Source organism: Amia ocellicauda, chromosome 19, assembly GCF_036373705.1.
Source record: "Amia ocellicauda isolate fAmiCal2 chromosome 19, fAmiCal2.hap1, whole genome shotgun sequence".
Taxonomy (NCBI): Eukaryota; Metazoa; Chordata; class Actinopteri; order Amiiformes; family Amiidae; genus Amia; species Amia ocellicauda.
The window spans coordinates 19,122,572-19,410,929 of NC_089868.1; the positions used below are offsets into that span (position 1 = coordinate 19,122,572).

The 288,358-nt window shown below is 39.2% G+C and overlaps 11 protein-coding genes and 1 long non-coding RNA gene across 15 annotated transcripts; 6 read left to right on the plus strand and 6 right to left on the minus strand.

Annotated features, from left to right (window-relative positions):
- Positions 1 to 315: 315 nt before the first annotated feature.
- On the minus strand, positions 316 to 8,113 carry ntmt2 (N-terminal Xaa-Pro-Lys N-methyltransferase). The gene is made up of 4 exons (XM_066692421.1): positions 7,864 to 8,113; positions 4,880 to 5,055; positions 3,208 to 3,460; positions 316 to 2,453 (listed from the first exon to the last, which is right to left on the minus strand). The coding sequence occupies exons 1-4, from the start codon at positions 8,015 to 8,017 to the stop codon at positions 2,197 to 2,199; spliced, it is 840 nt and encodes a 279-aa protein (XP_066548518.1). The 5' UTR covers positions 8,018 to 8,113; the 3' UTR covers positions 316 to 2,196.
- Positions 8,114 to 11,889: 3,776 nt separating this feature from the next.
- Positions 11,890 to 37,422, plus strand: kifap3a (kinesin-associated protein 3a). Of its 3 annotated transcripts, none has more exons than XM_066692049.1 (20): positions 11,890 to 12,076; positions 13,023 to 13,154; positions 13,609 to 13,763; positions 13,874 to 13,932; positions 14,019 to 14,160; positions 14,673 to 14,772; positions 16,278 to 16,402; positions 16,732 to 16,830; positions 17,114 to 17,292; positions 19,120 to 19,282; positions 23,333 to 23,433; positions 25,702 to 25,810; positions 25,893 to 26,005; positions 26,232 to 26,397; positions 26,497 to 26,622; positions 28,077 to 28,175; positions 29,080 to 29,165; positions 31,140 to 31,341; positions 31,869 to 31,968; positions 36,169 to 37,422. In XM_066692049.1, exons 1-20 carry the CDS (start codon positions 12,045 to 12,047, stop codon positions 36,275 to 36,277), a joined length of 2,397 nt encoding a protein of 798 aa, XP_066548146.1. In that variant the 5' UTR covers positions 11,890 to 12,044; the 3' UTR covers positions 36,278 to 37,422. The 3 variants fall into 3 exon arrangements, with proteins under 3 accessions (XP_066548146.1, XP_066548147.1, XP_066548148.1); XM_066692050.1 differs by having other exon boundaries at positions 31,140 to 31,329; XM_066692051.1 differs by lacking the exons at positions 31,140 to 31,341; positions 31,869 to 31,968; positions 36,169 to 37,422 and adding an exon at positions 29,818 to 31,132.
- A 231-nt stretch (positions 37,423 to 37,653) lies between these two features.
- Positions 37,654 to 63,903, minus strand: niban1a (niban apoptosis regulator 1a). The gene is made up of 14 exons (XM_066692052.1): positions 63,641 to 63,903; positions 50,300 to 50,430; positions 50,074 to 50,205; positions 49,803 to 49,917; positions 48,484 to 48,648; positions 47,374 to 47,489; positions 43,282 to 43,386; positions 42,984 to 43,146; positions 42,625 to 42,812; positions 42,126 to 42,272; positions 41,743 to 41,853; positions 41,324 to 41,431; positions 40,934 to 41,045; positions 37,654 to 40,310 (listed from the first exon to the last, which is right to left on the minus strand). The coding sequence occupies exons 1-14, from the start codon at positions 63,693 to 63,695 to the stop codon at positions 39,739 to 39,741; spliced, it is 2,220 nt and encodes a 739-aa protein (XP_066548149.1). The 5' UTR covers positions 63,696 to 63,903; the 3' UTR covers positions 37,654 to 39,738.
- A 786-nt stretch (positions 63,904 to 64,689) lies between these two features.
- rnf2 (ring finger protein 2) lies at positions 64,690 to 70,300 on the plus strand. 2 transcript variants are annotated; one of them, XM_066692054.1, is made up of 7 exons: positions 64,690 to 64,814; positions 65,684 to 65,780; positions 66,140 to 66,300; positions 67,323 to 67,538; positions 67,959 to 68,231; positions 68,598 to 68,787; positions 69,386 to 70,300. In XM_066692054.1, the coding sequence occupies exons 1-7, from the start codon at positions 64,705 to 64,707 to the stop codon at positions 69,485 to 69,487; spliced, it is 1,149 nt and encodes a 382-aa protein (XP_066548151.1). In that variant the 5' UTR covers positions 64,690 to 64,704; the 3' UTR covers positions 69,488 to 70,300. The 2 variants fall into 2 exon arrangements, with proteins under 2 accessions (XP_066548151.1, XP_066548152.1); XM_066692055.1 differs by having other exon boundaries at positions 68,616 to 68,787.
- Positions 70,301 to 71,485: 1,185 nt separating this feature from the next.
- trmt1l (tRNA methyltransferase 1-like) lies at positions 71,486 to 77,848 on the minus strand. Its single transcript, XM_066692053.1, has 16 exons — positions 77,758 to 77,848; positions 76,535 to 76,690; positions 76,377 to 76,439; positions 76,065 to 76,178; positions 75,661 to 75,725; positions 75,348 to 75,504; positions 75,136 to 75,256; positions 74,957 to 75,036; positions 74,602 to 74,851; positions 74,051 to 74,263; positions 73,650 to 73,840; positions 73,465 to 73,543; positions 73,126 to 73,292; positions 72,888 to 72,962; positions 72,595 to 72,721; positions 71,486 to 72,338 (listed from the first exon to the last, which is right to left on the minus strand). The coding sequence occupies exons 1-16, from the start codon at positions 77,816 to 77,818 to the stop codon at positions 72,137 to 72,139; spliced, it is 2,121 nt and encodes a 706-aa protein (XP_066548150.1). The 5' UTR covers positions 77,819 to 77,848; the 3' UTR covers positions 71,486 to 72,136.
- Positions 77,849 to 78,583: 735 nt separating this feature from the next.
- swt1 (SWT1 RNA endoribonuclease homolog) lies at positions 78,584 to 102,248 on the plus strand. Its single transcript, XM_066692243.1, has 18 exons — positions 78,584 to 78,613; positions 79,459 to 79,564; positions 79,838 to 79,911; positions 80,704 to 81,673; positions 81,834 to 81,893; positions 82,104 to 82,233; positions 83,476 to 83,577; positions 83,753 to 83,941; positions 85,084 to 85,177; positions 85,783 to 85,931; positions 86,499 to 86,653; positions 87,260 to 87,398; positions 88,018 to 88,163; positions 88,370 to 88,557; positions 90,484 to 90,630; positions 93,528 to 93,594; positions 93,801 to 93,868; positions 101,097 to 102,248. Exons 2-18 carry the CDS (start codon positions 79,475 to 79,477, stop codon positions 101,194 to 101,196), a joined length of 2,868 nt encoding a protein of 955 aa, XP_066548340.1. The 5' UTR covers positions 78,584 to 78,613; positions 79,459 to 79,474; the 3' UTR covers positions 101,197 to 102,248.
- A 2,046-nt stretch (positions 102,249 to 104,294) lies between these two features.
- ivns1abpa (influenza virus NS1A binding protein a) lies at positions 104,295 to 118,484 on the minus strand. Its single transcript, XM_066692244.1, has 15 exons — positions 118,305 to 118,484; positions 111,801 to 112,062; positions 111,490 to 111,622; positions 110,776 to 110,945; positions 110,445 to 110,520; positions 109,958 to 110,131; positions 109,622 to 109,747; positions 107,718 to 107,825; positions 107,111 to 107,237; positions 106,688 to 106,912; positions 106,419 to 106,540; positions 106,195 to 106,321; positions 105,961 to 106,092; positions 105,626 to 105,799; positions 104,295 to 105,488 (listed from the first exon to the last, which is right to left on the minus strand). Exons 3-15 carry the CDS (start codon positions 111,598 to 111,600, stop codon positions 105,232 to 105,234), a joined length of 1,929 nt encoding a protein of 642 aa, XP_066548341.1. The 5' UTR covers positions 111,601 to 111,622; positions 111,801 to 112,062; positions 118,305 to 118,484; the 3' UTR covers positions 104,295 to 105,231.
- A 973-nt stretch (positions 118,485 to 119,457) lies between these two features.
- Positions 119,458 to 126,970, plus strand: LOC136714570 (uncharacterized). Its single transcript, XR_010805034.1, has 3 exons — positions 119,458 to 119,528; positions 124,220 to 124,315; positions 125,623 to 126,970. It is a non-coding gene; the product is annotated as an uncharacterized LOC136714570 (long non-coding RNA).
- Positions 126,971 to 147,375: 20,405 nt separating this feature from the next.
- On the plus strand, positions 147,376 to 230,253 carry hmcn1 (hemicentin 1). The gene is made up of 107 exons (XM_066692242.1): positions 147,376 to 147,938; positions 165,538 to 165,608; positions 167,433 to 167,591; positions 167,861 to 167,983; positions 170,302 to 170,473; positions 170,648 to 170,754; positions 174,763 to 174,883; positions 175,082 to 175,345; positions 175,647 to 175,791; positions 176,321 to 176,442; positions 179,565 to 179,837; positions 181,069 to 181,210; positions 181,321 to 181,448; positions 181,679 to 181,792; positions 182,467 to 182,625; positions 182,718 to 182,912; positions 183,142 to 183,237; positions 186,024 to 186,151; positions 186,754 to 186,898; positions 187,767 to 187,879; positions 189,276 to 189,435; positions 189,639 to 189,819; positions 190,866 to 190,993; positions 193,075 to 193,347; positions 193,634 to 193,729; positions 193,874 to 194,068; positions 194,317 to 194,447; positions 194,696 to 194,843; positions 195,013 to 195,139; positions 195,455 to 195,609; positions 195,725 to 196,003; positions 196,357 to 196,638; positions 197,144 to 197,252; positions 197,489 to 197,658; positions 198,132 to 198,286; positions 198,421 to 198,544; positions 198,689 to 198,790; positions 198,905 to 199,081; positions 199,317 to 199,468; positions 199,553 to 199,676; positions 201,169 to 201,344; positions 201,576 to 201,672; positions 203,452 to 203,574; positions 203,695 to 203,856; positions 204,222 to 204,503; positions 204,768 to 204,935; positions 205,187 to 205,300; positions 205,488 to 205,574; positions 205,758 to 205,949; positions 206,205 to 206,378; positions 206,526 to 206,639; positions 206,821 to 206,966; positions 207,130 to 207,280; positions 207,589 to 207,783; positions 207,871 to 207,984; positions 208,114 to 208,301; positions 208,519 to 208,615; positions 208,818 to 208,979; positions 209,238 to 209,351; positions 209,839 to 210,041; positions 210,144 to 210,225; positions 210,389 to 210,520; positions 210,649 to 210,798; positions 211,093 to 211,252; positions 211,335 to 211,459; positions 211,559 to 211,742; positions 212,064 to 212,161; positions 212,318 to 212,596; positions 212,882 to 213,078; positions 213,253 to 213,334; positions 213,448 to 213,584; positions 213,767 to 213,908; positions 214,060 to 214,204; positions 214,430 to 214,557; positions 214,661 to 214,817; positions 215,114 to 215,235; positions 215,630 to 215,794; positions 216,056 to 216,163; positions 216,328 to 216,465; positions 216,603 to 216,737; positions 217,057 to 217,326; positions 217,455 to 217,645; positions 217,786 to 217,999; positions 218,110 to 218,244; positions 218,348 to 218,538; positions 218,712 to 218,793; positions 219,055 to 219,324; positions 219,454 to 219,624; positions 221,111 to 221,281; positions 221,369 to 221,539; positions 221,871 to 222,041; positions 222,278 to 222,448; positions 222,683 to 222,853; positions 223,011 to 223,160; positions 223,676 to 223,813; positions 224,102 to 224,223; positions 224,394 to 224,631; positions 224,933 to 224,995; positions 225,216 to 225,335; positions 225,760 to 225,894; positions 226,034 to 226,147; positions 226,320 to 226,445; positions 226,584 to 226,712; positions 227,696 to 228,043; positions 228,512 to 228,631; positions 228,766 to 228,892; positions 229,030 to 230,253. Exons 1-107 carry the CDS (start codon positions 147,671 to 147,673, stop codon positions 229,394 to 229,396), a joined length of 16,914 nt encoding a protein of 5,637 aa, XP_066548339.1. The 5' UTR covers positions 147,376 to 147,670; the 3' UTR covers positions 229,397 to 230,253.
- A 138-nt stretch (positions 230,254 to 230,391) lies between these two features.
- Positions 230,392 to 235,146, minus strand: arpc5b (actin related protein 2/3 complex, subunit 5B). The gene is made up of 4 exons (XM_066692241.1): positions 234,866 to 235,146; positions 233,288 to 233,359; positions 232,671 to 232,847; positions 230,392 to 232,410 (listed from the first exon to the last, which is right to left on the minus strand). The coding sequence occupies exons 1-4, from the start codon at positions 235,004 to 235,006 to the stop codon at positions 232,348 to 232,350; spliced, it is 453 nt and encodes a 150-aa protein (XP_066548338.1). The 5' UTR covers positions 235,007 to 235,146; the 3' UTR covers positions 230,392 to 232,347.
- Positions 235,147 to 239,081: 3,935 nt separating this feature from the next.
- Positions 239,082 to 261,964, minus strand: pla2g4ab (phospholipase A2, group IVAb (cytosolic, calcium-dependent)). The gene is made up of 18 exons (XM_066692100.1): positions 261,875 to 261,964; positions 258,847 to 258,985; positions 256,043 to 256,124; positions 253,596 to 253,744; positions 253,198 to 253,311; positions 252,243 to 252,280; positions 251,693 to 251,837; positions 250,270 to 250,406; positions 249,723 to 249,945; positions 247,943 to 248,057; positions 246,079 to 246,216; positions 245,484 to 245,579; positions 244,671 to 244,739; positions 244,150 to 244,380; positions 243,242 to 243,426; positions 242,752 to 242,941; positions 241,945 to 242,102; positions 239,082 to 241,149 (listed from the first exon to the last, which is right to left on the minus strand). Exons 2-18 carry the CDS (start codon positions 258,877 to 258,879, stop codon positions 241,012 to 241,014), a joined length of 2,241 nt encoding a protein of 746 aa, XP_066548197.1. The 5' UTR covers positions 258,880 to 258,985; positions 261,875 to 261,964; the 3' UTR covers positions 239,082 to 241,011.
- A 2,094-nt stretch (positions 261,965 to 264,058) lies between these two features.
- On the plus strand, positions 264,059 to 270,000 carry LOC136714554 (prostaglandin G/H synthase 2). Its single transcript, XM_066692101.1, has 10 exons — positions 264,059 to 264,201; positions 264,539 to 264,655; positions 264,771 to 264,914; positions 265,276 to 265,419; positions 265,727 to 265,908; positions 266,165 to 266,248; positions 266,425 to 266,671; positions 266,947 to 267,233; positions 267,575 to 267,722; positions 268,309 to 270,000. The coding sequence occupies exons 1-10, from the start codon at positions 264,141 to 264,143 to the stop codon at positions 268,719 to 268,721; spliced, it is 1,827 nt and encodes a 608-aa protein (XP_066548198.1). The 5' UTR covers positions 264,059 to 264,140; the 3' UTR covers positions 268,722 to 270,000.
- Positions 270,001 to 288,358: the final 18,358 nt, after the last annotated feature.

Genomic DNA, 288,358 nt, shown 5'->3' on the forward strand with positions numbered 1-288,358 from the left:
TAATTCCTGCACAAAGAATAACATTGATTACTGAGTTAAGTGGTTCTGTTTTCTAGTAATATAATTACATTACAGCACATAAAAATAAATACATAATGAACTCCTGGAAGTCACCTAATGATGCTAAGTTGTCTCTACAAAGCTTGCTAAAAACATTACAGTTAGTCTTGAAGTGTTTTTAAATATATCTTTCCAAAGTTATTTCCTGTTATCTGAGTGATAAAATGACATCATTCCTTTATGTGACTGCACAGGCACATCAGACTAGACAGTAACTGAAAGCACATGGCAACAGAAATAACATTTAGAAAACAATTAAGAGGAACCATCTTTAATAAAGTCTGCTCAGCAAAGACAATAAAAACAGAGGACTCCAGTCTTCTGTGGTTGTGGATTGAAGTATCTTCAGACCAGTTTTAAATTTGACGTATCTACAGACTGTAATGTTTTCTTTCGGCTTATTTTCCACTTATGACTTTAAAAGTTCAACTTCAACAAAATTATAATGGATGATAATTTGGGAGAATTACATGCCAAATTGAAAACTAAGTTTGGGCATGACACCACAATGTTGTCCTGTGGAAAATAACACAGGCCGTTTGAAGAACACTAAAATATACTAACATAAAGATACGCTATTGGGTTTGCATATGGGAAAGATATCAGACCTAGATGGCCCACTTATTTATCAGTCTTGTTTTGCTCAGTATATTACTATGACTCATTTTTGGGCTTCATTATTGACACACAGCCAGTTGATCTTAGTTGTAAGTATCTAAATAGGAGGCTATATTACTATACAGACTACATACACCTCTTTTTCACTTTTTACAGCTGTACATTGAAAGATAAATCTGTGTGCCTGAAGTTCTACAATGGCACACATCTGTAATTCATGATGTATTGTAAATGAAGGACTTGTTCAAATGCTGTATTTGTTTACTGTGCGTAGCGCATCCCTTCCTCATAGTTTTTACCCTTTATCATCAGGATATAGCTTATCCTCAGTGGGAGTCCACTATCAAATGTTTTTGTGTAACTTGTAATAAACAATTACATAACAACTGAAAACATCTGTTTACAATTCTTATTTCCCCTAAGGAATAAAAATGATATATATTTTTGCTATCAGGTTTCCCCCATTTTTTTTTAGCAGAATTAAAATTAAAACAATATAGTATGTATTCATGTATGATAATAACAGATAAGCTATTTGATGTTCAGCATCTGGTGTTTTAAAAATCTCAACCAGTTTATTAGTCAGCAGTACCACAAACAATATGGTTTTCATTACTTTTGCACTCAATTAAATAACCAAAATCCACTCAAAATAAATATAAAATGGTAACGATAACAACACTCAATGTATAGTCAGGTTTTCAAGCATAAGCATTTCTTCAGCTTTGATAGCCAATAGGCTATAGTATAGTATAGTATAGAATAGTATAGATAGCCAATAGTTGGATAAAAACAATATATACAGCTGAATACAAAAGGCAGAGAAGTCTAGTTATAATAATTTAAATTGTTATAGTAGTTGTAATCTTACAACTCAAATAATAATGGTTATCAATGGAAATAAAATATTAATTCAAATTAAATTGCATTAAAAAAATATCTATTAAATTACTGAAGTGGATTAAGAAAGTTATTAGCTTCAGAGAGGTACCGTTGTAGTTTCACATATATACACAAGCACATTACACATTCCGAAGAACAAAAAGTATAGATTTTCCAAAGGAAGTAAGTGGAATTATATGGAGCAATTTAGATGTATTCTTCACATGGAGGCTCAGGATACTCTACTTCTTCTTTCAATTGGTTGGCTTGAGCTCAGTGCCATGAGTCCAGAAAGAATTAAAAGGAGATTTGGACATTTTTTCTAGACACCTGAAATTAAGTTTTTCCATTCTCTCTCATTTATTTAGTACTTTAAATGAAACGGTCTAATTGTAGGTTAATGTTTTCTTTAAAATTATGTAATTATATATATATATATATATATATATATATATACCATTTTACACTCCAAATACAAATATTGTATGTGAGTTCAATTATAATTGCATCTGTGCGTTTACTTTTTAACTTTAAAACTGAATGGAATAGCATGCAGCCATTGTTCTTAAAGAATACGCTTTGCAAGCAATGGCATTGCATATTATAAAATACATTCTGTCCATGATAGCCAGTAGACTATTTGATGGCAATCATCCAAACAGGGACAATCTGCTCAGGGAAACCTTCCTGTTTCTGTATGTAAATAATTTCCAGGTCACTTTTATAGATGATTCTCTTCACAATGTCAATGTGTCGGATCAGACTGCTGTCCACAGGGTCCAGCCTGCAGCCTTCTCTGGCCATGTTGTCTTTGATGATGATGACGCCATTGAGTTTTAAACTGGCTTTGCATCTCAGCAGGAACTCCATCAGGTCTCTGTCAGTAAGGTGACCTAAAAAAATAAATGTACAATCGGCTCCAAATGTATTCCTACCATTTAGCAAGAAACTGGGTCACAGTAAATATGTTCCTATGTCCCTCCTAAGAAGATGATGACCATTTAAAAGTCTAAAGAAAGTGCATCCCCCATGGTTCACAAAACAGTGATACATTTGAACATCTTGTATTTAGCAATATATATATATATATATATATATATATATATATATATATATATATATATATGTCACAATGCTCTCAGTGAACAGCAATACAGAGACTTTAAATATTGTTTCTCTATTTTAAACATGCGTCTCATCACATTACATCATGTGTGTTACTGCAGCTGAAGAGGATGAAACCGAATCCTACAACTAAGGAGGGTTAAAAATACCCTGAAGTTCATTTACATCCACTGCTGGGTGATGAGTGAGTGTTGTGCAGGCGTCTGCAGACCTGCCCTTGAAAGCCACAGTTTTTGATGGTTTTCATTGCAACTCTGAATAATTTAATTGGGAAAACAGTTAGGCAAATTTGGACAAGTTAACAAATATTCCATGTCTCTACTCTGGGTAACTATTTACATACTTACAGTGTAATTACACATAGTAACACCATGTGGTATGTGTAAGTATATGCTGTTAAGTAATCAAACATATAGATGTGCCATAGTTTGATAAAATAATAACCAGCTCTGGGGTCTATCTTTGTGGACCGAGAGGTAAAATCTTAATTTCCACATCAGTTAAAGTTGACAACAGACTTACATGCAACCCACTGGATCCAGATAACGTCGTACTTCTTCACAGGTGGCGTGAGGTCCTGCAGAGAGTAGCAGTAGTAAGTCTCAATGCGGTCCGCGTCTTTGCCAAGATAACATTCGTGAGCGTAAACCAGGAAATCTTCCATCATGTCGGCCATCTCCACTGTCTCAAACACCGGCAGCAGGACATTTTTAGTGACCCTTCCGATCCCGCAGCCACAATCCAGAGCGCACACTGTGCCTGCTTTGCCAGCGCCCTGGCAGAGAGGGGAGACAAACAATGGCTGCTCAGTTTACCAGTATCTATGTTGTACATGCGGCCATGTCTTGATGTGTTGCCCAAACGGAGAGAATGTGATTTTCTTCAGCACATTTTTTTTCATTCACTGTGATTGAGGTGTAAAAAGGTAGTATGGACCTGTAACAAATGTAAACTCTACACTTTAGACCTGCCCCTAAAAAGAAAACTCAAATGGAATATAACTTTCCAGTTCCCGATATTGGCTCATGTCCTTGTAGTTTTATTGTTGGTTTGGGCTGAGCCACAGGGAAGTCAGCGGTCAGTCAGTGGTGGATATAACATTCTCACCAGGCACTTTCCAGACCCTAATCCTTCACTTTTTTTTGATAAGGGAAACATGCTTTCCAGAATTTCCACAGAAAGGGCAAATATTGTGAAAAGACCCTGACTTTAGGCAAAACGATTTAAAATGCTCAGTGTTTCTATTTAATTTAAGGCCAAATTGCTTGCTCTGTGATGTCTAGACAGCCTATTGTTGTTAAGTGGTTCAGGATTTATTACATTGGGATGTGTCTCCTTTCTGAATTCAGTTTCAATGAAAATATACAATTTACTGTGACAAGTTCATGCAACCTAGTTGTTAAACATGTGAAGTAACAGAGAATAAGAACACCATTGCAGTTTACAATACTCTCACTATCAGTCTCAATAGCATGGCAGTAATAGAAGTGCAGTAACCCACTTTATTATGATAAAAATAAACCATATCTATCAGTTAAAAGTAATGTAGCAGGAGAAGTTGTAATATTGCAAGGTATTATTTATCCTCAGTATAAAGAGAATAAAGCTCCCTCTGAGTTCCCAGTAAAGATACACAAAGTCACAAAGCTGACGTGGGTCAATCTGACCATCATGACTGGTGTAGAGAAAACTAGACTAGACTCTGTTAGCCCATAGTAAATGGAAATATTGCATCCTCTACAGTTACTTCCCAGGAGTTGTGGCTGGTGTGCATAGAACACTGACTTCCTTTATTAGCTTGTGAATCCTGAGATAATATAAGTAGGACACCTAGAGAAGCTGGTACACAAACCAGCTAGGAGATTATAAATAGCACACGCACACACATGCTCTCACTGCCACCACTGCCCTTCACATGGTGGTCACCCTGCCCCAATGAATGCCTGCTATTTAACATAAGATATTTAAGTGCAAGAAAGTTATTACCAAATGAACAGCTGATCACAAGCAGATATGCCTCAAGGACTAGACTGTAAACAAATCTGCTGTAACATTTACAGCAATGTACTGGCAGCTAGAGTTGCCATTCAGTTACTGTACTTATTACAATAACATAGTAAATGTGTGTCACAATGAAACATCTGCAACAATAAAATCAATCAAAAGAGGAGATAGAGATATGAGAAGAGCATACCCCAACAAACTTTTTCAGGAACTCCCTAGATCCTTCAATGTCAACATCTGAGAGCTCTACGTAATCTCCCATCATCCCCTCCACCGAAGCCGGCACGTCTTTGTAGAAATTCTGCGCTCTGGCGTAGAACTGCTTTTCTCCATCGATGACCTCGCTGGTCACGGCATACAGCTTCACTGTGAATGGAGTGACACTCGATCAAAAACAAATAAGAACAGGTGGTTGACTAGGGGGCTGAGTCAATTACTCATGTGCATAGTCATGTAAGTGCCATGCCATCCTCAATGAGGGTCACTTGGCTAAATGTTGTCAATGTGGAGGTAAATACAGCTGGTCATTCAATCACAGAGCATCTAAAAATAAAGAAAAAAATTGTAATGTTATAATTAGACAGCCCTTCTTTGTTGCCTTACAGTACAGGACATTGATCAGCCGTAACATTATGGCCACTGACAGGTGAAGTGAATAATACTGATAATCTCATTATCATGGCACCTGTCAGTGGGATATATTAGGCAGAAAGTGAACATTTTGTCCTCAAAGTTGATGTGTTAGAAGCAGGAAACATGGGTAAGCGTAAGGATCTGAGCGACTTTGACAAGGGCCAAATTGTGATGGCTAGACGACTGGGTCGGAGCATCTCCAAAACTGCAGCTCTTGTGGGGTGTTCCCGGTCAGTACCTATCAAAAGTGGTCCAAGGAAGGAAAAGCGGTGAACCGGCGACAGAGTCATGGGCGGCCAAGGCTCATTGATGCACGTGGGGAGTGAAGGCTGGCCCGTGTGGTCCGATCCAACAGACGAGCTACTGTAGCTCAAATTGCTGAAAAAGTTCATGCTGGTTCTGATAGAAAGGTGTCAGAACACACAGTGCATCGCAGTTTGTTGCGTATGGGGCTGCGTAGCTGCAGACCAGTCAGGGTGCCCATGCTGACCCCTGTCCACTGCCGAAAGCGCCTACAATGGGCATGTGAGCATCAGAACTGGACAACGGAGCAATGGAAGAAGGTGGCCTGGTCTGATGAATCACGTGTTCAAGGTGTTGACTTGGCCTCCAAATTCCCCAGATCTCCATCCAATCGAGCATCTGTGGGATGTGCTGTACAAACAAGTCCGATCCATGGAGGCCCCACCTTGCAACTTACAGGACTTAAAGGATCTGCTGCTAATGTCTTGGTGCCAGATACCACAGCACACCTTCAGAGGTCTAGTGGAGTCCATGCCTCGACGGGTCAGGGCTGTTTTGGCAGCAAAAGGGGGACCTACACAATATTAGGCAGGTGGTCATAATGTTACGGCTGATCGGTGTATAAGCATATAGAGACACACCAGGCCTATTCGCGTATTATTGTTGAATGCCTGACACAGAAATCTCCTATATTAGTTGAAGAGAATCATGCATGGTTCCTAAACATTTCACGCCTATTCCAGTACTATTGTTTTAAAAGCAGCAGAGGATACGTCATCATTACCAAGTAAGTTGAAATTGCTGCATGCCACCCATGGTTAACCTCAGACTCCAACCACATGCCACACCTAAACTGAGCAGATTGAGCCGTTGAGGGATGTTGTCTGATGACCCTGGCACACCACGATAAGTCTGTATGCATGATGACATTGCTTCACAAACACAGATGACTGGCGATGAAACAGATTCAAAGATCTCTGTGGCGGGGGTTAAGCAGGGATGAGACTTTTATAGTAAGACAATTCTTAAAGCATGTGGATATGTATTTTATTAATAGCTGGAGAACATCCGAGCATCACAGTTTGAGCAGCCTGCTGAATGCAGATGATGGGTTTGGCTCTTCAGACAGACAGCTCTCAGTACAGTGCAAGGATAACAGACTGGCTCTATGGGGAAGGTAGCCCTGCTTGGCATGGGTGCCAGGATCTGACTCTGACATGATTTAAAGTGACATGATGTAATTTTATTTTCACAGCATTACCCTGTTTGATTTCCGTCCAGTTGGCTTCTCTCCATGTCAATTTATAGCGCAGCAACCCAGCAATGGCACCAAAGTGGTGTTCCAGCCAAGGAGTGGTTAAACCCACGCAGACAATCCAGTGTACGTGCATGAGTTCTCCAATTACAAATAACATGTGCTCAACAGATTGGTCAGGGAAATCACTTCTTAATGTTTGAGTTGTGCAGAGTGACAATTTTGGCAAACAGGATGTATTCTGATATATATGTGTGTGTGGTCAGTTATGTAGAACCTACTAGAATTTTCCAGAATAGGGGCAAGTCCAGTTATAGTTATGACAAGGAAACTTTAAAGCCATGTAAAGCAGTCAACACTATAGACTAAGAAACTGAAATGGGTTTACAGTGGTCTTCAAGGACCACAGGGTCTTCTGGTTTTTAACCTCCTGCTGCTGCGGAATTTAGTTAATTGTTTTCTTGGTTTGTGAAATGTATCTTTTGTTTCTTAATTGAATTCCTAATTGAAAGATCCATACAACATGTGCAGGATTCCTAACATCAAGGGTTAGAACTGACCATCAGTGAATGTCACCAGAAAACACAGAAAACTAGAAAGGATAGAACTCTTTTACTATGTTACGGTTAACCTTTCTTACACAGAGATGTCCTGTAACAAAATCATGAATCAACCTAATTCAAAAGTTCATGAAAGATAGTGTAATTTGCACATATTTTATGTGTTTTAATCGGCAGCTGCATCAATCCATATTTGAAAGATGTCTTCATCAACTATAACGCCACAAATAAAATAAAGAAGTTTGTTTGATCTGACCACAGGACAGTATTAGACATAGATAAAATATGTATAAACCATATATGACATATTATAACACAATTATTAATAAGCGACATAGCTATGCTTTCACACAATTATCAGACCTGTATAAACCATGCTTGGATAATCCAGTGAGATCAGAACGCAATGTGTGGCACGCTGGTGACAGACAACTCCATGCATTACTCGGCCACGCGGCCCCCAGCCTTCCCTAGACTCCTTACCCAGAGGGAGTTTTTCCAGCAAGTATAGGTAGCTCTCAAAGAAGTCATGCCTGATTGCCTTGTGAAGAACAAAGGACATACTGTGCCGACACAAGTCATCGTCGGTCTCTTTCCACCGCGATCGGAAGGCCAGGTGAGCTCCCATGTAATCCATGTTGGCAGTGCGGCTCTCAGAGTGTCCTCCCGGCAGAGTGAAGTATGATTGGACAGTTGCTGGTCCCTGTCATTGCTATATCAGTAGGACCCTGGCACTGACATTGTAACTGATCAGCTCTAAACTCTCACCCAGCAAGTGCCGAGAGCTTCTAAAGTGTAATTGAGAGACTGCTTAGTGAGGAGGAATATTATCTGCTACCTTAAAACCTCTTCTCTCTGTTCATTTAGGTCTACACTCAGAGGATACGAAACCCACTCTCTGAGCTGTGGCATCAACTCACAAGCAGGTACAGGCAAACACACACAAAAACTACAAGAACTATTTTTGTCGTCTCCATAGATTAACTGAGGTGAAAATGAACCTTGTTTGTGTTTTTAATTTCCTGAATTGGCACATGAAATGGTATTGCATCCATAGTTTTCTTGACAACATTTGCAGATGACAAATCTAAACAATATGCGTACCACAGAAATCTAATTATGCTAATTTGAATGTTATGATATTTATAGCCAGCTGTCCCTCCAATAGTAGTAAAACAAACAAACAAACTGCTGTGACTGGGGTCAAAAATCTTACTTTATTACTTCAACATCCTACAGCTTAAGATGCAAATTGGCTGTGACATTGAACATGAAAATGATCCTTTGCTACTCAGTTTGTCATCCCTGCACTTCTAGATCAGATGTGTGCAACTACTGAAATTATAGACCTTGAGTTCCCACCATGGTGCTACTGTGAAGGGCAACAAACAGCTCTGTGTCAATCACTGGCAGGAGATAATACTGACAACCCACCGGGGCCGTCTGTAGCAGCCTTGAGTCCAAGAGTTCCTGAAGGACTTGCCAAAAGAAACTGACTTCTTGATCAAGCAACACTATATGTATCAGTATTGGGACCTGAGTAAATGTATTTTCTTTATCAGCAAAGCAGTATTTTAAAATAAATTGAGACCGAGACCCACATGTTCTAGAACTATCGGCTACAATAAATTGGATAAACCCTTTCTATTGGTACAGGTGTTTGGTAACATATCTTTTATTGCAAATTATCACATCACTTTAAATAGCCGTCTATATCTTTGTGGTTAATATATTTAGAACCTAGGCTGGTACAGTGTATATGTGTGTGCTTGCAAACGTGGAAGTTTATCCTCTTATCATATAATTGAAACTGAAGGCGGTGTGTATAATGGCTCAAATTTACCACCTGCTGTTATCAGGGAACAGAGTATCAAACAGACAGGGTTTATCCATATAAACCCCAATTTGATGACATACAGATGCTTTAACTTTCTGTTTTTGGAAAGGACTAGAAAGCAGGACACATTTAATTCAATGCCTTTTTTGTTATTCATCCCTTAAATGCATGGCTCCATCTAGTGCTATTGTAATGACAAACAACTGAATAAATATAACCATGTTAATAAGGTGATTTAATCCAAACATTCTCATAGCAGCTGTTTAAAATCAGTTGTAATTTTAATATTGAATTGTATCGTAAAGCTCAGAGCACATCTGAACCTTGTCTATTGTCAAGGAGTGTTAGCAAACATATCTAGTATCTGTAGTAGCTTTCTTACATTGACTTATTCATAGTATATTATACCTAGCATTTATTTTACAAAATCCTCTCTATTTGCACTTTTTACATTTCTGGTGAGACACCAATCTGTGAATTATCATTGCAAGAGATTAATTCCTGGGCTATAACACATTTATATAATGTTTGAATCTAGTTTTGTGAGTTTATGAGGTATTTTTCCCTTAGAAGCCAATACAAATATTTGGAGAAGCGTAACATTTGTATTCCTATGGTAATTACACTTACCATCAGCAACGACCCATTAGTTACTGTAAATCCCCTCTAGCAGTATTATAGGAAAGTTGGCCCTTAAGTCAAACAAACTGTTGACCGCAAGACAAATCATGCCATATTTCAAAACCTGGTACAGAACATATTTCTATACATTTTTAAAAATGTTTAGAAAGATAAGTTTAGTTTTAAAATGTGTTTAGTATACCATGCAAAATGAATTCAGTTATAAACCATATATTTTGTCTTAGTGAACAGTAGCAGCACAATTCTATGTTATATAAAAAGCACAGTTCAAAAAGCAGAGTCTTGGCTCTTACTGTTAAAAGTGCTGTGAGTGGCAGTGATGGATAAGGCCCAGTCTGCCCCCTGTGTCAAAATCCCTGGTGCCATATCACATAAGCAACCAATTCATTTCCCCATACATTTTGTACAGTGAAAACAGAACTCCCTTTATCATAATGCATTCTGTCGGCCTGAAAAGATTACTGAATGAAAACAAAAACTGGGTATATTTTCACTCAGTGTATATTTGTTGTTTTAACCTCTACAGCTTGTCAGTGTCATTGTGAAATTTAGATTGTGGTATTTTTTTTATTTTAAAGTGTCATCAAGACAAATTATATATGCTCTATAGTCAGCTGTGTAATTTAAAAAGACATACAACTCAAACAGTTCTGTGTTTAATCAACAGTTGTTTATATACCAATATTTTTAATTCGTAAAAATCTGTCATGATTTATGTAATTTAACCATTATCTTTTTCATAATTATTCCACCAGTGTTTTACTGTTAAAAAACTTGATTTGCTTTAACATGCCAACACTATATAATTTAACGTCTGATATTTATCACACAAGAGCCAGTCTGCATTGCGTTTTGCACTTATAGTAGATTATAATAAGATATAAAGTGATTCTTAAATGTTGCCTTAATTAAAAGATGTGTGTCATTGTATAAGAACATGTTAATTGCAAATAATGTCTTAATTAATTATTTGAATGAAATGAATTGCAAGACCAAGCTGTGGCCCAAAATGCAAAGCAATTTGAGTACAAACCTTGTGCCACTGCAGATTATTTACTTTTGACAAAGCCACAATATTACAGTGAAATTGGTTAGGTTCCCCAATCAAAACACAACAACACAAACCTGAAAAAAGTTACACAATAAAATCTATTTATTAAAGTGCCCAATCAGTAATCATGCAGCCTTATGATGAAAAAAAGCCCCCCTGCAAGGATGTCTCACATTTTCCTCATTCAGCAAATGAGGATGTTTATTTCACCATCATATTAGGCTATATCAAATGTAATAGAAGGACATGTCATGTGAAGTCAGACAAGGTAGAGTAAATAATAAATCATGCTGTCAATCTATCCAGGTCAAGGCTATAAATAACCAGTCCAAGTACTAGCTCAGTCAGACATTATTTCATGTCAGAGCAGCAAATGACTGGGTTCATAGGCGGATGTTCAACATGGCTGTCCAGCCCCAGTCAGCAACATCTTTAATCTCAGTGTTCAAAGTGGCCAGTGCTACACTGCAGAAGATATTGTGTATCATTTAGATATTAAGAATCTGCACAGCTAATGTGTATGTGCAGAATCATTCACTGAAATCAACAATAATAAAACAAGCAATGTTCCACTTGCAACAACAATTTAACATGATGACAATTGAATCTAGTGTAGTGTTTTAAATAAACTATAAGTTACACAATTTGAATAAAGTGATAGTGGGGTGGGTGGTGGGAATGAAACCAGCTATATGGATATTCTACTGTGATTCCAGTCAAGCAATTAAATACTGTTAAAACAAAATATCAAAATTGTTATTTCCTAACAAAGCTCACTGAAATTATTACATTTTATATTCCTGTTAGACAAAGTGTTGATCATACCAAATTTGAATTTGAAAGGCCAATATCTGTAAAAAATGTTTAAATGTACAAGATGCACTTTGGGCCTCCGACCCTTAGGGGGCGCTAGCACCCGTTATTGCCTGCAGGACCGTCTTACTCCGACCCTCTGTATCAGAATTACTCTTACAATGCATGCTGGGATGAATGCTGTCTCCCCCTGGCAACACAAACACCGGGATTAAATACCTCTGAAACATAATAAATACAGTAATAACATTGTATCTTTATATTGCATTCATACCAGTAGATACACATTCCCCATATCTGTGTTTGGTCTAGCGAAGCATTATGCAGACAGAGGATGCACGGTATTTGAAAAGGTAAGCGACTGCATTTTGCAAAAGCAACACAATAATTTTGACTGAATTAAATCGCTAGTGACATCTCTGTTATAATGTAGATATCTGTGCGATCGAGGTGAAGCTGGGCTGTATTAAAAACGCTTTCTCAATGACGTGCGGTTGTATTGAAATAAGTGTTTTTTGACGGATAAAAACAGACGAGAAGCTGCTGAGCTCGTCTCTTGGGTGGGGGCGGCTGAGCATTTCCTTGGTTGATGGTGTTTACGTTGCTGTACAGACTTGTATCTCAGTTTTTATTTGTCTGACTTCTTTCTGGATATATTTGGGGCATATTTGTGGTTTGGCTATAATGTACAGGCCAGTATGAATTCAGACATGATCATAACAATACTGTTTCCTTCCATTAAATGGGCCTGTGTTTTCCTGTCATTATTGCGTTTGGGATACAATGCATAGGATTCATTCTGTTCTGCAACGTTATTTGAGATTAAAAAATAATAATACAAATCTTTAAATCAAAACCTAAACATGTGATCGTTTTAGTTTTCAAATCGCACTTCACCGGTTTGTCCTCGCAGAAATAACGCAGTGAGATTCAAAGTAGGATTATAATACGTGTTTGGTAATAATATAGACAGGGACGTGGACGTTTGGAAATTAATTATTTGAAGTGAAAGTAGTAAAGGTCTATTTTACGTCCACATGAGTGTGCCACCTTTAGTAACCAGGTATGTTTAATAGTACATAGATATGTATTATCTTTGTTTCCTGTTTTTTTGATATTGATTTTCCAGTTTGGGGTGATAGACCATGAGGTAATGTTCTGCTCATATTTAAGTGATCGTGATGTATATTCCTCTGCTTTCCTGACTGCAGTCATAGGACTTATCCTGGAAGATGAATGTGGAGGATGTGCTAAGCCTGTATTTTATTTATTTTGGTGTGCATCTCTTTTTTTTTCCAGGAAAGTGAAGGGAGGCAATATAGATGTCCATCCAACAGAGAAAGCCCTTGTGGTCCAGTATGAGGTTGAAGCCACTATTTTGGGCGAGACGGGGGACACCATGCTCGGGGAACGAAAGGAGTGCCAGAAAATGTAAGGAATGAATAGTTAAATAGACTTTGAGTTACTTTTGCAGAGTAGCTTGATTGCTGCTTTCTGCTAAAGGAAATCTTGTTGTAACCACAGTGCCACAGCATGTAAAAGAAGCATTGTTATTGTTATGTTTAAAGTAGTGCACTTGTATAAAATGTTTATTGCAGTTGTCATTAAACAAATTTCCATTTAGGACCTTTACATGGCCTTTATTGTATGCTGCTATGCTCATAAAGCTTTAAATGACATTGTAATATTGGAACATGTTTATAAAATGTTCTAGAATTCCAATGGGTGTTAAAGGTTCTACTTAATAATTTATTATACTGGTTTAAAACTTGTTTTTAATATTATGGGTGCCCACATGACCCAGAAATGAGGAAAGCCATAAGAAATTGCAAATGACTGATCCACAAGCTTTCTTTTATGCCGTTTATAATTATTTTTTCTCCAGCATTCGCCTCAAGAGTCTGAATGCTAATACGGACATCGCGTCTTTGGCACGGAAAGTGGTAGAGGAATGTAAACTCATCCACGTTTCCAAACTGGGCGAGGTGGAGCAGCTGCTGTACTACCTGCAGAATCGCAGGCACACCCCCAGCAGCAGGGGTACGTTTTTAAAGCAGAGATCAACACGATATAGGACTGATTTCCAACAGATAGAATCCCTTGTTTTCAGCTAATTGTTCTCTCTTTATTTCAATGTTGTTGTTTTGCAGAAAAGAAAGAAAAGAAACCCAGCAAACCAAAAGACCCGCCTTCGTTTGAGGGGATGGAGGTAAAAATGTAGGCCTTTAGTCCACGTGTAAAGAGACGGATACCTGATTGTTTGTGTTGTGCTGATTTGTGGTGGTGGTGTTTCAGATCGATGAGGTGGCTAACATCAATGACATCGATGATTACGTGGAGCTGCTGTACGAGGACATTCCTGAGAAAGTGCGAGGCTCTGCCCTGATCCTCCAGCTGGCTCGCAACCCCGACAACCTGGAGGAGCTGCTGCAGAACGGTACAGTAGTGGTGCTGCCCAGCAATGGCACTGCCGAGGCACTTTAGTGTGTCTTTATGCTATAGACACAAGCAAAAGCTCTGTATTGCGGCAGATGATTACGGTGCGGTGCAACTCTCTCTCATGGCTCTGTTCTGTCTAATTAGAAACCAGAATGTGTGTATATATGGAGAGAGAGCCAGAGGGATAGGGCCTGTGACCACTTAACCTCCTATTGATTTTATTTCACCTTTGCTTGAGTGAAACTATTATTGTTTTCCAATCCTTTCTGCTTGTTTGGAGGTTGTTCTCTACACAGTCCTGTTTTTTTTTTTTAACTAAAGAAATCAAGCACTTGGTATTTCATCTATGATTTCAGTCAACTGTTCATGTGAAGCTGATTAGCATTCGGAAATTCCTGGCGGATGATGACAAGCATGATTTAACACCTTGTTGGTTTCTCAGTAACTAGGAATGATGTGTCATCCAAAGTATATCTTCACTTATTGACTTTCTGTTGTGCTGTTGCTCAGAGACTGCACTGGGGGCTCTGGCCAGGGTCCTGAGAGAAGACTGGAAACAGAGCGTTGAACTGGCCACCACCATCATCTATGTCTTTTTCTGCTTCTCAAGGTAACGTGAATTCTGAATTATTTCAGTCTTTTCTGTGATTTTTATTTTAATGTTCTCGTGGTCCATGTAATTTATCACAGTCTGCTTGATGCATTCAACTGAAAAAAAGCCCTTTTATGATTTAAGCATTCTTTAGGGTTTTTACATTTATGCATTTATTTTGATTTCGACCAACATAGGAAGATTACGAGGTTATTCTCTGAAGGTCCTCATATATTCTAAAGTAGTCCTTAATGTTGGGAAGATCATGTCTAGACCCTTGCCATTTAGCTGACTTTAAGATCTTTATTTATGCTGTATTTAAAAACCTAGGTGTGAATTAGGAGTTGTGCTCTTCAGAATGGGAGACTGCCATCTGCTGACCTGCATGCACTTTTGCATCACTGATTTGCCCGAGATGCCAATAACATTTGCTCCCAAGTTCATAAGAGGAAGACATCATAGTGTCACGGCTGCCAGAAATAGAGAGGGGTTTAATTGGTGCAAAAGCATATGGATATATGAGTGAGGATGGGGGCAAATGCACGCAAAGTTTTAATTCGACAACCTTTTTCTAGCCAAACTTAAATTCCATATTCTACTGTTGTACTGGTTCTGTCATATTTTCATACTTGATTAAAGTATCAAGAATGAAATATAAATGAGGTTATTAAATTGAAGTGGTTTACAGATTCTTTATTTTATTTTCTTTAGCTTTTCTTCAGCATATTTTTGCGATTTAATTGTGCTTACTGTATGTCTGGCAGACTAAATGTCAGTGTCAGCGTCTGACAACCATATTTGCTTTTTTTGGCATTCATAAGCAATTTGCTTGCTAAATATATCTGTAAACACTCTTAAAATTAGATTAGTGTGATTGGAGATCCAATCCACCTTCAAAGAGGCTGTTCATTGGAGTTACAAGACGCAGGATTAGGAGAGAGCTTTCCAACAGCTGAAGTTCTGAAGCATTTATATTAAAGCATAAATGTCAGTAGAAATAAGTAGTTGTGATTTAATGTTAAAAAGATGTTGTTTTACATTTAAGTAATATTAATGTGGAAAGAATTCAGACCTACATTTCATTAAATTCAGTGAGTCCATTCAGTATTGATGTAATTTAGTAAAACGGTGTGTTTTCTGGCTGGATGAATTGAATGACTCGCCTTGCGTTTCTTAGAAGGCACTTTAATGCCTCAAGAGTATTGTACCTAGATTTTGGGGTAAGGGCGTGGGGTAATTGTGGTCTTTGCAGTGATTTTTTTTTAACGTTATTTTCCTGTATTTTCACATTCAGGTTACAGTTAATAACATATAAGCCTTTCTTGGAATTTGCCTTGGAAAATAAGTTAGCCTGGTACTGCATATGAAAGGGATGGAAATGGACAATTTTGTGTTGAATAATTGATTTACAAATTAAATAAAAACATAATCCATCCCAGTACTATCGCAGTTCAGAATAAATGATATCGTGTAGGTGTTAGGCAACATTAATTATCCACTATATGTGTGTTTTCCTCCCTAAGCTTTTCTCAGTTCCATGGCCTCATCACTCACTACAAAATCGGTGCTCTTTGTATGAACATTATTGACCATGAGCTGAAAAGGTATGACCTGTGGCAGGACGAGCTGCTGAAAAAGAAGAAAGCTTATATCCTTTGCAGGGTCTAATTATAGGACAGATCAAGCTTTGTATATTTTATGTATATTTTTTTAATGATACATGATTTAAAGATGAAAAAAAAAAGCGCGACTGATCAGGTGATTTAAATGTTGTATTGAATTTGGTTACTTGCTTAACACATGGAATCACTTCCTACATGCAGCTATTCTGTTTACCATTTTTCAGATTAGATTATTGATTGTCTAGTTCACTAGATAAAGTCTTCTGTATCTTATACAATTGCTGTGTTGTCAGAAATACCTGTTAGTGTTTTGTTAGAGTCAATGAAAGCAGCTTTACATCCTTGACTTTGCCACGTGAAGAGGGCTCTGACAACCAGAACCTGAAGAAGGAATATGAGAAAGCCTACAAGAAGTATCAAGGGCTTGTGATTAAACAAGAGCAGCTGTTAAGAGGTATTATTCCTACTTACTAGGGCGAATCATTGCCCATGATTTTATCTTGATATTCCAATGATTTCTTGCACTGTAGCACCTAACTCTGGTTAAAATAGTGTATTGCGTATCTTGATTTAAAATATTTATTACATATGGCAATCTGCCTGTGGTTTTGTTAAAAAAAAAAAAAAAAATGCATCTGATGTTTAAAAAGAAAAACAATTATTTTTAACTAAATACGTCCTCCGAAAGTAATTAGTTCATGTACGTTTTAACCTGTTGAATTGGTGGTGTTATCTAGTTGCCTTATACCTGTTGCTGAACCTGGCCGAGGACACGCGCACAGAGCTCAAGATGAGGAACAAGAATATTGTCCACATGCTCGTCAAAACCCTGGAGAGGGAGAACTTCGAGCTGCTCATCCTCGTCACATCTTTCCTGAAGAAACTCAGCATCTTCATGGAGAACAAGAATGACATGGTGAGAATGTCACGCTGCCCAGCAGTCACTTTTATCAATCGCAGCCAAGGCCCACAAAATGGTCCCCTCGCTGCCGTGCCATACTAATTATGTAGCTAGAGATTTATTATCCAGTAAAGCTTGTTCACTGTATGCGTCCCAAAGCCAGTATCATGAAGCCCATACCCAGAGGCTCATCTGGTCCAAGACATGGCCACAGTCCACTTCCGTGATGTTGGTCAGCTGCATTTGCTAATTAGGTCAGACACATGACAAGTTAAGTCTTTAATTTACCTTGCCCACCTACAGTCTGTAGTGAATTTGACTTTGGAAATTGACAGTGTCCTTAAAAACATTTAAAGATAATATCTCTTAAGATCTCATGCTTACACTTTTTTTTAAATTATCTGATAAAGTACAATGTCTGAAACTCTAAAATCTACTACTTTTACATCAAAACCGCTGTTAGAGAAAATCTTTAAACATACGTGTATATCTTATACGGTCTTGGTATTCTGTAGTCCCACCTGGAACCAATCTCATTCTGTAATGTATTCATCAAAAGCAAACAAAGAGCTTTTTTATCTTTCAGCTTCCCTTTGCTGTATCTTTGTTTTAGATTTTTTTAAGGCACTGACTGGATTTCTTTGAAAATATTTCAACATGTTCTTCCATAAAAACATATGTACAACAGGACTGCAGTGCCAGAGGAAGGTGAAAGGAAGACTAAAAAGTATTTTTAGAGTTATTATCTCTAACAATTAAAAGGTTATAGCTATGAGATAAGGAATTGGCATATAGTACTGTAGCTTTTTATTGATGTCATAGAAAAGCAAAGCAGAACATTTTCATATGTGTATTTTAGATACTCATGGGAATAATTCATTGTATATTTTAATATATTTTTATTGGAAAAAATGTGTTAACTGCAAAGCAAAAAAATAAATTGAGGACAGATTTTTCCACTATCCTTTTCTGTGAAGAGAGACCACAGCAAAATAAAGAAGACTGTTAACAAGTTGGGGAGTGCTGAAATTTGCTACACAGACTGTGATTTAGAGGGGCAGATGGTTCATGTTGAGGGGCAGATGAGGTTCGTTACTATTTGAGCCAATCTCCACTAGCGGTGTGCGTTTTATGTGCTCTAAACTTCACACTTTGAAAACTAAACTTCAAGTAGAATACGGATAGCATTTTAATATTTTGTTTGTATTATATAATTGATTTTGATTTTCCTTCCAGAGAAAATTGTCATGTGATTTTGCCTGACAGCATATAACTGACACTTTTCTAAACAACTGTATTAGGCTGTTAAATCTGTTATTAAACTTTAAACATTGTTCACAGCTGCTTGTTGCCCATGAAGCTTGTATTACAAACATTGAACGAGCATTTAGCACATAGGTTTCTGAAGTAGATTATGATATCCATATGTTGTCTTATGTATACAAAGCTTAAGATTGATTACTAAATTAATCTATGTCTGTGCTTCCATTATTTTAGAATACTTTTGTTGGTATTTTGATCTTTGTATTACTTTTTAACAACAATACAGTCTCTGTAGACTCTTTGGTAAAAACGGTACTCAAAAACATATACCAAATCAGGGATCTTTTCCTTCTCAGCATGGCTGCAGCACTAAATTGTTCAGTGAAACAGAAGCAGATTATATATAAAATCAAGAGTGATTTTAAACACATGAGCAGGGCTCTCGCTCTCACTTGTAAATGCTCTCTTGTCAGAAACGTCCTGCACCGTTTCTGTAACACGAACCAGAATATTCTGTATGGTCTGTGCAGGGCCGGAAGAAAAGTCTGTTTTTGTTATTTTTTCCATTTCCATTCACAGGCAGAAATGGATATTATTGAGAAACTGGCCAAACTGGTTCCGTGTGACCATGAGGACCTGCTGAACATCACCCTGCGTCTCCTTCTCAATCTCTCCTTTGACACCGGCCTGCGGAACAAGATGGTGCAAGTGGGGCTTCTGCCAAAGCTCACCACGCTCATAGGTAAGCTTGCGCACATCCACTAATCATCCGGGGGCATAAGACCATCAGCCCTGGCAGGATGTGCATCCATAACTAGAACAGAGGAGGTGGTAGTGGGAGGGAATATAATAGATGCAGTGTTAAACATTTTACTTTAAATGTTACTGACTTGGCAGTCAAAAAACATATTTCATGTAATGAATTACTTCTTCTGGACTTCAGTAATTGTAATTACACAACACAAAAAGCATTCACTTTCCCATGAGTTCTGTATACATGTACAACCGAGGATAGTTATATTCCATAAACAACCTGTTATAGATTTCACTGTTGTAAAGTCAATTGCCAACATTTTCCATGCTCCTTTGGAAAACATTCCTTCTCATGACTTTGGTCCAACAAGATTATTTTCAGGGAAACGTAAACCATATTCTTCACTAAGGTGATTTAGCTCACAGGAAAATAAGACATGTAAACTGAAAAAACTGCAATAAAACACATCTGGAAGAATTAGCAACAAAATTAATGATTGCGGTTCAGTTAGCAGTTAGCATTTTGTATGTGTGATAAACCTGGTAATAAGCTGAATAAGTAATTGATGGTCCTTCGTGTCATGTTATTTTGTGCGTTTATACCTTTGTGGGCCAATGCCAGTGCAGGAGTTTCTGTTTGAATTAGGCTGTGAAGAAAGAAAAAAAAAAAAAAAGCTGTATAATCTTTCATCAGCCTTTCAGCAGCCATGCCTGTAATAATTATAAGAACATCTTAAACCACTTTGGAACTGTTTTGAAACGAGCCTACTCCCGTTTAATCTATAAATCTGCTACAGTAGAACCATAGCGAACGGGGAAGGTTTTCATAAAGTAAGATGTAATGTGTAGCGTTAGCGCCGAGTGCTATGGCGTTCGTGTCTTGAAGGTTGTTTGCATGTGGATTCCATATTTTATATATGACATAATTGAGTTTTTGCTCTATCAGTGCTCTGTTTGTATCCCTTGACTCATAATTATATCATTTATGATGTAGTACAGGATGCCTTTTGTCGTCGTCCCCTCAACTCCCCCTGCATATTTTTTGTTTGAAATCTATTTTAATCATTAATGTCTTTGCACTCTTTTTTTTTTGTATCAAAGAGGAAAAGCAGTTTGTTTGTTCTAGATACAGTAACTCTTCTCTTCTTAGTGTGGATTAGGGAAGGCAGCATCCCATTCTCATAAAGATATTACAGGTGCAGGCACTTTAAAATTTTATTTCAAAACCAGGGTAAAAAACGGCTTTCACGCCCATTAAATAAATTGTTTCCTGAAATTATGTACAGTATGTGATTTGTGATGTCTGTCTATAGGTAATTTGGAGTTGCCTGAGCTGTCTTTGAAATGTCTCCTGTGGGTGTCGGGTATCCTGGATAATTAACGCTGTGTATTTCATAGAATAACACTTCTTGTTTAAAATAAATGTTTTCTCAGAACACAGAAGTTGGAGTTTAGAGTCTCGTGCTCGCTGACTGACACAGCCTTTAACCTCCCTCTTCCCAGTCTCTGCCGTTAATGGTCTGCTTTAGGCTGAGACTGAGTTAAGCTGCTCGTTTCAGCCTTCTCTGGGTTTATTGCGTTGTGTGGCACTGCTGTGTTGTTGATACTTTGTAGAAGGCTTTGTTTTGTTTTTAAATATGTAAGTAAATAATGTTAATTACTATTATCTGTCAAGCCTTGGTGGTTTGAGATGTTGTGTGACATTCATCATTGGCCTTGAAGTTTGAAGTGCTATTGTACCAAGCAGTTGTCTATAAAAAATCATTCAGATGAGATCCGAGTCAGATTCTTTGAAGTTCTCTTACCAAATATCAGTAGTGCAAATACACATAGCTATATCTATCTATATATACAAAATAAAATCATATAATTTTTATGAATCAGGTTATGTAGGTTATATATATGTTTTGAAGATACAAATCCCATGTATTTTTTCATGCACATTTTATCTAGGTTGTCCTCCCGTAAAGGACCAAATTAAAATTAGATATTTGTAATTTAACTGTGAAAAATATAATTATACTTTACACTATTTTAAAACTAATATTGTGAGTTAAAAATATAATTATGAATATTATAATTATGAATATTCCAAAAATGCAGTTACAATATTCACTGAGATATAGTGGTCAGTATCGGTTGTTTGTAACTATTTTGTAATTTATATTCTTATCTCTAGTAAATATCTAATAATTTTTCAAAGTTTATGACCTGAAACAGTATTGTAAGGCTTCATTATTAATATTGATTAAATGAGTTCAATCGTATAAAGGGAATTGGCCCGTGTTACTCCAGTCCTGCAAATACCATTACATGTTAAATCCACGTTGAAATACACCTTTTATAGGGTTTGATTATACCGATTACAATTACTGCACTCAAAACTGTATAATTAATTTTTAACAGCTATTTTTTTCCAAACAACCTTTTTCTGGCTACAGTAGTATTTTAAAACTTTAATAGGCCCCTCTTCAACCCATAAAGAATCTTCAATTTTCCTACCGATGAAGTGAGGTAATAATAAGGGTCAGATGTGGCAATTGCTCTAATGAGAAGCACATGTCCCTGCCATCAGGGTGCGGTAAAGACTGGTCGGGATTGCTTGAAGTTATTAATGGCAGTAAAATTTATGCTTCCTCCTGTTTTCCCAATTAAACGAAGAAGCCTTTTTTTTTTTTCTGGGGTCTTTCTGACAACATATGGTTTCAATAGTGTGTGTGATAATACAGCCTGGAGCATCTCAATCTTTTTTAGTACAGTCTCCTTTCAAAATGAATTGTTATGTAATGGGTCAGTATGTGTGTCTGATTTTTAGATCCCTGGAGCAGCTATAATTAATGTGCGGATTTATTTGAATTTTTGTTTTTCAGTTTGTTCCTTACTTCACCGTGTTTGCTGCAGCTCTGCGCCAAAATCATTTATCAGCGTGATAGGTCTGGCACCCAAATACGTCCCTCCATGAGATAGCCACATGTTTTGATTTTCCTCTGCAAAGACGTTTTTTTTTTTTTTTTTTTTTTAACCTTAGATCTCATTTAATGAAAATACTTCTTATGACACTGAGACTTGGTATTATATTGTCTGAGATGATTGTGAAGTTCCTCAATGTAAAAACTTTCAGATAAGCAGAATTGTATATCAGATCTTTTGACCTTTCTTTCCACAGTTCGTCTTCTTCTTATTGTCCCAAAGCACTGTCATAAAATGTTTGTATCAGTATGCATAACAGCTGTGCAATTCTATTTGTTTGCGTTGTTTTTCTTATGATAATATAAAGCAAATGTGGATTTTACTGATGTGTAATTTTGAATATTTCAAATGAATGTATTAAATAGAAATACCAAGATATTACACTGTATCTACCAGTGTGAGAATGTGACGTTCTTCTTTAGCTCAATGGCAAAGTAAGAAATGAAGATCCTAAAAAGCAGGTGAAAGGTGGCCTTTTAAGATAATTATAAGTATGTGAACAATTGCCTCTACCAGCAGGACTCGGCCCATGAGAAAGTCTGAGCACAGGCAGGCACAGCAAAGCATCTGAATATCAAGAAAGAACGTTATTTCCATTTAATCTAACATTGAACTAGGGACAGCCTCCTGACCACTGTGGCATGGTTATCTTATACCTTATCTTGGAAGCCCTTGATCTGCTTCGATCTGGAGTTCTGGTCTTGTGTGGTGGAGAGGTCCTTTAAGAAGAGGGTCACAGGGAGTGAACCCACCAATCATAGCCCCGAGGGGGAGAGTGTTGAAAGAACTGATTAAAGGAAAGCATCATTGTTACTTTTACCATTTGATTCTGATTTATACCGTTCTTTAAGTCCATTTAATATAGTGGATATTACAGTACTGCTGGCCTATCTTTTCCAATAAAAAAAATATTGTCCAAGTGCTCATTTTTATGCCATTTTAAAATTCAAAACTGTTTCAGATTTACCCACATAGAATGGCCAACTGAATGACGACGCACTTCAACAACGTATTGTCAAATCCTTCTGTTAAATCCTAAATCCTACATTTTCTTTTTCTCCTCTTTCAGGAAATGAAAACCACAAACAGATTGCAATGTGCATCCTTTACCACATCAGTATGGATGATCGATTCAAATCCATGTTTGCCTACACAGATTGCATTCCCCAGGTAAGCAAATCTATCAACACTCGCTTAACATGGAAAAGAGTAATCCTTTATCTTAAAGCAAGTAAAGCAATCTCTATTTCTAAGTGCATATTCCCCTTTTCCTTTATTTCTGTAACTTGCATTATGTTAAATCATGACGGATAATACACTGACTGGGAAACCACCAGATAAATGTAATTACATTTATTAGAAGTTAGAACATATGTTCGTCATTTTGTTATCTCACTTGTGTCCAGGTATTTTCAGTCCTCTCCTCGGCAGACACCTGAAATGTTTAGAGATGTTGGTTTTGCTGCCCAAAGTGATGGGGAAAAGCAAACAAACTGTTTTGCCTGAGCATTTTTCCAATAACACAAGTAATCAATATATAAATGTACATATTTATTAATTGCTAGTGTAAATTGTTTAAAGTCCTATTTGTACATTCAAAAATGAAACTTTTTATCCCTGCAGAAAGGTTATGCATAACCTTTTAAACAAATGCAGGTTGTTCAGTTAAGTGAAGACCTACAAGTCTAAATATGTGCTCTTGCACTGCTAACATAACTTTATCAATGAGTCTGCTATTGTTGTTTTCCTTTAGGACTTTCCTTGCAGCTAATGATATATTTGAAACCAAGCCGATGGCCTGATTGGCACCAATTAGGATTGCGGGGTCACCAGGTTAAGAGTGTTTGTCTGGTTGTCATTTCAAAGAAACATTGTTCATTGTTGGGATCTTAAAAATGCTTGTTTTGTTTAATTAGGTGAAAATGCCATCCAGATGCTCATAAAAGGATTTTTATAGTTAATAACCCAGCCAATGAGCAAGCATGGCTAAGTCCTGATGTCATTTTGATATTCAATACCAGCTTGACCAAAATTCAGCCTGTTAGCCCTTCATGGATTCACAGGTTCTGCTCCAGCCTTGGCCAGGCCCGGCCTGTCTTTGATCAGCAGGGCTGTGCTTTGAAGGAGTGCTGCTCGCATCTCCTCCCTCTCGGCAGCCCTTGCTCGTGTCCAGTTATCTACAGGAGTCTGTAGAGCAGAGCAGCAGATCAAACGGCAGGGCTGGGGAGTAGCTGGTCATGGGGACAAATTCCTCAACAACAAAAAGGTCCTGCCATAATTATTCAAAGATGTGAGAGGGGTAGAGAGGTGTGTGCATGGAGGGAGGAGTGGGGGGTTGGCCTCTGGTCGCTGGTAAATAAGTAAAGTCAGGTGCCAGAGAGTCTAGACGCCGTGATTTCAGTCCTGGGACTAGGGTATCTGATACTCAATATGGGACTTGTCTGATTGCACACTGCTGCCTCTTCACAACGCGCTCAGGCTTTTAATGCTTTCCTGTTTAATGTTAAATCAGCGAACGATGACGACGACGGTTATTTAGAGCTGGACCTTTTTATATATATATATATATATATATATATATATATATATATATATATATATATTTCCTGCTTGATTTCCTGATTGCTTTGCTTTTCACCCTAGGTAGCAGCCAAGGGGTTAGTCTTCAGATCTGCTGCTATTGACAAGTATTGACATGATGTGACTTGACTGCAGGATATGGTTTCCAAATCGCTAGCCTATGAATACTAAAGATATTTACAAATTACAAGTGGGCATTAAATCAATATATCCATCTCTGTTTGAATTCCCACTTGTTCTCCACTAATGCATTCTCCATTCGGGAGCAGTGGATCTGTATTCGTATAATGAAAGCAAACCTAACAGCTTCAATGCCGCATTCCATAATAATGTTTTTGTTTGGCGTGCCTGTTTTAGGTTTTTTGGTCTCTCTTGCTATGTAATTTTACAAGATGCTTATTTCAAAATCACATGAATTATCTGTAAAATCAGGGTTCAGACATTTTCCTCTGTATTTCTCAGTTTTCTAATATACATTATACATTTTCATAACATAAGGCACTTGATGTTATTGATCCTGGAGACTGCGTGTTTGGCTTTGATTAGGGACCGCAAAGCCAATACAGGCTAGAGTCTGTGAAACTTTCTGTGACTGGCTGCCATGCAAAACAAGAAAATCAGACACATGTCAGAATCAGACCATATATATTTTCAAAATGTTTTCTGACATTCATTAAATATCTCATGAGGCATTTGACAGCATTTTCCATAATTAGCTGAGGTCACTAGAGGGTGCTGTAATATTTCTGGATCGCTTAGAAAAACAGAACCCTCCCTTGTGTTCAAATGAGTCATCATTGTTAGTTGTTTTCAGTTATTACAATACAATACAAAGTTCCAAATGTCTTTTCTTGGCAGTTAATGAAGATGCTGTTTGAATGTGCTGAGGAACGAATGGAGGCAGAACTAATTTCATTCTGCATCAACCTGGCCGCCAACAAGAGAAACGCCCAACTGGTCTGTGAAGGTAAAGATGTCTGCGTGACAATATTGCAGTGGAATTAAATATGCAAACTAAATGCTTCATGAACTGTGTTGTGTGTTTTAAGGTAATGGGCTGAAGATGCTAATGAAAAGAGCACTAAAGTTAAAAGATCCACTTTTGATGAAAATGATCCGAAACATTTCACAGCACGATGGTCCCACAAAAAACGTATTTATTGTGAGTATATTTTTTGTTATTACCAAATTGTATTATCAGAAACAATACATAAAATATTGACATAATTCCCCATATTTCAAATACATTGGATTAAATTAATGACATCTTCATTATGTTCTCAGAATGTATCGTGTATCACCTGCATTGTCTAGTTTGCGCATCAGAGATCGTGCCTGAAACGCAGTCTGTCAAATGGCGCTCCTGTTGAAAAGACCCTGTTTTACAGGACTATGTGGGAGACCTGGCGGCCCAGATTGGCCAGGATGAAGAGGAAGAGTTTGTGATCGAGTGCTTGGGAACACTTGCTAACCTGACCATCTCCGATCTGGACTGGGAACTGGTGCTGAAAGAGTACAACCTGGTCCCCTATTTGAAGGACCGTCTCAAGCCAGGTAAATGCAACGGTGGAGAAAGAGACTCTTAAGCACAGTTTTTGGATTTAAGGTATAACTACAACAGTGTCTTTTTAAATATTTTTTCTTTCTCCTCAGGCTCAGCTGAGGATGACCTTATCTTGGAGGTGGTGATCATGATTGGCACTGTGTCCATGGATGACTCCTGTGCCGCCATGTTGGCAAAATCGGGAATCATCCCAGCCCTGATTGAACTGTTGAACGGTAGGGCCACGACAGAAGCTTACTCCGTGTTGTCCAAATGTGCATCAGGCAAAATTACTTAAATACAAACTGGATTTTAAGATGTTTCCCGTGGCATAAGATTAAAAATCAATTATGCAAATTAAAAACAAATCACTTTTTTTTTCTATAGTTTTTTGATTGTACTGATATAATTGGTTTGAATCCTCAAAACAAAATAATACAACATTCTTTGGGGTGGGGGGTAATGTGCAAATGCTAGAGAGAAACAGCAGCGTAGAAATGTGGATCAGATTGTGAACTGCAGGTTTGTGTGACCTCTCGCTTGGTGTAATGGCCAATTGCAGAGTTCTTCCACGCAACAGGAAGGAACTTAATGCTGAAGCAATTTTGAAAATAAAGCAGCCAAATCTAGTTGATTATGGAAAAAAATTGCCAGGAATGAGCAAGAACTTCCATAGAATATCCCTTAAAATCTGAATCCAAGAATTTTTTTTCTCTTAATCATTGTAGAAAATTGAACTACCTGACCAGGGAAAAAAAAAAAAAAAAAATATATATATATATATATATATATATATATATATATATATATATGCTGAAATAATGATGAGGCTATACCTAGATGTAGCATTTTGACAAGTCAAATTTAATCCTCTTTTTTCAAAATTTCTAAATATTTTTGCGTGCTTCAGATGATGCAGATGGTATATATTACAGAAACAGATTTTTTTCTCTCTCCTTGATGAAAATCATTTAAGAAAAAAAAGCTATATATAACTTCCTTTCAAATACTTTGGTTTGGTATTGCAGTGATTTTAGAATATTTTATTTCAATGTGTTGGATGTGAGCCAACTTTGTTGCATTATCTTCATTGGAAATGTGTGTCCCAGAAGATTAAGATAAGCTGGAAGAGAATTAGAATAACATTCTATATTTAAAAAGATTGGCGGTTAAGCACCAATTTTTACATAGTTTGTATCCTCTCGGTTTTAGAGAATCTGATACCTGCATATTAATACCTTGATTTTAAATGGATTGTGCAGACTGCACTTCAGATTCCTTATAATTGACACTACCTCCAATTGTTACTGATCACCTTGAGTTTGTGGTCCAATTTGTGATTAAATTCACTGTATAATCCAATCTGGATATGAAACGAGAAATCTGCGTGCAAATATAAATTCTGCCAAATGCAGTCAATAAATTATATACATGAAATTCATGGGAGCTGCATTTGCAGTGTTAAAAAGAAGGGTAATGCGAATCCCAGGATATCCGACTTGGATTTGGGCTCATTTTAGTTGTGCATGGAAGATCTGCAATATAACAATATTCCCATTTTGTTTCGATTTTTTGTTGCACTTTGCTGAAGTCGTTGACGCACAATTTCAAGCTATAAACAAGCACAAATTGTGCCTGTTTTCCAAAGTCTCATCACTTCCTTTAATTGAGTTGGTGTTTTTGTTTTCAGCCCAACAAGAAGATGATGAATTTGTTTGTCAAATTGTCTACGTATTCTACCAGATGGTGTTTCATCAGGCAACCAGAGACGTTATCATAAAAGAAACCCGTATCCTTACCATTGTGAAAACCGGTAACCTCGTCTGGGTTTTACATGATCCAATTCTACATAATGGGATTTTCAGGTATCTTTTACTTGTCCCTTTATGTCACAGCCACCGATTTAACAGCATTATGTTTTGCTGTGTATTTCCTCATCATTCTGAAGTAAGATTTATATCTGTGAAGAATGATTTATAAATTAATGTGGAGAGCAGGCCAGATGATCCTGATTTCTGACTTCTGCAGATCATTCTGATCCCTTTCTGTTTTACTTAATAAAATCCAACTTAAAAGGATTTCTTAATAATACCAATAATACAATCCCTGGAATTGGAAAAGGTTTCTGTGCACACTACTGTGTATAATCAGTAATGAAAACCACAAATAACCTAACCTATAAGACTATAAACAAAGTTAAGTAACATTTCTTTCTCTTAAAATATGTTCTTCCCCTGGATGTGATAATACAGTAGATGTATTAGTTAACCTAAAGGCCACAGAAGTGTAGACCTCATCCAAACCACTAAACATTGTGTATTATAATTACTCAAGGGAGATAGTTCCTTGTGTTAGAAACTGCTTGTTTGGATAAAAAGGCCGCAGGTCAGTGCTGATAATGTACTCTGGTTGATGCTTCAGGGCTGTTTGAAGTGCTCTAATTAAGACATTAAATAAACATACACGCCCACAGAGATTGTTTTTAATTTTGCTTTTGTGATATACCCAGCCTAGGGTTAAAACCAACACTAATTGAATGTTGTTGTACTGTGTGAAGTCGGCTTCTAATCATATTTGAATTGTGTAAAATAATTAAAAGTATTACAATGCACTTCAGCTTCCACTGTTACTTCTAAGCTATCGCTGAAGCTCGTTCGGCAGCGTCCACTTCTTTCTTTAACTCTTTATCTCAGAGGCTCCAGCTTATCTCATCGATTTGATGCATGACAAGAATGCAGAGATAAGGAAGGTCTGCGATAACACATTGGACATCATAGCGGTAAGAACTGTGCAGCAGCCCGATGCCCTCGTGCCTTTCGTTTTGTGTGTGTGGGCTCATTGCACTTGTGTTTTATAAACAATTGCTATACCTAGATATGTATATATTGTTCTGCAGCGTTCAGGGACACTTTGCATTATTTGTTATGTGAATTATGATTATTTGAATAGCTACAGTTGAAGAATAAACTATTTCTGCAAACCAGTTTCAAATATAAGGTCTTTGTCTAAATATATTCAAACCTCAACCTTAAACATTAACATATATATATATATATATATATATATATATATATATATATATATATATATAAATACAAACTACTTGGTATTCAATTCAATTTCTATTCTGAATAACAAAAGTTCATGTATTGAAACCGTAAAAGTTTCTCGACAACAAGCGTCTCAACTTACTTAGTTTAAGCTTATTATTATGGTCTTATTATTAAATTAACTTTGGTTAGGTGTGTGATTATCACAGGTCATAAAGTCACTAACACATTGTTTTATCATTGACAGCAGATAACTCTAATTACTCCCAAATTATATATACTAGCTCTTTTGTACAGGGAAGTTTTTAATTGAAGTTATTAGTAAGCTTATTAAGCTGTAACCGCATTAAAGTGATAGGGGGGTCTGTTTTTTATCAGCAGCAGCCGAACAGAAAGCAGACGTGTGGCTGTCCCTTATCCCGTAGCGCTGATTGAATCCAGTGAACCATGAGCTCTGAGTTTCACTTACAGCAGCCTGGGAAAATTCTCTTACCATGAAAATATATTGCCTTATCTTGTAATAAAACTGATATTTGTAATTTTCATATAAATCACTAGTGCTTTCAGAAGAATCTATAAACCCTATTGTAAGGCTTTTTCTTTTAAGGGTTCTTTCTTATTCCTTCTTATGAGAGTAAAATGATAATTTAACCTAAAAACACGTGCAATGTATTAATATATAAATTGTCCAATACACTGTTGAATCTTGTGATGAATGGTGCTTATGCTTTGTTTATTGAACTACCGTAGGGATTTATTTTTATCAAGGAGCAACTGTGACTTATTATTGTGTGTAATTTTATATATCTGCGAAAAATGTCATTGCTAATTTTATTGGAATGAGACCTTCAACGATATTGCTGTTTGAGCCATAGCATTCAGGACCTGGCGTTGCTCCTGGGCCCTGCTCTGTGTCCGTGATTAATCAGCCGCACAGTATTCAGCACATAGAGGAACTGAAAGAAAGGCTTTATCTACCATGTGTCGGAGAGAAAAGAAAACAACACGTATTTTCTCAGCCAAGCAACACATTACAGAACTGATTAATTCATATTTTTATTAGCCGTTGTGTGTCAGCTGAGTCCCAGCGGTGTGCTGCGGGGAGCCCATCCTGCGGTGACCGCTCATCGAGATGGGCCGGACTGGGGCACCCGGCCCCGCTCTCCGCTCGGACCTCCTCGAGCACAGCTGACACGTCCGAAAGCAGACATTCTCTTTTGAAGGCAGTACAATGAACCTTCGTTTATTGTGGTAAACCACATCGCATGTCGCTCAATAAATGTTGTCATTGGCCCAGCTTGGGACATGAAATCACCCTGGGGAACAAGAAAGGAGTTGTGCTTCATTTGGGGCCCCCAACCAGAGATCCAGAGACGTTAATACTACAGGCAATGCTGTGAAACTGGAAACTGCGGTTTTAGCTGTTTTTAGGATGAGGCACTCTTTTTGTCACTAACACAATTTGTGTATGATATTTTCCAAAGTTACTCTTGTGATTGTCATAGTGTAGTGTTAAATACTTCAGTTGTATTTGGTTTTCATGCAGGGGAATTGCCCATGAATCTCTTATGGATTGTGCTTAAGGAATTAACCCAGCGATGGTAGTTAGTGGAATGTGCTTTGAAAATGTAAGGACCATAGCATCCAGAACCGGTCCACAGCAGAATCGGGTTAAGGTTCCCCCCTCTCCCTCGCCCTGGCAGGAGTATGACGAGGAGTGGGCCAAGAAGATCCAGAGCGAGAAGTTCCGCTGGCACAACTCCCAGTGGCTGGAGATGGTGGAGAACCGGCAGATGGACGAGGCCGAGCCCTTCATGTACGGAGACGACGGTATCGAGCCTTTCATCCACGAGGGAGACATTCTAGAGAGACCGGACCTCTTCTACAGTGCTGGTGAGAGAGCGGGTCAGAGGAGGGATCTCAGATGGGCCAGGGCTCTAGTGTTAGTGCTCAGCATCAGGGGTTGGAGTGGGTTGTGTTGAGGTTTAAGGATGGAGTTCGGCTCAGGGAGAGGGTTCAGAACCAGAGATGGACTTAAGGGTTAAGATATTGGGTTATGGGTTAGAATGACCTGGATTCGGGCAAGGTAATACAGTGGTTTTAGGGTAAAAGAGTAATGGGATGGGAATGGGTTGAGGATAGGAGTTGTAGAGTTGGTGTTAGAGTTAGGCAGAATATAGGATAGGGTTAGATTTCTCAAGGATGTGGTTGGAGTTAGTTTTGGATTTTAGGGTAAGAGTTTAAGTTAATGAGAATTTGATGAGTTCAGGGTTAGATTTGTGGTTAAGATTGCCTAAGGTTTAGTGTTATAGTCAGGAGGTTAGTGGTAGTCATTTTCATTGGTGGTCACTAAAAAAAGATCAGCTTTCAGTGCAAGATCTTGATGTGAAAACTGGACAGTTACATGTGTTTTTAACAATGTTGCGCTACAGATGGAATAATCCCTTCTGATGGTGCAATCAGCCCCGAATTCTTCAATGACTTTCACGTCCAGAATGGAGACATGGTGGGACAGCATCCCTTCACTAGCAGGTAATAACATCTGCGTTACATTACCCCCCAACTGTATAGGAGGCATGCATTCTGTGGACGAGCTGTAAGTTTTGGGGAGTTGATATGGCCCTTTGATTTTAAAGCAGGTTTTATTATTTTCTTTCAATTCTTAGAGGACTGATATTATTAAGCGTCCTTGAAAAGTGGGCATCACAGCAAAATAAATGTGTGTATATATAGGTTGTGCAATAAATACATGTATGGTTTAAGTCGGTAAATTCAGTATGTAATACACTGGGGGACATTTAATCTGATTCTTCGATCATTTCTCAATTAGTGCCCATGCTACAGAATGAGAACAGGTGTCTTCAGTTTGGCTGGACTTAAAGTAGTTTTATATGAATATAAATTTAAGATAAATGTAAAATATCCTGAAAGCATATATAACGGGTAAAACGTTTGAAAGCAAAACATTATGTACAGAGCAGAGCACTGAATTGATGGTTCTTTTCTCTACTTCCTGGAGGGCTATAATATAAATTTTCCCTGGACAAATTATATATTTTTGAGTCTGTACAGATACTGCCATTTAAAATGAATATTTTGATGTTTTGATGGATATTGTGAGTAATTTGACATAATTGTGCATTCAAATTAAATATAACAATAACCTTATCGTAAAAATTTTGTCCAGGATAGTTTCCCCTGTAAACATAGGCTTTCTTTAAGGTTAGGGTTGAATTTTTATTGACTTGATGTTACAAACTGAATTCTGTGTAGATCTGTATGGGCCTAGCTTGCAATGTTGGTGTTATATTGGGCTGTGGTTTATGCTGGTGTTTGGGCTTAATACTGGAGAGGTAACCTGTTCATGAAACACAATCGTTTATAGTGTCAGGTCTCTGCAGTGAATTTTCATAATATCATTTAGGTGTTAGGTTAGTTCATTTATATTATTATGATTATACTCTGTATCTACAAACCCACTAAGACTCACCTACTATTTAAAATATTTTCTGGCATAACAATAGAATTTTGTCAGGAACTTATATAATTTAAATAAATGGGGGGGTTATTCTTATTTTGTCTGTTGTGAAACTATGCATTAAACTATTTTCTGTATAACTGAACAAATATATTCTTACAACTTTAAAGGGTAAGAGCATCTTCATTTTTAGCCTCCATGAAATTAAAATAAAATCAGTACAGTTTACTTAATGAAGACTCGATTCCCATTTTCTGAAACACAAATACAATATTCACCGTTGGCTTTGTTTTTGGTTGCCGTGTTTTCTGTATTTAAAACATATATTTTTCATTACTTTTCAAATCTTTGCTGCCTTGGTCAGATTAAATCACTTTCAAATTTACTTTACTTTCAAATGTTCAGGCCCAGGAGCATTTTCTTGCTGGATTTGAGAATTACCAATGCAGTTTTTGGCGAATTGCAAGACACAATAACATTTCCTACGCCTCTAGCTTTAAACAGTCAAAAGTAGAAAATGTCCTGTCCTTGTCAACCCAGGCAAAAACGCAAGCCTTAATTGCCACTTAGTAAACCAAGGTGTTCCACACTAATGAATCTAGTAACATGAGAAATCCCTTAATTTAATATTCATAAGATTGTCAGTTCTTGATTTCTGCCTTTACTAAGTCAGTCAGCTGTTTCAGTTACAGACGCAAGGTTTGTAGGCAGTTCTTCAAAGTGTTTGTCTGCATTTGAATAACTATTATCATTTTTGGTAATTATATAATTATTTAAGGATTTTCAGTTGTGTTTGACACACACAAATAATGTCCAATAGGACATTTGTACAGAAAAATATATATGTAAATCTGGTTCCTGGTTAAGGGCAGCTGCTTAGAAAGAAATAGTAGTAAGAGGCAAATTGTTTTAGTGAAACACCCTGTTCTGTCACAGAGCAATGTATAGAACTTAACGTCAGTAATCAAGTGCCAGGGTTTTCTGAATGTTGTAAATTAAGATCAGCATCTGGGGCTTAAGATTTCAGGAGGGAGTTATTTTAAGATTCAGTTTTTCAGATCACTGTGTCCATGACATTGCGTTTCGGATTTTGACAGTGTTGCTTGGATGGAACTCTACAGCATAACACGTTTCCACCAAAGAGAAAAGCAGTGCAATCAGTTTAAAGAAAAAAGGCTGCTGTTGATTTAGCACTAAAAAACTGGGGTGTGTAACTTGAGAAGTGACAGAGCGAGAGATCAAAGCCAGAGGACAGAGAACAAGTAAAACCGCTGACTGTTTCCTGTGCAAAAGCTCACTTCAGCACAGTAAAACAAAGTCTAGTTAAAGTTCCTCCACATTTTATGAGCCTTCACCCCAGCTTCACTGAGCCACATAGGCTAAACTTAAACACTGGATCTCTTTGTTTTCTTGACCTTTGGTCCCCATTGATTTTTAAGCTGCTTTGCAGAATGAGGTGACATGTTGAATTTTAATTGCTCGAGAATCTCATAACTTTAGATCTTAGACTTTATAACCCAGGGAGTTAGTGTCATTGTGATTTTTTTTTTTTTAGACTAATACTACAAGAATCTGTGCCTGTTAATCATCTTGACACCTAATCTCCAGTGATGCTGAAATGTTTGCATAACAGATTTAATTTCTTTTAGTAGTGTGCTCTTGCTTGACAAGTCACAGATCAGAATACAAGTTTCTATCTATTAGAATAAAAGAAACATTGTATCTTTAATTATTTTCAGTCTAATTTATGTAGTTTATTTAGTTATGTATACACATTTTTACTAGTCATTTTTTTATTCTTACCAATTTGCCTTTAAGATGAGCCTCCTTTTACAGTTTTGAACTCTGATTGACCATTTCATTAGATAAGGTATGTTTTGTAATTGATGGGATTCCCTTTGTTTTTTAACTAATTACATGAGAAAATCTCTCTGGATTACTAAAGCTGTGGATTCCCTTCAGCCTAAGACTGGACAGCCCTTGTTCTTATTAGCATGGCCTGGTCCCACATCTGCTGTTCACGTCCCGGGCAGCTTAAGAGGCCACTTTGAGAGTTCAACTGTCATATTTGGAAGGTCATAGATCACAAAAGCAACCTATGTAATCTAGAGGGTTTTAAGTATAAGAGCTTTTTAGTTTAAACTGAAATGTGCTTTGACAGAACTGGCAGGCCAATAGGAAAAAGAAATATTTTCTGCCCAGTGAACGGTGTGTATGAAAAGGCAGTGTGTAACTGATTGCTGGAAGTGATTTCAGCTAAAAACAACAAGTCATTATGTAAGCGCATAGGGGTAAAGCAAACGGCTCATATTTTAAAGGTTATTGATCCTCACCGAAGACTGCAGTTTAAAGGAGAGGAAAAAGAAGGCAACGACAGAACTCCCTGACCAACGGATCTCTCTCTTTTTTCGGGCTGTTCAGTGTGATCATAATCGGGGTCTTAGAGTTTTTGTACTTCCAGTTCAGTCTGAAATAACTCGTGCCATATCCACCAAGCTGAGCTGCTAGGGATTTAAGATTTCTGTCCTGCCCTTTTATAGCTAATCTCTTCACCTTAACCATTAAGATTTCACTAAAACACAGCCTTACCTAACACAACCTGTAGTAAGAATCTGTTCCGGTGACACTTTACAGTTGATCACATGGGTAAAAACAGAAACAAAATTTGTGTTTTTGTATTTGTATATAAATGATGTCCAAAATGCTTAAGCTAAGCCTCTCAGGAAGGGATATTCTGTACTATTACCAATGCACACAACTACCACCAAGAACTATAGTGGGACTCCGCCTCGTGGTTAAAGTGGGAACATCTGGACTTTTCCTATCAGCCTTCAAATTTATTGAAGTGGAATTGCTTAAAACCTGTGACATCTTTAACTCGATAGGCTTTAAAGCAAAAATGTGATTGTTTGACTTGAAATAGTATTTTTACCCATGATGCATTCACTTACTTAGCCGTCATTCATCCTTTGAAGGAGTCCACACAAGAATACTCAGATTAGACAACCAGCATTATAGACCGTGGGCCAATTTGCAAACTGGGACACTTTGAAGGCCTTGGAACAAATTACACTCTCATATTTCAGCATCAGGGACACATTTTGGGTGAACAATGGTCATGAAATGTTCGAGAACACACAAGGGCAGTATTTGGAGTAGAAATGCGTTGTGTTTGTAATTTTAAACTATTATAAGTGACGCTGAAGTCTGCAGTAGTCTGAATTCTAACCAGTCTTTTTTTTTTTTCTCTCTAGTATGGGTGTGGATGGATTTGGTCAAGCATCTAATGTTCCAGGGCGCCCTGCTACGGCCTACGGATATCGTCCAGATGAGCAGTTTTACTATGGATACGGGTCCAGATAAACACAATGGATTCTGTAAAGCAGCGTGAACTCTTCACACTGATACACTAATTGGACCCAGACACCTATCACTAGAATAGGTCTTCCCCCACTAATGCAATGCCAGTCTGTTCCATTCTTATGGCACACACAGCCGATAGTTATTGAACTGAATGAGAATTGTTCTATAATTACAGAACACATTCTAGCAAAGAGTTGCATCAGACAGAATCTCCGTTCCTGTCCACAGGAACAGCATTAGACATTTCATAATCAATTTCCTGTTGTTGCTCTTTGGTTTATGAATTTCCTCCAAAAGCTTAAGTCACTGAAAAGGTAAAGGAAAACTTTAGGTCAGTGCTAAAGAAAATGGTGGATTTGTCACAGTCATTCCTTTCCACAGAAGGTGTTCTCTGAAAATAGGATTGGTCATTCATCCATTGCTTCTTAGTTTGTAAATTGAGAGCTGCTTATTTTATAGCAGGTTTAGAATAATTATTGAAGCATTTTGCTGCTCTATATATATAAAAAAGGCACTACTTACAAGAATGGATGTTACTCATCACTTTACTTAATTTCATTGGTAAATATTTAGCAGTGTACACTTTATCCAAGGACCTGAGCAGTATTGCATGCTTTCTGTCTCCTTAATTATGTTCTGATATGCTTGGTGTAAATTATTAATTGTGTTGACACTATAGAAGGTTTACTTGTGTTTGGGCATCTGTTCAAAACTTTCCTTTTCAGAATCAGACTCTTCAGTCGGTAGAATTTGTAAATGGAGGCTATGATTTTGTTGAGAGAGGAGAAAGCACCTCATGTATTTTTTTTTTTTGTATTTAGTTTTTTTTTACAATGGCAGCTGCTAATATGGTTTCACTTTTGTTACTGGTTAACAAGATAATATATTGTTTACTTTTGAGATTTATTTTTTATAATAGCTTTGATCACTGCTGTGTATTTTATGTCATAGACTGTAATGTGGTTTGAAACCATGAACACTAGACCTTAACATGTTTCTTTTTTGGTGCCTGAAGCTTGTATGAACTACAATACAAATATGTGCATTAGAAGATATGTTTGGAGGCTTAATTTGCAAAATGTGAGTTTGGGCAGGTCTGTGAATTTGGAGACGTTTGAATAAACTCGATGTGCAATTTGACCTGAGGTCTTAAGGTGTGAAGGATCTGTTTTCCTTTGTTTTGTCTATACCTTTTGTAATTTCTGGTTCTTGTATTATATTACAAATAGAAGAATTGTAAGGAAATGTTATTCCTTTAAGTGTTCAGTTTAGTTTTAAAACCCCAACATGGCATGAGAGATTAATCTTGATTGTTGATTTGTAACACCTGCTGCTAAACATCGTAACACTATAAGAAATGGGAATTTGAAACACAATTGAAAATGGTTCTTCTTTTTATTAGGCACTGTATTACAAATGTGTTTAAAATGAATTGAGAATCTCTTCATTCATGCATTACCAGCATTTACAGGTCATTTTAATAACTTCTTCATTCAGAGCAATGTAAATACAGAAACTGACCAGTGTTTCTTATACTGTATTTGCAGTTCTTTTGTTTTTATTAGTTTATAGTATGAAGAAGGAATTTAGTGTTCACTATGTTAATGGACACATTAACATTGCATCCCAATCAGTAATTTTAAAGACATGTGAGTTAGCATAGGTTATTCCTTATTGAAAGACTCATTACTAATCTACTGAACATAGGAAAATGACCATAGTGTAATAATAAGGAATGTAATTGTTTGTTTGCTTTGAAGCTTCCTCTTATTTATTTAGTTGCCTTTTGTTATAGTAAATACCCTGGGAGCTATATTTCATCTTTAAGAAGGCCTTTTCGCAGCCTGTTGCACAAAAGGGTTCAAATGCTTTTACAACAGTACTGCTTTGTGTTTCAGGGAAGGTCAATGACATTAACTTGTCTGTCTTCCACTTCCTATCCCCAGGGTTGGACCCCTCTAGTAAATTCATGTTTATTGATTTGTCAATGTCTCACAGCTTTACCGTGATCAGTGCTGGGGTTTTACCTGAATTGCTTCAGAAAAAGCATAATTTATGGTCCCAGCCCAAGATGAAATTTCAGAACAATTGAACATAAAGTAAGAGACACATAAGTTGGCTTGCAGCTTGTCCAGGTAAGGCGTTTGGTAGCATTTACAACCAGTAAATCTAATGTTACAATGTGTGTAATGGTTCTAAATGAGTTCTTTGTAAGAACAGTCTGCAAAAGAGTTGTGAATCTGTGCAGTTGTGTTGCAGGTCCTGTATTTTTATGCTACCATGTCAAATATTGCAACATAAAGGGAATAATTAGGAGCTGCTGGAGAGATTGAAAACACTGCTCAGAGACACAGACCCTTGAGGCTGAGATCGATTACAAACGAAGGCTGAAGGTCAAGTTGGACATCACATGAAGTAAGTGACTAAGCTTTCTTAGTAATTAAAGGTGAAAAAACATTCCAGTTCCCTTTTTATCCAGTATGTCACTAACTTAATCTCAAGAATAATCAATTTTGATAGTGATTCTTGAGTAACCATCTTAATGAAATCTTACTGTATTCTAGCAAAATGAAGCATTAAAGTAGATCAAAACCCTATACTAAACCAATACGAAAAACATGCTTCTATTTTCATAACAGCCTGACCTATCTTGAATACAGTGCCCATCACATAATGGATATCTGGATCCATATAATTGGTCTGTGAGTGACAGAATGTTAACAACAATTTGAAGATGCTATCAAATGAGAACATTAAAATATGAGGACAATTATAAAAGTCTATACAAATTATCTAAACAAATATTGTTTCTAAATATTTCTGAATTTGGTCACCTGAACAGGGTAGAGTTAGCACAAGTAATAGTGACTTCATGATTACTAATTTAAAATCAATTAACCTTTGCCTTGCCAAACAGACATATATATCTTTGAAAATGTAAATTATTTACAAATACTGGGCACTTATATAAGATCCTAACCAAAATTAAAATAAAAAGCGCGTGTCAGTCTACGAGGGCCAATTCTTTTACAGTTAAAAGGTAAACATTATTAAATCCCAGTAATAGATTTGTCATCTGTTCAGTCAGTTAAATTAAAATTTAAAATAGCGTTCAGACATGTTGGGGAACGGCTTTTCTTCCCCCCAGTGGCCGATATCGCTGTGGTTTGGAGCAGTAACACTTGACTGGTTCTTGTAAGCACCTCTAGGAAAAACATCAGCGTCACAATTCGCATTTGCAATTGTATGATAAAAGAATATATTTAAGTTTAAGTTAAGCTCAAACAAGTCTAGCATTCCAGTCCTGGCTAAATGCAAGTGCAGGTAATCTATCTCACACTCATGGACTTATAAGCAATAGCATATGCCATCTAAATCTTCATTTAACTCTTTCAAGTTGGCTGTGGTGGCAGCATTGCTCTGCTCTTCTGGTTTGATACTCTCCTTCGAGCGGCTGGACTTCATTCCTGTTCGGGCTCTTTGTCCTCACAGTCCTTGTTCTCTTCCTCTGGGTCCTCTTGTTCGGCCATCAGCTCCCGAATGTTGTTTATGCTGGCAGGAGTTTGTGGCTCTAAGTGGACAGGGTGTTCCTCTGTTTTGTCTTCTTTTCCTTCAATCTTTTCCCCTTCTGTCACTTCTCCTGCTGTGTCAGGTACGGACTCTTGTCGGGCCGTGAGTAACAGTGCATCTTTGTTGGGAGATTCCTCCATGGCAGAACCGAGGCCGAGCAATGCCATGTTGTCTGCCAGAGCTTCCTCCGTGCCCGCTGTATCTGTGCTGGCTGCTGTGGCATCACCCTGCTGCGGTGTAGTCGGGGCCTCGCTTTCCTGCTTTTCCGCCACCAACGCACTCTGCGAGTCTTCGGGCTGAAGGGGTTGTTTTTCTGCAGGAGAGGCTGGCTGTTTGGCTGGACTGGCATGGGTGGTCCCTGGTGGCGTCTTGCTCTCAGTCAGGCTGGACTGGCTCACACAGTGAAGGTCCATGCTGTCTACAAACAGGTTGTGCTTCTTGGCACTGGCAGCTTCTTTCACCACTGCGTGCAAACCAGAAAATAACATGTTTGGTTATATTGCATTAGAAGGAAACGTTTATGAACATCTCCAGTATTTTTACTTGGGCATCAATAATAATTATAATTACAGGGAAAGTAAGGTTAAATCTTTCATAAAGCCTTTGTACATTAGATTCAGATAAACAGTTGACACCAATAAATGCAATCTTTATATGCATTGCAAATTAATTCTGAAGCATAACCAGTAATAGTTTTACTTTTCAAATGTCTTATGTTTTCTTTTGCAAAAACTCCCAATTTTAGCTCTGCAGGTCTGTAATAAATAATTGAATGGCTCTCCATCGAAGCATAGCATGGTTTGCGGAAGCTCACAGCTCCATCTAGTGAATAATTCAGCAATGCGCCCCCACTGAAAAACCCTACTTGTCCCTGAGAACTTGCTGCAGTCGAATGCAGGTACTGTAGAAAGATGCAATCAAATCTGTACACAATTTCTCTGAGGAGAGCAGAAATCACAAAGTAATATGCAAATGCATTGGGGGGGAGGGGTTCCACAAGGTCACGTTCAGACAATCGGCTGTGCTCATCTGTGTATCTTTAATCTTATTGGAGAGTGTATTGGATGACATTAGTAGACAAATTACCTTTGCCAACTTCATTCTCAAGAGTCTGCAGCAGTATTTCTTCGTAGACATTTTCCACTTGGATGAAGTTGCTGTAATCAGCAAAAATAAACTGCTCGAACTTTTGAAGCTCCTGAAAAATAATTATAGAAGATATACATGTATATATTCTCACAGCAAGTTGCTTGACAATGATGCACATAAAAATAAAATTACATGATTGTGTCTCAGTTAAATTACCAGGACCATTGCAAGCATAAGTAGGTCTCCCACTGGTTTACACAGCAGTGTATATAGCAGATCACTGATTTTCAGGTTTTTCAGCTTAAGCAGTCATGTGATTGAATCAAAACTCAGTGTAAGCTGTTTGTTTGTTGGTAGTAGAAGGGACACGGATAATGAATTGCTTACGGGTTTACAGCTGGGAGCCAGGCTCTTCTGGATGGTGGGCAGTGTGATGTCTATTAGAGCCTCTTGGAAGATTTTCTTCCTGACGGTGCTGCTGTCATAGTCATATTGCTGTCGCAGAGAACAGGGGTCACAGAGATCAATACAAACCGCTTTTTAGAGACGACCAGTTTACATTAAACCATGAATCACTACTATATTTGAAGTGGAACTATTTTATTATACACACTGCACATTTTCTTTGAACACTTGGACGGCTGGTTAAAATAAATAAAAAATATGATTGACAACAAGCACTGTGACCCTTGTCTTGTAGTTTTGTGTAATGCAGCGATAGGTAATATGATTTCCCCCGACTTTATTCCCAGCGCTCGCTGTAAAGGCAAACTGTGTGGCGTCGGTCTATCTTTTGAGCTGCGTACCTTCAGCACTCTCTGCTTGGCCTTTTCAATGGCAGTGGGGACCTTGCCTGAGCTGTCCTTCAGTGTGCTGGACAGTAGGTGTCCCAATGTGAAGGCGACATTCTCCATCAGCTTAAAGGGAAGAAAATACACAGGTTACTTTCACAGTGTAAAAGAAAGCGTTCTGTAAGAAGCCTGACTGACCACAAGAGGGCACTAGAGATTACAAATGACCAGTCCACATATTCCAGTGGTGTCTCCTTAAGTTTAAGAAATTACAATATATTAAATGTTAAATAAGGAAAATCAATAATTTAAGAGGGTATCAAATATGTATTCAATGCAATTATTAAAATATCCCATATTCAGTTCTTGCAGTACCAGGGTATTTGTAAGCAGCCCACCTGTTGCATGTGGTTCTGGGTGCTGTGGACCAGGCGGCTGGTGTTGGAGTATTTGAAGCGGTTCCTCAGCTCCTGCAGCTGCTCTCGGAGGACCTCCACCCGCTGGTAACAGTCATGCAGCTTCACCTCTCCCAGGTGCTCCAGGGCCTGCGGAGGAAAGGCCAGGGTGAGCTATTATTTTTTTAAATGTATTTCTTAGCAGATGCCCTTATCCAGGGCGACTAACAAAATAAGCGTAATACAAAGTGCAAAAATACAGTTCAGTACAAGGCATCAAACATTTACAAATTCAAATTTACATAATACAAAGCAATTCAAAGAATAATACGTTGTACACATTCCAATTTACACAAGTAAATACAATAATGAGGTCATGCATTCTCCAGTGTCAGTACAATCTCTGCAGCCTGTGAAATTGCTGGGTCAGGTAGCCAGTAAGTGTAACTTCAATTGCCCAAGCTGCTGTATGTCTGTTGCGCTAGCTGAGCTACTGTCTCACCTTCTTCAGGACCTCCGGGTTGTTGCGCTCCTGGAAATTCTGGTTGAGTGCGTCAATCTCATTCTCAAAGAGGGCCCGGACATCGCTGAAGCCCGAGCTGATGGGCCCCATGAGCTCCTCCAGTATTGAGGCCAGGTAGGGCTGGACGCTTTCAGTGCAGCACTTCACAGCCGGCTCCGACACGGTGGCTGCAAGGCCAGTGGGACAGAGTCACTACAGACACAAGGGACTAACATCCAGGCTGAGGAGCATGAAGTATCTATTCCCCACAGGCCCATCCTGAAAGTGAAGCCTCACTCTATTGACACCCATGTGATCGCAGGGGAGCACAGCTTGGGCACATTTAACCCTCCAAGTACCTTTCAACTTCCCAGCCAGGAAGTTCTTGGAGTTGAGTATCTGGTCCATGTCTGAGCGGATGCGGGACTCCAACTGCTTGGCTGTCTCTTTGCATGTGTCCTTCAAAGTGTTCAGCCCCTCAGAGACCTGCTCCTGGACCAAGATGTAGGCCGCCTCCAACGTCTGCAGAGGGAAAGGGTTGATAGGGAGATGGACCTTGCTAAACATCCATCACAGATCTGAGAGTGCCACACCTGGTCAGGTCAAAGCTTAGAATAGTCTTTTCATTTTTCAAACTCAAAACAAGAGCATACTTACAGCAAACCAGACTCTCTTCCTCTCGTTCTTCTTGCCCTTGAGTTTGGGCAGCATCTCCGTCTGCAGTGTGGGCAGCAGCTCCTCCATCACCAGGTTGCTCAGCACCTGTCACGGGACGTACAGGAGCATCTCAGTGACCGAACACAGCAACTGAAACAAACCATATGGGCTTGGCCAAATCACTAACTTGGACTTATCACAAAGTACGGACCTGTACCCTATCACGGTTTAATTTACTATCAGAAGCCACATGAAGACGCAATTGTTGTCAAGTTTGTCATTTGCGATTTGTGGTCAACATTTTGATTTGGTCTCGCCCAAAGTCTGGTAAATGTGTAATCATACGTCTGAAACCAAGACAGTGTTAAACACTCCAACTCCAACGGAGGCCACACAAGTTTACCCAAATTTATAGGCTCCTCTCCCGATTGTTTTCAATGGGAGAGCAGGACTGTGAACACAAACAAACAGCCTCTATTGTAATTTGATTGTGTTTTTGTTTCCTGCAGCCGGGGACACAGCAATAACAATCCTTGATGTTGAATGAAAGCCAAAAACCAAGCACTCCTACATCGTGTTTGTCCGGCAGCAATCTTCCACTTTAAAGTATAAACATGTGATTTATTCTCATGAGCTACGTTTTGCCAAATAAAGACACGAAAGGGTACAAGTTTGCAAGTTAGTTGGGTAAAAATTTTGTTCTGGTTCAGGCCCGTGTGTTATTCATCACTTTTATACCTTTCAGTTTTCTTTAAAGCATGTGGGTATACCAACCTGCAGGGAGAGGTAAAACCGTTAGGATGGGGAGTGGTGTCAGAATGTGGTGAAAAAAGAAAAGAAAGAAAACTGATTCTGCCACAAATATCACGTCAAAAACATCCTGAAAATCTTTGTGTTCAGTTGGTAGAATGATCTATCTGGCATTCCTGGTTCCACATTCACCTGTGCATATATGTCTAGTATTCTCTCTTTTTCAACTGATATTCCTACATACAGTACTGTGCAAAAGTTTTAGGCAGGTGTGAAAAAATGCTATAAAGTAAGAATGCTTTCAAAAATAGACATGTTAATAGATTGTATTTATCAATTAACTAAATGCAAAGTGAGTGAACAGAAGAAACATCTACATCAAATCAATATTTGGTGTGACCACCCTTTGCCTTCAAAACAGCATCAATTCTTCTAGGTTCACTTGCACACAGTATCTGCTTGAGGAGACCATTAATTCTGACCAAATCCCCCAACTCCAGAAATGCAGCCCCAAATTTGCAAGGAACCTCCACCATACTTCACTGTTGCCTGCAAACACTCATTCCTGTACTGCTCTCTAGCCCTTTGGCGAACAATCTGCCTTCTGCTACAGCCAAATATTTCAAATTTTGACTCATCAGTCCAAAGCACCTGCTGCCATTTTTCTGCACCCCAGTTCCTGTGTTTTCGTGCATAGTTGAGTCTCTTGACCTTGTTGCCACGTCGGAGGTATGGCTTCCATGAAGGCCACTTCTGACCAGACTTCTCCGGACAGTAGATGGGTGTACCAGGGTCCCACTGTTTTCGGCCAATTCTGAGCTGATGGCACTGCTGGACATCTTCCGATTGTGAAGGGAAGTAAGCATGATGTGTCTTTCATCTGCTGCAGTAAGTTTCCTTGGCCGACCACTGCGTCTACGGTCCTCAACGTTGCCTGTTTCTTTGTGCTTCTTCATAAGAGCTTGGACAGCACATCTGGAAACCCCTGTCTGCCTGGGAGAGACCTTGCTGATGCAGTAGAACTACCTTGTGTCTTGTTGCTGTGCTCAGTCTTGCCATGGTGTTTGACTTTTGACAGTAAACTGTCTTCAGCAACCTCACCTTGTTAGCTGAGTGTGGCTATTCCTCACCCAGTTTTTTTCATCCTACACAGCTGTTTCTGTGTCAGTTAATGATTGTGTTTCAACCTACATATTGAATTGATGATCATTAGCACCTGGTTGGTATACTTGTTTAATCAGACACCTGACTATATGCCTACAAAATCCCTGACTTTGTGCAAGTGAACCTAGAAGAATTGATGCTGTTTTGAAGGCAAAGGGTGGTCACACCAAATATGGATTTGATGTAGATTTTTCTTCTGTTCACTCACTTTACATTTAGTTAATTGATAAATATGATCTATTAACATGTCTATTTTTGAAAGCATTCTTACATTACAGCATTTTTTCACACCTTCCTAAAACTTTTGCACAGTACTGTATAACTGAATCAACGTCTCTGATTTGCATATGGCATTATTCTGTTATGAAATCGCCTCCATCAGGGTGCTATACATTCCCAGGATGTCTTTCCTTCATCTGTATTTCAATACATTAATATAATGCAAAAAACAGTAGTCTCTGAAGATGGTTTTAATGTTTAAATGCTGAATAAATATGTGTGTCTACATGCATGTGTGTGTAAATTATGTGTCAGTATATGTGTGTATATAGATACATTACATAAAAATCTAAAAAGGCATTAACAAGAGCTGTGTAATTTCATGTCTATTGTTAATAGCGGTTCACACATGCTGTTTGTCAGGGCTGTTATTGTGCTGCACAGAGGTGTGAACTAAAACAAAGCTTACATTAAAACATTAAAACAGAGGCATTTCCTGCATAGCAAGGGAATTTCCTCCACACAGAATTAGCTCAGCAGCCGAAAAAGGATGCAGGTCCCCAACCTAACCTTATAAATCACATTTCTGAAATCCTTATGCCAGATTAGGTTGCATTGTAATTTGGATACTTCCTTTCAATCTCTGTAACATAGCGTCACTTTCAGGGTGAAGAAATATCCATGCTTTTCCAGGGAAAATAAAATGTCTGGGTCAAAGAAAGTGTTTTTGATTGATGATGATTGTTGTTGTTGTTTTTGTAAGTGGTAGAAACCTATACATTTGTGTACAATGTACGTGGGGCTGTAAGATTTCTGTATATATGGTGTTCGTTTACCCATATTTTGAGGAGATTAATTTTCTTAAACTCTGGAAATCAAATTTACATGACCAAACAAATTTGCTTCCTTTTACCTTCATGTCAACACTCAGCTGCTGATTTTATTTCACATTCTCTGTCATTCAAACACAAGTGTTATACAATGATTTTAGTCACCCACCCCCCATCCCATGCTACTGTAACTGGCATTTCACTCTCACACTTTGACTGCATGAACTTCCAGTGTCGGTTTTCGTCTTGTGAGTTGTTTTTGACTGTTATTGAAGCATTAAGTTCTCTTCATTAGGATGCAGCTACGTCTTAATGACTGATTAAGATTTAAAGGCAAAGGGGAAAAACTGAAAGCCTTAAATATACTGAATAATGGTATTGTTCCAGCTTGTGCATTCACACATCCCCTTGGCCTCTGGTTCCATGAAAAATAAACATGTATTTTCCATCTAGTGCGCTAAATTTGTAGGATTTGCTCTGTTAATGGAATATACTCTTTAAAGGCACAGGTTGTTCTAGTCTGATCCCTGTGCTGTGTCTAGGACGTAACTGTCAGTTTGGGTTGAAACTAACAAAGGGCCCCTTTTAGCCCGTCTATGTTCCATGATCACTGCTGTTGACATGTAAAGACAAGACACACTTCTGTCTCAGCCCTTAGTAAAAACGTTAAAAAGATCTGCCTGTGGCACACCAGTCACTGCCCCCCCACTGGCCACTCCCTTGGAGATAGTGGTAGCTGTGCCACACAAAAGGGTCTGGCCTCCCCATTAAAAACATTCAAACAAAACTCTTCTCTTCTATAATCTTCACAGTTTATTTATTTATTGTGTGAGAAATTTCCCAAATTCCAGGGCACACCGGGTCATGGAGGCACAATCTGTAGGAAAATCCTCTGATATTGGCTATCTGTGTGAATAGCACTGTTTTAGGGAGGGGTGGGCAGTTTGTCCTCCAGGGGCAGCAGGTATTACAGGTACTTTCAATAAACAACAAATTTAGATCTGGTATAAACCCGTGATTTGACTTCTTACCCTAACTATTACTTCAGTGAGTTAATCAAGACCCGAGGTTGAATGCCTTTCCCTGGTCTAAGGTTTTTCCTAACGGGACCAGATTACCAGTAACCTACCCGCACATCACTGCCGATGAGCATGTCCCAGGACTCGTAGTGGCCCTTCTCCTGCCTGTAAAACTGCACTGCCTTCAGGAACGCCTGCACTTCACATGTGTTATGCTTTAGAAAATCTGCAGAGAGAAAAACGACGATACGTTTCAGAGGAAACATGTCAGACAGGACGCTGTACTGACAGATAGTATGTCATTGTGTTCAAGTCATTGCATATGTTGTAATACATTAAAACTATTTCTCAATAATTAAAAAAAATAGTTTTGCATATATAATAATGTGCATTAAATGTAAATATAATGTTAATTTAATTGTATTATGAAATTAGCTAAAATTAGAATAACTTAAGATTGGTTTGAATGAATCGGAATGAAATTATTGAGCAATATTGAGCAATGCGTTGTTTTACCAGAAGGGTGACATTGTGCATGGTGACAATTAGGGAAGTGCCCCCGTCTAAGGGTTCAGAATGAACTGGACCAGCAATGGCAAGGATTCAGGGAAAGTAGAGGACTGGACTCATTGGCCCAAATCAATCCCCAAACTGGTTTCAGATCCAGTCTATCTGAGATTTGACCTTTTTTAATCTTTTGTTCTCCCCCTTTTATTTACAAAAACTAATTCTATCAGCTTCCTCTTTTGGTAAATATTTGCCCATTTTTGTGGTAAGGAAAATTATTTCATTAGTTTCAGGCAAAGTTTAAATAAGTTGCATTTCTCTTCTTTCACAGTCATGTGCTAACGAAGCTGCTAACCACTAACTGACAAGAAAATGATGAAGTCATTTCCACACAGGAAACAAACCTCACGCTACTGGTTATTATTAGAGGATGATAGAGCCAATTGAAGAATACCAAGAAATTTGGTGAGCAACTAATATTAGCACTTTGCATGCTGTAAAAGTGGGGTCTGTCTGCTAATGATGACTAAATGTGAAAATGTTTCCACACCTGGTGTCTCTACTGTCATGCAATACATCATCTTGTGTGCATGAAGATGACTTTAATCTGCGTCACTGCAAACTCCCTAAAATGCTCCTGCTCAAGTGTTTTTCTCTCGGTTTCTGACTTAGCCCCAATGCCAGTCCAGTTCAGGTGCCAGAGCCTGCTGTACCGTGGTTCTGGTGCCGGATGCAGTCCCCAAGAATGCCAACGAAGTGATTCTGGGACTCTTCGTTAGTGAAACAGAAGTAGTGGTCCTTCCGGTAAGGCAGCCGCAAGAAAACAGGAAATGGGCCGGGCATGGTGACCAGGGGAGGTGAGGTCTCTTCACTCACACCTGCAGGAGAAAGAGTCTTAAGTGTAAAAGCAGGCTATGTCCCTTTTAGTTTTTTGTTCCCACTAAAATCCAGTTATTTATATTGCAGCATGAGGTAGTTCCTAAGAATATATGCTATATTTTAGCAGCAGGGAAAGGAAAAGCCTATGTCCTACAACTTGAGATGTTCAGGCTGCATTCCAGGCTGTCATGTGATGGGAGTGTCCGGTAATGGTAGTGCCAGGATGGGCAGAGGGCGGGCTGGAGAATCGGCTGTTTTTTGCGGTTGCTGGCACCGTCTTAAGTCTGCTGCTCAGAGGAGTTGTATTCAGACTCTTGTTGACACTATGCCCAGTGCTCTTTTTTGTTGCTTTCCCCCCCCTCAGATTATTATGGTGTTTGCCTTCAATACTTTTTCATTGTCGTGGCATTGTGGTAGCAAATCTGGTCGAATTCTAACTGGATATTCTAAAATCGGTTTAAATCAAATTGATATATTCTTAAAAAAAACAAAAAAAAAACATAACTGATTCCAGATGAGTTGATTACATGGTGTTTACATATATCTCCAGATTACTCTTCCATATTTCTGTTTTAGGAAGAGCCTTCTCCCTAGTTATCTCCTCTATTTCATGAAAATAATTTCCTGGTCATTTCAGCAAACGTAATTAACGCCAGACATTTCCATACATGACGGCATCAGTATCCTTACACAATTAATTTAGTTTTATTGGTTTTGGAAGCTATGGAAGCATATGGACACAGATAGACACAGAGGATGTTTTTTCCATACATTATGTCCAAGGAAATGGGAAATTACATTTTCCTGAAACAGGCAAAATAACCACATTATTGTAGTCTGTTGTTACTTGTATTACAAAACACACCTTCCCAATGCTTTAGATAGGTGGCTCTGAAAGGGCATGTGACTAGAAATACAATACTTCACAGACGTCTCAGTTTCTCTATACCTGGCTTTAAGGTGGGAGTGACTGTGACAGTAATGCAAGGCTTCTATTCATTCCCAAAGCCTTTATGCCAAGCCTTTATGAGGTATACATCTATCATCTTTTAGAAATGATTCCCTTTTCCTCTGGCCTTGTTAACATAAGAAAAGGGTATTTCTCAACAGGGCTGGGCGTTCTGCCTGACAATACCCTGTTGGTCACACTCACTGTTGGGGTCGGGGAAGGCTCGGTCCACTAACGCGTTGTACTTGTCCAAAGACACCACGGCAGTGCCTCCCGTTGGCAACAGCCTGTATCTGGCTTGCGCTCCTTTCACGAATGCCTGCAACGAGAATAAATACACAAGCCAAGTGTAAGTCTGTTGAGGTTGAAGTTTCTCGTCTCTCTCTCTCTCTTTCAGTATTGACCCACAGGGATTCGAACGGCCTCTCGCACAAATCCCAGTGACCGGATCTGTCAAACAAAGTGCTTTGCTCACCTCGTAGTTGTCGTGACACTCGATGCTGTAATTGGCTCGGACCACCACGAATCTCTCCTTCCACTTCTTTATTTCATCGATATAATGCAACATATGCTCTTCATACAGAGGCTTCCCCGGCTCTAGAGGCTCCTACGGGGAGAAACGAGGTGCGTTATTCAAACTGCCTCTCTGACTGCAATGTGGGGGTAGTTTTAAGTTCTGAGGAGGCCTCCCTGCTGCTCACCCTTTGTTTGAGGAGTTGTGTCTGTGCTGTCTTGTGCTGCTCGACCTCATCGTGCAGCTGAGAGAAGAAGGCCACAGAGTACTGGCGTCTGTAGTGAGGGCTGAAGTTCTTCAGTTCGGCTTCAGCTCGTCCTAAAGGAAAAAATTAAAGAATGAGTGAATGTACCATTTTTGGGGTTGACGTGATGAAGACCATTATTAATTTGGTCAACAATTTCACTATGACAACATGACTGAGCATATTAAACATAAACATTAATGCTGGGGGGAGGGGGGGAATAAGGGTTTCTTCTCCATTTTTCCATTGGTAATTTTTCAGCTTGACACTGTTTATGAGTCACGCTTGCTTCATTGTAAATGTTACTGTACAAACCTACCATGTTTAGTTTACAGATACAACAGGTATGTTTATAACATTTGGAACATTTCTAGGTCACCCATGGTTCTAACTGTCTACAGAGTGGAGTTTCTGCTACTGGGTAAAAATCTAAAGCACATGTTCAGTCTTAACTTTAGGAATAATGTCAACACACTTTAAAGACACGCTACTACAGATGGCTAAAGGAAGGTGGTCATACTGCAGTAGTCTAATGATTTAGAGCCACTGCTAAACTGTAGATCCATGTACAAATTAAAAAAAGTTATCGAGCACAGACTCATTTCCATCCAGGTGGAACTGGTTAATATTGCACATGAGAAGCCACAGATTTATATAGACTGCTTTGGTACATTCTCAAGCATGTTGGGCTGGAACTGACAGCCCTAATGTACTGCCAGCGTAATGAGTCCAGCATCACACTGATTATTTTCCCCACATTCGCTTTCCAAACGCACTTCTGCATTAGCAACTGTTTACTTGGAACTAGTCACAGATTTCCAAACTTTTCTTTTTCTCTCTCCCTCCCAATTATTTGCACTGGAATTAAAATGGTTTCCAAGGAGAATGTAGAATATGGAAGCGTGCCTTTTTGGCTGAAGAACTGAAGTTTTATTTCAGGCAGTATATTACACAGGGCTTTGTGCTGATTTCACTGATCACATTACACTTTGGATTACGCAGCGAGTTGGTCATTTAACCCCAGCAGTTAAAATAACCCAGAAGAATGAGCAGGGAATACAGACAGATTTGTGACAGCAGTGATCCGATCTCTAAAGATGGTGTCAGTTAGTTTGTTTTGGTTTCTCCTCTGCCACACAGATGTTTGTGATGTCTGCTGTTCTTGAAAATCACCCACCCACTTTTTTTTCCCTCGGCACAACTGATGACTTAAACATTACCCGATGCAGCTATCAAGTAAGAGATGTTTGTCTATGCTGGGGTCAAAATGACTTTCAAAATGTTATAATTTATATTGCTAGTCTGGGGATTAAATTACTCCTACAAGAATAGACAAGAAATGGAAAACATAGTGTAAAGGAAAGCTCTAGTCAAGGCAGTGACCGTTGGACTGGTGATAACCCTGCGAACTGAGGCATCTGAACTTCTGGCTCTGAGAAATGAGCAGAGACATGTGTTACTTTTTCCACAGCACCATCGCTTTAGAGAACTCTTTGATAATGCGCTGGCCTCCTTAGTTCATACCCTTTTTCTTATTTTTATTTATTTTTTTGGAAAACAAACTATAATTTTAAAAGGCCTCATAAATTAAAAATGCTTCCAAAAAAATCCAGGGAGGAATAAATCATTATGTTGTCTCTATTTGGAGGAATGCAATATCATAACAACGCAACTGAAAATATGACCTCTGGCAATGTTTTTTTTGTTGTTTTTGGTTTTGTTTTCTTGAAAAGGAAGGGGCTTTTGCTGCCATAGTATCCTGCACCTTACCTGCTTCTGTTCATACCACTGCTTTAGACTTCAGTGTCTCGTTTGCCCTACAATACCACTACTAAAGTAAATTGAACTAATCAAAATTCAAACTAATAATATCCAGCTGCAGCTACATAAAATCCTCTTTAGTTGGTATTGTAGTTTGTTATACTAGAATGATGCATTCGAGTGAATTCATTAACATCGCCTAAAAGTACATTTCCAAAGTGTGTGAACTAGAGTAAAAGATTAAAGCAAAATAAATTGTAGTATCCTGAGGTTGACCGCCTCAGAGGGTCAACAGTAACTTCGGAACATCTGACATCTTCAAACCTGGACACTGCACGTGCGTTAGTGTTTTGAGAAAGTCTTTCAGATCCATCACGGCTGGCACAGTTCAACAGTGCTGTGGTCTATAAAAAGGCTTTCAGAATCGTGCTGGAAACATTGTAACCCATCATATTCTGTTGGTGTGCAGGGGATACAAATACCAATCACTCGGTAGATGCACTGGCAGAACAGCCGGCCTCTATTGTAAGATAAATGCCTCTTTGCAAAGGATAACAGGAACATGCAACCCACTGATGGGGGAAGGTAGCTTTACAGTTAATTACAGCACCTACATGAAACTAAAATGAGCACCTCGCCTTGTTTTTTGTAGTTTATTTTGTCATTAAAGGCAGTTTGATATTACACACACTTTAGAAATAAAGTGCAAAAAAAAACTTAAATATTTTGAATCGTATTTCACAGTAGACTACAGCGGTTAAACCGAAGCTCTGTAGGGGAACTGGGGAGAGGGAGAGACTAGAAACCGCTTATCTGTTGAAGCTTTTAGCAGAAAGGCCAGGGGGAAGGCACAGAAGCTAACGATGCACAGACAGATGGATTGTCAGGGCTGACCCTAAATAACCCTGGAGGGCCTTGTCAGCAGTAATACAGACTGATAAAGACACTAAGAGGCAGGGATGCGAGGATATAGGAAGTGAGGATGAGAAAGTTGATATCCTGTGCCAACCAGCATTCCTATGCTGTGAGCGCAGTGACAGTCCTCAAGTGGGTTTCATTAGAAGGGCAAATGGGCTGGGCGACAGCACGACTGTTTACTAGACTGCGATTTCCCCGAGGCATGTTCTTCTACATGTAACTAAACTAGAATGGGTAGAGCTTGATGCCTTGTAGACATGAATGGTTACTGTACCACAAATAAGACACAGGTTGAGGTCTCTACTAAAATAGTGTGAATACATCCCAGAGTATGTTGAGTGTGTATTTAGTGTAGGCACAAACCATGCACAACCATTCTCATAATAATAATCATCATTATGAGTATGTCAAAAAGCATGTATGTGTTTTTCAGAGGTTTCAGAAATTCTCAGCAGACAGCAGTCAAAAAGTAACACGTTTATTACAATCTAAATAAAAACAGGTTAAACCGAAGTTCTCCTCTCCCATGAAGTCTTAACCTATCAGAAGTGACTTGACCCTGTTACAGTCCAACCATACAAATAGAATTCCCATAATAATTAACAGATGCCTGAAATGAGTTATTACTGTTGTAGCTGTGTGTGTGATGTGTTGATGTGGAACTGGTCAAAATGATATTAGCCTTTACTGCTGGTCTGCACACTCCAGGCAGCAAACGCAATTATCAAGGCCTTTGTTTTGCCCAAAAAAACCCCAACCTGTATAGTGTTTGTGCTGACTGAAATAACCCAAAGACAACAGCTATATACATCCCCAATAAACTAACCATTAATGTATCCCACTAATATAAAGAAGTACAAACAAATGAATGCTTTATAAACCAAACAAAATGAACACCATGACAACATTAGTAACATTTCCCACTACACAACTTTTTTAATGAAATGTCATACTGATCACATGTGTGTGGTTTCAGGAGATACATCTGCCCTTAATATAGCTCATAAACAGTGTGCGTGAGCCAGTCTTTACGGCTCTGTGGTACAATGATCGTGGAGCTATTAGGTATATGGCTGCAGGAAAACCAGTCCAGCATTCCTTGCCTATTTAAGCTTTTGCCAGATCCCTGTTTGTAAACCCACACTCACTTCAATATTGCTCCACTGGCATATTCCTGCTTTAAATCTATGCAAATTCATGGGAGAGCAACAAAGCTCCATTCTAGGCATAATCGTGCTTTGGAGCACAGATCACACCGTATTTTTCCATAATAAAGCTAAGTGGAAATAATTAAACTACAATTACCATAAAATCAAATTGCAGGATGTGTGAGAGGAGATAAAGCATGTTTTTACAGATGCCCATTGGGGAGTGAAACTGGAAGGTGAATATAAACTCTTTGGACGTTTGCTGCTGTTCCCATTGCTAAACCCAGTGCTAGCTGGAATCTTCTACAATAGTAATGGGTTTTTAGAAGAGGCATTTTAAACCACAGAGAGAAACTGGGGAATTGTTATATGGAAACATAGAAGGCAGGGTTGATATTGAAACATTTGCAAATGACCAATATATTACAAGTCACAAAAGACTCAGAGGAATTGTATCTTGTCATCATAAAACTACACATGCATGTGGGTTATCGTCCAGACCGTATTTTCTTGGTTTACTGAAATGTACGTTAGCATAATAAAAAGGTAAAGACCTCTTTGGAAGATGAATCCTTTGCCAAAATGAGATAATCGTCAACAAGGCTATTTCCCAAAAGGATGAGAGCCTTTCTACACCGATAACTCGAACCTACATATTACTACACCGGACCATCTCCTACGCAGCGTGGATATCCTGCTTTGTTAGCCCAGCGTCTAGACCGCTGGCTTTGTAGCGGAGCTCTCCTACAGATGTGTGTGCAGGAATGCAGGGGTTTCCTCTGTAGCAGGAAGCTGGGGAGAGCGTATCTTTAGACAGGTCTCCAGAGAAGGCAGCTAAAAGGATTGAGAGATCAGACTGTAATGGCTTCTCACAGGAGACAGGTGCCTTTGGGGGGAATGTACTTCTTAGGATTCATGTATAATAATAATAATAATAAAATGGGCTGAAAATTTATAGAACATGCACACACACCTCTACATCCCTTTACTGAAGGAGGTTTCTTGTTGAAAAATGCAAATCTAGATCAATACATTCAATGATTTGTGGTGGCTCTTGTGAAGTGCTTCTGTGTTTTTTATTTCTAAGCCTGCTGTACTTTGTTCTCTAGAGTGGAAAGAGACAAGCCCTCTACTATCTGCACTTTATGCATGAATGGAGGAATGAATATCCTACCTGTCCATCTGTATCTAAGAAGACTGTGTATGTAGTGAAGAAAGAGGCTTATTCACTTATGGCTCAGTCATCTGTTTTGCCTTCAGTGTTTGCATATGCACATTCAGGTGAGTTCAAAGCTGCATGTGATTCTGTGTGTGATTGGGTTCGTTTTTATTCGCTCCTATTCAAACAACTTAATTTCTTAACTTTGCATTTTCATCAACAACCACCACTGACATTTGAATGGGACTTTTCTTATTGGATTAAGCCAAGGAGCAAAAACCTGCTCAGTGTACTGCTGTCTCGGCCAGAGATCGACTGGTCCAATGGGACCTGCTGTACCTGCCCTGCTTAGCTGAGTTTCAACAAAACAGGCGAGAAATATATTATGATTAAAATACCGATACGACAAGGTAACTCAATGCCAATGTTTTTTTAAGAGACCAGATGTAAAAATACAGCTTCCAGAGCAGGGGCAGGATGAGTTATATGCTGTTGTTGCTGGTCATATATATATAGAGCGGAGATATCATATCACTGTCCTTTTGTTTTTTACGAAAATGTCCTGTCCTGTGTTTTTCTAATGTATTTGAATTGTACTGATAGATGTTTGCTCAACTTGTGTGACAACTATCCAACAGGTCTGACTACAACACCACACATTATGAATCTATATGCACATACTGTCCCTAGCACTGACATACTGCCAAACAAAACCTAACCAAAATGTGACAAATTATTAATCCTAGTCTTAAATGTGAGGCAGTTATGCTCAATCTTCAAGACCTGCAATTCACAAACTACTCTGAATATTTTAATCTGCTGATGGTTTTGAAATAGACACAGACAAGACTGGGGTTTTTGTGGTTTAAAGGACATGGCGCGTCCTTGTATCTTTTCAAACCCGATACAACTAGTTACAGTAGGTTGTGGGCTTTAAAATGATTATTAACAGTAGTTTCTAAGTAGTGCAGATTAAAATTAATATTGCAGTGGAGAAACTGTGTAACTACCTATATATAAGTGCCTATATATGTGTGTGTAAATGCTGTAAAGTAAGAATGCTTTAAAAAATAGACATGTTAATAGATTATATTTATCAATTAACAAAATGCAAAGTGAGTGAACAGAAAAAATCTACATCAAATCCATATTTGGTGTGACAACCCTTTGCATTTAAAACAGCATCAGTTCTTCTAGGTTCACTTGCACACAGTTTTTGAAGGAACTCGGCAGGTAGGTTGGCCCAAACATCTTGGAGAACGAACCACAGTTCTTCTGTGGATTTAGGTGCCTCAGTTGCTTCTCTCTCTTCATGTAATCCCAGACAGACTCGATGATGTTGAGATCAGGGCTCTGTGGGGGCCATACCATCACTTCCAGGACTCCTTATGGACAGCATTTTTTCACACCTGCCTAAAACTTCCACAGTACTGTATATAGGATGACAGTAGAAATCTTGCAAATGCCACAGAGAGAGGAGTGATTCAAAAGAACGAGGCAGGGTTAGGACCCAGTGGCTTGGCCGGCCTAGCGGAATAGATGTGTTTTTCCTATTTCTGGAAAGTCTGGAAAGTGAATTAAGATATGCAAAAATGTTTAATGTCTATAAAACTGCAATAACGGTGATATTGTGTAATATACCATTATTTTGTTCATAAGCTTTTTATTGATTTGTCAGGTTGGGTTTGTTCCTAATTCATAAACATGCTGTCATACTAGCACACTGCAGAGTCTTTACCTGTGGGATATGGTTCATGCTTTCTATGTAACATCATTATTGAATCCCACCCAGATCTGACTGTACTGACTGTTGGCCCCCTTTACTGGAAGGAGGAGAAGGCTGCTTGGGATGGAAGTGAAAGCTTTTTTCTTTTGGGATCACAGCTGTCATAAACACATTCACATTCAAGAATGACATCACTGTAGGAAATATGGCCCATCCAGGCCAAATAGATAGGAGAATATTGACAGTAAAAAAGGGGAGACACAGATATATTAGCTTGTCCATATCAAGTAAACTGAAAGTCTTAATAACAACAGATGAGACCAACTCAGTTTTATTCACTCTGGATGGTTAAAAAAGGAGAAGCGAATTTAACACATTATAGCAAAACTCTTCCAAATAGGAAATGAATATTCTGACAGAAGACTGAGAAGCCAGGCAGTAATAAAAGGAAGATGACATATTCGGTTGTCACTGGGAGCTGTAGTTGAGCAAAGCCCTAATTATTGTCACACATTTTACAGACAGACGTGCTTCAGCTAAGAAAGATACATCACAGTATTTACATACTTCCTAATTTGTATAATACCTCATGACAATCAGTAGAAACACAGAAACGTGACATTGCGATCTAAAACAACTTCACCTGGTTTCTCCATGTCTTTATCTTTTAGTGAGCAACTCTGTTAAATACAGATGTGGACCGTCTGGCTGATAAAAAGTGCCCTCAGCAATGCCATAATCAACACTTCTCAAATCACAGCATTTGAAAACCCTCAATGCCATCTCCCTGGACTATCCTCTCTGTTCTACCCTACAGTTGGCTAGGATCCCTGGAGGCACAACACACCCTCCGAAAACCTGTAGCAGTTACAGATTGTTTAAAAGCTAATTTTACGTTATTATTTTGGTCTGAATTCACTTCTGACGCACCCGTGAACTCCCTCAATGATTTACATATACCATTTTCCTTGAGTGTTTGTACCTATTACGTGTCAATTGTATTATACTGCCCTACATACTTGTACTAGTGTGTAACAATGTTTACTGAGATGTACAGAGCAATGATGCACATTCCTACACCCTGAATACAGATGTCTTGTAAAGGCAAAGGCCATTACAACTGCAGTTGGAGAGGATCATACAGAAATGTTGATGTTGCAGTGTACATTAGACCGCCCCGCCTAACTTGTTCAGCAACTTCTTTTCTTTTTCTTTTTTAGATTACATCATGTCAGCAGTGCTGGAAAGTTACACAACAACAGTGCTTTGTAATTTCACCATGAGAAAGCCTGTTGAATGGTAACAGTAAGTCGTGTCTTTTGCATTTTGTGCAGTTTTGCATTTCCTTATCTGAAATATTTGAACTTCCCTCAACTTCCTTCACATGGACATTTCTGAGAGATAGGCCATCACACTGTGTATCATGTATAATGTTCTTTTGTTGCTTCTTCTAGAACATAAATGGGACAAAGTCTAACCATGAGATAGCCCTGGCAAATTCATGGGCAAGGGAAAGTGTGCAAAAGCCATGGCCCAGGAACTATTGCTACTTAATCATATGACCACTGAGAGATCTCTCTAAACATGCTTTAAGCCAAACAGGGAGGGGGGAACATGTCAAAGGCACACAAATGGAAAGGCCTAAACAGACAGACACACACTGTGACACAATCATATTCTGCTTTACAGGAATTTCAAGTATTCAAAACAGGTTGTTTCCTCTCGCTTGCAAAGTAGAAAAGTTAATCTAGGTATCTGTTTTGGTTATCTGTGATGCTTCATACACCTCCTGTTTTGAACATAAATGCACATTATTTGACACAGACTACCTTTACTAATTGGATTAATTAATTGTAACTAACAATATTGAGATTCTCACTGTATTAATGTCCCCCACTGTGTTTTTCGATTTAGATTATTATTCATATTACACTGAGCTATAAACTAGCTTAGCCTATTCGTGCCATATAAATTCTCAGCAAGTCCCAATGACAGCCTATCAGGTTTTGAATATCATCAGCTTCTTGTGACATCAGTTCAAGTCCCACCATGTGGCAGGATTATATTATGAAAAATAAGAACTTTGTTCAAAACAAACTCTGCATTTGGCACATCTGTTGAAAACCCTTCTTCAGTAGAGAAAACGGTTTCCATATGAATAAAGCCAACATCTTAGCTTTTAATAGACCATATTGTACTTAGAAACATATTGCCAGGAAAAAGTGATTGTGTAAAGACCACAGATTTCCTGCAGTCTCGATTTTAAAAGCACGATGGTGCATCAGGCAGCTGTAGAGTCTGCAGGCGAGGAAACACCAGTCCAGCCCTGTTACCTGCAGATGTTTTTGCATCCTTAGTTAAAACTATCCTCCTCACAAATATGCACTTTCATTTCACTATATTGTGTTCTCACAATATTCACAGTTCTCGTAAAGCTGTAAGGATTCAAAATTAGTAATACACTACTTAATACCTGTTTATAATTATATAAAAGGTAGCATTTATATTACTTTGTAGAATCAAAATATTCTATATATATGGGCCAACTTGTATACCATGTTATTGAGTAACATATTTGTAAGCTTTAATAACATGTCTTATACAAATTTGTATAAAACTTATTTGTGGAAAGATATTGAAAACAAGAATATCAGCACAGATCTTTCTTTGGAAGTGTCTCCACAGTTCATAGATCAGAGCACTGGGACCTTTGAAAAGGCAATAACCATGATGACATTGTGGAGGAATGCTCAGTTAAGTGAACGCCACTCTTCAGAGAGTCTTACTCACCCTACGAACACCATGACATCATTCAGAGGAGGAAATATTTAGTACATCATACTAATTTAAACCATATTTGTAGGTGGTGTTTGAGTGGGGCATGCATTTGTAGAAAACATTTTAATTTAATTTTAAATCATGATTGATTTCTTGTACTTCAATTCTACAATATATTTTAAATACATATAAAAAACACACACATCATTTTGAACACAAAGATGGTCCACACATTATGTAGGATTAATCTACTTAATTTTGTTAATAAACCTATGAAAATGTCACATTTTTAAAATGTGATATATTCGACTCTCCTTATACCTTTCCCCCCCTGTTTTCTTTGCATTCAAGGACTACAACAACAACAGCTGATTAAGCAACAGCTGCAGACATGTGTGACAAGCAATTAATTTGCTAATGACAAAGAAAAATAAAATGTGGCACCTACGGATAAGGAAATACTCTGGCCTTCATACAAGCATCTGAAAAGTTAAGGATGTCAACTGTGCTGGAAGGTTTAGCCATTTGATGCTACAGTTGACTACAGTTGACCCTGCCATTTCAATCGGCACATATCTCAGATCTCAACATTTCTTGGATCATCTCAGGATCAGGCTTTGGTTTACACTAAGATTGTGTGCCATATACGGATGAAAAGAGACTTGAAAACCTTGACATTTGTCATGGTCCACATATACCCATGCAGAGTTTCATAATAATGTTCACATATTTTGAGTGTGATAGTTAAATTGCTTTGATCTGGATTTTTAATGGCTCTGTGTTAATATCCTGTATCTTGGGAAGGCTGGAGTCAATGCTGATTGTCCTAAACCCTAAACTGTCAACTATAGCTACACAATGTCATTAATTGTATCATACTAGTCACCTAAGAGTTACTTAGAAGCTGAAATACAGCAGCTGAATATTGATTCATAACCCGAGATTACAAATAATTATAACCACAAATGTCTTTTCAAACACGCAAGTAAATTCCACAAACCAAAGAAGAAAGTCACTGTATAGAAAGCTGTAGTGGTTGAAAGAAAATAGTGACAAGTCACAAATTCTCTATAAAGGGATATACTAATTTAGGTCTGACAGCTAGACTTGATCAAAACTACCGATACATACTATGTGTTGGGACTTACTATCTGTGCGCTCAAAATAACTAACCTAAACTCTGAGAGTAATTTGTACTTACAAGATAGTTTTTTTTATTAAATTTCCCCTGGGGGACTGCAAGCATGATTAGTGTGGAATAGAGTATCACATAGAATGAAGCAGTTTTAGTTGAAATAGAGGCAGTAGGACTCCTCAGCTGGTCAGTATGCTGATCTGCAGAGGGCACAAAGGCCGTTGATGAGGAATTATGATTACCAAACATATTTTCAACTTATGAACCAGGGTATTCTTCCTCTAAATCAAAATGACAATGTGTACTGTTGAGATGTCAGACCGAACTTACATCAGAAAGGGGTTTTTTGTGTAACATTTTAAAACAGTGACTGCATTGAGTTTCCGAGGTGCTCTGTTGCTACATTCGTTGCTTGTCATCGTGCTGAAGTGTCATGGGAAGTACATCTAGGTTAGCAATGTGTAGGTTTTCATCTGCTGCCCCCTTAACACTCAGTAGAGTTGCCCAGCAACACACAACACAAAACAGAGACGAAAACCTTAGTTTCAGACGGTTTTGGAAACGCACATCGGTCATGATATGCAGTACTCCATGAATAAGACGAGACACGCTGAAAAGAGTTTGCTCCCGATATTGGTTACTGTATTCAAACTGCCAAAGACATCTTTCTGCATGAAATGCACACAATTCAAATGTATTCAAATGTTAATTTTGATGTACATGTTTTCAGTGTACATGTTATTTTTTGCAGGGGGTGGGTGGGAGGACTATGGGGGGATTTCACCAACACAACGAGAGACGGGGGGCATTTAACACACAAACATCATCCTTCATAATCTAATCGGCAATCTAGCATTTAAAAATGTGTGAGGACACCAACACACTTCAAAATTAGACACTAGCGAAACAAAGCTTATAAGTTAAAATGTAAGGAATGCAACCTTGCTTCAGGCAAGGCAAGGGAATCACTATCTTTCAAAATTTTTCAATTTTCTTACAAATGCAGAGTTCAGCTCGTGGAATATGAGCTGGAACTTCACCCATTTCGAATGCAGCTCATGATTTAAGAGTCCTATGAAACCTGCTGGACACGAAAACTGGCATTTCTGTCCTGCTTACAGAAAATTAAACCCTTCTTGCACAAAACGTCTCTCCAGCTCAATGTGAACATAGCTGAGGTCATGGAGTTTGGCACAAGGAAGGGGGCTCTCTAAACCACAACAACAGACGGGTGACTCTGTGATCCAGAAAGGGTGTGTCTGTTTGTGTGGCTTTTATTGATGCACCATTTTAATTTGCCCAAACTCTTTTTTTCGCAACTGGAATGTAATCAATTAAGACACTCACAGCTTTTAATTTATCTTATTCTCATTCTCTAGTTTTACTCTTGTAACATGATTAAATATTAAGTTATTTGAATAGGAGCTTCCCCTGTACAATCAAAACTGAGCATATTCTGGTCTTTTGTAGCTCTTACACAAAATCTCTGAGTAAAGATTCAGCATTAAACAAAATTACAAATGATGCTACGTTTTAAATAACTTATTAACAACAACATTCAATTATGTTCATACCTACTAGTTAAGTGGTTCAATAGGCTGCTAAGAAAAAAATAAGTCATAAATATGTGTTGGAAACGTTTATTACACATAATTGCTTAATTCAGTCAATCCCAGCCACTGATCATTATCCTGTGAGATTCCACTTTCTATTTATTCAAATTGAAATTGTGACTAATTCAATTAAAGCATAGCCAGCTATTGAATCTGCAGGTTGGGTCTGATTTACATTTCAGTTGTGTGTGTCTTTCCAATATAATATTCAGAAAGAGAATAACATTTTCAGATACACAGGGCTGAGCAGTGAGGGTTTGTTGCTAATTATTATTATTATTATTATTATTATTATTATTATTATATTTTTTACTATAAACTAAAGATTACCTGTATTATATTTGAAATGTGTTGCCACCTAAACATACATTTCAAATAAAATAAAACATACATCTCAAGTTGCCAGTATTGTAGCAATGTATGCATGCACTTTAGGTTCTATGTAAAACCTTGTTAAAATGTTCTGCATAAAGAAACTGTATGTATTTGGGAGTATAAGTGTACACGTGTGTTGGGATGGGTGTGGTGCATAACAACAGGGACAGTATGCAAATGTATATGCACGTTTGTTTGGTTTTGTTTTTCACACGAAGGTGCACAATACTATTTTTGCTTCAACCTAAATAACGTGTTAACCCCTCAAATCAATTATTAACAAAAACGCACGTACAGTTTTCCAGAAATGAATTAATGGAGCATTGCTTCAAACAGAAACAGTGATCAGAAGAGATCTTACCTGCAGCTTCCCTACTGTAGTACCTGCTCTAGCACCCTATACCCACAGTTCATACTTGTTAAAATAGGGGAAATACAGCGAAATCGTCTGCATAAGCTCACAACCAACCCAAATCAGTCTGGTGATGATGAGCTGCAGAAAAAAAGCTTTTATTTCCAAATGCGTCCAATAGATCGACTTCAAATGATAAGTGAAAGATCCATACATCTCTTAGAAACTGTGTAGCAGGGTGTGCACTAAGCTTACTGCAGCCTCCAGCGGGCTGAACCCTTTGCACAGTTTGTAGTCTGAAATGAAATTCTCCATTTACCTCTGATGTAGTTGGATTTGCTCTCATCCAGAAGGCTGGAAGAAGATCCTCCCATAGTTATAAGTTTGTCCTTCGCTGCTGTAGAGGCTTCAGGTGCTTTGTGCCCTGTGGAGAGCAGTTCAGATCCCCTGCCTGGCGCTCCGGAGCTGACAGTCAAGTGACGGGCGGGCGGGGAGGCGCAGTGTTGGTCGTGCGCTGCTATCTGTGCGCTGGATCGTAAACTTCCTCGACCTGTGCTGCAGCGCCGCCTGCTCTCATCTCTGCTGCGTGTGCTCACTGTGAACCTTTCAAGTGCTGTGTGTTGGTTTTTATTTGTGTATCCCACCCCATCCCCCCGATTCAAGCAACGAGTTACACAATAAAAGCATCAATGGATACAGAGTGTTGATTTAGACCCCAGTGTTCCAGAACGGCCTGTGTTCTATCAATTGATTGCATTAGGAATAGTTGTATTTGATATCTTTATAAATAGGGAGAAAGTGCGACATGTACACGGTTTTTTGAATGGCAATGCAACAACGTGTTTAATATATGCAATATCTGTGTGATATGAAGAGATGAAACTATTTTTATTTATACACGTGGAGTGTGGTATTAAATCCTCGCCCTCAATTCATATTGGACCGTGTATCAATGTATTTCATATACAGTCAATGATTTATTTATCCCGTGCCTCCATGTGCCAAGTGTGGTTGATTATTTACAGGGTCGGGATTTTGCCTTTCAATGCGTTTTTAAACGGGTACATGAATCCAGTGCTGTTCAAAAGAGTGGGTATTAGTGAGTTTTTTTGATTTTATTTTGCACTGTGTGCCAAGCTTGTGCAGATGTTGGTCGAAAGCTGTATAAGCCTTGTGGGAGGCTTGAGATACTGCATGCTAGCCTATGGGCAATTACCTGAAGAAATTGAATATGCATTTATTTTGTTTTATCATTATTTTGTAGAGAGATGTGCACTGTAAGCAATATCAAAACAGAAAGCAGAAGTCGGGTGTTGCGCCGGGTAAAATAACTATATTTATATATTTAATAAAACTACATTTCCTCTGCGTGTGATAGTGGTAATGAATATGTATTTCCCTACGTTTCCCAAAGTCCATTGCGGAACCGTCGCTCGCCATATTGAGATTTGTGAGAAAGCGCTGGGAAGTGCAGTGCACTTAAAACAGAAAATGTAAGTACATAAACAAGCACGGGTGGGAAATATTGTGTCAAAATGAAGTTAAAATGTAGCCGAGGTGCTATTTGTGGAAATGGGGCAATGTAACAAGAACAATAGACATCCGCCTCGGAGGTGGCAGCCGCGGTAACGTTGCTACACTTGCGGGCTCTCGTCGTGTTATTGTGCTTCAACCCAGCCATCAAATACTTCATTTTATTTGTACGCATTGTTAGTTTAAACGGCGCTTTTGCATCATGAAGATGCCGGTGAAAGCGAAACTGCAGGTTTTCAAGGGAAAGCACGGCGTTGTGTCCGCGATGTGCCCAGCTGGTAGTACCATGTTGTCAACCTCCACACAAAGGATGACAAAAAGAGCCGTGCTGTGTGAAATCTCGATTGATGGTGAAATTAGAAATGAACCCCCCCATCTTATTATGCATGCGTTTGAAAGAAGGGGCCACGACGTATTGCCTTTTTACCAATGTGCTTTAGTTTCTCATAAAGGCGATTTCGCATCGAATAAGTTGTGTTGAAACCCCAGCCTGCGGGTGTGAAGCGCACTGCCGAGTCCGCCGTGGGGCTGCCGGGGAAGCGGACAGGACATCAGCGCTCAACCGTAGCGGCTTAAGCTTGCATATACATTTTACAGCAAAGATAAATATTACTGTGAAGTTAGTCACACTTACACATAGGTGCCTGGATCTGTGTTTCTATATAAAAGTTGGAAAATTAGAGCAGTTGGTAGGTTCTAAAATGAAATAAGGGAATAGTAGCTGTATTATAGTGCCTTTTATTATATATTATTTGTGCCAAGTTTAGCTCCAGTTTAAAGGTAACATCTCTTCCCTGTGCTAAACCTGTCTCTTCTGCTTTTATTACAGTTCTGCAGCAATGACCCAGACAGTGCAGACCAATGGGGTTCAGCCCCTCAGTAAAACCTGGGAACTCAGTCTCTATGAGTTGCAGAGGACTCCTCAGGTACGAGTATTTGACTTAATTTAAAGTCTCGCCCAGTTTATTCGTTCGATACATTATTTTCAGTATTCCCAGCAATGTGCGACCTTCACGTTTATACGCATTACAATTGTGGGCTTGAATGTGGGCATTGATGTTCATTCGGCTGTATCTTTATAAAATAAAATGCAGAAGTCCAGTCAAGGTGTAAATGTTTCTTGTATTGTTGGCATAACATCCCATTGTGTCTGTTATTACATTGTAAACATTACCTCTTTGTCACTCTGCTAAACAAATATAACGATTAAACGGTTGTGGAAGAGACAAATGGAGGATGCCAGGGTGCCCGTTTATTAAGGCCTGCCCTGTGGTTTTGCCCGCAGGAGGCCATCACAGACGGGCTGGAGATCGCCGTGTCCCCACGCAGCCTGCACAGCGAGCTGATGTGCCCCATCTGCCTGGACATGCTGAAGAACACCATGACCACCAAGGAGTGTCTGCACCGCTTCTGCGCCGACTGCATCATCACCGCGCTGCGCAGCGGGTGTGTTCCCGCGACTGTTGTTGACTGGAAACATTTTCAAAAGAGTTCCCTTCCTTTCTGTGGTTCTTTAAAAAGGCTCTATTTATTTTCCAAAAGAACGTGTAAACAAATATACTTTTTTCAATTGACAATCAGAGGTATTGTGAATATCTTGCAGTAATGTCCCTCAGTCACAATTTGCTCGTGCTGTCCAGTAGTTGAAACCCCTGTGAACTGTTAGAACAGACACGGAAGAGCACTGCTTAGGTCAGGCAGTTATTTGTTCCAGATAAGGAGGAGGTAGCCATGTGTTTTTACTATGGAAAATACATGTTTTTTCAGGTATCACAAGGGCCGTAAAATTCCATCTGGATGTTTCTTTTGCCATCCCAAATGCTTTTTTAATCAGTTGAAAGATTCATCCTGACTGGACAGTAGATATTAGGTCATGGTGGGTTATTTTCTCTTTTTTTACAGAATTTGTGGCTTGTTGGATTTGTTTAGCCATCATCCTCCTGGAGTGTGTTTTAATCACACATTTAATTGTCCTGCAGGGACGGGAGACTGTGGCACTAGTGGACGGAGGTTGTGCTCCCGAAGCACTTTAGCAGTTGTTTGGCTTGTACTGAGACACGGAAGCTTTAAAACTGCAGGGCAATCTTCCAGATTCAATCCCCCATGACCTGCCTGTCAACAAATCAGACTAGGCCATGAGGGACACACTCTGTGCACATACTGTAATAAATTAATAGGATATTGTGGAGACTATGTAATAAGAAACACAGAACGTTACCTGCTTTAGTATGCTTGAGTGCATAGGTTGATTGTTGTAGACCTTTTCCATTCTAAGGGGCTTCACTCATTAAGTATCGTATAGAGCTCTGTTCGTTTTCATAATTCCTAAATAGGGTGCCATCTGGAAGTTTTGCGTTTTGTTTTTGTTTCCAGAACATACCATCGAGTTGTGCACAGCTTGAATGTGTGCGTTTGTTGTGAAGTGTTTCATCTGAACGTCTTACCAACGAGTCTTGTTTGTGATTCAGGAACAAGGAGTGCCCAACCTGCCGGAAGAAGCTGGTGTCCAAGCGTTCTCTTCGGCCAGATCCAAACTTCGACGCGCTGATCAGCAAGATCTACCCCAGCAGAGACGAATACGAGGCCCACCAAGAGAGAGTCCTGGCCCGCATCAGCAAGCACAACAACCAGCAGGCTCTGAGCCACAGCATCGAGGAGGGCCTGAAGATCCAGGCCTTGAACCGGTCAGACTCCTTGTTAAGCTCCTCCTGTAGCAGGCTTGGGCGATGGTGTTCAATCTGTGTGAAGATGTAAATCGTCTTCAGAGTTCCATCCTTGGGGTTCATGCAGTTGTTGTCATAAATAGATTTACGATCTTATGTGCTGATCAAATAAGTTGCCTATGCAAAGACATTGACTGCCCTTCGTGGATATTTGTGCAGCAAGAATTATTGGATTGTAAGTAACAGAAAAATGAGAGGACAAGACTTCTGTTCTTCTCAAACAAACAAATAAATAGCCAGTAATGGAATACATGAATTGAGATCCAGAGGTGGAACAGTAAAGAACAAATTCTCTGATCTCCGATGATATAAGTATGATGGTCGTTTCTTTCTGCTTGGCGTGCCTGATGGTCTGTTCCTTATCTCTCTCCCTCTCTACAGTCTTCCGAGGGGAAAAAAACACCAGATTGAGAACGGCAGTGGCGCCGAGGACAACGGGGACAGCTCCCACTGCAGTAACGCCTCCGTGCACAGCAACCAGGAGGCAGGGCCCAGCATCAAACGGACAAAGACATCGGACGACTCGGGCCTCGACATGGACAACACTACTGAGAACGGGGCGGGAGACCTGGCCTTGGATGGGGCCTGCGAGATTGAACTGGTCTTTCGGCCCCACCCAACACTGATGGAGAAAGACGATGCTACACTGACCAGGTGTGTGTCTCCTGTCAGCCTGTAGCCAGCAGCCATTTTTGGACTGTATGGTTTGAGGCTTCTGTTTGGTTTAGTTTAGGGGTCTCAGAAAAGGTCTACAGCAGAGGGCAAATTTGGCTCTACTGAGAACACTTTCTCTCAAAAGCAGAATGATCATAGTAATTAGTGGTCCTTTTCTCTGACCCCTAAAAAAGGAGCATGAAAATGGCATTTTAATGTTTTCCCGATGCTAAATTGTGTTAGTGGCATTACCACTTCTTAAAGCTCAGAAGGTCTGTGGTCATGGTAGCCTGGAAACATTAAAAAGCAATTTCATGCTCCGTAGGCTGCGCATCTAGAACAGTCCCTATCATTGACTCTTTGCAGTATCCGGTTTGTTCCCAGGTACATCAAGACTTCTGGGAACGCCACGGTCGACCACCTCTCCAAGTACCTGGCGGTCAGATTAGCCCTAGAAGAACTGCGGAAGAACGGAGATACCAATCCCATCAACGTGGAGGCTGCCAGTGAGAAGCAGTACACCATCTACATCCCTACTGCCAACAGCCAATTCACAGTATGTACAACTGGGGCTAATAGGACAGACACCATTTTTTGAAGACTATTTTATTATACATATTGTTTTAGCATTGATTGATTTAAATACATTTTTAGCACTTGGCATGCAGTTAATCCTGTGTGCTTTGTAGAATCTGGCTTTGGAATTCTAGACAAATAAAGAAAAAATAATTATTTTGGGGTTCAGTAGGGTACGAATGTTGACAAGAAAATTGTAACTTACTTACTTTGTCACTAATTTGCTGTAGTAGGTTGTGCTTGAGCTCAACGGCCGCTGTAGTCCGAGCACAAGCCTGGACACCTGGACAGATCATTTCCCTCAAAAGGAATTTTGGTTTCTGTGAATTTAGTCTGCAGTCTGTGGAATAAGGTCATTTAACCTAGAATGTTCCTGTAAAAACCAAGCTGTATAAATGGGTAATGTAAGTAACAATTGTATTTCTTGTAACAATTGTAAGCTGCCATGGATAAGCGTGTCTGCCAAGAAATAATAATAGTCCTCCACACCTGCAGTTTGAACACAGTTGAGAAACACAGCCTGCACTGTGTGGGGTTTATTTGTAGCGGTTCATAATGTCCGTCTGCCTTCTCACTAGGTTCTGAATGGGTCCTTCTCCTTGGAGCTGGTCAGTGAGAAGTACTGGAAGGTCAACAAGCCCATGGAGCTTTACTTTGCACCGACCAAGGAGCACAAATAGTCAAGCGACTCTGACGAACGGACTGAAGCGTTTTTTCTCCTTTCGTCGTTTCTTTGTTGGATTTATTAGATTCAGACGCACATGTTTCTGAATAATTGTTGCTGCTTTTTGTTTTTTTACTGTCTTTTTTATGGGTGTAGGGTGGGAAGTGGGTGGGGGGGGTACCAATTCTTTGTAATGCCCATAAATATACAGTTTCATGTTCAAGCCAAGCACTTTTTTTTCCCCCCGTTTGAAAAAGATCAGTTCTTTTCACTTTTAACTTAATGTCCCTTGGAAATTCTGTATAATTTTTTTTTATAGCTTTGCGGTAGTAGTCCCTCATGTGCTTTTAAAATGTGGTTATATAACTAGAGGATCTGACCTTCCCTGTAAGTTGTACTGTTTTCCAATGCACCAAACTAATACACAATTATCAGAGAGAATAGGTAAATTCTGAAAGCAACATTGAGGGCTCTTCCAAATATTAACATTTAAAATCCATGTACAAACACGTTTTTTAAAAGGTTGCTCTTTTTATAAGCTAAGGAAGAGTTAAACATGTCTGCGGATGAAAACATCTTTTCACTTCTATGTGGAAATAGGGAGCAAAGAATTGGAAAGAAGACAGACCATGACCTGATGACCAGTGAAGTAATGAAAGCCCATTGAGCATGTTCAGTTTTAAGATGAAGGTGTATTTTACATAAAACCTATACAGGTTACCAGGTTTGAAACGATTGATGTTGTTTTGAAAAAATATATATACTGCATTACTTGTTGAACAAAACAAAAAAAAAAACATTAAAATATATATGTGAATGAGATTGTAAATTCCTCATCTGGCATGCATCTGTTTTCTGTGGAAGAAAGGGAGGTCAAAATGGTTTCATTAACACTATAAAGGTAATTCATTGGCTAACAATTGGTATATAGCTAGATTGCATCAAATAGGAATTTACCAAAACAAGATAGTGTGTTTAATATTAAACACATGTCCCCGCACTTATCTCCAGCTCCTTACACAGTGCATGTGAGTTTAATTAGTTTAGTTTTGGATTCAGGTAGTTTAGTTTAGTGCTGTAGTTTAGTCCATACACTGGGAAGCGAACGCAGGCACTAAACGCACTGCTGGTATTTAATTATTTTATTGTCGTTGAGATGTTTTATTCAGATTCAGCAGTAATGTGTCCTTTGTGACTTCACTGCTTGAAATCACATTTTTGAGCTCAGGATTTGTGCTGCAGACTCCATAAAGCAAGAATACACGGGAGTGGAGTGAAGTGCAAAACTAGAGCTATAAAGCAGAGTGAATTTAGCATTTCTGTTCCTCCCCAGAAGACATTTTGTTGTTTGCTGGACCCTGGACCTTTACAGGATTTTTCACTATTATTGTAAGCATTCATTTGTTCTGGAGAAGAAAACTAAATATCCATTACATTTCACAAGTGTTCCCTAAAACCTCTGTGGTTATATTGCTAAAGCATCACTCGAGGAGCAGCAGCAGTGCCTGCAATGTACAAGGGAGGTTTGCAGACAGGAAATGCAAGTAAACATTTGTGCAGCATCTTGAAAGATTTGCTCTCATCTAGTGCAGGGCTGTTCAAGCCCATTCTCTGAGCACCCCTTGCATTTCAATCCACCTAGGTTATCTTATTGAAACCTCAATAAACCAATTGTTTAATTTGACCCTGTTCTTAAATGCCCTGAAATCTTGAAAGTAGTTGAAAACAATGTCTCTAATGGAGCAAATTATAAGTTCAAGTTAATTGAAAACTGCAGAATGTATTCCATTTAAAATTAAGTATATTTTCCCCATATAGGTCAATTTTAAACATTCGGTTTTGTAACTTTATTAAAACATTTCCATTGAATTGTTCCAATAAACAAAATATTCCCACAATCTCAAACTGCTCACCTGCTTTACAGATGTGGTTCCCATATCGGTATCCGTCTATCAGTGAGGGCCCTGGGCTGAAAACACTGCCGTGAGTTGATAACAGTAAGTAGACAAAACTCTTCTCTCAGAATAAAGCTTTTAATAAACCCTTTACACTTACTTCTAGTTAACACATTTTAAGAAAAAAGAATAAACAATACATACTGAACACAAAGAATGACACTGAGGGGATAAAAACAAATTCAGACATCCTTTTGATTATTTAATTGCCTTTAAAGTTCGAAAGGAAAGTCTGACACAAATCAACTATCGGTTAAGCTCATCTTTGCAGTAAACGGATCTTAAATGCAGAGGTGCCAGAGAGCTGTGATGATTCTTTCCTTTTGATAGAAAGGTTTGATCAATTATCTGTATTTTTCAGTTCTCTGGATCATTAGTCTTGCATGCTCTTGCAACAAAACCTGTTCCTGAAAATATCCTAAAGCTGATTTCAAAGAAGCATAAAGGGTGAGCAAGGTTGCACCAGGTCAACACTGCTGACAAAATACACAATAATACTCTCCTCACATTACAACCAGAAGGAAGGCGATAGGCTTATCCATGAGCACAGCAAAGCAGGGCCTGGTTAGATGTTGATTTTATTTCATGTGGTTGTGATCATTTGTTTACAGATTACCTGGAAACCATGCTAAGAAAATAAACTCCAGTGACACTTGCCTAGCGATGAAGTCACATTTTGTTTCAGTGCAGGGAGAACTCAAGGTGACCAGTCACTCAACCTTCCAGTTTCCCTCATCAGTGCCGACGCTGTGGCCTCCGGTTTGGCCCGCAGTGTAGGTGGGCACGCTGTACTGGGTGAGGACCGACTTAAACTGGGCCAGGGTGGCGTCTGTGCGGACTCCCGTCGGGTCAAAATGAGTCCGGCTCACTCTGAACCCGGCTTCCGTGAGGTACTGCAGGAATTTATTCAACCTAATGATGCAAAGACGGAGCAAGTGGAAAACCAGTGAACACACACAACAGTTGCTTTGAGGGAACTCTTTATTTCACCTCTTTGTTAAGACTTACAAACTTAAATTAACTACTTCTCAAGTTGAACTGATATAGAAACTTGACTTTTTCAGTCTATGATTCGAGGAGCAGACCTCGCAGGTCGGGGTGTGTTGAAGCTCACAGAAACACCTGTGCCAGTGTTGTCTTGTTAAAATAACCAGTGGAAAGCACTTACTTTGGCATGTTCATTCCCCGGATACTGTGGCGATGGATGCTGTAGTAGAATGGAGGATGTTCCATAGGGGGCTCCGATTTCTGCCTCTTCAGCATATTCCCCGTTTCTTCATTTGTTTTCCTCTTTCCTATAGAAGGACAAAGATTTTATTTTGAGTCTTCATCACTTGGTGGGCATGACAAATGTATATCTTTCATGCCATCAAGGTTTTTATTCCAGCCATACATAATACATTCAAGTTCAGCAGTTTGCTATACCATCGTTTGTACAAATGCCAGTGTTGTATGCAGTACCTTGCATCGCTGACTGTTCAGCCGTGGCCGTGTCTTCTGGTCTCTGCGAGATTTGAATGAACACCCCGCATTCCTCTGAGGAGAAAAGACAACGTGAATCTCAAAGAGCGGTGCCAGATCCCAAAATAAAAAACAAGACAAGTTAGTGGACAGCTGAGCAAAGTACTCATTAGTAACTTAAAAACGAAACCTAAAGCAGACCGTGTGGGTTACAGAGCTCGCAGGCTGACTCGCATACCTTGGTTGATGTGTTTCAGTGGGCTGGTGATGGAGAATTGTTTGAGCGTCGTGCACTCCGACTCGCAGAGCAGTGTCTTCACAAGAGCCTGGATGTCATCCATCCCGTGCTGAACTGCTTCAAATAGCATCCTTCTCAGAAAGCCGGTGTTGAAAAGAGGACCCGCCCTGGAGGAGAACGCAGAAGAAAGAGCCAGTGATGACGGACATGCAGGTATAACTCTCTCAGACAAAAAATGTGTTTATACTACCACAAATATTTCCGAGTTGGCTCCAGAGGGCACTATAACAGACTATAATTGACTGTAACACCTTCCACTGAGATTCATGACTTACTTACCAGAGTGGCCCCAGTTCGACCGCTGTTTTGCCCGGCATGCTTTCATGGCAGTTACAGGGTAGCTGCCTGTACAGGTTTTCTAGAGAGAAGAGAAGAGAGAGGTACAATCCCTCAGTAATAGAAATAACCCCCAATTCTTCTCTGTTTGTTCATACTCAGATTTTAAAAAAGAATCTCACTCTCACCCTCAACCATGCTGCCAGCTTTCAGGAACACCCTCTCCTCACACCACTGGCAGTGGATGAGCTGGCGGATCTTCTTGGCAGATTCGTCCGCCTGTGTGGGGCCTCTCAGCACTCGCACCACCACCAGGAGAAAGTGCTCCAGTGCCACTGCCAACAGCACCTCGATGCCCTTGTTACAGCGCGCCGCTGCCCTGGGTGGGGCAAAGACAGGTTACCTCTAACACACTCACTCGGCACGAGATAGCATAGTCTCCGATCATTTCTAGATTACCAACACACATAGACATCTCAAAGTAAAAATGAAACTAGAACGCTTGCCACTCTGGCCGTTATTGTAAATAAGAATTTGTTCTTAATTAACCTGCCTGGTGAAATAAAGCTTATATACACTAATACCATACCTTGCCACCGAAGCCAACACCATCCTGGCCGCCAGCTCCTTATAGTACTCTGTCCTGACTATATGACAGCCATAGTGCCTCAGTGTCATGTTCAGAGCTTTGGAGTAAAGAGAGCCAGTGTCCGTGGAGGTCACCGACACGATGCCCAGATTGCGTACGTTCCTGAAGGCGGCATCGAGATAATTCACGGCTGTACCAAACGGGTCCAGGTGTCTAAAAAACATCATCCAACATTGTGAGGCATTACAAGCAGGAGAATTCAAGATTTTATTCAGTGGAAGCAGCAAAACCCTCACAAAAGGGTATTTTTTACTCACCAGTCTGCTGTGTTTTGTTCCAAACATTAAATTATAGTGGAATTTCTGAACACTCATTAAAATATGTTTTTTGAATTAGCGCTCAATCGTTAGAGTAAGCCGAGTGAAGTATGTAAACATGCCCTAGATTTTCATGCAGTACTCATGAATAAAACAGACTGTTGGCAATAATAAAATAATAAATTGAGAGATACAATTTGTTAACACCTGGCCTTCATCCCTGCTGTGACTTACATGTAATCGAAGGAGCGCAGGTGCATGATGACATTGGCATCCATCTTGATGATTTCAACTGAGGCTACGTGACCCTCCTCCTCCTCGGTGCCCTCGGGGTCTGCATGCCGGGGGCCACGGCCTCCCTCCGCCCTCATGTGATTGAGGTGGCAGTTCTCCCTGATCATCTTCACACACGTCTCGTTGATGTCGCTGATGGTGACCTTCACCGCGCTGCTCAGATGCTTGGCCCACTGCAAGCCCATGATGCCTGCGCCGGGAGAGACAGGGACGGTGTTTCACTACGTCTTTCTGCGATGGGTTCTTCAAAGTTCAACCCTTTAGCTAAGGTCTTGTTTAACCAATCATGCCTCACCTGTTGCTCCAAAAGCATCCAGGCACTCTAGTGGATTTCGCTCCTCTGCCAGAACCGCCAAAGAACAGAACACCAGCTGTCTGAAACGAGCGGCACAGTCGCAGAGAGTCACCATTAACACTGACCGCACAGCGTGTGGATTCAGTGAAAGCTGGACAACAGGACAGGGAGTCTCTCACCTGTTTACTTTCATCTTGCGGTTGAAGTAGGTGTCGCTCTTCTGTGGAGTGCTGTAGTTCGGAAGCAGTTGGACGTTGGTGCCCAGCTCCTTCATAATTTCACAGGACTGCCCAGCAGGAGCTAGAAAAGGGAAAACAAAAATCCTGATTAAAAATGAAGATTAATATTGGATTTGAGAGTATAATAGGAACTGCAACTAGAAATTACTTGCCTTTAATTTCAATGGGGACGTCCGTCTCTCCAGTGTAGCTGGCTTCGGTCTCCCCTTTGTTCACGTGGCGTTTGAGGTGACTAACCATGTCAGTCTTGCGAGCGATGGTCACCGAACACACAATGCAGTGGTAATGAGCCACCAATCGGCTTGAAGGCTGAGAAGACATGATTTAAACAGTTACATAGTTCATTTTAATTCCAAATACTTAAAAAAAATGGTTATATTGGTGCCAGAATAATACAAATAGAATAGAAGTAAAATAAACTGAAATTTCTCAAATCAATTTTGTCAATCGTGAACAAGACTTCACCTGATCTCCATTCAGGTTTGGCTTCAGTTGTCTGCAAGGAAGATGACAGATACACATCCTGTGCCCTGTAAAAGAAAAAGAAGTGTCAACACAAACACTAGGATTGAAGACACGCAATCTCATACAGAGTAAAGAGTTTGTTTACCTGACTGCATGACTACATCTACCTCAACTAAAACTCACAAGCAGCGAGTAAGCTTTTTCCAGGCGATCGCACATACTGTATTTTATTTAAAAACTGTAAATATTAACAAACGTGGAAACAAATTATGTCTTTCATGTCAAGCAGTAAAAAAAAATAGTAATCTTATACAGAATCTCAAAGCAATATTGGTAAAACTGTACTATTTCCCCAGGCACGAAATGGGATTCGAAGCCAGCTTCAAAAGAAATGAAACACATACCTTCAAACTCTACATAAACCTTCCAGTGCAGATTCTGTAAGTGGCGGCGCAGTTTGTGATTGTAACAGGCTTTAAACTTCTCCTCGGGGCATAGTGGGCATGCTTTCCTACCAGCTGAGGACAGAGCAGATTTACTTCAATATAAATTCATACTTACACAGCCTAAAAGACTTGTAACTCTTAGATGCAAGACAGAAGTTGAAAAAAAAAAAAAAAAGAGCTCCCCAGAGGACATTGTGTGTATTAAAACAAGATGGAACAGAAATCCATAGTGATGCTACTCTGGGATGTGTGCCACATGACACAACTTACCTCCTTTTAAGTCTACCAGCTTCTCCAGTCCTTGCAGCTGAGTCTGAATAGAAATGTGCCTCTCTGAAACAGATAATATATAAGCATCAATTGCTTAAATTGGCTGTAGAGATAAGACTCCCTAGACTGGAGTGAGACAGATGAATGAGGTCCTTCACCTGTGCAAGATGCAGATGCTTCCCCATTATCCAGCTCTGGCTCCTTGCTGACGCCACTGTCATGGGCATCTCCACTGGCACTGGTTGCATTCTCGTCTTGCTCACACTTCACCTCCTCCGCTTCTCCCTCTCCAGACCTAGATTCGCTAGAAGCTCCTGAAATTAAATGAACACACACATTAGCAATTCAAAAGGTCAGTTTTATTTCCGTAGGCACCACAAAAGCAGAGGAATTTGCATCTGCTTCATTACAATATGCTTTCTGTTCCTCATTTTATACACAAATGTGCAAGAAGCCAAATTCAATTTAAAGCATGATAAGCCAGTGCTCTTGCAGGGACTTTGAGGTACATGTGTTAGATGTATATATATGCACACATTTGCAGAAAAAGATGTGTTGGACCATTAAATGCACAATATAGATTTCATAGGACTGTTTTTCTCTACAGAGGCAGGAAACAACAGCAATAGGATGAAAAGAGAGAAGCTCCTCCCACAGGGTAGTTGGGCAAAAAAAGCCTTCAGCCCAGAGAAGCGCAAAGAAAAAGCAGGCTTTGCTTCAAGTCCACCGAAAACATTCAGTACGACAATTGTGAAAAGCAAGAAAATAAAGTTATTGCTATGTTGTTACAATGCAACCAGCAAAGAAGCTAGTTCAACTATAGTTTAAACTAGAGCTTTACTACGCTTCTCCTGCTGTCGCATTTTTTATTATTTTACTTCGCGCACAACAGATAAGAAGTTAGATTAATTTGCACTCTATAAACTTGGCTATGCATGCACAAATCATGCAACATATGTCAAAATGTGTGTGTGTGTGTCTATATAGGTCTGAACATCTCTCTCTACCGCAGCTAAACAATACGGTCCTGTGGCGGAGTTGTGCAGGCAGAGCATGGTCGCATCGAAATAACCCTAACTAGATTTGTACATTAAAACATCGGAATAAACCAGTCGCACTTTTATATGCGTTAAATAACACACTCAAATGCTATTGGTAGTATTTTCATAACCTTTCCAGGAAGGGCGAATTTCTGCTTATTTATTAGTGGGTCCTGTGGTGGAGCTCCGCGATGAGGCCCACTGTTACTTTAGCGAATAAAACAAATACAAGGCAAAGACGAAGCTCGAATTTAAAGGCACATTTGAAGCAGCTATACTATTGTCTTATTTAAGTATTTTTCTTAGAGGTCAAAAATATCACGAAACTGAAGTTGTCTTACTATTTGCGTCGACGTCCTCCTGGTGTAGCTGTAAAGCGTCTCCTTCCTTCAGCTCCGCCATTTTACTAAAGCACCGTAAACTGCGTAGAGAGGCTGGATTCTGCAAAGCTGCTCCACTAGCTAGCGCTAGAGCTGTCATTAAAATATGCACGGCCAGACACCTGAAATCTCAGAAATAAGTGAGTCCAAGCCTGCTTAGTATGGATTGCATTGCTTATTTCAACATTTCTCCCTATATTTTGTGATGATTGCTAGTTAAATGATTTATTTTCCTTCTCAAAACATATTTGCAAAAATAGCCCAATGGTAGTCTTATGACCGATTGGAGATATTTTTGTCCTGATCAACACATTCGCACATTATCTTACAAAATAATAGCAAGTAGTCGATGTTATATTCATGCATATTTGTGTGTTTTAATGTCCAAAAATGACCTAACTGTAACTTAAAACGTGTCTTGCATGTTCTTAAATAGGAGCAAAACAGCTTAATCTTATAAGGTAATTATCTGTTGTTGATGTACAGGGTATATATTATTTATATAAATGTACTATATTACTAATGATAGTTAATGAATCACAAAATATGCAGTTAATAATGTGAAACGACAGCACTAATTCTTATACATATTCGTGGTATTGGTTTGATAAACTTTTACAAGTCCTATTATTTCAAAAACTGCAGTGTACATGTTTAATATGTATCATAATCTGATAATTTATTAACATTGGTTCTAGTGTCTCAAAGGTTTAAAACACTCCAAATCCCATCATCCCTTGAGGGACTCTGAATTTCGTTCCGCGCATGCGCACACGTTATTATAATCGTTTAGACGGAAGTGTGCTGTTACAGGCAGGTTAGTGTCAGCCTCAATGGGTATTTCGGCAAATAATAATACAAAACGATTACCAAGTCCTATAATAAGTAGAACCATTTCGCTTTTAATGTTTCTGAAAGTACTTAATTGTAATGTAAGCCAGCCGTAGATTTATAATTGTCTGAGAAATGTATAACGTGTTCTAGAAAGTTGACAGTAAACCTACTGTATTTTCCTGTTAAACCCCATCGACCTGACCTATTCATTATAAATCCATGCGGTTCTGTGATTAGTATATTCAGTATATATGTATGTGTATACAAAATGGATGATAGGCTGTACAGCAAAACGGCTTCGTTATTGTTTATTTGAAGATGAAACCCTTAACACTGGATTAATGTACTACTAAAACATTGACGTAACTTTTTTGATGGAGTGAATGATGCACTTTTATTCCATTTCCTTGCATATTTGATTGCTAACAGAGTACATTCACCATTTAATGCACTCAAAAATAATACTCAAATAAGTCAAATAAACTGGCTACGTTTTGGTCTGTATTGATTTGTATATTACCTCGGTGAGCATAAGTCTTGTGTATAAGGTGGGGTGACATTTCTTCTTTAATCTGTGTTTGTATAATGGTTTTAAAATGTAAAGTTTTCAATGTCCCAGGAAGTATTTGAGATGTTAGAGCAGCCTGCAATTGAATGGAAAGTGTAACATATTCTCCCAAGTTTTTCTGCTTGGACTTGAGCTTAATTCATATATGAAACCTATTACGTTATACCTGTTTTCTGGCAATCAGGTGAAATCAAATTCCAAAGAAACAGATAGTAGCTAAGGTAAACCTGAGTGTATCTTTCTGTATGTATTTTATACAGTGTAAATTCTGTGACAATGGCAAAGAAAAAGTCAAAGAAGAAGAAACATAAGAAGGACAGAAAGAGAAGGAGGTCGTCTTCATCCTCCAGTGATGACGATGATGAGGTGAGTTGATTCTGTCATGTATAGACAGAAAGTAGGTGTTCACGTAGACACCATATTTTTGGACTGTGATATAAGAATCATTTAGGTGTTCAAGTGCCTGCATGGCATTTATATGCTGTCCTGCAAGCTTCATTCCGTTCACTTCTTGGCAGCACTGATAGCTTTAAAATTGTCCAGTAAATAATGTGTCTTTGATTCTTTCATAATTTTAATGCTGTTTCATATATTATAGTTTTCTAAATTAAACTGTACATTTTGTTCCCAATATTTCAGACATCCCAAAGAGAAGAATATAGTAAAAAGCGAAAGATTGCGGAGGCCAAACACTGTGACATTCATCAAGTGGAGTGAGTGTTTAAATGTGTGGTTGCATACATTATTTAATTGATTATTAATTATTATTGATCATAACTAGATTTATTTCAGATTTCAGATATCAGATGTTTGATGAATGTGACCTAGTTGTACAATTTGCTGTTTTGTTATTGTAGATTCGCTGGCCACAGCAGCACAAAACATGCAATGTTGAACCCCAGTTCATTTATGTACATTTATGATTGTTTGTAAATTATTTTATGTAGGGATGGACATGAGTATTCATGTATATGAAGGGATTTTAGTATTCAATTACTTGTGAGAGTTCTTGGAGATTAAAAAAAAGTGTATTTATATTAAATATAAAAATAAACTATCCGTGCGACATTATCCTAAGGTTTGTGACATTTGAAATCACAACCCTTATGATTCACACTCCTCCGGTGTACAGTACAAAAGTTCCCAGCCCCATTTCTGGTTCCGTCTCTTAGATTTCTGAGCAATGCGCTGCATGCATACTTAAAAAACTAAACTAAACTCATATGAGTAAACTGAATTTCCCAGTGGAAATTCCAGGAAAACATTGGAATAGTGGAAGGAATATAAAATAATAATAGTATATGTACTATTGTACTATGGCTCACACAGATCCCCAAGGAGTTTTTGAATACTTGAAAAGAAAAGAATATTATTATTCGAATACTGAAAACATTTAAATTCCCATCCCTACTCTACAGCTAGGAGGTAACATAAATCAACAAGTCCTCAGTTCATTGAGTTTGCACCTTTAAAATATAAACTTAAAAATCAATGTTTCCTAACAGCATTCACAATTCTTCACAAAAGGATGATCAGAAGAAGAGTCAAACAGGCTGTTCCACATCATCTGACGTGTCTTCCACGCAGAGCACTAAAACAAAAGAAAGAGAATACAGAAAAGCCAGTCAAAGACAGGGAGCTGCCATAACATCTGAAGAGAAAAAAGAAAGTAAAGGGGAGATTCTGGAACTACCCACCAAATCTGACACAGCTAACATCCAGGACTGTGCTGGGCCATCTAAACTGGAGGAGACCAAGAAAAAAGTAGGCCTGTTATTATCAGCTGGCCTGTCTAAAGGAAGGTCTTTCCCCAAGGATTACAAGGATGGAGAAAGCAAGCTTGTGAAAAGTAGCTCTGAGCCTTCTAAGGATGCTGATGCTTACTCCAAAATTGTCAACAGTTACACTCAGGGAAAAATTAAAAGCATAAGATTGCACCTAAAAGACTACAAGGAAGGACGTGCTACTTTGGGGAAAGCTGTCACTCCCGAAACAGGCTCAAAACTGAGGCCTACTCAAGGGCAACATGAGGGTCTCAAAAGCTCAAAGGCTTCTGTGAGTGGTCTTGGAGAAAAGCCACAATCCAAGACCAGTAAGATTAGTTTCAAAATACCAAAGAAGATCAATAAGTTAGAAAATGTAAATAGTGAATTGTGGCAGAGGTCTGCATTAACTAGTAAAAAAGACGGCATTTCCCCGAGACTGCAGGAACAGTCAGGGTCAAGGGTAAAGCCTTCCCCACCTTCTCCTACAGTATTATTAGGAGAGATTAAACGTGATAAAATTCCTGCCAAACTTGAAACTGTGTTCCTGCATAGACAAGATGAAGACTCTCAGTCAGGGACTTGTGCAGCCAAGATCCCAAGGACTTCTTCAGTCCGCCTTGAGGAAGAGAAACAGCGTCCACCCACAGAGAGGGAACCCCCCCCAGAAACAGCCGGTTACAGTCAGACTTGGTCTTCAATTCCAGAAGTGGTAAGTTGCCTTGAGGATCACTTTCATCACTTTGTTCAGTGGTGGCAGTCAGCATGCCCTGTGCCATTAAGATCAACTGCAAGTGACCATTACATAAAAGGTGTTATTGGATCCTGAATTTTAATGATTTAATGATTCTATTTTTATTTTCTCATCCTAGTATTCACAAATTCCAGCTCCTTCTTCCAAAACATACGACGGCCTCGACAATGACCAAGAAGTATGTTTTATTTTGTATTACTAACATAATTGTTTCTTTTCATTATATTGAACTAAATACAAAGCATATGATACACAGTGACTTAGAGTAAAATGAGTCAGTGCTGTACCCTTTTATCTGTCTTAACAGTTTGTAATTTAACATTGTTCTCTAAGATGATGGACGCGATCCTTTTTTCTGTCTCCTAGTTATGATGTGTTTTGTGTGCAGATGCAGTTGGTGGAGGAGATCCACCTGGCCCGCTCGGACAAACGGCTGGGGGTGAATGTGGTGGAGAGCTACGGAGAGCTTACCTGCATGGAAATTGATCCTCCCGAGGAAGAGACTGTCTTTTCTCTCGGTACAAACTCACTCTCACTCTGTTCACTCACAGCAGTGTTTCCCATCCCAGCTAAGCAGTGGTGAAAGTAGATTTTGTTTCTTACCGGTATGGTATACCCCCCACCCCCACATCAAACACCAGACATGCTCTATGATCTCACCACAGACAGTTCTGCTTTGAAGCTATTCCCCATCTCAACCCTATTCATTTGTTGCAGGCTCTCATGGTGTGTAAATGTTCAGATTCATGTAGTAAGCCATCCTGAACACACAAGCAGTGGTTTCAAATGCTTCTTCTTTGCTTTTTTGCATTAAGGTTTAACAGAATGTCTTTCTTAGATGTTGCTAGGTTTTTTGTAAATTCAATGTGAACCACTGACTTTGTGTTCATTTATTATGTTTCTGAAGGGATGCAAGCTTTGTTTCTTTATTTGACATTCGGCCCAATTAGAAACAATATTCAGGCCTCCAGCAGACAAAAGATACAAATTAGAAACAACATATTACACGTTGTGCCACCTAGCCTTCCATCCACAGCAAGCAGCCACACATTGTGACTCTGAAATTCTCCACCGTTACCTGCTTTGCGTGTGAAGATGCATATTTTGTATCTATTCATTGCAGTGGCATGGTGCTAATTTGGGGTTTCTCATTTGATCGATTGCTATTCGTCCTATCCAGGTTTGTAATATGCGCGCGGTTGCGTTACCTTAACAAATAGGACTCCAGTCAAGTGCGCACACACGGGTCGCCCACACTGCGCTGGAATGGGTCTGATATAGAGAACATTTCTACGTCATTTACTATAATTTCATAAACGAAAATGATTCATTGACATAAAATATTCTTTTTCATAAAATGTGTTTTCCCAATATGCAGTACCGACAGTAAATGTCTTACTAGTACGGGGTACCGTACTGTACCAGCTTACTTTCTCTAAGTTTCTGCTATGCCAACCATCTCCGGTGAACAGGACTCCGGAGTTATTACTTTTACTTTCCCAACAGGCATGCCCTTGTCTTGATATTTTGTTTGTCATTATGTTAATAAATACATTCAACTAGTAGTACATTTTTTTATATGACCTTTGGAAAATTACTGGAGTTACTCCCCGTCACTTCACGTCAGGCTTCTGCTGTCTCCAGTTTTATGAAACGCATCGGTCGACGCATCGCGCATTTGTATGTAAAGTTGGTGACATGGCGCTCTCTGTCTGTTTTAGGGATTTCAGTTTTTTGTGTGTGTGTGCGTCTCCGTACAGGTAAAGCAGACCTTCATCAGGACCGCATCATTGTTCTGGATACCAACATTCTCCTCAGTCACCTGGAATTCATCAAGAAGATGAAAGCACATGGCCTTGGAGGTGTGTGCCTTGATATTGGATGTGTGTAGATGCAGACACTTCAACTGAAAATGTTAATATAAAAGTAGCAGGCTGCCAAATCAGGACACAACTTAAGGAGCCCTCTTATATTATGCAGTTATGTAAATGTCTATCCATGCTATATTTGAGACTGATTTTATTATTTTCTTTCTAGCTTTAGGCTTCCCCAATATCCTCATTCCCTGGGTGGTGCTGCAGGAACTGGATGCACTGAAGAATGGGAAATTGTCGAGCCGTGTGTTAAATAAAGCCATACCTGCAGTCAACTTCATTTACACCAGTCTGAAGAAGCAGGAGCCCCGGCTCTGGGGACAGTCCATGCAGCAGGCGTCTCAGAAGATATGTGAGTCTCCTTATCTGTAATTCACAACTAATTGTATGCTGTAAAGGTATGTTTTCAAAGAAGCAGTTTCTGTTTGATGCAATATAATAGCAGTTTTGAGCAGCTGAGTAGTGTATATGTTCCAGGTGTCCATAGGAGGAGACTTTTGCCAAGCAATGCCTTACAGTTCACACCAGTCATGTGTTTTTCCAACAGATGGTGCTAAGGGTACACTAGCAAGGTCCTCTGCAAAGTAACGCTGTAGAGAGTCATTAGATTAATGCAACGTTTGCTCATCATAATATGTTTACTTCAGTTTGGGTGATGGTGATTTTCGTTTTCCTGTGCTTACATTAATACTTGTAATAACATGATGAGAGGACCTACTGATTATTTGGTCTGCAGAGTAGGTTTTTAATATGTATGGCACGATCCTAATGTTCTTAGTCACCTTGTCAGGATTTGTCATTCAGAGCTGCTTGTGTATTCATGTTGGACCTTCAGTGGTTTCATTCAAGGGTATTCCAGGATTTTCAAGTGAAAAAGTAGCTGAGCTTTCAGATATTAATTACGGTGTATTTTGTATTGTCTTTGGTGTTAATCTTCGTTTGGCATATTAAGTTCATGTGAATGTCAGCACTGAATAATAATCAACTACTCAAAAAAGATAGATAAAAAAAATCAGTGCATTTACTCTAATATTTAACTAGATTCTTGTTTGTTGTTTTGGATCAGTGTAATAACATATCTGGTTCCCTGTGATGTAACCTATCCCCTGGCTTTCCTTTGAAAGCTTTTTTTTTATTCAAAAACATATATTTGTGCAAAGTTAAAATCTGGAATTTCTTTTGAATTACAACATTTTTTTCAGCCTACAAAACAAATATTCAAACCAGTACTACCCATTTCTGAGGCATTACCATGTGAAATGTAACGGAAGTAGCACTTTGTCTCTTGGCTTATAGGACAGCCTATGGTGCTATTGATTGCTCTAACAGGGCTACCATATGGCCTTATTTAAGAAATCACACTGGAATCTGAAGTAGCCTAAATGCAAGACAATGGCCATCTGCTTATCATGTTTTTTGTCACAGCAGGGGTCTGTTAATAAGATTTTCCCCTCTTATGGACAGTTAATGTCATGTGAATAAAATGTATTGCAGATGGCTTGAGTGCCGAAAACAATGATGATCGTGTGCTGCAGTGCTGCTTGCAGTACCAGAGCTTATACCCAGGGGGGGCTGTCATCCTGTGCACGTGAGTAGTGGTGCGTGTGTGCGTACGTGCGTGTGTGTGTGTGTCTCTCTCTCTCTCTCTTCCTGTCTCTCGCTCTCAGGGCTGACTCAGTGAGCTGCTGTGGTGACACTTACATTTTTCTGTGGGTTTTAAGGACCAGAACAGCAAAGGTTGCCGTCTCTGTCAGATAACCTCCATTTTAATTACATAGATACAGATAGATACAGTACATGTATCTTAATTACAAGTGGATTTAAATAAAAATGATCTATCAGTGCAAGACAGAAACTGATGATATTCTGACATTTGACAGGTTAAATCATGTTTGCAGAATAACAAATGCAGGGCATGTTCCTTGCCTAATTCCAGCCACACCTATGAATGAGGCAGGGCAATATTCAGAATTGTTCTTGCCAGTAATTACTTAAAAAGGCATTTTTTTCACCCAAGTGGGATAAGGCTTTACTTAGCCTTCCCTCTGGATCCACAGAAACATAATCATTTGACAAATTGGGCACCTCTGAACTTCTCTAATCAAATAATACTTCTTGCCATTCTTCCCAGCGTATCCTTAGGTGCATTATAACTGTGTCTGACTTTGCCTTTTTCTCTCACCCCTTTTACAGCAATGACAAGAATCTGTGCAGCAAAGCACTGCTGAGTGGGGTGAAGTCTGTGAGCAAGGCAGACCTTGTTGCTGAAGTAGATAAGCTGCAATCGGAGATTGACGCATACACCTATCAGTCTGTCCCAGTCACATGGCATTCAGATACAGGTACAACGCTGATAGAAGTACATTCACCACTACTGAGAAAACAACTGCAGACCTTTGGGAAATTAGAAATATACTGCAGCACAAACAGTACACGCCATTGTGCTTAAAATCAGCCCAGTGCAAATAGTACAGTTGCATTTCCAACCTCCTGGTATTTAAATATCCAGCTAGATCAAGACATTAACCAGTATTCAAAGGTCACTCTTCATATCACTTGTAGAACATTACTTACCGTTACACTTTACTCAATTCTCAGTTACTCATGTTCAGCACTTAAAAAGATAAGGTTTACTGATAAAATGTACAGCTTTAATACATTTTAATGAATTTAAATGAACAAGCTGGCTGAGTTTAATCTCTGTTCGTGCTCATTTTTAACCTTTATGTTCTGGAAATGTAACCCATATCTTTTTTCTTTTTTTTTTTTTTTTAAGAAATATTCGTATGTATTCGTATTGTGTGTGTTACCCATGTTTTGTTTTTAAAACACTTTATAAAACAATAATATTTGTTACATAGTAAACTTGGAAGCTCAAGCTCGATTGGCACGCTGTGCTGTTGTTGAAGGTGTGAGCACAAACCCCAGTGAGAGCGAGACCAGCAGAAGGAAGGCAGCTGAAGCGAGCGCCCATGTCTCTGCCATCGAGGGGGCGCTGCGGAGGGCGCTCTCCACAGTGCTGGAGGCGGAGATGAAGCTGGCCTTTGAGGACCTCTGGCTGGAGGTATAGCAGCTGCACCTTTTGTCCTGTTGGGAAATAAGTTATTATATAATAGTAACAAGGTATTACAGTAGTCTGGACTCGCATAACTTCATATAATAATAACAATCCTGAGATAAACAGCAAGGTTAAACCTACAGGGAGAATGAAGGATACAGCTGACAATTAAATGTGATCCACTTAATTTTCAGAATCAAATTTGCAAGAAAGGGACTACTGTATCAGGGTTTCCCCCAGAAGTTAGCATAGGCATGGCGGGCTTGCTGGGGTGGGGATTGGCTGCTAGAGGATTGTCCAGCAGGCGGTTTAGCCGTAGCGAACAAGAGCGGGGAAAATCATAAAAATTATAGTTTTTAGTACACATGTGGAATGGTGATAGGGTTTGGTTTGGCCTAAGATTTTGTTTATGTTAGGATTACTTACTACTGTAAATTACATTTCGGTCTTACTTTTATAGTACAATACAGTTATTTCCCAGTTTTGGAAATCTTGTGAAATGATCTTCCACCAAATCTAAAATGTCTCAAATAATTGTGTGTATTGAAATGAAGCAAATACATTGCACACTTCCCTATTATTTGTATCCTTTGACTAATTGAATTCCTCTAGATTGTTTATATAAAGCCTCCTTGGACCCTGACTGATTTACTTAAGTGCTTTAAGAAACACTGGATTGCTGTATTTGGGAGTGTTTTTCAGAGGAATCTGCTGCATTCTGTTGAACATCTAAGTGACAATCTTTGTCAAGGTAAGAATGGTGATATAATATCTAGCTTTATTCTTTTTATTTTTATTTCATGTTTGTTTTTATTTTAATGATACTGTATGTAATGACTTTCTGCATGACGTATATGATTTACATATGTTCCAAATTTGTTTAGCTTTACTAATATTTTTTCAGTGCAGACTGTTTGGACATTGTCCAGGTTGAGTTGGTGTGGGAAGCTGAAATCTCCATGGTTTGGTAACAAAATTGTTTAACAAGAAGTCCAGTGGAAAAATACAACCCTCTGATGATTTGGGTCTTTTTCCAGTGTAAAGAAGGAACTGTGCAAAGCTTTTCAAATGCTTCAACGGAAACATCTTGACTGGATGCTGGGCTGGACACTTTTTTTCCCATCTTGCTGTATAAATATAATATATTCCTCTGCTACCTACAGCTGCTTAATTCAGTTCACTAATTAATTATTTATCAATGTTGAATGCATTTGATGTAATCTGTGTTATTTAATTCATTCTTATATAAGGTTAATTATTTGTATGTATTTTTTATTTGTGTTAACTAAGAAAGCTGTACGTTGCTCATCCTTTCAGAAGAGAGAAATCTGAGTAGTCCGAATTATATTAACAGTGCATTTCATCTGCAGGTAAAGCAATTGACAGGTTCTCCATGAGGCTGGTTCTGCAGGAAGCCCATGAACTGTTGCATGGTTTCAGTTGCAGATCAGACTATAATGGCATTCTCCCAGAGACTTTTGCTGTAATAAAACAGCTGCTGGCAGAAGACTCTCAGGTGAGCTCTGACAGTAGATGGCGGTTCACAGGGCGCCTGCTCACCAGCTCTCTGTGATCATTGCCAGCCTGTGTCAACTCCAGTTCACCTGCTCTCTCTGTGTAGCACAAACATTTCATCGGTGCATGCTTTAGCCCCTGATTATGTAACCCCTTCTTTCTGCCTGGAGTTCCTACAGCGTGTTCAACTGTGCCTTGGGATTACAGGGTGACGGCAGAGCTCAAGGGGAAAACCCTGTAGATGCGGGCCCTGAGAAGGGTGAGAGGAGGCCCCCGGCGTCCTGCGACAGTGACACACTCATGACAACAGAACGGAGCTCCCAGGAGCCCCGCCCATCACCTGACCAGATCTGGGCCGTGTTTGAGAGCATCTGGAACAACGTGTGTCAGGTCAGGTAAGCAGGAGTATTGAATCAGTTTACAATATAAAACACTTAGAGAGTATTTAATTTGATTTTGTTGAACTATTTTTATTTTAACCGTGTCATCCTAAACAGTAATCACTCTTAACACCACCTCCTACCTTTCTGAATCTGACTGCTGTTGATAATAACGATATTACAACTGGCTTCAGGGAAGACTTGAGTCACAGGGGTTTAAAAAAAAACAACTTGAATATGCTGCTCTGCATCCTTGCTCAACATACATTTTTTTAAGAGGAAAGGGTCTAAAACAAACAACAATAATAATAAATAATAATCACATCTACATGTATTTCTGCATCTCCACATAGAAGCAGTTCACATTGTACTAATTGTAATGCAATGTTACAAAAAGTTATTTTTAGCAAAGAAAAAAGTACAGTGAGTTTTATTTTTTGTGATTAATTCATGCAAATATAAGACGATCAGAGTGAAATATTGCAAAAACATGTCAGGCCAGAATTTATTGGATTTGAATGTTTAGGGTATGAGTAATTGTAGTGGTCTTAGTAAATCCCAAGATACACTGGTGAAGAAGTAGCAATATTATTACAGAAAACATAAATACAGGTTATCCCGGAGCTCTCCTCTCACGTGAAGTGAAGAAAAGAACTGAGGATGTGAATTGGTGAAGCCTTTTTGTATCTTCAGGTAGACAATGGGTTATAGTCTTCTATATTGGAAGTGATTGCATCTTATTAAAATACAGTTTAGTTTAAATAGTTTACCACATACATAATAATTAACACAGACCTCAGCATTCTTAGGCAGCAGATGTTTATCAGACATTGTTGTAAGTCCTTAACTAAATACCTTGCTCCAAAACACAGAACCTCTATACTGTGTAACTGTTTCAGCTGATTGAATATCCTAGAAGACAGTGGCTGAATTAAATCATAAGAATACAATGCTTGATTGAAGTAACCCCTTGGACAGAAATGCATTAAGAGCTAATAAGTAGCCCCCAGAACAGAGTAAATACAGACAAATGATTGTTTTATTGACCAGACTGAATTAGCAACATGAAACCATTAATAATATATAGAGAATATAAAGGAAATAATAAAAGTACATTTTCCCACTACATAATTGTGAACCTCGTTTTTTAACAAATACGCTAGACAAATATTTTTTGTTAAGTCCAGTACTGGATGTCTGAAAATAGAACTTTTGTCATTAATTTATGCAACAAATACTGAATGCACACTTGCATTTATGTCGCTAAAACCCACTGTAGTAGGCTATATGAAGGATGTGAATATTGGAGGTGTAAAAACACCTTTATAGATACACGGGTTGTCACTGCCTTATAGAACAATAGTATGAGAGCGAAAACAACAATCTCATTTCACAAACATGTCTACCATGTCTAATTTGCATAAAAACAAATCCAATGGCTTGAATAACATCTATAATAATATATATCCTGATGCTGGCAAGGTTACAGATCACATCGGAGAACACATTCTCACTGGCGTCTTGTCAGATATTTCTAAAGGCATTAATTAAAAATGCTAAAATAAATAGCCTAATCAAAGGGAGTTTTTAAGAACCTGTTGTAATAATCAGTGTTGTTCAGTGTGTGATGTACTGTACCTGCTGTCTTGCACACAACGTGCAAATCAATACCGCCGGTGCCAGGTACACAGTTGATGACACGCATTTGCAGATTAAGGGGCTGTTGCTAAATTGCATACTGTTTTATTTTATTTTTTTATCTTTAATTGTTCAAAAGTCACTAAGACTTCACAGACCTCTGAATACATACTCTCTACAATTATAACCCCCCCTTCCTGCCTAACCACTGTTGCAGTTATTCAAGACCAAAGAGCTTATTGTAGAGCTAATAAAATTGCTCATTTCATTTAAAAACAGATTCTGTTCTCTTGTTCCTCTCAGATCTGCAGTGTTTGCAGCTTTTCAGGCTCCTTTTCAGTCTCTGGAGACGCCAGGGCCCGGTGAGAAGCTGCCTCCTCCTGAAAAGGCCTTCTCCTGCCTGCAGAACCTCATCGCTGCTGTGAAAAAGCTCCTGGATGCCTTCCAGAGGTATGGCAGCAACGGTGTAGTCAGACACTCTTCAACTTCTTTATTTTAAGCAATGTATAAGTACAAATATTTCCACTAGCAGGTCTCCGAAATGGCAGTTGAAAAAAAGTTGTTCTTGTAATAAAACTTCTAACAGCTGTGATGGTGTAGCAATAACAGTTGTTGCCTCTTTGCTATCTTTTGCATTTTTCCTTCCGTTTGGAATTGACTTGTTACTATATTGTGGTACTTTTCCTGCATCACAAATGGTAGATAAGTAAAGCATTATCCGTGGAACTTTTAATCCAGTCCAGCAGCTTCTGACTTGTTTCGTATTCAGCTCATGGTGTGTTTTTCACTTGGATGTTTTTGCAACGTTCGTACTTAATAGTATGGTGGGTGAAAAGGAGCATGCGTCATTTGAGCCGCAGAAAAGGATTTGCTCAACACCATTCATTAATGGAAGGTCATATAGAGTGCATGGCAAGTCTTTTTTAAATTGATAAATATGTGTGTAGCAGTTTTTAATATCCATAGCCATTGCTCCCACGCCTTTGTGTGTAAAAAGGATATGATGTATAATATTTCAGAAATTAGGAAAGCTTTCAATGTTTTGTTATTTAGCAGTCCTACTTCTCACATGAATGAGAGGCAGCCAATTTTGTGATATCTGATCAGTGACTTAAAATATTCAAATATATTTGGTTTCTTGAAGTGTTGAGATTTTCTTCTACAGTTTTCTTCTACTATAAGCAGGGACTGACTCTTTATCGAATGTTCTTCTAAAGGTGCACAAATTAGTCTTTGTTATTAATCATCATGCACACATGCATATTCTGACTGTTGGCTGGCAACCAGATTATTATAAATATCCACTGAATGCACACAGATAAAGTATTACAAATAATACAAATACATGTACTGATAGCTTTTGAAGTAACCAATAGCTGTCTTCAAAAGAGCACGGCCTGCTGTGATGAAAACAAGTGCCAGCCCTTCTCGACGGGTTCTCCTTTGACTCCTAGGGAGCAGCAGCCTTTTTTTCTATTTCTCTTTCTTTGCTATATGAGAACACATTTATAAGAAAGATTGATGTGATTGCTTTTTGAAACAAGAATCAATATTGTTAAAGGCACAATACTCCTGTGCTTGAATATATAGTATATAAGTGTTTGAGTTACAGGAGTCCAATTTTGATTTCAGGGTCTGACCACATGCATTTTAAGAGCACACTTAATAACAGGAAGGCTGAATGGACAATATTTCCTTATAAGGAAAAAAAAATCCTTTTAAAATCAAATTGTCCTTTGTACACTAATGAAAGTTTCTTGTACATTTGTAGGCAGATTTCTGTGCAACACCCAATTTGTTTTGTCTTGTTGCCTAAGGGTTGGCCTTAACACAAGTACATAACTTTTTTGTATTTATTTCATGAAGTAAATCAACTTCTAAAATACTCAACTACATACACACGTGTAGGATCAAACAACATTTTTTAATGATATTTAATTTAGACTTATAAATAAATAATAATTTGACTGAGGGTCTTGGATTTAGAAGGATGATGTGAGATAGACATGTCGTACGGTGAATGCAGGCACTTATGTAAAGGTAGGTTTTAGTCGTTGTGTAATAGTGCGTGTCTAAGGGGAGGGAGGCTGTTTTCTGTTCCAAAACTGGGAGCTGGTGTCTGTCCCTCGACATCCCTGAAAGCAAAGTGCATCATCTTCAGTCAGGTAGAGATACCCAAATAGACAGGCTCCTGTTGTTGTGGGATCTGTGGGCTTAATTATGTTTGCTGTCGAGAATGGAGGCATCAGAGAGAGCAGCCTTATGAAATATTTCCAGCTGAAATGATGGGTGACATACTCTACCTTATATTCTCATACTTATGTGGCCGTGTGATTCACTGATCTGCAATTAAGCCTTGGATTAGGTGCTTGTGGTTTACTATTTACTCACTTATTTATTTACTGTTATGGAGGCCAAAATATATCCTTCTCCCTCTCTCTTGCTTGCTATACCAAAGTACATCACTTGTGACCAGTCCCTGAAGATTACTAGAATAGTCATATCATCACAGAAACTAACCACTTTGCTACCCCAAAGATTCACAAGAAAGTAACAAAATATTCATTGCAGATAAACCTACTTAGGTTTAGTTATAATACTTCTATAAAAAGTCACATTGATGACTAGGGATTGGTTTCAGGCTGTTAGCTGGGCTTCAAATGGGGTAGGTAATAAAATGATGTTATACTATAGTGTATAGTATGTTTAAGAGATTTCAATTAGGATGTACAATTTGTCTGAAAGTGCACAATGCTGTCATGGAGTTTTAGTGAATTAAGTCATGACAAGGTAGTAGTTCAATTATTACACCAGGAATATTTATTGTTTTATTGAATCCTGTTTTTCTGTGCAAGTAGAGTAATGTTGTCTTATGTCTGACCTGGTTTTTCTTTGATGAACGGCATTTAAAGACTCCCCTTTAGTTGCCTGGGAAACAGTTACTGTACAAGCATGCACATCACATATTCTTGTGTGTAGAGCAGCTCACAGTGACTCATCATGGGTCACATGATTTTTCCATTATTCAAAAGCAGAGAAGACAGAATATGTATAATGCAAGGACAACCCGCTGAAACTGTCTTGTGTTTCTGCACTCTTTCCTTAATGCCTGTGGCCTGAATTTTAGAGCTGTCAGCCAGGACTGATTACTGGAGAGCAATGATGGTCACAGTCTTGAGTGGTGGTTAAATTGCCTATGGAAAGAGTATAACAAATTACCCTTATGTCATATTGTTTAGGCATAAGACAGTCATGCCCTGTTGAGACGGTTTGTTATGACAGTGAAAATATATAATTTGTTTTGTACTTCAATCTGAAATGCCCTTAGTTGTACTCTCTCTCTCCAGGGTTTTGGCATCAGACGGCTGCTTTGATGATGTACAAACCCTACACACCTTCATTGCATCAAGTGAGGTGAGAAAAGCTCTGTTATTCGCACACAGTCTGACCTGGGGTTGATTATAATCAGTGTAATTCACAATGAATGATAATGTTTTATAGTTGCAGGTGAAATTTACTAGGCCTACTTATTGTAATCACACTGTTTATGTTTTCAACTGAAACCTACAATTATAGCAGCTTAAACTGAATCCATTTGATTGTTTTTGTCTAAATTGTAGATTGCCAATATGAAGCTACGGTTTACGGCACAGGATCTGTGCGAATGTTTGTCTCAGCAGGAGTACAGGTAAGCCACACACCCTGATATGTATAGACTGGTCAGGATTTACTGAAGAAACTAACACAGCATTTCCATGCCTCTGATGGCCTGTGTTTTTTATTTTGCAGATGTTTTTTTTTTTATGATCTACTTAAGCAAGCATATTTTTAATTGTATACTTTTAAGCTTATAGAATGTCTGTGAAAGTGTCTTATTTATTTTGTTCTCTACATTTAATGACCTTGTCTTCATGGTATAACGAAAAAACAGATTATCACAACTCTGCACCAGTAATAACCCTCCATACCAGTATGACATCCTTGTGCTAGATGGCTATGGATAAGAGTTGTTTTCGTAGAACATTAATGTTCATCATAGTTTATATCATGTTCTAAATATGAAGATAAGTATTACAGCAGTTGGCTTCTATATTAGTACAATATGTGTTAGTACAAGTGTGTAGTATAGATGTTATAAGGAACCGATGCAGCTGAAGATCATCGAATCTTTAGATCAAGTATCCTTCCAAAGTTATCTGTGCTTTTAATCGAGTGAAATATTGTGGCTGATTCAATATTCAATCAAGTCATCTTATGACATGAGAGCCATGGCTGGGCTAAGCCTTCGTGTGACTGGTACTTTATTGCAAAATCTTCGCTCATGTCATGAAATTGATGTTTAGGGAAACCGTTAAGCATTCATTACAGAGCGCTACCAAGGGTCTGGGCAGGATGCCATTGTTTGTGCGCTGGAATCCAATTTCAGCACATTGTTACTACACACTGTTCTGTTGACCAGGTCTCTCTGGTTCAGTGGAGCTCATAGAAACCTGGTTACCATGCCTTCGGGAGGGAACATGATGTGCAATGCATAATAAACACCTGCGTTCTTCATGGAAGCTGACAATAAACTTTCCATTCAGAGGATTCAGAATACATGACACATTCCTAGTGTTTCTGTCTTTCTATGAGCCCTCCCTGCCTGTGATTCCAAATCTCACCTCAGTGGCTATTATGTTGTTTTAAAACAGAGGAGAGATTAAAACACACAATTAATGGGGTAATCCAACAAGAGATGCATTTTCAAAACACGGAATATTCAATTTTTTTATTTCTTCTCTGTGTCACCCAAAATTGGAGTTGAAGTGTCATCCATTTGTTTAAGCATCTGTTTCACACACATAGCCTAAGACAATTTAATTAATTTCTGTCAATTAAAGTAGAAAAATAAAATGTTGACATGATTCGAACAATTGATTGATGGTCATGAAGAGTTACCCACGAATGAAGACATGACTGATCAAAATCCAAATAGCATTTGAAAGTGCTAATGGGCAAATTAGATATTGTTCACTCTGAGAAGTAGTCATCCTATGAAATCATATTTTATATTGTACATATATCATAATATTAAATATCACATTACAAAACTAATCCACAAACTTTAAAAGCATAAAAACTTTCTAGAGCACTAATCCAAAGCAAACTTCAGTCAGGGGTTATTAAACACTGCAAAGTCTTTACGATGATGAATAGTCTTTTCAAGAAGAGTTGCCCTCATTTTTCTTTAGGATGTCTGAGACAATCTGGTGATATGAACCTTGCTTGTTTGACCCAGTGTTCTTTAACACATACAGAGTAAAGTCATGTGCATCTGTATGATTGAGCACAAGATTTCCTCAGGAAGGTCAGGATGTAGAATGAGCTCTCTGTGAGAGAAGGATGTTTGACTGGCACAACACATCACCCTTACTGAGATGCTGAAAAGTGTGTTGTCACAGCTCGCTCGCTCGTCAGTGTGAATGATGATTGAGGCTAATGTACATGACAATATGTCCTCTATCTAGGCAAGACATCACCTCTCTATGTTTTCACTGATCCAAGGCAGTTCCTTTAGAAGGCTGCTCTGTAATTTTTTATGCTCACTTCTCAGTGACAGTAAGTAACCACAAGTAAGTTGTGGTTTACTCTATTCATAGATATCAAAGATGTATTGAGGTAGGATCTTTTGTATGTTGTTTTTTGAATGCCAGTTTATTTAAACAGTAAGTCTTTCCTATTGCAACAGTTATCAGCGCCATGTGGTGCTGGTTTGAATATTTAAAAACACTCAGAGATAAGCTTCCAACACAAAGCAGAAAAGCAGGTGGAGAGCCTTGCAGAGACCTAGGTGATTTCCATCCACTGAGGTCCCAGTAGCCTTAGGAAAAAATGAAAATAAATAAATAAAAAGCCTCTACGTTTTCCCTCATTGAAAAACCTAAGCTCCGTTTCTAGTGCAGACTATACTTGCTATTCATCAAAAGACTTTGGAGAATGTTCTAGCTGGCTGGGGAATACGCCCACAGCACTGTGAAGCACTGCATTTCCAATGGGTTTGGATGTTGCTTACAAAGCACATTAGCATGAGGTTGAATTGGTGTCCTGCTTTGAAGGTGATTTCATGAAATGCTATGGCTGTTTACAGAGTGTGAGTGCAAAGTGTGGTATCTGTGATGAAAATGCAATTATAAAAGATTAACCAGTCTCTAAAAATAGAACCTGAAAGAAAGGTATTAAAAAAAAGGTTTGTGAAGTTTTATTTTGAATTGAAATAATTTGGTCAGAGCCTTTAGATTACCCAGCTTTTCTTAGTTGTGCTAGTCCAGTGAGTTGCACACCATTAAGCCTGTTGTAGAGAATTATGTTTTTTTAAATGCTGAAAAGTTGATCTAGGAGAGGATTCATTTTAAGTGGTTTTATCATCATTTGTCAAAGACTTGTTATATAAACAGTCAAATTGGCATTAAGTGTTACATTAGTGGAAAGTGCTTTAAAGAACTATTTCTAAGGCTTGTTGTAGCACAAATGCATACTTGCATGTAATCTGTTTTGATGATGGACAAAATTATGAAGTACTGTGATAGTTTTTACTAAGCTAAAGACTTATACTTCACTGATCCTCACTTATATAAATTAGCAAGGGCGCGATTGCCCAAGTTTTCCAGCTGTAAATCCACGTCAGGTCTCTATGGTGACATTTGCATGAATTTGCACATCACTTTCTCCTAGTTTGTTCCTATTTACAGAACAGCAGTAGTTTTTTTGTTGTTGTTTTATTTTTACTTTTTTAATACAGGTTTTGGTCCTGCCTCCGAGATCAGTTTTCATGGCTGCTGACATTTGAATGTCAAGGAGCAATAAAACACCCTTTATGCCCTCCAAAATAAATTATAAATATTTGTTGCCATAATACGTGACAGCTGAAGTCAAGCTGTCAGTGGCAGAGATTTAGTGGATCATTGAACTGCAGCAGAGTCATAACAAACAGCGTATGAGGCCGTTGACATTTTGCATATTCTGTGTTCATTCTTAATTTGAGAGGCATCAGAATACACCTGTATTTCGTTAGCGCTGCCTGGTTTGAGCTTTTTTTTTTTTTGTTGTACTCTGTAAAATGGATTAAACATTAATTAAATCATAATATGAATTTAACAATTAATACATTAGTTTGTGTTGAAACTATTTTAATTGTGAAAAAGTGTTATTTTGTCACATTTTGCAAGATTACTGTTTCCATCTGGCTGGAGTTTATACTCACTGTGCTAAGATGCCATTTAATAAACAACATACAGCAGACATTAGACCTAATAAAGCACTGATTTAAAGTGTATATGCAAAGTAAAGTACACTTCTTTAATGGGAGGCCCACCACCTCCAATTAAAATCAAACTTTGCATTTTTTTTTTTTTTTAAATATCACTGGGTAAAATATTTTTGTATATGTCAAAATTCAGTATATATACCCTTCCTAAAATGAAAGGGACTAAAGGAATTATTTTTAATCCTATTTGGCTAAAGCTATATTTTTCTTAACAAAGTGAATCAATCTTATCTGCAAACATCAAATGAGTAATGTTGTAGTGTATGTATGAGTATGTCCCCAGCCTATAAGAATCATGTGAATGTTAGGCTGCTATCATGGCTGGATTGTGTGTGGCTGTGATCTGCTTTAAAAATGTAAATATCCTGGATGTAGGCAGTGGTATCTTTGTTTGCCTGAATAGTGAAATAAGCTGCAGTCATGGCGTCCTACTCATTTGGTGAGTAGGAGGCTACTCATGAGGAATTAATGCATTTTTGCCCTGAGCGATTATGATGTTCGAAGGTTCTGTCTTTTACTTTTGTGTTTCGAGGTGGCTCAGAATAAGCGAGATGAAGCACATGTTACCTACTAAGGCAATTTCCACAGGTTCATTTGTCCTGTGAGTGATAACTTTTGTCTCTGACAGCTGGAGTTTTGTGTTAATTAATTCAACAGCATAATTTAATTTTAACAGTGTGTCTGTTGAAAGCTGAAAGGTGCATTTAATATGAGCTGCCTAGACCAATGATGGCGTGCAGTTTACTGTGCTATAAATAGAGACCATGCATCTCCATGGAGAGATGTGGAAATCAACCTGGCCTTTGAGATTTACTGAAGTAAGCATGAAGCAGAAATCGGAGACGATATATGTGACAGTGCTCTCAGTGAGTTAAACGCTCAAGCCAAGACCCCCCATCAGCCTGTAAAGTAAACCTGTTCTGGTTCTTCAAACCCAGATGTCTGCATTACTCTGTGTGTTTTAGAAATAAATACTTCTTGTTAATAAAATTAATGTACAATTACTACAATTACAAGTACTAAAAACGTAACCCAAGGATTAAACCACAGTAGGAGCCCCAGTACCAAATGTTAGTACCCTGTGGAAACGTGTTGCATCATTGATGGTGTTACATAACAATTACAGCTGATAAGAGTGTGTACCTGGTACCAGTTTCACTTCACACTTTCTCAGTTCTTCATATGCCAATGAGTGTCTTGCACAGTGTGTTTAATAAATAAATTAGCATACTTGATTAAAGACTATCAAATAAAAAATGTACAAATATGATTTATTTTAAATACAACTATATACTGTTTCTTTCTACTGAATATTGACATGACTTATTAGCCCTGGTCAAAAAAAATCAAAAGGGGTGCCTAGAAACAGATCTGTCACACTTTTTCATAGGAACTTCACTTTTAATCTGGCATTTGCCCTTGAGAAATTCAGCCTACTCGCTTTGGGAGGCCTTATCAAGCTGCAGGTTTCTGAATCAAAACCCTAAAAGTTGAAGATTAACAGGAAAGAAAGAGACCATAAAAGCTGGTTTTGTTTTTCTGTGAGAGCTCTGTGTAAATGTGGATACCTCAGGCTGAAGTGCAAATGTAAGTGCCTTGTCAGTTATGCTGTGAAGGAAATACGCATCTGTAATTTATATATGTATTTACATTTTATCCAATCAAATTTGATATATACACTCACCTAAAGGATTATTAGGAACACCTGTTCAATTTCTCATTAATGCAATTATCTAACCAACCAATCACATGGCAGTTGCTTCAATGCATTTAGGGGTGTGGTCCTGGTCAAGACAATCTCCTGAACTCCAAACTGAATGTCTGAATGGGAAAGAAAGGTGATTTAAGCAATTTTGAGCGTGGCATGGTTGTTGGTGCCAGACGGGCCGGTCTGAGTATTTCACAATCTGCTCAGTTACTGGGATTTTCACGCACAACCATTTCTAGGGTTTACAAAGAATGGTGTGAAAAGGGAAAAACATCCAGTATGCGGCAGTCCTGTGGGCGAAAATGCCTTGTTGATGCTAGAGGTCAGAGGAGAATGGGCCGACTGATTCAAGCTGATAGAAGAGCAACTTTGACTGAAATAACCACTCGTTACAACCGAGGTATGCAGCAAAGCATTTGTGAAGCCACAACACGTACAACCTTGAGGCGGATGGGCTACAACAGCAGAAGACCCCACCGGGTACCACTCATCTCCACTACAAATAGGAAAAAGAGGCTACAATTTGCACAAGCTCACCAAAATTGGACAGTTGAAGACTGGAAAAATGTTGCCTGGTCTGATGAGTCTCGATTTCTGTTGAGACATTCAGATGGTCGAGTCAGATTTTGGCGTAAACAGAATGAGAACATGGATCCATCATGCCTTGTTACCACTGTGCAGGCTGGTGGTGGTGGTGTAATGGTGTGGGGGATGTTTTCTTGGCACACTTTAGGCCCCTTAGTGCCAATTGGGCATCGTTTAAATGCCACGGCCTACCTGAGCATTGTTTCTGACCATGTCCATCCCTTTATGACCACCATGTACCCATCCTCCGATGGCTACTTCCAGCAGGATAATGCACCATGTCACAAAGGTCGAATCATTTCAAATTGGTTTCTTGAACATGACAATGAGTTCACTGTACTAAACTGGCCCCCACAGTCACCAGATCTCAACCCAATAGAGCATCTTTGGGATGTGGTGGAACGGGAGCTTCGTGCTCTGGATGTGCATCCCACAAATCTCCATCAACTGCAAGATGCTATCCTATCAATATGGGCCAACATTTCTAAAGAATGCTTTCAGCACCTTGTTGAATCAATGCCACGTAGAATTAAGGCAGTTCTGAAGGCGAAAGGGGGTCAAACACAGTATTAGTATGGTGTTCCTAATAATCCTTTAGGTGAGTGTATATGGAAGAAGTACTTTCCTTTTGACCTTTTTCATAACTTGTGTCCAGTTATTATATCATTGTACAGCTCTCAATTCCCCATTCAGCACCCGGTCATCTTTCTCAGAAAAGTCCCATCTCAATGGGAACGTAATCAGTTTACGTGAGATTGCTGTCACCATTACCCAACTGCTGTGGAGAAAATACAATTTCCCTGTTTCAAATCTCAATCTTAAGCCAGTGATGTCAACACAATAATAGATTTGTCCCAGATCTATACAATGTCATCGCTTTTCTTCTAGAGTTTTGTTTTCAGACAGACAGAGTTCTGTTTTCTTAAGTGGATAAAAACAATGGTAGCCTGTATTTAGATTTGTTTATTGTGTGTCCTTTATTCTTCGTGTGTAAGAGGCTGTGTACAGCAATTCTTAACCCAACATGCTGCTGCTGGCGATATATTTAATTGCACCAGACTGTGTGCAGAGGATCTCCCATCGTTCCAGTCATTCTGCCAACAGGAAGTTAATGCATTACATTTAGAGCCTTCTTTCAGTGCTACATTTCCTGTATGTATCATCTGCAGACATTATATTACAATATTTCTGTCCCCTATAACAGATATCCCACATTCATGACATCTCCCTGTTTTGAATGGGTGTGTGTAAATGCTGCCAGATTGAAGCCCCCTGGCCCAGTGTGTGCCTGCATCAGAGCTCTTGTCTCGTCTTCTGCAGGGAGAAGCTGAGAGTGGGTTGGAGCCAGCTAGCAGAACTGAGCCTCAGTCTGGAGCAGTGTAGTACCGCTGTGTGCACCCAGGCTGGGAACTGGCCATGATCACAGAACCGGTACCTGAGTGTGTGGGTGTTCCTCCTGGGTCAGTGAAACCCTTACGTGTGCATTGCAGAAGGTTCTTTTGCAGTGTATACTGTTTTTTGATAATTTAATTTTGTTTCTTTTTGCTTTCATTTTTTTGGGAATGTTTTTATTGCATTTCTAGCGATATTTATTTATGTTGCCTGTCAAATATACATTACAGTGCCAAAAAAGCAATGCTATTCTGAGTATTTTTGTGCATTTTGCAGGTTGATTAACGAGGAGGTGGGGAGGCTAGATTTTTCATTTGAGTCCTTATGATCAGGCTACTGTACGTTTCTTAATGGATCTTAATGGATTCAAAGGTATTCATTATTTTAAAAACACTAAGATGATTTTTATCAGGTTCAGAACATTTTGTTTGCTTTGCTAGTTACACCTTTACTTCTTTACATTTCACTTTAATTGAATTACCCTCTTTAGCCCCTTGAATAGGTTTTGGGTGTGGGAAATGAAGGTTGTTCAGTGCATTGCATCAATAATGTCCTTACACACTAAGCATAATCTGTGTTCCTACCGGTTCTACTGTTATTGATCAGGACCTCAAAGTTGAAGTTTGTAGTAAGTGTGCGTTTACAGTGCCAGCTTCAGCCCTCGGGCTGTGCAGTAGTTAGTTCTTCTATGTACTGTTATCTGTCTGGTATTAGGAACATATAGGGAAGATGTGTGATTTAATAATGAATCTGTATCTTAATTGAAGTGCACTGTTGATAGAGATAGCATTATTAGTTGTACTGCATAATAATAATATGGATAATAATGAAGAATTAGACCAGGTGTAGCCACAGTCCTTGTTAGTAATCTGAATAGTTAAAATATGTAGGTTGTTTCCAGTATAGTGTACTTTTGTGCATATTCTCAGATTATATACATTTTTGTTGCTGTTAACCTAGAGACATATCTGTAAATAAGTTAACATAGCTATGCAATATAAAATGTGTGTAGCAAGTTCTTATGTAAACTTGAAAATGATTTCTTTATACATTTAAAGATTAAAATTTTTTTCAGAATTGGTTTTTGGTTTTCATTAAAATGAGATCATTCAACATTTTAACAAGAGCTACAGTTCAGCATTCACTGCAAAGGCACATTAAAGAGAACCTGGCACGAAGTGACTCTCCATAAACTCTCCATGACTCTTGCCATAAATTCTATTTTGCAAAATGGAAATCAATTCAAAACCAGTAATTTCCCTGCCACGCTTAAGTTCGTTTATTAAAATAGTCCTGAATCATTAATATATAGCAAAAACGTTAACAACATAATCTAGCGTGTTGTCTCTTCCAAAGGGAATTGATCATTTATTGCTGGCTTGACTTTGCAATGGCATTTGTGATTAACACTATCATATATGTTTTGTTAAATGGAGGAAACCATTTATTTCAGATTCAGATTGTTATATTTGATTTAGCATTACACATTTGCCACACAATTCTAAGTCTTTAAGCACTTAAAATGGTTCCAGGTGGTTGAATACATCAGTACACATTTTTTTAACATATTTATGCCTTAGCAGCTTTAGTAATGATACTATTATGCAGAATGTCACGATTAATGAATGTCTCATCACTATTATAAATAGAATGATCTAATAGAGCAGGACACGAGGAAGCGTTGTGCCTCTTCACAAAACGATTGTGTGCGGCCATGTGAGAGCCGAGGCAAGTCACAAGAGAAGGAAGCGAAGATTACAGGATTGGCGACGAAGGCAGGGGGAGATTACAGGGAATGAAGAGCAACGTTTAAAGCAGGAAATGGGCGGAGGGCGGCCAGCAGGTGAAGGGGACTGGCGTTTCGACACTAATCCCTCCTGTCTGGGACTCGGGGGTCAAGGTGAGTTCGACTATGCTAGCAATGAGCACTGGCTTTAAAGGCGTGACACGGCAACGTTCGTGCAGCTGGAGTGAAGTGAAAGCAGCTGATGCACCAACTCGGGAACGCCAAGTGCTCTCGGGTCTTTGGAGAATGCTGGGGTTACCATGCAAGCTGTAATTATTACTGCATTACATAAACACAAATGTACTATTTTAATAGTTCTGCTAGTATGAAGGCCCCACCCTATTCCCTCCCAAATGTTGTTCTTGTGACTCAACTAATTCAGGGATTTGTATGCACCCTTCACACAAATAGTACCTTTTATGGTTTGAGCAGTAAGCTTCCCTCTCATCTTTCTAGTGGTCTTCGAGCGCAGGGATCTTTAAGCACGGATCCTGGCCTCACGAGTCATGACGACGTATCTTCAGGATAACAGTGGACTCCAGGTAATAAAAGCGGCGGGGGCATGGCCGAATGCCAGTTAAAGCTTAACTTAGTTAAGACTTCTTTATCTAGGTCTAGTGTTTGGTACCCATTAGCCTACATACAGTTCTCTGAACTGACCATCTGCAATTCACAAGATCATGGATAACTCTTGTGAATGAAGGGTTGCAGTTCGTGCTAATGTGCTGCTAATCTGGGAGTTTACAAATAGAAAGGTAGTCTGGTCTGCTGTGGAAGTGCCAGTTCTGTATTCTAGAGCTGTCGTGATTTCTGGCTAAAAGTTCCTTCTTGGCATGAAATTACTTTAATCCTTTCCCAATTAGAAGACGCAAATAAAAGCCCCCCCCCCTCCCCCCAAGGAAAACTATTCAGGTTTCTATAATGAGGAGTTTAAATACTCCCTTCCTTATTGGTATTTAATTATCCATCAGAACTCCCAAATGTATGGCCAGACTATATTAAAAATCCAAGCATCTGAAAATTGCACTGTGAATGGTAGTGCAAAAAACAAAAAAGTGTATGTGGGGGGGCAAACCCACACACTGGGCTACTGAATGGAAGTCTAAACATTTCTGAACAGTCTGAAGGTATGGCTGAATATCTCAAGTACATCAAATTTCAGTTGCAGGTAAAAGCAGTTTATGGTGGGACTTAAATTACACATCATACAGTCTGGTCAGTTACATCACAGCAATTAGACTTTAAAATACAGCAATTTAATTCCAATTAAAGTCCCAAAAAAGGTATCCAGATAAATGCTACATTTAAAATTCAGTAAATACAAAGACAAATGCAATGTCTTGTGGGTTGAAATGGTTTATTAGTTAAGAAATATTAGCTCATCAGATTGTAACAAAAGATCTAGAATTTCACATCCTCCAATTCCTTCTAAAAAAACTAAATCTTGAAATACTGAACACAAACATACTTTAAACATTCAGAAATGCCATTTCAAATCAAAAGAATAAATCTGTAAAATTGCAGTACCAAAGTGGTCTTTGCAGAGGCAGAAGCAAGAGCTCTGAAGCATGGTTGTGTAAGTGTTTGGGTGATGAAACCACCTCCCTCTGGCACAGTTTCATTTAATGCTTCAAACAAAAAACAAAAAGTCTTGTATCTGCCATTTTACAGGTTGGTAAATTGCTCAGCAGTGTATAAAAATATAAAAAAGGCCATCAAAAGATACCATTGTTTTGATAAGTAACTCTGCTTTCATTTAAATGACACAAAACAGCCATATTTGCATGTAATCTTTCTTTGAATAAGGCTTTGAAATGCAGATCTTCCCCATTAGCTAAAACTAAAGCACAACATATGTAATTTGGAAATAGTCCTTTACATGTACTTGCCCAAAACTCAGTCATTTCTTTGTTCTAAATAGGACTATCCCACACTAGCCATCATTGTGCCAAACCATAAGATGGGGAAAGTGATGTCTCAACTGTTTGCTCTACTCTGGGGGGGGGGGGAAAAGAAGTTATGCACTTAAACCGTGGTCATTCTTAATAGAACAAAATAACAAAAATAAAATATATACAGCACAAAATAGTGTATGCAATATGCAAAGGCTTTATGTTGCGGTCAGCAACCGAGTAGAATGCCCCCTCCCCGCCCACCCTCCCCATAAACCCGTCTTCACTGAAGAATCCCCCCCGTCCACACCAGCTCACATGTAAAACTTCACTAAACACAATTACGTCACTAAGCCTGTTAGTTTGAGAAAGGTGCTGCACACATTCAGTTTACAGTGAAGGCTTCTACACAGGGATTCCACTCGTTGGTTTCAGGATTGTACATCTCGATGGTGTTCAGGAACTCGTTGCCATCAAAGCCGCCCACGGCACAGATGAACTCCCCCAGCACCGCCGCGCCTGCGTTGCTCCGAGCCGAGGTCATGCTTCCCAGCATCTTCCACTCGTTCTTTGTGGGATCGTACATCTCCACACACCTCAGGGCGTGAGAGCCATCAAACCCGCCCACCACAAACAACTTCCCTAACGATTTCAAAGAACAATTACACAAGTTAAAAAATAAAAATTGGCTGCACGTTTAATCGTTCTACCTAAATTCCCAAATTCTTTTGCACCCATTACTCTGAAGGTGGCAAATTGAGAACACAGGCAGCACTCACCCTCATACACAGCCACTGCCGCCCCACGCCGAGCCACATTCATGGGAGCGATCAGAGTCCAGGTGTTGTTCTCGGGGTTGTAGCGCTCCACCGTGTTCAGGCAGTTCCAGGACTCTGCCCCTCCGATGACATACATGTAGTTGTTCAGCTCACAGACTGCAGCCTGGTGTCTCCCTGCACACATGAATACAGTATCAGAGACTGCACAACTAGACTAAAAAAACATCACTGGTTTATGGAATGTTCTTGGTCTTCATTTATGTTCCAAACCCCAAATCTAAGCTCCCGAAGCACCCTTTGTACGCAGCATATCTATCGAGTGTTAAGTGACTTACGGATGTTGAGAGGCGCGCAGTTTGTCCAGGTCTTTGTAACAGGGTCAAAAGCATCGCAGTTCTTCAAGCCTTTCTGCCCACACGGATCTGATCCACCCACAACATACAGCTGGTTATTTAAGGAGCAAACGCCTAGAAAGCAAATGGGAGAATATTGAAACAATACTGGTCATGTACGAGCACCATCAAAAACAGGCTCCAACTCCACACTGGCAAGAGATGCATGTTACTTGCCTGCATTACAGCGGTTTGTCCTCAACTCTGGCACTTGAGTCCACTCGTTCACCTCTGGATTGTACGTTTCTCCACAGCTGAGCTCATCAGAGTGTCCGTTCGAACCTCCCATCACATACAGTTTACCCTGGACAGAGAGGAAAACAAAGATTACATTTGGTATGTGCCGGCCTGTGTGGGAGAAAAACTCTGCCTGAGGCCCCTGCAGGTTGTGAGGCACTTACCATTAACACAGCCATCTGAAAGCGTGCTCTTGGTGTTCTCATCGGAGCGATGAAGGTCCAACAGTCCTTCTTAGGATTGTAGCACTCCACTGTCCGCAAGCACTCCTCTCTGTTGTAACCTCCTATAGACGGGGATTAAAACACATTAGAGACTGGCAGCACTACAGTATACACACCAAGATTACAATAATTCAGCAATACTACAAGGAAACTACTATATCAATCATTTGACGTCCATCTCCACAGATAAGACCTCCCATGGCGCTCACCTGCTGCGATGAGCGTGCCGTTGAGCTCTGCGGTGCCCAGGCCCGAGCGAGCGTAGCGCATGGGCGACAGACTCTTCTCCTCCGGCTCCTCGGGCTGTACCTCAAAGCTCATGCTCTTCAGCATGCAGGGGGTGCTGGTCGGGGAGCTCTGGGGGCTGTTGCGGCCGTGGAGAAAGATCACGCAGAGCACTCCGTTCAGCACAGCCAGGCACAGGTAGATGTTGTCTAGACGGAAACAAGGAAAGATGTTCAAGATAAAACTATTTAACACTTAAAACCAAAAAGTTAAGATTAACAGTTTAACTTTGATTAGGATTAACCAGTGATGGTATCCATAATTGGTTTACTGTTGGACAAAACCTTTTAGCTCCAAAAAACAGGCCAAAACACTTTAATGAAGGTTGACAGCTTTGGTTTACTTACTGGTTGTCTTCTCAGAAGCTATGTATTTCCACTCATGCTTGCAAAGCTGATTCACAGACCCAGGAGACAGACTTCCAGAGGAGCTGTTGCTCATCTGCCTGTGGTCGTTCTCACGAAGGGGCTTCTTCTGCAAAACCAAAGGGCAGCTACAAAACCTAGCCAGAGACAGCGCCCTACTCCACTAGCACTACAGCACACGCCTCGCTCCATGAACCGCAGAGGCACGGCTACCCTCAGACCTCACACTGCACAGTACGTCTTTTAGAGCACACCTCAGATCTGGAAAAGCACGCATGAAACTCGTGTCCTTAAAAGTAAAGGAAAATTACCTTCCGGTTTCATATTGTTTTACACCCCCGCTTTAAAAATGTCAGCCCTCTTTAAAATTAAACCACACATTTTACTTTGAAGGTTTAAAATCAATTTCCCAATAGTCAGATAAAATGCCAGGAAACAGAACAAAGCATCTGCCTTTGGTTAGCTCGAACATCAATTTGTAAACCTTTTTTAATTATGGGAAACTGTTCTCCAATGTGCCGAGCAGTAGAATTCAGGTGTGCTGTAAAAGGCTACTCGAACCTCCACCCATACTGTGTGGGTTCTGTACCTGAACAAACTGGATGTGGTCATCATCAGTGCCAAACACCTCAGTCTGTCCCTCAAGCAGATTCCCATCAAGCAGTTTGTGATCAGCTGAGTAGTACAGCGTTTGAACCTGCAAAACAGGAACAGAAGACCCATGTGGCTGTCTCCTTCACAACAAAACCCCCGGGCAACACAGAGCCCAGTCCGGGAGGCGCGATGCTGGAGGAAGAGGGCTTTACACATTAAAAAAGGAAGTAAAACCTCAAGGGGGGGGAAATGTCCACCGCAATCATAAAGAATGACCTTCAAGTCGATGCAAAAAGTAATCCATGTTGTTCCAGCATCTCGGCAGACTTTAATGAATGGTGTTGATGGCTGGAAAGGAGGGATTGTATCAAAGCAGCTTCAGATAGCATCATCTAATGCACTGCATTGATAGCAAGGTTAAAATGCACTCAGATTCCAATGTGTTTAATGACTTTTGCCATTAAGCATGTTGGACAGTTTGTCTGGTGCTGGTGAGTGGGCATCACGGAGGGAAAAATAAGTTACCGAGTAAAAAACAAAAAACTCGCTAATCATTTTCAAGTTGGTAACCATGCCATTTCGACCTGCCGTTCACTCCAATCAAGTCTGGTTCACCTTTAACTATATTAAGCATAAGGGTTTGCCTGCATTCATAAAATTTAACTAGAATAAGATCCCATTGTGTTCATGCTTTACTGCCTGATGAAGGACATGTTGTACAATATGATCTACAGGTGAGCGCAGTAAGTGCCGTCAAATATAATTGCCTAAAATGTACTCCGATGGTGAACGCTAGTACTTGCGGCTTCAGTTAGGAGAACCCAAAGACATGCAGTCATTGAACAACAAAAAAAAGCATGGTGCCAGAAAAACAAACCCATAAAAATCAAAAAAACACAGTAGTTCTCACATACAGCATTTAAAAGTTAAACAGGAGAAGGAGCGCACCGCTTAAAATTTTCACACTGCCAAGTCTGCAGTTGAGTTTTAAGATTGAAGGATTGACTACAGTAATTACTGTAGTTACAATTGGTTTTCATTAGTCACTAAATGTATTTATATGTATCTATCAGCCTCCTGTATCGATCCACTGCTGGATGAAGGCCTCACCAAGAGGTTTCCATATACATGTATATATATATATAAATCTGATTATGGTATTAAAATCTACCAAAAAGATGATCCATGAAATATGAGGTGATGTTTGTCACTAGTTTAACCGTGTTAAATGAGCAGCAGACTTGGTAGGTGACAAACTTCTTCCAACAGCAATAGCTTGGGTTATACTGTTGGAAGACGTAAATGTGATTAGTTTCATCGTTTTTGTCGTTTTTTTGTTTCCGGTCAACAGATGGGAGGGCAGCGTTGTTTTGGCTGTGGGCAGGACTGAAGCTGCTTCTTTATGACTCATTACCCTGGAGAATTCGCTCTTGTTTTCTTCTGTCTTGCAAATCCTGCAGTGGTTTGGTTAATAAACCTAAGGAAAGATAAATCAATGGGGAGGAACAGCCATTAGAATTTTTTTTACCTACTTTTCAGATTACAACCTGTGAAGGAAGAAGCATCAGTAGTGAATAAAGATCCTTGCCATTTTGGTTTTAACTTCTCTAATTTTGCAAAGGAAAAGTTGAAAATTGAAGCACTGAGCAAGGAAGCAATTGGAGGGAAACAAAGAAAAAAAAAATAAAATCACAGACTGAACAGGTTCTTTCTGCTCACCTGGATAACCCCTCAGATTTTCAGTTTAGGGGCACCTACTGCGAATTTTACATTCTTTAGGGCCAAGGCTTTAAAAAAGAAAAAACAAACCGAAACCAAAAACAGTGCCAAACAAGGAATCAACCCTTTGACTTCACAATGTTTACGAGAGAGACGGCCCAGAATGCCTGGCATACTGACCTCCGCCATTAGCGACTCCAGCTGCTCCCCGTTCTCCCACATGCTGCGCTGCACCCAGTTGATCACCTTGGCATACAGTTTACCGTTGCTCGGCAGAGAGATGTTGTCTTCTAGCATTACCTCTAACTGCCAAAGAAATTAAGGTAGGTTTTAATAAATGAAATAGCAGGCAAATAAGGGGGGGGGTTGATAAAACTGAACATGAATTAAAGCTTCAGTTATAAAAATACGTAACTTTATTAGGTTTATGACAAAAAAACAGCTCTAATTGTTTGATCTGTAATGGAGAGAGAACCAAAGTTGTGGGTTTAGAAAGATCAAACACAGAACCAGCACCTTAAGACGGGGCAGTTTGAGAAAGTCCTCCTGCTCAGAGATCTCCAGCAGATGCTCCTGGATGTACCCATCGATTTTACTCAAGAGGCGTCCGTCTCCCATGGAGCTTGCGAAGTTTCGGTAGGAAATGGAGCTCTGGCAGTCCATCTTGGACAACAAGTAGTCGCCGCATATCTACACAAGAGAAATTAAGACACAATTAGCTACTTAAGTTGCTTACACTGTAAAGATGCTGTAAAAAGGGTCTATAAAGGTTTGTCAATATTGAGTGATGTGCCTCAAGTTAAACCATTACAACATCCACCCATTCAACAACTAAATATAAATCACTATTTCATTAAGTATATGGTTTTGGCAGTTCTCTTTAGTATAAGCTTCTAAATATGAAACTGAAATATAACCTAAAGTGAAAGAGAAAAGGCGTGTTTTAAGCCAAGCAGGAGTGTACACCTGCAAATTGTAGCTCAAATCCAAGGAAGGGAAATACCTGTTTTACTCGTTCCATCTTGAGTTTCTTCGCTGCAGAATACACATCCTGAACCAACTCTTTATCTGCTTTCAACCTGGAATAGAACAGTCTTTTCAACCCCAATCATAAATTTACAGTTCAATTTCACATCAAAGGGCTTTATAGTTAAATAACTCACTAACAGTCACACCATGTCACAATAAGATTCTACATTGGCTGTGCCTTCAGATCCAAAATAATTACAAAATAGTTTTGTGTGTTCTTTCAAATATATATATATATATATATATAAAGAGATTCCTTGCAGACTAAACCAAGTACAGAAGTGGAGTTAAAACTGGAGCCTTACTGAGCGGTGTAGGCATAGTTCAGCAGAATTTCAACAGCTTCTGGATGCAGATCCTCAAACTTCACATGGGAGACACCGTGCAGTTCTGTGTCACTGTTAAAGATCTCAAACAGGTAGGGGCTGCAGCAAGCCAGGACAGCTCGGTGTGCCATGAGCTCATGCCCACAGACCTGCAAGGATTTCAAAGATAGCAAGTCAGCACTGTCGCTCACTACATGCCTTAATGATTTATGGAGCCTGAAGCATCAGTAGGCAGGCTGTCAATAAAACCACACATTGTAACATTCCAGAAAAAATGTTTTAAGTAGCCCATCTTCAAGTGATTCACACTATGTTATAGACCAGATGAACTGCAGTTGCTGAGGAAAGTTCCACGAAGGGTCAAACGTAATACTATAAACCAGTTAATATAAACACAGCTTTGTTCTTTTTTTGGCAAAACATTCGACAAATTCCAATGATCGTGGCTTTTGGGGATGTACTTTTGCAAAAGCTTGTAGGCCGAGTTAACTCTAAAAGATGCAAATTCTTGCATCATTAAAGCCGAAGTCTTTCCAGTCATGATAATCCTCTTATACAAGGTCTTGAGCATATACAGAAATTCAAAACCTACTAGGCAAAAGGCTTTTGGCGACTATTTCAGGTCAGGACTTATTTCAGGTCTCAGTTCTGGAGTTTAAGGACATTCACTAATGGATGAAAAATGAAACTCACCTGAAGTCTGACATCACAGAACTGCCCACTCTTGCGCAGAGCATTCATTTTGGCCACTGTCGAATCAAGGAAGCTTTCATCTTCAAAAATCAAATATCCGTTTGGAATCATTTTGTATGAATTTGTATCTTACCTGCGGGACAGAAATGCATAAGGTTAGAATCCATTCTTTTAATACTTTTGCCTAGAAACCTATTAAATAAGTTAGCGGTCATACAATAAAACACCATGTTCGGTTAATCATTAACAAGTTACCCAGAAGTGGTTACAGCAAGCTATCCAACTCCCCAATGAATAATGCAATAGCTTACCGAATCGAGAATGACGTAACTTGACAATTGGTGACAAGCGAGGGGAATTCAATCAAGGCACTGGCAACTTAAACCAAGATTAATCCCGAGTCTTCGTTTGCAGAGAAGCGTGTCAGAGGAAATGCCAGCCGACAAGCAGTATTAAACCAGGCAGCAGCAGTGGCCAGTACAAACTATCAGGCTTGATGTGACTGTAATCAAGTCCTTAAGATCCCCGTGGCTATAGAAACGATGTTCTTCTGTGATGATACTGCATTATAATCTGTGAAAACAAAACAAAATGTATAAATTAGAGGGCAATGAGACAAGCAAAACACTTTGTAAAACATGCAATTAAATGTGGAACTGTTCCTGTCATTCATTTATTTATTTATAAAAGAGAATATAAACAAAGAGCAATTAGGAAAGCGAGTCTTCATCCCCCCAGTACTAGTTGAGAGCAGGTTTTTCTAACATTTGTGCTTCTCCGACACCCCATGCTATCACACCTTCAGTGGTGTGAACTTTGCATTTGCCCTGTTGCAAAGCCCCAGCTTAAGTTAATGAGATGGAGCTCTCCTTCCGAGTGGCAGCCATTTGCACGCCTTACCCACCAGCAGCCTCCCTCTCAGCCTGAGCCTGAAGAGAGCTTCATTCTGTACAGTGAGGCAAGAGTCTTCCAGAACGTTCTATGACCTTCAAGGCATGTAAATTGAGAAGTGTACCCCACCCTATGGTTTTCCTCAGGCATGATCCTACACCCTGTTCCACATTTTCTTGAGCTTTGGCACTTGCAGTGGTGAAGCTCAAGAAAATGTGGAAGTGCCCGACTTCGCCAGGAGAGCCTGCTCCAAAGTGTTTAATCATACCAGTTTTGACAGCAGTATGTCTCACCAAGAGTGACTCCAGCCATTTAATGTTATCGTTCATGCATTCAATTCTGGACTCGCATTTAAGTTCATAGCTACATTTGATCTAATTTTACTTGGCTTTCACTTGGAATTTGGGGGAAAGGGAAACTTTAAAAATGGTTTACTGTAATAAAGCCATTCATGTAATAGTAACCGTACCAATTTCCCCTCCATACAGCTCAATCAGGCTAGAGATTGTGCCATCTTGTGTATCACGATTCAGATTCATTAGTCCTCAAATACAAATCTCTGTGCGCTGTAAAGAGGTTCTCCTGAACTTAATTTCAGAACGGTAAAATAAGTCACATTCAAAAAGTTAAAGGCCTCGTATGAAAAGGGACTTGTGTGGTTCTTGGCTTCTTGCGCTCAACAATGCTTAAAAAGCAGACGCCATCACAGCTGCAAATTTATAGATACTTACTGCCCTCATAACTTTCCACATTGTCAGGAAATGCATTACTTAGTAACAGCTGCTAAATATTTATCCATCTCAATGGGGCTACTATTTTAAATGCTACTGGGTAGCCATACTGTTAGTCTTATCAATTATGGTCTCTGAAAAAGTAGCAGAGGTCAAGTATACCCTCACTGTTACCTCAAGTAAAGTTTGCATGATGACTTGCTGCTGATAGAACAGAAATTTGTTTGCGAGTTCAGCTGGCACATCCTCTCCTGTAGACTTGTCTCTGCAGATAGTCAAACAGACATGCTACCCAGGCTCTATGCCAAGTCATTAGACCAGAAAACCAGTTTGAGGAATAAAATAAACACACACACACACACACCACTGAACCAGTGACCCGCTAATTACTTGCATGACCAATAAAAGGCAGAAAAAATAGGGCTTAAAGTATGAATGATTCAACAGAGGTTAATACCCCGAAGAACATCTGAACAAATGTGTAAATGATCCTGCAATAATAGTTAAGCCATCCAGCATAGTGGATATTTTCCCCACATTGTTTTAAATCATTTGTCATTTCAAATTGAACAAATGTTAAAACATTTGTATTAAAAATGCACAGAAAGGCAAAGAATGCACAAAATGGTGTTCAAACTTCCATTAGGATCTCCTGGATTTAAGGATCTAGAATTGTTCCTCCACCCATTCTGTGCTGCTTAAAGACTGCCAGTGTTACGATGTTGTGGAGGAGGGAAGTGGGAGAAAGCTGGCACTGTACAGATGTGTACTGGTTTGCCGATTTCCACAGGTTATGCAATGGCTGGCAAGAATCTCCATGAAGATTATAATTTAGACCAAGGAAACAGATGTTTGCTTTTACTTCACTGTGTTTCAACAGTGACTGACTCCCCTCCCCTTATGCAATCCTAGCCTTGTTTGAAATAAAACAGTCCATACAAATACAGCATTCAAATTAAGCTGTGTGGTTAAAAAGGAAGATGTTTTAGGACATGGAATATTTGCTACTTAGCCTAGCAAATGAGTCTTACTTTACAGAGTCAACACATCGATCCCTGCCTCGTCTCGATTGATTTTTAAACAAAAGGACTCAAGGGCCCTTTGAGCTTGACAAGCACTGAAGTGCCAATCTTGTGAACGTTGTTTCACACATCAAATACAGGATATAGAAATGTTTTAACCATCTCCAATCTAAATGCTAACTCGAGCACAATTAGCAGATGCCACACACACACACGATTAAAACCTGTGCCTATGGAACATGTATTTTATTGCTTATGCTATTTGTTTTAGACTTTATAATTGCAGTTTAGAAATCAGTTAACACTATAGGCTAATTAATATATATATATATATATATATATATATATATATATATAAAAAAATATTCAGCCTCATCTCACTGGACTGGTTTCTCAGCAGGAATGGCAGCTGCCTTCAAAAGAAATGCAATAACCTCCCTGTGGCCAAATGCTGTGCCTGGACTTACACAGAATGTTCTGGTAAAGAAAGGGAAAAGTTTACGGGTGGTTATTCACTACCAATTACAAATGGTTTTCAGTGGCTTAAAACAGCTTTCCAATGATTGAAAAGCTTAGTGAAACATATCAATTGAAAAACCTGTATTCTCCCAAAAGGGAAAAAAAAAATCCTGCAATAAAATGGTGGAATTTTCAAAATGAAATATGTAAATCTGAATATGCAATACAGATTAGTGGCATTTTCAGAATTCATTTGATTCCACTTAATCTATAAAACCCCACCAAAACATCAGCATCATGGTGAAATAAATGCATTGTTGAGAAGGGGGGGGGTTTGAAAGATCATGAATTGTCAATATGAACAAGATAATACTAACAACAAGCAGACACTACTACTGTGAAGCTTTCAGGTACGGAAAGCACTTCAGCTTCCTTGTGCAGTACTGTGCCAGGTGTGAAAGTTAGTTTTTAGATTATTTTTTCTGCATTATTACATATAGAAAAACAAAAACCTTCATTGTCCAATAGGGGAATTGTGAAAGGAACAGTACTGATGACATACATGAAATTGCTCCGTTAAACCAATTTCAGTTCTGTGAAGCTTTTCCATACACACATTGCGCTGGACCTGCTCAGCTTCCCCACCAGACTTTGATGCATCTTAAATAATCTACATTCAAATTAAAATGAAACAATGCAACTTTGAAAATATGCCATATTTAAGGAAGAAAAGAAAACTCACAGAGGAACTTAAAATAAACACCTCTTCCGGTCCCACGACCAGTTTCTCAAGTCAGCCACTTCCTTAACTAGGCAAAGCAACACATTATACACTACATTTTAGATAAGCTAGATATTAGCTTATTTTAAACTGCTAACCTCCTGTTAATATTCTAAAATTGTAGCACTCATAGCTCATTGCAATATGCGATAGAGGTACCAAAATATATGCAAACTACAAACAAAAGCATGGCCATATTGCAGTGAACTCACAAACAGGAAACAAAGAACATTCTTCAGACATGCTAGATTCTGTGTATGCTTTCTACGTGACAGAAGCCTCATTATGTTGTTCTGTACCTATCTGATTAAACACTTTGGTAGCGTTCCAGATTTCCTCTTTCAGGAAAAGTATGTTTAAGGTACATAAAGTGATGACATAAGTATTTCCTTTTGGCAATGGTGGTTTCATTCATGTATAAATTATAGAAAACTGGAAGTCCTTTCTAATAAAACCCAAACAGGCCTATAAACAAGTGATCAACAGTAATATGGAGTATGCACTAACAGCAAGGCATTCAATGTATAATCTAGTCATAAAAATATTCAGAAGAAAACATTTGCTAAAACAATACACACACACACATACATACCCACCCACCCTCAGGCTGTAATAAACAGTTTGAGTATTTGAAACTACAGGCATCTTATTCTGAATCAGATACTGACTATTGATCACTGACCACTGGAGGTGTACATACAAGCTATTACTTGGGATAGGGGGCAATATAATCAATCTAGGGGGAAACCATTGACTTAGTCAATTTGTAAATGTCCAAAGCTCCATTACCAAATGACAACAAAATATTAAGTCTGAATTATACAATAGATCCATCTGATTACTAGACACTCATTGAACATTTAATTTCAGAGCTGGATTTTTATAATCCTGTTGCTTGCCAACCTATAGATCCAACTACAGATCTCTGCCTACAACATGAAGAATTGAGAGATTACATTAAAAAGAGGATCAAAATAATAAGAAACATATTGCAAGAGACCAGTTGTAGGAAATCTCTGAACTCCTATAAATGCAATTAATTCGTATTAACAAGAGATATTCGGTTGAACTATTTCCACCAGCTATCAATCTCCATAGCGAGGCATCTTATTTCTGTCTACACAGTCAAAGGTCAAGAGCTAGAACTGCACTATAATAAAGCCCAAGAGGATCAAACTGAATTCTAGCAACAGTGACAAATCGGTGACTGTTCATTGACTTCACATTTTACAACCTACCAATCATTTTCTAGACTATCAAAAACGGCACCATAAAACAGTAAAGCCTAGGGTGGGATTTCAAATAAATGAATACAAGTAACAAATTGTGCAGCCTGGAAGAATTATACATTAACTCACGTACACCATTTTATAATCAGTACAAATGATCACGTTTTAAATAAAAGGTTAATAGCCATATCAGTTTAAAATGGTTTGTTTCTACTTCTGAAACATACGTCTTGTGTGTGTATATAATCAAGATGACCGGTTATAGGTAGTATTAAAATCAAGTGAGATGTGCAGTTCCGGCTTCGCAACAGGACGTAACGCAAATCCCCGTGACGTCAATCCCGCTTACGTCACGCTTCATCCTCGTGCTAAGTTACAATCCCCCGGTCTCTCTCTCTCTCTCTCTCTCTCTCTCTCTCTCTCTCTCTCTTCATTAGCCTCCCAATCAGTGTCTCCTATTCGCTGGCAGGGCTGTACATCTCTGTTCAATCGCCACTTTAGTTGGCTGCCTTAATGAATTCGAGGATGAGGTTGCATCGGTGCCAATAAACTTGCAGAACACAACCCACGTTTTTGCCACCCCCACCGCGGAGGGAGGGATAGAGAGAGGGAAAAGTGGGTCAGGCGTGTGGTAGATTTTATTGAAGATCCTTTTCTTTTCCGGGGGGGGGGAAATCTAACGTGCACTGAATAACATATTAGCAGAAGAGCTTTTTAACGCCTTAATACAGCTTTAGTGTTTGGATTAGGGGTTGCATTACTCCAACGTAACACACACACATCGTCGTCCAAATCAATCGTAATACCGCGCATAGACACAGCCCAGAAGCCATGGCCAGTCAAATCAATGTTCAATTTATAACCACACCAAACCTCTGGCTTGCAATAGATCTACTAATGCAAGTTAAATATAACCTTAGCCACAAGAAAGAAAGAAAAAACCGTTAGTTTTAATGCAATCGTCTCTTTTTCAGCACAATTATTTAATAAACTGTAAAATGACATATACAAAAATCCCGCATTTGTTTTTTTTTTTATACCTGAGGATGTGTATTATGTGGTTAAAATAAAAAAAACTCCATATCCATGCAATGAATTGAAAGACAATACTGAAACACGTTTAAGCTTTATATTACAATCGAAACAGAGACTCAAAACAGGATATTAGATGGTTTACACACAAAACATTACCCACGTCCCCTGAAATGCTACGGAAGGGCTGATCAAAGACTAAAACAATGCAGGGCCAGATCCTGACCCCTTTTACAGGTCACCTTACTGAGCGCTGAAGACTGAGGAAGCATGCTCAGTCCGGCCTATGGAGTTAGATTAAGGCATTACAAAAATCAGGCTTAAAAAAAATTAAGAGACGTCCCACGTCTACCGTACCTGATCCACTGGGTACTATCCCAGCTGTGCCACTGCGACCGGTCCGACCCGCGAATAACTACTAAAAATACACGCCTGCATACATATTGAAAATTAATGTCCGGGGTCCACTCACGCAGCAGGTTTAAATCTGGCATTTGTTCTTAAAATGAATGATTCAGACCACAATACAGTTCATTCAAGGAAATAATAAGAATAAAACAAAATCGACAGTTCTGCACCATCCCAATTTAGCTGACCAGCAGCAACACGTCACTCTTCCGAATTGCCGTTGCTTTCAGGCGTCCGCACACGCGCGTAAGTGTATCCTTACCTGTTTTTTGGGGCAGCAGACGATGGTAGACATATTTAATGTGAATTCAGAGGTGTCGGATAGCGGGTATGCAGGCTTGCGAGGCGGATGGGACGTGGAGGGCTGTGGGCTCGACGCGTCTTGCTGTCGACACGAAGCGGCTGCTCTCGACTGCTGGCGGGGCTGCTCCGGCGCGCTCTTAACAAAGCCGCGGAACCGCCGCTCGGCCGGTGACGTCAGGGGGCCGACTGAACTGCCCGCGGAGTGACGGCGAGGCGGGGCCGGCGGCTCTAAGCGGGTTAGTGCTGCTGCGAAGCGCCGGGGTCACTCGGCTTTTCTCCAGCTGGTAATTTCCACTTTCCATCAGGGGCTGGACTTGGTTTTGCACCGTAAAATGTCGGTTTAATACGGTTTAATACCTTACATTGTAAATGAACATGGTAGGGTGTGTGAGGTCAAATTGGATGATGAAAACAAACCTCTGCGTTTTTCTAATATAATAAGGCTGGTTCACTGATTCATTCTTTAAACACCAAACAAAGGCTCTGCCAATGTGTGGTTTTATTTCAAAATGAAGACGTATCTTGAACTAATCTATGACTACGCTGAAGTGACCCCATGGCTAACATGTTTGTGAAGTATGAACATAGCCCTTTGACACTAGGCTGCTAAAGAACAGTTGCAATGATATCCTTTGTGGCCAATGCTACAGTATTGTGTAAGTCCCTGTATGGAAATATATACATTTTCTCAAACAAGCTTGTCAGTTTTGCATATGATACAACATTGGGATGGTAATTGAGACTCCAAAAGCATTGAGCAGACGATGCTAATTGCAATTATATGTGCATATGAATTAAAGATGCATATTGTAGGATTGGAGCTCTGAATGCTAGGATTCATTATTAGGTGTACTGTTCAGCTTCTGCATATCAGTGTATTTTAGTGTGTACAATCTAAAAACAAATATTCTCATTCAGAGACACTATATATTAAATCTAATTGTCTTTCTTAGTTTATTATTATTATTAGTAGTAGTATGAACTGTATATTCAGTATGTAACTGTTTATTTATTGTTTTGCTTTTCTTTCTGGAGAAATGAAATGGGGAATATAATTTGCACTGAGTGAAGATTAAAACCAAAAGTGGCCTACAGCTATCTTTCCTTTTTCGGACAGCCTAGGTCACTGGAGACAGTCCCAGTTGACGTTAACTTCTTGGGGGATCTTAACCTCGAAGGATAGGTAAGGATTAAATCTGAGCAGTGTAAACAGTAATAGGATTAATGGATCAAATTGCAACTACAGTCACACGAGTTTCGTAAGAGCATTGTTAACTATTTTTAATGAGCACCCTGTATAATTAAGTGGCAGTATTATTGTGATAGCCACGGCAACAGACAGACACTGTTCAGTCCCCTGGCAGAGTCATGTTAATAGCCAAGCAACTACTGTCAACAAACGTGGATACAATTACATTCTTTACTGTTGTAATCAGGTATGGATCCTGGGTTTGGATGGGGACAAGGGATTGGTTCGGGTCCATCATTGAATTCAGTATTGACAGAATTTTATCATATGCAGGTCCAGCAGTCACAAGTTCCTTGGTTTTAGGAGTTGAATCATTTATGAGAGGTTTGATTATTTGGTTTTTGTTTTGTGTTTCTGTCTCCTTATTTTGCTACTGGCATGTTTTATTTATCCTGACTATTAAACCATTTCCATGCACACACACACACACACATATAATTTACATGAATAAAATAAAAACGGAGCAACCAGAGTAAATTTTGCTTTTCACTATGTTTCCAAATGTTACTTATATTTCTTTATATAAACGGCACAGTTTCAGCAAATTTTTAATCACAAGGCACCAAGATTTGAATATGCTAATACAACAAGAGGAGACTTTTGTAAAATGACATGGACCCACACAGATGCTGAATTGGCATTTACCTGTTTTGCATGTATTCGCTCTGATTTGTTTGAATCATTTATTTTCTTGAACCTTTCTGGAGTCCATTGAGAAAAAATAAAAACATATGGCTGACACCATAAGATTTATGAACAGTTTTAAATCCAGCCTCCTTTTAAAGTCATGAAAGATAAAAGTGTATAAGATTGAGGACATGATAACATTTAAACCTTAAGAACATGCTCAAAATAGTGCACACATTTAATCGGAACATACAATTCAAGCAGAAGAGCGTGTAGTGAATAGCTGACTTTTTTTAATGAAAAAAAAACAACATTGTCCCAAAGTTACCTGGAAAGTTACACCATATGCAAATTTAAATAATATGTATTATGTTTGTCTGCCCTCTCTTGTTTCAAAAGACAAAAATAAATAGTGTCAAAATGCATTTTGTCTCCAAGAAGACCAGAATAAACCCATACACATGGCACTAGTCACTGTTTAATGTACAGGCATACATGTTTTGATGTGCTTCAGTTTGTAACAGCAGAATGTAGATCATTGTTGAGCTAAACAGTAGTGCTATATCTATACTATTATATCACCAATCATACAGCTTCTCTGTTAAAGGAAAATATTGATTTTGTATCTTTGGATTTTGATTTACAGACTTATTTCACATCAATGAAAAACATGCTAATATAAAGTAAAGTGTAGTATTGTTGTAGCATGATACAAACATGGTAGAAATCTGGGAGAAGCTTGGTAAAATCAATGTAAAAAACAGTTAAAATATGTTAAAAACATGGTAAAAAAATGTAAACTCATGGTAAGGTAGAGTCTACCATGGTCAAAAACATGGTAAAATTTGATAACGTGTAGTGTAGTGTAGTATGGTAAAAATGTGCTAAAGTATAGTATACACACAAACAGATACACACACCATATGAGCCAAAGACTGCACTCTTGTCCCCTATGACACATCCCCTGTCCCCTTCGAACATTGTTTTGGAGCCCCGGCATGGTGCTGAATTTAATCCCAATCATGCATTCATTTGAAATTGCTTCCAATTCAAATGCTGGTTCATAGCTCTTTAGAAACTAGAGACCCAGAGCTTTCAATTGCCATATTGCATAGCTGTCTGTATATCATTGTATTTTAAAATGAACACATTTGCGATCATTAATTTTGTATCGTTGCAGTTTAATGTCAACAGGTTGTGGTTACTATGGACTCTTGGCAGAGGTAGAGAATTCACAGTGCACCACACGGCATGGTACTGTGTATAGGCGACCACAGTACATCACTCTACACTTTGCTGTGTTTTTCCCACAGTGCAGAACACTACATTTTACTACACACAAACCCCAAACCATAATTTCACATGAAATAATAATAAGAGAAGAAGAAGAAGCAGCTTTAGGAGTGTTATTGTTATTATTATTTGTATTGTTATTAGTAGTAGTAGTAGCAGTGATATTAGTAAATAATAGGCTAATGATAACTTGAACACAAAAGTTTAAAAAAAATAAGATAAGCATATTTATAGAGAATGGACAAAGGTATGTACGCTGATGAGACACAAACAAGTTATTATTAGTAGTAGTCACATACACTCACCTAAAGGTTTATTAGGAACACCTGTTCAATTTCCCATTAATGCAATTATCTAACCAACCAATCACATGGCAGTTGCTTCAATGCATTTAGGGGTGTGGTCCTGGTCAAAACAATCTCCTGAACTCCAAACTGAATGTCTGAATGGGAAAAAAAGGTGATTTAAGCAATTTTGAGCGTGGCATGGTTGTTGGTGCCAGACGGGCCGTTCTGAGTATTTCACAATCTGCTCAGTTACTGGGATTTTCACGCACAACCATTTCTAGGGTTTACAAAGAATGGTGTGAAAAGGGAAAAACATCCAGTATGCGGCAGTCCTGTGGGCGAAAATGCCTTGTTGATGCTAGAGGTCAGAGGAGAATGGGCCGACTGATTCAAGCTGATAGAAGAGCAACTTTGACTGAAATAACCACTCGTTACAACCGAGGTATGCAGCAAAGCATTTGTGAAGCCACAACACGTACAACCTTGAGGCAGATGGGCTACAACAGCAGAAGACCCCACCGGGTACCACTCATCTCCACTACAAATAGGAAAAAGAGGCACAAGCTCACCAAAATTGGACAGTTGAAGACTGGAAAAATGTTGCCTGGTCTGATGAGTCTCGATTTCTGTTGAGACATTCAGATGGTAGAGTCAGAATTTGGCGTAAACAGAATGAGAACATGGATCCATCATGCCTTGTTACCACTGTGCAGGCTGGTGGTGGTGGTGTAATGGTGTGGGGGATGTTTTCTTGGCACACTTTAGGCCCCTTAGTGCCAATTGGGCATCGTTTAAATGCCACGGCCTACCTGAGCATTGTTTCTGACCATGTCCATCCCTTTATGACCACCATGTACCCATCCTCTGATGGCTACTTCCAGCAGGATAATGCACCATGTCACAAAGGTCGAATCATTTTAAATTGGTTTCTTGAACATGACAATGAGTTCACTGTACTAAACTGGCCCCCACAGTCACCAGATCTCAACCCAATAGAGCATCTTTGGGATGTGGTGGAACGGGAGCTTCGTGCCCTGGATGTGCATCCCACAAATCTCCATCAACTGCAAGATGCTATCCTATCAATATGGGCCAACATTTCTAAAGAATGCTTTCAGCACCTTGTTGAATCAATGCCACGTAGAATTAAGGCAGTTCTGAAGGCGAAAGGGGGTCAAACACAGTATTAGTATGGTGTTCCTAATAATCCTTTAGGTGAGTGTAAGTATTAGTATTAATATTATAATGGGGAGTAAAATCAGATGCACAACAAAATAGGAAATCACAGTGTAGCATAATAATGCAGAGACAGACCTAGAATATTTGACTATTATTTGAAAGGAATGGCATCTGTTCGGATTGGTATAAATCCTTACTGCTGATTGGCTATCGAGCGTACGCTTCAGGGCCCTTGAGCAGGGCCCTTACACACAGCCTTGTTAAAAGCTTTCTGTAAGAATGTATTGTGTTTGTAAATTGAGGATCCTAGGCAGTATTTAGATCAAGAGAGATTAGCTGAAGTAAACAGGTTCTTCCTGTTTGCACGTATTAGCCAGTTTCAACATTACTGTCCGTTGCAGTATAGGCTACACATTTATATTTCCACTCTTATAATTTAACTGATTAATGTGATAGTCAGGTATTATTAAAACCCATAGAAGTTCTATTAATAATTGTAATTTTACTGTGAAATTAACTATCGAGATATGTAAAAAAAAAAAAAAAAAAAAAATCCCTGCCAGTATCTCTAATAGCTCTTAAATGCAAAGCTGTCTGACTCTTAAACACCATTAAAGAGTATGCAACATGTCATCCCTATAATTTTGTCAGGTGTGGTACCACGTGACTAATTCTTACATTTGTAGCTGCACAATGCTAAATAATCTCAGTATCAAAAGTCGGACAGTCCCAAAGCAGTAACTTTCAGCACTTATTGCAGGAATGCATTCAAGTGTCACAGATGTGTTCTGACTATAACAGTATAAATATTTCAGATATACAGCCGTGTCTTTTTGGCAGCAGTGGTGCAGCTCTGGGAATTGTGCCGCACTTGCTGGGGCTAAAACTGCAGCAAATGTTAACCCTTGTCTGTGTGTGTTTGCATGCATGTGCAGATACGCAAATGAAAGCTAAAGCCAAAAGAATCCTGAAAAAGATCTTAAGTGTCCACTTAAACAAGTAATAGTATTAAACAAAATTATGGATTATATTAAGAAGGGGTAAGAAATATGTATCATGTATTATTATAATAGTTCATTAATTGGATTGGGGACATGATATTGTTGGTCATGACTGTTCTTGTTTTGCTTATATTATAAAACATTAAGAATGCAGTTTATTAGTGTATGCAAATGAAACATAATGGCTTATGTAATATTTTAGAAGGTTACTTTAGTTGTAAACTTTGCTTTTCTATAGGTGACTGTTCTGAAGGTTTTACCCTGTATAATCAATCGAAATCTCTTATGCTAAGAGTTTCCCCGCTCAGTATCTTTGTTCTCGGCCCGGAATCAGGTAAGAATGAATTACTTTCTCTTATTTTGCTAAAATCTTAACGTCAAAAACTTGTGAAACTGGCAGCTATAGGCTATACTTAGAGGACATTCAATGGATTAGAAAGGAGGAATTACTTTCACTTCAAAACAGTCTTAAAGCACAAAACTATTTCTTATTACATTTTTACGACCTAACTTATAATATCTCTCTCTCCATCCCTCTCTATCCCTGTACCTATTATCCCCCCCCTGACACACACACACACACACACACAGATTTATTTTTTGTCATGATCAGAACAAAATAATAATGACTCTCAATTATGTGTTAATTTTTTTCTGTGTGATTTTAAATAATAGCTTTTCTAACTTCACAAAAACACATATTTGTTAAGGCAGAATATGGACACATTTTCTGGGGAATATCCTGAGTGACAGCCAAGTGATTTAATGCAGCATGTGTCAACAGACAACTCAACAGACAAACATTGCACATACAGTTGTGATAAGCCCTGGACATATCTACATCTGTTTCAATAGTCCATTGTAATTATAATAGTTGGTTTGTGGACACATTCATGTGGAATGAGAAAATAAATTCTAATCACTGCTACAGACTGATTGCACATGGAAGCCAACCAAAATTAGTCTGCTGTTAGGTTTCGTTTTCTAACTGAGGTTAAAGTACTATAAATAGACAAAAATACGAAGTAGATACCAAATAGAGGTAAAATTGTGCCTGCCCTGGAACATTCTCTGCCGAATTCTCAACTGATGTGCTTTATTTCGAAACCTATTTCTTCCCTTCAGTGACTGATGGGTGGGAATTATGATTTACCTAAGCAGGAAACACGTACTATAGGTGTTTTTGAAGTTGGGGTGATGCACTCGACCGGCCAGATTGCAACACACTGCCTTTGGAGTCAGTACAACTCAGTCGACTCTTTGTTTGTTCTTCGATGACTAGATGTTGTCGAGATGGCAGATTGAGCATTCCTGATGTGCGCATAATAAGAAAATGATACCGGACTATTTTCAGCATTTTCTGTTGGAAAAGTATGCACTTCAATGTCAGAAGTCACTGGAAACTTTCATTTAAGTTATTTTTAGTATTATTATTTTTTGTTTTCTATCCAAGAGAAACTCTGTGAACTTCTAGGAACTAAAAATATGTTATAAATCTAAGATATTGCATATATGTCTTTCTTGTGACAATATTAGCTATTATTATATTTAACTAATATGTTATATTGCTGTCTAGGTCACCACATGAAATTATACTTTGATTATCTTTCTCAGTTTTCCTTTTTCCTTTTTCCTTTTCAGTTTTCCTTTCTTCCATCCCATCTTTGTCCAGCAGGCACCGATGGTTTTGTACTTCAAAAATCACTTATACTCCAAGGCCTCCCCTGACATCAGCTATGGCTGCCATCTGCATGAGTCTGTAATCTTATAGTCATAGCCCAGAGGCATTATCTTGCTTACACTAAGATGCACGTGAAAAATATCCAAACCACTTCACCAAATTATGGGTAGATTAAAAGGGTTCAATTTTTCTGGGAAAGAAGAACAAATATGCTTTCATTTCCTTTTTACACATTTAAATATAATTCTCAGGCTTCACCAATGTGTACACATTATGCATAATGGTACATTTGTTTAACATTTTACATGAATAGTGTGGTACTCTTGAGCTGAGCAGTATAAGCAAATATAAATAAAGCTTAATTTATAATGTGTTTGTTTGAGCAAAGCAATTCCTAAGAACTAACCTTAGCTTTTGAACCATGTTAAAATTTGAAACAGAGTAGAAACTTATTAGAAATAATTAGGGAATAAACACACAATGTTCATTATATTATTTATTTATTTATTTATTCGGTCTTCACCAATAATAAAATGGATGACCTGAACAGTTAGTTTCCTAACTGCATTATTTCAGTCTCACATGATTTGGCAACCTCACAAGAATCTCTTTGTACTGTGAATTGCTTTTTTGAGCGACATGGAAAGAACTAGTGGCATTCTGCATCTACTCTCATAGCTTTATTGCAACGCAGAACTCACATTACATAAATACTTTAGAATATGTTGTTTTTTTAAGTATTTTTTTACATTGAGATTATTATTGTGCTTGATTTAATTTGTGTTCCTTTTTCAGTAAATTATTTGCTAAAGGTCTTTTGCTATACCTCGCTAATTAACCTAATTCCTAAATAGGCTTAAGTGGGTGGGTGAGCACCGTAAAGTAGCACTGCATTAATGCTAGACAAGTAAAGGACTTTGTGATTTTGTGTCACAGCAAAAGAGTCCAAAATCTAGAATGATGTCTTGCAGTTGATTATTATAAAAGGAAGTCTAAGCAACGAAAAATAACCAAAATGTGAAATACATTTAAAAAAGAAATCACTGACTAAAAAAACTTAAATTTGATGTGTGTCACTGTAGCTCCACCAAGGTCAGTATATTAAAAGCCATTAGTGTGAAATCATGTTGAAGTCAGGAAGCACCTGTGCTGTGTTTGATTGATATTTTTTTCTGTGCATTGTTATGTAGATTATGACCTTGGCCCTGTCCTTATAAACGCCTCAATATATCACAGGTCACCTGTTTTTTGACCTGGAAATAGCAATTAAAAAACACATTCCGTTCTCAGTAAGGTATCTTGTGGAGATTAAAGTCCTTGTATTGCTTCATTAAATCTTCACACTATCCTTTAAAGCATGGTTTGACTTTTATTTAATTGAAATGTATTAATTAAAAGTATGAATTATTTTTAGGATGTCCTCCCTGAAATATTTCACTTTTGATATTGGAAAGAATACATTTTGTCATTTAACTTAGGATAATATACATATGATAACAGGATGCATTATGTACTGATAGTTGTGTACATTTAAAAAGCATAATGAATTGTCTTGAAAATGTATTATGTGTAATCCTGCATTATCACACTAAATTAATCTTTATCATGTCAATACTGATAAATGCAAATTAACCACAGTCACACACTTAATATTTTCATGCCTAAATGGGTGTTTATGATGGCTTTCCAAAAGTGTGCATGTTTACTTCAGTCAGACCCTTTAAAACAAAGTTATTAATTCCTTTCTCTTAAGTATCCTTTAGTAATCGTTAACACGTGCCTTTGGTTCAAATACTTTTTCACGTTTCAAAATGGGTCAAATGAACAGATAAACAAAGAGATTCCAGATCACATATTCTCTGCGACATATCCTTTATTGCATAACCACTTAGAGGCCACATCTGGAAATTAGCTGTTGCAAAAGAAAGTGTCTAAAGCGAGCAATGACAGTGGTAAAGACACGAATTCTGGGGGAATGTTGATACTATGACTCAGATCTAACTGAAGGAAGTGGAAAAAATACGTTTTCACTGCGATATCCACACGAAGACACAATCAGTGGTTGAATGATAATTACATATTTGTTCTAATTATTTTTGATAAATCAAATTAAAGAGCACTTAAGTAGGTTTTTACTGAACTTTAAGCTCTCTATTAATACCTTCTTTCAAATATCTCTACCTCTATGTGCTTGTGTTCTTAAACAGAAATCCTGCATAGCCTACACAATCAAAATACAGTGACTCTTATAACCTCCAGTATACACCATGCATTTCCCCCCCTTACTGCACTATAGTCAGCAGCAGGGAATTTGTTTGAAAAATTAAGACTTTAATCTGTTTCTCAGACATTATTATTATATTGCTTAGCAGAAACCCTTATCCAGGATGACTTACACACGATATATCACATCATATTTACACACAATTACCCATTATTACAGCTGGGTTTTTACTGAAGTAATCTAGGTAAAGTACCTTGCTGAAGGATGCCCCACCTGGGACTGAACCCTCAACAAACCCCCAGAAATAATCATCATATTGAAGTATAATATGGGATTATTTCATATCTGATAATGTTTTATCTATGATTTTATTCTGCAGTGGGAGGGGAAGAAATTGCAATTAGAATTAGAATCTACCGAAATCATCAGCCTCCATGTCCAAGCAATGTTATAAGTGTCATGTTGTTAGCAACCTGCTAAGTTGACAAGATGGAGAGAACTTGCATTATACTAGATTTCCTAGGAGATTGTTATTGTGGTATCTTTGATGGTGAACGATGATAAAGGTATGCTTGTTAATTAAACTTCAGCACACAGCTCTTAGACAGATAGGTCTAGTGCCTTGTTCCTCAAGTCATACCCACATGAAAATATGTGGCCATCATGCCAAAACACCTTACCTTGTGCATGTTGTAGGTGTATAACCTTTTGCGATGTCTGCAGTTTCTTCTCTGGCACACATTTCTGACACAACATCAGCAGGTAAATTAATCTTAAACATTTAGTTTTAAGGACATTTCTAGAAATTATTGATAGTCAATTGCGGGAAATTGTGGGAAAACCACATTAGTGTTCTGCGTGTCATCAGACATTTTCACAGTTAGTGAGTTCTTAATAATTAAAATAATCTTCAACAGTCATGGTAGGTGGGTGTTGATGTTCAGAATAGAACATATTGTGTTTAGATCATGTAAGCATTGATCTACATTTATGTCTCCTTTTTGTAGCTTGCATGATAGAAGCAACAATCCAGAACTGTTTTATTAAGACCAAAGGCTCTATGAATTTGGCAGCTGAATTATGTATCCAACCTCCAGGAGTCATCTTTCCTGTGCAGAATAGATTCTTTCAGCTAGATTTGTCCCTTTTTCCTGGAAGTAGGACACAGTTGAAATGCTTTTCAAACTGTCAGACTGTGTTCTCAGAGAGATCATAATTTGCATTCACTAGAAAAAACTTTTTTTTTTTCTTCTGTAATGCATGATTCTAAAATTACAGCATTTCCAACTGAGATGGAATTAGAGATAATCAAACCGCTTTGAAGCAAAAATCAGGAAAGGTGCTGTATGAGTCATGAGGTTCACATATTGAGTTCCTGAGTAAAGCAATCAGATAGAACCCTTGTATAAACATTTTGTGTGCAATTTGTTTTTGCATGTGTTACAATATTATTGTTCCCAAAACTATCATTGTCAGTAACAATTTATCCCTCTTGTGTTTGTATAAACCAAGAGTTCATTTTAATTCTGTTATGTGTTCCTGATTTGTTTTGAGGAGTAAAAGCACTCATAATTAACCTTCTGTAAAGTTCCAATTACTGATGTTTTAGTGTCAAAGTCTTGCTTAGCAAAATGCCTTTGGAAACTAGGTATATTTCTAGGTGTTTAGTAAATATGAGGTATGTGTGATTTTATACACAAAAAAGAACCCCAGGCATGAAATGTTCCACAGGTTGCCTTAAAGCCAAGTTAGACTGAAGCCAGGGTTGTTAAAGCAAACCAGCTGCAAATGAAGTGGTATTACAGTGGCTAATTTATGTTCCTATCCTTTAAATATTTTTCTGTTGTCATTTAAGCATAAATATTTGACATTAACATAATGAGTTGGAAGCTGGATATGTATACATCATAACAATCATAGTTATGCAAATATTAGTCTGAGCAGGTTATTCCCTTATTAATCAGGTTTGTAAACAGCTTGTACTAAACAATAAAAAACAGGCTCCATATAGTTAAAACCCATGGCCACTTTGTGAAGTGTTCCAGAGGAAGACTACAGCCAAGGGCTCTTTGTACATATGTCCCTGCAGCTGTGCCCCTGGAATCTGTGTTTGAATTCGGGAACACGCTGTTCTTGCAAAAGGAAAAAAGCCTCCAGTCGAAAGCATATTGATCAGAAAGGTCCTCGCTTTCTTGCTCCGTCTGTCTGCTCCTGGTGGTATGTGTGGGGAATCTCAATAATAATCAGTCTGACTCTGTAGTTTTCCACTCACATGCTTCCACCTTTCAACCTGTTGTGATTTTAAAGTCACAATTTTATTTTAATCTTCTCAAAGAGCTACTTTTATTTAGATTACATTTCATGATTATAATTACTGTGTCTCTGTTAAGTCTCTACCATACTGTTCTCTGCCTAATTCCTGCTCTTCATCTTTGCAGAAGTGGGATGCATGCAAAATGTGATTGGACTTTGTGTACATTTCATAAGTCATTATCTAAATAAAGTGCTGCAGTGGTGGCAACGAGAATAAGTGAGTTCACGTGCCATTATCCGTGAGAGGTCAGAAAGCAACTGTGTCTTCCAGCTGCAGCTCAGGGATGTTATCAATGCTGAAAAAGTTGTGGAAGCTTTATATAGACCAACAATCAACAGAAATGTCCACAGCCGTACAATTGTATTAACTAGAATACAAGTAATAAACTGTAGTTTTGGATACCTGCAATAATGTAATATTATTTGAGAATTTGAAAAAATGTCATTAATTTAGCTGGAGGGACCAACAGGAAGTTTTTTAGATTCTGACTGTTCTTCTTAGTCATCAGTTAACTTCATTTTTGTGACACAATACCATAGTTCACATATTTACCAGTGTTCCCCCTTAGGGAAATTGTGTTGGAGTAGTGAATTTATTCATCTATTCAAACTGGTGGTTGACAATGTGTAAATGTACTACAATCCAGTATCCCCTAAGAATACATCTATTTGTGTATTACCAGCCTGTATAAATTAGTGAAAAATTGAAAGTGATAATTTTTTAAATGAAAATGAAGGAGATAACTATATGGACCAAATTTTCAAATTGAAATTTGACACAATCTCTGGGAGAATCGTAAATCATGAGCTGCCTAGAAGCAACATGGTACTGTTTGTGATTTGGGAGGACATCCATCTGCATTAGAGAAAAAGGTTCACTATGTATTGCACACAGAGGACTGCTTGTAAAATCGACTATTTAAAAGGAAGCTTTTTCTTGTGACAGAGGTTAATGAATATTGTTTAATCATATGTTAATATATAGTGGAGTTTTCCCTGGACTGCATTTGAAGACTACATGGAGAGTGCCAACTGTTCAGCCACACTGGGCCCAAGGCAACGTATTCTACCCTTTCCATCTGTATAGCCGTGTGGAGTGTAAAGTACTTTATAAAATGTGTGACCAGTTTCTACCCAGTTTAATACAACAAACACAGCCTTTCCACAGCGTGTGACTGAATGAAGTAAGCTAAATTTCAGAACGATAAAGATGTCAGTATGTGAGGAAAGATTAAGTATTGTGCTAATGACACGATTATGAAAGTCAATCAAATCACAGTTCCTAACAATGACCCTGTTGTAGATAAAAAGCAGTATAAATGTATTTTCCTTTGGAGATGAGTGTTTAGTGTGTGTGTGCGTGTGAGGAAGAGAGAGCATGTGTTTTATGTCTTTTGTAACCCAGTAGTATATATATATATTTATTTATTTTTCACACGCAAACACAATAAAAAATGTGTTTGTAACTGCAGTGTTGGTAGTTTTAATTACATTTTGAATGTTCTATTCATTGTCTATTCATCTTCATCCCACACAACGAGAGTCTGGAAACACTTAATCTGTTCCCTATTTTCTCTGTGTGGTATGACTTTTTCTTGTTTGGCAAGACCCTACAGACATCATTATTCAGTAATAAAATATTTGTTTTTGTCCTAAAATCCTTCTATCTGTTACAGAAATTCACTTTTAACATTTCACATATTTAATACAATTTTAATATTTATATCTTTGTGAAATCAGTGAAAGAATAATGCTCTCGATATATATTTTTCTCCTGTTAATCTCATCTGAAGAAAATGGAAAAGCTTCACTCTTGGCTATTGCCTTGTATTACACTAATGCTGAAAACCCTGATTTTGCTTTGCATTGCTTTTGCTGCAGGCCAGACAGATTACAGGTCAGTCACTTCAGTTACTTTAATAGGGATATGATTGGAAATGTATTGGAGTTTCCCTTTGCTAACATCAACAGCGAATGCATCGATCCTCCAGGAATGCGAGTAATGGCGTGTTAGCTCAGCGTTATGTACTTGGTTCTAAGCCCGGACGGCCATGCCTTAATGGAATTTCTTTATTGTTATGAAATCATGCTCAGAGTAATGATGCATGCTCGCTGAAACCCCAACCCTTTGCATGGCTGGGTAAATTGGTGCTCATGCTGCACAGTACAGTAGACCCCTGCTTTTTGCTTATATCCTTGATAGATTCGATCTGACTAGAACTAGGGATTTACATCTCGAAAGCCAAAGCCAGCAGTAGAGACATTGGTTAGCTCTAAATGAATAGCAGATGTGGGTATTAAAGGGCAACTATTAAATTAATGGCTGTCAGTTTCTGGAGCAGCTCTTGACCATGTCACGTTATTTGCATGGTTAATGGTGCTTCCTGTATTCAGGTTTTGTTTTGTTTGTTTTGTGCAGCTCTTGTCATATGGTTAGTGATATAGGCTATTGCGTCAAGCAGTTTTGTTTTTTACAGAATAACAAAAAGTGTCAGCCAATCAATGACTTCAGACCTTTATACGAGGAAATATGTTTTAATTTTCATTCAGATGTCTGAATTATTGTTTTTGTTGTTGTTAATCTGTTACACAATTGATACCATATACTCCATTCCTCACATTTTGTCAGGCTTTAAATATCAGTATAATGAAAGCACAGCTCACAGCAGATGATTAAGGCATTCACCACATCCACAATTGGAAATTCATACTTAATGAAAAAAACAGGCTGAACTGTCTCGGGAGAAACAAAAAGAGATACATTATCCAAAACTATTATGTATTTTACTGACTTATTTTGTATTGTATATGATGTTTCTCCATGGATCAAAATGTTAATTAAATGTAAGAAAGTTGTTTTTAGGTTTTTTGTATTGAAAGCAGATATTAATTTGACAAGAATATGCCACAAGTAAAAACACACATAAAACACAGCAAAACTTTCCTAAGAAACAAGGCCTAATTTGGGAGGAAATGTAGAATTAAGTAGGTGGTGTCCAGCATTGAAGGGTTTGAATGGGATTCCGCAATTTTAGTAGGCACCTTTGCTGTTTTTTTCTGTTACAATTTGTATATTTATATCCATTCTTTTTGGGCGTATTATTTCTTGACTAAGACAGGCTTCCTCCATGAAATAAGTTTCCACATTAAAGCCCTCAACACCAAAGACTAATCATTAGTCTTGCATTTGACTCTGTCCAAGCATAACAAGTTAAGGATAGTTATTTAATGCAGTTATTTCTTTGGTTAACTACTTCATTACTGATTTTCCTTTGACATTAATTTCTCTGGCAATGTAGCTAAGGAAGGCAGGGATGTCTTCATGGAAAAAGTGATGGATTTACTACACATGAATGGAAAAATAGGGCAGTGAAGCAGAATTATAAGCATACTTAATGCTTGGCTGAGTTTAGTGAGTGAATTGGCAGTACAATCTAAACTAAACTAAACCTTTCCTTTTAACCTTTTATTGATTTAAAAATGCCTAGGTTATTCTGTATTGTAGGGAGATAAGATTAAAACCGTGGTCAATACCTGCAATTCAAATGGTATTTAAGTGACACTACTTACGGGAGAAGGATGAAAACTATGTGCTGTAGATGTATGGCTTTAATTTATATTCCAGAAGAAAAAAACAAACAAACAATCAAGAAGTGGCTCAGGATCTGTCCTGTTGGTGCTTTAATTTGTATTTTTCCACATCGACACATATGGAGTGAATAACACGGGTGAATGTGGAACTCATTGATGGAGACATGCTGTGACCAATCACAGACTAAGCCATAAAATAAAGGTCAGTTAGTTCACAGAATGTTTTCCTCTGAAGTTCAAACGCGATTAAGAGAGTGCCACTAAAACCATTTCAGAAAAGTACTGAAAAGTAGGACTGAGTACTGAGCTTTCCAGCAGTGTTGTTAAATATTACCTAGTAATGGTTTATACAATTATTGGAACCACCATGGTGTAGTGATTACTTTGTGCAGCTTTCTGTTTTGGCTCTTCAACTATTCTTTGTTTAGAATGTGAAATAAAAGCAAATTGACTACTCCAAAACATAATGTGAGTAATTGTAATTTGACACAAAAAATATTTTATTTTTAGTCTATATTTATCAAAAACAGGTATACATTGAAGACAGATTTGTTTTTAGAAAAAGTCAAGTGAAGTGAAGTGAATAATTGCATGATTCTGTTATATGTTAACAAATCTGGATTAGTAGAATCCTAAACCTGATTTTGCTATCTTTAAAAATTTGCTATTTACCAGATGAGTCATGTTATTGATTTCCCATACATATCTGTATACCTTTATTACTATATTATAAACATCTACCTTTATATAGTTCAATAAAGAATCATTGAGCTTCCCAATGTCCAAATAAATTCCATAAGAGGAAATGTTTTTGTTGCCAAGTCTTTATGCCTTTTCTCCAGTGTTAGAGTGATCCCTTAGTTATGGATAATCTGTAGAGGGGGGTGGGGATAGTAATTATGGGATGTAGTTTTCACAGGACCCATAAACCCACATGACTAGAATAGCAGTGTCTGGCAAAAGCATTAGCAACTAATCACTACTGGAAGATGCTTAGAAATTATTCAGCAATTAACATGCTTTTCTCGTGCTGTGACTGTAAACCACTGTAACCTTAGTTATAATTTTACAATGATACATTCAATAAGACTTAGGATGCGTGTTTGCCCCTCAAAGGATGAATTGCAATCCCAGTTAACATTTAATTGACAAAGATGGTTTTCGACTGTCCAAGAAATTCAGAGAAATGCTCCTTCTGAACGCCACTCTTGGTCCCAGACAAGCTGTTGAGACAAAACAGCCAGCAATGGAGGTCAGCGCAGTGTACACTCAATTATATGACTAGCTTTATTGAAAGATTCTTCTTTCCTTTTCAACTGAGGCATTTTTGTTGTTCAAATTCCCCATGTAAGGAAAGACGTGGCTATTAAACTTGTTATTGTTAGTTACTTATATCATTTTAGGTTTCCTTTTGTTTTGCCATCACCAGCGAAGGACATAGGTCTTATCTGTCAACAGTAAATAAATAATATTTACTTTCAAAGTTTAAGAATTTAGTGCCATGCAATTTTCTATTATCTATGCTTTCTTAGAATAGAACATGATAGCATGTATCTTGCATGCAAAATAATGCTGACCAACACAGCACTGAATGGGATGTTAAGGTGTTTTAAGTTGCCATTTGCTTTTTTGGCATCTGTAACCCAGAACACTGCTTATATCTGACTAAGTACAGAAATGAAGAAACATGTCTACTAAAGAGTTCTGTGGTGTTTATTTTTGGACGCCAAATGCCTGTTTAATACTCAACCAGTTCTGTGTAATAAAAATACCTCAGATGTTCTCTGAGTTGAACCTTCAGGGACTGTAAACAAAGAACCAGTGTTGACTGGTGATGCTGGCTCCATTAAAAAAAAACGATTGTGTGATGTCTTGAACCCATTTCTGTCCCAGTTGATTCCCCCCTCCAAATGTTTTTAAAACAATAATACATAATAGAATAATAAAAATAGAATATGTGAAATGATTGGATCTTTGCCGTGAGCCCATGATCTGTGTTGATAAACAGAGGAAACCCCCCCAATGCACAGCTCTCTGTTTTACATTGAGAAGTGACTGCATGTGATCCCGTCTTAGGAACAGAACCCGATCGAGTAGCCAGCCATTGCTGTATTATTTTGTAATCCCAATCTTATATAAAATGCACATACAATATGTCTATCGGTGGCTGTCTTGCCAAGAGAGAAATGTCCTTGCAATTTGGCATTACAAAACCTTCACTATTACATCAGCAGGATGTAATCTGTGCTGCGTGGTTTGGCTGCATTTTCTCTGATGGTGATTAACAATACCTGGGCCGACCTTGTTGCTGTGTCATTCACTGCATATAAATCTGTCAGATGTGGTTTTCAACGAGAACCTCTCAGAATAAAAAGAAGTCAGTCAGTGCATGTCCCCCGTCTCAGAGTCGCTCGTCTGTCGAATCGAAATTCCCCATTATATTGTGATTCAGATTACCTTGCATCCCTTCACCTTATCCTTCATATTCAAATTGTATCTGAGAGCAGCACCAGGGACTGAATACAGTTCTTTGTATTCTAACTTTTTTTGAACGGGGTGTCTATATTTGGAGATGGTTTCTGTGGTTTAATTAAATTATTATGTATTTATTGTATGGTTATGCAAGGCAGTAGAAAGAAGTTCCCTAGGATTATTTTCAGTGAACAGTTAATTACACATGAAGGAAGTGTCATTCACCTCTAAAACATAACACTTCTAGCTTTAAAAACAAACAAGCTTGGTTATTATTATTATTAGGGCAACCTAATATTAACAACCCTACCAGCCATGCCCTTATTTTGACATTTTTATCATAAACTTGTAGCCCTTAAACATTCTTAGGAACTTTATTGAAAATTTGAGTCTGCATGAAGAGGTAATTGCATCACAGTCCAGTCTGCCACGACTTTTAATCCAGAAAGTAAATAATTTTCCACCATTCCTCCACTATGTTGTCCCTTGACCATAATCTTTGTCCTTGACTGAATTACTTTTTTTTTTTCTCCCTTGGGTTCCTGCCGTTGTTTGTCTCCAGCTGTGGGTTCTGGCAACTGGCATGTCTCTCACACTTATAAAAGAGTAAACAGTACACATGGGAAGCAAGGTGGGCTTGACAGCTCACAGTGTCCCACAATTCAGGGTGCTGAAAACTGTTTAGACGGTGGGGGCCTGCGTTGCCAAGTTGGAATCAGACCACAAAATACTTCACAGTAGGCAAACTGGGAGAGTAGTTATCAGTGCTGGGACTCAAGACCAGTTTATTGTAAGGTTCTAAAATGTATATACAAAAAGCTATACAAGAATCATGTACAAAAATGATATATACAGGTAGATATATTCTGGGTAGGTTTAGATTGATTCTAATACGTTCTCTTTCCATGTGTGTGTATTTACTGCTTGCTTCTTGTTGCTGTCCAGCTGTCTCAATGACCTTGGCTATGCTTAGCTGCTTCTGTGAGTCATTGCTGCACTGACTAAACTGCAGTGACTTTCATACTGATTTCCTTAAATATAAAATTAAAGATGACACAAGTGGCAAAACAATCTGGCCAAATATCCCTCAACAACCAGAACTTTTTTCTTACACTGAACACAAGAGACAATGCTGGTTTTCCCTCCCTGCACCGCCCTTTCTCAGAAACAACTACCACTATTTTGAAGATGAAAGAGTCGGGTGTTGTTGTCACCTGTATCACTGACCCTGCACTGTCCAAAGAATGGCAGGATGCAGGTATGACAAACTTATTTATATCAACACAAGCCCACAACACTCACAGACATCTTAAGGATTCACTGAAGGATTTATCACAGCATGTACATGTACATACAGGTTTGTATTTGCCTTATTATGAGCATAGTTCTCAAGTAAATGATTCATATCCAAAGAAAAAGATTATTACACATAGCTATAGAGATACACAATTAGTCATAGCTGTTCTAGTATGACAAGTGAATGCTGGGAGTCAATCCTGATCTTTACTTGAAGTTGTGGAGTAACTCACCTCGCTCAGCCCTACCTTACTGAAATGAGCCAAACTGACACAGACAATAATATGTATGTATGTTTGCGTGTGTGGCTCTAAACATCTATTTTCTCTCAGCCATTCATAAATCAAAGGGGTTGTGTATGGAAAGCTCAGTTTTAATTCAATTTGCCATCTGAAAGTATTGTGCTCTCCACTCTGGGTTCTGCATGTGAACAGGATTCCCACAGAAATTCCACTTCCTGTTTATAATTCCATTCACAGACATGGGCAAGTGCAGACACAATTGTGTTGATGAGAAGAGGCTGTACTCTACTGGCCTTGTAATGTGTAGTAGTCTTTTAGTATTTGCAAATATCAAGGTTTTGTTTAGAGAACAGACACTTTTCTCAGTGCTTTGCATTGGGAATTACAGAATGCACACACTTCACTATATTGATTAAATCTGAGTTGTTATTTGCCTTTTGGACTATGTTGTATTTAAGGAAAATATACATAAATCTCTTATTTTGTAATCATGTATAACACATTTGACCAATATACATTTTTCATGCTGTCACTCCATTAAAAATACATTATTACAATAATATATTAGGGTCTAGCTCAGCCAAAACTAACTAGATTGATTTATTACTTTAATAACAAACATTTTATTAGCTTGTTTGCTGGTATAATTAAGATTTGGTTTGAAGTACTTTAATACAGATAGAACCTGCAGTCCACTGATTTATTAAAGGTTTGATCAAATTTAACATCAGTAATGAGTGTTTGTTAAGGTATTGTACAAATTATGTATGTGTGTGTGTGTGTGTGTGTGTATATATATATATATACAGTACTGTGCATAGGTTTTAGTCAGGTTTGAAATAAAGCTGTAAAGTAAGAATTGTTTCAAAAATAGACATGTTAATAGATTATATTTATCAATTAACTAAATGCAAAGTGAGTGAACAGAAGTCCATATTTGGTGTGACCACCCTTTGCCTTCAAAACAGCATCAATTCTTCTAGGTACACTTGCACAAAGTCAGGGATTTTGTAGGCATATACAGTGAGGGAAAAAAAGTATTTGATCCCCTGCTGATTTTGTACGTTTGCCCACTGACAAAGAAATGATCAGTCTATAATTTTAATGGTAGGTGTATTTTAACTTTTATAACTTTATAATTTATAACTTTTTTGAAATGCGTTTTTCTGGATTTTTTTGTTGTTATTCTGTCTCTCACTGTTAAAATACACCTACCATTAAAATTATAGACTGATCATTTCTTTGTCAGTGGGCAAATGTACAAAATCAGCAGGGGATCAAATACTTTTTTCCCTCACTGTAGTCAGGTGTATGATTAAACAATTATACCATACAGATGCTAATGATCATCAATTCAATATGTAGGCTGAAACACAATCATTAACTGAAACAGAAACAGCTGTGTAGGAGGAGTAAAACTGGGTGAGGATGAGGTACTGTCAAAAGTCATACACCATGGCAAGACTGAGCACAGCAACAAGACACAAGGTAGTTCTACTGCATCAGCAAGGTCTCTCCCAGGCGGAAATTTCAAGGCAGACAGGGGTTTCCAGATGTGCTGTCCAAGCTCTTTTGAAGACGCACAAAGAAACGGGCAACGTTGAGGAGCAATAGACGCTGTGGTCGGCCCAGGAAACTTACTGCAGCAGATGAAAGACACATCATGCTTACTTCCCTTCAGAGAAGTCTGGTCAGAAGTGGCCTTCATGGAAGCCATACCTCCGACTGAGGTGCAGAAAAATGGCAGCAGGGTGCTCTGGACTGATGAGTCAAAATGTGAAATATCTGGCTATAGCAGAAGGCAGTTTGTTCGCCAAAGGGCTGGAGAGCGGTACATGAATGAGTGTCTGCAGGCAACAGTGAAGCACGGTGGAGGTTCTTTGCAAGTTTGGGGCTGCTTTTCTGCAAATGGAGTTGGGGATTTGGTCAGAATGAATGGTCTCCTCAATGCTGAGAACTACAGGCAGATGCTTATCCATCATGCAATACCATCAGGGAGGCATCTGATTGGCCCCAAATGTATTCTGCAGCATGACAACGACCCCAAACATACAGCGACAGTCATTAAGAACTATCTTCAGTGTAAAGAAGAACAAGGAGTCCTGGAATTGATGGTATGGCCCCCACAGAGCCCTGATCTCAACATCATCGAGTCTGTCTGGGATTACATGAAGAGAGAGAAGCAACTGAGGCTGCCTAAATCCACAGAAGAACTGTGGTTAGTTCTCCAAGATGTTTGGGCCAACCTACCTGCCGAGTTCCTTCAAAAACTGTGTGCAAGTGAACCTAGAAGAATTGATGCTGTTTTGAAGGCAAATATGGATTTGATTTAGATTTTTCTTCTGTTCACTCACTTGATAAATATAATCTATTAAAATGTCTATTTTTGAAAGCATTCTTACTTTAAAGCATTTTACACATCTGCCTAAAACTTTTGCACAGTACACAGTACAGTACTTTTTGCATCATTGCTTTCGTTCAATATTATTTCAGTGCAGTAATTTATGTGGTCAATTCTGATAAAACCACCAATTGCCCCCCTTGTTTTCCATGAACAGAGTATATAGAAATTGATTGTACCTATTTTGGTGCACCAGTTTCGTAAGCTTATGTAACTGCTCGTTTTTCTGTTTGTCTAGATTTACAAAGCCTGTCACAGCCAATTATGGGAAGTGGTTTGAAACCATCTCCACTGTTAATAATGCTTGATAATATCTTAAGCATATCTCCTCATGTGAAACACTCCCAGGCACGTGTGAACCCTGCTGCCAGCACTTTCACATGTTCTGGTGCCGTCTTCATGTTTGCAAATAGAAAGATAAACACACAGATGGAGAGACCGGTGTACAAGCATATTGAAGTACAATGATTAACTTTATTAAGTATTACTTCTTTGGTGCTGTTCTGAAGTTATCCACTCCAGGCTTTTTCTATTGTCAAATTCTACCAGTTTAAGCTTTAGAAAGGAAAGGATTTCATACCACTGCTAGAGTGTGAAACATCATGTAATATTACACCGGCAAAGTATACAAACATTTATGTAGCGATGCCAGGTGAGGGATTGTCACTGAAGTTATTGTTGTTGAGATTTGTAGACTTTGACAATAAAGACAATACATTTGAGGTCATTGCAAAACCCACCTTTTCAGCATTCCTGTGAGCTTCATTAAACCTGAGACAGTCACTGCATGTTTGTCTCTTTTCCATTTCGTTCTCATTATTTACAAACAAACCCCATCCTGCACAGACCAGGGGCACAATGGAAAGCGTGTGCTCATCATTTCCGTGGTGTGAGCCGTGTGCATGTGTGGTTATTCATTCAACAGGACACAATGCCCGGCCCCGCGCTGGCAGGCTGCCCTTGCTCCCTTCTGACTATTGATTTTAGGATTCCGTGTCTGCCTGTTAAGTGAACGCAGGGGTCTCATAATCAATGGCCGCCATGAATAGAGCTGCCAGCTTGTGTAACTGGCAGTTCTGAATACAAGGTTTGCCACATACAAAGCTTGTGCTTTGGGAATCTATTTGAATGGGTTGATATGCAGTATTCGCATACAAAAGATGGATTTGAGGAGATTAGATAGGTTTTAATCCTGGATTTAGGGTATTGAATACCAGAGCTGAAGAGCTGCATTACTTTTCTGTTTGGGTTGGATTGGGGGGCGTCATGTGTCCCTTCATCAGTGCATTTTGGGAGCATTGCACAAGGTCATTCCTGTAATGTGGATTTCATTGAACAAGTCCTCTCCATTGACAACAAGACAAAACCAAAAATAACGTGACTTTTTTTTTTTTTCTTTTTAAAGAGTACCAAAAATAAAGACCAAATAGTGACATGTCCCAACCTTTCATACTGGACAGATTATGGCATTGTGTTATATTCTGATCTTTGAGATTTGTTTGTAATACGAGTTCTATACCTTGCTAATTTCTTATGCATGATAGCAGTGGAAGCATGTCCCTTAGTGTCAAGCAAATGAAAGATTATCCCTTTGTAAATGTGTGTTACCGCATTAGTGGAGTAAACAGGAATTCAAGCAAAGCAGATGCGTGTCTCAAGCAACACTTTTTAACACCCTGGTGCAGTTAGTCTTGAATCTTTTCCCCCTATTTAATACCTTTCAGAAGGTCAACACTAGTTAACAAATGTGCCTCTGAAAGAAAGATTACATTTGCTGAATTGTAATCTGAACCAACTTGAATCTGATATATCTTGGCAAGGGACCACAAGGAAAGGGAAGCCGAATACTTATAGACCATTTCCTAGCATTGATCTGTTGTAGGTCCTTGGCTGTTTTTGGCAATTGTTAATAAATAATTAGTCATTTGGAATGCAAAAAGCTGTTGTGCCTCAGTGGTATCTTAAGGTTACTTGTGTAAGGAGAGTTATGTAACCTGGAAGAGATTTTGTGTTTGAGGAGAAATATGCAAAGGTGTAAGGGTTGGAGGTATTATAAAAACAACACCTGTATTGACATTTTACATTCATTAAATGTATTTAAGGATAATACTAATAATCTAAGTCTTAATTCTTAATTAATTAACTTAGTCTAAAACCTTCTAGACTGCCAGGTGGCAGTATTAGATTAATTTAACTGGTATTAAAAACCACACAATTAAACCCACTTTACCTTGTCTCCCAAGTACCTGCGTTCACCTTTATACAATCTGTTGCTCAATTACCTCTAATCTCTTGGCTGGGTCCTGATCCAGACCTCTCAGCTCTTTGATAAATCACCTGAATTAGCATATGTGCTCTTTCAAGTTATATTTCACTGTGCAGCAGTACAAATCAAGGTTAATACTCTATTTAAAAATGTAAAACATGTGCCTGAAATTAAATTATAATATCATATTGTACATCTGCCCAATGCTGTAAGTTCATAATAGACAGTCATATAATTGGTTTATAGTCAGAAGGAAAAAAAAACTGAATACATACATTTTCTAAACAGCTGTCAGTGTCAAAATGAATGCTTGCCCTTGTTAATTTACATGGCAAATCTTCAGTTTTCAGTACTCAAATTTGCATTTGATCCTATTGTTTGAGGCTTTTCCTCAATCTGAGAATCCTTTGTGATAATCATTTACTATAATACTGTTAAAAATGCATCAAATGTAATTGGACATTTTCTTGAAAGGGATGCAGCTCTGGAACTCATGGTACCTCAGATCCTTAAGAGTCTGTGAAACTATGACATCTCCCCCATGTGGATCCATTGCAGAACTGCAGATAGAGGTATGTTTTGTAAGGGCTATGAACTTCTCAGTTACTAAGAAATGTGTATCACAAATTTCAGTGCACAAAGAAAACATTAATAAAAACAGAAATGTATAAAAAAAATCTATCTTCCATTGAGATAATAAAATAACAGCAATCACAGCAAGTATTAATCTAGATTGTTTACATTAAGTCTATAGTATATGAATCTGTCTCCCCGGCTCCCTCCAGAGTTTATTCTCTTAAACGGCAGCCAATCACAGCACTGACTGAGAGCCACTTTTGGGAAATGAACGCTTTACGAATACGTCTTACCTTGTCCTTTTTATTTAAATAAGGGTTCAGCAAACTATTTTGCACTGCAGTGTGACAAACATTGAAATAAGTGTCTAGTGACACTTTGAACATTTTGCAATAAATTAAATTGAGAAAAATTTTGTGAAACAGAAGAAATACATCTTAATTCATGAATACAAATATGGACTTTTAAAATTGTATGATGTGGGGACCTCGAAATGTAGACAATTACTTGTTATCTGTTTAATTCTACTTATCTCAAGAGTTACAAATTACCACACTGGTAGTACTAGCACACTTAGGATATTTTCTAGCTCCCATCTGGGGCTTCAGGTCAGGAATGAGCAGGGGTTAAATTGGGCCTGCAGCCTCCGTTGGGGGAAAAAAGTTTGCAATACGTTTTACCTTAAAATATATTTATCCAACATTGAATGAGGCTACGCCGTGTACGTGTCCTTGCTGTGCGCTCCCAAAGTAAGACAGAAGCGCGCTATCTCTTTCCAGATGAGTGTGTTGTGCACGCAACTGCAGAACATGGGGATGGTATTGACCAATGGAAAGGACGTTACTGTGGTTTGTCATCAGCCTAGAGATTTTATATATTTTTATCCAATCACAAACCGTGACTCTACGCATATCTAGCCATTCCAAAGATCCTCTGAAAGCCCTGGAACTCAGCTGATAAGGTCGGAGTCAGATGAAGCGCTGCACCAGAGCAAAATACTTTTACATTGTAGCTTGTAAACAACATGTTTTTGCTATGAAACACAACGTTTTTGTTAGCCACGGATTCAGAACAACTTCAGTTAAAAGAAGTATGCATGTATAATGTACTTATAAGGCAGTGTTTGAGTGGTAGGGCCTAAATGTGCAAAACTGCATGGCTGATATCCATCTTCCCCCCCTAAATGTGCTATAGGTTTCATTTGACTTTCTGTCTCTAAACAATACAGTAGAAACCAGGGGCAAAACATTGATATAACAGTCCTTTTTTTTTAATGTATGTCTCAAAGTGTACCAAAATGCTGCATTTAGAGGTTAATGTCCTGAAAAAAATATTCAAAGCAACGATATCCCTGGATCTCATTTTATTTCACACACCTTGTCTGAATCATAAGGAACTATCTTGTGCTTTTATATAGTAATTTATCACTGGTGTCTCACAGAGCAATTTACAGAATGATAAACATACTAAACCAAAATAAAAAATTAAATTAAATCTACCTTTATCATTTTAAATTAACTAAAAGTAAACCAACATAAAATAAACCAACGGACGAGAGAAAAACAAAAACTCCTATGCATGGTAGATTGTTATAAGAGAAAATAAATCTCTGTGGGTCCACGGCTTAAGGCTGAGGCCTAATGGTTGCATGTCCTTCAGACAATATAGTTGTTCTTAAATTGTGCTCAGGTACTGGTCAAACAATGCAGGACATCACAATTGAGCATTGCATGTCCATGGTACACCAGCGGCACTATGGGCTAGAAAAACAGAGACAAAAATATGATTCTTCAACCGTGATTTAAAGGCTAAGACAGAGGAAGCATCTCTTACAGAGGCTGGAAGATCATTCCTCAGTTTGGGAGCCCTATAAATAAATACCTACCACCTGTGGTTTTCTTCTGTATTTCAGGGATCACTAAGTAACCGGGTTCCTGCGATCTCAGTGGCCGACCTGGAGTGTATCCTTAATCGATAAGGAGATCTCTTAAGTAGGGAGGTGCCAGTCCATTTAGTGCTTTAAATGCTAATAAGAGAACAACAGCCAGTGAAGAGAAGCTATTACTGGAGTGATGTGTTCATGTTTTTTTTTGTTTTACTTAAGATTCTTGCAGCAGCAGAAATAGCTCTATGTGTGCTACCTGACAGAATGGCATTACAGTAATCGAATCTAAATGTAACACATACATGTGTCAATTTATCAGTGTCAAAAAATGAGAAATATTATCTTAATTTAGCAATGTTTCTAAGCTGGAGGCAGGAAGATTTCAACACATCCTGAATGTGTGGTTCAAATGATAGATTTTCATCATAGATTACACCCAGGTTTCACACCATCTCCTTAGGGGTTAAATTAAATTTTAGTCAGTTTTGTCAGTGTATGATGAACATTTAGATTTTTTTCCCAAAACATTTGGACTTCTGTCTGATCAGAATTAAGCATAAGAATATTACTTATCATCCAAGTTTTAATCTCAGACAGCAGATTAGTGTTTGTATATCTATTGTATTGTTAGGATTTACTGACAAATATAATTGTGTGTCATATGCATAGTTAGCATTATGTTATCGAATGCTATCACCTGAAGGGAGCATGTACAATGAAAAAAGTATAGGTCCGAGGACTGATCCCTGTGGTACTGTGTACTTAACCTCAGTTAAACTTCAGTAATTTTCATGAATCTGTACATATTGGAGTCTGTTTGTCAGATATGATTTAGGATCTTTGGTGGAGAGGGACAGTACATCATCTCAGATAAATTAAGTGGATATTAATGATTGGCTTTGTATTTTTTCTTAAGCTCAGTGTTATTTCTGGCAGCACTTTTTCTGTGAATCTGTAAAAAAAAAAAATTATTTGATGTGGAATTAAGATAAGCATTCAATTTGCACTAGAAAGGACTGTAAGATGGAGATACCTTGTGTGGAGAAAAAATAAAAGAAGTGTATGCTTGATAGATTTGATGGTACTTCCAGAGGTATTTAAATTATCCTAGGACATTTGCAAAAATAGACTGCACTTGCTCGGAAGTGTTTAACAGCTTTATCTACTGCAGGTGTACTAATGATTTAAATGTAAATGTTAACACAAACTTATTTTAAAAGTAGATGTGCCCCCAAAATATAAACTTAAATGTTTTGGTTTCCTGAGCTTTGCAAGCATGTCTTCATGCATATTTTCACACACACGCATACATACATACATATTTAAATATGCATATACATACATATACAAATTCATACAGTGGATTTTTTTTTTTTTTCATTTATTGAAAAACTGTGGGTTGGGGTGCCTTTTAAATTGGAACTACTCATATTTTTTTTACGTAGGTCCAAAGAGGAATGCATTATTATTAATAAAACAACAATAACACTAATAGTGCTGTAAAACATGTGGGGAATGTTGTCATTAGTAGACAACACAAATAATACATAAAGTCACCTAAAGGGAAACAAAACGACTACATTTGTCACTGTTTGGAGCACTAATATTTGAATGTATTTTTTCTTAAATCAGGGGCAGCCCTGGATAATAGAGATATGAAGTAGTAAGTCCTACAGAATACCAGTAGATGTCAGCAAAGTGAGTAAAACAGCTGCATTTTGATATTTCTGAGATGAGATCAACTTTAGGTTGAAAAAAAACTTTTACCATAAAAAACAAACTGACTGCAATCACTGGAGGAAAACCAACAATCATGTCCAAAATACAATGAAAACAAAACCCGTTATCTCTGTTGTCCCAATATTTACACATTTTACAGATTATATTGCTATTAAACATGGCTTGTGATTAGTGTTTACCAAAGGGAAAACCTGCAAAATGTGGCAGATGCTTTCGTAAGAACAGAGTAGTTAAATTGAATGTTATTCTGACATTTCAAGTAAGCATTACAACACTGAAGCATATATATTAGTTTTTAATTAGGTTTTTTTTTTTCAAATCTGTGTTAAGGTCTTTTATGGGTTGTAAAAATAGTATAAGAAAATTGTGTTCTAATAAACTTTCTTTTCTGCTAATTAATTCTCGCTTTTTTAGTTTTAGACATCATATAGGCTATATATCTTGTTCCAATTCTAGTCTTTTATCCATGTAAATTGACCTGGATTGAGCCTTCACAACATTTAGTATTTATGCGTTTTTGATGTATTGTCTTTTTCTGTTCCTATTGCTAATCAAATTGCATGGTCGAGACCCGCACTGTATCACCCATGAGGGCATTTCTTTGAACACGGGCTCTTGCAACCCCAAAACCGCCCGGTCCAATCAGCGCGCCGCGGCGGTGCTAAAGGGATGCGCTTGCGTGTGCAGCGGCGGAGCTCAGTGCGGGTCTTGCGGTGTGGAGCAGGCGCTCTGAGCGACTCCTTCTGCGCACTTCTGCCTGTCTGGGCAGCACATAGTCCCGGGACCCAGGGGAGGCACACCCGCAGCTGGAGACAGAAGCAAGGACAGCATCTCCAACAACCGAGGAGCGCGGTTTCTCTCTCTGAGCTCAACAGTGCATAGTCACAGTTCAGTTGCATATTGCCATTCGTTGACATTGGTCGAACCCAATGCATTTCCCAATCCCACAGGATTCCCCTTGACGTTTTCTTTGGGAGCAGAACCGTTTGTTATAGGCTGAAAATGGGCTTTATTAGACGTGTGTCGCTTCGGTGTGCGCTGCTGTCCCTCTTGGTGGCTCTGTCTGTGGCCCAGGATCCAGACTTTGGAGAGAGCAAGGAAGCCATTCCTGATGGCGCGTCCACCTTGGCGTTCGTCTTTGACGTGACGGGCTCCATGTACGATGACCTGGTGCAGGTCATTGAAGGCGCCTCCAAGATCTTGGAAACATCTTTAAGCAGACCAAAGAAGCCTCTGTATAACTTTGCGCTGGTCCCTTTTCACGACCCAGGTAAGGGATGCCTGTCCCCGTTGTGCGTGCAAGTTTGAAGACGCTGGGATGCATAGACTTGTTGCATGTTCCTTGAATACAGGGCAGCAGTCTACTGGTGACAGTGGATGCTTAACGTCCAGTTAGATTCAGCTACAAATTGTATGCAACTATCATTTTTTTAACAATAACTGTATAACTTTTATACTCCTCCAAAAAGCACTTGGACCGCACTAGAGTGGCTTTTTCCAAAAGTTTAGATCATCCTATAACAACGGCTGCTTTTAGCTTTTATTGTCGCTCAGATTTATAGGGATAGTTCGCATGAAGAAGTGCAATGATGTTTTTATGAGCACAGTATTACACGCTCATAAAAATCATTATTATGTGCTGATATATTTCTGTAAGCATGCTTCTTTAACCTGGGTATACCTGAAAGAAGATTTTGTTTTTGTTTGATTTGTGTTATTTCCCCTCCACACAATGTACTGTATTTGTAGGAATAAAATGAGCCATTGTATGGATACTGTACACTCAATTTGTAATATGAATAGACTAGCTTTTCTATAAATCCAATTTAAAAATGGGTGTTGCAAAATAAAAATACATTTGCAAAAGAACAGACATTAAATTCTCCCCGTTATTTAGACAGGTGAGGATGTAATAAATAACTGGCTCACACCTACAGCTACTGTCAAAGTATTGTTTTTTGAGCACTACCATTGTTTGTCCCCTTGCATTGTAAGATACTTGCAAATACATTTAACATTTATCTGGTTTTATATAGTAAAATGTAGTTTTCTGTATCATTGTAGGTGTTTCTTCCTTATAGTATTTCAGTATGCTAGGTTGTTAGGTGTATGATGTGATAGGAGACATGCATAAAGACAGAAATATTTTTCATTACATCACGTGTGGTAAGATTTTACCAATACTTTGTGTCATCTAACTAATCTTAAGTGGCACCAGCACAATTCAGAAACCATCCCTTTACTCATAATTTGAGCATTACCACATGCTGCGGTGAAAGGGATACTGTACTGATTGGTGCCAATATTAGATATCACTGACTTGTGCAGCCCAATATGTTACAGTATAAGTTGGACTAACCATGTGTATTTATTTGGCTGGTGTTGAAGACCTCTATTAACACAAGTCTTAACTGAAATATAATTGACTAGTCAAGACTAATCTGTTTTAATCTATGTTTGTGAAAGTAGCCCATGAAGTATAGCATTTCCCTGGGATTCTAGAGAGTTCTACATCCTTTCACTTTGTAATACTTAATCTACCAGCGATTAATTAACCAGTCGAGGAAGTCCATTGTACATAAACCGTAATTCCTGAGAGTTGTCATAGAAAGAATCTGACAAAGTGTGACGTGTGGTGTGATCATCCAGGGTGATGCAAACGATCAACTTAAAGTTATATAGTATAGCAAATATTCGGTTTTGTTTTATTGGTGTCACAGTGAATAATTTAAATGACAACAAAGACAACTGTATATTGTGTTTTGCATTTGAAGTACACAATAAAACTTTGAATTGTTTTAGGAATACAATGTAAATTCTAAGATCCACAAGCTTTGCACAACAGTAATGGAACAACTGAAAATGTGAGAGACTTGTTGGTGAGTGGGTTATTATTAAACAAACGGCAGAAAATGTTGAGTCTTTAATTAGCAGACAGGCAGGGGGAGGGAGGCTCAGTCATCTACCACACCTCTCTGAAACAAAGACCTGGCTTGTTTCACGTACTTGGTTTGAGTGAGAAGGAAAGGTGCGATGAGGAAATGCTTCATTGTCAACAGATGCATGTAAACAGAGCAAAGCAGCATGACTGCAGTCACATGGGATACTGAAGAAAGCTTGTAAAATGCACATTGCCTTCGCAGTGTGGCATCTACAGCAGCGCTGAAAAGACAGCTCGTCTCTAGACAGCGTGCTCCAGATTGGTTTTCCATCTTGTCTTAAGAGCCTGTTGGAATTCCTTTCAAGATGCGCGGGATCTGGTTATTGCTTCAAATAACTCTTAGCTGTAACTGAAGCTAAAGTTTTGCAAAAAAGAAGAGGTTCAGCAGAGGGATTTGGTCCTTCACGAGAGATCTGAGAACATGTATTCCAGATGTATGGGTCGTTGCTATTATTATGCGAAGCTCAGTATGGCACATTCTTTTTTTTGAATGACAGGATTTTGATATATATTTTTTGAGTTCATATGCTTTTGCCAATGAAAGGAACCACACACACACATATATAAATCCTACATATTGTTCAGTGCTTTGTCTAAGAGAACCTTGATTACAGAAAAAAATTCCCTTATTGGTACAAAGTCATGCCTTTAAACATTGTTTGCAGTGTGGTTGGTGCCATTCTCCACCCTACGGGGCATAAATAGGTGCTTTGGGTTCTTTACTATTAGCTAAGGAATGACATCTTGTACACATTTAACTGCACATAATCGATGCACTCAATCACAATACAGATGCAGTTGATAGTGTTTACAAAAATGTGTATTTTTAATCTAAACATTGCTATGATTTTTGCGTGGAAATGATGGAGGACGGAGGTCATAACTCATTATTTACAAACACTTTAACTAGAGGAGGCATTTGGTCAAACATATTTATATGTGTGTGTGTTTATTCTATTTTTAAAAATATGCAAATATTATGTTTTGATATAAATATATTGTTTAATTTTTTTAATATATTAGGTAAATCATTTTAAATGAGAAAAGGTCCTTTGATGTAGCAAGACTTTTCTGTGGTTCCAGTTTCTTAAGATGTTGATAATTTTATTTATTTACCATCCCACACAGTGATAAGGAAGTAAAGCTTGTTTTATTTGGCTTGGACTCCAAACCACAACTGTCCCGTTTACACTGTAATCTGAATCAGTAAACATAGGAAATAGGTTCAGGGTATTGGAGTCTGGTTATATGTTGGCAGCTCGATGGAAACTTTAGTTTGTCTTGAAAACCTGAAAACATGGAGGCTTGAAAAGCATAAGAGTAGGATAATACTTCTACTAATGATTAAGTGATTTCTTAAATGTACACAGTTTTAAATATAAAACATAATAGCCAACAGATTACTTGTTGAAATTGGGAGCTGTACTTTAGTGAGAATTCCTACATCAGAAGTTGAAATAAAGTTAAATAAGATGAATTCACATCTAAAATCTATTTTTTAAAGTAAGCATGGTCAGAGGCTTTGCCTATTGTCCCAGGGCACACAGCCCTCCTGTAGCCGCTCGTTATACAAGTGAAAACAGTGACACACACCAAACACCTAAAAGAATAAATCAGCTGTTGCGTTTATTCTTATTGTTTGCACAGGCACTGTGTGTTTTGGAAACTTATTGTATAAATAGGTTAAGTGGTGCTGCAGAGGAGGGGGAGTTTCAGAAAATCAGCCCTGAGGATCTGGCACAAGATCCACCGAACAGGCGAGATGCCCGAAGTTAATAGACGTGCTGTCTGCCTTGTGAGTAAAACGTGTCTATTAAACACTGACAGTGACAGAGTACTCAGATTTCACCAGGCCAGAGATATCATTATAACAATGACAACAAACATGTAGCGTTTGATTCTGGTGTAGAAATTCAGTTGTATTCCTCTTCTTCGGAGCCCGATTCATTTGCTACAACCATTAACAACTATAGCTTTTAAGTTTCCTGAGTTAAGTTGGTGCTTTTGCCTATATATCTGACAGCTATGTGTGTCAGAGATGTTTTTATTTATTTCATGTTAAACATCTAATGGATATTTTCCTCATGTCAATCACACTGTGTCATCTATTCAAGTCCTTTAGGCACACAGAGTGCCTTGTAGTTATGTGGTAAAATAAAGGTTTTAGTATGACATGGTTGGTGGTGATGGATGTGTTTAAAACTTGCATACGTTCAAAGGATTCTCTGTTCGTGCAGCCTGCATCTTTTTCAACTGCCACCTCGTCCAGATTACAAGGATCCCAGGGTTATCATGAACAAAGTAAATTGTGATGCCATGAAGCAGGAATTCTTAACAAAACACAAAACAGGAGTGTCCCATTTGCACGTAGAGGAAAATCCTTTTCATGTGGCTAATGATGCACTTTAAGTCTTATAACAGTCTTTAATTTTAAACAAGTTAAGTATATTTCAGGGTATCAGGAACTAAAAGAACAGTTTTAAATGTTATTTTCTTTAATTCCTTCTTTAGAACTCTTTCAAGTCATACAAGGCATACAATATCTTGTGACATTTATGAAATTCCCCCAAAAGTGATAAGTACGCATTAATGATAATACCAACATATTCTGCTGAGCTACTCTGGAAAGCAGGGAATTGATCCTTCTCTGCCATAAAATATAATCTTGTTTTCAGAGATCACATGTCTTCCTAGAAATGAGTCTAACTGAAACTGGAGAGGAGGAGATGGGACATGCAATTTGTTTTGTTTGCCTTCAGAAGGGAATTTTGAAGGGGAAAGTACCAGAAAGGAGCAAAAAAATGATGGCAGAAATTAATCAAGACATTCAGTTCAGTGGTATCTTACTGGAAACACATGGTCTGTGCTCTGCAAGTTTTGATTGCTCCAAAGATCGAGGTCAAGTCATTAAAGAGCAATAGTATAGCATGGAATTAAACCTCATTATAGAAACAGAAGTTGAAACAAACAGTAGTATATAGGCTAATACAACACTAGTCTTCAATGTTTGTTTAAAGTTAGTAGATTCACTATAACGTGTAATATGTAGTCTGTTTGGTTTTCAATTCGTTGAACGACATTAGTGTTTATTTTAGAAAAAAATGTCAGTTAAAGGGTTTTGGTAAGCCCTTTCTTGTTTAATGCGGTTTTCATGATCTTGTATCATTCATACACCAGTGGAAGGACGTGGATATAAAGAGATCATAATGCATTGAGTGTTTATTTGATAATTACTTCTTCACACAGAGGTGAGCAATTCCCAGCAGTCAACAGCCAAAGTCAATGATGCAGATAAACAAAATGGATGAAAAGCTGGTCAAAAGAGTGTACAGACCTTTCTGAATTGTGATACAGCATTGTAGTCAAATACACACTCCCAAATCTCTGAAGTCGAAAGTATGTTGCTTTGTGTAAAGAAAGGAAGAAAGGCACTGTCTATAAAGCACTTTGCTGCACAAAGTGTGTTCAGGTCTCTAGAGAATGAGGAATATGAGTCTTCCTGAAACACGAGGAGAACCCAGGAAGGATGCAACCTAGAACAGTAAAGAGTGACAACACCAGCTCTGGGGTCTGCTTCTGTGTTTGACTCTTGCAAGCTCTTGCCAGTTCATAACAGTTTAGCAGTCCACAATGTGTTCGAGTGGAGGCTTACAACTAAATGTTTCAACAATTTCCCCGTCTGTGCCATGAGTTTCTCCAATACAGCTGTGTTATTGCTCAATTCAAATAAATTGTAAGGTGAAAGTCTAGACATTAGTTACCAAGAAAATGTGTTTATTTTTTGCACATTTGTTTATAATCTGTTGAGGAAGAATCAGATAATACATTTGAAATGCATTAATTTTGGGTCATATTAGAATTAAGAGATTGTGGCTTCAAACATATATGCTGTTTCACACAGTTCAGAATAAAGATTCTGGGTATAATTTAGGTGTTCGGGTTATTAATGTTAATGTTTGAATGCACTGCGATCAAAGTGATTATCGCAGATTTCCGGTTATTTTCTTGGGATTGGGATTGCACATCAATCTCTCCTGTGGATTAATCTCCCATTGTTGTATTTTTATAAAGAACAACATAGTCTTCACTATTTCTCCACCGGCCATGGGCAGTGTACACTTCATGTCCATTGAAAATATAATTACTATAGGATTAAGAGCACAAAATGTTAACAGCTGCCAGGGGGAAGGCAAATCTGGGGAATCTGTAGTTTTTCTGCTATCCAGGATGTTGTGAAGCGACACATCCGGATTAACTTGAGAGGGCTTACATGCTGAACTACTGGGACCTTCCTTTTAAAATGGGTTAGGGTTAGGATGTAACACAGTGGAGTAATACTTTAGTGGTACTGCCTATAAATGTGCAAAATACATTTGTAGAATAAAATATCACATATACCAAACAATGATAAGGCCTTTCCTCTTAGATTTACATTAATTTACAGACAGCTCTAGTATATTTCCAGATATTTATTTTTCATACGGGTTAGATGTAGGGAGAGTATGTAATTCCCCTGAGGTTGCAGCTCTCACTTGCTGGAGTCCTGGCATATTGTTTAAATTATCGCTGTGGCCCAGAGGAAGCCATTGTAATTTTCATGGCTCAGACGCTGTAGTGTTTTCTTGAACTGGGGCTCGGAGTCCCGGGGGAGGCTGCATAGTGCTGAAACATTTCCTGAGCCCTCCGAAGCTAGTTCATTGGCGTGTCTGCGTCTGTTTTCTTAAACAAAGAGTGGAGGCTTTGTGTGAGTGGATTTTGAGGACAAAGGCATATACTGTCAATTCACACAGGCTGCGATACTTTGTGTTGCTCCCACATCGTTTTACTGTCAACAACTGTCCTTTCTGCGTAGGGGAATGGTTCTGGGTTGTCTTTACTGTAATGGACTTTTTTTTTATCTTAGGAGAGCAATTGAGTATCCTGAGTAACTGATAGCTGGGTTTATGTAGTGCGTTTGGTGGAACAGGCAGAGGTGAAAAGATTAATCAATTCATGTGAGGTGTCGTGGTATTGAATATATCTGAGAATACTGAGTATAGAGAAGATGTCAAATATTCCAAATCATCACATTTTCAGTTGCATAGCCTCACAGTGCTGTCTGATGGGTTAGAGAAATGGCTGCACCAAACGGGATTCATCCAGTATCATTGATTCACATTATACAAGCACAGGTATACAGTAGACACATTCTTCTGTTGGTGTGCTTATGATTATGTAATAAGGTAATTTTCTGCTCAGAACACTTAAAGGAGTAATTCTTATCCCTAATCAGTACATGATTAAAGTGCTTATATGACGAATCGTTTTCTGTGTACTGTCCATTTGTTTGCCAACATATAGAGAGCTCCATTCAGTGCTTACTTGAAAGCAGTAGAAAATGAGGAAGCCTAAGGACAGAGCAGGCAGCAGTAATAGTTCGGTAAAAGTTAAGTAATAATCAAGGGAGGCTTTTAAGATGCCGAGACAGACAAGGCTTCAGGCCACTCTGTGGTTGGCTTTGCATTTCCATACACGCACCGTGGCCCAGTGGAAATCACTCAGGATATGCTCCTGCTTCCAAGACTAAAGAGCCGCTTAATAAGCAGTTTCCAATGTCAAGAGGTGCATGAAAGGAAATTAAGCCTCTTTTGCTTTCTGTTGAACAACAGCGTTATGAAAGGCAGCAGATTCACTCCTTTCTAAAGAGACAAATGGGTCAGAGATTGGTGGCCAGTCATAGCACTGTGGTGTCGAAGCTGAATGTTGTACTGCTGGTAATCCAAAATTGAGGAATTTGTGAGAATTAGTCAAATTCCATGTAAATTACTCTTTGGCCATTTGACTTTCTGTCTTTCGTCTTTTTTTCAAACAGACAGCTGCAATTTGTTTTTAATTTAGAAGTCTTTGGCAGAAAGTTTCCTAGTAGGTGGTTTCTGCTATCTATATGGTTTCACACATTAAAAGAGAGCAGAGAGACGTAATATTAGTTTGGTTTTTGTGGTGCTGCAGTTTTCCAAGCTCCTGGCCTTATGCTTTCCTTGAAATGTGCAGTATTGTCCCCTTCCCCCTGTCATTAACTTTTCTAGCTCTCTCATTTTTGTACATAGCGGTCTCATCCAATCTTCTTTTTGATATTCTAGAACTTTCTGCTTCTGTAAGTGCATCCTTTTGAGGTATTAGTCATAATGATAATGTTAGCCATCACACTGAAACTGCCTTGATACAGATCACTTTTTTAAACTATTTTATTAAATTCACACTTCTAGATAAACAATTTGAATGTGACATTAATAGTTTGATGTTAAAATGAATGACAGTTTAATTAAATGTAAAACAAAATGGTATATGCACACGTTGAAAAGGAAACAGAAGTTTTTCATTTTCATTCCACTGTCTGTTAGATTTTTTGTTGCTTCATCTGCCAAAATCTGCTAAGGTTTTCTCTGCTTCTCAGCGTTCACATTGGCATTTTTCATTTATCAATCATTTACATCATTTACATCTGCCTTCCTGCTTTGTTTACTGAGCTAGTGTACATTGTGCATGCATTAATCAGTGAAACAGAGGTCAGCAGTCATTAGTTATTTCTGTGGTCTCGGTGATCAGTCTCAACATCCTCCCCAAATCACATTCCTGTGAGAGACAACTATACACAGGAATCTCATAGTTATCTTTAAAATCAAGATGGAATATAATACAAGTGAAACAGTTTAGTGTTGTGAATGCTGGATATCAGGCAAATACATTTTTCCTGCACTATTTGTGATGGAATGAATGTGGGTTTTTGCTAGTGGTTATGTAAAATTTCTTATCTGTATACAAGACACCTCTGTCAGGAAAATTATAAAATGTAGTTGCATCTGTATGAACTGGTTTTATATGGTATCTAGGAGACTCATTATTTACTATGAAGGTTAATCCTTATTGATATTACTTTATACATACTTTAGAAAAATACATTAAATACATCAGGTTTTGTACAATATGCATGAACGAGGTTTCATTTCACATTCAAATATGTGAACCTGCTACAAGAAATAAAATGTAGGCATTTTGTTTACTTCTTGCAGTTTAGTATAAGAGGTGAGCTAGCACACAAACCTGGTGATGGTTTTGAAACCCAGTGAAACACATTGAGTAGTGCTTCAGGATTAGTCTGTGGTTTACTGACTCCTAAACTAATTCCAATACGTTTAGTCAGACTTTTCACAGACATTCGCACATCAGAGCAGTAGGGTTTTCACATTGCAGTGAAACGTCCATTTGCCTACATCTGCAATTCTTTATTAATTCCCCAAAACACTATCCTTAGCTTGTTTATATGCTATTGTTTGTAGGACAGAATATCAGGTATAACAGGTTAGAGGAAATTCTTATGATGTATACAGCATTAAACCTTTCAGCATTATACCTTCTTCATTAACCTTCATGCTTTTTTTTTTCTTGACAGACTTTTAGTGTCAAATAAACCTTGTCTAGTTACTTTTGCACCCTGCTTGCTTGCTGACGCTGCAGCCCACCTTATACAATCTGTTAAACACAGGCTGCAGCTCAAAGACGTGATTCCCACAGCTCTGTGGTTTAATGAGCTTGTGGTTTTGCGATGGTTGCCTGTCAGAATTATCCTCCACGAGAGGCTAACACTCCTCACAGAGGCCTGGGCCGGGCCTTGAAGAATGAGACTGTTCGAGACGAGGAACGCTCGCAGGGGATTGAGAGTCACCCAGCCGGGCTTGGCCAGATCAATCATTTAGTCAAAATTGGAAACAGGCTCCTCTGGAAGAAGCTCGCCCTCAAGCATATCCTGACTGAGTGGAAAGCTCAGACTTTCCTGTTGTCACTTGATCACTTGTTCACTTGAACTAGTATTTTTGTTAAGGAGAATCCATTAGCTGTAGTGTAGTGCACTTCAGAATATCAGAAATTGCCTCCAAAAAACAGCTCATCTGTTTCATTGAGTGATCAAAACAATATCATTATGTTTTTATTATTTGCATGTATCTTTCCCTAACAACAAAAGGAAGCCCAGCATTATAACTTGGCGAGTTACACAACATTTTGTTTTATATTCTTACGCCTAAAGTCTTATTGTCAACTGCAGTTGCAGTGAACAGTTCTCCTGGGGTGAGCATTACTTAGTACCTTTGTGCAACTCAGATGTTTACACTGATGGCTCTATAAGGTGATTTTGAGAATAGCAGGAGATACAGCTGGTGTTTTAGCTGCACATTTAAGTCATCAAAATTTAATTTATGTGAAACAAAATCCTCAACAGAAAATAATCTCCAAAAGTAGACAAATTAAATTATAAGCCATTTCTAGCAGAAACATTTATTTAAACTGGAGAGTTTCCATCACAGCAACAATGATGCAAATCTGGAAACCACTCTTCCAAGGTTCTGTTGCATTTCAGAAAAACCTCAGAAATTAGTGGTTGATGAGGTAAGAGAACAAAAACTATACTGGCTTGCAACAAGACAGACAGAGTTTCCCACATTTATCCCTTTAGGGGTTTTAATTAAATCAGTGTCTATTTGTGCCAGCCTAATTAAGGGAAGGATTGCTTAAGTTACTGCTAACAAATTGGACTTTGGTTTCCATTTTCTGTGGGGATAGCCTTGCATTTCTCTCTCTCCCTCTAATATATACAGGTCTGGAAAAAATTAAGAGACCACTGCAAATTTTTCTTACATCAGGATCTCTACATGTAAGGCAGCTATTCCATTCCAGTGTCTGTTGAATTCCAACACAGGCACACCTCATTCTACTGAATGAGGTACTGATTTGGTGATTACCTGAACCAAATCTTATTTAATGAGGAACAGTATAAAATCACTGCTGTGGTCATCACTATCCTCTGGCAATAGGATCAGCTGGATGGCAAAAACAGTGCTAGTAGTACCTCAAAAGTAATTGGAATCAAAAAATAACTATTAACCACACCAAAAGAGTTGAAAAGGAAAGTTTTGAGTGAGGAAAAGAAGGGTTCAATTCTGGCTTTACTGGCAGAGGGGTACAGTGAGCGTTGGGTTGCTTCCATCCTTAAAATTTCAAAGACGGCGGTTCATAAGAACAAGGTCAAACAGCAGACATTGGGGATAACAAAGCTACAGACCGGCAGAGGGCGAAAATGACTCTCCACTGACCGGGATGACCGCCAACTTATTCGAATGTCACTCAATAACCATAGGATGACATCAAGTGACCTATAAAAAGAATGGCAAATGGCAGCTGGGGTGAAGTGCATGGAGAGGATGGTTCAAAACAGGCTCCTAGGGGCAGGGCTGAAGTCGTGCAAAGCTAAAAAAAAGCCCTTCATCAATGAGAAGCAAAAAAGAGCCAGGATGAGGTTGGCAAAACACCATAAGGATTGGACCGTAGAGGCCTGGAGTATGGTCATCTTCTCTGATGAGTCAAATTTTCAGCTTTGCCCAACACCTAGTCATCTAATGGTTAGACGGAGACCTGGAGAGGCCTACAAGACAGTGTCTCGCACCCACTATGAAATTTGTTGAAGGATGCATGAACCAAGCCACTTACAAGGTTGTCCTGGAAGAAAACTTGCTTCCTTCTGCGCTGGCAATGTTCCCCAACTCTGAGGATTGTTTTTTCCATCAGGACAATGCTCCATGCCACACAGCCAGGTCAATCAAAGTGTGGATGATGGACCACCAGATCAAGACCCTGTCATTGCCAGCCCAATCTCCAGATCTGAACCCCATTGAAAACCTCTGGAATGTGATCAAGAGGAAGATGGATGGTCACAAGCCATCAAACAAAGCCGAGCTGCTTGACGCTTTGTGCTAGGAGTGGCATAAAGTCACTCAACATCAATGTGAAAGACTGGTGGAGAGCATGCCAAGACGCATGAAAGCTGTGAGTGAAAATCAGGGTTATTCCACCAAATATTGATTTCTGAACTCTTCCTAAGTTAAAACATTAGTATTGTGTGGTTTAAAAATGAATATGAACTTATTTTCTTTGCATTATTCGAGGTCTGTCAACACTGCATCTTTTTTGTTATTTTGACCAGTTGTAATTTTCTGCAAATAAATGCTATAAATGACAATATTTTTAATTGGAATTTGGGAGAAATGTTGTCAGTAGCTTATAGAATAAAACAAAAAACGTTCATTTTACCCAAACACATACCTATAAATAGTAAAACCAGAGAAACTGATAATTTTGCAGTGGTCTCTTAATTTTTCCAGAGCTGTATATAGATCTGACATAAATAAAATGATTAAGAATTATTTTAATTGCATATCAGTCTATGGAAACAAAAGTTCTGTTATTTCCAAAATCAGTTAAACTCTGCAGTGTTCTGAATTGGTGCTTACCTGCTTGTTGGCCTCTGGTATTTTGTATCTTGGCTGTCTAGTAATCGCACTATGGCTGAGGCAAGAGGGTCGGCATTAACCGGGTCTTGAGTCTACAACTCTCCATATCTTAACGATGCTGCAGCACAAGCTGGTTAAACTGCTCTTCATAGCACTTTTGTTTGAGGAACGTGTGTGTTGTCTCCAGTGTGTTAGAATATATCCTTCTGGCCATGGTCCATTTGAAGATGCGTGACTGGCTTGAGTTTGAGAAAATGAATTGAGAGACAGACATTTTCATTTTGGTTTTAATACTCCAGTATATCCCCAAATATGTTTGAAACATAAGATTTGTGGTCCACTTCCACCACAGCACAATCTGTAACCTCAGTTTTGAAATTAAAGTATGAGTGTGGCCGACTTCATGAAACAATTCACCTGAACAAACAAGGATGTTTGCTTAGATATTGTGACATTGACAATAGCATTATTAATATTTCTTGTGATCAAATCTTTATTCTTGTGTATAAAATCCCTTTATACCTGCCCACATCCCAGTGGTACTTCTGTTTGGATGTAGTTGTGCCCATTTGTTATACTTCAGCACCGTTCATCCCTAGAACATCGTCTCATCTGAGAAGAACGTGCCCCAGCGAAGAGCCGATTGTGGGCCGTATCATGAGTACATGTAAATGGCAGGGTTTCGGATGACCTCAGGGTTCATTGCAGTGAAATTAACCAGAGCTCTTCCTGTGGGAAAACTAATGGTCCTGTTTGAGATTGCTGCAAAATACACATGCATTCGATGCCTTGAGACTTCACCCCCATACCATTTATTTTAAACTTCTTCTTGAAATAGTTTGCCATACCTTTGGAGAGATTGTAATTTCTTGTTGTCCAGACAAGGATACATTAGCACCCTGTGAGCAGGAAAAGGGCCCTGAATATTTTGTAATGCTGCCGATGATTAATTGAACTGTCACATCTCTGAGCATAAGAGAGAAGCAGGTAATTACTGTAAGAAAATAACATGGGTTCTGTTTAGTTTTTGGCAAGGATATCAAGCTGCCCTGTGGGATGTGGTTAAGAGTACTTGACGTTTAAGTGGGATTACATTAAGACAAGCATGTTTTATAGGAGATTCATTATACAATACTAGGTTGTCTTTCAGACCGAGTAAGTTAGAACAGCTTTTCTACCTGGCTGACTGACTGCCAGGTCCCACTACCCCTAGTTTTCAGATTTTTTATTATGGCACATGTTCAAATTGCTGCTGGATTTGTAATTTTCCAGTTGGACTCTACAGAATGTATATTTAGTCATGTGAAATGGGTTTTTATTATATTTTTGGCCCATGCTGCAAGCATTTTAAAATGTGGTTGAAATTGTAATAAGGCAGGTGCTTGAAATGAATATTGGAATTGTTAAAATAGCACGAAAATGGTTTATGAGGCATGCATTTAATAATTCACTTTTACAAAAGTATGGGGACAGCAGACACCTCTTAATAAAGATATTTAATTAGGTATTTTCTCTTTCCGGACCTTGTAAAGTAAAGTACATTGTCTTGCTGGACTCTTCCCAATTCACCTTTGCAGTTTCTGAAAGAAGTACTCTGTGGGAAAGAGTTCAAGTGTCTGAGTGTCTTTTCAGTCTGTATCCCTTTAACGACTGTTTTATGTTCTCAGCTTTGAGAAATTGTAATATTGTGTAAAGGCCTCACTGTAACATTACGTCAATGACAACTTTGCATTTTTATCTGCATGGAACATTTTCCCACATGTTACATATGTTGATCTTTTTTATTCTTGTTATTTGTGTAACAATATTATAATAGAAAATAGATAACTTTACATAATCTCAATTTCCTATTGTAGAGTTTAGGAGATCATCACAAGTTGGACTCGCCAATCCTGTGATCTCTTGTACCACCCCAGGTGTGGGGAATGTTAATTATGGGACAGGGGAAGAGATGTGGGGGTGGGGGGTCTGTGACAAACACTTCTTTTATTGTGAGGTTATGATAAGAACTGGCTCCTATGTTATTTTGTCCATTAGAATCCCAGTATAAACTGTCTGACAGGTGGGATTGTCTGTGGTGTGCTGTGGTCAGTACCAAGGTACCCTGCTGTGCTTGGTTGAATGACAACCATTCGTTGACATTTGAATACAGTGACAGCCAGAAATACATATAATATCTAGATACATTAAAAAAACAGATGTCCACAAGTGAATGAGATGAATGTTTTTATTGGGAAAGGGAAGGATTTCTGGTGATTTATAGTCCTAAATCTTGAAATATAACGTAGTAAAACACAGTGGAAGAGAGAAAAAGATTGAGAAAAATTCTAAAATGATTGAACATCCCTGGGAATAAAACTTTGTCTTCAAACATCTTGTTAAACTATCATATAGAATATATGCTCAGAGTGAAAGAGACACCTCTGACTCCTTCACAGCGGAGAAAGTGGGATCCTCAGGACTGGGCGAATGTGAAAAGCCTGATTCATGGGTTTTCTGCAGCCATTTGAAAACTGGGTTGCTTCAATTCACCTCTTTTTGACTCACTTTAATTAGTCATTGATGGAGGGCTATAATTACACATGCTGAGGGCAGCACTTTGCCTGGGGCTCGAAAAAAATGAAAACAAATGTTGGGGGCTGTTAATGTGATTACTTCCACAGGTATATAAATTCTCCTGCTCGTGCCACAGGGAAAGCTTCATATTCATTTCCCAGATTGCTCCTCTGTGTGGAGTGGGCTGGAGGCTGAGCCTGGTCTTTGAAGGAATTTCCTGACATTTTAATATTCGGATGAGAGAGAAAGACTATCCCTGTAATGTCAGTCTGCTTTAAGTTAAAAATAATACTGACCTTTTTGTTTATATGAGAAGAAACTCAAAATCTCCAGCCTCAGGGTAAACAACACATGGATGAGTGTTTCCCAAAGAACTAGCGCAAGTTTACATTGTGTTAGAACTGGGTTCATTCTTTTCCATCCGTTTTGATTTTATTTTGTGTTGAATGTGGATACATTTTAGGAAATTAATTAATTAAATGCTGCTAAGTGCTAAGTGTCTAGGGTGTGTCTGATTTGATCTCACTGTCTTACAGGTTATGCACAAAACAATCTCATTTATTTGTATTATTTACTTGATAAACACTTTATGCTTTGCTAAATATTAATATTCCTCTGGCAAACTTCTCATTCTTCTTTCAAGATGAGTTCATGCAGGAATTCTAGTCATTCCCACACAGAATTCTACCTGACAAAAATCTAGTTCAACCTGGTGTCTCTAACATATGTTGGGTAGATGATGTGCCCAATAGGCTGAGAAGAAAGTCACACAGACTAATCAAGAGAATACGAAAGCAGAATCAACTTTTCCATTCATGAACAGCAATGCTTTCGCTTGTGAGTTTCATTCCGTTTAGAACAGCCAAATACATTTCCCTGTTAGTTTTTAAGTGGCTTTGATCGCAGAAATATTTCCTAGCTTCCAGCGTTTGCTGCCAAATTTTAACATTTGGAAAGATTTCTCTTGAGTTATTATGCATTGTAGAAATGTATATGTTTGTTTATATAACTTTTCCAAACTGCAATTATGTTTTCCTATTTGGTCACTAGAGAAAACAATAAATACATGTAGGAAAGACACAAAAATGTTGTAGTTCTTATGTTAAACAATTTAAGAAAATCGTTGTCTTCCAGCTTGTTCGTAATAAGTTTGAAAACTAGATAGTGTGGCTGTGTGAATCTGCGTTAATGATGTGATTATTAAATTCCTGCAATGTTGATTTATTTTGACCAGTAGGTTGATTGCATTTTTTGGAAGTGTTTGTCTCCACATTTTTGGAACAATGCCATGAGTATCATTTAGAGGATACAAAACACAAATGTTGTATATTTCTCAATAATTTGCATGTTTATAAATGAGCTCTTAAACAATTATATGAAAATTGGAAAGACTGGTAACTGTGATAATGACTGCTGGAAGGAAAAGAGCGAGCTCAGCATCGGCATTTAACAATGCTGACAATACACTAGAAAGGTCTTGAAATGCTCGAAAAGAGCATACTTTTGTACATTTATTGTTGCCTGTTAATTAAAGTGCACACAACCTCTAATTTCAGTGGCCAGCAGAATACCGACTTGTTTCAGCAGAAAGCTATGCTGATGCTTACGAAACTCAGGCATGTACCACAGCTGCAAAAACTGAAGTCATCCCCTTGTTGTATGGCAGTGTTTAAAAACTTGACCTTCGTAGCTCATTAAAATTTGAACCAAAGTAAGCTGTGAAACAAGACTTCCAATAATGGACAGAAAACACTTCAATAGCAAATTAAATTGACAAAATAGTTTATTGTTTTTAATCTCTGAAAGATGTTACTAAGGTTAAAGAGTCCTAAGTGCAGCATGCCTTGGCAATAAGGTAATTTCTTAGTGTAAGTAAGAATGGAGCAATTGCAAGAAGCAACAGTTGAGCCGAGTGGAATGGTGCCATGCATTTTAGGGTCTTAGCCTTGACTGAGGTGCCATTGTCAATTAGAGTCGGCAGGGTGCATTGTTTAGAGAATTTTATAAACAGCGTTGTCCTGCTTGACTTCATAATATATTATTATAGTCATTTTCTGTAATGGAGTGTTACATGCCTTTTCAGCAAATTTTTCAGTCTATGCAGGGATGCAAATTATGTGTGGAATGATCTTTACTATGTGGAATGTAGAATTGTTGACAGTATTTTTGTGAGTCTGTTTCATTTAAATAGCTTTACTCTGCATTCATATATCATTTTGCATCTCATTTCAAGCACAGTACTGGTGTAATGACTTTTGATGCAGACCATTTCATTTTTAACCTTATCATCCATGCTTTTATGGTGGAGAAACCACACAGTCAACTGACAGGACAAAAGGTGGTGGGGTTCATGCTCTACTTCTGTTCCATTTCAAGGGGACTACATATTAATTCACCAGTTGTTCTTTCAATAACTCTGTGGGAAGCAGGTAAGCATGGAGCAGAGCAGAACAACTTGTTTGAATGAAATAATTCCTGAGGATTCCCATATCATTTTTACAAGAGGGTCTCAGCTGACATCATGGCGCCCATGACCAGATGGAGATTTTTTTAAAGGTACTTGCTGAGCAGCACCACCATCCTGAGCCAATGTGACAGACAAGGTGGGGAGCTTCCTGCAGAGTGATTAATGACAGTTGGACACGTATCCAACAAAACTTATGCTGGCCTTCCTTTCCTCAGCACAAAGTTTGGAGTTTCTTCATGGTGGTCAGAGGGCTACAGGATTAGAATCTATGTACCACCGGGGGGGGGTTATCTTATGTGGTCTGCTGCCAGTGGGAGCCATCCACTCTTCTAGTCTTTACACTAAACACCACAGGTACAATACCACACACATATATGAAGTCCCAGTATGTGCAATGTCAGTGAGGGTATATGCCTAAAACTCACAGTGATATAGAAATAAAATAGACATTATAGAAAGAAAGCTTCGTAGTACTGCTCTGAATCTATGGTTTAATGAGCAATATGTTTTGTGGAAGCAATGAAGCAACATTTGATGTTTTAAATTAAATAATAATTGTAATGTTGTTAATGTTTTTTCTTAATAGAAATCGGGCCGGTAACAATCACAACCGATCCAAAGAAGTTCCAGTATGAACTCAGGGAACTCTATGTACAGGTGAGTTCTCAACAATGTCCAGGTGTGTCCCAGAATTACTATTCTCCTTAACAATATATATGCATGTTTGAGACTGGTGTAGAAAACAGAATGTCTCCGCCCTTTGAATTACTTATATGAAGCATATCAAAATTATTAATAAAATAAATGAGAAACCATTTCACAGTGTATAAAATAAACTTTTAACTTTTTCAGTATTTTCAGATTTAGGACACGACAATGATTTGTGTAAAGCTCTTTTTTTAAAAGATCTCCCCAGAGAAAACATCCTTGCCAAGAATGTATCTCTGACATGCCTAATACAGCACCCCCGGGAGAGTGTACTTTTTTATGTGATTTCTTTTCTTATTTCCTCACTTCCTTACAATTTGTTTCTGTTTGTGTTGGATTTCCAGAGAAAGTCAGTGTTTTCTAAATTCAGGACTAGGGATGTGACGGAGCTGACAAATCCGCATCCGTCGAATGCGCATTTTAAAGCATTAAATCCGTTGAATGCGGATGTGAATGTGGATGCGGACGTAGTTTATTTAGTTGTAGGTTATGGGGCATTTTGTATAACTGAAAAATCAGTTTGCTACAGTTTTTTTTACAGAAAGATACACTTCAGCCTATCTTGCAAGAACAGGTAGTCGATACTGGTTCATTTTCCACCAGTAGTGTAGTTGAGCGGGTGCTGCACTCAGTTTTTATATGAACTGTTACGTTAATAAGCGGGCTTTATTACTTATTCTCATCATATTATTTCATACAAATACACCGTGCAATTAAATGTTTTGAATACATGTATTAATAATTTTAAATATTACAACTGAGAAGCATGTGGTTGAAAGTGGCGCCGCTCCGCCCAACTCCACTACACCCTTGTGCCTTAACGGATTTTAGTGCCAGAGCAGCACTCTGGTCTGCTGCATTACAGCCCTATCTGTAACAATCACATCATCCCTTCTCTCTGTAAAATAACATCTTGACAATACTGAGTGAATGAGCGGATTGACTTCATTCATATGCATGTTGCAATGGTAGACAAAAATAATTAGCTACAAATTCAAAATTGTTTCGTTTAATATTCAGTGGAGTTCAGATTTGCTAAACGTGCGAAGTTCGACATTTGCGAATGCGGATTCGAACTTTGTCACAACCCTATTCAGGACAGAATAGAACAAACTCTGATTATTCGCAGCATTCCTACTTTCCATCATAGTTCTGTGAAATATCCTAAAAAATCCTATTAATGGCAGCTGGTTTATTTTGGTAAATGAGTGAAGGGGACACATTTCATGTCAAAGCTCAAGGGCATGTAGCTGTGTGGATCTGATGGAGAGGGACAATGCGGTCTGCACATCCAGCTTGTGTTAATATACATAGCTTACTTCCAGATGTGTTTTGCCACTTGGCTCAAAGCCATCGGTTTCTTCACTTAGCTCAGCTATGGACCTCAAGGAATGTAAGAAGACATTTCCCTTGACCTGAAAGAAAGATCAGTGCCTTGAAATGTGAGGGTGGATCTTTTTCAATTTGACTGATACAACAAATGCATTGTAGAGTGTCTCTTGAATCATGCCAGTAATTCAACAGAAACATCATAAAAGAAAATGTCAACTTGATTTAAATTTCAAGTTTTATTACATGTTTAAATATGAATTAATATACAATTTTCTAGAATTAAAACAAAACATGACCAAAAACACTGCAATTAATTGTTATTTTGAAAATGAAACATTATAATGTTAGTAAAAATGTGATAATCCAAATGTTTGGGCTTCATTCATTAATATATTTAGTGTAATGTTTATTCATTGATTGAGTGTGATTTCTGTGTCATAGGGAGGAGGGGATTGTCCAGAGATGAGTATCGGCGCTATCAAGATTGCCCTGGAAATCTCTCAGCCAGGATCCTTTATCTATGTCTTCACAGACGCTAGATCGAAGGACTACAAGCTGACCCATGAAGTTCTACAACTTATCCAGCAGAAACAGTCTCAAGTTAGTACTACATAGCTGCATACCAGCAGTTGTCTGTTTAAGAGCATCCACACAATTTACAAAAAGTGCTGCATTTGCATTTACGGTAGCTAAACACGGTTTCTGCAATTCTTTAAGTATCGGTGATGCTAGTCATTAATAATCTCCCTTCATTTGAAGTTTTAGTGAATGCCGTGTATGCTCTGCATTTCAGAGATGATTTATAATTACATGAACATAGCAATGCTGTCCCAGATAGGTCCTAATCACAGTGTGTGTGTGTCGTCCAGGTTGTGTTTGTCCTGACGGGAGACTGTGATGACCGGGCTCACATTGGGTACAAGGTCTACGAGGAGATTGCCTCCACCAGCTCAGGGCAGGTCTTTCACCTGGATAAGAAGCAGGTCAATGAGGTAGGTATCTTTAACCCTCTTGGACCAGTTTCACAGTTGGACCAGATTCACATGCAAGAATTTGGTCGGATCTGCCATGATTTTACCACTAAGTAAAAGTGTATAATATCACTTTGTTTATGTACAGTATTATATATTATATAAACTGCATATGTACAAGGAATATGACTTTTATAGAGTTTATTTTGGATAGTGTTATTGATGCATTTTTATTTTCATGTGTGCAGAAATGAACAATGTATCCAAATAGATTTCCCACAGTCAGCACATTACGGGCCATCTTTTCATCTCAGTTAAAAGATCATCACTGACCAACACAAAAAAAAAGTTTGAGTCATACATTCTTATTAAGAATTGAATTTCCATATGGGTCAAAATGCTGTTTGTCTTTGCACTTGTGACGTCTTCACCCGGGTATATATCTTTTAGAGGAAGCTCTTTTTGGCATAAAGAAAAGTAGAAGGAGAAAATAACAGATGGTAACTTAACCTCTTTCAGGACAGAAGCTTGTGATGGAAATCTTTGGATTATTGTGGATATTTTGTGGTCTGCTACCAATTTCGAGTACAATATATATCTTAAACTTTTAATACAATTCTTAACATGAAATTACATAAATTAAACTTTTCCACTTATACACCGATTACAGGTGTTGATTTAAAGTGGAAGCTTTCTTTGCTTCTTGAAGGATATAGTTTAATAGCTTGATGTTGAAGGACAGTTTTGAGTAAAGGTCGTTTGTCTTGGTCTTCCTGGTGAGTCTCAGGGATTATAAGATTGTGATGTGAGACATGCACTGTATTTTGAGATCAGACAGTTGATTGGTGCAGTTGACTGAAATCTGTTTCCACTGTCCTGTCCTTGACTCACATGGCCACCTTGTTGAGAAAGCTGCCAAAAGATTCTGGACAGTCCAGAAAGGGTTAGCACCCATGGCACATGTCTGGGGTTGACATGGCAGTTATGTGAAAGATCTTGTTCTGACCTAGAGTAAACACATGGAAATGGCTCTATATAGTTTCCTGAATTGTGCACACATTCTTGGGATGATCTCACTGGCAAGGGGTTAGAATGCACAAGCCTCTCTGGTAAAGCTTTTCCACAGTACATTTTAATTAGACTTACAGATGAGTGTAGAAATGGAAACGTCTTAGAAAAATGTAGAAATCTTATAGTTACATTTAGGTTGTTTGCAGAGTTTTATTTTTTGTAATTTAAAACACATGCATTAAAATATATCTTAGTAATCACATTAAGGTTACATTTTGGTCTGGGCTAGGTTAGGGTTAGAGTCCCCAGACAATGTAGGGTGTAGGGTGAGTGTTGCTTTTCTTCTGATTTAACTGCATTGAGTGTAGATTTGTGTGGGCTTAGCTTGCAATCTTGGTGTTGGCTAGGGTTCGGGTTCAGGCTGGTGTTCGGACCTAATATGGAAGAGCTAACCTGATTATGTAATTAAATCGTTTAATGTCGGATCTCTCCTTTCAGCAATGCAGTGCAGTTTACAGTTAAGAATAAAGATCCTGAATTTAGGTGTTAATCTTATCAATTTCTGTATTTATATGAAATGAAGATTGGTATGTGAAATGAAAAGTTGAAAAAACAGTGGAAGCATGGCACAGAACATTTTGATCAAAGTAGGGTTTAATTAGGGATACAGATGAAGATAGGAATGGGTAAGTAACCTATAGATTAAATATTATGTTAATATTGAACAATATATATGGTATTGACCAATTAGTGCTATTGGTAATTAATAATGAATTAATTGATTGATCAGGAGCTGAGAAGTTAATTTATAACTTAGGAATTGATTTTCTAATTCTAAGTTCTGTTATTAGATTTGGATTTATCAAGTTGTTATACAAATGAAAATAAATCCTCTCTTCCCTGGTCTTATACTCAGTCCATGGATGACACCAGATGTGTATTTCTGACGTTGTTTTACGCATCGATTCAGTTATTCCACACTCTGAATTTTCCTCTCTGTGCCACACATTGTGGATTACAATAACCCCTCTGTTATTGTTTTTTCCACAGCTTCTTCTGCAGCATTTCATAAACTAAGTTTCACTTGATTTGTTGTTAGATGTATTTAGTGATACAGGTCAACTGAGGATTGATGTTTTATTATGTTTAGGAGACATTTTGCATCAATTTGAACTCCAAAACAAAGTCTGATTATAGGATAAAATACATTGACTCTTATTTTCCTGGGAGCATACTGCCAAATCAACACTAAATTAATTGCATGTTCAGTTTGCTGATAGTTCACCCAGAGATAAAATGTGTCCCATTTCTTTTGTTGTCATTTACAGGTGCTGAAATGGGTTGAAGAAGCTGTTCAATCCTCGAAAGTTCACCTACTCTCCACTGATCACTATTCGGGGGTGACCAACACCTGGCACATCCCCTTTGACCCCAGTCTGAAGGAGGTGACGGTGGCCCTGAGTGGCCCTGCACCAGTGATTGAGATCCGAGACCCTCAGGGTAGGTCACAGAGGGGAACTAGTTTAAGGAACTGAACTGCTTGAATTTTAATTTTGATTGGTAACTATTTAATGTGTCATGTTTTACAGCTCAAACAAAGTTATTAGTTGTTCTGTGTCAATGTACTGAAGCGTAGTTTGGCCTGGCCTGACCTGGGTTATTTTGTTATTGCAGGAAACCTGATACAGAAGGGAGCTGGACTGAATGAGCTGCTGCATATCCCTAACTCTGCTAGGGTTGTCAATGTCAAGGACCCAGAGCCAGGGATGTGGGCTATTAAGGTAAAATAAAAGTTACTTCTCCATAAATTGGTTTCTAAATGTAGTTCTTAGTTTTTAAAGTAAAGTTCCATATATCTTGATTTTATCAGGAAAGTGAATGATATACTTGGCAGTGTTTTGACTCTTTGAATTGTTACTCAATGGACTGTAATGAAAAGTTTTTAAAAAGCAGCTTTGTAATGCTCATAAGTACTTAGCTGCAAATGAGAGGTATATATTCAAGGTCATATTATTTATGGTGGATTGCATTTCAAAGGTATATTTTCCTGTTCATTATTTAGTTCTGATGTCTTGCCTGTGTTAAGTAGTAGAGTTGGGATTTCCAGTTGGTTACCCGTTCTGTCAGAGCAGCAGTTGAGGAAATTATCCACATTCCTGCCTGCATGATTTGTGTGGCCCGAGAGAGGAAGCGAGAGTGCTGTCATACATCTCCAGAGAACAGTTGTTTAAAAGATTTTGTTTATTGTGAAGGTAATTTGTTAAGAAGGCAATATCCAAGTAATTTTCACTAAGGGGGAATACCTGTGCCAGAAACTGTCAAGCCTGACGTGGATCATTTCACAAAATTAGGTGCTATACTTCCAAATTATTTCTTGCTTTTTGCTAATTTCTGAGGACTGTATGCTGTTTTCCCTGTAACCTAGGTAACTGGCTACATACATTGCCCTAGGGCATATCCTGCATTCATTTACCATTTTTATTTTAATCTTTACCTTTCCTCACTGCCTCCATTGCATTCCCAGCTTGGTGTTTGAAACCCAGGTTTTAAGTTACTTAAACTGTAACTAGGAATAATATGTCCTGTTTTGTTTTAAAGTAAATATATGAAATACACTGTTTTCAGAAGACAACAAGAGTAAGAAATCAAAAACAAAGTATGTTAATAGTGACAGGCTTCAAAGAATGCAAAGAATCAAGAGCAACAAAATGGCTTCATAACTAAATGTCCGGGGGTTTGTTTATGCAGACTCTGTTTTCAGTGTCTCATGGATTTGGCCTCTGTGTTGTCTGTGTAGTTGTTAGTGTTAGACTGACCTCTGACCATAACGAAACAGATACACAAGACATTCTAGTGGTGTTTCTGAAATGTTTATGGATGTCTGTCCAGAGATAGTAAACTTGACATTTCCTATCTGTAGGTTGTGTAGAATCCTATTTTAAACTGTAAATGCATTAAACATAAATCACAAGAGGACAAAACAACACCCTTCTTTTACTATGTGCGACCACATTATAAGGAATAAAAGCATGATTTCTGTCTCAATGTCAAGTTTCCAATCCACCCCCTTTGCCAAAGTTCGGAATTAGTGTGAAACGTTATTTTTATGTCTCTAAAAATAACTTGTGAATCATTGAGTTTCCAATTGGCAATTGCTACGAACTTTGAGATGAATGGTGGTGCATTGTGCAAATCAGTCTCTGACATCTCGTGTTTATTACAATGACCTTGAAAATGCACTGGCCTTAAATATTTCTAATACAATGGATTTGCTATCTATGGTGTTGTAAACATCATAAATAGAACTTCACACCACATCATCTAACCCGAGCTTCCACCTTGATCTTCTTCATCCCATTTACCCCAGTGATGACTGTTCTTGGATTTATGTTTCTTATGTTTTATGGTCCATGATAATGGTTTAGGAAGCCTGTAATTTGAAAAGTATGCAACCACCACAAGGAACTGCTCCATGGCCTTTAACCATGTGACCCGCAGGTCTGCACTGAGAGCTGCAGATGACTTACAGACCCTTTTCTCCAGCTTCATAATTGTATTGAAACCCTCTTTTGCATGAGGACTATTTATTTGAGAAAGGATCATTTGTTAAACTGTGTGCAGCAGCATGTTTATTTTGCTTACAGTCCTCATAATGTCTCAAAGATGTTTTGATGGTTAAGGTCCATATGCTGTTTGCTGTTCATCGACAGAAGGAGGAATATTTGATTCGCTTCCAGTGACTTTATGTGGACAGTTAAACTAATAGGAGTCCAACCAAGTGGAAAATGAGAAGTCTTATCAGCCAGAAGAACAGAAAGCCAAACCTAAAGCTGTGGGGTCCTGCTGCTCAATGGTGTGTTTCTCAGGCTGTGTGGAATTAGTGGCCATTGTTTACGGATCTCTCTAGCCAGGCTTTCATGAGAAGGACTCCGGGGCCGGCCCACTGCTGGGCAGAGTTAACTGCATCCCCATTGGGAGGCTCCGTCCTTCTGCAGGCTATGGGGAAGTTTTTGCCTGACAGTCGAAATTCCTGAACGCCATTGTCCTTTCACAAGCCTGCACTGTTGTGTATTTGGACTTAATGATTAACATAACTTGGTATTAGACGTGTGTGCAATGCAATCAAGCTACTAAAGTTACCGACAGTGGCTTAACAGAAGTTGTCGTATTTATTTTAGGGTCATAAGGCTTGTGTCTTGTGATATGATGGTAGCTTGCAAAAAGCGTAATAAGAGCCTTCATAACTAAAATGGACGTTTGGTCCCTTTCTCTAAAAAAACAAATAGGCAATACGCTGATGTAAAAACATGTTCGTGACAGAACATTTCTTTAGGAATGTGCCTTGAAAACAGCAGTATTTAAAAGGTTACATGATTTGTAACCGTTCTTTCAAAATGGTTTGGGTTATTATTATTTTTTCTGTGTAAACAATCTTTGTATCCTAGCAACATTCAGATTGTTTAAGTCGTAGAATACATGATGTTTGCTTTACATTTGTTGTTGTTAATATTATTTACAGAAAAAATTCATCTATTCAGTAAAACAAAACAGCAGAGATTTACATAACATGTCTTACATATTGCCTTGGCAGTTGTGAGCTTCAGTGATGTTTTTTCATTCAGACAATATTGCATTAATCCTGTTTTTGGATGCCTGACATAAAAACATTCCAGGTTTATCAATATAACATATTTTAGTTTTACCATATATTCTAATAATAGTGTAACACGTTATGTGATATGCCACTTCTTTCTTAACGCTGTGGGTCATTATCACAGTCAGTATAATAGATGTAAGTTAAATATATTGTTATATTTTTTATATTTTTGTTGTTTGCAATACTAGAGCCATTGGTAGGAATGTGGTTCTGATATTGTAGTTAGATCCAAATTATATGGAAGAAAAAACACATGAGTTTGAAACTGTATATCATGAAACAGCTGTATTACATTTTGGCAAATCTGTGGATTTGCCTTTAAAAGCTGTCCACTGTATATATCTACTGTTTCGTGTTAACAACGTTGTTTTCCAAGGACATTTAAAAATAGATTCGGTTGACTTTAGAATGTTTGTGGTTTAAGAGAGAAATTACTTTGGAACTCCTATTATTTGTTTTTAATTAAATGTGAGTATGACATGAGAAAAAGATGTGATGTGTGATTGCTATTTATCACGCAGATGGGCCAATTCTGCTTGCACTCGTCCTGAACTTCTATTGGCCAGCAAATGCTATCGGGTCAATGTCAGAGTCTAAATTCTCGTGGCTTTTCCCTTTACTGTTGTCAATGGGGATTTATCTGTGAGTCCAATTTGAAGTGTGAGCTTAGATCTCTTCTTGACTTAAAAGAGGTCAGAAGAGGTGGGTGTTTTGGGGGGAGTCTAGACTTTATAAACTCCACAGATGGAGATAAATCTGACCAGCCATAAAACAAAGTAGCGCTTGTTTCACTTTTTGGCCTGCCTATCCCATTCTGGACGTGAACACTTCAAATGCATTTGGTGCTCCACATATTAAACTACTTAGAATGATATCCAGCTCGTGAAGGCTAGAACATGATAATGAAAGATCTGACACATTCATTTAAGCAGTTGTGACACAAAGATTAATATTATCTTGTCTATCATAAAACATCTGGGAAATTTCTGGATTTCATTTAACAGGTCACCCATACTTCTTTGCAGGTCTTTGGTATGTTATACAATATTTCCATTCCTGTCTGTTGCTTGTGTCAAAATATATTTTTGATGAAGGATGGTTAAAATAATTTTGCATTACATTTGATTAACAGACATCCAGTGATGGACGACACTCCGTTCGTATATCAGGGCTCAGCACTATTGACTTCAGAGCTGGGTTCTCCAGAAAGCCTACCCTGGACTTTAAAAAGACTTCCAGCAGACCTGTCCATGGTAAGAAACTTAAGACTTAGACTGTAATCATCCTTTCACATTAACAAATGATTTTGCTCGACTTTACATTGATTTACTATAGTTATATAGTTCATGAAGCTCTTACAGGAAACAAACAAACAAAAAGTCAACAGGGTACATTGAATTCAAGTAATATATTTAATCTTCCTCAAGTAATTAATCTTCATCGCTCTGCAGGCATTCCCACCTACATCCTCTTGAACACCACTGGGATCTCAGCCCCGGCCCGAGCCGATCGCCTGGAGCTCCTCAGCATCACTGGCAGTCAGCTGAAGACCCTGCCCATCCGCTACTTCCCCGATCGCCGGCCCTACGGCATCTGGAACATCACCGAGTTCATCCCCCCTGACGAGGCTTTCTTCATCAAGGTCACCGGCTACGACAAAGATGACTACGTCTTCCAGCGCGTGTCCAGCGTCTCCTTTTCCAGCATTGTCCCAGGCACGTCCTGCCCTTCCTTCACTAACGGCTCCCTCTCGCTTCCTGCACATGCCTCTCTTAGCACATCTGCATCTGTGGAAACATCTGTATTGGGTTGCCAAATGGTTTTCACACTTTTGTTGTTAGAAATGGATTAATACCCTCATTTTTCCACCTTACAGGATTTCAAAGACCACCATGTGTAAAGTCCGTCGATAACACACTCTATTTCAACTTACTCTACTGTTGACTGCCAGCTCTGGGGAGTTGAGCAGAGAGTCATTGTTGGTATTTTACTGTCTACCTTGGTGACTTCCTGCAGATGCTCCGAAGGTGACGATGCCTTCACGGACGCCAGGCTATTATTTGCAGCACGGCTCCATCAACTGCTTCGTAGACAGCCTGATCCCTTTCACGCTGCGCTTCAGTCAGGACGGAGTGAAACTCGGAGTGGACCAGTTCTTCAGGTAGCATTTTACTGCTATGGTGACTCTGGGAAACCCATTTCCTCTCTTCTGCAGCTTTTCCTTGGAGAGTCTCTCAAATGTATTTTCTCTGTGCTTTTGTGTGATTTAAGAGATTTGTGGGGTTGGACTTTACATTTTATGTTTCATCACTTTGCAAAGTGTTACATAAATACAAGAGACATAGTGGATGTGCTTCTTATGGATCTGCGTCAAATCTGTCATAATCATCTCTCTGGCATCCACATAAATATGCTAACACACAGGACAGGAAGTTTTCAATTCGTAGTGTATTTAACACAAATTTGACCATAAATGGTACGTAGAACACACTCCAGTTCAAACCACAGGACTTGGCTTTGCACGGTGCTCTTTCTCCACTGATGTTAAGTGGTTTAGCGAGTTTAACATTGAAGCAAGCGCAGCGGTTTTTCAGGGGTTGGTATTTTGTCCATCTTAAAATCATCCTAAATTAAGTTATGTCGGTAAGTACATTTTCCATGTACTGTAATTAAATTTTCTTCTTGCTCAGGGAGTCGTCAGATGCATCTTGGGAGATTGAGCAGGTGTCTTTGGATGATGAAGGTTACTATGAATGCATAGCCATCAACAGTGCGGGCACAGGTCGGGCCCAGACCTACCTGGATGTTTCAGGTATGTGACTTCAGAGTAATTCAGGCTTTATCTTTGATGTGCTAGGTTTCTGCCTAACACATATGAGATTTGTTTCCTGAAACACTTAGATGTATAAAGTTTCTGTAATAATGATAATGTTGTTTTTTTGTAACTTTTGTAACTCTACTGATATGTCTGTTACAGACGTTTATATTCATGGTATGAGAAACACTGATTATGCATCCCTTTGTATGTGTGCTTTATGGCACAGAAGCATGTTGTACTGCATTGTTTTATTGCTGTGGCAGCCGTGGCCTGAAGTCAAATTGTGCACACCAACAACCTGTGACAATTATCAGGCAAAATCTTAATTTTACTTCCCATGAGATGGCCTATGAATGTAATTTTGCTCAAGTCAATTAAATATTTATATGCACCATCTGCAAACACATTAAAACTAAATTTGTAGAGGATTAAATATCCCAGAGTCTTGGAAGTAAATACTGTGAAATTGAGTGTAATGGATCACATGTGCCATTTTGGTCCAAACCTCACTGTTTTGATTGCCTTGGGATTCAGATGACAGCTAGTGTGTTCTCTGCCATTGCAGCCAATATTTCTGTTCCGAACATATTTGGACTAGTGTTAAGGAGTTATTTATCAGTGCTGTATGTGTGATGGATTTGCTTTGGATACGAACACATATTCATCCCCCCGGCTGATCAGTAAAATGAACTGAAACGTTTGGGGCAGCCCAACAAATGCAGCATTGCGGCCCTACGCTTTACCCCCAGGTCTGTGCATACCATGGGTGTAATGTAGCAAACCAAAAACCTTATTTGTTGTTATGCTCAATGAAATGTAAATGTGTCCCTGGGGTAAATTAACTTCATTTAGAAAAAAAAATAAAGAAATCAGAGACTCTCCAGAAAAAGCAGATCCCTGTCCTTGTCTAAAGTGCATAATTATCTTTTAATTGGGTATACTGTTCTGTATACTGCTACTGCTATGAAACAGAGATTATCAGATTTTTTATGCTGCTGTATATCCCTTAGCACACAAAATTATCTTATTGAGTTTGAATGGAAAGGCTTCCATTTATGCACAGCATTTTAATATAACTTAGTACTCATAACACAGTATAATAATTGGAGTGGCAGAAATGCTTGGACTGGCATTGTCTTCAGCATGGCTGTTTGGCACATCATAGCACCAGGACCGAGCCTTTACAGTAATTCCACCTTTGGAGTGGGGACAGAGAAAACTGAAGCGCTGGCCACTGTTTGGACGGCAGACAGTTTGGGTTTCAGAATGCTTTGAATAAAGACTTTTTTCTTAGCTTTGTTTATAAATAATGCATTTTCAGAAATCTGGGAGGAATTGGCACTACACTGATAAAGCAATGCAATTCATTGTCATAATGAAAGCAGATTTTAAATAAAGGTCTCATTAATTTGCCTAATACAACCTACTGCAAAGTATTATGCAGTTTTTATCTTTCAACCTGCCCTACTGTCATCAGAGTAAAATCAGTAGGCATGCTTTATGACTCTCATGAATAATCACCTCCAGTCCACCTGGTCAGAGTTTGTTTAGGCACTGCAAGCTTCCTAAGAAGGCCCCAGTGTTTTCTCTAGGAAATTCCAGCTCATTATTTTCACAGTTTGATCATACCCATAATAATAATAATGACGAGAAGTTTGAATAAATGTGTGGGTTAAACTGCTGATGTTTTAATTCCACAGAGGAGTACTGGATCCTATCCTAAGCTGACCCTGCATTAAGTAATTACTGTATTGTAATGTTAATGTAAATTTCTAAGAAAAGAAGCCATATCTTCTTTGCGGAGGTTTCGGTTTTGCGGTAGAAATTTAAGATATAAACAAACCAACCAAGAAGAACTAACTAACTCTTTACAATAGGAACTGAATTATACTGTTCATAAAGAGAAATACACTATAGTCAGTAATATTCAGTTTTGATTTCTGGTATTTAACCTTGTGACTGCTATCTATTAAAATGCTGTAAAAATATTTATTCACGTAGCAACCAAACCTGACATTGTATTGTCCTCAGTAGTGTTTAAACAAACACGCTAAAGAAACTGAAGTTTTGAGAAATGCAGCACATGATGCCAAAGCCTCACAATACTGCAGGCCTCAGAGAGATCCGCAGTTTATGAAAATAATCCTCCCAAAGTGGGAAACATTGACACAACTCATTAGCACAAAGGTCACTTGGACATTTTTATGCAGCCCACTGTTAATGGTTTTCACACACACGTTTGCATCTGGTCCAGTTATTTTCCCCACCTCTCCTTTACTCACAAACATAGTGGTGTTTTTCTCTGTGGAATTCCTCATAGCACAAAGTATTGTGTCTCAGTCAGGTCAAAATAAATGAACATGCTAAGCTTTGAAGCTTTCTTACACTTTTTTAGGATTGTTTTTAACCATACAGGCCTTGACCAAAACTGCAAACAAAAAAAATGAGAAATATAATTTTCTATGTTGAAATTTCAATAAATTCTCTCTCGTGTTTAAACAAGCAGACATTCCCCTTCAAAAATGACATACCAAGTTTTATTCTGTCTGACTCTTTGTTTGCAAAACAGGATAATAGGGACCTATGCTCAAGAATTATCACTGGTGGAACTGGAGCATAAGTTGGTAATTAAGACTCAAAATCTAGCATAGCAGTTTGAATTTTTATGCTATTTGCATTTGGCATTGCTTTCTCTTATGAGTAAGACCAGTTGTATAATTGCTTAGAAGTTTTGAATTTATATCTACCAGGTTTCTCTGTTTTGAGTAATTCGACCTTTCTACTGACAGTGTACAAGGTTTAGCCAAGGTTATCGTTAACTTCAAGTATTATATGTCATGTCTTAGTGAATATACTCATTAGTAAATCCCTTTAGCAGCTTTAAAATATCCAGTCCTCTGTTATATTTGAGGATCACATGCTTTTGCCATATTCTCATGTCCTGACACTGGTGTTTACAGAAAGAAATAAGATAATCTATGTTCAGTTCAGTAAAGTGAAGAGAAGTAAATAAAACCAGTTCAAACCCGATACATAAAGAGGTCTATTTGTAGTTCTGTCGGTAGCCATATCATTTCTCTTAGGTCTAATGGGACTTTTTGTATTTTGTGTTGTAGAGCCGCCTCCTGTGATTAATGTACCCAGCAATGTGACGGTGAGTCCGGGGGACAGGGCCATCTTGACCTGTCTGGTGGCCAGCACCGTGCGCTACAACCTCACCTGGCAGCGGGACGGGAAGGACGCCCGGCAGGTGGATCCGAGGCTCCGCATCATGAGCAACATGTCCCTGGTGATCCACAGAGTCAGCACGGATGACGCCGGGGTGTACCGCTGCATCGCCGCCAACGAGGGTGGGGCCACAGCCTCCAGCATCTTCCTCGTTGTGCAGGGTGAGGAAGGTCTTTCAGTCTGACTCTTAATGCTGCTGCCGAGCACCACCAAGACCAGGTGATTGATTGAAACCTCAAGTAACCTGATGTGTGTAGCCAAGAGGACTTACAGGATGAAAAAAAAAAAGATATCCTGAAACAAAACTGTTACACATTGCTAAGGCATTTTGTTTAGTTTAGTTTTTATATCCAATAGTTTATTAAGGTAATGCTACATCTATATTTAGGTTAGTTAAGTGTGCTGTATTACTAGTACGGCAGTGGCTTCCTATTCATTTAGTGCAGTGCTTTTTTCTATTGCTTTATCCCATAAAACCTTTGTTTCCCAGAGGAGGCTGGTGACACTGACAGCTTACTTTGATTCCTTTGACAAAGCTGATCTCTAGCCTCACAAACAGCTGTCACAATAGCCCAAGGACAACTAATTAGCACCTGCAGTGATGGCAGTCCTAGGCATTAGGGAGTCTTTGAAGTCAGGCTGCTGACACAGGAAGGCAAGGACCAAGGAGAAAAGGATGTGCTCACTGTCCATTAATGTATATTATAGGCAGGCTGGACTTGACACATACACATAAAGACCTTTCAGTACATGCCAAACAAAACCGTTTTTTTACTTTGTATTTTTTTAAATCTGGTTGGACAGTATTGTCTTTTCAGTTTAGTCTAAAAAGTATATGCTCCCAATACATAGATAAATATCTGGACAGTAATAATATGGTGTTGTGTTCAATTTAAGGTTTTATAAGAGAACATATTTCACAAGTTATGATCATGGTAATTCCAAGATCTTTAGATCTTGAAGATAATTGAAAGCCATAAACAATTAGCATACTCATAGGACTCAAATTATTAATCCCTTGTACAACCATACCCAATGGGAACAGATGGTGTATTTTACAACTTAAAACCTACCCTTTTTGTGTAAATCAAAGACCACACAATCTTTGTGTGGATTTTCGAGTAGCTGAACATGGCCCTTTGTTTTGGCAGGCTTCAAAGTAAATTAGATCTGTCCAGGATGTTACACATCATGAATCAATTGGAAATAGTTTCAGATTCCAGAGCTTGAGGATATCTGGAACTAATATTCTCTTTTCTTAAACAATACAAAATTATGAAAGAAAGAACAGAGTCATTGTGAAGGAGAAATAAGACCCACAATCTCTCTTGCTTGTGCTTCCTGTGATTTTAAGATTTTATGATAAAAGGATGTCTTTATATTTCCAACCAGAGCCCCCAAAAGTGAGTGTAGACCCCAGGAATCAAACCTTCTCCACCGGACAGGAAGTCCGTATCCGATGCACTGCGAGGGGACACCCCCCCCCTCAGGTGGTGTGGACGCACAACGACATATTCATCATGGGCTCCAGCAGGTACCGCCCCCTCATTCAATGGCCTGAATAGTCACGCCAGTTCGGACTTTGATTTCGCTGCCTTCCCTTGAACACAGAGACCACTAAGATTTATATTTTTATGTTGTAAGGCAAAGACTGACACCGGATGGCACTCTGATCATCAGGCACATGGTTCAAAGGGATGGAGGAGTCTACAGCTGTCTCGCTAGCAACCCCGCTGGAACAGACAGACAGACCTCCATCCTGACATACATTGGTAAGTGTGCGAAAGATTGCTGGCAAGCTTGTAGTGTCTAAACAGATCTGAAATAGTGTCCAAACGTCTGCAACCTTGGCACTTCCCCTACTTAATTATAATGACTTAATGGACCTCACTGCTGAAGATCACTTCAATAATTAAGGACTAGTTCCAATAGGATTGCATGGAACTGCCAAGGTTTCTTACCTGAAAATCTCAGAATGTCTCTATTTCATATCTTGTTGCAGAGGCTCCTCAGGTTACGGTGGTCCAGAAGGAAATTCTTGCAGGCCTGGGGGACACCACCGTAATGGAATGCAAAGCAGTCGGGACCCCCTACCCTGAGGTCTGGTGGTACAAAGGTGAGAAGGTGAAAGCAATTAAACCGCAGAAATCCAGTTAAGACATTCTGAAACCTATCTCTTCTGGGTCATAACACCCATTATCACTGGCTGGGTTTGTTTTTTGTCCAATGTTTACTAAAAATACAGTAGATAAGGAGAGCCAAGTGTTAGATGGAGAAAGTGATCAATCCTAGGATTCTGAAATTCTCTGCTGGTATTTATTTAGCCCTGACTTGAACTACTCAAAAGTACCAAACTAAAAATGAAATAGTTTATCACTCTGATTGGACACCTACATTTGATGGGAAAATGTAAATTTTATAATTTAATGAACGCTTGCCAAAATAAACCTCTTTGAGTCTTCGTACTGTTGCCTGTTCATTGGAAATGACCTGCTCCGTAATAGGTTCAGTTCACAGCAACTTCCACCTCTCCACTCACAGATCCAGATGTTCTTAATTTCCTGCTTCGGAGTTTGACTGATCACTAATTTAATTTCTGGCTGTATGTATTTGGTCAGGTTAAGAGAGTGGTCATTACATTTGTATGGGAAGGCAAGTAAAGCAAATTGTATTATTCGAGACCTACTTCAGGTTTTAATTTTTAAGAAACAGCCACCTCAAAAATGTAAAAGTAGAATAAATGCAATGAATCCCTTACGTCTTGACTTCCTGGATATTTGTGTTCACCAGGTGATTTGCAGCTGAGGCCATCATCATTTGTGAGCATTGATGGTCTCCAAGGGGTCCTGAAGATCAAGGAAACGCAGGACCTGGATGCAGGAGATTACACCTGTGTAGCCATCAATGACGCCGGTACAGCCATGGGCAAAGTCACGTTGGATGTTGGCTGTAAGTCAGCGGCAGTTAAATAGTGATTATGAGCATGCATTGCAGCTGGAGCAAAGTGATGAATGTAATGTTTTTTGTTGTCTCTTGTTCAGCCGCCCCTGAGTTTACCCAGGAGCCCTTGGATATCTCGGCTGATATTGGCTCTAACATCACCCTTCAGTGCCATGCCCAGGGATACCCCGAACCCCAGATCAGCTGGAGGAGGCTGGACAATGCCCCTCTCTTCTCCAGGCGCTTTTCCCAGAGCACTATCATCCAGAAGAGGACCGGTGATCTCATCTTCAACAGTATGTGATACCTGTGTCATGTTACAGCGCTTATAATTTAAATTTATTGAATTAAAAAACTGTTAGAAAACTATGCATGCATTATAAATAATCAGAATACATGAATGGACATCTTATGTGTAATCAAACTAACTACACAAAATTAGATCTTGGAGTGTTAGTAAGAGTTAATATTGCAGATTCATATTGGAGGTACTGTAAAGCTAATTAACAATTGTGCTTCGTACAGATCTCTGGGTTGATGATGAGACCACATACGTCTGTGAAGCGCAGAACCAGTTTGGGAATATTCAGGCCCAGGCCACAGTGACCGTCACTGGACTCGGTAGGATTCTTTACAAACTGCATTGCAGACTTCCTGTAACAGCTTTACTAATCCCTAAGGATGCTGAAATAATCCTTCTTTCAATTTAAAGAAAAAATAAAATCGAAAACCTACCCTAAGAACAATAATTATTGTTTGCACAACCAGTTCATAGTTCTACCAACAAATTCCAAATGATCTGAACCAGATATTATCTTTAGAACATTATCTAAGTGTGGTGGTTATGAACCATGAACCATCGTAAAAAAATCTGTATCAAAAGACACAAAAACAGGGATTTCTTAATTTGAAATAAATGAAATGACTGTTTTCCCGTCTTTGTTCCAATGTGGTAAATCTGTCAATTTGGTCAGTAATCCACAGATGTTCACACCCATTGGAAACATCTGAATCCATTCTACACTTACATAACTTTTAATCTTAACAGAATACATCATTGTATTGCAGATTAGGTTTTTAACACATTGTTTTGAACATAAAATAAATTTAATCAAGAAAAGATTATTCTATAAAAAATACTTTTCAGCAAGTTTAACTTTCCTTAGATGGGATATGTATAGTGCATTGTGCTAAGTAGAAGAATGCAGTAATTCCATATCTTCTAGTTACTGCGTATTTCTTTCAGGCATGTAGGCATTTGATAAGACATTGATATGAATCATTTACTCTAGGCCAGACAGAGAATAATGCAGAATAGTTTTGTCAGTTTTGAATTATTTATCAAATGCATTGAATTTATTTCAAATATGGGAATTGTGATGTTGAAACCGACTGAATTCCCTGGCAACATTTGAAGGGATATAAAATGTTCAAAGTAAGGTAAAGAGTGCGGTCAAAGCTGCAGGGAGGAGTGAATTATCTTCTAGTCCAGATGTGCTAAATCTTTTAAGTTGATATTTCTTAGTTTCCAAGTATCCGTGTTCGATATTAAGCGTTTAAAGGAATTAATGGTATGTGTACAATGTTATATATTGTGGTGATCAAAGAGGAAAATGTGAAGATATTATAAATACTTTGTATTTTTGAGTCCTTCTGTTTCTTTTTTGACACTTCAAAGTAACAAATCACAGAAACTTTGTATGTAAAAACATACTCTTTACATTCCAGGCTTATTGTTCACAGACTCATTAACTGTTAAGCAGAGCACTTGAATACAGTACAGTATATAGGGTAAAGGTTACTGCAAAGGACCTGGTTGTAAACTGGCTTAGTCTCTGACAAGGAGTGTTGACTTTGCCAAGTACTCTATATGTAGATACAAGATGTTTATTTTGTTAAACTCCCTTTTCTTCTCTTCGACACACTGTAAAGCACTTTTCATTCTTGGTTTCGAGAGGGAAGTCTTGCAGATTATTGCTTTTTTCTTCTGTGAGCAAGATTGGGAGTACTGCCTCTTTCTCTTCCACTAGGTTGTCATTGTTAACAAAAACAGAAGCTCATTTAAACTCACAGTGGCAGTTCAGACACTACCATTTCTGTCTTGCTCTGTTTTAGGTCTATGTTGAGTGGAAACTCTGCTGTAAATTAAAAAATGCTACAGTTTGGTTCCCACAATGGCATCTATTAAACTTACTTAAAGCAATTTGCCTGGGTTTTCAAAACAATCCCTGCAATAACTTATTGCACGGAATTACTGTTCAAAATGTATATCTATAGCAGATGTGAGATTGCCACAGTGCTGCAATAATAACTTTGCACTCACAATGGGATAGTATAGTCAAATAGTTTTCTTCCACACAGGTTTGAAGACACCAATGTACAAGGAGAGAATGTAGCTCAATGTTTCAACCCATCCAAAACTCTTGGGGTGATTTTCACTTGCATAAGGGCAATATATTTGATCTATTACACATATTTGACCTTTCCATTGATAAAGAACCAGAAAACCACTAAACAAATGCTTTGGATGACGGCATACAACATTACCCCAGTTTTCAAGAAATGTAAATATAACACACTGTTTATAGCAACCAGGCATCTCTGAGCTAAGGGAAAGCTCCTAGCTAGGGCTCCTCTTTGTGAGAGGATGTGAAATCCAGATGGTACCCCCAAGCAAGCAGGGAGTGTCATAAAACCCAGGGCTGGAGAGCGGCCCCCTGGGAGGTTATCTGTGGGCAGGTTGAGAAAGAGTGAGTGAGAAAGCAAGAGAAATGTATTGACACCCTGGCTAGGGAAGATGGTGGGGGTGGGGTGGGGGTTGATGCTGATAAAGGGGATAACCTTCTAGCAAATCCCTCAACTCATGCACACATGTCAAGTACATCATCTATGACAAATTAAACTCTTCCAACCTCACATGAGAGTAAGGGCTTTTTATGTACTCTGAGTGGAAAATCCTCACTGTATTATCCCCTTGATGTTCGACGAAATTGTGACATTGAAAATTTCCATTCACAGCCTAGTTGACCTGAAAGTACATCCTGAGGACTAAAACAGCTTGAGGATTGCAATTATACATTTGGGAAATATTGTCTTAATCAATATAACATTACAATATGAATGTTAGAAATTACATTTAAAGGTTTTGGTTTACTATTCATTCTTTTGTGTTTCTTTATGCAATATCTTTAAATCCTGGTGTTCAACATTGAATTAATACAAATAAAAGTGACTCATATTTAGTGCATATATTCCAGTGAGCGATGATGATACATGATACAAGTCTGAATTAGAAAACCATTTTTGGTGTATTTCAATTTGAAATGTGTACTTTTTGTCCTCCAATCCTTCATCTGTGTAGGATATGAGCAGTGAAATAGTAACATACCAGTGTTGGATCTTTGTAGTGACTCCTGTGATCGGGCTCAGTCCCGGGGTGGTGAACGTCATTGAGGGGCAGCAGGTGACCCTGCCCTGCGTGCTGCTGGCAGGAAACCCCCTGCCTGAGAGGCGCTGGCTCAGGAATAACGGCCTGGTAAGAGACCATCCTCACAAGGTCAATAGAGTCTGCTGTGTAGTGCTGCCTCTCCAATACATCTGCTACCTTGGGCTAGACTGACATGTGAATGAGTGTGTGTTTTTGGAAACAAGCGCATGAAGCTGTATCCTTCAGACTCTGCCCTCAGGGTTCTCTGTAGACCTAAAAAATGAGGTGTCGCCCAGAATAATTCACGTTGTACCACACTGCCATCAAAGACAAACCACATAATAAGAGATACCTTGCAAACTTTGAATCCTCCTTCCCCTTTAGCACAAAGATATGCCTACTTTCCAATAGTAATGATAAACCTTTTAGATAAGATTAGATATAACCCAAGGAAGATATTAAAATGGACACGTTATATAACTCATCCTTTTCTCCTCCCGTCCGCAGTGACAATTTGTTTTTCTTCTTCATGATACAAGCGGAAAGTATTTATGAGATCGTAAAGGTGACTCATTCCACAAGGAGATGCCCTGGAACCCAAATGTCTGATCCACCTAAAATTATAATCGCCTCCTTTGTGTACTTCTTTGAAGCTTCAGGACATTGTTATTCATTCGGGTCTCCCTCACCGCCAGTGTCTTTCTCCCCAGCTCAGTCCCACGCCCTACATCACAATCCGCCGCGATGGCAGTCTCCATGTGGAGCGCGTGCGCCTACAGGATGGGGGGGAGTATACCTGCATGGCCCGAAACGTCGCCGGCTCCAGCAACCGCACCACCACTGTCAACATCTTCGGTATGAATGACGACATCTGCATTCACACTGTTCAACGCTCCTATTCACAGGGGACTGAAAACCAATCCCTGTGGTTGTACCAGTTTATGTCCTTCTCTTCTGCTTCCATGCGTTACACTTAGATAAGTTTACTTGGTCTGGTATAATGAGCCCTACTGTTCTTTTTTCCTAATAGTCATGCAGTAGGACTTTCATAGTCAGTGTGTTGACCGGAAGGTTTTTGAGATGGTTTGAAACATCTGGCAATATAAACACTTAATGGGCAGTATAGTGTCAGCAACCTTATTTTTGAACTTGCTGAGGCAGTATAAACTTAATTTGCCATATATAGCCTTGTGTTTTCGGAAGAAGAATAAGATCACTGATTGTGTTTTACTTCTGTGGGAGACTCACAGCACTTCTCCAAGTTTCCAGGACTAATGTTTTCCACAGAACATTCTGTGCTTATTAATAAAACAGAGATACTGACCGATACTGAGGGAGGGAATCGGGGATAAAGACAGAAGGGAATTCCTCAAGGTGTGGAGCCAAGTGCTGTCTCAGCTGTTTAAGAGCCACATAAACATTCACAATGAGTATTGAAATGGACAGTGGCAACTTTTTCAAATTAAACCAATGTCACTTGGTATGTAAAACTCAGCTCATTCATTTATCATCTTGTTTGGGAACATCCAGAATTGGCTGCCATGCACAAAAATATCACAACAAGATAGAGAATAATAGAAGCAGGGAAGGTTCCTGAAGTTCTTCACATTAAACATCGACATCAAGAGTTCAAAGCTTTAACAAGCACACAACTATTGAAAGTCCTTTATTACTTTATTGGGAGAAAAGGGCTTCATACAGAAAACATTTTCCCTTTTTCCAGTCCTTCCAACCATTCAGCATGGACCTCAGGTTTTCAGCACCATTGAAGGAATGCAGATTGCTCTCCCCTGCCGAGCGAATGGCGTACCAAAACCTGGCATCACCTGGTCCAAGGTACATCATGTTTACAGTAGAATCCTGTGTGATTTATTAGTGGAGATATTTTAATTGATAAAACCATAATTTTAGAAGCTATAGGTCTTGAAACTATTGGTATTGAAATAAAACCTGTGTAAAGGAAGCAAAATCAATGACATTTGAGAAGCAGCTGGAAATGGAGTCTTTGAATTCAATTTAAATGCCTTCACTTTAACTGTTCTGTAAGCACTCTCAGCACACGTGCAAATTCAGATCTTTTCCACAGCAGATTTGACTTTCTGAGATATACAGGCATGAAGAAGGAGGTTAAGAACACTACACAATACACAATAATTATCCCCCTTCATCACTGTGTGCACAATAGTGCACAATAGCTAACTATGTGTCTGAAGAATTATATTTATTTTAGTGTTGTTTGCACATGAATTCTGTATTGTGATATTGATATATGTTCCCTGCTTAAGGGATTTTATTCTCTCAGCTTTGCAGACCACATTTCCCTGCATCAATATAAGCAAAAGACCTTGAAGCAATTTAAAACTAATATTTTTTTAATTGGGACCATTATTCATATAGAAATGTATATTTCCACTCAGCTGTTCAGTTCGCTTGTGAAACATGGGGGAAAGGAGTGTAACAAGAGTTTGTGGCAAACAGATTTGCAGATGAGAAGTCAGCCAAATAAACTGACATCCGACAATTAATGGGGAAAAAGGAAAGCTCAGCAACTAATTGTGAGGCTCATCTTTCACTTACAAGAATCCTTTACCTCTTTAAAGCCAATTGGCCTGAAGCAGAGCACAGAACACAACAGATGCAGCTTGAATGACATTGCAAATACTAATAACTACTTATGCAGTTATTTGCCCATATTTTGCTTTATTCTGCAATCATGGTATCATGGTATCATGCCAATGCCATTTGTTCCTCTGGTTTTCTGGGGTGGTCTGATGTGGTATGTTTCTGATGTTAAAGATGTATGTCACTCTATTTGTAATTTATCATTTGACTTTATTCTTAGTGTTGGTTCAATGTGTATTGTCACTTACCATGCCAATGTACTATTCTCATAAAAAAATGCCTCTGCAAAAATGTGTCAAGGCCTTTTCCCCAAAAAAACAACAGGGAAAGCAGAGCAGCTCAAGTCATTTTTATTGTACTCTGTAAAATGTAATTGAAGCAGAAACAGCAACATCAACAACATTAAACACATATGATAGGGTATCCAACCAGTAAAAAAACAAACAAGTGAAATCTTAGAAACTTGCAGATCATTTAAAGTTCTTTTGGGAGTTGTGTAGTTGTAATCCCCACTCCATTCTTGTGGGAGTTGTGTTGTTGTAATCCCTCTCTCCGTTCTTGTGGGAGTTGTGAGTTGTAATCCCTACTCCATATCTGTGTTGCTGTGTAGAAAGGGGAGCTGGTAGACCTGAGTGGCAGTGCCTTCTCCCTGGCTCAGGATGGCAGTCTTCTCATCGCCTCGCCCACTGGGCAGGAGTCGGGCGAATTTGTGTGCACGGCAACCAATGCTGCTGGCTACAGCTCTAGAAAAGTACAGCTCACTGTGTATGGTAAGGGGGTATTGTCTATCCACCATATAGTACAGTGCAAACCTTTCACAAGAAACCAGTGTTTTTTTAATTATATATAAGAAAGTAATTAACTTATTTTGTTTTGTAGTAGCCCTGTACGTTTGATTGTTTATAAAATGAAGTTGTCCAATGAAGTACTGTGCTCGCACAGTAATATTTGTCCTTCCATTTCTGTTTTTCAGTAAAGCCTAGAGTGTCTGTCCCTGGGAGGGAACAGGAAGGTGAGGGTGCCAGGGTCGGGTTGGTGGAGATGTCGGTGACAGCCGGTGAAGACGTGATTCTGCCCTGTGAGGTCAAGAGTGTCCCACCTCCCATCATCACCTGGGCCAAGGAGCGTCAGCTCATCTCACCCTTCTCTCCCAGGCAAGTCCTCAACATACAGCGCTCACGATGGAATGGTGTTCAACTAATACAAATGTCATCCGTTGGATAATTGTTTATTAAATTTAAACAAGATGTTTGTGATGCATTTTTAAGTTAATAGACTGGACGTGATCCTTGGATCACTTAGTTATTAATGGAGACCAAATGAGCGCGATGGGTTGAATGGCCTCCTCTCGTTTGTAAACTTTCTTATGTTCTTAAGTTAACTTTACCTACAAAACAGCACAAGCTCCATCGGATTCCAATCCTAAAGATCAGTCAACTGTTTTGAAAATTATCATGAATTTGCAAATTTTGTCTAGAGCTCTTGCCATGACCTGCATAAGGTTTTCATCTGACTGCAAAACCTTAACTATTTTCAGAAATTGACATTTGTTTCTCTCTGCACTTGGCAACAGTTATTTTACCATTCATCTTTTCAAGTGCAGATCTGGGACTTCTACTTCAAATTGTGTCCATATGTTTGGGAGGGATGTTAAACTGAAGTCAGACTTCATATAGCTTTCCAGTATTTTTTTAACTGCCAGTGAAATAAACATTATATGCTGTGAGTTTGGCAGCTGCAAATTGGCCAGTGAATAGGTGTGGCTGATGCTAACCTAGTCTGGAAGCTTAAGTGACATTGATGTCATGGATGATTGTTAAAGCTATCAGCTATGCAATACGCTTACTGTGCAGTATAATGTGCTTCTGAGAGGGAACAGGTGCCTAATACAGGCGGTGTGAGAACCTTCTGTTTTATGAGGTTATGGTTTTGGGTGGACTGCGGTCACTTTTTTTTAAATAATATGGTTGCATTTGGGGAAAGTTGCAGTTACGATATCATGATTACTTCAAACCTTTTGTTTGTGCCTTTGGTTAAAGACAGGTTGCCTTTCCCAGGGGGAGCAAAGTTTGTGGTTTAGCTGAAATTGCTAACATGTTAACAGACTATCCTTTAAATTACTCTTCACATTCCTAACATCTAAATAAAGTATAATTTAAGACAAGTGATATGTAAGCCATGTATGTATTTGTACTTGCAGGCACACCCAGCTTCCTTCTGGGTCTATGAAGATAATCGAGACACGGGTGTCGGACAACGGGATGTACTTGTGTGTCGCCACAAACATAGCCGGCAATATGACTCAAGCAGTGAGACTCACTGTCAATGGTAAGGGTCATTATTTCCAAACACTTAACAATTATTTGCTTCTTATCTGCTAATCTTCATAGCTTTCACCCTAGCGTTTATCAGACAGCTGTTTCCCACGAAACAAGCAGCTGCCTCTTTCATCTTCTCTCTGTGGATCTTAATTAAAATTGAGCCCTGCCTTTCAAAGAGCCTGTTTTCTCCCTCATTCCTCAAACAAAAACACACAGTTTCTATATGTTTCACACAGGCCAGCAAGAACAAAATATATATTTAACTAGAGTGGTAAATACAATTACAAATACACACCCAGATCTAACAGAATAAAAAGTGGATTACGGCATAAAATGTGATTAACATAATTGTAACATTTCTGCTTTATATGTTTCTGCTTTTATTTCCCCATTAATTTCAAGCAGATATAGTTTGCTTTTAAGCTATATATCAGTTATACAACCCATAGCTATTAAATAACCCTGTTGTTGTTCTCGCCTTTGAAACCATAATAGTGAAACGTGTGCAGAAGAGCGTTGCAGCCAGGCTTGGGGAATTCTGTGTAGAACTGACCAGTGGCCATCAAATGAGCCAGGCTGTGTCATATCAGATGCACGCTTGTTATATTTCAACACTACAAGTTAACTTTTTGCCAAAAAAATTAAAGAAATGGATGCCTGTATACTTACGTACAAAAGGAATTTGGCAGCCTTTAAAAGATAAACACTTACTATCCCCATAGGTTTGGTAACAGGCTTTAGGAAAAACTAAAGATAGACCAGAATTTGATCCCTGGTTTCTACCTGGTTGGAGCATAGCTGTCAGCCGTTTCCACAGGATTTTCTGATTTATGCACTAAATTAACTAATATGATGTGATTCTTTGTAGTTCTGAGACAGGGTTTAACAGTGTTCTCATTCCTGCATAAATCACGATTATGATGCTACTGGTAGATATCTTGAATTTTGAAAAAGGGATTAGGGCAGAAATCCAGCCTAGGCCAATACTTCCCATTAATGTCTTTTTAACTTGTGCTGCTGGAGTCTAAACCGGGCTCCAAACTGTATCATCTCATAAATGTCAGTCAATCAGAATGTATGCCTTTAAAACTCAGTGTTCAACATGAACAATCTAACTATATACATTCTAGATGTATGGTCAAAATTCCCGGAATAAGTATTAATAAAATCTCAAATCTTTTGAGGATAGAATCTTATTTCATGTAAATTTGAGCAGTCGTCTTCTTGAGAGTCCCTGGTGCCCTGCCATTTAATTTGCCTTAAATTAATTCTAACCAAAATGTTCTCTCTAGAATGTGATAATTGAAATTTCTGTATAGCACTGCCTCTTGCTGCTCTGTTTTTTTGGAATCCATAGTAAGCTCTGACTCCTTTAAAAGTAATACATTCATGGGGCCATTTAAATTGTAAGAGTGCATGTGACACCATATTCTCTAGCTTTGTGGTTTTGCATGCTTTTCAACAGCTTCACTGTTGACTCGATGGAGTTATAAATTCAGTCTCAACCAGGGAGAGATTTGAATAAATGGGGGGTTGCTAATGGAGTGAGATTTATTGCTACAAAAGAGCTGCAAAAGAGAAGAAAATTAGAATAGAAGAATTGTAAAATAATCCTTATGGCACTCATTATACAGAGAATGTACAGTACAGTGTGGGTGGAAATCGGACTAAAACCTAAATCAAGGAATAAGAAAATGAAATAATTGTTTAACTTCACATTCAGAATATAAAAGAGTTTTGCCTTTACAATGATAGTTAATCTCACACAAATTACATATTTTAACTGACAATCTATTGCATTTGACCTATTGACAAATACTATAGATTCCCCAGTGAAAAAAATGAAGAAGGACAAACCCAGCAGTGAGGAAAACACAGAAACTGTGTCAGGGAAAGACATAATAATGGAAATAAATAATTACACCTCATAATTTCTCTGCAGAACAAGGAGTGTGTGTCAGTTACATCTGAATTAGGATGCATTTCTATTCAGATGCAAGCAGTAACAATGGACAGTTACTTTCTTTGCTTTGCTTGATTGATACCTAGTGAAGGGGTCGATAACATCTTGATTTTGTTCTGATCCAGTTGTCCCAAGAATCCAGGCTGGCCCACGGGTGATGAAAGTTCAAGTCGGCCACACCATTGACATCCCCTGTATTGCCCAGGGGGTGCCCACACCTGCCATCAGCTGGCTAAAGGATGGCAGTGCCTTACTGATAGATGGAGTACAATACAGTAGTTCCCCTGAGGGCACTCTTACAATCGGAGAGGTCGCTTTAGAAGACGACGGGGTCTACACGTGTGTTGCCAGCAACGTGGCTGGTCGTGACGAGGCAGATGTCCAACTGCAGGTCCAAGGTGGGCTTCTTTGTCGTTGTTCCTTCTTCACTTGTTAATATAGTGAGTTTGGTTGGGAAGACACTTTCAACGGGTTCAAACATTGAGCTCCCTCACATGTTTAAAGATGTTTTCGCTTTCTTCTGCCTAAGTTGTGTAGGTGACTAAAATGTAGTTATATTTAGTCTGTATGTCTTAAGAATAAACATTGTCTTTAGGCAATGGTGGCAACCTAACATCTTATAACTGTAACTCGTGTAGGGGCAGCTTAACCGATATTGATTGTGTGTCTCCTGTGTTGCCTCAGTCCCCCCAATTGTTGAAGATCTGGAACCCCCTTACAATACCCCCTTCCAGGAGAGAGTTGCCAACCAGCGAATTGCCTTTCCTTGTCCTGCTAAAGGTAAGACTGACCCAACAATTGTTATTGACATCAGTATTTATCCATTTGATCCATATAGCTGTGAAAGACTACAAAATTGCAAGAAGGCACCGTTTTAACATAATAATTCTGCAAGGCATGTAAATCATCTTGTGTTACTGCCAGGCACTCCCAAGCCCATTATTAAGTGGCTGCGAAATGGACAGGAGCTGACGGGCAATGAGCCTGGCTTGTCAATCCTGGAAGACGGCACCCTCCTTATTCTGGCTTCGGTGTCTCCGCTGGACAATGGGGAGTATGTCTGTGTGGCGGTCAATGACGCGGGAACCACGGAAAGGAAATACCAGTTGAAAGTTCATGGTGAGCTTCCTGTGCTATCCAAAAGTGTGTTTATCAGAGCACATTACAGTAGATACTCATTGCTAAACAACATTCATGAGCTGTTGTGTGTTTCAAGGTAGTTCTCCCGATGTCAATATCTGTCATAAGGATTCTTAGTTTACCATGACAAAATTAAGTAACCAGAATCATCAGAATGGATTGAAACAAAGTTTGCTTGAAGACTAAAGGTCAGGGAAATTATTTAACTCTTCAGTTTGTCTGTGCAGTTCCTCCAGATATCCGTGACAACGAGAAGTCAACCAACGTGTCAGTGGTGCTAAACAGTCCTACCAGTCTGTTTTGTGATGTGACGGGAACGCCAGCTCCAGTTATCACATGGTTCAAAGACGGAGTGCCTGTATGTGCCTGTTTCATAACTCTTATTACCTGTATGCATTATTACTCAGCTGGATCCAACCTGGGGAAAATGTCTAAGCTAAAGCTAAAGTTTTCTGTTGTATACAGCTCTTTCTTCTTTCTAGGAAAAAAACTATATATTTTTTTATTTGTTGACCTAAGGTCAGCCTCCACTTTTCTGCTCATGAGGAATAGCAGAAGTTTTCTTCTACTGTGCTTTGGAAGACTGACTGTGAGTCTTGTCTATAGGTTGTCCCCAGTGCGTCTCTTGTGATTCTGAAGGAGGGCAAAACCCTGATGTTCCTGAAAACAGCCACCACAGACACTGGCAGGTACAGCTGTAAAGCTATCAACATCGCTGGCAGCACTGAGAAGGACTTTGACCTGGATGTGTTAGGTGAGGCCTGCATGGATGAATTAGAACATTTCTCAGTTTTTGTCCACAATCACCTGATCAAAAATAATAATCTAGGAATTATTATTCCATAAAAAACATTTTCTTCTTCCATGCTTAATTACATTAATTACTCGTATTATTGTGATGGAAAGAACTCTTTTGTTCCCAGTTCCCCCCACTATAACTGGAGCCAATTCTCCCCGTGATGTCTTTGTAATACTGAACCATGAGGTCAGTCTCGAGTGCAGAGTCAAGGGAGTGCCTTTACCCAGCATTCAGTGGTACAAGGACGGCAAGTGAGTATATTCTGCAGCCCGACAATAGTTTAAGTTATCAATTGCAAGAGAAACACTCTGGCCAAGACTAATTTGCAGACCACCTAATGGTTCAAGGCCTCTTTCTGAGCCTGAGCTATGGTTACGCTATCTAAAATTTGCATGAATGGTATGACAAACATCTTTTGAATTGAAAGTCATCGGTAAGGATACATTCTCTGAGGGGATTATAAACAAATTACTGGTAACTATGATTCCAAGGCCTGACTGTGAGTTTGATTAATTCTGCTGGTCTCCAATGATACTACCACTGAAATGTGAGATCTTTGACCCCAGACTGCTGTTCTTGGGTGACCCCAACATCGAGGTTGTGAACAAAGGCCAAGTTCTGAAGATTAAGAGCGCCCGCCTGGGAGACCAGGCTCATTACCAGTGTACCGTGGCCAACAAAGCTGGCAAAAAGAACAAGGACTTCAATCTGAGTGTTTATGGTGAGTCTGTAAAGTTTGGACGAATGTTTTGATTTCAATAGATGGTACGATCTTTCGAAGCATGAGAATTATTTTCTGATTTCTGATTGTTCCTCATCGTGCATTATTCCCCCAGTACCCCCAAGCATTAAGGGGGGCAACGTCACTACAGAGGTGTCCGCACTCCTCAACAACTCCGTGACCCTAGAGTGTGAGGCCCGAGGGGTCCCTCTGCCAGCCATCACCTGGTACAAAAATGGCCGTCCCCTCACATCCAACCGCCAGGCTGTCTATGTGGACAGGGGACAATTCCTAAAGATTCCACATGCTCAAGTTTCTGATGCCGGTCAATACACTTGCCGTGTCACCAGTGTTTCTGGAAGTGCTGAGAAGTCATTTGAGCTGGATGTTTATGGTAAAATTCTGACACCCTTTCTTTAGATGAAATACATTTGTATTTCTCTCACGTATGATGCCAAGGTATACTACAAACAACTTTTAATAAATAAGCACACTTCCCTTCTTTATACTTGTGTAACACAGAAACTATTTTGTTAATGTGCTCAGAGGTGCCAAATGTCTGGTTCTAAGGCTAGTAATGCTTTTAAAAGGGTTTATTTGCTTAGCATACTTTAACTACTCTGGTAGCAATCACTGCTATCTGAGATTAATCTTTTTCTTATGGAGTTGGACTTCATTTATGTCACGTCTGCCCTTTTATCTGGAGCAGCGAAAGTTGAATAATGACTCTCACCTCTTGATCCTCAGTTCCTCCGTCTATAGAAGGGGGCTTGGACACCCCGACTGAGAAGAAGGTTGTGGTCAGTAATTCTCTGACTTTGGACTGCAAGGCTGGCGGACACCCTCCCCCTGCTCTGACCTGGCTGAAGGATGGGGTCCCAGTCAAGGGCAGTGACAACGTGAGAATAATCCAGCGGGGGAAAAAGATCGAGATCCTGAACGCCGCAGTGTCTGACTCGGGGAGATATGTGTGTGTGGCTACGAGTGTCGCTGGCGAAAAGGAGATTAAGTATGATGTCAATGTTTTAGGTATGTTTTATTCATAAGCCTTATTAAATTAAGATACTGTACCTAACAGTTGTATGAAGTGTTTTGAATGTTTAACATAATAGGATGTGAAGTGAAAAGCTATTTCCTTCACACATAAAGCCAGATTTAAAAATGTTGTGCAATTGGTAGCTTGTATTGTAAAACAGCAAAGTAGAAAATTGACATAATTTAAATATATGTAATAAGACTGATCCAAGAGTTTTCTTCAATAATCTAGATGGAAGGATTAGCACAGCCTGAAAGTCATTTTCTTGTAAATTTGCACAGATAAGAAGAAAAAAAACATTGAATACGAAAACAGTCTGGGTCTAGTACAAATACAAACTGTTCCTTTTATGGCATACAATTGAAACAATAGGTGCCAATCAAGTGTTAATTAACTTAAAACAAGATTGCTTTGTTGTACATCCTGCTGTTACACATACGCAGATGGAGAAATATCGTAAGTGTCAGTAAATGCATGTGTTTATTCGTTTTATTTTAGTGCCACCTTCTGTAGACGGGGGAGATGAGACCACAGACACCACTGTCGTTGTCAACAGTCCACTGGAGCTGGAGTGTCACGTGGTCGGTACACCGATGCCTCAGATCACGTGAGATTCCCTCTTAATCTTTCAGCTGCTGTTGTATTTCGGTTATTCCTGGTGAGCAGTTCATTTTCAAAAACAAACAAACTTGAGTTTAGTTTACTAAAGACTGAAAATGCATGACAGTTAATCTAGGAAGAATGTTAAGAAAGGCACAAAACAATAATGTGACATTTATTATAACCCTTGCCATCTCACTAATGAGAGTCTCCCTAAAGACCTCGGTTGTTTCCCTTCTGTAGGTGGTTGAAGAATGGCAAACCAGTGAGGCAGGGAGACGGGGTCAAGATCGTGTCCAGTGGGAGGAAGCTGGTGATCCCTCGAGCGCAGGTCTCTGACACCGGCCGCTATCAGTGTGTCGCCACCAACGAAGCCGGAGACCAGGAGAAGGAATTCGATGTAGCTATACATGGTAAAATTAAAAACATATTGACATTACTTTGTTTGATGATTGTACAGTAGAACATTTGTAGTTTCCCTAAACATGTTTTATTACACACTAAATTGAACGTTTCAGTGTTATTGCATTAATAGTACATTCCTTTTTGCTTTAATTATGCTTTCCAACTGCAGGAACTAGACACAGGTAATTATCAATTTTTCTGCATATCTGTGCCCTGTGCCCATGAAAATTTTATTTTAATGACAGTTTGAGCCGTCTCTGGCAAGATTTTTCCAATGTTGTAATTGTCCTTTTGCGTTTCATATGTAAGCATACCAAACTTACAGTAGTGTATTCTCTAATGTCTGTTTTTTTGGTTTTACAGATGTTAGCTCAGTCTTTTAAACAGTGGCTGTCAGTAAATCTGATATCCTGGCAGCGTTACAGTGTAAAGCAGTTCTATATTATAATAACATGTCTTCCCTCTGTGTGCTTGGCTCCAGTTCCTCCTGGTATCCGTTCGACGGGCCCCTCCGAGCGCTCGGTCACCGTGCACAATCCCGTCACCCTGCAGTGCGTGGCCAACGGGATCCCCAACCCTGCCATCACCTGGCTGAAGGACGGCCGCCCTGTCAATACTGCCAGAGGAAACATCAAGGTGGCCAGAGCTTTCACTCCACAAATAACAGAGGCGTCATTAAACTTTTATGCCTCTTTCCCAGTACATGCCCTCTTGTAGCCGCGTATTTGCTCTCACTTGCACACTCCTCTTGTGTCTGCTTGTTTTCACAGTTGGAGTCTGCAGGCAGAGTTCTGCACATCATAAAGACTTTATTAGAAGATGCTGGAAGATACACTTGTGTGGCCACCAACGCCGCGGGGGAGGCCCAGCAGCACGTCCACCTCAGTGTTCACGGTACAAAACAGAAACTGACACTTGTGCCGTTCTTAAATTACATTATTACAGCACAATATCCTCATGATGGAAGAGCTTGAGTCTCGCTGAACCACAAAATATGATCTAAATCAGGACTTGAGTGTGTTTCCTTTATCTCCCCAGAGCCCCCCAGTATAGAGAATGAGGGAGAAACTATGAATGAAACCGTGATCATTAATAATCCAATCCAGCTGGAGTGCAAGACGTCTGGTAATCCCCTCCCAGGTAATTTATGATTATTATTATCCACTAGACAAAAGTGTTGCATCACCCGAATACCTCAGACGATATAATATCCCCTAAACTAAAGGTTTTATTGGCTTATATTTTGGTTATTAGCTATAACCTGGTACAAGGATGGCCGGCCCCTTACCAGTGCGGCTGGAGTGACAATCCTGCAGCGCGGGCAGACCCTGCAGGTCGACAACGCGCAGGTCTCGGACGCGGGGCTCTACAAGTGCGCTGCCGTCAGCGTCGCTGGGGCCTCTGAGCTCTTCTATCGGCTCCAGGTGTACGGTGAGCCAAGAGAGTCATTTCCACGTGATTATGCAGATAAAGCCTTCAAGAACCTCTATGAGATCTAAACATACCCATGTAATTGTTTTGTATTTGTTCCACTTTGTATGCGTTTACATAGACACCTTGTTGACTTGTTGATTGTGCTCTGTACATAACCTGAAAGTACACTGATAGGCCATAGTCTACAGTGCTACTCCAAAGCCTGTCTGACTGGGGGCTGCTGTCTCCGCAGTACCTCCGTCCATCGCCGGCAGCAGCACCACAGAGACGGTGGTCGTGAACAACGACGTGAGGCTGGAGTGCGAGGCGAGGGGCATCCCGGCGCCCAGCCTCACCTGGCTCAAAGATGGCAGTCCCGTGGCCAGTTTCTCTGACGGAGTTCAGGTAAACAAACAACTCCCTTACCTGACCCGTTTGCTTCGTTAGACAGCTTTGGATTCTCATCATTTATGGTTCAATCCTCCCCAGGTGCTGTCAGGCGGCCGGGTTCTGGCCATTGCAAGCTCTCAGATCAGTGACACGGGGAAGTACACGTGTGTGGCGGTGAATGCAGCTGGTGAGGAGCAGAGAGACATCGACCTGCGAGTCCATGGTGAGGCACCTTCAATTAGACACTTTCGCCGGTCCATTATATTGTGTAGACCCAAAGTTCCTCACCTAGTGTTGACATATTGAATTACTCTCAAACACAATTATAACTTCATACATTTGCATTCCCTTACAAAGCCTGCAAAGTTTATTTTCTATTGTTTAACAAACAAAGTGTTTTAAAATATTTGTTTTTAATTTGCCACATTTTGTTTGGCACTGACTTTCTGACAAAATTAAGTGTGAATATGTATAATTGTATATACTGAAATGATGTCTGAATTGTGTTACTTGTCAATTAATATTTTAGTCAATACTTTTTTTGCACTAAAAATACATATTCACATGTTTTCTGTGTCTTTTAAAAGATCAAAGGGAGGGTGTCAACAAAACTAAAGGGCATATTTGCTGCTCTAATTGCTACCATTCATTGACAGCTTCCTGAGTCTGAAAAATGTTTGTTCTCATGCTTGGAGACCCCACTTCATTGCACTTGCGTTTGTCAACACAAAGAGAAAAAATAATAATCTTGAAACAGAAACAAATTATAGTTCATTACCAGACTTGTCAAAGTTAAGTCCATAACCCAACAAGGCATTTTGGACATAAAACGGTTCTGTGGTAAATTCAAGCAAAGCTTGAAAGTAATATCATGACATGTTTTTATTGGAAACAATCATTGAGATGGAGTTTATACTTTTAACAAATGTCTGTCATCATTTTTAGATGTGTAAGATTAAGAAGTGTCAGTAACAATAGTTTAAGAATGTTTTGACAGTACATTGTAATTAATACTGTCCTAGTCCACAAAGTCACTCATATTAGCTTAGTTTCGTTTTGAGTTCATTTTCTGGTCTCTAGAATTATAATCATGCAGGCATGTGGATTAGAGATGCTGTTTTCTCAAAGGGAAACGGATGGACTTTTTCTTGTGTTGTTCCCATGAAAACTGACATTTGAATCTCTAAAGGGACCCTGACCTTTGATTTCTTACCAAAAATGTATTGGCAAGGCAATGCAGTCCAACAATAACAATAATATATTGATTTATTGATTTATTTTATGAATTGGCTCCACCGCCTTCCGTCTGGTTGTTCTTCTGAGACACTTGTGTGACAGTTATATGTTCATAGTCCAGTCTGACACATTGTCAGACCATACACTGAAACAGAGACATTTGAAACACAAAATAAATTGGCAACAGATTACCTCACAGATTATTGCTGACCTTCATATTGTAAATATAGAGTAGTACCCGCTCACCCACATCCAAATCAATGTTTTCATCTATTAAAAATCAGATCATGAAATACTGAATGCAATACATTTTGAGGGGGCAGTTGTGATGAAGGAGGTTTTACCTGCTATCCCCCAAAAATTCAATTTATACTCTTTGATTGTGGCTACTGAACCCTGGGATGAGCGCTAAACTCTTGGCTTGTATAGAACCTTTACGAATACCTGTGAATATATCTCTGTGCTGCTTTTCATGGCAGTGCCACCAAACATCATGGGGGAGGAGCAGAATGTGACTGTTGTCATGAGCCAGAGCGTGGTCCTGCAGTGCCAGAGCAACGCCATCCCCCCACCCACTCTCACCTGGCGCAAGGATGGACGGGCGCTGTTCAGGAAGCCGGGCCTGAGCGTGTCCGAGGACGGGAGTACCCTGAAGGTGACACACTTCTCAACCGGTTTCTCTTTTTCTTCAGCGCAATGTGTTATGAAGGCTGCAGTCTTTAGCAGTGGCTTTAGCAGTGACTCCTTAATGCGTGATACAACTTCTGCTGTTTCAAAATTGTTATTCTAATGATTTTCAGTAGTAGACATCCAGCAGATAGGGTATTTGCTATTACCGCTGTCGGTTCTCTCATATTTTTCCTCTGTTCTTCCCCCCCGTTTTTAGATCAATAGTGCTCAAGTCCAAGATACAGGGAGGTACACTTGTGAAGCCACAAATATTGCTGGTAAAACAGAGAAAAACTACAACCTCAATGTCTGGGGTAAGTAACCAGATTTCACTGTTATTTAATCTGCTCCAAAAATTGTAAAACAATAACAAATGTGCAAAGTCTGGATTCTCTTATTTAATCAGAGCTGTGGTCTTAATCATGTTTTAGCTTCTTGCAGTGAAAGGGACAGGAATATCAGAAGAGAGGTTTGTTTTAAAGGGTTTACAAAACAAAAAGGGGTTTCCAAGGAACTGGCTCTGATCCCCGTGGTATCGCGTGTGCACAGTAACCTCACTTTATACCCACTGGCAGGGTAGCGTTTTCTTCACTGATCACAATATCACAGGACATGTTACAGTAACTGAGGAGAACTGTATTACTGGCCTGAAACATTCAGACCTTTTACTGGATCCAGATGTTCTCCGAGTGGGTGGACAGTGAAGCGGTCCGCCATCTGCTGTGCATCATGCGTATGATGTCATTGCCTTGCTGTGTCATAGTCTTTTGATGAGAACATTTCAGTCATCTGTGGAGCAGTAAATGGGTTTGCATTCATTTTCTAATCATCACTAGGGGTTCCCCTGGCAGCGATGTTTAGATATTGCTCAGTGAAGTCATTCTTCCTTCTCCTTTTATACCTATCTGCTGGAACCAATTAAGAAGTGGAACACATTGGCATTTTCATGATGGTTATAAAACTCAGAAGGAAGTGGATATTTTGCTTTGTGAAAGGAATGGGCAGCTACATTTAAGACATAACAGGTGAATGTAAAAGAGCTGGCTTGCATAAAAACTTTCAGGACATCTAATGAAAAGTCAGTGTGTATTAAATAAAAGAGATTTTCTGTAAATTCTTACTATAACCAAATGGATACAAAATAATCTCTTTAAGGGAGGTGGACTATGACACAAGAGGTTTGGATGTCAGTCTGTTCCCTGCATCAGGAGTGGCAGGATAAGGAGTTTACTCTGGTCATTTTTCACTTCAAGCACAGATCCATCTCCAGGGATTATGGCTACCTGCGTCTCAGTTCAGCGTTCCTGTGAAGTCAGTCCAGGCCCCTTGTCTGTCCATCAGCGGCTCATCCATCATCCTCTCCAATCATTGCAGTGACCCAGAGTCCCTGCTGGCTGCAGAAACACGGCCGCTCAGTGCAGGAGCGTAGCGGGCCCAGCTGCTGCAAGCCAAGCGAAAATAAATTTTGTTTTAATTGGGGAGGTGGGGGAGCTATCTAGCGGGGAGGCAGAGACAGAGAGAAAGTGTTTTTTCAGGCACTACAAGGGGAAACCTCAATTTTCTGTGTCTTTGAAGCATCTGTACCCTCCGCAAGGGCTTCAGTTTTTTACAGGCATGCTGTTGCCATGCCCTGCTCCTTGACTGTGCTCCGGTTGAGAAGATGGAACGGATGACAGAATATTTTATAAAAAGCATAAAATATATATCAGGTCATGTGCATTTCGACCTTACTGTATTGCAACTGTGTGATTTTTTTTTTCCCGCCCCAGGATGTCCAGCTTGTTCGTTCTCCCACTCGCATTTATTTTGGCACAGCTGGAGACCCTGGACACACTCAATAGAAAGACATGATTTATGTCCAAACGCAGTCTCATTTTGTGGTTTCCTGGTAAACATTGATGTGCTCTGCTATAAGATTTGCCTGGATATTGAAATACATTAAGACTATGCTACCTGAAATGAAACAACACTAAAATACAGTTTCAGATTAAAAAAATAATAATAATAATTCTCCCCAACCAAGTAATCATAAAATGCTATTATAGAAATAAAAGTTATGCATTAATAAATCTGAGGATTGTGTCTCTTCTCAGTCCCCCCCAGTATCCGCGGCTCTGATGAGGTGTCTCCACTGACTGTGATTGAATTAAGCCTCATCACTTTGGTCTGTGAATCAAGTGGCATCCCTCCACCCAGTCTTGCCTGGAAGAAGAATGGTAAGCAACAGACATTTAATTTAACCCAGAGGTACCTGCTCCTGCTGTAACTTATCTTGACCAATTGCTGCTGTATCATACACTCACTGAAGATGTTTCCTTGGCGCTGGCTGTGTGCAGGTATCGTGCTGAACGCGGACTCGCGAGGCCGGGTCAGGGTGCTGTCCGGCGGTAGACAACTCTACATCTCCAGTGCTGAGAAGTCTGACTCTGCCTCGTACTCCTGCTTGGCGTCCAACGTGGCCGGAGATGCCATGAAGGAATACAGCCTGCAAGTATACGGTACTGAAGACTGCTCTTTCTAAAGGGAATAGTGTAGGATAATAAGAAAACCTAAAATCTCCAAGCTCAAAATATCACATCACTGAGGTTGATGCTATGAGTTTCTAAGTTTTATGAATAATGTGCAGAGAGGAAAATGTTCTGGTGGTTATTTATTGAATCCATTCTGAGCCCTAAAGTATGAGATGTTAGTACTGATATTCCACAGCATCGCTCAGGTTTAACTACTCTTGTAATCGTCTGTTTTCTATTATGAGTATTTACTTATTGCCATTAAAGTACAATAAGTTGGTTTAAACATTTCTGCTGCACATCACTGGTCCAGGAACAGGATACCACCAACAGCTGGCATTCTGTTATTACAGTGCGACCGTCCATCGTGCACAGTGGGAGGGGCCCCAGCGAGGTGACGGTGACGCATGGCAGTGATGTCACCATGCAGTGTGAGGCCGAGGGAGTCCCGCGCCCCGCCCTGACCTGGCTGAAAGATGGGCGTCCCGTGGTGAGCGGCAGGGAGGTCCTGGTCCTGAACGAGGGACGCCTGCTGCAGATCAAGGACGCCAAGGTGTCAGACACCGGGCGCTACACCTGTGTTGCTGTCAACGTGGCAGGGCAGGCCGACAGCAAGTATGATGTCAGTGTGCACGGTGAGCTTCTCATTAAATCAGTACTCCCACTCTTATTAATCATCAATCATCTTTTTTATACTAAACAGCTTTGTTTGGAATACCAAAGAGTATTTTTTTATGGCCATTAATATGTTTATTCTTTATCTAATTTAATCTTAATTTTCTGGATGCTAAACTGATTTTCCTGTTCTTGCATCTGTGACCAGTGATTAGTCCTGAGAGGGAAAAATTAGTGGCTGAAGAATGATTGTAATTTTTTTCCTTCACTCCATGTCTTATTAGTTCCCCCCAGTATCAGTGGTCACTCAGGGGCCCCAGAGAACATCAGTGTGGTGGTGAAGAACCCTGTGGCCCTCACATGTGAAGCCTCAGGGATTCCCCTTCCTGCCATCACCTGGCTCAAGGACGGACGCCCCATTGGCCTGACCAACTCTGTCAGGGTCCTGTCAGGTGGGTCCAGCTCTCCCCTCTCAGAGCTTCACAGTGTAGGCCTGGATAACCATGAGGGCCCCTAGGTCTTCTCTGTCACTTGCAAACAGCAATATAGTATAAATAGAACAGTGTATCAGTAACAGCCCTGCAGACAACCTACATTTTTACATTTCTAACTCCTGTCCTAAAAAAATAACACTTTTCAGATCTACATTTATCAAAGGCTTTTGTGCTTGTAATCATAATAATGCCATTGCATTTCCGTTCAGGTGGTCGGACACTGCGGTTGATGCACGCCGCAGTTGAGGACGCCGGGAGGTATACATGTATTGTGTCAAATGCTGCTGGCGAAGAAAGGAAGAACTTTGACCTAGAAATCCTGGGTAATGTCTTGTCTGAATTATGTAAAGTATTCAATTTATGGCACTTAGTAGTTATGGCATCAGTTATGGCATCTAATTAAAGATCTGAAGGTTCTTCATTTTGGTGTCTTTATTATGCTTATTTTTTTTGTAATGTTTGAAGTGTTTTGAATTGTAATGTTTCAGTTTGTATTCTGTTCCCTCACAGTGCCGCCAAGCATCGGGGAGAAAGGAGCTCTAGGAGATGTAAAAGTGAAGGAAAAACAGAGTGTGATGTTGACATGCGAGGTCACAGGTGTGTAACATTTACGGCATTCACTAAACACGTCTTATTCATATCACTGAACTGTGACCTGGAAAGATACATTGAAAGGTCATCAACATTTTCCATGTCTTGAGTATTATATATCAGGAGACGGCTATTATGTTACATTCACAAATCACATGCTGCACTGTGTTGCCCTACATTGTGTGGTAGGTAACCCTGTGCCCCAGGTCAGCTGGCTGAAGGACGGACAACCCCTGGAAGAGGACGAGCAGCACCAGGTCCTGTCCCATGGCCGCTTCCTGCAGATCTCCAGTGCACAGGTGGCTGACACAGGGAGGTACACATGCCTGGCCTCCAATACCGCAGGGGACCGGAGCAAGCATTTTAACCTCAACGTGCTGGGTATGAGTGCCATTCCTCTTCAAGAATATGCATTTGTAATAAATTGGATTTATATATATATATATATTTATATATTGCATACAAACTGCTGAACATGGGATAACGCAGTCGTGAAGAAAATAATTGCAGAATAATTTTTAAAAGAAAACATCCCTCCTCAGTGAATGTATGGTGATGTATGGTTGTAGGCTATTGAAGATCCCAGTCTGCTTGGGTTAATAGAGCGAGAAATAACCCTGTGCTTCCTTCTCGCAGTGTCTCCAACTATATCAGGGGCGGACGTGGAGGGTACAGCGGAGGACGTGACCGTGACTCTGAACAGCCCCACCTCCCTGGTCTGTGAGGTGCAGTCCTACCCCCCTGCCAACATCGCCTGGCTCAAGGATGGGTCTCCCTTCGAGTCCAGGAGGAACGTCCGGGTTCTGCCAGGTCAAAGTGCTCCTTTCTATGCATCTGATTCCAGCTCCAGCTGGTTCACTACTGACATATTAAAGGCTGTTTAAAGTCGACTGTACTGTGTAGTGACGGACAATTTTGTCCAGAGTGATAACCTGCCGTTCTCTGTGACAACCCCAGGGGGGCGCACTCTGCAGATCCTGAATGCCCAGGAGGAGGATGCTGGAAGGTATACCTGTGTGGCCACCAATGAAGCAGGAGAAACCCTGAAGAATTATGAAGTCAAGGTGTACAGTGAGTATCCCTAGTGCTGCAGAAATATTGACTGATATAATACAGCTGAAAAGAGGTTATTTCAGGTGTTATTGGGCAATAATTTTTTTTAATAAAAACTGAATACTCTCTATTGTCCATCCCCGATGAGGGTCATTTCAGTGCAAATGAAGGTCAACTGACTGGATGTGTTTCTCCACAGTCCCCCCTGTGATCAACAAAGGCGATATTCACGGAGAAGGGCTCTCTCCAAAGGAGGTGAAGATTAAAGTGAACAACAGCCTGACTCTGGAGTGTGAAGCCCAGGCCATCCCCACCGCCACGCTGCGCTGGTACAAAGATGGACAGGTATAGTCCCACACACACAACACAGGGACAGTGTACAGAATGGAGATCTCCAGAGACAGATTGTGTACTGTCTGTTTGATCACAATATTGTCAGTGTTTCTTAAAATTCAACATCAAAATGAGCCTCTTCCTTAATATTGACAATCTTAAATCGACCCCACAGCTCCTGAAAGCAGACGATCATTTGACCATCACCACCAATGCCCGTATTGTCCAGATCAAACGAGCCCAGGTGTCAGACACTGGCCGATACACCTGTGTGGCCTCCAACATCGCTGGGGAGGATGAAAAGGACTTTGATGTAAATATACAAGGTGAAATGTGTTCCTATTGTTGGTGCTCATTCACATCACCCTGCAGAGATAGCAAATTATCAGTCTCTTTTTGTTTCATTTGAATGAGCTCCCCCTACTGGTGTCTTGTACAGATATTTTTGAGAAAGTCTCAGATCAAAAGGAGGTTTTACTGATGAAGTCACAGAAACAAGCTTTGTGGGGTTCTAATCTATTCTAACAGTTTAACCCAAACAAAACACACAAACAGGCACCAACATTCTGCAGCATGTTTTTGCTAATCATGAAACATTGTGACAAAAGTGTGTCTTGTATTTTGCACCCTGTAGTTCCCCCTAGTTTCCAGAAACCTACCAGAATCAGAGACATGGGTTCTGTTGAAAACAACAGTGACATCAAAGACGTGGTTCTGAACAACCCCCTCTCTCTGTACTGCGAGACCAACGCCGTGCCCCCGCCCTCACTCACCTGGTACAAGGATGGCAAAGCGCTAGCCTCCAGTGACAAAGTGCTGATACTGCCTGGTGAGGATCAGTGTTGCTCTGGCTGATGCATATGGAAGCTGAAAGTGATTTTCTCTCTCTTACGTGGCCCCACTCATCTCTTGTCAGGAGGGAGAGTGTTGCAAATCCCCCGGGCACAGGCCGAGGATGCCGGGAGATACACCTGCGTGGCCATGAATGAAGCGGGAGAAGACTCCATTCAGTATGATGTCCGAGTCCTCCGTGAGTAAAAGCAGGGACCAAACTCTGTCAGCTGCCTGCGTTACTGAACAAGCATAACCCTTACAATCACAGTGCAGTATTGTAGCCAGTCATGTTTTTTTAACAAAGCCTCCCCTTGTGGTTCCACAGTTCCCCCCTCCATTAGGGGTGCGGACGGGGACCTCCCTGATGAAGTGACTGTCCTGGTGAACCAAACTACCATGATCGAGTGCCTGGTCGATGGTAACCCCACCCCTAAAATATCATGGCAGAAAGATAGCCAGCCCCTGACTGAAGACAGTACACACAAACTCCTCTCCAACGGCAGAACATTGCAGGTGAGGAAACGTTCAACATGTGAGACAATTAAAACACTTCGAAAGACCAGTTTTGTACCATAAATGTTAAAAAATGCCTGATCGTATTTTATACATAACAACAGTTACTCATATGGGATTGTTAATGCATGTTTTTCTGTTCTCTATTTTCTAAAGCTATTATTAAATGGCTTATTTGACTTTGACTGAAGCTCTTCTCCTTGGTGAATGCCATTAGGTGGTGAATGCTCAAGTAACAGATACAGGAAGATACATCTGTGTGGCAGAAAATGTAGCTGGAAGTGCAGAGAAATATTTCAACCTTAATGTACATGGTAAGTAAATACTACTCTAAAGGTGTCAAGTTATATATTCTGAATAAAATATGTGTGTGAAATGGCAGTGGTAATACCCATAATAACATTACTTAGAATATACTTATGGGTATATTTACTGATGTGAACAGCTGTCGAATATAGTAATGTATAAGTCGCTGTCAATTCTAGGCATATAACTGTGATTTGTTGTGAATGGCAGTCTCCCCCTCCATTGTGGGGGTGAACCCAGAAGACATGAATGTGGTGGTGAACAACTTCATCTCTCTGAGCTGTGAGGCCACAGGCTTCCCCCCTCCCTCTCTGAGCTGGCTGAAGGACGGGAAGCCCATTCAGCCCAACTCGAATGCCCTTATAATGCCCGGTGAGTCTGCCTTGCAGTGTCTCTTTTGGTCAGGAAAAGAGTTTTTGAGCTCAGCGCTTCATCATTCAATAAAGTGTAACTTGTCATAATGATTCCTCACGAATATGGTGAGATACCCTAAAGAAAATTATTCAGAAATTGTTTAGGATCTTCATCGTGTAATATTAAATGCAAAAGATCATCCACTGAAGTTTGAAATATGCACAGATACAGTCTGGTTTCCTGAAGGACCATAACAAATCGTGCTTTGTGCATTAGGCGGGCGCACTCTCCAGATTCTGCGGGCAAAACTGTCTGATGGCGGGAGGTACAGCTGTGTGGCCATGAACCAGGCCGGCCAGGGCCAGAAGTTGATCTTTCTCACCGTCTATGGTTTGTATTTGTTTATTGAGCTTTTTATTTCCTCAAACAAGCTCATTCTCTTGGGAGTGATTTGTTTTCTGCTGTTGGGAGTCATTTCAGCAGTATAAACATCCAGCTGTTTGCTGTCATGCTTTTTTGTTCATTTTTCAGTTCTGTTTTGTTTCTCGTTTATTTTTTCATCCTTCTGGTGTTTCTGAATCCTGTTATTTTTGTGCCTGGAATTTTAAGTTGCTTTGTTATGTTAGACAATATTGATGCACTTATTTCAGAAACCCGCTTTTAATTAAGGTTATGTAAGAACTATAGACATTTCTGGGGTATAGAGTGTGGTAACTTTCATAGCTAATTGCACAGAGCAAAGAAACACTTCAATAAAAATATGACCCATTGCCTACCACAAGACCGTAGACAAAAGAGACACTAGACAAAAGAAGACCCAATGTATTAGCTTGCTTTCAGCTATGTTGTGAAACGTATCCTGTGTTCCTTATTCAAGTTCCTCCCAGTATAAGAGATCGCAGCGGGGAGTCTCCGGTGGTGAGGAGTGTGCGCGTGGGAAACCTCGTCACACTGGAGTGCGAATCCAACGCCGTGCCGCCTCCTGTCATCAATTGGTATAAAAATGGTAGACTGGTCACGGAAACGGCGAATGTCAAAATCCAGTCTGACGGCCAGACGCTGGAGATAAAGGAGGCAGAGGTAGAGACTGACGACCTTCTAGGATAGCAGAGAGAGACCTTGTCATCAGTAGTTGTGGAGACGCAAACCTCAGTTCTGATTCATCTTTCTTTTTGCGCCCAGGTTTCTGATACGGGCCAGTATGTCTGTAAGGCCTCCAATATTGCGGGACAAGTTGACAAGAATTTCCATCTCAATGTTTACGGTAAGCGGTGTGCTGGATATGATCATTTAACACTTCTGTGTTTTAAAAATAACAACTGCAAAACAAAAATTATAATGTGTGGACTAATTTGGTCTGACTATTTTTTACATTTCAGTGTAATATTGGCATATAAAAGCATCCTGAGTGTTATTTTTATCTCCAGTGCCCCCCAGTATTGACGGCCCTAAAGAAGAGAGAGTGTTGGAGACCATCAGTAACCCAGTCACCTTTGCTTGTGACGCCACTGGCATCCCACCACCTACACTCACCTGGCTGAAAAACGGCTGGCCAATAGGTGCGTAAAACTAATCAGAGTGGGGAAAAGTGAAAGGAAAATTAAACAAATGTTTGACCTGGTAGCTTTGATCTGTCCTAAATGTTCGTTCCTGACATTTGTTGTTTTGTTTTTGTTTTTCCTGTCAGAGAAGTCAGAGTCCCTGGAGATGCACATCCTGTCGGGGGGAAGCAAGTTGCAGATTGCACGTTCACAGCTCTCGGACAGTGCGACTTACACCTGCCTGGCATCAAACGTTGAGGGCAAAGCACACAAAAATTACTACCTCACTATACAAGGTAGATTATTTGGGTCCATTTTTTTTTAAATCAGACATTATTCATTCATTTACAAGACAGCCATAACATGTTCACCAACAATTTCAGTATTTTCAGTCAGGTGTTTCCAGCTGTTTTTCTTTTTTGGGAGGGTATTTCAATAAAGAATCATCCTTAATGACTACTATATGGGCCATACCAGTGCACTCTTTAATATTTTTGTGAATAACCTAATGGCTTTTACGACGCAGGCTGTATCTACAAAAAATATGGCTGCAGTTGCAATTATTTGTTTCTTTGTTTTACACATCCAAGTTCCTCCGAACATCGCTGGCTCCGAGTTGCCCAGTGAAGTCAGTGTGCTGATGAATGACAGTGTCCAGCTGGTGTGCCATGCCAAAGGAAATCCAATGCCCACCATCCAGTGGCTTAAGGATGGAAAAGCCCTGAACCTCACTGAAGCAGGGAGCATTAGGTGAGCATCAAGAATGGCCCGTGCACCAATGTGGCTGTGTGCTCCAGACAGGATATTCATTAGTGTTGCTTTGTCCCTTCAGGATCAGTCCGGACGGCAGCACTCTCAGTGTAGTGGGAGCTCACACGTCTGACACTGGGAAGTACACATGTGTGGCCACAAATGCTGCAGGTGAAGAAGACAGGATATTCAATCTTAATGTATATGGTGAGTGAACACAATTTTAATAGTCCTATCTATAAAGAGATAGCTTTATATAAGTCTATAACGTCGTGATTGATTGGTTCAATCTCCTTTCCTTTGTAGTCCCTCCATCAATCTCTGGAAAAACCGACAGAGCAGATGAGCTGACTGCCATACTTGACAGCTCCATCAACATCGAGTGTGTGGCAACAGGCTCCCCGGCTCCCCAGCTCAACTGGCTGAAGAACGGCCTTCCCTTGCCAGTCTCCTCGCAGATCAGGCTGCTGTCCGCTGGGCAGATCCTCAGGTGAGACTTGTTGTCAGGGTGGTGGATCAATGTCCAAGTGTGATGTCCCTTCATGCCCTAACTTTGGGTAACACAGTGTATATTGCTCAGAAGCGACCTCTGCTGGTGAAGTTTATTCAGAGCATGGTCTCTGGTTCTCTTTGAACAAGAATGCCAATTATCAGTTTCGCATTTTTAAAATTAAGATCTTAAAAAAATATATATATATTTATAAACATTGTCTAATCATGTACAGTCTAGTCTTTATTAATGTTTCTGTATCCCATGCTCACTCACATACAGCTGTTAGAGCATGAAGATCTTTTTCCCTTCAACTTGCAGGATTGTCAGAGCACAGGTTTCAGATGGGGGCACCTACACCTGTGTGGCTTCGAATAGGGCTGGCGTCGACAACAGACATTTCAACCTGCAGGTTTATGGTGAGTTTCCAAAGAGATGATAAAAAAGAAGACTTCATTTAGCGGTTCTATTGGAACTCTATCCTTTCAGAATCTGCTTCTGTACAGATGTGTCCAGTTTTTGATCAAAGTAAAGTCATGAAAGCTACCATCTGTCTCCCTGTTGCTGTGTGTCAGTTCCTCCCAGTCTGGACAATGCTGGTGGGACGGAGGATGTGACGGTAGTGAAAGGGAACCCCACTACATTATTGTGCGTCACTGACGGCACCCCCACGCCCACGCTGTCCTGGCTGAAGGACAGTGCACCCCTGCGGCTGGGAGCCCACACCACTGTGCTGAACCAGGGCATGGCACTGCATCTGACCCAGGCACAGGTGGATGACACTGGCAGATACACCTGCGTGGCAAGCAATGAAGCCGGGGAGGTCAGCAGGCACTTCAACCTCAAGGTGCTGGGTAAGTGTGAATGTGAATACAGAAGAGAAACCAATTCGGATTTTCTCTTCCATATTATTACATTCTTGGATAGGTTTTTCCAGGGGCATGTCCAGAGCTCTCTCTGGGTTGTATGGTCTGATTTTTGCTACTGAATTGACTGAATTTGCTACTATAAAATATCACCCTCCTTCACCAAAACTACCACTATCATGGCAACCATGCACTCACTTCATCAGGGGCACCAGGTGAAATAGTCTATCCCAGTTTTTATGTTTTTCTGTCTTTAAATTGTCTGTACCCCAGATCCACCTCGCATCAACGGCTCTGACTTCCCTGAAGAGGTGTCAGTGGTTGTGAACCACGCACTGGAGCTGCTCTGCACAGCCACTGGGATCCCCATCCCCACGCTGACCTGGATGAAGGATGGGCGGCCGCTCCCTCACACCGACAGTGTCCGCGTGCTGCGGGGGGGAGAGGTGCTGCGAATAGGCAGCGCTCAGGTAATACAGCTCCCTTTCATGGGTTTAGAATACACTGAAACCCCAATAATACTCACTCACCCTTTATCTTTACTTTTAACCATCATGTTGCCTATTAGTCTTCTTACTTAATTGACTGTTACGCAGCTTCTATAATGATGTTGGTCTCTGCCTGTGTGTGTTACTGTGTTCCAGGTCGAGAACACGGGCAGATACACGTGTCTGGCCTCCAGCCCCTCAGGGGATGACGACAAGGAGTTTTTAGTGCGGGTTCATGGTCAGTTATAGCAAACACATCGTATCTTTCACAATGTTATCACTGGATTCCAGACTTTTGGGATCTTTTGGTCATTGGACTCAACCCACACAATCATTGCGCTCATTTTGCAGTTCCCCCCAACATCGCGGGCGAGAGTCGCCCTCAGGACCTGTCGGTGCTGCAAAACAGGCAGGTGACCCTGGAGTGCAAGTCCGACGCTGTACCACCCCCCACGCTCACCTGGCTCAAAGACGGAGAGCCCCTGCAGGTACACAGGCTGACCCACGGGCCTGACTGGTGCCATGACTTAGGGAAAGATTTTAATGTATTTAGAAAATATGCAATGGAGGGATTAAAGGGATAGAGGACTTTCTTGTTACTTTTTAATTATGATGAATGAATGATTCTTTTTAGGGACAGTGTTTTCCTAATAATTATACCATTCCTTAGGCGTCTCCACGGCTCCGAGTCCTGTCCAGTGGACGTTACCTCCAGATCAACAGCGCCATGCTCGGGGATGGGGCACAGTACACCTGCATGGCCAGTAATATCGCTGGAAACACCACCAGAGTGTTTAACCTTGTTGTCAATGGTATGAATGAACAACATTTGACATTTACCTCCTATATCCGATTTGCCAGAGGGATTGGTTGTCAATTCTGCAAAGATTGTTGCTATTTGATGCAACTCTAAGCCGTGTTAAATAAAACAGTTCTTTCAGTTCTAAATCTTGCTGTTCACAGTTGCTCCAACCATCCAGGAGGGTCCTCAGACCGTGGTGGTGAATGTGGACAACTCAGTTGTGCTGGAGTGCATTGTGAGTGGATTGCCAACACCACGTGTCACATGGAGAAAAGACGGAGCTGTAATTGCTGGAAACAATCCCCGGTAATTCTAAATTCAAACTGCTAAATTCTAAATGCTAGCTGTTTTGAAGAGTAAGATATATCAATAGATCACACACATCTAAGTATGCAGATTGTATGTAGGTGAGGTCTAATTGGTAGTCTTCTCTGGATTTAGGCCAAACAAATAAAGGGGTACAAACCACAGAAATTTCTGAAGTAGTTCACAGGGGTTCAGTGTGTTTTACATTATTGCTTCCCTACACAGATACTCCTTTGCCGGCGATGGGTCTTTACACATCCACTCTGCCCATGTGACGGACACAGGCCGCTATCTGTGCATGGCCACAAACCAGGCAGGGACAGAACGCAAAAGGATCGACCTTCAAGTTAACGGTAAGTGCAGAGATTCACCACGTCTCATACGATGGTTCAATTCTGGTCAAATTGCAAGGTTCTGCCAAACTGAGACTATCAATGTTCCCTTTTTGTGTTGCAGTATCACCGTCTATTGCCCTGGGTCCCACCAACATCACCGTTACAGTTAATGTGCAGACCACCCTGTCCTGTGAGGCAACAGGGATCCCCAAACCCACTGTGACCTGGAAGAAGAACGGCCGGATCCTCAACACCGACCAGAACCAGAATATGTACAGGTTACTCAAGGTTTTTCTCTACTTCTTAACAATCTAATGGGTTTAAATAGCTCACAGAGGCACCATAACTGTGTGCAGTTTTACTTATTTATCTGTTTGTTGAGGTATACATTGATTAAAACGAGGGCAGCCATTCAAGATTTACTCTGAAGATCTTATTTCGACACTATGAAAACCATTTATACAGTATCTTTATATCTCTATGTGGTATATCCTGCAGCACTCATGCATGGGAAACATGAGTTCAGGTGAAGTTAGTGATTTTTGTCTGACTTAACTGTTGTTGGTGCTGTCAGACTGCTGTCCTCAGGGTCCCTGGTTGTGATCGCACCCACAGTAGAAGACACGGCTCTGTATGAATGTTCTGTGTCCAATGAGGCTGGGGAGGACCAGCGGTCCATCGTGCTCACAGTGCAAGGTGAGTTTGCCTTACTGGCCTATTAAGTTGGACTAGGCAGGCTAACAGGCTAATCGATTACTTCATTTTCTTTACAAAAAACATACATTTTCATTCAGACACTTTACTAAAATTGTCATAGATGTGATGCATGTGATATATGAAGTATCTATTACAACTTTTGAAATAGTTTGTTTACCAGACAAGACTCACTATAAGGCTTCAGTATTACAGTATTACAATTATTTAGGTTGATATTCTTTGTAATTTACCTGTTCATGACTAAACTCTGCGTCATCCACTTTGTATTAACTATATATATATAATTTGCATTATATATTGCATATATATTTTGAAGCATGTGTCGCCAGTACACTGTTCTCCAGTCCTGTCAGCTCTGTGTGTTGTTTGACAGTTCCTCCCTCCATCGCGGATGAGGCTACAGAGCTGGTGGCGACCCGTCTGTCTCTTGTTGTGATCAGCTGCACCGCGTCCGGAGTGCCGGAGCCCAGCATCCATTGGAGCAAAGATGGAGTCAAACTGCTAAAACAGGGTGAAGGGTACAGAATCCTCCCCTCAGGTGAGCTCTTCTCATTCCAGACAACCATCTCAAACCAGGCCTATCTGTTTTATCACTTGTTTCTTGCAATAAATGTAGTCAAATCAAATGCTGTGCTTTTTCAATATAGAACAGAGTTTGGTTTAGGAGTCATGTATTTCATTATTGTATGTTCATTATAAGAACCTGTTATTTTGAAACATGTCATCTTGATTTTCTGTGTAGCAAATCACACGTTTGAGCAGAATTTTCTTAATGACCTTCATCTGTCTCCCTACTCAGGCCCAGTTGAGATAACTTCTGCTCTGCTCAGTCACACTGGACGATACACCTGCATCGCCAGGAACGCAGCCGGCTCGGCACACCGACACGTCCATCTCACTGTCCAAGGTGGGTATCCATCGGACCTGAGTCGTATTCCACAACATATTCCATGTTATCGTCAGAATTCATATTATCTACTTTTTCTTTCTTGGACTTTATTTTAATCTCAATGATAGAATTACCAGTGAAGGTTTCTCCCAAGCCTGACTTGTGATGTTCCTTGTTCTCAGAGCCCCCCATGATACAGGCTCACCCCTCCACCCTGGATGTCATTCTCAACAACCCCATCACCCTGCCCTGCCAGGCCACCGGGACGCCTCGTCCGACAATCAGCTGGCAGAAAGAGGGCATCAGCATCCTCACTACAGGTCTGTCAGCTTTAAAAGACAGGAATCACAAAGGACATTCAGTTTGATACTGTTTACAATCTTTGAATTAATACGGCTAGTTATAGTATTATTTTCCCTAAAAAACACATAGTTGATAGTCTTGGTGTTAATTCCAGGAGGTGGTTTCACCGTGTTGCCCAATGGTGGACTTCAGATAGCAAGAGCCAAAGTGGATGACTCTGGGACCTATATGTGTGTGGCACAAAATCCAGCTGGGACTGCTCTTGGGAAGACCAAACTGAAAGTACAAGGTACAGGAGAATATCACGTTATCAAGCACAACTGTTAATTTGGAGCATTTTATTTTGTTTTGTAAAGTGATCATACTTTGCCTGATGGATAAAGAAAAAAAAATCAAATTACATGCGGGTTACTTAAAGGCTGAACTTTTATCTGTTATATAGTGTATGTTTTACAATTCAGACTTTCAGTTTCATGTCATGCTTGTCTATTTCTCCCATATTCGATTTAGACTTTTATTCTAATAGCAGTAACAATTTTCAGGAACTGAAAGTAGGAAGCACTGCCTCTATGGATAGTTCACCTCACTGCTATCTTGTTTTCCTCCAGTCCCACCGGTCATTATGTCTCACACAAAGAGATACATCGTGGCGCTGGATGCGGCTGTCACATTACTGTGCCAGGCAGAGGGATACCCAGCCCCGGAGGTCACATGGCATAAAGATGGCCATCAGGTGACAGAATCGGTTCGCCAACGGGTCCTCAGCTCCGGGTCGCTGCAGATCGCTTTCGCTCAGCCCAGTGACACCGGCCGCTACACCTGCACGGCTGCCAACGTGGCCGGGTCCAGCAGTCTGGAGATGAGCCTCACTGTCCAGAGTAAGTGTCTGCTACACTTCAGCAGAAGATATCTGTTCAGTGGATACTCAAACAAGTTCACATTTCTTAACTATTCAACTGATATTTCTACCATTGCCGACTGTCCATTACCTTTTCTTTCATTTCAGTCCCACCAACAATCCGCGGCAGCGAGTCGGAGTATTCTGTGACCGAGAAATCCCAGACCCTGCTGGCCTGTGTTGCAGATGGGGTTCCCCAGCCAACTGTCTCCTGGGAGAGAGAAGGCACGCCTCTCTCAGACACAGCGGGGAAATATACTCTTCTGCCCTCAGGGGAGCTCATCATAGACAATGCTCATGTGAGTTGCTAAGGGAGGTTACTTTAACTGTTGACGTTCTCCTCTCGGGTTACGGATTCACTATGCTTGACTTGTTCGTTAAGGATAATTTGCTTCCTAATAATGTTTCCTAATTGATCTGATCTTTATTGTCTTGGCAGCCTGATGATTCTGGTAGTTTTACCTGCATCGCCACCAATGATGTTGGCCAAGACAGCAAGACCATGAGCCTGTTAGTCCACACTCACCCTGCCTTCACGGACCTGCTGGACGATGTGTCTCTGAACAAGGGAGAGCGCCTCCTGCTGGCCTGTGGAGTCAATGGGGTTCCCCCTCCCAGGATCACTTGGGCTTTCAACAATAACATTATACCAGGTATACCGAAATCTCGTTATATTTTGAAAGATAAACTTACACTCAACAAAGTGACATACTGTCTTTCATTTTCATAGTAATTAATTGAGATATCCATATCTTCTCCCTAGCTCATTATGACCATGCCAATGGACACAGTGAACTGATTATTGAGAGAGTGAGCAAAGAGGATTCTGGGACATACTCCTGCATTGCAGAGAACAGTGTGGGGTCCATTAAGTCATTGGGCTTTGTGTATGTAAAAGGTAAGCTAAAAATGGCATGTTTTAAAAGTACCATCTCTAACTCTGAGATTTTTGTGTACAGTGTTGGCAAACTTGAATACATGTGCCCCGACTCCCTGTCTAGAGCCTCCGATCATCGATGGGGATTTCCATTCTAACCGAATCGAGCCTCTGGGAGGGAACGCCATCCTGAACTGCGAGGTGCGGGGAGACCCCTTGCCCACCATCCAGTGGAGCAAGAAGGGTGTCAACGTTCAGATCAGCAATCGAATCCGCCAGCTGGACAATGGCTCCCTGGCCATCTACGGCACTGTGGTACGGTACTAACGACACAGTACAAGAGTTTCTGACCTGTCTTCTGTGTGTAACCCTTACAGTAACTGGACAAGTCATATCAAAGGCAGATGCACATTTTAAGCCCGGGTGTTGTTGTGTCACCCTGTTATGGTGGATTGAGTCTGAGTGTTGCTTTGCATTTGAATTCTCAGAGTGAAGATGCTGGCAGCTACGTCTGTGTTGCTACCAATGATGCTGGAGTGGTGGAGCGCAGGGTCACTCTCACCCTGCAGAGTAAGGCCTCTATTGTCAGAGCAATTGTATACAGTACAATCGTTACCAATTCATCAATATTGCTTATATTAAATGTATATTATGCTGTATTAGTTATCTAGGGGTTGTTTGAGTCTTTTAAAGGTGTTTATCATTACTGTGACCAGATACGAATCACGAGTTTCCAACGGCCTGACCGCCCTATTAGTTAAGATTGATCGTGACTACACTGTGCAGTGTAACAGGAGGCGAGGTTAACGGATACCTCAATTTCTTCCACAGGTTCTCCGGTCATTACAGTGGAGCCGGTGGAGACGGTGGTAGATGCCGGCGCCATGGTGGTGCTGAACTGTCAGGCCAGCGGGGAGCCTCCTCCGCTCATAGAGTGGTCCCGGCAGGGCCGCCCCCTGCAGGCCGACGACCGCGTCACGCTCCTGTCCAATGGCTCCCTGCGCCTCGCCGCCGTGCAGAAGGAGGACACGGCGGAGTACGAGTGCGTGGCCAGGAACCTCATGGGCTCCGTGTTGGTCGGGGTGCCGGTCACTGTCCGGGGTGAGTGCCTCACGGCGTTGACCTTGACATGTCAGTGTGCTGTTCTTTGGGGTTTGTGGAAGAAAACAGGAATAATTGGACTGTAGATTTGACATTGTTGGTGTAATGCACATTTCAATATTTTTCCAGTGCACGGGGGGCTCTCTGAGTGGCTGCAGTGGGGGCCGTGCAGCGTGACTTGCGGCCTGGGGGCTCAGAAGAGGCTGCGGCAGTGCAACAGCCCCCTCCCCGCCAACGGGGGACGACACTGCGCGGGGGCGGACACTGAGAATCGCAGCTGTCAGAGCAAGCCCTGCCCAGGTCAGACACTCTACACATCCAACCACCATATCTGTAGCCACAGAGAGAAAAAACAGGGACGTGTGTAAACTAATCCTTGAAGAGACAACTCATGCTTTATGGTCCATTACACTTAGGTATATATGGAATGCAGTTTGTGTTAGTATAGTGCAGTATACACTCAGCTAAAGGATTATTAGGAACACCTGTTCAATGTCTCATTAATGCAATTATCTAACCAACCAATCACATGGCAGTTGCTTCAATGCATTTAGGGGTGTGGTCCTGGTCAAGACAATCTCCTGAACTCCAAACTGAATGTCTGAATGGGAAAGAAAGGTGATTTAAGCAATTTTGAGCGTGGCATGGTTGTTGGTGCCAGACGGGCCGGTCTGAGTATTTCACAATCTGCTCAGTTACTGGGATTTTCACGCACAACCATTTCTAGGGTTTACAAAGAATGGTGTGAAAAGGGAAAAACATCCAGTATGTGGCAGTCCTGTGGGCGAAAATGCCTTGTTGATGCTAGAGGTCAGAGGAGAGTGGGCCGACTGATTCAAGCTGATAGAAGAGCAACTTTGACTGAAATAACCACTCGTTACAACCGAGGTATGCAGCAAAGCATTTGTGAAGCCACAACACGTACAACCTTGAGGCGGATGGGCTACAACAGCAGAAGACCCCACCGGGTACCACTCATCTCCACTACAAATAGGAAAAAGAGGCTACAATTTGCACAAGCTCACCAAAATTGGACAGTTGAAGACTGGAAAAATGTTGCCTGGTCTGAGGAGTCTCGATTTCTGTTGAGACATTCAGAATTTCTGTTGAGACAGTCAGAATTTGGCGTAAACAGAATGAGAACATGGATCCATCATGCCTTGTTACCACTGTGCAGGCTGGTGGTGGTGGTGTAATGGTGTGGGGGATGTTTTCTTGGCACATTTAGGCCCCTTAGTGCCAATTGGGCATCATTTAAATGCCACGGCCTACCTGAGCATTGTTTCTGACCATGTCCATCCCTTTATGACCACCATGTACCCATCCTCTGATGGCTACTTCCAGCAGGATAATGCACCATGTCACAAAGGTCGAATCATTTCAAATTGGTTTCTTGAACATGACAATGAGTTCACTGTACTAAACTGGCCCCCACAGTCACCAGATCTCAACCCAATAGAGCATCTTTGGGATGTGGTGGAACGGGAGCTTCGTGCCCTGGATGTGCATCCCACAAATCTCCATCAACTGCAAGATGCTATCCTATCAATATGGGCCAACATTTCTAAAGAATGCTTTCAGCACCTTGTTGAATCAATGCCACGTAGAATTAAGGCAGTTCTGAAGGCGAAAGGGGGTCAAACACAGTATTAGTATGGTGTTCCTAATAATCCTTTAGGTGAGTGTATATATAGTGTTTATGTGACAACCTCCAGCTATTACAGTCTTGAGAAGGAAGTGTTGTGCTAGAACGTGCGTGTGATGCTGTGTGTGGTGTCGTTTGCAGTGGATGGGGGCTGGTCGGAGTGGACAGCATGGGAGGAGTGCTCTCGCTCCTGTGGCCAGGGAAACAGGACCAGGGTCCGCACCTGCACCAATCCTGCTGCCCAGCATGGGGGACGGCCCTGCGAGGGCAAAGCGGTGGAGGCCCTCATGTGTAGCGTCCGGCCCTGCCCTGGTAAGTGTCTGAAAATCCCTGTGTCACCGTCTTTAATGAATTCAATAAATTAAGTGAGGTTAACCAGCTTGCTGCCTTACATTCTAGTGGCTGGTAATTGGGGCGCCTGGTTGCCCTGGAGTCCGTGTAGTGAGACGTGTGGCAAAGGAACCCAGACCCGGATCCGGCTGTGCAATAACCCCCCACCCTCTTTCGATGGGCCGCAGTGCGAGGGGCTGGACATGCAGACCCAGGTGTGCAAGGAGAGGCACTGCCCAGGTGAGCCTATAGGCATAGCTTAGAAGTTAAGAGTATTTTGATGAATCCTTTCATTGCTAATTTTTTTAATGAAAAATAATAGCCACCTTAAACTCTACATTCTGCTAGTATATTATTTGTATAATGTTGTTTAAATCATTAATCTCCATTGGTGCCCGAGATCTTAAAGGAGTCTGTGTTGTTATTCTTAATGTGCAATTCTGTGGTTGTATTTAATGTAAGTCTTGTACAGTGTGGCCTATTGGGTGACTACGGGTGCAATGCATGACGGGGTGGCCTTGTAATTAAATTAATTGCATTTAGAATTAGAGATTTGGTCTGTTCCCCACAGTGGATGGGAAGTGGAGCTCGTGGGTGAGCTGGGCGGCGTGCAGTGTGTCGTGTGGGGGAGGGACGCGTCAGAGAACCCGTGCCTGTTCCAACCCCTCTCCGCAGCATGGGGGGCACCAGTGTGAGGGCAACGACGTGCACATTGACTTCTGCAACAGCGAGCCCTGCCCCGGTGAGTACTGCCCTGGCACAAGTTCTGCATGGCCCACAAATATGCTCCCCACGCCGTGTACCGACATTGAAAAGCCCAATTAAAGCAGTGACATAATTAATTAAGTGGAATAATAACAAAAATACGTATATCTTAAAGTTTCCCTCCACCAGTCAGTGTGCCAGATTTACAAATTTATATATTTTTTTGATCAGCATGAAGTTCAGTTTCTTTAATGACTTCCTCCCTCCTCACAGTCCATGGCAACTGGGGTCCATGGAGCAGCTGGGGCAGCTGCAGTCGCACGTGTAATGGAGGTCAGATGCGCAGGTACAGGACATGTGACAACCCCAGGCCGGCCAATGGGGGGCGAGCCTGCGCTGGAGCCGACACCCAGATCCAGAGGTGCAACACGGGCACGTGTCCAGGTGAGCCCAGCGCCATACGATCCTGTGTGTGAACACTGCCTTTGACTTAGTTATCATTGGATTGTTGTTAGTAGTATTGAGAAGAGGGTAGGAGTAGGATTATGTTCCTGGCAAGAACTTCATTAACCAGATTCAAAAGATAGTGATTTTTGTATTTAAAATCCTTGTACGTGCCTGACCAGGAATGTCAGCAGCGTATGAGTGAAGGAGAGATTGCTGATTGTGTCTCTGCAGTGGATGGTAACTGGGGCCCGTGGCAGGACTGGGGTGAGTGCTCTTCCTCCTGTGGGGGAGGGGAGCGGACACGCATCCGGCTATGCAACAGCCCCCCACCAACCAAGGAGGGCCGTTCCTGTGCAGGCGATTCATCCCAGGTGTCCCGGTGTAACATCCAGGCATGCCCAGGTAAGCCACAAAGCAGCCTTTTCAGGATGATGGGTAGACACTAAGTCATCACCCGAGAAATTACTGTGTGGCTAATTCTTTTATAGTGTTGACGGAGAGGATAGGAGATTGACTAAGCATTTGAACCACCTGAAAACTGCTTTCTTCTTTATTATAGGTGGCCCACATAACGCAAGGGGCAGTGTCATTGGAAACATCAATGACATCGAGTTTGGAATCGCCATCCTCAACGCCACTGTGACTGACAGCGACGCGTCTGGTGGCAGAATCATACAGGCCACCATCTCCAATGTTCCCAGAAGCCTTGGTAAGAGAAATAGATGTTATTCCCCCTATCAGCTGAACTGCACACTGAAGTATTCAGAAAGCGCTGAATCCTTTTTTCAGAAATTGCATATTATATAATACGAATTTCAGGACAGGGATTGTTACGCCACTGCAGGATTGAATAGTTGCCCTAGTTCTTACATATTGGGCCTTACATATTGGGCCTTATGTAAGGCACAGAGGGCCTTACATATTGTCTGTCAGCATTCAGACGTACCCTATGCCTATAACTCTGCATTTAGCAAGAATGAAATGGTCTAAATGCCAAGGCGTGCAAAATGCAGTGCCCTACATAACCTCACCCTAGATTCTTGCTTATGCTAGAACCTACAGACGTGTAATTGCTTGTCCTTGTCAGTTTTCTTGAAATAAGTAACACTGTGGCATCTAGGGAAGTGCTGTTGTAATGGGAGGCACATTCGTAAGTGTTTTGAAGGATAATAAGTACCTGACGTGACTCTGAGACTCACTTTGGATAGCACCTTTTTTCCATAGGTCCCACTATGAGGAAACTCATCTCCATCTTGAACCCCATCTACTGGACCACGGCTCAGGAGCTGGGCGAGGCGCTGAATGGGTACAGTCTCACTGGGGGGGTCTTCAGAAGAGAGACGCAGGTGGAGTTTGCAACAGGTATGCAAAGTCTGGACTGGAGTGATTTTAAATGGCAATCTCTTCTAATAAATCTAATTTTACTGGGAGTGTGGAAAAAAAAATGTTCTAAGTAGTTTACGTATCATCGTCATCCATATGATCTATTGGGTCTGTTACGGAGCTGTGAACTCTATGAATCTTATCCTAATTTAAAAGCTTAAGTCATATCCTTTTTGAGCTATGTGATTTTACACAAACATGTAAAACCCTGTTAGCAATTGTAATGTTTGATTTCTTTTTTTTTTTTTTTTTTTTTTTTTACATCAGGGGAAATATTGAGAATGACACATATTGCCCGTGGACTGGACTCAGATGGCGCCTTGCTACTAGACATTGTGGTGAATGGATACATCTTACAGCTCCCTTCCAACTCAGAGATAAATGTCAAGGTACAGGTCTTACCTACTGGTTTAAAAACATTTTCCTGTATTGAATTATATAGCGCTAATCTTTCTATGCTATACTTAGATTTTGTTTGCATCTAACTAGTTGGACTCGGCCTATAGTCTTGTTTTCTATTCTTCACACAATGTCTACCCCTGGTGGCATGTGTTTGTAGGACTACACAGAGGACTACATTCAGACGGGTCCAGGGCAGCTGTACGCCCTGTCCACTCGCATGTTCAGCATCGACAAAGTGAGCGTGCCGTACTCGTGGAATCACACCATCACATACGAGACCTCTAAGGGCCGGATGCCCTTCCTTGTGGAGACCCTGCATGCCTCCTCTATCAGTGCTCACTACAACCCCCTACAAGAGACGTTGGAGTACATGATCCACGCCACCATTGCCAAAGGTATCTACTGTCTTGTTGGCCCTCTACCAAAACAGCGGCATCCATTAACGGCACTGTCATGGCTGATGTTGCTTACCTTTTTCCGTACAAGTTTGAGAAACTAGCTAAAATCACGAGTCTTCAATAGTGAATATAGACGATTAATGGGGGCCCTGCCTAGTTGAGTGAACAGCTGGTGTTCACAATTTAAATGGTTTGGGTTGGGAAGGTTTTCTGGGGCTGATTCGAATGGATCTGACAGAACTGGTAGCATTTATTTATAATGGTTCTGTTATTTTTCTGATAAAATGTTCTCTTTCAGGTGACCGAAGCAACCAGTGTCCCGCCGGTTTTCGCCTGGACCCTGCTGGACCCTATTGTTCAGGTATTTCATTTTGAGACGCTCTCCCACTTTTCATTTGACTTGGAGCTCAAATAGGAGGTTTGCTTTGTATTTTCTAAACAAGGTTCTGACACTAGTATATATACGTAACAGAGCTGTACACACATGAACTCATTTGTTAAGAATTATACAGCAGATATTTTGTAGGTGCTTTTTAGCTAAAATGTTTTTAATGCTGTTTTTTTTGCGTTTCCCGGAAAAGATGAGGACGAATGCTCTGCTCGAAACCCCTGCTCTCACGCCTGTCACAATGCCATGGGCACGTACTACTGCTCCTGCCCTCACGGCCTCACCATATCTGCTGATGGGAGAACATGTCAAGGTACTTCAAAATAAGCCACATTGAACCACTGACTGGTTCATTTTTGACCATCAGAAACCACCTCAACAAAAAATCCTTTTGGTTTATGTTTCGGTCTGTGTTACTTTGACTCTGAAACCAAAACATTAAAACCTTAGATAATTGCTATACAAACTGTGTAGAATGAATATAAAAATGAATTAAGTTTCAGTAAAATAAAAACTTTGCTGTTGCAGTTTGTGGATTCAGGAGACGTGCTCAGTTTGATTTACTGACACGTGATTCCTTTCAATTAACACATTTGTAATGACCCCTCTTTGAAACGAAAGCCAATGTTATAGTAATAACCTCACTCTTTCTAGCTGGCAGTTTTAAGTCTTGTTCCCGAATATTATAGTTGTACACTGTGTGCTGACGGTGGGGTGTGTTTTTTTTTTTTCTCCAGATATTGACGAGTGTGCTCTGGGTGGGCACTCGTGCCACATGGGGCAGGACTGTGAAAACACCATCGGCTCGTACCGCTGTGTGGTGCGCTGCGGCCGCGGATTCCGCAGGACGGCCGATGGGCTCAGCTGCCAGGGTGACCAGTCTCACTTTTTTTTATTTTTTATTTACACTCATTTTGTTCAAGTAAAAATACAAACAAGCAAAAAAAATAAACTTTTCCTGTACAGCCTTTCTACTGAATCAAACCCCAGTTTTGTCTTCTTTCTCTCCAGATATCAATGAATGCCAGGAGTCCAACTTGTGTAACCAGCACTGTCTGAACACCATTGGCAGTTTCCGCTGTGCCTGTGAGCCGGGATACCAGCTGAAGAACAGGCGGTGCATAGGTGTGTAAGCAGCCACCATTTTAACTTGGCAGACCTGGAGTTTAGCACAATCCCATTAGTCTCATAGTAACAACAAAAAGGTTCTTATTTTCTGTGAGTGTTAAAGAAAGATATCGCAAGTTGGTCTTTCTTTACAACGCTGTATTATCGAACTGGTTGTATCCCTCCCCAGATATCAACGAATGCAGGCAGAGAGTGTGTCGCTCGGACCAGCAGTGTAAAAACACAAGAGGAGGATACTCCTGCATTGACCTGTGTCCCAGTGGCATGACCAAAGGTGTCAACGGAAGCTGTATCGGTAAGTAAGCTCAGAAAACTGCAGCACAATACATGTTAGTGACAAAATAAATGATAGCCAATCAGTGTAATCATCTAGTTCTGGTTAATTAAGTGTTTATACTTCAATTCCGAAGTGTTTGTCCTTTCCTACACGCAGATATAGACGAGTGCAGGGATGGCACGCATCAGTGCCGGTATAACCAGATCTGTGAGAACACGCGTGGCAGCTATCACTGCACCTGCCCGCGCGGATACCGCTCCCAGGGTGTGGGCAGACCCTGTCTTGGTACGTACTGGACCCAACACACCCTCACTCTGCTGCCACCCTCCTTCTGCATGTGCAAACTGTACCTTTCCTCTCTGCATTACACGTGCACACATCCCAGCCGGTGTGGGGCTAATCCACAGCTGCCAAGACAAGATGGCCTCTTGCACAACTGGAACATAAAACAGAAATTATGTTCTAAATTTTCTATTTTCTGTTTCACCGACTGTCTCTGCCAAAAGGGAAATCTCCACAGGCCGAGGATGTCGACAGCAGCACCGAAACCATAACTTAAGTAAACAGCAATTACATAAAAATAGTCAGACATTGCAAACATAACCCAGCCACATCATATTTTTCTTCTGTTTTTCTGACGTCAAGGTATCTACCACAATGCGTGCTTGAAAATTGCTTCAGTCACTCTGTTCTTCTCTGCTTTGCCATCATTTCATTTTGCTTCTCGGCACCTTCTAACATGAAACAATCATTAATTTCAACATATTGAGTTTCTGATGGCTTTCGTATTATCAAACTTACTTTTGACATCTGTTTAGCTTTAATAAGACCAATCTACTTACCTTTGCTAACCTATATCCAGGTTCATGTTTTTATCTTCAAAATAAATTCTAAAGCCTTCTTTATAACTTAATTGGAGACCATCTATCTCGCGATGTAGGCCAGTTGTCTTCCATCAAAACAAATTGGTTGCCAAGATGGTAACCCATTTTATCACTTAGGCTACTGGACATTTCTGCCATGTAACTGTCTCCACACATTGGACAGCAGAGAGAAATTAATCTGAAATTACTTTTCCAAGTCCTCCTCAATGATTAAATAAAATATGGACCAGGTTTTACCTCAGACTTGTTCTGTATCTCTGGATGGGTTCCTCTGTCGGTGGGTCTGCTGTGTTCCCGACTGATCCCTTTTCTTGTTTTCTCTCTTCTCCTCTCTGGCTGCTCTTCTCAACGTTTCACATGTGCTGGGATTTGTTACATGGGCAGATATTAATGAATGTGAAAGGGTGCCCACACCCTGTGCCCACCAGTGCCTCAACAGTCCTGGCAGCTTCAAGTGCCTCTGTCCTCCTGGCCGACAGTTACTAGGTGATGGGAAATCTTGTGCTGGACTGGAGAAGTTGCCCAGTTATGACAGCTATTCTTTCGGCTATAGACCAGCCCAGTCCTCACCTGTTGGAAACTTCTACCAGCGGCAATATCACAACCTGGCATCCCAGACATATAATTCCTATTCGAGCCGTAGCAACATTAGAGCACCTTCCCACCGGTCACGCAGGGACACTAGAAAGGCTTGTCCCGGAGGCTTTAAAACAAGGAATGGCCGATGCATAGGTAATTATCAGCCAGATTAAACCATTTGTTTTGAGAAACTGTTGAGTGTATTGGACATATCAGACGTTATAATTTTGAAAATTAAAATGTTAGTGCTTTAAGACTAACTCCCAAATATCCCACCCCCTCTGTACAGCAGCCCAACCTGCACACCTCACTCACCATGTACCTTGATCTAGGAGGCCTCAGACATTTCTCAGGATATCTGTGTACCTGGAATGCTAACAAAGGGTTGTTACTGTAAGATGTCTGTGCTTTCATCCAATGAGATTTAATGTGCATATAAATCCATGCCATAGGTCGATAATATCACAGAAATATGTTACTTGTCAGTAGAACACATTTAAGCTTTTGTAAAATCCAGTACTCACCTAGTTTTCAGTACTCACCAATTAAACAATGGCAACTATAAGCACTTCGCTTATGTTCAGTGCATCTAATTGTGGTCTTTTTGTATGTTTTGTGCAGATATCAATGAATGTGAAAATAAAGACACTTGTCAGCATGAATGCATGAACACCCAAGGGAGTCACCGGTGTCTCTGCCCAAGCGGATACCGACTCATGAACAATGGCAAAACATGTCAAGGTGAGCAATGAACCGGTTCCAGTCCTGATGTGTTTGTGTGAGATTGAGTGTTGACATGTTCACTGCGGTCACATCACCATGCATGCGAGGCGTGTGAGGGAACCACAGTCTATTAATTGACTGTCTGTTTGTAGATATTGACGAATGCCTGGAACAGAACATCCAGTGTGGGGCGAACAGGATGTGCTTTAACATGAGGGGCAGTTACCAGTGCATCGACACGCCCTGCCCACCCAACTACCAGCGTGATCCAGCCACAGGGTAGGTGTCGTGTGTGCACAGGATTACCTCAAAATACACCACCACAAAGCATAACCATTCTTGCACATCTCATGAGCTGTGGCCTTTAAAATATATATGTATTGTAATACACACATTATAAACCATCTGTGTTATAGGTTCTGCCTCAAGAACTGTCCACCGAATGACCTGGAATGTGCTCTGAGCCCCTACGCCCTCGAGTACAAGCTGCTCTCGCTGCCGTTCGGAATCGCAGCAAATCAGGACCTGATCCGATTGGTCGCCTACACGCAGGATGGCGTGGTTCACCCGCGGACTACCTTTTTGGTGGTAGAGGAGGACGCTAGCATCCCGTTTGCTATCCGGGATGAGAACTTGAAAGGCGTTGTGTTCACGACCCGGCCGCTGCGCGAGCCCCACACCTACAGGATGAAAGTGCGGGCCTTGTCCTACAGCACGGACGGAGGGATCGAGTACCAGACTACTTTTATCGTGTACATTGCAGTGTCTGCGTATCCCTACTAGAGAACTTCAGATGGGATCTGGCTTAATGTTGAACCATTACAGCCCGAGAGAAGATCTACCACCATACCAAACAATTTCTCCATGCTGAGCCAAGCAGCGTGGAAAACGCCGATACCTGGGATGGCAGGACTTCTATAACTGTCACTGCTTCACATCACAAGACTCGTTTGTGTCACTCTCAGAGGTATTTTACAAACGGAAGTAAAAACAAATAGTCACCAAAACCATATCTACCCCGGCCTGCAGACGCTGCTGTCTTTACCCGTCTCACAGGAACAGTCCAGCTCTCACCTAGACTTGAAAATCCCCTTTTCAGGAACAACAATTATAACCAAAGACAAACTGTTCAGCTCCGTTACTGTATACAGAAAAAGGAACGGTTTAACTTTCGCAGTAGCATTCATTACCAACAAAAAAATATATGAACAGGTATTTTCTGTGACAGTGTTGTCATGCCTTGATACAAGAAAATATCTTGTAAGCATCAGAGCCCTGTCTTAACTGTCAGACAGCAAATTATTTTTCTAATATTTTCGACAGCAGCAGTGTGTACTAATGTCTCGGCAGAATAGTCGTTTAGTGCAGATCAGAAAAAGCCAGTTTTACAACTTAATGTACCTTTGGATTCCTTTTCAGGTCTGTTTAGCTCAGTTACCAAGATGTATTCTATTTTTCTGATTTGTATATAAGTTTGTTTCCAAATGTTTCTTTGCTGTATCCAAAGGTATTTTTTTCATTTGTTTTTTTACTGAGAAATGTACAATCACTTAAAATAAATATGTTCACTGATTCACTGTATTTTATTATGATGCAAAAACAGCCTAAATATAGCTATTTACTAATGCAGCATTAAACATATCCCACTCTGCTAAATAACACAAAGAAATCAAAATGAACTATTGTGAAAAGTACAATCAGTGTGGAGAAAAAAAAAAAAAATTACAGGTAAGAAATTCAACTCTATATATGAAAATGAACATATCAGACAACTAAAGTGTGTCACAACTATATATTTTTTTATTGTATCACAAAAGCACATACATAAAAGGAATATTTGATAAGGCAGTCTGTAAACCAGATGGGTATATTTGCACTTGGTCACAAACAAGGGCAACCAACATTTCTGTAACAAATCAATATGAGAATTTGTTTAGCCTTTCTATTGTTGATCATTTAAATTTTGTAAGATGAACAAACATAGAAAATAGTTGTCCACCATAACATGATGTAATGAGAAATACAAATCAAAGTGTTCTCTCTCCAAACAACGCGATACAGAATACAATTTAAACATCAACCCGTGAGCCAACTCCACTGCAGGCTGGGCCTGTATTGTCAATCAATTGTTACAGATCCAAGTGCTTGGCTAGACATAATATGCAAAATCCACAATTGATTTGATCACAACATACAAATAGTACCAATATAAAATATTCTCCAGTCTGAAAACTATAATAGTTTTGGTAATGTTAACTCTGGGAATCAGGTTTTTGTTTATGTAAAACAATTATCCTAAAAGATTTTACATTGTTTTTATTGCACGGTTTGTTCTGTATGTCCTATTGAGGCTAATGTACAAAACACACGGATTTATCAGCAAAGCAAGACTTACTATAACCCAAATTACTGGAGATATTTTGGTCCAATGACATCTTCAGAGATTTAAAGACATTGTGCAGCAAATCTACTTTTGGCTGATACACATGAAGTAGAGTAATACTGATCTGACAGTTGACATACTTTGTAATTGAACATAAGAAGCTTGATCAATTGGGCCAACAATTAACTCGGCTTTTGTGATACCCAGCAGATTATATGGATAAAAACCAAAAACAAAACATTGTTTTGGCAAAAAAAACATTAGATAGAAGGCTGATGCAATTTATAGGTCAAATACTTAAAATTAAATAATGTTTTGGATTTTTTTTTGTGTTTAAACATACCAGATACAATCGGATCACCAGGTACAGTAAGCATGGTAGAAAACAGAAAATAGAGAGACATCTCATGCATAAGGTAATTGATTTACAATGCATTTGGAAAACAGAATAAGCAAAATAAATCAGCCTAACAAGAAATGATCAAACCGTAATTTCACAGACTTAAATCCAGGTAAACTGTGATTGGTTGTGTATAGATTTGTTGCATGAACATGTACTGAGTATTATTTGGCATATTTTCTTGTGCTAAATGGTTTACTTGTTTTTGACAGCAATAAATTAATCCCTTTTAAGGTGATACCATTAAATTTTAAGCACAAAAAAACAATGCATTGCCCTTATTCTCATAATGGCCCCAAGAAGCATACAAATGCAATCTTTTGCCACACGGAGGGTCGTTCGTTCACACTAGACATGACCCTGCAGCAGAAGTCACACTGCAGCTTCCATCAGAAGCTGTGGCTCCATCTGTGAGCTGGAATGGTTAAGCTAGTTGGTATAATATAATGTTAACAGATAGAGGATATTCTAGGATACAAAAATGAATCCCCTGAAATGGCCAGTCTGCTCGAAGAACACTACTCTCCGACTAAGGAAGCTTTTATTCTAGAGGTTCCTGAGAAGAGCGACTGGCCTTCATTTACAATTAAGAGAACGACTATGTCAAACCAGAATGAGTGCAGATGACATCGACATGTTAGCAGACTGGCTACTTTTTAGTTTGAAAAGAGATCTTAAACTTCTTAATATAGCAGGCGGCGCAGTATTTGTGTGAGGCTGTATAATTTGGGAAGGCAGAAATGACAGGAGAGAAGCGCAGGACTCTGTCGCTCCAGAGTAGGAAGCATCAGAGCCGTTAAATAATAGAACGGAAGAAGTTTTAAGCAAGCAAAGATGAAGGGAGGAAGGAAGAACAGACATGGAGGAGTCCTCTTCACAGTGCCCTGTGAACCAGCTCTTGGTTCTGTACCAGCAAATCCCTCTGTAATGCAGAGTTGTTCCAGGCTGCCATTAAACTGTTTTTCTGGCAGTTAACACTCGAACGATGGAGCCGACCCCTCCGGCACATAAGGCCTGGGAAATAAACAGTCACATCTTACTTACAATGTGTATGAAAACTTACATTAAAACACACACGCATAAATAAAATGCCCAGATATGTAGTGCATGGAATCAGTCTGACAAAATCTGAAATCTGCAAGAAGAATAGTGTGTGTGACAGATCAGGAATACATCCATGTCCTGCAGAACATTATCCACAACAGATCTAAACTCAGGCTACAATGTGAAAAGTAGGAAAGCTTGTGGGAGTCATAAAAATGAAAAAAACAAACCTTTTCATGCCACTGCAACAAGACTGCGCTGCTGTTTTCAGAGGGCTTCTCGAAGCCCTTGTAGATGTACTTCATGAGGAGGTCCACACCGTTCTTGTCCAGAGACTGCACAGCTTTCTCAATGTCGCCACTCTTGAAAGAGCTCAGCACCTTCAGAACCAGGCCCTCCGCCCGATCCTGAAAAAGACGGGCACGATCAGATCTAGGAGCGTGACGGGCACAAACTCATCCACCCAGATGTGCTACTGCAACGCAACAGAGCGATGCGGGGCTTTACAGTGTCCAAGTCAATATGAAGTCTCTGCAGTCACATTCTCATACTGAATAAACACAAAACAATGAAAATGTGTGTGGGTATCTGGACCCTTAACACACACACTTCCACTATCACACTTGGCAAAAAGATTAGTTTCAGGAATAACATTTTTACAGAGGCAGGTTGTGAATACAGCTGTGCAATTTGGGCTGAAAATGAAACAAAAGAGGCATTTTGAATGAAAAACAAATGCCACATTTGAATGGTATTTAGAATGTAAAACGATGATCAAAAGGACTTGAGGACAACTTGTAGCACGTACAAGATCAGGTATACAAAAAACAGGCCCCATTCGGCTCACCTTGACGTTTTGGTTCTTCGTGTTGATGGGTGGGTTTTTCAGGACAGCTTGCAGAGCCCCCATCAAGTTCCCTGTGCAGAAGTGCGTTAAGGACAATGGCACACAACACAATAGCCCTCACACAATGGACTGGCACGTCCGAGTGTCAAAGAATCATCTAAATTACTTCCACAAACCACAATTAACATCATCTGAACCAACTGTAATAATTCCACACTATTAAATGTCTTCATTTTAGTGCGTCTGGGGATCCCATGGCACTGATTAATGGAAGCCAATGGCCACTTAATTTGTACAGCTATCATTAAGCAAAAACACACACAAACACTTTCCCTTTCAACTTTTTCCAAACCATGGATTTCAAACTAGTCAGCACTGTGGCAGGAAAGAATAGCTCAACTCACAGATGAGTAACAGGGCTTTTTATATGTCCTTATAAAACCCATATGAAACGCCAGCTTCAGCACGATGAGCCTCTTATACAAACAGGAACTGCACCGTTTCGGGAAGCCACTCAGTTTTGCACATATAAGGCCTTAAGACCCAACTTCCTAATGTGACGTATTGTTAGTAATATTAAAACTACAGGAACATGTGAAAGTGGAGTTTTTAAGCGATCATACCTTTTCTACACGGTTTTGTTTTATTATTATGTATATATGTGCGTAATGCACTTTTCTCTGGAATGTGTTGAGTGTCTTCAGAGCAGACAAGCCCAGACACACATGCAAAAAAATGCAATGTTGTCAAGTAAAGGGCAGCACAATTGTTCATGCACGACCTTTAATCATTCACCCTCAGCTCCAAAATACTGTCCCGACGAGGAAATCGTGAACACAAGAGGCTGCAAAGACGGGCTGCACAGTTCATGTATGCACTGCTGGATTAGTAACATGTGCATCACTATTAACAGTCGTCTTCATTTCACCGTCCTCTGGCAAATGCCAAACTCGGGTGTCAGCCACCATGTTACTGACCTGAACCCCCGAAATGAGCTACAAGCACACAGCACACACAACATACACAACACACACATGTATCAGCTTTGCGATGCATGTGATGCCGCTTTTGTGACGTTGCGGAAAGGCGTCTGTGTGTGGCTATGAAGTAGTTTGCACCATCTGCAATGCTCTTTCGTTATGGTTTTGCAAGTATGCACGTTTAATAGCACACCAACAGGGCTATTCCAGCTCCTCGCACTTTATATTGCTTACACTGTTATTGTCTGTGCATGGAAATCAGACACTCGCATGTAGATCTCATTCATTCCCACATTAGATTGATCCTTTATCATTATCTTGCACCACATCCACTCCCGTGTGGGCAATTCCTCGCCCGGTTTGATGGAGTTACTGGCACACAGGTACGCTCTGTATATCGCATTTGAAAAAGCAAAGAAATGAAGTTCACAATCGGAGTGACTGGCACCACACCCTGAAATTACAATTCAGCCCACAGCGCCCAACACTGCAGCCCGGCCGGACGAGCAAGAGCCCGGCACAGACCCGGCCTGTCCCCCCGCCGGCCACGGCCCAGCCTCGCAACATTTACTGCACAAGCGACATGTTTGAAAGGATATTGTCTGATTAAAGAGTCCACTTCCCCTTCGTCGGGTCCCAGCTGGTTCTCCCCACCATCCTCCTCGTCTACAAACTTGTTCTCGTCGTACTCGTCCACATCCACCTTCCTGAAGCGGTCGGACACGGTGTTCTTCGACATGGCGGAAGATCTGTAATATTCTTCTATATATCTTTATGTAGAAATAATTGTGAATAAAACCGGCCCTGTGGCTTATTTTCAGGAGTCCTCCCAGGTCCCCGCTTCCTTCCTCTCTCCGCCAGCCTTTGCATTCACTTCCGCAATGCGGCGCCCTCTAGTGTCCCCTCGCAGGACTGCAGAGCGCACGCGTACCTGGCAGCGGCGGCAAGGTGGAGCTGTTCGTGCTGCGCAGATGTCCGCAGATCTGCGCGGCTCCACCAATGGGATCGGCGGGATTCTGCCACTCTGCGCAGAACTGCGGACATCTGCGCAGCTCCAACGCGACCGGGCTGCATAGTTGGAAAAGTAATATTTGTCTTCTTCTGCAAGAATGTTTTAACTCTACAGATTGATGCATTTCACTTAGTTGCTACATACGAGTTTGCAAAGCAGGTCCTTATTGATAGTGATATTAATTACGCCATTTGAAATATGTCGGTCATTAACAATACTAAGCATTATAATTCAAACAACCTTCTGCCTAAATAATAAAAGGGGATTCATGTTTGACATATTTAATTGCACTACCAACGTAACATTTTTTCAGCAGATTATAAATGATAATTAAGAAATTCATACAAACTTACTATATACACATTTGCTTTTAACAATGTTTGCCAGCAGATGCTGCTATAGCTCTAGTAATAAAGAGGCTATGAAAAACAACCACATAAATGAACATTATCAACTTTTGCAGTTAAAACACCCTCTGTTCACATTTTGCATAATTTTGTTTAGCACTATTATGCAATCATTCTCGTGTTCCAAACTGTTTATATTAAGTAAGTACTATATGTATTTTTTCCTGATAAATAGTTCAAAGTATAAACACAGATGCTGGCTTGTTAACAGTAAAGGGATGCACTCCAGCCATGCATCCTTGGTTGTGGTGAATTGTTAGTCAGGTCAAAACAGGAACATTAAAGACTTATCTTTACAAGACACACTGTACAGCACGACACCAGCACAAAACTGGAGGTCTTTCACTTTCACATTAATTATAATATTTAATCTTGCATTGATTACAAATTATTCAAATACACTTTAGCAGAGTTAAAATGTGTTCTGCTGCAGCACTTTGAGATGAAGATCTTCATAGTAGTAAATAAATAGTGGAAAGGTGTATGAGCAGAGAAAACAGGTACACAACATAAAATAATTGCTAGCTTCTGCTAGAAATACCACTCATTAATATTAATTAATTTATATTTAAGTAACTGCAGTTAAAAATAGAGAAACAAATTCACCCTGGCAAAACAGTGAGTGCAGTCATATAGACTGTATGTAATGAATAATACATTCAGTGTAGATTTACACCGATGAGCAGCATTCACCTTTCACCTGCTCTATTTGATTGCATTTGGATATAGAAGACTGATGATTTATTTATGTATTTATTTAAGTAAAGATGTCTGCAGATCATGGCCTTTACCTACTGTGTTCATATGTACAAAGGTCCTGCAGTCTGTTTTTCTCACCTGTGGTTCTATTTGCATTCGTCTATGCAAACCTAGGTATACTTCTTCCCAAAAAAACAAGAGTGTTGTTGTTGCCATGTACGGAGCTTTGTATATTGAATCGTTCTTTCCTGTTCATCAATGCCGAATGTAAAATTAATAGGATAAGGTTTCGGTGTAAAACCACACGTGTGCTTAATGTGATTAAAAATCAGCATTTAATTACACAGCTGAGATGACTCCACCTGAGGAAGTCGTTTCAAGTAAAATACTAAATGAAGATGTAATCCTGAAATATTGTCTTCAGTAAGTATGATATCCATGTTCTCTATCACCATTGGTAGATGTGCTGCTTTGGATGTATAACAAGTGTTTCACAAGTGTTTTTAAAATTAATTATGCATTTTTATTAATAATACAATAACTATCTTCGCTGATGTGTTGTCCAAGGTAGACATAACTCTTAACTTTTTTGAGTATCTGTTGATCTACTTAAATTTCTTAGATTTAACAAAGCTGGTCAATATTACTTCACTTTTACTCAGGTTCCTTTTATATCCTGTTTTCTTGGTTGCATCTGAGAGTTCTTGAAATTGCTGTAGTAAATGGAGTTTCTATCAAGAACATATATTTGTAAATACCTAGAAAGCCACATTTAAATATATTACATAGTTCAGTGTCATAAAACAATGATGTCAATAGTGACCACATGGCAGAAGTGACCAAAAGGCTTTGGTCTGGAAGAATCAAATGCAGACAGGACCCTTGAGAGTCTACAGGCCTTCAGATTTTCATCCAGGTTTTGGTTCAGTTGGTTACATTTAAACCAAGAAGTTCAGGCACTCAATACACAATGTCAACAAGTGTCAACAGATCTGACCAGGCTTACAAAACCTTATACTTTATATATATAGTTAAGCATAATAATTTGCTTAATATAAAAATGCTTTAGTAACATTCCAAATTAATTTTATAAATGAATGCAACAATAAAAGAACAACAATAAAAAAAAAAAAAAAACGTTAACTAATGGCCAGGCCAAATCAAAACGTGTACCTACTAGCAAGTTATAAATCACAATTTTTAAATGATTGGGGATCTTTGGATGACAGAAGTCTGCCTTCCCCCAATGCAAACACATGCAGTACGATTGTAAATCATTTGTGAAATCCTTCAGCAATACGTAAAGTATTTTAAAAACATTTGGCAGCAGTTTTCAACAAATAAGCAAAGTGAGCCTGAAACAAACCACAAAATGTATATTAATTTAGATACCACCGGGAAAATACTATTACTCATTAGAGCATGCGTCAGTACTCGGCCCTGTGGTGAATAATATTAGTGCTGCCATGATGCACTTTGTGATGTCAGAGAGAATATGAGTAAAATCTACTAAAAAAGTGAAAAGTACTCCTGAGAAAAAGTGAGCACTGAAGACTATAGTAGGCATTGTAAGATTCACTGAGCATCCCGATGTTGAAAACGTGATGCATGTCAGGACCCAGTGGGTGTGACGCAGGGGAACAGTATCGTAAGACATGATGACAGTGCTCAGGAATGTGGAAACCAGTGCTTAAGAAGAGCCCAGTCATACATAACATTTTGGCAGTGGATAGCCGATAGAAAACATTTCATTATGCCATGTTCAGTGATTTGTGTTCAGTGACAGTTCTGTCTAACCTGAAGTTTTCTCATATGTGCCTTTTTTTTAATTCTCTAAAGTGTTTATATAAATTTGTACCTAAATGCTACTATTCAGTTCAGTTTTATGGGGGTCCTGTCAAACTCATATGTTCCAACTATGTGCATTACCTAATTCCAGTCTTGTTTTACACTTAATCATTCAAACGTAGAAAAAAAAATTGTTTTACATTCAAATTTAATTCAGCAAAGTATGCTCCTCGCGTTGATATGCCCGTGCCAGATTTCTCACAGTGGTGGGAGTCTTAAGTATGTTTCATCTCCAAAAACTCCACATAGGCTTCTTGCCATGCACTCTGACACATTGGAAGATATTGTCAAAAAGCTGCATCCTGTCCTGCTGCTCTTTAGATTTAAATATTACGCTTCAATTCATTTTGTATATAATGTATGCAATTTGACTCATTTTAGATTACTTTTAGTGATATAAAAGTCCCTTTTCACATACAATACATACCAATACTGTCAATTACTCTTAGTTACATCAGTACTAATAAAGGCAAGGTGTATGTTTAAATACTTCTATGTTCCCAAATCGTTTGTTCGATTTACACTTTTTGTCTAGGGGCATAAAGCAGTATCAAAAATACCTCTGAAGCTGAACCTTTCCAATTCCTGTGGTTCAATCAGACAATATATTTATATATAAAAAAAGAAGCATGGAGGGCTATTTTATTCAGCAAATAAAAACACTTTAATCATTGATACATTGTTATTCCATAGGTGAATAATTGTTTATCACAGTTCCACATAAATAAAAAGGCAAACATTCACTCTAAAGTAGGCATGGGTTACATTAATGTATACATAAATATGTTGTCCCTCACTGTACTGGAACTTTAACAGTTTATAAATATATAGAATAGCAGAGGCTGCACTTTAGTTGCATTTAGTGATATCAGTTTATTAAATGTTACAAAATAGAGTACATCTTTAAAAAGGAACTGAATACTAATGTGAAAAATATTTTCTACCACTTTATTGATACTAACCCTACTTTTAATATATATATATATCTAAGTCTTCATTTTTCATTAAATGGTGTTCTAAACAAGAAATATCAGACAAATACACTACAGACAATCCTCACTTGCTGTTTGAAACATATCTACGGCTTTATAGGAGGGTCTGTTCCAGTATTACCCAAAAGGTGGATTTGAAACGAACGTGTCAACCCTAGACCCAGAAAGAGGCGCTGTAATACACAATGACCATGGGCTACATTTTATTTAAAGATACAAAGACATTTCAATTTCCTCTCTGCAGAGATATGAAGACTGTCAAACAGCACAGGAGGAAATACCTCTGTCTGTGGAAGGATGAATAAACTAAGCAAGCTTGAAATAACATTTGCAGTCCCACTATTCAAGAAGTGGGAACTAATTATACTGGATTTTGTATTCGGGGAATATTCACGATGAATGCACACACACTATACTTTTACCTTGAATACAACATCCTGTTTTAGTATAACATGATATTGTAATGAAGATGCTTTCTGAATATTTTAGTTTCAGTGATACTTTTGTACTAAAAAGACTGCTAGGATGTCAGATGATTTAAAAAAAACAACACAGACACCCATTTGCGTTCTGGAACTGTTGTGTAAAGCTCTATTTACAGAATTTAACATCACCTTCATTTCTGTAAATTATATACCCCTTTGAGAAACAAATGTATTAAGTTATCATGCTTTTGCCCAAATACAATTTGAAAAAGTTTTTACACCAAACATGGTGCCCAATTCTTCTACAGTTTATAATCCCTCTAGATCCTTAATCTGATTGGTGTGGATTTCTGACAAACCTTTCAAACTAAAGCATAGCGGTTAGTGAAGACACCCTTAAAACCAAAATGCATCTTCACACATGGGGCCCAGATTTAAGCCCTAGAATATAAATTGTTCCACCATCCCTTATAAACATTGCGTACTAAACTCAGTAAAAAAAAAAAAAAAAAAACACACTTTGAAACATGCTGTGACATGACTAGAAGACAAACCATGTCAACGGAAATGAGGTGACAGCATCTCTTGCTAATGAATCGAAAATGAGTTACTCATCAAATTCAATTTCTGTTTTCACTAAGTTCTTTGAGAACGAACAGAAACTACACGTTAGATAACGATATTGTATGGTTAATATGAAGTGTGACTGATACACAGTAGACATTGGACAAACATATCGCAAGGCATAGTTAATAGTTCTTATACTTATTTAATTAAGTGCTACGTATGCATAAAAATCATACATCGTTACATATTGTAACCTTATCAGATACTCAATACTCACCACATTGTACCGAACATTTGCCGGTTATAGAATCTGATAGAATGGTTTTGTGTTGCTTGAGTAGGAAAACATTTTGATGTGTAAGCCAGCTCATCAAAAATGCTAATATAAACCTGCTTCCTGGCACTAGGGTTGTTAACTTTCCATATATTGGGAATACAAAAAAGTTATTCCCATCCCTTAAACTGGTAAATTCAGTACCATTTAAAACATTCATGACTGATAATAATGTTATACATCAAAGTTATTTGAAGATGAATCAAGCATGAGAACAAATATGCAGTGGACCTCATTTCAATAAAATAAATGACTTTCGACAACATACAAAATTAAGAATGCTTTCCACCATTAACCTAACTGTGCCAATTCCCATGCCAAAGCACTAGAGGAATTCTTTAAGTATGTTCTCATGTTTACAAGCAGGTGTTGATAGCTGGTCCCAGCAAATGAATCCAGTATTTTGTAGACAGTTTTGCAATGAAATCCATATTTAATACAAACCCAGTTTCCTCATTGACTAGATATGGAGTTTTCCACTGGGTTCTTTTTTCACTAACTTTTTCGTGTCAATATTACTGAGGGAGAGAGAGACAGAGCAACGTGATGGGTTTTCCCTCCTCAACAGTACATTTTCTTTTATTGCTTCTTTAATCACCTGAAAGGAAAGAAAACATCGGGGCAAATGAGATGCAAGAACTGAAAAGGAAGACAACACGTTTTCCATGCGTTTGTGGTCGTGCCAGCCCTGCTCCCCGCTTACATGTACGTTTATTGTAGTGTACTAATATAGTCTTCTCAGTGCAAATGACCTCATTAATAATAAATTAATGTAATAATAAAAGGGTTTATTTAAATGTTGTGTGTTGGTTTTAAACACAGGCACCTGAAACATTAAAACATAAAAACTGCAAATATATTATGCAGGTGTGAAAAATGTGTACAAATTGATTTAATATAATAAATACATGATTTGATTTGTATAATAAGATGGGATTAGGAAAATCTTACACTGCAAGAGGACAACAACATAGAGAGATGGAGCGTTCTTTATATGGGGGAAGTACAGTCTTGTGAATTAATTTGCATTGTTGTTGGATTTGTTACTATGGGATCAATTAGGCCGTTTACCGTGCACAACAAAGTATAATAACACATTTTTTCTGTTAACTTTTTGAAGGAGCACAATCATGCATCATTTCTGCACGTCATGAATGCACAGACATAGCGTGATTTCACTTTGCATGAAAATAGGCACAGTGTCTGCAACTTTCAGTGCAAAAGAAGTAACATCAGCTGCCTAAATTACTGCGTCTGTGTCCTTTTATATAGCTGTCCAATTACTCTCTGCTTTTACAATTACCTTGACACTGGCATCAGAGTCTTGCTGAAACAAACAACTGTTTAATTAAAAGAGACATTTAAAAATTTTAAGGATAAGCTTTACACTTGCCTCAATATTGTTGAGCGTGTTAAACTCCATAAGGTCGTGGAGCTGTCTGAAAGCCTTGTTAGGGTATTGAAAGTTGAACGTAGAGTATGGTGTCTCAGGGTCATCAAATATGTCAAAATCTGCAAATTCCTTCTCTTTTTCAGTGTCTCGTGGCACACCTTCACACAAGCAATAAAGTAGTTAGTTACTGGGCTCAATTAGCTTTTTAAGTCCATTGCATGATACTTATTAAGATAAGAATGATTTTATTGTTCCGTATAAAAAAAGTGACTGAAGAGTTTACAACATTATAACAGACAGGAATAAATGTGAATCTAGAGCTTGCACATTTGAGGAAAGGCCAGAGAAGATTGTATTAATAATATATATTTTTGAGTTGACTTATCACATATTTATTTAGACATTTATCACAGTTCTGCGTAACATTTGTGGGGTCAGTTCCTGGAACAGCTCTATACAGTATCATAATTCAAGAGCACTAAAAAGGGCAATAAATGTCACTGCTTCAGACTTTATAGTTCCAATCAAGACATTTAAGAGGTGCGATTTAAAAATGAACAAAACCGGCTGTGCTTCGAGAAAGTTACTAATTCCCGACCTGGAAGATAACAAGTATTTATAATGAAACCTGACACATACAATGAATCTCAAAGATCTATTACCAGGAACTATTTTCCCTACAAAAACACAACTGTTACGGTCAAGACATCCCCACTGTCGAGAATCTATACAGTAGCTTTGCATTTCTTTCGGTTTAAGAGCGTTGTGAGTTTTGTCCACATTAAAGTCTATATTTCCAGATCTTACCTGGAGCCTTGAAATTTCTGAAGTCAATATTGGCGAGTACAAAGTGAATAATAGTTGGGCAGTTTTTATCCCCTTTCTTTGGTTTGAAGACATAGCACTCCTTCAGCCCTTCTCTGTCGAATACCTTTGGATCAATCTTTGGGAAAGGCAGTTTGTTCATCCTGGCCCATTTCTCTGCCAGCAACAACTCCTGAATAGAGAACCCATAATAATGTTTAATCTTAAAAAAAAAAAAAAAAACTGACAATCAATGATTCCTACAACAAATTGATTATAATCATATTTTTGTACAATTTTAATTATTCTATTCAGAATAACAGTGAACGTATACACAATGTATATGAACATAAATAACCACCAATCAAACAAAATGAACTGAAGTTTGCATCATGTCTATACTTTTCTAACTATTATAATCAACAGTGGTATGATGATATAGAAGAACCATTTCGAGAACCCTGCTTCAACTCTCCCTAGGCTGGAGTCTGACCTTGAAGGGAGGGCTGGAGTCACTGGGCCGGGCAGAGAAGTCAAAGGAGATGATGAGGTCCACCCCCCTCTGGGGCCGCAGAATCAAGGGATAGGGCAGGTTGAAGGTCAGGCCGCTGTCCACGATGTGAATCTTCTTACTCTTTACATCTAGAGGCTCATAGATGCGATCAAACTCATCCGGGTCTGTGAATCACCAAAACCAAAACATCGGAAATCATTTGCCAGCTGACACACACTTTATACAACATTTATACCAGAAGGGGCTTTCAGGAAGAAAACCAGAAAAGAGAATATTTGTACCTTGCTATTAGGTCAAGGTGTTTTGAAAGTTATTGTGAAATTTTGTACTGGTGCCCACATTCAGCTTTTAGTTTTTATAATAAAAGATAACATTTTAAGTAAGCAATCCCACACATCATCTTAAATCTAAGATTTTGGATAAGATTACACCAAGGTTGCGGATAATCCTGGACTGCTCATAAATTACTACTATTTTGTTTCACATAACCACAGCAAAATATGGTTCAGTTATTCATTAAATTAATACTTGAAATAAGAGATTTATAAACTATTGTAAAATGATAATGAGCATTTCCAAATAACCAATAACTGTGAATAACTCTGCTGTAATACCTTTCCAAGACTAACCACATTCTTTGTCTTCATCCTGAACTCCTGAGGATGATTGCTAGTATTTTTAACTTGTGTTTAAAATGATGATAAAATAGAGAATATGAATAGAGCAACTGATTATTTTGCTGATAAGTGTGCACATCTGCAAGGAGGAAAGTTGGTGTCTGTTCTTAAGAAGACTGGTTTATATATACATGAGAATTAAAGGAGAAAGTGAATGGTTTGTGGATTTAAAATTAAAAAAAGGTGGTTGACAGATAACCAGTTCCAAACCTGCAACTGCCGCGTCCTCCTCATCCACTGAGTACATGAGGTCCCCGAACGGAGAAAAGGGTAAGGAAGAGTTGAGGTTAAGGCCGAGCATGAAGTTGTGCACCTTCCCAGCACGCCCCTCTCGTGTGTTGAACAGGGTTGAGTCGCTGATCAGTGAGGTGAACATGCGGTGCACCCAGCTGGCCTGGGCGTGTTTCTGGAACTCCTCCTCCGTCTCCGAGCTCTCCGTGCCTGTGGACAGAGGGGGCAGCAGAGGGTCTTCTCACTCACCCACACTTGCATAGACTGTACCGAGTGTTGATTAATACTTATAATACCTATCCTAATTGTTCTGTGTTGTGTTCCGTGTTTTCCTGTTAGTAAGTGTAATGAAACTTGCCCCACCGGAAACCTCATTGGTAGCATTTTAAATACTCACAATTCTGTGAATGGGATGACATTCATACACATGATGAGAGGTATAGAAACGTTTGGGAATGCCGCTCTGTGATTGGCTGGTTTTGCACATGCTTTATAATTACCTTTACGAAGCACCTCGTTGTCATTGTCCAAAGTGTCCTCCCCCAGGATGTGTTCAGGCTTGAGTTGTTCTGTAAAGTGGCAGCATAGTGTGATACATAGTTTCATGCGAGTGATTTTGATTTTAAAAACCAAATTTCAATAAAACAAGCTACCACAATATGTTTTGGTGCCAGGAAGGGTTGCATTTATGGTAATGGTGGACATACAGAACTCCAACACTATAATCAGAGCAGACAGAACTGCAGAATTAGTTTTCAGTCCCGTAGACTTTAACTGTAGGCCCTCATTGTTGATGACCATGGTTATTTAAAGACACAGTTGTTAATCAGTAGAGGAAGTTCAAAGGGAAATGGCAGTGGCTGACTTGTAGCCACTGACTTAAATATTTTTCTACCAGCAGTTAAATACTGACACAAAATGAAACAATACATCTACCACAGACAAAACACTGAACGGAGTGACATAGAGGAACGGCATTCAAAATCATCAATACCTCGAATTATTATGGTTGGCTAACGAAGTAAAATTAACAAGAACAGACAGGATATGATTCAGATGTAGATTCAATGTTTTCCCCAAAAAGTTGAATGTCAGGATCTAGTTCATGTACATTAATGACATACCCCATAATGATTGGAAAGTGTGAACAATTTATCCCAAAACAATGTTTAAAAAAATACACAGTCAAATTAAATCCCTGAATAAATCAAGAGAAAGGAATGTTTGATGGAATGGATAATTTCACAGCTGTTCACTGTAATGCAAATAATGATTTACTCCTTTAAACACAGCAATTTCAACAGCTTTCTTACCCAGCTCCTCCTCCATTGTAGAGCCCCCTGTGTTGTTAGACCGGGAGACCCCGAGCACTCGGTTGAAGAGGATAGAAAAGGCACTTCCCCACACGCCTGCAAATAAAAACGTTCTTCTATTAACACAGACATAACACATTTGGGATTTACATTAGACTTTATAAATGATGGCTTTTTGTGGGCCCACTTGCCTATGCTTCTTTATTATTGCTGATATTTACATACATATATAATATACTTTGCAAAGTTTCACAATGTGCTTAATATTGGAATACTAGGTGCAGGAATGATAGAAAATTTGTTCTTACTAAGGATTAATGTAAATAAAATAAAGAAGTATTAAAATGTAGCAAAAATGATAGACAATTTAACTGTTCCATTCCTCCTAAAACAGTTTTGATTTGAATTGTATAACAATAAATGATGTATGCACCTAGCGTATATATTGTATACCAGCTATTCAAATTTAGTTAAAATGAAAGCACCTGTGAGTAAAACACATACTGTGTTGGTATTGTCACCCAGACCGATACTCGTCACTCCCACTGACTTCATTCCCTTGATTTCTTAATAATGCTTTCAGGGTGTCTCTTACCCATGAGAAAATGCAGTGGGTTTTCCTCATATTTCTTCACCACTGAGCCCATGAAGAACTTGCTTCCGAATAGATCAGGGGTCATAAAGGTACCGTATTTTGCCATCCCTATTTCATATGGACTGAACTCCACCCAATCTGCAGAAAAAAAAATGTATTTATGCACTTTATTCCAGCAAAGGAGATTCTATAATGAATAATTGGAGAAATTATTCTGAATACCATTCTATACCTTGACATTTCCTTAAAGAAACAGAACATCCCTCGGCAGGAACAGAAGCAGCCAAAACAATACATTCTACCAAAATTGTTTATGAATATTACAACGATTCACCATGATTAAAAGTCTTCATACTGTATTTATATCAGGACAAAAGTCAGTATATGATTATTTGCAAATGCATCTCAACACCAACAACCTTGGAATTTGATTTGAGTTAATAAGATTCCCTCCCAGGCCAAAACTTGTCACAGCCAGGTGAAAATTGGGCGATACTGTCTAAGAGGAAGTTGGCAAAATATTTTGTTCTTTACATTCCTGTTTGTCCCATGCTTGTCCATACATATCTAGACATGAATATTGATTTTACATCTATTTATAGCAATAATTTAATGTAAATGTATTTTAACATAATGAAAAGGAAATGTGTTAAGTGTGTTAGTCTGGATTGGTTTGCCCTTTCCATACCATAGGTATCAACGTGTTTTCTCTGAACCTACTGGATCAATTTTCCATGAATCAGAGTGATGCAAAACACTAAAATATTAAAATGCCTGAATGAGTCTTCAGTATTCTTTTAGACTAAATTATATTTAATAAAACATTTTTCTAATAGTGTAAAGTATAGCCATATTGACATGAGTCAGTAGCTATCCCAAGTTAGCAATAATTGCAGAGGAATGTTATTGTTAAATCTAATTGTTAAAGTTGAGTAGAATATAAAAAAATACTATGCTATAATACTATAATAATGCTTTATTTTTATTTTACTGACACATGCAAAAATATGATTTTGGCATTATTATCTAAAAGGGTAGAGGAAATTATGTTTCTTATCTAGTTTAGCAGGGCTGAATATTAGCAAAAAGAAGGCAGTACACATTATCGGTCTTACTAGCAGTTTGTTGCATAATGTAGAACTAATATTTGCCACTGGCAGTCAGCACAAAGACAAAAGTTATGTAAATTTTGATCTTAATTTGCTAAAAGGGGATGGAGCATTTCTATGTCATTGTTACTTAAAATAAGTTATTTAACATTTACATATTGACACTTTGTTTTTCTGTGATGCAAATCTAAGCAAATCTGTCTATAAATAAACCTAGCATTTACGTGGGAGACATTGACAGGTACAGAAAGATACAACATAGACAATAAAATGTCCGCAGTAAGGGGAAGGCATTACACAACACAGTTGTGTGTTGCCAGTGATTACCAATACTACATAAAACATGTGGTGTGGCAACATGCTCTTTACCAGTAAGGAAGAGTAAAAGACAACCTCATCCTGTCATTTTCAGTATCCTACACCAAACAATGAGTTACATAATTTCAATGCATCAACATGATCATATAAACTTGAGCAAAGTCAAGAATATGAACTGAAAAGAATGCTGTAATTATGCTTTCCAGGTTATTTATTTTGGTTATTGCTTCAGACGTACATAAATTCAGATTATTTCAAAATTAAGGCACATACTTTTCTCATTTAAGCTACAGAAAGTAAGAAACCCCTGGTGAAAACCACCTGAATATTTGTCATTCATCACTATAAACAATATGTTCTTGCAGTCATCTTCAATGATTTATCATGAAATATATTACAGAACACCACACACTACATTAAGCTCAAAACACACAGACCTGCAAACATGAGCTCTGAAACGTCGGGTTTCACGTGCAGACAGGTGAACAATGGCAAAGGACACTGGCCTTCGTCCACCTTCTCCTGCATGTGACTCAGTTTAGTGTCCATTCTCTGTAGGGGAAATGGACACGATTACAGCTAATCTCTCACAACAATATAAAGACACGCATTCTGACCAGCATTGAAGGTGGTAACGTTGTATTACTGTAACACTGCAACCAATACTATCATTGAATACATTTCAGTGTGTTTAGAAGAGAGTTAAGTTGATAGCTGAGCCCCTTTAATGATCTGATCCACTTTTCTTTTTAATAAAAGTCCAGTGCTTCTTTCAGCGTGACAACATGTGAATAGACAATATGTATTTAAACACAGATTCTGCAAGTCTAACTATATTTAGGACTCAGGTTAATGTTACCCATATCAGGCACAGATTAAGACCAGTGAACTGGTCAGAAATGAAAATAAAAATCCACCAGTAAGCAGACTGTTTCAATATATTTGTTTCAATTAAGTGAAAATATGACTGTCATGTGTTCCTAGAACAAAATTATTATTAGTTTCAGATATAGTGAAGGTTGATCACAGGGGACCTCTTTTTTAACTGGACGAATTCAGTGAACTGCTCAACCTACAAGGCTGCTTCACCAGGCCCGTCGGCAGAGCAAGAACGTGAATCCCTTCTGTAGTGTAACAAGTTAATGTGGACAGGAAGGGCTGCAGAACCCTTTAACTTCAACATAAATATTGCCCTATAGCTGCTTCACATGTTATTCCTTGAGGCATTCAAACCTATTTTTAGTTACAATTGTCGTATCCTGAGAGGATCCTTAAATAAACATTTCTTTACAACAACAAAACAAAAAGCATCGAGTGGCAGTCTGCTGCACAGCACAGTCTTCAAATGAGAACGTTTCCCTTTGTACGACGAGACGCTTGGGCTCTAATGTTGCTATATAAAGTATCAGGTGCCCGCTGGGTGGAGTGAAGCAGTCATTTGCATTGCAATATAAATTTAACATTATAAAAACAACGCTGGCTCTGTACCGCTTCTTTTCTGAATATTCAAGATAGCCATTTGGCCTCCGATCTTAATTAGTTAATTTATATAAGAAGTGAAAAGACCTGTTTTTTTCTAGGTCTTAATCCTCTTTTAAAACCTGCCAGCCTTCAAGGCGTGGCCCCACCCAGCCCTTGATCAACCCAGACTGTGCCTTCTCGAACACCACAAGGATATTTAAATGTTTCCGTAGAATTCTGCCAGGCTTTCATTTCTTACACAAAAGCAGTATGAATTTATATTATGGTCTGATAAGATGTCACCGAGAAGGAAATCCACTCCCCCACCCAAAGCAAAGATCAGTAGCAAGTCAGCATGTGCTTTTGGTAGATAATCATATCAGCTGCTTGTTTGTTCTTCAGATGTTGTAGCCTTTACGCACACTTAGCATTACTTTACGGAGCCGGTAAAGGACTGAAAAAGAATGATTTGTAAACTCATTCATGTGAATTGAAATGTGAAGTCAATGCCTGTAAGCAATCGGTAAAACATTGATAACTTAATACATATTAAATATAAACTCTTAATCTGAAAAAAGTAAGAAAAGTATATTGTGGTAAATGAATTTCTATTAGGATTCGAAAATAACAAATATATATTCATGAGTGAGCAGGCAGTCACATCTTTTTCCTTTTTTTCCCCCACAAACAGTTTTGTGTCTCTTCATCTGTGACTTCAATGCATGACAGACAGGGTTAATAAGGGCCTGTTCTTACCCCGGGGATGAGGGTCTCTCCAATGAGCATGCCAAAGATGTCGGTGAAGGTGACGGGCTGTCCGGCAGCCTTCTTCCTCCACAGGGCTTCAATGTAGCGCTTGATGTGCTGAGGCAGGAGCAGAAAGAGAGGGTTGCTGCTCACACTCTTCATCAGTTCCATGTTGATGTCCTTTGGGCCCTTGGTTGGAAAGCCAGGGTGCGAATACAGCGTGGACATGTACCTGAGCCCAGAAGGAAACACAACAGCCCGTCTCAGGACTCATCAAGCGGGTAAGTTCAATCATCTGGGAAACACAATTTTCTCTACGACTATACTGACTTCCATGATTGACTTTAGGTGTTAATAAATCGCTGAAGGATACGATATGGGGTGACTTGGATGCGTTTAAGGGGTAGGTTTGTCTTGTTTATTTTCAGATGTAATGTGCAGATAAAAAAGATCACGAACTAGCTAGAAAGGCCCAACAGATAAATACCCTATCATAAATTTCTGCAAGACTTTTCCACATTTTGTCCCGGAAGAGAAGGCTAAGAGGGCCACTCACCATGTGGAACCAGACAGGCCAGCAACATAAGTGGCACAGTCCAGGATGCCTGACTCGTACAGTGCCTTCATCACACCTGAAAATCCCACCATCGCTCGAAAGCCGCCCCCAGAGCCCAAGATGGCTATTACTGGCACCTGCGAAAGGAGGATTGTAAGCGGTTACTGGTGCCAAATACGAAGTGGATTCAATATCAAACCAAATACACAGCCTTGACATATTTAAACGACCACCCTGAAGACCAGTCTAATTTTCTCACAGTATGGCTATGCCTGCAGTACAAATATCTGTACAACCACACTGATCAGGCCCTGCATGGAGAATAAAAGAGAACAAAAAAGCTACATTTTACTAGGGTGTTTAGGTGCAGCTGTATTTCCTTCTCAGTTCAATATGTCAGGGATCTGTATATTAACTTATACAGTCTTCATCGGAAATTAAGTATGAGTGAGGACTTTGTAATGACACCTTGCTTGGTGTTATTTGATCACTGTTACCATGATAACCACTTTCTGCTTTCTGGAACTATGGGACCAGTGCCCAGGTGTGGAAGAGCAAATGGTTTGCGGTTTGGTAATCAAGGAAGAATGCAATAAAAGAACCAGCTGAACAAGAGAGAGCAAGTATACATTATAAAACTACATGCACAGGCTGTCCTGAAAACAACTGTTATCCACAATGATCACAGATTGCTTCCTCGTTGTTTCTAGGAAACCCCATTATGAATGAAGACAGTCAACACAGTGTCCTGGGGAAAAACATCTCCATGCTTCCACAGATCCAAATTCAAATTAAAATAATCTGACTGATGTTTTCAAGACAGTGGATTACGAACTATGTTTTTTGTTTTTGTTTGAATCACGCTGAGACATTTTCTTAAGCTTGAATAATTTCTTGGGAAGCTCTTACGCAATACTTTACTTAACATTACGCAATACTCCTGAATTAAAATGATATGAGGTAAGAATAAGTTCATAACTGTGGGTTGGACAGAATGGAAATGGCAAAATAATTAGGCCTGAAACATCTAGATTTCCTTACAAGAATTTAGGACTAACCACTTCCTCAAAAATCCCAAATGTGCACTGAGACACTGACGATAGGAAATGAAAGACAAATTCCAAGAGCTTACAAGAGTAAGGAAGGGAGTGAGCTGTTATAGTGGATAACTGGGAACAAACCGATGCACAACATTAGATTTTGAGTCAAGACATAACATACGTTTATCATACTACCACCAAAGGCAACTGTGTCTCCACTAGTCCCTGAACTGGTGTGTTGTCACCAGCAATGAAGATCCATTATTTAACCCACTAACATACCTATTGACAGGAAGGTCTAGTGCCAACCATATTCTGATGAGTGCAGTATTTTAGGTTCTATCCAAAGTTTTCGGCCGACATGACATATGCCGTTAACCTACTTCTCGAACTGCGGATGGGAGAAATCGAGGCTTCTCCATTTTCAGGAGGTTCTTGATCCCTAGCATCACCCGGTCTCTGCGTTTCTGTCTGAATAACTTCTCTTTGTCACAGAGCGCCATGCTGAAGTGTAAGTCAGTTGATGAACTGAGGAGATAAAACACAGCAAAATCATTCTGCTTTCTCAAAGGGTTACTGAAATGAATTATTGCAGGCTATAGATCTAAGTTTTAGTGTTTCATTTTACAGAAAAAAAGACAGTGGTCTCAGGAAAGCATTGAAAACCTAGATTTTATTTTTGTTCACAATACAGATGTATAGATCAAATACAACTCAACACAGCCTATAGCAATATGTTCCTTGGGATGGGATCTTAATAATAGTTTTAGTTCTGAATATATAAAAGTATATCACAATATACATTTTGAAAGATCATTTTAAACCAATATTAACTACATTTTTTTAATTCTCCATTAAAAACTTACAAGCTAGTATTTTTAAATCTTCATGAAAACACATACACAAATATACATTACATAATATAATACATACCACACCTCAAGGGTCATCTCCAAATACACTTTGGTAACCTATTGAAGAAAGAAAATAAACAAATATACATTTATCATGCAAATACGATTAAAAAAAAAAAAAACATGAACCATGATCACATTCCATTGACTGATACACGCTACAATTAAAAATGCTTGATATAATATTGTAACATCTGGGGGGGCTCCAGCCACAGCCAGATTCGAACCCTCGTCTCCTGCGCCACAGTGCTGCGACCTTAACGCATCACTAAAAGGCCCAGGCCCCTTAGTCATGCTTCAGGATCACTACACTACCCACCCCCAGTAATTAGAGCACACCCTCATACTGTTCTTCCATCCCCTCACTCGAGATGGCCTGACACATGCTCGTTATCCCACTACTGACACCAATGTACTAATGTCTGGTATCAACAGAATCCAACACACACTCAAGTGTTTCTCAAGGGAGGTTTATTGTAACCCGTCGACTTTACAGGAACACTCATTACAGAGAATGCTGTTACTATTACCACGCTCATGCAGGGCTCTATTACTGAGCTAAAACCCATGCGCCTGCCCTTATGAATCCCGAATCATGTATGACTACTGAGGAGGTCCAACCCCCTTTACCAGTAGTCACCTATCCCCACACATTCACCCTATGTGATAACCCACATAAGCCAATTAAATATACACAATAATGCATGATATGGACTTAATTAAGCAGGGACCCTCCCACAATTAAATGCATTAATGCATATAGTGTATTCCTTTGCCAATATGCAAAAGGAATTAGATGGCAACAAGACTAGTCACATATGGATTGCCCTATAACACCACATGTAGCAGTAGTCGAGGGGGAGTTCCCCACCAAACGCTACAATATAAAAATAAAATGTAACATTTAGCCCTGTAAAATCGATATTTGTAACATATATAGAGATGCATGAATATATTGTCAATTACAATCTTACTTTTCCAATGAGGAATGGAACCAACTCTGCTTGGCCCACTTTGATTTTGGAGATGGGAAATGATGCCGTACCCAGAGTCTCATCCATGACATAGTTGGCATCCATTAGGGTTATCTGAATTGACAACAAAAGGGGCAAAAGAGGTTTAAAACATATGTTATTGATATGGAGATGACAGTATTGGTAGCATTTCAGTGGTCAGGATCTTCTCGAATCGGTTTTGACTGAGATTGTACTAATCTGTTTTACAAAAAGTCGCACAACCCCCCCTCCCTAAGTAATAATTTAATATAATACATCAATGAACAATATGAATTAGAAGAGAGTAAGAGCCAGTGGCTAAAGACCCAAGAGATCGAGGGAAGGTTTACAGACAATAGGGAATATCAACAAATCACCTCAAGTACATTCTCCTGATTGGGATCCAAGATGAATTCAAAGGACTCGTTCCACACCGGATTCACATTGTTGTTGATATGCTTCGTCCTCTTTCTGCTTTCTGGTGCAGATGGAATGAACAACTCCACATACGGGTCTGGGGTATCCACTTAAATCCCAAAAGGCAGAATTACAGAAAATAAGAAATGTTCCAGATATTTTAGTTTATATACATTTATATATTAGTTGATTTATATATTAGTTGATGACGACTGTGCATCATTACATCAAACATGGATAGGGAAAACATGTTGCAACATCAAAAGAAAGTATAAATCATTGTCTTAAAAAAGGGTTAAATAAGGCTGAACACGTGAAAAATACACTGCTATAATTAGGATTTGTAAGGTCATTTTACTTCCTTTTCTGTATAATATTTGTGGCCTCTCTGTGACACTTAAGGTGTGAATTTTTTGCTCGTAACAACATTCTATTTAAAGGTTTATTTTAATTGTTAATGTTCCACTACATTTCAGAACTGACGTGAGCATTGCACTGAATCGTATACATTGAGCAAACCGGTTTGAGAAATTCAAGCTCCTACAATCTGAACGGCCTTGCTGCTGATTAGCTTGTATATCTTAAAGTGACCTCAATTTCCATTCTAAAATAAAGTGCAAAGTCACATAACTATCCATGCCACAACTAAACTGTTAAAAAACTAAATCTATAAATAGTATACTTCCGTCAAGCTTCCTCTTATGAAGAATTCTACGTTGCATAGCGTAGATTTTAAGATTTTAAATACAAGAGTTTGCGCCTTGCTCTCTGCATACTTTGCACATCTACCATCTATACAAATTTGGTGGTATTAATTATCTTAACTTTGCATCCTAAATGACGTGTGTAAATTGTTAAAACTGCAGGCAAGAACACACTAAGCTGTTATGAAATTAATGCTTTTTTTGGTTTGATATTTTAAGCTTTTATCTGAAATCACCAGAGCGCAATTTTGCCATCCCACTCACATAACTCAGAACCTGTTGTTGCCACTATGTTATTTCATTCATGACAGCATAATAGATTGTTGTAATATGTTAATAAGATAATGGTTCAAGTTCAGAAACACAGGTGACATCATTATATAATCATTCTGGCAGAGTGTTGGCATTCATGAAAGACATTCAATGAATGACACATAAACAATAACTTTAGCGTGGAGATTTTCCACATGTCGTATTCATGGAATTATGACCTAGGTTGGAACTTGAAATGCGAGTTTTTGTCCATTGCAAACGAATTGCTTTTTGCTGGAATCAGATGACATTCCAGTCAAAGACAAAATAATTAATGAAAGGGTCTGCAAGTTATCTTATGCTGTGACAAGCGGAAGTGATGGGCTGACTTTCACCTGACTGTTGCGTCATTAGGGAGAGCAGTCAGGTCAGGCAAGTGCTGGCTTGCAATATCTTTTTCACACTGAAGCCTTTGCATAGGAGCTGAAAATAACAGATATTACTAGGTTTAAAAATCAAAATGGATAAATACTGGCTGGCAAAAATCAGATGCAAAACATATGCAATATCAAGAAGCTCAATCAAGGAGGTAAGGCTTGATTTTTTGTATTGATTCCTAGAACGGACATCAAACATTTACATTAAAGAGTAGGAAGAACTAATTGAACTAATTATCAATTGATTCAAATAGCTATACTAGTAAAGAGCTAGTGAGTAGAGGAGTAGAATGCAAGATGTAGGTTGTCGTCTCACTGTTTCAATGTGGTTACGAATGCTGGGGACTGAAATATTTGAACCATCCTGGCTTAAGTCAAATTAAATAAATAAAAAACCTTGGAAATTAATTAAATACAATTGTCAAAAGGGTTGGCTCTTTGAAATGCAACCATAAATGTTCTGAGCACATTTGACATCTTTCATTGCAAAACTTTGCTAGACATATCGGCTATTTGTTCAGCAGCTGTGTGTCTTTAAGAGACAGAGCTCCAGCTAAACCCTTGAGGTATGGAGAGCCAGGAGAGCTGCCGGAGAGCTCCAGACCGGCCCTCGGCCAGCTGTGCGGAGTGGGGCCAGAGTTGGGGCAGGCCTGAGGCAAACAAACAGCAGGCCAAGAGACAGAGCGCTAATGCATTCCAAAAAACATTATTACTGCTGTGCTCATCAGATAAAAGCATTCACTGCAGAGGTATTTTCAAATAAACAACAAAACAACATCTTCATAAACAGAAAGAGAAAGCTGACAGGTCGTTTCATGATAAGTAAACAGAAAACTATCTTTTATAAAGAAGCCTTTGACAGATGGATTTGTTTCTAGGTATTATCTTGATTAACTGAAGATAATATACTAAAATACTAAACACTGATGAAATACTAAACACTAGCTCTGATTGCAATCATGGGCACAGTTTTCAGACAGCAACATAAAACCACAGCTAAAGCATGGTACTTACACAAGTCGCCGATGGCTCCCTTAGTGACATTCTCAGCTCGTACCACAGTTACTTTGAATTTGTGTGAATATTGGTGCTCAACCTGGAAGAAAAGCATGCATGCAACTTAATTACATCATATTTAATTTAAGCATGTATGTTGAAACACGTATTTATTAATTCAACTAGTAAATCTCATGAGCTGAATATTAAAGAGACTTTTCCATATCTAATCTAAAAATAATAAAGATAACGTATAATAAAAAAGCAGATGTTTCAATAAAAGACGTCTTCAGTCTGAGATGACTTACAGCATTTTGGGGAAGAGGGATCACTCTATACAACAGTTTTTAAAGCCATTTAATATATAGCACATTTAACATGTTGCAAAATGAATGCCTAACAACCTTCACAGTGTGTGAAAATCATATTCATCCTTAAAATGCACACAAACCTCCCCACACCTACACAAATAACTGCTCTAACATCTCTTAAGAATCTAAACTATTTTATATCTTGTATCTATCTTTAGTTGTGCTAATGTTATATGGTACTTAATGTCCTTAAAACAAAATAACTAATCCAGCATGACATTAAATAGCCATGAAATATTTATAGAAAACTGTATATTAAATAATTTGTGACAAAAAATTCCCAGCTTTATGGAAATAAACACTCATACAAAAAACGAATGGACTATATCAAAAATAGATTGAATTTTCTTGTGCACTTATTTCCTTGCAGTAAATGAAAGGATCCATTGTTGTCTCTTTCACAATTTGCTGCTTACTGTCCTCACCACCACGATCGAATCTCACTTTCCTTCTAGTCAAACATCGCATAGAAGTCTTGAGTCAAGAGTCACATAATACAAATGTATATCCAGCATTCAAGTGACAGCACTGAGTTATCCATTTTTATTAAAACTGTTCACAGAAGTTTATTCCAGAAACGCTGAATGTAATCTTAATGGTTGTGGGGAATGAAGAAAATAAAATAATCAAAGGGTAACAAATAGGAGATGATTGTTGTTTATCTCACTGTCTTCCATTCTAGAAAATGATGCTAATAAATAAGCTCCACTCTTTAGCAACAAGATGTTGCTGTGAAGTACTGCTGAACTTCACCGACAACTGATGTGTCCACAGACTCTAATAAAACTCATGTCTTTATTGAAACTAATCAGTACTTAGTTGGAAGAACAAACATTTCTCTTCTAATCAGAATGATGGCACTTGACACAAAATAAACCGATGTACGTAACTGCTCTGTAACCTTTCCTAATCTACAGATCGCTTTTTGTATGCTACCTCTACTGATCTACACAATTACTTACTGTCACATAATGAAATGAATACATTCAATACAATTAGCCTTCAACACATTGTAGCATTTTCAGTGATCAGTATGGCGTTTTACAAAAAAAGAGAAGAAAAATGCTGAAAGCTTTGACAGCTCGGTAATATAATATAAAAAAGTAATGCTACTGCACATGAAAAGTAAAAAGAGGTCAGGCTGCAGGATTCTTTCACTTCCGGAAAATCAATCTGACTTCTGATCTCCTCTTAAAAAAAAAAGCATCACTTGTGGTTTTGAAATGTATCCAACAACAACCAAAAAAAAAAAAAGTGTCATCTGTTTAGGAAAATTCAGAATGTAATGATGAAACCCATTTGTGAGTTTACAGAATTGTTGTCCACCCCATTCATTAGACCTAGCACTATTCTGTAGTTACTGTACAGAAGTATCTTCACTCTCACTTCTGCCAGCAAGCATATTCGTACTTGGACACATTTCAAACTAGAGATTGAAAATATATATACAGAAAATATCTATAAATGAAATCGAACAAAGAAAATACAAATAGTACAATATACTTAGGAAATGCATTTTAATCAATAATAAGAAAATGCCAATGTTTTTTGTTCACCAAAGAGTTCTCAGAAATCCTCAATTAAAATGAGCTTTGGTTGGAAAGTACTCCAGTGAATATGCTTAAACTGTTGTGCAGCATGCAAATTGTATTATGCAAGACTCAGTAAGCAATAACAGTGGACTGCAACAGAATTCTGTCTCTGTCTAAAACATGGTGAATTGAAGTTTCTCCAACAGCTATGAATGACATCACATGGACAGCAGCCTAGAAGGCACAACACCTGATATCAATGCATCTGGACAGCGTGGGAGTACAATAACTTAAATTATGGTTGCAACAGACATTACATTACAGCTGTGTAATGCTATACATTTTAGTATTTTTGTTTTTAAATTTTAACAATAGCTAATGCACATGGAATAACAAATCAAGGTTGTACTTAAAGATTATAGCATTAAAGAACAGCATCTTTGACTTAACTAAACACTATAGGATGGCTGAAATAATAGTATCACAACCTAACTATAACAAGCTAACTGTTGTTGAAAATAACTATGTGAAGTGACTGCCTTTTAAACAAGGAGAAATAAGAAAGCGCAAACTGTGGTGCTGGTTTTGCTTGTGAGGCAGAACTTCACACCCTGCTTTTACATACTGTACAACATAATGTTTTTTAAATATCGCTATCGACACTTCTTAAGTCTGCGGTCTTAAACCCATGAGCTCTAAAAGAAATGTAATACGTTTTATTTTTGGCCTGAAATCCTTGTCTGAACCCTGTGTGTATTCAAGGACTTACGCTACACATGCCAAAGAAAATGAAAAGGCTGCTGAGATCACTGGAAATAATGTATTTCTCTTCCATGAAATAATTTTAGGTTAAATGAATCTAGAGTGAAATCCTGTCAGGCCTAGACAATGCCTTTCCACCGTTTGATTTGTTACTTACTATAATGTACTGGTAAGGATCTATGGAAGACATGGTCAGTCACAGCCAAGCTGTACTCGAGGAAGTGATATTGGATTGGTTCCACTTTCTGGATCCGCCTTCAGGTACAAACAAATCTTCTGGGCTGCATGTATTCACCCTGTTAAAAAGATATGTAATGTTAAGATGAAATTTAACTACCAAGAGACAGGCTACACTCAAATTAACAATATCACCATCACACAAAAAGAGATCAATTGTGTTATTTGCACTATTATTATTATTATTATTATTATAAAGCATAAGTAGCAGTAGAAGTCAACTTGTGCCTAAAACAAAAAAGACACTATTCACAGTCCACTCTCTAAATTAAAATGTTTTTTCTTTCAATTTGAAAAACACACTTTTCAAAATTAATAAATTATCTTATTTTAATGGAAGAGTAATGAAGAATAAAAAGTCACCACCCACTTGACACATTCATTTCTAAAATGACTTTTTATATGTATCTAGGGCTTATATATAGTATGAGAACAGGAAATGCAACCTCACAAATTTCAAATGATACTGAAAGTGTTTCTGTTACATATTCTACAGTAATTACATGCCAGTTTAGAGCAACTGAAATCAGCGCTGTCTCAGATCCTGCCTGTTGTCAGCAGGAAAAATGACCAATACAGCACCATTCGATGAAGAGAAACACACTGCTTAATTTAAAATTTTAAGTTTTAAGTTTTTGCAATTTGTGAAGACAATTGTACAATTTCTGTTGAAATAGATAATCTCTCCAATAAACAATGAAACAAAAAACAATGGAGACCTCTTCACTATTTGATATAGCTGTAAAAACAAATTAATTTGAAATGTAAATCTCTCACACTAACCACCTGCTTATGCTAAAATTGTACTAATTACTACCCAAAGCTACTTTCAGAGAGTAGGGGAGAACTATATTATAACATAAGCATCACATGTGATACATCAAAATTACATCTGCTGCAAGGAAAGGATGGAGTTGAAATATCTTGCACAGGATAGCACTATCTAGTTTCCTATGTTCTATGTTCTCAGCCAAAAAAAGCAGGCAGCGATCTTCCCAAGTTATAACTCAAAAGGAAAATTAAATATTTACACTTCATAGCACTTAACTTCCTTTCTGTAGACCCTCCATTCGGCACTACACATGCAGTGTTGCTCTTTGATCCTATCTGATAAAACCTCTTTGGTTCAGAAAGAACTTTCCGAATTTTCGCATTAAACATTCGCAACTTCCCTGCTGCTATTTGACACTAGGGGAACTCAAGACTGCAGACTTGAACAGTGGAAACACGTCCACACTGTGAGTTCTGCATGGCGTTCTCGATCGCCAGGTTCCCACACTGGTCAAAAGACCAAATCCACATACAGCGCAGACTCTCTCTCCCACCATGTCCTGAAACAACCAACTGCACCCATTATCTGCGTCTTCTTTACTATAACACCTATCGTTGTCAACTCTGGCCTACCCCAAGACATTTAAACCCTCCTCTTGATATTTTACTGATATGCTTTTCTTAAAATTGTGGCGAGGAGCTCAGACAGCATACCTCACAGTCACTGTAAAGACCGTGTACTGCAGTGAACAACATCACCACTGCCACTGTCTGCCCTGCTCGGAAAAGACCCTTCACTTCCATTCAGGCAATCAAACCACATTTTCTATTATAAAAATAAATGTGTGAACAGATTGGTCTGAACTTGAACTTGCTAGCATCATTACTACATCAACCTGACTAATTTCACAAAAACAGATTAGTCATTTACTTAGTGTTTAGTAAGCAGTTCAGGGGTTTCAAACTTCGGTCAACTATGATCTGCAAACCTGAAAGATAACATCTATGTCAGCTGTGGCATCTCCAATGACTGGGTGAGGAGGCTGGGAATCATCACATACAACAAGCTCTGAACAAAATATAGCATTGCGTGTGTAATAGTTCTGTCCTTTTCATTCCCAGCATTACAGTACACATTAAAGGTGCTTTACTTCATCAGTGCTCAACTTAAACTAAGACAGACAACCAGTCATTCAAAAACATTATGCCAAAGCCCACCGAACATTAACTGTTTTCTTATAATGGGATGGATTTCGAAGACTAATTGTTAGATAAGCTTGAACTTTAATTAAAACAATGAACTCAATACATATTTTTTGAATGATTCCTTCTTTTAGTTGGTTTCAATGGAGAATGTAAGGCTTTTTAACAACCAATGTATCAGTGTCTTTTAGATATTGAAACCGAGACAACCACTTTATTGTATCTAATACATTCCCCTATGCATGTACTGTAATCTAATACTAATAATAATGGTAAACCTGTTATATTGTGTTTCCAGTTATGGAACTAAAAAAAAAAAAAACATTTTCAAGAGATTTCTGCTTACAAAGGACTATTTTTTTTTTTTTGGGGGGGGGGGAGACAAAAATATGCATTTGTGGGTTTATCAAAGAATATATATAATCGACAGTCAAGTCAGACAATTTCAAGTCTGTAAAAGGAACGGTATAAAAAGTTATAAAATACCATCAACCAAAATTAATGATTGAAATGCCCATTCATTCATTTGCATTCTATACAAAGAATCCTATGGTTACATACCGTTTCTTGTCAAAACCTTTACATGTAATTATCGGTGTCGCAAAATGGAAAACTATCTTTTTAACTGCTTTGTGCTGCGTTTGTCTGGAAGGATTTAAATCACAAGCATTTCCATGATATGACCTGACACACGAATCTAAAAATCAATGATTCAATAGTTATTATCAATAGTGTCCAAAACTAAACAGCCCAAACTCTGTGTAAATGCCACCGTGCCAACTCCTACCAGCAGACACTTACTGATACTCTGTATCGCATTTCCTTAACATCTCGCTTTACTCAATGGAGTCTCAATGAAATAAGTGAAGTATAAAACAATAGCATTCCTGTCTCAAGCCGGGCACAGTCACATGTGCTACAAACTACCTTTCAACTTTAACTTTCTTTTTAAACAAGTAAACAAGTAAACATACCTTCTTAAATGTGTCAGGCCATTAATTCAGCATTAAAATGCATTGCTTACGTGCAAAACTTTGAGCAAAGGCAGAGGCGCTGTGGAGGAGAGGCGGCGCCTAGTTAGTTTCCTTCCTTATTAAAGACCCACACACCCAACTTCCGCGCTGCGCAGATGTCCGCAGCTCTGCGCAGATGTGCAGGATCCCGCCGATGCCATTGGTGGAGCCGCGCAGAACTGCGGCCATCTGCGCCACATGAACTCGCACGACCATATATGACACCATAGGGGTATGTACATTAACATAATAATAATAATAATAATAATAATAATAATAATAATAATAATAATAATCTACATATCCACGTCAACTGAGTAAGCTTATCTTCAGCTATTTAAATGTCCTATATTTAACCAGAGAAGCCACATTGAGATTTACATCTGTTTTACAAGTGAGCCCTGACCAAAAAGGCAGCATACACCAAGTTACACAAACACAAAAGAAACACAACATTTTATATATATATATATATATATATATATATATATATATATATATATACATTTATTGAATAATTTAAGAAGAGATTAAAACTTAAAAGAGATTATATACCAATAAATAATTCTGCCAATCTGTACGCTACCCTGTTGAAAAGCCATGTACAGTTTTAGCATCCTGATAATGTGAAGAACAATATTTGGACCATATATCAATATATTATTGCCCTTGTCAGTCGACCTATATTAAAAACCAAGGGCTTTTCGACACTATAAGCAGAGGTAGATCAAGATAAATTAGGTTTTTTGTTACTAAAATGAAGCTATTAGTGCACATTGACCACAAAATAACTAAAGGTTGGAGTGTTGTTCTTATCTCTTCATTTTAATGGGTGTACTACTATACAATATGTATGAATAGTTTTACTTAATTTCACTGACAGTGCACTTGAGCATCAATGTGAAGATGTGATGTAAAGAAAACTCAAGTGACACTTTTGGTTTTGTAATTGGGTCCAGTTTCCACAAGGCGGCGATCTCTGGCCATTATATAAAACAGTACATGTATGGTGTCAGTTTTTGGCTGCTGAAGAGTGTAATGCTTAAAAACGTAATCACAATATGCTTGTTTCTTATTTGGGTCTGTTATTGGTTTGTTATTAATATGGTGGGATTTATAGACATTTAGTAAGGTTTATAAGAGAAACGCACACACATACAAATTCTTAGCTATTAACAAACTGCTTTTCCGACTACTTGAAGTTTTAGTCCAGACAGCATTTGCATGACTGAGATGACCTAGTCACACTTGCATCATAAAAAAAATTCAGAAACTGTAAATATCCCAAAGTGATGCAGGTCAGTAATTCATGACGTATGAGTTATTGTATTACCATCAAATATATAAACATATTAGCTAATGCATTACACATACAACACATTGCACATACTATAGGTGTCGCTATGGATGTAATTGTCTAATAAATCATCCCCAGTGGAGACTTTAAAATGTACTTTATAATGAATCATTTCCTAATTGAACATCGACTAACTGGTAAACCTCAATGTTGCCCTAATTAATAACTACTAACTAAAAAGCTGATGCTCAAATCAATCTCAAATCAATTTTCATATAGGCGACTGTATGACTGTATGTCTACAGCCGAAACTGGGATGTGTATCAGCATGTAAGACGTTCATTGCACTCTCACTTTGTTGGTTTGTTTGTAATTTAAAATGTAACATATTAATTCACATAATTGTCTGTGATTAACTCTAAATAGCAGCCATTGCTGATATCAACACGCAGCCCCCAGTAAAGAACCATTTAAGCTCCGAATGAAGGCAAAAAGACCATTGTAAGAACTCGTACTATTAATGATAAAGTTAATATAATAATAGTTCATAATGTCTATTGCTCAATATCTATATTGCTGCCTTAAACATAAGTGTACAAATAATTGTTTAAATAGAATGACTCTAGGGTGCTGAAACAATGTTAGTACAATAGTAAGATATCAAGTAACCTCCAATTAATTATACACTTTAATTGAAAACACCAATTAATGTATTACTTATCCAAGACACGTGTTCCAAAGGAGTGACGTATTTATCCCCCCCCCCCCCCCCTCACAAATAAGCCACGCCCCCACCCCAATCGCCTCCCCTGAATGATTCACAGAAACACAATTTATAAGGACCGGTCTGGCACTTAGGATTTCAGTTTCATTTATTAGTACTTGCCGATTTCTTTTTTCCAACTACGATATTTAAAACACGGCACTGTGATGAACACAATCGGCTGTCTTGTTATTCTCGTTTCTTTGGGGTTCAGCATCTGTCAGTCTGGTAAGAATAGTAACTTCTCTCAGTCTACAATACTGTAATAATTGTATGTGTTTTTTGGGGAAATGGGCATTTATTGTGCATTCAGTAGTTCGGTCTCCACCAGATATATGGGGATCTCGAATGGTTTATTAATGAAATGTAAAGTATTTGTTTATTCAATGAAGATCGAGTAATGTATAGAATTATAGAGTCATTTGTTCAATGTGTAATTCAACTGGTGTTTTATCACATTTCTTCAAAGGCACAATAACTTTTTTTAAGACCTGTATTAAAAACTGTATACATCATATGGAGATAGTAGCACCATGCAACTGATACAACAACTTTGATTTTACAGCAAATCCTTGTTGTTCGCAACCATGCCAGAACAGAGGTGTGTGCATGACAAGAGGAGCGGATCAGTATGAGTGTGATTGCACCCGAACTGGATATTATGGACAGAACTGTACAACTCGTAAGTAACATGCATGTATATACGCACATGTTACTTATTCCTTAGCATATTATTATGGTAGTTTGTTCATAGTTTCTGTTTATTCACCTTTTTGGTCTTTTTTTCTCTTTCACAGCTGAACTACTGACCTGGATAAAAACCAAGCTGAAACCAACACCAAATACTGTGCACTATATTCTAACTCATTTCAAGGGCTTTTGGAACATCATCAACAACATCCCATTCTTAAGGAATTACATCATGAGCTATGTTTTAACATGTAAGTTCCAATATATTTTATTTGAAACCCAAATTATATCAAATGGTATCTGCTTCTTATTTAAACTGAGGCTATGAACGATTGGCATTGGTTTAAATGTGACATTTCCACATTTCCACGTGTCAGATTGCTAAATGTAAAAGGAATATAGAATTGCATTTCAATTTGTGTTGAAAATGATTTCAGTAGGACTTTTTAATTTGGGTTGTGTTACATTCTCTGATTTAGTTTTGTCCTGTAGTTCGTTATGTAGTCAAAGAATGAAAACCATACAATACAAACAACAACCAGGAGTGTCATAATAGTTGGTTTTGGCTGTACGTTGTAATCACGTCTTCATTCTTTTTATTTTTACCTCCAGCTCGGTCACACTTGATTGACAGTCCTCCTACGTACAATGGTGCTTATGGTTACAAAAACTGGGAAGCATACTCCAACCTGTCTTATTACACAAGAACCCTGCCCCCTGTTCCAGTGGATTGTCCTACGCCCATGGGAGTTGCAGGTGAGTTCTTCTGAAAACTTTCAAACCAGTTTTCTGTGAATTTGAAAGCTGAACACGTAGTTTATTCTCAGTGGTTTCAAGTATCAATGCGAGGAAACCTCCTGCAGCCGAATACTGAGACCACACTTAGACCTTTTGTTTTACAGACACAATTAAGTGTGGGATTAACTGGGGATTCACTCTGACGAAAATTAAAATATTTATATTGTGTGTGAGTTTCAGGAGATCCCAATGTTTATTATAAACTCCCCAAAGATCAAGTTGTGCATTTCTGTAAGTCTCACAGTACCGTGATTTATTTTTTCAGGAAAGAAAACATTGCCCGACGCCAAATTAATAGCTGAGAAATTCCTGCTGAGGAAAAGGTTCATCCCAGACCCTCAAGGAACCAGCCTGATGTTTGCCTTCTTTGCCCAGCATTTCACCCACCAGTTCTTCAAAACTGATATGAAAAAAGGGCCATCTTTCACCAGAGGCCTGGGACATGGGGTAAGCACTACCTGGAGAACTAGCTTTACAACTGTTTTAGGTACAAAGAGGTTTTATAATTGTATAGATACAAGTATTAACATGAATGTATAGATAAACGCACATGTTGTACTGGACACAATTTGCTTATCATCCACTTTTTTCCAACATGGTATGCTCATAAATAATTTGTTAAGAATTCTTAAAGTTGTGTTTCCACTCACCTGAATGTTATCTTAAAAATATGTTTCAAGACGCGTGTATTCATTTTTTCCAGGTGGACTTAAGCCACATCTATGGAGAGGGTCTGGAAAGACAATACAAGCTCAGATTGTTAAAAGATGGAAAACTGAAGTACAAGGTATTGTGTTAATTAATTTAAAAGTGCTAGTTGTGTTCAAAATCATCAATAGCTAATTAAGGTGCTAATACACTTGATTAAATCATTTAACAATACTTCCTACAATAAAAATGGTAGGAAAGATGAAACCCAGTGGTTGTTGATTGTGTCTGATGGAAGCTGTTTTTGTTCTGCAGATGATCAACGGTGAAATGTACCCCCCCACAGTACAGGATGTACAAGTAGAAATGCACTACCCTCCACATGTTCCTGAAGAGCACAAATTTGCTGTGGGTCATGAAGCCTTCGGCCTGGTCCCTGGGCTGATGATGTACGCCACGATCTGGCTGAGGGAACACAACCGTGTGTGTGACATCCTCATACAGGAGCACCCCGAGTGGGACGACGAACAGATCTTTCAAACAACTCGGCTCATTCTGATTGGTAAGTGAGCATTTCCTAACCCCAATGGACTTGGTAGACTGAAGGTGTAAAGTACCCTAAGCTGCCAAATTTGGTTTCTGAAGTGCACCTTTGCTTTTTAAGGAAAATTAAAGAGTGCAGGTGGTGTCAGACATTTCAAAAAGGAATGATATGTTGGATTAGCAGATTCAAAGACAACATTTCTAGTGGATTTCTCATGCTAAATTGAGAAAGGGAAAAGAGCATTTTAATATAATAACCCTGCTTAAAAAAATACAATGCTCTTGTGTCCACAGGCGAGACCATTAAAATTGTGATTGAAGACTATGTGCAGCACCTTAGTGGATATCACTTCAAGCTGAAGTTTGACCCAGAGCTTCTCTTCAATCAACGCTTCCAGTACCAGAACCGTATCTCATCGGAGTTCAACACCCTCTACCACTGGCACCCACTGTTGCCTGACACCTTCCACATCCAGGACCAGGAGTACAGTTACCAGCAGTTTCTATTCAATAACTCGGTGGTTATAGAGCATGGCATCAGCAACCTGGTGGAGTCCTTCTCTAAGCAGATTGCTGGCAGAGTAAGTCCCATAGTTCATATGAATTAGTTGAGTTCAAGAATGTATTTATTTTTACTGTCTTTACTTTAAAGTATTGCTCCACACTAAATTACCATTTAAACTATCTATTAAAATCTATTTGTGTGTAGGTGTCAGATTAATTTATGTTTAATGGCAGAGACTGTGGATACTTTCTATAATTGTACATGCAGTAATATGTGTCTATGTTCTATATAATTAAAGGTTGCCTGCATTCTAAATGCTATTTGTGAATTATTGTATACTGTGTAGATGACAGAGACAAATTAGATCTAGATTAGTTTGTAATATGTAATGATTTATTTTGCTCTCTTCCTCCCCAGGTTGCAGGAGGTAGAAACGTTCCCCCAGCTGTGTTGATGGTGGCCAAGAAGTCAATTGAACATAGCAGAGAGATGAAATTTCAGTCAATGAATGCTTATAGAAAGCGATTCTCCATGAAACCCTACATGTCCTTCGAAGATCTCACAGGTGAGAAAAGCACTGCAAACTCAAACCATGTATTTTTCAAACCATGAGAACACACAGCTGCAGTATTACAGTGCAGTAATTCAATGTTATTTAGCTATTTTTGGAGCAAAACATTCGGTTACATCAGCAATACTGGGAACTGGGGGAACTGCCCAAATTGTATTGTACAGAACTTAAATTTAACGACTTCTGGAACTGAGAGCTTATCTGCAATTAGGCATTGTTTTGGAATATGTAAGTATTGCCTCAGATCTCAGCAGGGAAGATCAGGATAAGTTTGATCAAGCCCAACTCACTTGCTTACCATTGTTTATTTCTACCAAGGTAACTGCCATGGTTACTACAGCGAGTGTCTTTCACATCTGCTGATGCTTGCTGTAGTTAGGGAAGGACCGATAGCTGGAGGCCCCTGAACAACACTTAACAACATAGATTGAAGGCAGAATGAACACAATTACACCACAAGAGTTTCCATCGATTAGAGTGTGGAAAAACTGTTGCAGTGCTACAATTGTATCTGACCTATCAAATATAAAACTAGGACGTCATAAGCATTGAATAACCCATAACTGTTTCTCTATTGCAGGAGAGAAAGAAATGGCAGCAGAACTGGAAGAACTGTATGGACACATCGATGCCATGGAGATGTATCCTGGTCTGCTGGTTGAGAAACCCCGGCCCAATGCAATCTTTGGTGAGACCATGGTGGAAATGGGGGCCCCTTATTCCCTGAAGGGCCTAATGGGCAATCCCATCTGCTCCCCAGAATACTGGAAGCCAAGCACCTTTGGTGGGAAAGTTGGGTTTGAAATTGTGAACACTGTCTCCCTTCAGAGACTCGTGTGTCAAAATGTCAAGGGTCCCTGCCCAGTGGTCTCTTTTCATGTTCCTGACATGAAGCATACAGAATCTGCTACTATTAATTCCAGCACCTCCCACTCAAGGCAAAGTGACCTAAATCCCACTGTAATACTCAAAGGTAGGACATCTGAACTCTAAGAAAGAAAATAGAGAACTTTAGCACTGCTGCCTCAGATCTACTGGGACCTGGGTTCTGGCCTGTGCCTGCCTGTTTGAAGTGCTGTCAAGATGTTCGGTCACAGTCAAGGGCTACGGGAAAGGGAGCAAGGGGGAAATCAATCAATAATACAAGTATTAGTAACGCAAGAAGCATGATAAAATGCTGTGAAGTGCTATCTTACAGTGACTAAAAGGACTAATGTTACAGTACAATATTATAGTATTGTCTGAAAATATGTGTTTTGTATGTTCTCCCTGTGGCCTCCAATTTTTTCGCCAGGTGTGCCAGTTTCCTCTAAAAGACATGCAGCTTAGGTAGATTGGATACACTTAATTGCCCTGTAGTTGTAGGAGTGTGATATGTATTTGCTGCACTGTGATTGGCTGGCACGGTTTGATTACATTTCATCATAACAGTTGTACAATGGATCAATCATTGGACTGATCGAGCTCTGTTACTTTCCTCAGTATCTCTGTGAATTATTTGTATTAAATCTGTAATATTTATTTATTTATATTGTATTTAATATTGTATTTATTGCTTGATATTTATTTTATGGAGTTGTGTGCTCTTTTACTTTTTCCCACCCCAAACAATTGAACTCTGTGCATATGGTATTTATTTGTTAATTTAAAATCTGCTGGGCTAAACCTTTACTCCTCCAGCTCTGATTTCTGTAAATAGAGATTCACTTCTCTTATAGTTCAGTGCCTTAATGTGTAAAACTAACAGTGTCTTCTGATAAAATATTGTTCCTAAGGAAAATGTGTAATTTTCTGTTTTGTTTATTGTCTGGGAGTGAAAAGTTGAAGAAAATATGTATACAAACTTGTTTTCATAATATGCATATGGTTTTGAATGTAATTTTATCAACTTGATATCAGTAAAATGAGAATATGATGGATACTTGACTGTTACATGACTACTTGAGTATTAAGTTTACAATCTGTGAAGAATTCTATTTAAACCTAGTCCCTGGTTTCTTATCATTTGGGGAAAATACAAGCCCAAAAATTCCTGTTTTTTTTACTTTTACTTCTTGGTACATCAGCTTAGATTCATTGATATAAATACAGGAGGATAGCATTATTTTGATATATAAAGGATTGCCTAAGATGATAACCAGGGAACAATGAATATGTTTGCATTTGTTTTGGCTGCTTTTTAAAAATATGTTTTAACTTATTGTTTATTGTATTGTCACTGTGTTTTCTATCATTTTCAACAAAAAATAAAAAAAAATATTTTGTAATTTAATGTTGTTGTTTTTTTGACTCTATATGTATTTTACTCTTATTCTAAAAACAATATAATGGTAAAGTGGATTGAATTACCTCTGAGACATGTGCACATTAATACATTTCACATCTAGACCTATACATTTATTACAGGTATATGAAACCAACAAGAAAACAATTACAATTTAGTAATTATTCATCTTTTAAGACCATTTTCTTGTATGCAATTAAACATTTTCTGGACTCCGTACTGAATTAAGATCTAAATTACCTGTAAATTGAAATGTAAAACTCACATCTCCGTTGCTATGGAGTAAAATTCTTAATACATTGCACACAAACATTTAAACCAGCTGACACATGTTAGGGCAACCACTTCTGTTGTTTCAACTTTTTGTGCTCTTGTCACGGGTCGGACAAGAAGGAACTTGCCAGAACACTTCCAAACAGAAGACCGAGAGTAGAGGCAAACTGTATTAGTTTCAGTGGTGTAGTAGGAAACAAATGCCTTTATTACTGAAGAAATAATCTGCTTGACAGAAAGACAAGGAGGCAAAGGGGACAAAAGACAGAAAAGGTGACCTATGTTAACTATTCAATGCTCTAGACTATATAGTGGTTGTATGTATGAATCACTATAATGTATGTGCATTTAAATCAGTATATGAAAAGGTCTACTGCTGTATTGAATGAGTCATCAGTGTGTGTGTAAATCGGATGTCAAAGGCAGAAACATTCCTTCTAAAACCACACAGACACATTGAAAAGTGTCCTTGATCTTTAAGAGACCTTAATAAGGATGTAATTATTGCTTTCTTTCAAGTTAGAAGCACTGCCCAAGGGGGGGAGGGGTTTTCAGCACGCATCGCTGGAATGTAACGAAGACATTTGTCTATCAAAGCTGCCATTGGCCCTTGTGCCCGTTGATCAAACAGGACCCTTCTGCTTATGTCATGTCAAGATTGATGGCGAGCCTCTGGGCTCTCATTTTTTGGTGACGCAGTTTCTGAAAGGTGCACACAGGCTGAGGCCTACCCACCCTCCTTCTCTGCCCACGTGGCGCATTGATGTAGTGCTGGATGCACTTTCAAGGGCCCATTTGAGCCCTTGCAGTCAGTTAACCTAAGATTAGTGTCACTGAAGACAGCGTTTTTGTTGGCAATCATGTCAGCAAAATGCGTGAGCGAGTTACATGCCCTGTCCGTTCACAACACGTGTGTCCATTTTGCTGGAGATGGTTCCAGGGTTACGCTTCAACCTAATCCTGCGCTCCTCCCGAAAGTGCTGTCTCCTTTCAATTTCAACAGGCCTATTGAGTTGATGGCTTTCCATCCTCCTCCCTTCTCTTTGGTGGAGGAAAGTAGGCTACACCTGTTGTGCCTGGTGCGGGCTCTCAGGTTCAATTTGGAGCGCACCAAGGACATTCGGCACTTAGACCAATTATTTGTATCCTACAGTGCATGGACACAGGGCCAGTCACTTTCAAAGCAGTGCCCCTTGCACTGGATTGTGGACACCATTAACGCGGCTTACGAGTCAGATGGAGTCCTGGAGCCTGAATACCTGGTGGCCCACTCTATTCGAGGTGTAGCCATGTCGCGGGCCCTTTTTCAAGGCACCCCACTAGCAGACATCTGTGCGGCTGCGAGTTGAGCCTCTATAGGCTGGACATGACGGGCCCGGTTCCTTCTATTGGGCACTGGCTCCTGGCTTTTCTATCCCTGTCTGCCCATATTGAGCGTGCTTGGGAAAAGCAACGCAGAACCATTTTCCCTTCCTACCGGACTGTGACTTGTATATAGTTCATTCTGTAGGCAGGAGTGCATGTGTTTTTTACACCTGTACCCCGCCATTGTACATAGTTCCTTTGTCAGCAGGCCTGTGGCCCCGCCCTAGCTATGCTAGCTGTGCTGAGGGCCGCTGCTGCTGTATTTTTACTCTTGTGCCCCGCTGTGTATATAGTTAATTTATTGACATCAGTAGAGCGTCTGTTGCCACTAGCTGCTGGTCGGCAGTGTGTCCTGCGTGTGGTGCATGAGCTGGTGTCACGGCCACCATCTAGCACTTACACTGTGCCCTTGTGGTTTCTATCATAGAGTTGGTATGGCTCCTAGTAGGTACGCCTTGGGGTAGGCTCTCTTACCAGCTCGCTGCCTCCTCCTTTGCGAAGGTTTGGTTATACTGTGACCCCTGTGAAGAGAAACACTGTCCAAGGGTTGCAAGGTTGCGTGGGAGTTCTAGCTCCCGTCAAAAAGGGGAAGTCTTTGTTCAGACGTCACCTTTTATACAAACAGGAGGCGGAAGGGTCATGTTTGAGTGACAGGCACAAGTGCTTTGATAGACAAATGTCTTTGATATGTTCCAGCGATGCGTGCTGAAAACCCCTCCTCCCCCTTGGGCAGTGCTTCTTTTCTCAGATAACCACAGTTGCATACGCAACCTATCGTTTCTCTGTTGAAATTGCACATTTTTAGCATTTCTTCTTAGAGAGTGGAAAAAGTCAATGTGTAGAATGTTTTTTTTTCTAAAAAGGACGTATAATCTATGGTCCATCTGACAGAAGACCTTACAGACACATACAATTGGATCAGTATCTATAGATCAGTATTTCTGGGCAGACACATGGGACTTCTCCTGTTTGTGAAACTAGCAATGTGATAAAAATGAAAACTAGTTTGTAGGAATGAAGAAGAGCTCTGTTCCTCAAAGATGGTAGGTAGATAATGTAACATAAACTACATTATTCCAGTAAGTAGGGTTTCCTCACATTCCCATGACCTCAAGTAAACTAGTACAAGTGAGGAATATCACAGGGTTATTTTTATCTTGCGTATTTCTGCAAAAGTTTTAGAAAGTAAAGGAAGTGGGGAAATAAAGAGGAAAAATGGAGTGCAATCTGTTCATTCAGATGGTTGTTTTTTTGTGTGTAATTGTGCAAGAAAAAATATCAGAGACTAACTATCTTATCATTAAGATAAGCATTAGAATGCAGAACATGTTATATTCATTAAGTTAAACACATTTTTCCACCTGGACAGCAAAAGGGCAGTGGCAGCTATTACATTAACCAGACTTCAGACATTAAACATTTTAGACTCTATCAGTATGCCCATCATTAATATACTTTGCACATTACACAGTATTTATACTTCAAGTGTATCTTATTCAAATCAATAGTTTTTGGATGAAGCATTGAACAAATAATTTGATGAAATGTCTTCATGGGATGCAGCGAAAGGCCTTGCGTCTTGTTCTGCTTCCCATCCAAAACAAACATAATAGTTCCAAAATCACAAAAAATCCACAGTCCATGTTTTCTAATGGTAGTCACAATGGGAAAGACACACACATCTGGACACGCTGCGGAGTTCACGTATCCGCCTCCACTGATGTGCACAGTAAGAAGCAGAATACAAACGTGTCAGAAATTGTGTGTTTATTGCAGGGTTTGATTTCTCATTCTGTTTTTCTGGAACCCCCTCCCCAACACACGTGACATAAAATGTAAAAACTAAATTATTCAAATTAAACAGTACTCACAGTTTTTTCTTTCTTTTCTTTTTTTTGTGTTAATTTTTGCATTATTACTTATACTGTAGTAAAGCTGAATTTTTGTATTTTTTGTACAAACCGAACAGCCGCAGTCTTGAGTCAACGTTTTGGAAATATTTACCGGAGCTCTGGCTGAATTGTAGCACTGGTTCATTGGATATTGGCAAAGCCTTTCTTGTACAATATAAATAATAGAATAAATGATGTTCAAGCGGCACAGTTCAAGCCCACTGAGGGTCCTTCTTCAATTAATTTATTAATGGGCCATTGCTTCATAAGAACATAAGAACAGTTTACAAATGAGAGGGGGCCATTCGACCCATCGTGCTCGTTTGGTGTTCATTAATATTTAAGTGATCCAAGGATCCTATCCAGTCTGTTTTTAAATGTTCCCAAACTTTCAGCTTCTACCACATCGCTGGGTAGTTTATTCCAGATTGTGATGACTCTCTGTGTAAAGAAGTGTCTCCTGTTTTCCATTTTGAATACCTTGAAGCCCAATTTCCATTTGTGTCCCCAGGTGCGTGTGTCCCTGCTGATCTGGAAAAGCTCCTCTGGTTTGATGTGGTCGATGCCTTTCATGATTTTGAAGACTTGGATCAAGTCCCCACGTAGTCTCCTCTGTTCCAGGGTGAAAAGGTTCAGTTCCTCAGTCTCTCCGAGTAGGACTTTCCCTTCAGACCTGGAATAAGTCTGGTTGCTCTCCTCTGAACTGCCTCTAGAGCAGCAATATCCTTCTTGAAGTGTGGAGCCCAGAACTGTACACAGTATCCAGATGAGCTCTAACTAGTGCATTGTACAGTCTGAACATCACTGCCCTTGTTCTCAATTCTACACTTTTGACAATATACCCTAGCATCCTGTTTGCCTTTTTTTATTGCTTCCCCACATTGCTTGGATGGAGAAAGTGAGGAGTCCACATAGACTCCTAGGTCTTTCTCATGCGTTACTTCATCTAGTTCTATTGCTCCCATAGTGTAATTATAGTGGACATTTTTGTTACCTGCATGTATTACCTTGCACTTGTCCACATTGAATTTCATTTGCCAGGTGTCGGCCCACAACTGAATATTATCTAAGTCCCTTTGAATAGCCTGTGCTGCCGAGATTGTATCTGCTGAGCCACCTATTTTAGTATCATCTGCAAATTTGACAAGTTTGCAAACTATCCCAGAGTCCATATCATTAATATAGATTAGAAAAAGCAAAGGCCCTAGTACTGATCCCTGTGGAACTCCACTAACAACCTCACTCCAGTTAGAAGCAACTCCTCTAATCGACACCCTCTGTTTCCTATACATCAACCAGTTCATAATCCATCTACTTACATTACCCTGAAAGCCTACAGCTTCCAATTTGAGGATCAGTCTTGGTGTGGAACCTTATCAAAAGCTTTTTGGAAATCTAAGTATATCATATCATATGCTTTCACGTGATCTACAGCTGCAGTTGCATGTTCACATTTTTTTAATAAATTAGTAAGACATGATCTGCCTCGTCTAAACCCATGTTGACTATCTCCAAGAATATGGTTTTCATTGAGATGCTCCTCTATTTTCTGTCTAATAATTTTTTCCAACATTTTACAAGTGATGCAGTTGAGACTGATTGGTCTGTAATTTCAGGGCTCAGTTCTGTCCCCTTTCTTGTGGATTGGTATGACATTTGCTGTCTTCCAATCAGTTGGCACATCCCCTGTTTCATTTGGGGATGTGTCATTTGGAATAATCAAGGAATAAGCGGCCTATAAATAATTTCCCTAATTTCTTTAAGTACTGTTGGAAATATCCCATCTGGCCCAGGTGATTTGTTGGTTTTTAATTCTGCTAGTCCCTTTAGTACCTCCTCCTCATTTATCCTGATCTCTCTTAGGGTTTGACTGGACTGATTGTCAACCTGTGGCATGTCATCTGTTTTTTCTTTTGTAAAAACCTCTGTGAAATACTCATTTAGAACATTTGCCACATCTTGTTCATTTTCCAAGATACCTCAATTTTTGCCCTTTATCTGTTTCACTTCCTCCTTTATTGACCGCTTGCTGTTGTAATATTGAAAAAAGCTCTTTGCATTGGTTTTAGCTCCAAGAGCTATGTTTCTTTCTATTTCCCTCTTTGCGTTCCTGATCCCTTTCTTAAGATCTCTTTGCAGCTCAACATATTCTATGTATTTTGTTTCATCACCATCCCTTTTGTATGCGTTATATAACATTTTCTTCCTCTTTATATTTTTTTGCATACCTCTATTAAACCATTTTGGCCAGTGATTTTTGGTCCTCAATTTGCTAAGTTTTGGTACAAATTGCTCCTGAGCCTCAAGTAGTATATTCTTAAAATATACCCATCCATTTTCAACTAACTCTGTATCCAGTGTGCTCCAGTCTACCTCTTCTAAGTGCCGTCTCATACCTTCAAGGTTTGCTTTTCTAAAATTGTAGACCATTGTTTTATACTTGGACTTTGTTTTTTGAAAGAATGCCTCAAAGCTAACCATATTGTGATCACAATTTGCCATTGGTTCTCTAACTACTGTCCCCCTATCTTGGTCATTTGAAAAGATCAAGTCAATACATACGCTCTCTCTGGTTGGTTCCCTGACAAATTGAGTTAGAAAGCAGTCATTTACCATCTCAACCATTTCTATTTCTGCTTCTGTAGTCCCCATTGGGCTTTCCCAGTCTAAGTTTGGGAAATTGAAATCCCCCATTATAATAGCCACATCCTTGCCAAATGCAGTCCTGATTACACTGTACAATGCAGCATCTTTCTGAATATCTGAGTTTGGTGGCCTGTAACACACTCCTACCGCTAATTCTCCAGATCTCTTGTTCAAAAGTTTCACCCACAAAGATTCTGTTCCATTACTGGGATCTAATACAAGTTCTTCTGCCTCAATGTTATAATGCTACCCCACCCCCTCTTCGAATTAGCCTGTGTCTCCTAAACTGTGTGTATCCTTCCAACTTGTATTCATCCCCATCATTTTCTGTAAGCCATGTTTCTGTCACTCCTACAACATCATAGTCACACGCCAGCACTGTGGCTTCCAAGTCTAACATCTTGTTCCTTATACTCCTGGCATTGAGGTACAAACATTTCAGGACTTTCCTACTAGCAGTTTCCCTTGGTTTTCTTTCCTTAGTGGAACATCTCCCATTGTCAGAGCTCCCTGCCCCCCTGGTTCCTAGTTTAAATGATTCTCAATTTCACTGCACATATGCTCTCCCAATGCATTAGCCCCCCTTCTGTTTAGATGTAGACCATCCGGTTTGAACAGGTCCCATCTATCCCAGAAGAAAGACCAATGCTCCATAAACCTAAACCCCTCTTCCCTACACCAAGCTTTCAACCACGTGTTAAACTTTCTAATCTCTGCCTGTCTCCCTGGCCTGGCACGTGGTACCGGAAGTATTTCAGAGAAAACTACTGTGGAGGTTCTGCTCTTTAGTTTTGTTCCTAACTCTTTAAATTTGTCTTGCAGAACCTCTGTCCTACCTTTTCCTATGTCATTGGTTCCAATGTGGACCATGACCAGTGGATTCACCCCGGCTTTGGCCAGTAGCCCGTCTACTAGTTTAGGGAGATCTGCAACCTGAGCACCAGGCAGGCAAGATACCATGCGGGTCTCCTTGTCACTAGAACACACTGTGTGAATCTACACCTCTAAGAATTGAGTCTCCTACTATAACTACCTCCTTCTTCTGGGGGGGAGTGGGCACCATGGTGCTCTGGTGCTCAACTGCCCCCCATCACCCTCTGAGCTGTCACTGTCCAACTCGGTGTCCAGCAGTTGGAACCTGTTGTCAATTCAAGCTCTTGGGGTGTCTCTGGGGGTTGTACGCGCCCTTTTCTGCGGTTACGACTTACTGTAACCCATCAGTTCTCTACACTGTCCTGCTCTAAGGTCTCAACTCTCCTAGGTTTTGGCGTGCACACCATCTCTCTCATGGGCTGATTGACCAATTCTTCTATATTCCTAATACAGCGCAGATCGACAAGCTGAGCCTCAAGATCACGAACCTTGATCTCTAGGATTTCAACTTGCCGACAACGTTCACAAATGAAGCCTTCTTGGATGAGTTCATCCAGGAAGGCAATCATTCTGCAAACCTGACACTGTAGTGGCCACATGCTTCTAGATGTTACTTTTTGTTTGTTTGTTTCTTTATACTTCTCTTGGTTCCTGCTGCTAGTCAACTGCCTAACTTTTGTCAGCGAGAAACAGCACAGCTTTCTCAACAGCTGCTTTAAGTAGCTTTTGTCTACCTACCCCCAATTCACACCTAACTGGCCCCACCTGGCTCCTCCTGCAACAGAATTCCTGCTAGTCCTAGACAGAAACTCCCTTCTACAACCTGTTTACTTTCACCAACTCAGCAGCTGAACTGAATTGACTTCAATTTAGGCAAACTACAGACAATGCTAACGTCAACTTAAGGCAAACTTAAAACAAAATGAGCAATTTTGTTACTTGTGGAAAAATGCAGAAGGAATAGATTTGCTAAGAGAGGGCATTACACTATCAAAATGTATGCCCTCCCTTACATGTTTGTTGGTCAGAAACATAATAGAACAGACCTCTTTAATTTATTTGTATTGTTTTTATGCATTTGATTCTGTCTAGATGTACGTGCCAAACACAATTTATGGGGTTTGATGTCTGAAAAGAATGAGTGGAGAAAAGGATGCTTTCATCAGTTTGTATTATATGTGTGAATAACCATGAGTAATCAGTGCACATTACGCACAGTGGTTGCTAAAAATGAATTACTTATGTGGGGGTTTTGACGCCACTGAGAAGATTCATTGCTGGGATCCCTTCACCATGTTTTGTGGCATCACACAGGCATCCTTGAAGTACGAATGAGAAATGTACCTTTTTATTCTTATGGTCAAGAGAAAAAGAGGGGAAGCCTTTGTAAAGATGAATTCACTGACCAGGCCAGATCACATAATTTTGTCAAAAGCATAAACCATATTTACTTTGACTTCAAAGAAAGCTTTACTGGAATTCTCATCACTTATTCATGGCTGGTAACTCCAAAGTGTTTGTTTTTTTTTACATTCTGGTGTTACCACTAGGCTCCCTAGTTTAACTATTAATGTGCTAGCAGATAATATGCTTTGCAAGTAAATTTGACAAATAATGTACACTCACCTAAAGAATTATTAGGAACACCATACTAATACTTTGTTTGACCCTCTTTCGCCTTCAGAACTGCCTTAATTCTACGTGGCATTGATTCAACAAGGTGCTGAAAGCATTCTTTAGAAATGTTGGCCCATATTGATAGGATAGCATCTTGCAGTTGATGGAGATTTGTGGGATGCACATCCAGGGCACGAAGCTCCCATTCCACCACATCCCAAAGATGCTCTATTGGGTTGAGATCTGGTGACTGTGGGGGCCAGTTTAGTACAGTGAACTCATTGTCATGTTCAAGAAACCAATTTGAAATGATTTGACCTTTGTGACATGGTGCATTATCCTGCTGGAAGTAGCCATCAGAGGATGGGTACATGGTGGTCATAAAGGGATGGACATGGTCAGAAACAATGTTCAGGTAGGCCGTGGCATTTAAACGATGCCCAATTGGCACTAAGGGGCCTAAAGTGTGCCAAGAAAACATCCCCCACACCATTACACCACCACCACCAGTCTGCACAGTGGTAACAAGGCATGATGGATCCATGTTCTCATTCTGTTTACGCCAAATTCTGACTCTACCATCTGAATGTCTCAACAGAAATCGAGACTCATCAGACCAGGCAACATTTTTCCAGTCTTCAACTGTCCAATTTTGGTGAGCTTGTGCAAATTGTAGCCTCTTTTTCCGATTTGTAGTGGAGATGAGTGGTACCCGGTGGGGTCTTCTGCTGTTGTAGCCCATCCGCCTCAAGGTTGTACGTGTTGTGGCTTCACAAATGCTTTGCTGCATACCTCGGTTGTAATGAGTGCTTATTTCAGTCAAAGTTGCTCTTCTATCAGCTTGAATCAGTCGGCCCATTCTCCTCTGACCTCTAGCATCAACAAGGCATTTTCGCCCACAGGACTGCCGCATACTGGATGTTTTTCCCTTTTCACACCATTCTTTGTAAACCCTAGAAATGGTTGTGCGTGAAAATCCCAGTAACTGAGCAGATTGTGAAATACTCAGACCGGCCCGTCTGGCACCAACAACCATGCCACGCTCAAAATTGCTTAAATCACCTTTCTTTCCCATTCAGACATTCAGTTTGGAGTTCAGGAGATTGTCTTGACCAGGACCACACCCCTAAATGCATTGAAGCAACTGCCATGTGATTGGTTGATTAGATAATTGCATTAATGAGTAATTGAACAGGTGTTCCTAATAATCCTTTAGGTGAGTGTATATCAAAACATTTACACTAAAGAAAGTGGAGTAATTAGCAGATCAGGAACAAATTAATGAAGGAAACACTTTATGTAACATTCTGATTAAAGTAGGTTAGTGATTTTTTCAAAAGGGGTCTTTATTTAGTGTTATACACAATGTTTTGTAAGCTACTGTTCAATTAATGACAAAGCATAATTGTATTGTTGTTTATACTCAATTGTTGTTTGTAATTGTTTATAATTAAAATACTAAAAAGAATGAGACATAATTATTAATTGGAAGATTTCATGATACATTCATTCCGGAAAAAGAAAGAAAAGTAAATGATGGGAAATTCAAGAATAAACAAACAAAGGAGAGGTTCGAAATAATGTTATCTCCACTTTCCCAGAGAAGAATGGAATGTTTAGTAAAATATGGTACACCCAGCTGGGAAGAACAAATGTACAGCTACAGTGCACCTTGACAAAACCAAGTAAATGTTTGTGCCCAATGCACTCAGAGCATCATTGAGAAATAATTTATTTAACCAAGTCACTTCACTTATATGTATGGCATGCTATTTTCAAATTCATTCAAATTCTATATTTAAAAATATTACACTTGGGTTTACTGGTACTTTAAAATAATTAAAATGGATAAATTTACATATTGTATGTAGTTGCATTGAAACATATGTGTATTGAAGCACAAATTGGTACAAATAGATGAATGGATAGTATTTTAAACCACTGATACAAATGTTCATCCTATTAACACACTGTGAATTACACTTAATAGCACAGCATGAACAATATGTCCTTCACAAGACATCTTAACATCTTAATCTGTTAAGATGTTCTTTGTTATCTGAGGTTTGTGGTATACACTTATAAGTGAAGGTCTGAAGCTAAGATACAAAAAATCCACTGTGTATGTATAATAAGATGTGTTGTGGATTACTCTTCAATAATAACAGGAAGCAATACTTCCTTCTGGCTCTATAAATTGGTGCCTCATGTACTGATAGAGAAATGCTGAATACATTATTATTATTATTATTTTTGCAATCAAGGGGCATTTTCCATTCCTTAAATACATAGAATATAAACATTTTGAAACCTTACAGGATGAAACCTTACCAAGCAAAATGTGTGTAATATGTGCCTATTCATTATACACTGTAAGCTATTTGAAATCTGATGATATAGATATATTTTATAGCAGCAGACAGGGTTGTTGCAAGTTTCGATTTTTCTCAATTGGGTAACTAAGTCTCCGTCATTCTGATTTTCAATGCACTCTGATCGGTTCTGTAACACAGGTCTGAGAAGAGGTGACACGTGAGTATCACTTTGGTGACAATGGTGACGAGGATGTGAGAGTCATATCTGATGTGCCATTGTTCAAGGCAGACAGACTGAAAACGGCACACCTCTTGGCTCTAAAATGCTGATGACATCATATCTCTGTCCCCTGTGACTGCCTGCCAAAAGGATGAACCTGTAACACTCTGCCTCTGTAGTTTATGTAGTGATACTTGTTTCAATGGGAGCATAATTCATTCCCACGGTCAAAATATGAATGATGACACACATTAGATCAGCGTATGATTATGTTAGAATACATCACCATTCTTTCAGTGACATTTTGTTTTTCAGTGTATGTAGTTCAATTGTCAATATGCCCCAAACCTATACATTATCTTTGTGGATTACTTGATATTTTCTACTATTTTCTGTGTTGCATGAATTATTATTAAAATGTTTTTAACAGACTGCAGTTTTTGGGACACTGTCCATTTGTCGAGTGAATTATTCTCCATAGGTTTCTTTGCACACTCAATCAATATGTCTGATTTAGCTGAGGTTCTAATAGGACGACCTTGCATTGAAGAATTACTGAACTTCTTTTGTGTAGGTCCACAAGGTGCACTATGGTCCTGAACAGGTGCCAGAAGGACCCTCAGAGGAGATCCACAGCGTGAGATTGTTTGACACTCCTGGGCCACTCCCTACATTTTTATGAGACACACAGAGATAATATCAAAAATCTTCCTCTGTTTTCTTAAAGAACGATTACAATCTGAAGAATCAAGACCTTCCAGAATACTGTACAAAATAGATTGTGACTCAATAATGGCAGAAATAGACGTGGTAAAGATCAATTGAAATACCAACGAAATGCCATTCTTCTAGCAATGTGAAATGTGGATGTGAAATACATAATTGCACAAAACAGTTCCATAGAACTGTAATAGTTAGAACATGTTATTTAGTTTAATTCAAAATCTTTCTCATTTCGTAGGGCAGAAGGTCAGGTGACTGAGGAGATTAATTAATTTCTAATGGATTTCTCTGGTCTGATATGTTATAACCTATATGCATGTTTATTCAAAAGCCAACCAGAGTTTTGTAAAATACAGATAATCTTTGTAACAACATAGTAATTACACTTGTTAAAATAGAGCTCTAACACTTTCATTACATGTAAGCAAACAGCAGCCACAGTTCTCAGGAAACTTGAACATTGCTGTCCTATTCTTAAATAAAATACCTCACATACACTTAGGAAACCCTGTGAGGAAAGTTGTTTCCCCCTACAGTCATCTGTAATGGTTTGTACAATTGTAATGGATTAGAGAGAGATCCTATAGTCATGATGTAAACACTAGTCAACGCAGACAATCCTTTTCACATTAACGGAGAGAAAAAGAAAAAAAAAGTTTCACTGCAAAGACCTCCCTGAAATCTGCCATGACTAAGCAGGTATTACATTGATCTACAATTTCCCAGTTAGTTTCAGTAGGTGGAGAATCCTGGGAAACAGTGTACTGTGATACACAATAGCATCACCTTATCAAAACATTATTGTTTTAAATGGGTAAGACCTTACTGTGGAGCACATAAAGATTTGTTATTATTTCGGACAGAATCCATTCATGTAACGGATGCTGGGTTTTATCACTGTTGTTGCTGAGGCTGAACCATTATAGAGTATAGATAGTATCTTTAAAGTAGTTATTTGTTCAAGTACAACACACAAATACTTAAAGGTGAACCACTGCGAGTGTCTGACTCTTTTAGAAAGCTGGATTTGTGAGACCACAAGCTGCGATTACTCATCATCCACACTCCGGTGATGTTTGCGTATGGACCTCTTGTTGTTACCCTGTTAACTGAAAGCTTTAAAGGCAGTTCTTAATCATAGTATGGGTTATGTCTGTTCTGTTGCAACTGTCAACAAAAGTCAGTCTGATGAGAGTTTGTGTAAAATTGCAGATGCACCTAAACTTCCTTTCTTAATATTAAAACTTTTTCCTAGAAAATCACCTACTTCTAAAAATATTATTATTATTAAATCGCATGGTAACAAGGATTAGAGTGTAATGAGCATGTTTAAGGTCTATAATATTTTCACGAATTACTAACATTTTAGTAATTTTTGTTTTTCTATTGGGTTGTTGACCATAGTATAGTTTCCCCGTTGGTTGTGCTCAAAGTTAGGAACTATTTGGCATTTAAATAATGTATCTGTTTGGCTTTTGCTCAGCTGACAGAGCCCAGATGCTTTTGGCTCAGCAGACAACTGCCTTTGGACCACAAAAAATAGTTACCTTCCAACATCACTCACTGCTCTCATTAGAGACACAGGGATGCTGGTACCCTATCTTAGGAGGATGACGCAGTGTACATTTGCTCATTACAAGACGGCAGTAAAGAGCTGGGGTTTACTGTGCGTAACTGATCACAAGCCAAGAAGAGACTTGCAGCATCTGGCTTTGTAAATGTAGTGAATAATTAGCAGAACTGATGATTGATTGCATTCTCTATCACTGCAATGGAAACATTGTCTCCCATGTAGGAAAATCAAAAGCATTCTTTATTTTATTACCCTCCTGTTAGCAGGTTGAAAAATATGCTACGCTTTATAACATATTAGATAGCAGTAATATAACATTAAAATATTGGACTGAATTGTAGCGATTAATTCCTGCCACATGTACGTCTGGAGTCAAAAGGGAAATTAAATCACCTCAGAATCGTCATTCCCAACCCCCCCCCCCACCCCCACAAATTCCCAGACCAGCTATAGACTAGCAATCAAAATAAACTTGGAATTTCTTTGCTGCTTATGAAGAATGTTTCCGGAATTTCCAGGCTTTACTGACAAAAAGCAATAGAAAAGCTAGTGAAAAGCAATAGATCTTAAGAAAAAGGTCTGAATGAAAAACATTTATTTAACACTGGCAGCAAGTCATGTAAAAACAGTCCAATATTGTGATTTCTGTTGCCATCAGTGAATGCTGAAGACGATGGAACCCGTATTTTTCAACAGTTCCATAGATTCTCATAGTTTCCTCTAGGTCTGAAAATCAGTATCTGAATGTAATGATGGGGCAGACTTACAGGAAGGCCTTGCCCCTTACCAGCAGTTGCAAAGAAAAACACAGAGTGGAACAACGACACCGGTGATGTCACAGAAGCACGTAGATCACTTTGTAGCATGATTCTTTGTAAATAAAATACATTTAAAAAAGAATAAAAACAAAACCACTAATTATGTAGTTTAATTGACGATTTTCAACTGTTTTCAACATTTATGTACGAATTGATATTTTCTTTTGCAGAAAAGTGTTTTGTAGAAGCTCATGATTTGCCTGTTAAATAACATTATTATTATTATTTTTACATGAACCAATATAATGGTTAAGAATTCTAATTCTCCTGAAGATGTGACATACGTAATGATAGGTATAAAATCTCTTAATTGCATTTGCTATAATTATGTAGAAGACCGCTCTTCATGCAAAAGAACAAATGAAAATGTTCTGCTTTTAAACTATATTCACCAGAATGCCATGCTCTGGATTTAAATCACTGAAAAGCAATTATCTATTGGTTTCCATGTTGCCCACTCTCACTAGTAATGAGGTCAGTCATGGGTCACCACTAACAAAAAACAAGAAACAATCACTGGTTGTTTCCAAAAGAAAGACATTATGCATCAGTCTAGTCATTTTCTCTCTTGGCTTGCATACAAACAGTTGTTTTCAATTACATACAAAGATTATTTATTTTTCCAGTGCTATGAATTCGAAAAAGTGTATGTGCCTAAGGAAGCGTAGAGCGCCTAAGGGAATGTAGCTGATGGCGTAGAATAAAAACAACCAGAACATAATCTGGACTTTCTTTTCTCAATTCAGCAGGGATTAAGTGACTCATTAATGACAAATATCACTACGTGCCATTCAGCTTCATTTACCTTGTCTGTGAATAGCCAATTAGACTGAGTTTAGAAAGGAGTAATCTTTTGACTGCCCCTCCATAGCCCTCAGTTTAATTGAATGTGATATTTACTGTTGTCTCAAGGCTGAATCAATGCCCTAAAAACATATATACACATAGTTTTGTTCAATCTAATCAAGAATAGTCATTTTTAAAAGGCAGCAACAAATGAAACAGCAAATAGATTTAATGGTTGGGGAGAAATATATATATATATATATATATATATAGCAAGTAACTAATGGCTAGAATTCAAAGTATACAATTAAAAGTAATCAATAAAGTACAAAAACTGCGTTTGAATTGACATTTCGTATATATAATTTCCTGATTGTCATGCATAATTTCCACATTCCCCTTTCCTTTCCTGAAGCAATACATAATTTTACTTAAAATGTCTGTTCAATGAGAATCATTAAAGACAAATGATATCTTTAGCCAAACATCAACAAAAAGGATCATGCTATAATTTTCCTTCACATTAGTAAGACACTGATAATCTATTTACAGGTACACTGTAATGATACACTATGAATAACTATTTCACAATCCCAAAAGGTTGCTCTACATAGTAAAAAAAGACGGGAATGACAACAATTTAAACCCACTTTCCTATTGCTTATAACTAACACATGCGTGCGTGTTTCTGGATTATTGAATCCATTATATCATATGTAAAAGCATCTCCCATTCTCCCACACAGAACAGTTTTGATAAACTGCAGAGAAAGAGATGATTCAGTTAAATGACGTACATTTTGGAGAGCATTTACTTGAATCAAAACATGTCTTGTTTATTTTTTCTTTTGGCAGGTAGGTTGCTGGCCTGGTTTTGTAATATTTTAGGAGATTCTGTCTGTAGACTCATCCATTTAATCTGGTACACTGTAACAGCATTCTGGTTCATTATTGTGTTGTCCAGTGGATTTATACTGAATATATCATCTTCTTTTACATATCAGGTGCAATTATTGTGCTTTAGTTCATTTAGCACCAGTTACTTTTCAGAATTTGTTTTGGGCAACTAAAATAATTTATAAGTATTTACACAGTGTTTCCTATTATTTAAATAAACTGGAAGAAGTTTGAAGAGGATAATAATACAGTTGTATACATCAGAGGCACGGAAATGCACCACAGTGACGCATTGAACATAACATTTTATATGTGTTTACTTTCTACCTAGGAAAGCGTTTGTGTGGGAGATATTTAGGCCTACTTAACCTACTTAGCGCTTCTGCTCATGGTACTAGCTAAGGAAGAAAACAGGTGTTTCCTGTCCCCTCTGGGAATGTGCATCAAAGAAGTAATTCAAAACTAGAAAACACTTAAGGCAATATTTTTACAGGTTTTTTTTTTCCGTTTGGTCACATTCCAGCACATTTAACATGTCGCCTGAAACCTTTGCCAAAATCTGTTTATAATAAAGGTGTTAAGATATGTAAAGGTGTTTACATAAAGTATATGTAATCTGCAGTATATACTACAATAATACAATATAGTTTTGTCATTGGTGACCCATTTGGGAGGAACTATGATTAACAGTGATCAGTGTGAAGGAAAGACAGATATAGTATGACCAGTCTGCAGCTGAAAAACATGACACCATAACAAGGTTCATTTTTCTGGTCATTGAAAATGTGCCAAATATATCAAATGTATTTTAGCATATTATATGTTGGTCATTTTTTATGTATTAGATTTGTAAACATATTATTAATATATTCCTTGTGTCTAATTTGGGAGTGTTTATTTTATTTTGGCAGCTAGTACACTGCTAACACATGTTCTACAGTATGTTACTGATTTTTCCATGTATACAGTAAACATGAAACCATAAGTCGCTAAAGTGTAGAAAAACATGAAAACAATATACCTACTCTCATGAAGATAGGAGAATCCCCAAAAGGTATAATGCACATTTGGCAAAATTTTGGCTTTTGTAGATACAGTGGGGGAAAAAAGTATTTGATCCCCTGCTGATTTTGTACGTTTGCCCACTGACAAAGAAATGATCAGTCGGTGTATTTTAACAGTGAGAGACAGAATAACAACAAAAAAATCCAGAAAAATGCATTTCAAAAAAGTTATACATTGATTTGCATGTTAATGAGGGAAATAAGTAATTGACCCCTTCGACTTAGTACTTGGTGGCAAAACCCTTGTTGGCAATCACAGAGGTCAGACGTTTCTTGTAATTGGCCACCAGGTTTGCACACATCTCAGGAGGGATTTCGTCCCACTCCTCTTTGCAGATCCTCTCCAAGTCATTAAGGTTTTGAGGCTGACGATTGGCAACTCGAACCTTCATCTCCCTCCACAGATTTTCTATGGGATTAAGGTCTGGAGACTGGCTAGGCCACTCCAGGACCTTAATGTGCTTCTTCTTGAGCCACTCCTTTGTTGCCTTGGCTGTGTGTTTTGGGTCATTGTCATGCTGGAATACCCATCCACGACCCATTTTCAATGCCCTGACTGAGGGAAGGAGGTTCTCACCCAAGATTTGACGGTACATGGCCCCGTCCATCGTCCCTTTGATGCGGTGCAGTTGTCCTGTCCCCTTAGCAGAAAAACACCCCCAAAGCATAATGTTCCACCTCCATGTTTGACGGTGGGGATGGTGTTCTTGGGGTCATTCCTCCTCCTCCAAACACGGCGAGTTGAGTTGATGCCATAGAGCTCGATTTTGGTCTCATCTGACCACAACACTTTCAGCCAGTTCTCCTCTGAATGATTCAGATGTTCATTGGCAAACTTCAGACGGGCCTGTACATGTGCTTTCTTGAGCAGGGGGACCTTGCGGGCGCTGCAGGATTTCTGTCCCTCACGGCATAGTGTGTTACCAATTGTTTTCTTGGTGACTATGGTCCCAGCTGCCTTGAGATCATTAACAAGATCCTCCCGTGTAGTTCTGGGCTGATTCCTCACCGTTCTCATGATCATTGAAACTCCACGAGGTGAGATCTTGCATGAAGCCCCAGACCGAGGGAGACTGACAGTTATTTCGTGTTTCTTCCATTTGCGAATAATCGCACCAACTGTTGTCACCTTCTCACCAAGCTGCTTGGCGATGGTCTTGTAGCCCATTCCAGCCCTGTGTAGGTCTACAATCTTGTCCCTGACATCGTTGGACAGCTCTTTGGTCTTGGCCATGGTGGAGAGTTTGGAATCTGATTGATTGATTGCTTCTGTGGACAGGCGTCT

Coding starts and splice junctions, on each gene's coding strand:
- ntmt2 (XM_066692421.1), bottom strand. CDS start 8,017: ATGGATTACATGGGAGCTCACCTGGCCTTCCGATCGCGGTGGAAAGAG. Junction 3,461..4,879: donor TCCTGAAAAAGTTTGTTGGG/GTATGCTCTTCT, acceptor CCTCTCTGCCAG/GGCGCTGGCAAAGCAGGCAC. Junction 2,454..3,207: donor CTGGATCCAGTGGGTTGCAT/GTAAGTCTGTTG, acceptor TTATTTTTTTAG/GTCACCTTACTGACAGAGAC.
- kifap3a (XM_066692049.1), top strand. CDS start 12,045: ATGCAGACAGAGGATGCACGGTATTTGAAAAG. Junction 14,773..16,277: donor GTCTTTTTCTGCTTCTCAAG/GTAACGTGAATT, acceptor TTCCTCCCTAAG/CTTTTCTCAGTTCCATGGCC. Junction 28,176..29,079: donor CGTTATCATAAAAGAAACCC/GTATCCTTACCA, acceptor TCTTTATCTCAG/AGGCTCCAGCTTATCTCATC.
- niban1a (XM_066692052.1), bottom strand. CDS start 63,695: ATGGGAGGATCTTCTTCCAGCCTTCTGGATGAGAGCAAATCCAACTAC. Junction 48,649..49,802: donor AGCCTTCCCCGACCCCAACA/GTGAGTGTGACC, acceptor TTTCTCCTGCAG/GTGTGAGTGAAGAGACCTCA. Junction 41,046..41,323: donor TGGCTCCCAGCTGTAAACCC/GTAAGCAATTCA, acceptor ATTATTTTTCAG/GAGCTTCAAAAGTTCGAGCA.
- rnf2 (XM_066692054.1), top strand. CDS start 64,705: ATGAATATGTATTTCCCTACGTTTCCCAAAGTCCATTGCGGAACCGTC. Junction 65,781..66,139: donor AGTTGCAGAGGACTCCTCAG/GTACGAGTATTT, acceptor TTTTGCCCGCAG/GAGGCCATCACAGACGGGCT. Junction 66,301..67,322: donor ATCACCGCGCTGCGCAGCGG/GTGTGTTCCCGC, acceptor TTTGTGATTCAG/GAACAAGGAGTGCCCAACCT.
- trmt1l (XM_066692053.1), bottom strand. CDS start 77,818: ATGGCGGAGCTGAAGGAAGGAGACGCTTTACAGCTACACCAGGAGGAC. Junction 76,179..76,376: donor GCTGGTAGACTTAAAAGGAG/GTAAGTTGTGTC, acceptor CTCTGTCCTCAG/CTGGTAGGAAAGCATGCCCA. Junction 73,544..73,649: donor AGCTGGCAGCATGGTTGAGG/GTGAGAGTGAGA, acceptor TCTTCTCTCTAG/AAAACCTGTACAGGCAGCTA.
- swt1 (XM_066692243.1), top strand. CDS start 79,475: ATGGCAAAGAAAAAGTCAAAGAAGAAGAAACATAAGAAGGACAGAAAG. Junction 81,674..81,833: donor GGTCTTCAATTCCAGAAGTG/GTAAGTTGCCTT, acceptor TTCTCATCCTAG/TATTCACAAATTCCAGCTCC. Junction 85,178..85,782: donor GGGGCTGTCATCCTGTGCAC/GTGAGTAGTGGT, acceptor CCCCTTTTACAG/CAATGACAAGAATCTGTGCA.
- ivns1abpa (XM_066692244.1), bottom strand. CDS start 111,600: ATGATTCCAAACGGATATTTGATTTTTGAAGATGAAAGCTTCCTTGAT. Junction 110,132..110,444: donor AGATGGAACGAGTAAAACAG/GTATTTCCCTTC, acceptor TCTCTTGTGTAG/ATATGCGGCGACTACTTGTT. Junction 107,826..109,621: donor TGGAGTCGCTAATGGCGGAG/GTCAGTATGCCA, acceptor CCTGTTTTGCAG/GTTCAAACGCTGTACTACTC.
- hmcn1 (XM_066692242.1), top strand. CDS start 147,671: ATGGGCTTTATTAGACGTGTGTCGCTTCGGTGTGCGCTGCTGTCCCTC. Junction 147,939..165,537: donor GGTCCCTTTTCACGACCCAG/GTAAGGGATGCC, acceptor TTTTCTTAATAG/AAATCGGGCCGGTAACAATC. Junction 214,818..215,113: donor CAGAACCAGAATATGTACAG/GTTACTCAAGGT, acceptor TGGTGCTGTCAG/ACTGCTGTCCTCAGGGTCCC.
- arpc5b (XM_066692241.1), bottom strand. CDS start 235,006: ATGTCGAAGAACACCGTGTCCGACCGCTTCAGGAAGGTGGATGTGGAC. Junction 233,360..234,865: donor TGGACTCTTTAATCAGACAA/TATCCTTTCAAA, acceptor CACTTCTGCACA/GGGAACTTGATGGGGGCTCT. Junction 232,848..233,287: donor CGAAGAACCAAAACGTCAAG/GTGAGCCGAATG, acceptor CGTCTTTTTCAG/GATCGGGCGGAGGGCCTGGT.
- pla2g4ab (XM_066692100.1), bottom strand. CDS start 258,879: ATGTCTTCCATAGATCCTTACCAGTACATTATA. Junction 246,217..247,942: donor TTCAGAGCTCATGTTTGCAG/GTCTGTGTGTTT, acceptor TTTTTTCTGCAG/ATTGGGTGGAGTTCAGTCCA. Junction 243,427..244,149: donor GGAGGACGCGGCAGTTGCAG/GTTTGGAACTGG, acceptor GGTGATTCACAG/ACCCGGATGAGTTTGATCGC.
- LOC136714554 (XM_066692101.1), top strand. CDS start 264,141: ATGAACACAATCGGCTGTCTTGTTATTCTCGTTTCTTTGGGGTTCAGC. Junction 264,656..264,770: donor TGGACAGAACTGTACAACTC/GTAAGTAACATG, acceptor TCTCTTTCACAG/CTGAACTACTGACCTGGATA. Junction 266,249..266,424: donor ATGGAAAACTGAAGTACAAG/GTATTGTGTTAA, acceptor TTTGTTCTGCAG/ATGATCAACGGTGAAATGTA.